We start from the raw sequence: 288358 nt of genomic DNA on the forward strand, positions 1-288358 counted from the left end.
CTGGTTACATAAGGCTGGGTTGTTCTTTGAAGGGCCAGCTACTCTCCATTACACAAGAAGCTTCCTGAATTGTTCTTTTTCATGCAACACACATCTTTTTGGAATGACATGATCTTCATTCATTCATTACAAAAGACAGTAATTAGCCACAAAACCAAACAAAATAACAATACAATAATAAACAAATAAATAATGGACAACTAAATCAATAAATATATGTTAACTACAAAACAGTCTTTTTTGCAGGATGGAGACATCTGCTCTGGGATTGGAAACAGAATTGTTCAGGTGGCCACATCAGTCAAGTGTTACATCAGCCACAGTCAACTTCTGCCCAGTGAACATCCAGCAGGATTACATACATATTCATTATTCCCCCATAATCCCCCACCTCCTGAGTCTTTCTCAAAACAAGCATTTCCATGCCACTACCTTTTCTTCAATTAAGGTGGCCATGAACTCATTGGTGAAATGAAATATACTATTCAAAGAGGGGACAAAAGAAGTTGTTTATCTGCATATCAGCTGAATGTGCTAGATATGAATTTAGAAAGAAAGATTCAATATATATATACCCAAGGAGACTGTAACTGAATGACAATGCTTATTCTGTTATGCAGACTGTACTTGCTGACAAGCAACTTCAAGACCCTTTCTGTTTTTCAACTGGACTTGGATTTATTTATTTATTTATTAATTTATAAACCGCCCAATGCCCAGGATTGACCAGAGCCCTCCACGGGGAGGTCAAAGAAGCAAAAATGGTGAGCACAACCATACAGTTGAAGCCCTGCCCCTTTTTTACATGTATGGGATGCACACAAAAAGGGATGGAACTTTGGGATCATAGTCATCCCCACTTTGACTTTTTTGACTTGACAATCTCTTAAGGTCTTTTGGTCAGTGGATCTATTTCTCCCCAAAGGCATTTCCGCATGGATCAAAGGTATTTTCAAAGGAGATGAAAGAAAGCACTGTACTTTTTCCTACTGAAAAAAAGAAGTTCTGTTTTCAACAGAACTATATAGTTCCATTTTTATTTATATACCTATAAATACCTGTTTTCAACAGAACTACCTTTGGATAATTCCATTACCTATATAAATTTTAATTCAGTGCTTAAGAGGTTTTAAACAGGTTTTAGATCAATCACTTTTTAAAGATGAAAATACCAAACATACTTTTATAAGCAAACTATGTTGAATATTAATAATTTTGTTTCTAGAATAATAAACAACTTGACATAAGTAAAGGCTGACATCATAAAAAACTGTTTTTCCATTTTTCCAAAATTTCATTTTGGAGGTTAGTGGGGGGGGGGGGTTTCTCTCTCTTTAAATTCAAAATTTCCATAATTTTCTCTTTGTATGCAGACTTTTTTTTAAAAAAGGCACCTCCAAGGTCTATTAGTTATTCTCTATCCATAATTGAAGTTTATAAACATTGCTTCCATTTGGACTCACCATAGATTGTTCAGGCTTTTACCCATAAACACAAATATTAACCATAAAGTGTTCAAGGATTCATTTGGGAACTGCATGGGGAGAAGATGAAAAGAAACAATACCAGCCTCTCTCTAGGGAAGAATCAAATGGCTGCTTACCTAAGTAAATGTGACCTAAATGGGCAGCTCTTAGCCTAAGGGGAAGAGGGGAATGGCACAGCTATGCTGTCTTTTAACACCTCAACATCACATTCTGAAATGCTTCGAACACATTTTCTACCATTATGAGGTGAAGCACACACAGATTAACAACTGCTGAGTTCTGAATCTTGAAATAAAAACAACCAATATCATAATTAATGCAAGTGTTCCTGAATGGCATTTAAGAAACAGGAAGTGAGAGGGTGGAGCTGGCGTCGCGGCGATACGGCGGGGGATCCTGGGCTCCCAGGATCGCAGCTGATATCTCCTCCCCCGGACGGTCCCGACGGACCTAAGCCGTCCCGTAGAGATGGCGAATGCAAAGGGCGCGTCCCGCGGATCTCAGGGACGCCGCAAGTCCCAGATCGATCCCAGGAGAAGCTCTTGAAGCCGACGGAGGAGAGGCAGCCAAAAATGGCTGCGAAAGCCGGGACAGCTCCAAAGGAAGATGGAAGAGAGGGGTGTCAACTGGGTGAGATGGACTTTTACTATGCAACTATGCTTAGAGAACACCTTAAGTAACTTAAAGAGATTTTTAAAAGTGAAGAAAAGTGGATTAAGCGGCGAGATTGAGCCCTATTAAAAAAAAAGAAGGGGGAGAAAATTTTTCTTTTTAACTTTCCCTTTTTAGTGGAATTGATAAGATGTTTTTCTTTTAAAAAAAAAAAATATTTTTAACTGGATTGGCTTTCTCTTTTTAATATTCAATAACTCTTTATTTTAAGCCTTTTTTTTTTTACTAAGATTTCTTTATTGTTATAAGAAATTTATATTTTTTTTTTGACTTTGAAATGGGGAAAGTGGAGTTAAGAGAAAGTAAATGAAAGAAAGTTGCACTGCCATCTAGAGGCTCGATTTAGTGCTTTCTTTTTTCATTGTGACGCACGCTCAAGGACTCTGTGCTTTCTAAAAAGATAGTGGGATGTGCATGTTTATACAGGTGCCATCCGTAACTATAAACAAGAAAGTGAGTTGAAAGCGATTTTGAAAATATTAAGATGGAAAGTTTGAGCTAGTCACAAGAGCCTTGATTAGTGGCAGTAGTTCTTTTTTCTGCTAGAAGCTCTGCTTTGCTCTCTATTCCCCCCCCAGATGGATTTTCCTTTTTTTTTTAAAGAGGCTTAGCCTTTCCCTTCTTTTCCTTTTCTTTTTATTTTTATTTTTATTTTTTTCTCCTTTTGCTTCTTTTTTTCTCTTATTTTTGGCAAGAACAAAGATAAAGAATCCTTTGACTCAATGAAGGTTTATCAAGATAACAGACTATACGAGAAACACAATGCAGAAAAAGATCTTTAAACTATTGAGGATGACTATAAAAAATTGGAAGAAGAGCTGCAGAAATTCTCAAAAAAAAAAAAAAGAAAAAGAAAAAAAGACATTAAAGCTAAAATGGACTTAATTAAATATAAACCGGGATCATTGGAAAAGGAAGAAATAGTACAAGAAATCAGAAACATTAAACAGAATTATTGTGAGGCCTATAATCTGAGAATTAAAAGGGTTAATTAACTGATAAATGAAGAGAGACAGATTTGTTCTTGGCACTGAGGGTGAGAAAAAGATTATACAAGATCATAATGGAAAATTGTACTAAGAGAATGCACAAAAAGAAGAAGTAAAACAATATTGAAAGAAACTACTGGAGATGTTTAAAGAAAAAATCAGGGGAATACAACAATGATGGAACTGATAGAAGCTTCCAAAAGCAGAATGTTCAAAAGGACATTTATTATTGCTTTCTCTTATCCAATAATATAGAAAAAGGAATGAACAGTTAGATATCTTGGCATATTGAATGAAAAGGGTGAACTCAAAATTATGCAAGCGCTGGAATAAAGTATAAATCTGAGATATATAGTTAAAAATTCTATAACATGTAGTGAAGAATCTGGTTAGAACTGTAACCTGGTTAGAACTGTAATTGATACTGTAACTGATATTGGTTAGAACTGTAACTCTTAAGAATTGGAAAAATTAAAAAGTACTTATGCAGGAGGAAGTTATTGAAAATTATGGAATGTGCAGAGATGAGTTAAACTGAGATTTGAAACTAGAGTAAGAAGATAAGTAATTTTATTTGACACGGGATTTGCTTTTATTAATGATCAGATGAGAAAATATAGTAATCTAATAGATTAGGAAATTTTATAATAGAAATTTGATATTAATTATTATATATATACACATATAATAGATAGATGGAAATGTATTACTAATCCTATTGAAAGTTAAAATTTTTTGTAATATATGATTTTATAGATTAGCTATGAATGATTAATAATTGTTAATTGATAAGTATACAAGTATATTTTGAATAGATGATATGAGAATTTAAGATTATGAAAGGGGCACCAACGAGTTTAACTGGTTGACACACGGTATAAAATGGAAGATGCTTTTTTATGCCTTTTTATGTTTTTGTTTGTTCATGTTTGTTTTGTGTTTGTTGTAAAAATAAAAAAAAAAACATTAAAAAAAAAAAAAGAAACAGGAAGTGACTATGACATCACTGAACTCCCAAATCTCTATGGTTTCTTCCTGACTGATGGGATGTCTAATACATGCAATCCAATTATGCCTAATCCATTTCAAACATTTTAGACATTTTGTGCTGCAGTCCCTCTAGACTAATCAGGTACAATCTTACTCCATCAGTTTAACTGTGATTAGAGCAGTGGATACAAAGTTACACTAACTTATTAACAATGCAAATGCTATACTTGCCTACTCAATAGAAGAATCTTTGATTTAAATGGGAATTGCACGTACTTAAAAGTATTAAATACTGTACTTTCAACTAATAATACAGGTAGTCCTTGTTTAGTGACCACAATTGAGACCAGCAACTCCACTGCAGTTGCTAAGCAGAAAATCACGACTGCGACAGGATTATGTCACTTCCCATTTGGTTGTTAAGCGAATCACCGCAGTCATTGAGATATCACATGACCGTGATTTGTGATTTTGCATCTGCGTCCTCCATTAACTCTGCTCGTCGCAAGTTGGTTGGGAAGCATGCAAATGGCAATCACGTGACTGTGGAACGCTGCGATGGTTGTAAATGCACGCCAGTTGTGAAGTGCCCAAATGGTGATCACATGACCACAGGATGCTGTGACAGTCATAAATGTGAGGATTGGTCGCAAACCTGTTTTTTTACACCGTCATAACTCCAAACAGTCACTAAACGAGGCAGTCAGTAAGCGAGGACTACCTGTAGTACCAGAGGCATCCACAGAGAAGATTAAAAAGTCAAGATGGCAGCCACAACCAGGGCACATAAAAAAAGGAGCAAGGCTTTGATAGCTCAGCCACAGTCACCATCTTGTCCCACTTGTGGATAATGTATATAGGGCAGTATATTATTTGTAAGATGGAGTTAACATTCCCCATTATTAAGTGAGAAAGGACACTTCAAACAGTCTATAATCATCTCTGTGTTGTGCATAAATATATTTTTCCAGTTCCACATACAAAGATGTGCACATTTTGATAGTTCAAAGACATGCCTTTCTTGTACCAATATACAGGTAAGAGTCACACTAATTCATGTTTCTTGTTTGACAGATGAATGGAAATTCTGGATTGTATTTTTCCTCCTCTTCCTTCAGGCAAGTTGCTGAGGCTTTACTTCTAGGTACCCTTATGTGAGAATAAATCCCATTGAAATCAATATAGCTTGATTCTGAGGAAAAATGTCTAGGGCAGGGCTCCCCAAAGTGGTCAATATTGACCCCTAAGGGTTGATGGGACTATCCGTTGTTGTTGTTGTTGTTATTCATAGTACTATTAAAGTAGTATTTATTAAATTATTTTCATATAATAAATGTTTGTGGGTTGATGAGCAATCTGAAACTTCATGAAGGGGTTGATGAACTGAGTTTAGGGACCCCTGGTCTAAGGTATCACTGATAATACTAAACATGTAATACTAGTTGACCTACAATTATTACAGCTTTTATTGTAATAAGAACTAGGACATTTTTAAAAACTCTGCAATATTTTATAACACAAAGCTTTCCCTATAGATTAAAGTCTAACAAGCAATATTGGGATTTGCGATAAATTTACACAATTTGCATAAAACTTGTATGAAGATATCTTACTAACAACATGAGCATGAAGAGATGCTCTTAAGAACTTAATTTCATTTTTTAGGCGAATCCATAGATTATTACTGGTTTTTGTTTTCATTTTTAGTAGATTTATCAAGATACGGGTCATGTAATTTAATCCTCATAGCACCCTCTCCTGGTAGTGAAAAAGGAGACACTGAAACTGAAATAACATGTCATTTTTTAAAGGCATTATTTATGTTGGTTTTCATCATGAAAGGTGTACATGGTTTAAGTATGGTTTCTCTGAGGCACTCGCCTCTCTCCTTCCAAATTTAAAATCTGCAGAAGAGGCTATTCTGATTATGGACATTTGGAAAGTTCCATATGCTGGGCACATAAGACAGGGCCTTTTCCTATATTATTCCCAAATTATGAACAACAGTTTCTCAGAGATTGTGCTTGGCCCCTCATATCCTCCATTTTAGCAAGACTGTTACTGTATACTTTTTTCATCTGGCTTGTTCAGCTGTTTTAATGCAGATGTTATCATTCAGGAGTAGTTTGTTAATTCTGTTTTAACTGTATTATTCTTTTACTTATTTTTGTATTTTCTTTGGTTAGCCACCCTTGAACATCCTTGTCAGAAAGGAAGATGGGACATCAATCAATTAATTCTGATAAGACAATAAATATCCTTAAAATGGAGGGCAGCTACAATGGATGTGTAAATTTTTACAAAAGAAAAAGAGCAGGGTTCATCAGACCTCCCTAAAACTGACAAAAATATATCATTTTCCAGGGAATAGGTATGGTCATTGTGATATATTATCCTTGAAAGCTAAACACTGAATGTGGGGAAGAAGCAGCTAGAAAGGCCAATCAATGCCAAACTCTGCCATTGTTCCTTTCAGATCTTATTTAGGCAGAAATGATAACACTGTGGAGCACATCAAAGTCATACAAGTCCATCTCCAATATCAGCACTAAGTCATGGAGAACACCCATAGTCCTCTAGGCCGGGAAAAGAAGGAAGACGTGGTTAGCATATGATGGTCCAGGTAAACCTTTGTGTTGTAACCAATAAGGAGGGTGAAGAAATTATTTTACAATACAATTGTGTTTTATTTTGCATTTTTGAACTAACACACAAATCAAAATTTAGGTCTCATTTTAAATTCACACTTTTCAAAATTTTGCCATGTGGTTTGTCTGTTAAAAAAAATACACTAGAGCAAACTCTCTTCTGAAATGCAAATGTCCATAGAAATATTAGGGAAATTTGTTTTCATCAAGTCACAAAACTGCAAACAAAAATGTGTTCATGAAAGGAGCACCAAAATACACCAGAAAAATTGGTGTGAAATTTACCAAAAAAAAAAATCATCCAATGAACTGAACTTGACAGATGCACAAAGTGAAAAGCGGAGAGCAACTGACCCGCCTATCCCTAGCAATAAGAGATATCTTACATCTTTCAGCAAGACTGAACGTTCAGATCACCTTGCCAATATAACTATCCCTTTACTACTGGAGTGAGGACCTTGTAATCCATGATATGGATTACAGGGCTGTAACCCAGATATACCTCTTCAATCTGCATCTGTCCAGCTCTGCCCAGGGAATGAGGGTAACCCTTCTCCTTTAGCATAGAGATATGATATCATGGAACATATTTTCTTCCATATGCTTTGCTCCTGACATCACTCTTGAATTCTCTTGCCAAGTGACGAATTAAGATGATAGACATCTTGACCATCAACAAACTCTATCAGTGCCCTCATGCTAACCACTACACTACACTACACTACACTATCCTTCAGTTCATTGACAGCACTTCATTTTTTTATTTCTATTTTTTTGCATCACCATTCTGGATCTCTCTCTTCCCTCATAACATACCACAAATGAAATATGAGATCTTGAATTAAGCCCTACTCCATTGCTTGAGGACCAGTAGATAATTATTGGTCAATGGGACAGGAAGAATGACCAATAGTTTATTTAAATTATTTCTCCTTCTAGCCAACAAGCCAGAAAGTATCTATACCAGTTTCAGGCTACATTAGATAAAGATCAAATCAAGAAACAATTGGGTCTTAGAAGCCCCTAGTTTTGAACCAACAATCAACTAGAATACTGCTTTTGTAGCTTTAGGCCCACAGAGCTTCTGATAAAAGGAAGAATACCTATACCTTGAGGTGCTGAAGGTATAGGTACTCTTCCTTTTATCAGAAGAGCATGCTGGCCTTCATCCTGAGGTTTTGGTTTGCACCATAACCATCAATCAAAAAATGAAAAAAACTATTTCTTCTAAATGAAAAAAACACTAACCCTAAAGAAAAAGTAACTCTGCTGTTTGGGAAATACCTTTACCTACAGAGGAACCGCCAACAAATATTACGATTCCTTCTGAGAAGTGCAGAAATTAACCTCAGCATATCTTACATTGACAAGGGATTCTGTAAAGTGACAAGCCTGTTTAAAACAGATGCTGACCTTCGTTCTTAACAGCTTGCATAAATATGTTTGGGGAAGAAACATTTGAAAACCTGGTTGTTTCTGTTTTACATCAAAGGTGCCAAAGGTGACATAGGTGGAGGAGATGAAAGAGAGGCATTTCGTTAATATTCTTATTTGTTGCACGGATCAGTTTTGCCAGACAGGCAGAAGACTGGTCATAGGGAATTGTGGAGATGAAAGTGGATGATTGACAAAATGGCATTGCTAAAAATAATGTTGGCATATTGGACCCATGAGTTTTTAAACTCATAAGTACTTTGGAACTGAAATGATTTCCACCCGCCATTAAGTGTATATGTTTTAGGCTACAAATGAAACACCCTGTATATTTAAAGTAGGAATAGTATATATGGAACTGTTAGCTATTTTTCCCCAGTCACTGAAGTGAATTTACTTCCCAGGTAAGCAAGCATGCAGAACTGCATTTTTCTCCTTTTCTTTCTTTTACAGTTTTCAATTATTCATTCACTTGGAATGGTGTTTATGACTATTTAAAAGATTATTTTTTATTATGGTTTTCATGCAATTTCAATTTCAAACAGGGCAGTTCCTGAGAACAATTTTATTGGACCAATCACTAAGAACATGAATCAGTGCAAAAGTCAGCAACATACAGTACAGTACCATATCTTACTTGAAGTATCCTTCTTATCAGAGTGGAGTTAAATTACACTTGCTGCAGACAAAGAACTTTCCTGCCAATGATTGTAGAGCCTTTGTAGAACTTTTGAAGTAATTTAGACTTGTAAGTCACTTTGCTCCACTCCTCTTCTCCTTTCCAGACATTTTACAGAGCAATGAAAAATGAATCTAACCGATTAAAAATACAGCAAGAACTACTCAGTGAAGGCTGGAAGATACCATGGTTGATGTATTTACAAATTGCTGGGAGGAAGGAGGAATATTAAGAAAAAAGACTGAATTTGAAATGCTCATACAAAACCAACACCATCTGTTAGGGCACATATATAAACTTTTACTTAGACATGACACAGAGACAGAACGAACAAAAAACTGTATGATAAAATGGACGCAAATTTTTAAACAGTTACAACACAAGAATGGGAAGAATTATGGTCTAAATCTATAAAATTGACACCAAGTTCTAACTTAAAGGAAAATTGGTACAAAATGTTCTACAGATGGTACACAACTCCAGCAATAATATATAAGAGACAAATCACACAGTAATAAATGTTGGAAATGCTTTGAAACAGAAGGAATATTTTATCACATGGGGTGGGCATGTAAAAAAAGTGCAAAAATACTGGAAAGACATACATAGTACAATGCAGAAAACATTGGAATTTAAATTCGAAATGAAACCACAACTCTTATTAGGAATAATCTCAGAAAAAATCAGCAAGAAATATCATAATTTAATGAGATATATGCTTACAGCAGTGAGAATAAATTACGCTCAACATTGGAAGAAAGGCACAAAATTGACAATATCTGATTGGGAACTCAAACTTGCAGAATACACAGCAATGGCAAAATTAACCATTTATATACACAATAGAAATTTAACTACCTTTAAGCAAGAATGGCTCCCATACATACAACACATCACACAGTGGGGCACACCCCCCTACAGTTTGCTTTTTAAAGGAAGTCTAAACCCTTCTAAATATTGCAAACTAGCAGATGCATGAAAGGGGGGAAGTCAGAAACTCAACAGCTTCTTTTTTTCTTTTTCTCATTTTAATTTTTTATTCTCTTTTTTGTCTTTCGTGTTATTCTTTTGGTATTTCAAATTTGCTAACTTTGTTTTGTTTGGTTCACTTAGTCTTCCTTTACCAACATATATAAAAACACATATAGCCATACTCATACATATATACCTACAAACATATATGCATACCAAGTAATAACACAATGGAGACTTTAATATCAAGTAAATTAGCTTAAGACCGAAACCCTTATTACAAAACAAATACTTTGATGTAGTCTCTTCCTCTATTTTCTCATTCATTTCCAACGTTACATTTAATTTTGAAGAAAATGTCAAATAATCATAATGCTCGTAACATTAATATCTGAAACTGTAATTAATATTGATAGAATATCCACTTATCTATAGGCACCTAAACTATAGAATATTAAAAATCTATTGTATAAATATCATTGTACTGAAATAATATATTGCATTAAAACTGAAAAGATGGAGTAAAAGACAGCCTATATGGCTAGATTTAATAATGTTAAAGGATTCAGCTAGTTCTGTTCAGTAAACAATTTATATAGCCGCCCATCTCACTTGCATGTGACTCTGGGCAGCGTACATAATTAAAACAAAAACTAAACCATCAACCTAATTTATCCATTAAAACTAATTAAAATCAATTCAAGAACTATACTAACAAAAAGACTGGGAAGAATGCAGTCTAAACTTATACCAGCCATTTAGTGTGAGAAAATGAACCAGAATTTTGGCTTAAAAGAAAGTGGGAGCCTGAGAAAGGCCCCGCTAGATGGTCTCAATGTGCTTTCCGTAAACAGGGGGAGACACAATTCAAGAACAAAAAGCAATGCGTAAATCTGTGTATGAGTGCGAGGGAAGCAAGGATTTTTAGCAAGGATTGAAAGGTGCACGGATGTTTGGTGAATGGCCTTGGTATCAACTAGATTTAGTTATATCTCATTTTCTTTTATCTCTGCCTTTAATTTCTTTTCCTTAGTTCTTACTTCTTTCTCTACTTTGCATAATGTGGCTTACCCTGAAAGCAAATAGCATGATGACTATGGATATACATGTGTGTCTGTCTGTCTGTCTTTCTATCTGTGGATTTAACTTGCTTATGGAAAGGCGAAGCATTATTGTTCCTGGAATCACACTGCAGCTGCATGATTTCAGGAAAAAACACAGTTCCTTTATAGAGCTGCAGGCAGAAGTTATGTGCGTGGTCCACAGTCCCTGAAGCAACTTGTTGTAGGGTCTCTGTAGGGCCTCAAAAGCCAAGATGGCAGATGCAACTACAGTGGTACCTCGGTTCACGAACTTAATTCGTTCTGCGACTCTGGTTGCGACCCGAATCAAATTTTCCCATAAGGTTCAATGTAAATACGGTTAATCCGTTCTGACCCCTCCGAATTTGGTTGCAACCCGATTTTGGTTGCGTCCCGAATCAAATTTCCCCATAAGGTTCAATGTAATTATGGTTAATCCGTTCTGAACCATATGTATTTTTTTTTAAAACCGCAAAAATATGAAACAAAATACAGTACGAAGAGAGAGAACGCTAACCTTGCTCGACGCGACTTCTGGCTTGGAGGACAGGAAGGCGGGTGGGGAGGTGGTTATTGCTTGGAGGGAGAGTCCCCCTCCCTACAGGAAGCCACGACCACGTGTCACGGCAGGGAAAATGGCCACAGATCCTGTTCGTCACCTGATCCGGTGTTAGCGAACAAAAGCAAAATTTTGCGAACAGAGCTGTTCGTGACCCGAATTGGTCGTGAACAGAAGCGTTCGTGACCCGAGGTACCACTGTATATAGTCAAAGCCCTGCTCCTTTATATGTGGGTACAACATCAACGGATACACAAAGGGTTGGAAGTTCATGCATTGCTCCCCACCATTGCTCCTGTAGAAGCCCCATTTTTTTTGCCTCTGCACAGTAGTGCACAGCCTTAATACGTAATCCAGAGAAGTTCATGGTAGCTCCCAATATATACATTTAAGAACATCTGTTCTTTTTCAGATGGCCTTCAAATTAGAACAGTAGAAGGGGCCATCTTTTCCCATAAAAATCATGCATTGAAACCTTTTTGGAGGTCTTTCTCCAGCTCTCTCTGGAATCTGAAGCATGATGAGCTGGATATCAGGAAAAAAAAACCTTTCGGGTGAAGGCTCCTTATCCTAGAATGTCCTCCCAGAAATACTCACTGGGGTCCCCATATTATCATTTAGCTGCCACACAAAAGTTTTTTTTTTCTCTCTGATTGGTAAGACTTATATTTTTAGAATTTTCAAAATTTGATGTAGTTTGTTATTCCATTGTTTCATTCTGTTGTTAAACGCATATGTAGAAAATCTTGTAGAATTGTAGAACTTCAATTTGTACATTTGTTTCCTGTACTGTGTATTATTGTTGGAAAAAGTAAATGCATATACTTTACTTAGGTAAATACGTACAAAGGAAGTGATTACTCTGCTTGGATAATGTAAACACCCTTGTAAGCAAAGAAGTACAGATTTTTCAACTGAGATTGTATAAGAAATCACAGCATTGAAGTGACAGAGTATAAAGTTTTAGATAAGGATGTGACCTCAGGTTTTACTTAGCCTTTCTCTTTCTTTCCCTTCCCAATGGATAGTTGGGACAGTCATCCATTCTGTAGATGTTTGCTTTTTGGTGAAAATCAAATTGCCTTTTTCTTCAGAAGCTGCTCTTTAGGATGACAGCAGCTTCATTTACCCTTTTATAATGTGAATTCCTGATGTCTCATATCTGCTGTATGGGTGTAAATATAAAAAGCTATGTTTTTCCCAAACATCAGCCAATTTTAGACTGAGATCTGACAAACGATACCTCCTGATTTTTCTCTCTCCTTTTAAGAAAGCAAGAGGAAAATCTTTTGAAAACATGTATCTTGGAAAACAATCATATATATCATAGTTGCATAGGTAATTTAATATGCATGACAGACTATTTCCAGAAACAATTTAGCTTTGGTTGTATAGCACAGTATTATGAATATAAATTTCACAACTAAAACCAGAAGCTCTAAGCGTTTCATTCTACCTTTAAGAAAAAAAAGATTAGGAATATCATAAGTGACATACTTAGCTTTACTTTTGTTCTCAAGGATTTTACCTTTGTCTGTAATGTTATTTTGTTAATATCTCTCTGAATCTGTGGAAAATCGTATGCATGGAACCTGAAAAAGCAGCAGCAACAGAGGTGTTATCAAACGCTGAGCACAGCATGCCTCAAAACATCTAGAGGACATCAAGTTGAAGAATCTGATCAAGACCTTCCAGGACAAAGCCCCCAGGATTTTCACCATTCTCTGTATTTAAGGGAGGTTATGCCCTCTTAACAATTTGATGGGTATGCATTGCAGAGAATTAATAAATATTCTGAATAAGTTATTGCTTCCACACCTGCCTATGACCTTGCTATACTTAATCAATAAGTCAATAATGTCATAATTTTTTAAAAAAATAGCTGGAATGAGTCCTTCTGTTGGTAGAAGTATTCTGGACCTCTAAATCTCCATTATACCCAGGAACTTTCAAGGATCATATCCCATTAGATGAACTGCCATCAGAAAGAAAAAGAAAACTGCTGATACACAACCCTTCTCATACATGTCCAGATCACTCTACACTAATTGGCCCTAAGCTATATTCTGTATTTAGTTAATTGCAAAAAAGCTAAGCAGGATAGGACCTGGTTAGTACTTGGATGGAACTCCACTTGGAAATCCTAGGCTTTAGAGTAGATTAGGAAGTTGAAAAGCTTCCTAGAAGGAGGAAAGGCAACCACTTTTGTATTATTGACAAAAGAAGAAAGAAAACCCAACAACCATGGAAGTTTCCTTTACCTTGCCAGTTCAATATAACAGAAGAATTATGTATATTATTCATAATACAGAGATAAGTTATGCAGGATGGATCTCACATTATATATATTTTTTTCTATTTGATATTTTATTGGTTAATATAATGAAATGCAAAAGAGAATGAGAAAAAGGATAAGATAAAATGAAAGAATAACTATTACATATGACTAAAAGCATTGTGAAAAGACTTTCTAGTAATACATCCTCGCCTTCCCTTCTATTTGTGTCCCCAACCACTAGCCACAATTTAGATATCTGACTTTACATTAGATAGTAGAGATTGCTACTGTTTTTTATTTAAATCCTAGAAACCATCTTCCAGATGTCTGAATCTGCCTTGCTCTGTAACGTGTCGTATATATGGGAGCCATTCCTGCTTGAATTTGGTTAAACTTCTATTATGAATGTGTACTGTCAAAGTACGCATAGTCTCCAATTTTAGTCTCCTAATCTGATATCATCAGCAAGGTTTTTCTTGTCCCGTGTTGTGCCAGATTCGTTCTTGTAGCTGCCAACACATATCTTAGTAAATTGTGGTATTTTTCATTTATATTTTCTGGAATTATGCCTAATTAAAGTATCTGTGGTTTCAGCTCAAATTTTATTTTTAAGTCTTTTTGAATGTTTTGATGCATTTCTTTCCAGTACTGTTGAGGTTTTTACATAACCACCACATGTGGTAGGGTGTCACTTCTTTGTTGTGGCATTTCCAACATTTGTTGTATGTTTTATCTATCTTGGCAATCATTGGCGGAGTTATGTACCATCTGTAAAACATTTTATACCAATTTTTCCTTTAATTATAACTTGGAGTAAATTTTATTGATGTTTTTCCATAACTCTTTCCATTGCTCCACTGTGATTACATCTTTAAAATGGATCTCACATTATAATGTCCCATTTCAGTTGCTACCCCACTCCATCCCCATGCACAGAAACCTATATTTATTCCTGTAGCATCTTGTCCAATAAATTTTCCATTGCACAAATTTGTATCAGGCAGTGAATTTATGGTGAGGATATCTGGCAATAGGAGAGCATATAATTATTCAAAGTCTCATGAGACATGGGATTTAGCAGCACTGCACAAAGAGGGAAAGTCAGTTTAAAATTTTGCCTTATAACAGTGTAAAGCATTTTCCAGGCTCATCGCATACATGATCTTCATGAACCTGGCAATGATCTGTAAGGTGAATCAGTGTTATTTTTGTATTACAAATTGGGCATGTGAATGGCTAACGCTAAGCAGTCACATTTTTTTCAAGACACTGTCTCCTAAGTCAGAGGCTGAAAAAAGGAATGTCTGGATCTCTGAGGGAAGAACAGTAGATCAGCCTGGACTTGTGGTACCCATTATTTTAACATCAGCAACAAAATGGCTCCCCTAACACAATATGCTTAAAAGGATGGAGCTTTGGGTAGCAGATCTGAGTTTTAAGCTGGAAACCTCTAAGCTTTGTTTCGTTGTTAGTTTTAAAAAAGTCTGGGCTCTACATGCTTTAATTCTAAATTTATGTCTTTTGCCCAAAGATACAGTTAATGGGTCTTGGGAAGCCAGTAAAAAAAACACACACACACACTCAAGTACATAGTGTGAGCCAGGAGCCCACTTAGCCTTACTCTACATAGGAATCTTTTTCAACTAAGTATACGAACAAGACTTAGCTTATTTTCTAATCATGGCTCCAACCAGTTTCCCTGTCTCTAATTAAGATTCTGCCCATAAGCCAAAAAAAATGGAGAATCTGGATTTGGAAGCTAAGAGTTGGATGACGGTGGTCCAAATTAACAGCAGGTAAGTGGGACGCCACTCTTCCTTCCCCAATCGCTTAACAATTCCCCTGTACTTGCTTAGCAAGAAAACACAAAGCACAAAGCACACATTGTGATGTTTGTTTTCCTTCCATTGTAAGTCTTGTCTGATTACTGGATTCACTGTGGAAGTTCTCCACTCTCTTGAAACACTTCACTCATGGGCATATGCAATATATACATACATACATACATACATATATATATATATATATGACAAATTGACACATATTTATCAAAGCTCCTGTTGATTCTGGTCTTTCCCACCACACACACATACACGCTGCTTCTCTTTGCAAGCACAGGAAGGAGTTTAGAAGCATTTGCTTCTAGTTTTCAGTAATCACACTTAAAATGTCTTACAAACACAATGAAATGTGGTTAGTTCTTAACTAAGATTTGATCTTATAAATTCAAACCATATGTTACTAAGCTGATTTGTTTACAATGAGAAGGTAATCCATGGCCAAGCGACATCCACAATATCTTGCAGCATTTAGAATCTAAATCTAAAACTCAGATGCCACTGAAATTCAGTAGCTGTTTTGTTTAGATTAACATAATGCTTTGGAAGCACTAGAGTTTACTTAAATTTAAATTTGGATAAAAGTAGAATATGTATTAGTATCACTAAAAATAAAACAGCATATTTGTCTACTTTTGTCCTAAGGTTGTCCACTTCTGGTTTCAACTATTCATAGTCAGGATTAAGATTAACCTCAGTTTAAGTTTCAGATGGCACAGCAAGATGTGCTTTTAATCAGAAACAAAACCTTTCAGACTCCTGTTTCTGGGCAAGTAGGAAGATAAGGCTAGGTACATACAGGACTTGCTAAACCAGAATTTAATATAATATCCAATCACAGCCCAGGCTTGTGGGAAGGAAATCAAATCCTCCCCACCATGCAGTCTTCCCACCGTGATCAAAGCAAAAGGTGAGAGACTACAATTAGAATGGGCCCAATACCTAGATTAAAATGCAGTGAGAGACGCCAATTTAACAACATTCCTTCCTGGTTGAAGTTTAACTGGAGGCCTCTTTGATCAACTAAGAAAGGATCCTCTCCCCGAAGAGGTTACCATTTCCATCAACAAATGCTAAACAGGCGAAAAACCGCAACTCAGCAGGGTGCCTGACTACAGAGTGCTCCCTCTCGGAACGCCAGCTAAGTAACTCCTGAAGAGCCGCCTTTTGAGGAACAATAGCAAGGCTTATTCTATATAATGGACTTAAAAGGGAAGAGTCACTGTGGCCGCCCCGACAGCTGACTCTGTATGTTGTGCTCTCGGAAATAAACTTCACCTCTGATTCAAGCAACTGCCTGCACATTTTATTCCCGGCTCGGAAACGAACCTGGTAAAATTTCTTTCTAACAGGCTTTTGAAATCAATCGAGTTTTAAAATCAGCTGAGTGTCAGCCACATATGCACGTTACTGGATTGGTCACCACTTGATCAGTTGATTTGGCAGTCCCGATCTTAATCATGGGAATGCAAAACTTCTACATCGGTGTGCATGGAGTCCTTCATTAGAGTGAGATATTATGGGTAACTTTAGCAAACCATAAAGGTGATATACACACGGCCTACAGTTACAACACTCATAAGACATTAGTCGGAGGGAGGGAACAACATTGTGGAGGTAAAATAGGCCCATAAATGTTGAGATCACCAGCAATACTGCCACTAGTGGAAACTGAAAGAAGAATACAGTAGAGTCTCGTTTAACCGACCTTCGCTTATCCGACATTCCGTCTTATCCGACGCCCCTAAAAAAACACAACAACACGCATAAATCGGCAACGAGAAAAGTGTGCCACTTGTTTGTGAGCGTGAGTGTACTCTTTCTTGTTGCTTCTGATGGTGCGGCACCGCAACGCAAAAATCGACTGCAACGGCGCAGCGGATCAGGGTTTTTTTTTTTTTTACCGCACTTAATCGTTACTGTGTTATCCAACATTTTCACTTATCCGATGTTCTGCCGGGCCGTTTATGTCAGATAAGCGAGACTCTACTGTATATCTTCTTTTTGAACAGTGGAAGGAGCACCCAGATAAGGCTGCCTAAGAATAAGTACCAACCTGGGCAAGGAATGTCTCTTCCTATCACCTTACGTGCACCTTTATTGTGTTGAACCATCTTTCATGCTTATAATATTACCGTATTTTTCCGACAATAAGACGCCCCCATGTACAAGACGCCCCCCACTTTTCCAACCCAAAATTAAGAAATCAATATTTTAAAGATAGTGCAGAACACATTTTTATTTAGTAATTAGTTAACATTTACCTGATACACTCGGTGGGAGGAGGTCCAAACCGTCTCTCTGCAGCTCTATTACCAGGCTCTTTTGCATAACTGATTACATTCAAGCACGAGTGAAACTGCAGATAGCTTGTCTCTGCAAACAGCCTTCCTCTAATTGGTTTGTTCAGCATCAGCTGACGTCAGTTACATCAGGCTCGTGATTGGAGGAAGTCTGTTTGGGAGACAAGCTATTTCACTCGTGATCGGAGGCTAGCAATAGGAGGAAGCCTTTCTGCAGAAACAAAGTATGGGCAGTTTTGCAACTGCGCGATTCTTGGCTGACTTCCTTGAATAAGACGCCCTTCAATTTTTAGGGTAAGGATTTTAGAAAAAAGTATCGTCTTATAGTCAGAAAAATACGGTAATTCCTTAGGCTTGGTATCATGTTTGGTCATTCTTATCATATCTGCTAGTGCTGCCTCAAACTGGAACTTATTTGGGTATTCTTTACTCTGGAATGAACAAAATCAAACTATAGTAACCAAAAGAAACATAATGCAAGCCCTACTTGATGGAAGTTCATTTTTAAAGTTGGCACTCAAACAATGTACAAAATGTTGAAAAGAAAAATTAAACATGCTCCTTTCTTATACCCAGCAAAAACGGAATGACTAATCTCAGCGAAATGACCTGGTCAACCAACTGCAAGGCACAACATACACTCCTTTGACTGTTAAAGACAATATTTTATATATCCCTGAAGCAGGCCTATACACCATTGATTACGTTAGGCCTTCTATTCACAATGGCTGATGACACTCAACACTGTTCCATATGACTAGAGCCTACTGTCATGGAGAAATATAGGTATAACAAACAAAATGGAGGCTGCACACCTTTCCGCCCTGTCTTTTGGATGGGACCAGGGTCAAACCCAACTCCTCTCTTTGCCTAGTCCTGTCAATTCTGAATTTTCCATGACACTACAACAACCTCCAAAAGCCAGTGCCAAAACCCAAAGGTGCAAGATGTTTCCAGATGGAGGTTCTTAGTACTATCAATCAAACCATATATGAGCCAGGCTTCTGTGGGTGACCATATTTTCTTGGAAAAAATAAAGGACAAACCTGAAAAAGGTTATTATCTGAAAGAGGTTCATAAAGATTTTTAAAAATTAATTGTTTATGTTTATAGCTTTGCTTTACAAAGGAAAATTCAACAGCAAAACCAAGAAAAACTTTACAAAAACACATATTCTTTGATGGCTTGGGATTTAAAGTAAAGTGTGAGTCCACCCATTATGGGTTAGTATTCTGCAAGAACCAGGTTTTCTGTGGGTTATTTGTAACGGAGTCATTATGTAACCATCCTGGCTTCTTTTCCAAACATTATTTATTTCTTGGTAAGGAAAACATAAAAGCGTACAAAAACATGGCAGAGTTACAAAAGAAAGACAGTGATGTCTGGGTACCTCTCTATAATAATTCTGTGAATAAGGCAGTGGGGTTAAATAAAAGCCTCGCCTCTACACATGCATGAGGAATGATTTCATCTGGAACATCTCCATGATAATGGGGGTAGTTGCATCTCTTTAATCTATTCCTGGAGAATCTCTTTCTCTCCAGCCAAAACATGGCTTGAAATATCAATGCAATATTTAGTGGGTGGAGGGAGTGTTGTTTCTAAACCTGTAACAGCATATGAGGCTTAGCAAAGTCTTTATAGCTTATACGTGCATCTATTAAATGCTTAATTTAACCCTAACCCTTACACCAACAGAAACCTAAGCTGACTTTTCTCCTAACATTACATCACTTGTTCAGATGCCACTGAAACCAAGATATGGAGGTGAACTTTGAAATAATTATGTTGGGTGGTCCTTTCATGATTTGTGAGCAGTTAACAGTTTACTAAACAAACACACATGATGGTTTAAAAGAAAAAAGGGGACTATTTTTACAGGGACCATTAAACTTTAACTGCCATCTGGCAAGGAATGATTAGAGGAGATGAAAATTAAGGTAGTCAACACAAATACTTGAGTGGATTCCTCCAGGAATTGAAGAGGATGAGCTCTGGGCTCTGTTAAGAGACAGGCATATGAGGAACTGGGGAGCACATCCGTTATGGCTCCTGCCCACCTTAATGGGCTTATCTTTTAAATAAATAAATAAATAAATAAATAAATAAATAAATAAATAAATAATGGTCAGATTCATAGCTGAAGGAGCAGGAGGAGAGCAGAAACATCTGGGAATCATCAGATACTTGCCCTGACATTAAAATAATAATAAAAATGAGGAAAGCTACAGCACTCTAAAGGAGCATCACTCTGTTTCTTGTACTACAAATCAGGAAGAGAATGTATATTGCTGAAGTGCGTTAAACATTGCATGGAGCTAATGTTCAATCAACCTACTATTTTTAGACAATGGGCGGTCTTTAAGCAGGGGTCCATCCAACAGCTTTGAGGTGAAAGAGCTCAAGGAACACAAAGCTAGAATTAACTGAAGTAATGCCACCTAAACACGATTCTAGGAAAAGCAAGATGATTTCTAGACAACCTGAATGAGTTTTCTTTCTGGGCCAAAACAGACATGATTCTATATCATCCATCCTTCTCTCTTTCTTTTCCAAACATACGTTCTTAGGGATTATTCTCTGTCATATCAGAGCTCATTTTGTGACACAATCTTCTGAATTCCCTTTCTCTTGCCACCATTTGCTGCTCTGATAAAGTGGATGACGTCTAGAATTGTGACTTAAGAAAATAAGCTAATCACTGTTGGGGGATGAGGCTTGAGACATGGTTGGCTTTGGCTGCAGCTGTAATTTCTTATTTAGTCATCTTTATATGCAATATATTTTTCTAGCCGTCCCATTTAATCTGAGGAACTTTTCCATAAATGTAAAATGTTTTATAGGGTAAAACCACAACTATGAAAGAACACAAGCTTGACAGGCTTCTACCCTACTGGATTATGGAAGCAAATAATGATAAGAATAATAATGATAAGCAACAATAATTGCAATTAGAGAAAATGTGCCTCTGCAAGATCACTCATAACAACACTGTAAGGAATGGTTAGACTAACTGCCTATTTTGCTTCTGTACCTCAAGCTTCTGCTGACATAGGAACTGTTTGGCTGAAGGTCAGTTAAAGAAATTAGGAATGCTTTTGCAAGTTGGAATCTTATAAAAGTTATAAGGTGCTAAGCATATAAAAGCTATGTTGATTGTAAAGGGACATTTTTAACAGTTTGCAGAGGTGCAAAAGGAAATGGAAAGACGTGGTTAAGCTAAAGGCCAAATGTCTTGCTTGTTCATATCAGAGCTCCTAGACACATTTCCTGAGCATGCATGAACTTTTGCACCTGCTCTTGCTTCTAACCACACTATGCAACCACATCCTCTGCACAATTTGGGCAAGCTACAATGCCTTATATGAGGAACCCCTGGAGCAAGTGAGGACTAGAAACTTAACTATTGGTTTATGCTGCTTGGGCTAATGTTCTGACAACCTTGGAAGGCAGGTACCCTTGTGTGTGTGCCCTCCTCCTGGATGCTTCCTGATAACAAAAAGGTATAAAAGCTGTTGTAAACTGTTCTGGGTGCGGCTGTTCTCTGTCTTTTCTCTGCCAGCCGGACAGAGAGTGGTCCACCCTGCTTTTCTCTTGGCCAACAATAAAAGCTGAACTTTCTTTGGAAAAACCTCGGTCTAGAGTCTCATTTGAACTTACGGATTCTGGGCTAGAAAAACCTTACAACATGAACAATTTTTATAGAAAACATAAACCATGTGAGAAAATTAATTGCAAGCTACATCATGCAATCAAAGACAAAATATAAATTTTTCATCACTGCTTAAAGCTTAACAAAAGTCCTCTGTAAATAATGCCTCTGATCCAGCTTTTCTTAGGATGGAGGCAACTCTAAGCTTTTTATATACTCAGAGCACAATTCTGTTAACAGTGATCCTTCTCACAGATAACAAAAACTATACAGACATACGATATGAGTTAAAATGCATTGTTAAAAATAATGAAAATGTGTGTGGAAGAGAGTTCAACGCTTATGGGGTGGAGCTGACTAGGATTCATCCAATTCCAGCAGCAGAGCATTGCCAAAACTCATTTGATAGATGAATATGAGACAGAGGATGAATACAATTTAGAGGCACAATCCATGAAGGCTGAAACATCAAAGCAATACCCAAATCCACAAAGCCAAGGATAGGTCTCCGACAATAGACCATTTCTTCCATCACGTTCTATGACCAGACTGTTCCCAGCCTTTACGTTATCCCAAGCTCTGACATATTTTATGGGCACCAGAAATCTTAAGGCAGTTTCAGGTTAGCTGTGATCTTCCACTTTGCTAGTTTCTGATTTGGGATACATGGAACAGCAGTTCCTTGAAGAGCTTAAACTCAGCAAGACAGGTGGCCTACACATGGGCTCAGTTAGTCTTGGTTTGGCACTAGTCCCAGAGAACCTTTTATACTGGGGTCAGGAGCCATTTTTTAAGTAAAAACTATGTTTTCCAAGTTCCAGGAAAATATGGCTTCCACAAGGCATGCTGTACACCGATATGGAAAAATAGATGTGTGTTGTAATATTCTTTCTTTACATGTTCTCTACTGAAAGCACTTTTTACCCACATTAGACAAATACTAACTTGATAGGTACTAAGTGGCAAAATAAAATAGAATGTAAACCAGCAACAAAGTGTAGAACTGCCCTTAGAAATCTGACCTGAATATATTTTCCTGTTACATTACTGTTCAAAGATGGACACATTTTTCTGCAATCATTATGCAAAGCTTTTATAAGAACTGTACAATGCTACCTTATACTTCCCTACTGTACATTATGAAAAGCTATTATAAGAATACTTGGGGTGACCTTTAAAGAGAAAGAGACCCCCGTGTCAAGTTTGGCTCTTGGTAATCATATCTACACGGTCTTCTTGGTCATGTTACTGAAGTGGTTGCCCGTGCCTTCTTCTAAGTGGCTTTTTTTTTTTTTCAATTTCTCAATCCAGCCAATAGCCCTAAGATTTTCAGGTGGATTCCATCCAACTACTAAGCAGAGCCAACCCCACTTAGCTTTCTAGATCAGCCAAAGTCAACTAGCTAGTGCCACCTGCTCAGGCTGGGCTGATCTTAAAGCAGGCTTAATTTTATGGAGCTAGAGTGCTGAACCACAGAAGACAAAACCACCAAGATAAAGAGTAATAATTCACAAGTGCATATATTTTTCTTTTAATCTGTATAGCATATGAGCTTCCTTGATGGATTTAGTAACTGGACCTTTTTCTCTCCGGAAGTAAAACCTTCCACAGGCTCAACCCTCTTAGAGTATTTCAGTTGCGGTTGTGTAGCAGATTGGTCCATTAAGATACAACCTACCCATGGCCAAGTCAGCATTCTTTAGAAATACAACACCTCTTTTAATTTATAGTTAACCTTCCATTTTTCTATATTACTTGTCTTTTTATACTTCTTCTACATTTCTTTTGAAATGATCCTTTTCTAATTCAACCAACTGTTCACTCAGCCAAAAAAGAAGTAAAACCTGACTCTAAATTTTGTGCAACACTTGGAGGAAAGGAGAGAGGTGAATGAGCATGGACAAAGAAGGAACAAATGCTACAGTGACTTGGAAGAAAAGCTATGGAAAAGGTAGTAAAAGCATAACAGTAGACTTATAAAATGTACTGTGTGAAACTCTTTTATATTATGATATGTTGCTGGATACCACCAAGAGCCTTAATGGTTGGGTCAGGTTTTAAATATTGTCAAATATTCCCATTATTCAAAAAATCCAAAAATTACTGGCAGTGAAGTAATTACTTAGAGGATAGTTGTAAGTAATAAATCTGCAATTCTGTAAATGTGATTTCTGTCTTATGTTTAGGTTTTCTGGTACAACGCTACTTACTCAAGATCCACGCTTCCTTTGTCTTTGGATGGGGACTGATCCCTAACACATAGCCATTACAAGTGGTATGGTGATAAGAATTCGAGATATTGCAGTGAATTACTTTCTTATGGTTGATTACAGAACCACTTGCCATTTGAAGAATAGTAGAAATGTCTCTATATCTTGATTTAACTGCCAGAGTACTTTCTGCATATATCAAGCTGTATGTTTATATCAGGAATTTCACCATTCTTCTTCTTTTTTTCCCCCGACATGCCTGCTGCACTAATCTATAATGTATGAATAACGATGACCTAGTTTACAGGGGATCATTGAGGAAAAACGCACATATATACTCATCATGCTATTTTTTTCAAGGATGTAAGCAGCATGACACAAAGCGCAGGAAAAAAAGAAGAAGTAAGAAATAGTAAGCCAAGGAAATTAAAAGCAGGAGGTTAAAAAGTAAAAGGAAATATAACTACAACTAATGTACAGCAACTCCATTCACTATAACTTCATGTTTTCTACCATTGCAAACCATCCTTATTTATTTATTTACTTATATTCTGCCAGAATAGGTTCAACTCTCAGTAGCTCACAAGACAGAAAAACAATTTAAAACATCTATCATGGCTGTGAAAAGCATAAAATCAAATTTCAATAATGATAAAAATAACAACTCAAGAAAAATAAAGCAAAAGATAGCCCAATCTGGTTAGAATGCTCTCTGGAACAGCTCTCTCTTCCTGAATGTAATCAAGGATGGTGCTACCTGCATTCTGGACTCCATGAAGCTTCCAAGTGATTTTTAAAGGCAGCCCCATGTAATGCAGAATGCAGTAGTCCAACCATTTAGTAATGAGGGCAAGATTTGCTGTAGTGAGGTCCTCTTGCAAAAATCTGTTTCACACACGTTAAACAAGTTGCAGAACTACTCCAGAAGTAAATCACATCTATATTTTGATATTTCTCCATTTATTTATTTATTTGTCAAATTTATTTGTCAAATTATATGGCCGCCTATCTCACCCAAAGTGACTCTGGGCAGTGTACAATAAAACCAAGAATTAAAACATTTTGCAAACCCATTAAAACAGTAAGCATGAATAAAACAAGCTACATACACCTGTAGCCCTACAATTTTTCAACATTTTCATAGCATTTATGACTGCTTTTCATCATTTTTCCCTTGCACACTTACAGCTTTCATTTCAATTCTATTCTTTATCATATTAGTTTCACTGCCATACAAATCTCTTAAATGCTTTTATTTTAAAGTCTACAGTATTCATTCTTTTGGGGTAAACTCCTTGTTTAGCTCTTTTTACCCAGTTCCAAAACAAGGTTTCATTTCCAACAAAATTATCCTGCATTTTCTTTACCTCCTTTAAACTTAACTATTCCTTGTTCTGTTTTACTATATACTTTGCAATTATATTTTTCTCTCTACATAAGAATTATATAATACATTTCCCTTGACTTATTTTTTGCAGCAATCACTCTCATCAGCATTTTTTCTTCTGTAGAACCTCTTTCATTTCATTATTCAACCATGCATCTTTTCAAATTTCCCACTTCTGTAACTCCATACGTTACTGTGGCATTCTGTAACATAATTCTTTCCACTGTGTTCCAGGTAGAGTGACATTCTACTTTCATTCTCATTTCTTAGCATCTTTCCTTTACTTCTATGTCCATTTTCCAACATTCCATTCCTGACCACCATGAAGAAAGGTCCTATCTCATTTTCAAAACCTTTTATAACCTGTATTCTTCACTAATTCACCCATTTTTTTCATTATAAACACATGAATCAATCATGCTTTTACATTTTACAATTTATATTCATGCCATTATTATATGGATATATAAACAGATGTATACTTAATGATGTATCTGAAATAAACAGACTTTTTTTAAAAATAGATATTATTGATTTTTATTTATTTATTTATCATATTTGTATAGCCGCCCATCTCACAAGAGTGACTCTGGGCAGTGTACAACACTTAATTAAGAAAAAACCAATAAATGCATACAAAACAGTCATAATTAAAGACTATAAAACTATAAAAGAAAGCAACAAAACAAGAGAGGATGACAATAACTGCAATAAGGGAGCCATCGCAAAATCTCCCCGGTCACCTAGGAACCCCAGGCCTGATCACATAGCCAGGTCCTGAGGGAATTGCGGAATGTTAAGAGGGATGGAGCTAATCTCACTTCCAGGGGGAGGAGATTCCACAAGGCGGGCACCATGGCAGAGAAGGCCCGCCTCCTGGGACCCACCAAATGTAATTCCCTGACAGACAGGACCCGCAGCATGCCTTCTCTGCCAGACGTGATGGGATGGGCAAATGTAATCAGGGAGAGACAGTCCCTCAGATAACCCAGCCCCATGCCATGAAGGGCTTTAAAGGTCAAAAACAGCATCTTGAATTGGACCCGGAAGCAAACCAGCAACCAATGCAGCTTGCAGAGCAGACGTGTGATGTGTATCATTCTAGGGGCATACATAACTGCCTGCACCACTGCATTTTGCACCAGCTGAAGCTTCTGGATACTCTTCAAGGGCAGCCCTGTGTACAGTGCATTACAGAAATCCAAATGGGAGGTGACTGGGACATAAATGACAGTGAGCAGAGTCCCCTGATCCAGGAACGGGCTCAACTGGTGCACAACATGAAGCTGTGCAAAGGCCCTCCTAGCCACAACTGCCCCCTGCTCTTTGAGCAGGAGTCGTGAGTTCAGGAGGGCCCCCAGATTATGCAATGGGTCTGTCTGGGGCAGGGCCCAGATGGCATAGTCCTAGAACCAGAAGATTGCAAACCCCAAAGCCACTCAGTCTTACCAGGGTTCAGCTAAAGCCTGTTGTTTCCCATCCAGACCCTCACAATCTCCAGATAACACAATCTAACACATAATGCATTCACAGCATCACTTAATTCACCAGGGGCAGAGATATATAGTTGGATATCATCAGCATACTGATGATATCCCATCCCATGGTGATGGATGAGCTCACCCAGCAGCCTCAAGTAGATATTAAATAGGAGAAGGGAGAGCACTGAACTCTGCAGCACTCCACATAGCAAGGGCCAAGGACAGGATCTCTCCTCCCCAACCACCACTGACTAGAATCAGCTCTGGAGAAAGGAGATGAACCAGCACAACACCATGCTGCCCACCCCAATCTTCTGAGCCGATCCAGAAGAATACCATGGTCGATGGTATTGAAAGCTGCAGAGAAGTTAAGTAGGGCAAGGATGGATGCACAACCGTCATCCAGTCCTCACCAGAGATCATCCAAAAGCACGATCAATGCTGTTTCTGTCCCATACCCAGGCCTGAATCCCAGCTGAAAGGGATCCAGATAATCCCCTTCATTCAAAGTCCTCTGAAGCTGCTACGTAACCACCTTCTCAATCACTGTCCCCAAAAAGGTTAGATATTGGACAGAAGTTGTCCAGTATAGTAGGATCCAGCGATGGCTTCTTGAGGAGGGGGTGAACCAAAGCCTCTTTAAGAGGCAAAGGAACAACTCCCTCACATTCAGGGCAGTAGGCGTGGTGCACGCCGCAAGACCAAGTGCTATCATCCTCCAACACAGGCCTCCAACTGAAAAAATCCAAATTGACCCAAGCAGTCCAGCTTCCATTCAGGTGAGTGCCAGTCCAAAAACATCCCTCCAACCACACAAAACATACACATGCACAAAACATAAAATTAAAATTACAAGGTCAGCAGCTCTGTAGCTCCTACTCTCCCTGCCATCTTAACCAGAAGTAACAAAATAGTCACCATTCTCATTCATTCTTGATCTCCAAACAGACTAATCTCTTTTTCTGTACTCTCTTGTTTTGCTCCCACACCTCCATGAATATCACCTAGGAAAATATTTTTCCTCCTGGATTGCACACATTTAGATCATTGCATAATTCTTCTTAAAACTCATATGTGGTTCTTCAATTATCACCATTCACTGGAGCATAATATGTAACTCTCATTTTTCTATGGATTTCTACTTTCATATGCACCCATAACAACCTAAATAACAGCAATTCATACTTTCTAACATTTATTTTAGGCCTTTCATTCCTAAGTAAGTCTACACCTTCCCTTCCTTTCAGGTATTTATCTACTCTATTTCACAAGATCAGACCTCCTTCATTCAGATCTATTACATCATTCCCCATCTCTTATTCTGACAGAGATAACATTCATATTCTTTTCATTGCATTTATTGTCACCATAATTTTGGATGCAGTACATGCTACTTAAAATACATTGCTTTTAGCTCTCACCCTATTTAATAATCACATCAAATACCTATCAAACTTCCTAAATCCATAGATCTTTTTGTATGTATTCAAGAACCAAACTGAGTTTTGAAACTATTATGATGACCCTTTTCAAATCTCACATATCTCCAATGTACTATACATATTACAGATTGTGTGAGTTTATAAATATAGATAACAGAGAGAAAGAATGTCCAGGATTCATACAGCAGTTGCATTATTACTTGGTGCAAGTTATATTAGTTATATGTCTTTGGCCAAGATGCACTATTAGGAACATGGCCATATATTTCTCTTCTTTCCAACAGTTTAAAAGGCTGTCAGGGCAATTAATATCCACTGAGCCATGCTGACTCCAAGGGTTTCCCAAGTTGAAAGAGGAATCTGTCAAAACGTTTGAGTATATAAAACCTCCCGCCTCCAGATTCAGTGACATTTTCCCACACAATGTTCCAAATGTCCAGGCTAGAGTGAAAGAGATCTCCAATACATGTATGTTGTTTTTACGATGCCTACAGGCACCTACAGATGTGATCTCCTGCAATGAAGCATGTGGCCCTGAGCTGGAACTGTTTGCACACAGCAGGATCTGCTGGCAATAGAACTAGTACTTGCTGTGTTATAAAGGCCCCCCTCTAAAATCATGTTTAGTTAACACCTATGCCCTGCTGAAGGGGCACCACACATTTTCAATGGGAACTATGCCAAACAAACAGATGGAAATGAATCTAGGCATGCCAGGGAACAAGAATGTTCATCAAATGTGAACATTAGGGACAGATTCCTTTCCAGGAAGGTAAAAGTGGCAGGCAGACTCAAGTGTTTTAAAATAAATCTTGGGTTAAATGATTGCGTTAGATCTTTGAATGAAAAAGTGAATTATTTGTACGTTAGGAAAAAATTATCATTTACATTATGAATCTTACGACTTAAATATTTGGCTGGAGCCTGAAGGTATGCAACTGTGAAGGCTGTGCTTTTGTAATATTCAAAAGTGACTTTAAAAACACCTGTCCAAAGTGTCTCCAACCAATCTGATTTTCAGATACTTCAATGCCAGAAGCTTTTATTTAATTATTTATTCCACCTTTCCCATCCAAAAAGAAATTGCTCAGAGTGTAGCATAAAAAGCATAATGAGCAATTATTTAACACATTTAAGATAAACTAAAAGCAACAACAACAAATCAGAAATTGCCACACTAGCCACCAATAGATGCAGTAAACAATATACAAAAAGAAATGTTTAGTGTTACTAGAAGAGCACAGATACAGGAAGATAACTTAATCATCCTTCCTCAACCTGATGTCCTTCAGACATTTTCGATTATAATCTGTACTATACTATGTATAGCAGCATTGCCAATAGCCATGCTAGCTAGGAGTAATGGGAACTGTGGTTCAACACAACTGAAGAACACCACATTGTGGAAGGCTATCCTAAATGCTTAAGGCAGAGTTTCACAGTGAACACGACAAAAATACAGAAAGTCCTCATTAGTGACCAAAATTGGGACCGGCAACTCCGTCACTAAGCAAAGCAGTTGCTAAGTGGGAAATCATGTGACCACGACTATGCTTTCCTTTTCCCCATTCCCCCACCCTATCCCATTCACCCAGCAGCACTGGGATAGCCGGCTCAAAACTGACAAAATTAATCAGTTTCGCACCTATGGCTTTTGTTTGCCTCCTAACCACTCCCCTGCCCTTTGGAATGCTCACCCTGGCACTGGGATAATTAACAAGAAGGGAATTATTGTTTGTATTTATACTCACTGGAGAGGAATGGTTTACAAGAGAGTAAGTAGGCACACAGTGAGGAATATACATCGAAAGCAATGCGTCGGTGCCAGTAGCTCTGAGCGCACTATGCAAACAGTCCAGTATATTCCCCATTGTGTGCCTCTCTTGTAATCCCTTCCTCTCCGATCTCTCTGCTACGTGAGGAGGAGGAGAAAAAATACAAGCAATTTCTGTAGGCAATCTTTCCTGTGCCTGACCCATTTCCCCTCCCCTCCCCTGCAGAGTGGAGAGATTGGAGAGGAAGGAATTACAAGAGAGTAAGGAGGCACGCAATGGGGAATACACCAGGCTGTTTGCGTAGTGCACTTGCAGCTGCTGGTGCCAGCACATCACTTTTGATGTGAATTCCCCATTGCATGCCTCCTTACTCTCTTGTAATCCCTTCCTCTCCAAACTGTCTGTTCTGCTCAGGACATTGCATACTGGCTGTATGGCAATCATGTGACTGAGGGATGCTAAGAAGATCGTAAATGTGGGCATTGGTCGTAAAGTTTTTTTTTCAGCACTGTCATAACTTTGAACAGTCACTGAGCAAGGCAGTTGGTAAGCAAGACCTACCTGTATGAGCATCTCTATTTCCTTATACTGAATCATCAGCATATATATATAGCTCTTACCATTGCATTGTTTGTAAAACCCCAATAAATGGCCAAATTAACCCTTAATTGCAAAAGGTTTCTTAAAATGTTTCCATGTCATTCAATTTCAACTTACTCTTCCTCTAATAATCACCACCCAATCTCCTTTCTCTCCCTTTTTATAAGTCCTGAGAGGAAGTACAGACTGTGAAATACTGACAGACACAGCAAACATATAGTTTAAATGTCTCCCTGATGCTAGTCCAGCCTGCTGTACTAGAATCTGCATATGCCTAAACATTTAGATCCTATGGCTGGAAACTTTAAAAAGCATTGGGAAAATTACTTGTACTGAGATCTCATTTGCACTGTAGACCCTTCTGTGGATGCTACCCAAGGTCTTTTTCAACAGTGATACTCAAAGCCAACCTAATCATTGTATAAAGTGAGGTGGCTGCCTCAGGTCCTATGTCAGGATGCTATGAAAGAGAGGCAAACTACTAATTATTGTAATTTTTTTTATTGCCAGGCAGAGGAAAAAGTACATATATAATTTTGTACCTAATTTGGCTGGCCTTGAGCACTTTGGCTATCCTTCTTCTTAGGGACAGAGGTTGGTAGGAGAGTAATTTGCTGTTTTGCCTTACACTGCAACGAATTTTCAGCTGGTCAGGGTGGTACCCCAAGTATGGAATCTTTTCTCTAGGACTACTTATGTTATACATAACCTAATTTTAAGACTGCAAAATAGGAGCATTTTATCTACCCAGGCCTTTTTTAGCTGCTCTTTTATGCTCCTGTTGTAAGGGTTGTGTCCCTCTAAAACAAAGGCAGTATCCATGTACTCAAGGCTAGGTACAGGACCTAAGTAACACTGCTCCTGACAAAAGTTCGCAAACTACAAGAAACTGAACAAGCCCAAGGAAGTGAAACAGCTTTTACTTCAGGAAATCCATTTAGCTATGAAAGGATGAATAATATTTTTAGATAAAAGTATTACATGAGATTTTTATTTTGACTGTTTTTTAAATCTATTTTATTGTCCCTGATGTTTCTCTATGTAAGCTAGTGATATGTGTATCTTAGACTTAGAAATATAGAATCTTATATTTTCCAGTGTATTTTTCTATTGGAGGAATTTTTCAGATGCTGTTTGTGATTTTCACAGCCTTCTCTTTTTATTCCCTCCACCACTGACTGTTTTGCAAGCGACAGCTTAAAGTTTTGAAATTAGAATATTTATCTTTTATCTTTTCCTATTTTTAATAAAACTTGATTTTACCTATTTCTTGTAAGATTGCTCTGTCTTCCCACAAAGGAGATAAGACGATTTTCCTAGCCAAACACCACAGTGTTGCAGGGCCAGGAAATGGTGCTACAGAATTTATTTCACTGTTTCTCCTTTTTCACCTTTTAGTTGCCAGTAAGGCAATATTGTCCAAACTTGGCCACTTTAAGACGAGTGGACTTCAACTCCCAGAATTCCCCAGCCTGGCTGGGGAATTCTGGGAGTTGAAGTCCACTCGTCTTAAAGTGGCCAAGTTTGGACAACACTGCAGTAAGGCAAAACTGTGGGAATCCTATTTCTCATATGCCAGAGTTAGGGGCAGATGCCAGATGAGCTATCCCCCTGGAAAATTGTGGTGGCAACAATAACTACCAAGTTGCTATGTCAAGGCAAGAGGCAGAGCTAGGGTGTAAACCCTGGGCTTCTCGGAGAGAAAGTTTCAGTCTACAGACTCAGCCCAGCCACTAGAGGGTGTCTTATGGTGCTTTAATCTATTTTAATATTATGCAAAATGTTATACAGAGAAGAATGTAGTAAGCCTCCAAAATTAAATGAAGTGAGAAAATGGAAAGAAACATAGCTACATCGAATTGAAACTAACATAATTCCCTATGCCTCTCCATATCTATTATACAAACCAACCTTGTTTCTACTGGGTAATGCACCAATTGATATGCTACCTTTTGTTCTTTAAACTTCTCCACTCTCTTTTTGACATCTCATCAACTCCATCCAACCACAACTCTTTCAGATTTCTACTTCCTTTCAGCCCATTCATTCCTCCTTCATATGGCTATTTCACAGTTCAATCCTCAATATTGTTTTTCTGTGTGACTAAACCACCAGTGTGCTTCTTTCTTACTGGGCGCTGACTTCTATATTCAATCCAGATTCATTCGTCACCCTTTGTTCTTGGCCCTCTTTTTTCTTGACCTAGCTATATTTGAGAATACCAACCTACCTCTATGAAGGTAGTGGCAGATTAGGATTAGCAGGAATATTTGCTGAAAAAAAGGAGCAGGATGCTGTTGTTTTCGTTGTCCTTTTTGGGCCAGACACAGTAGGCTATAGATACCAACATAAATCTTGATTTATCCTCATTTGGAGAAGTACTAACAAAGCTTGAGAAGTAGGGGGAACACATGACATGCACATCCTGTATGCACAGGGCCCTCTCTAGACATTTTAGCCCCCTAGGCAACGTCATATAATTGGGCTCATATTCTGATTTTGTTTGGAATTTCATAAAGCTGCCCTCTTTTTTTTTCTTCCAGTTTTTGAGCTTTACACTTACAATTTTCAGCCCTGGACAATATTTTTTCTTTTCTTTGACATTTTACCCTATTTACGCAGTTAGCAACAATTCTGCAAAACGACATTTAATCCTCAAGCCGGCATGCTGGCTCACAGAGTGCACCATTACTGCTTTTCGCGTTTTTATTGTGTTTTTCTGAAGTCTTTTCCATTTTGGCACCCCTCCTCCAAATTTGGTGCCCCCAGGCTGGTGTCTACTCAGCCTTGGCCTGGGGCCGGCCCAGTGTATGCAAACTGTCACTTGCTTCCTAACACAGAGGGCTGCCACCTTTTCCTGACGGCCTTCTTGTGCTTTTAACAACTGCATGTTGAAGGAGCAAACATCCAGGAGATGAAACTCGGCCAACCATGCAGGCCAGGAATAGGGAAGAAAGCTTCATCTGCCAAATGTCAGTCCAACAAACTCTGGGATGTGATTAGTTTTTGCATTTCCTAGCAGAATTCCAAAAAATGAAAATTACTTGTAAGTGCACCTCTTGCCTCAGATGGCATGCAGTCTCTTCTAGCAACTGAACTAAACCAAAGGTCAAGAGTGCCCATTAAAAGCCCCAGAGGCAGCCTGAAGCGGCCGCTCTATTAACTGAAATCCAATCAGGGAAAACTGGCTCTTGCCGCGTCCCCCACAGACTTTAGCGGGCCCAATGGCGATGCTTCCCCAAATGCATTCTCCCTTACAATCAAAATGGATGGCGTCTTGTCACAGCCCTTCCCGCTTCACTTTCCACCGGCTTCCCCACGTAGTAGCCCCGCAGCCGTCCCCCTGTTCCACGCCCAACGTTGTTGATCGCACGCGCGTGCCGCAAAGTGACCTTGCGAGCTACGCACGCGCCCCCACCCCCTTTTAAAAATGTTTCTCCTCCCCATCTGGCCTCGCCGCAACACTGCGCCTGCGCAAAGAGCTTGCGGTCCTTTCGACCTCTACAGCCATACTCGCTTAGGCGGAAAGCCGCCGGCGCCGCTGCTGCTGCTGCCACCGTCCCGTAAGTGAGCCAGCGGGGCCCGCGGATCCGTCTCCATCGGGGCGCCATCCTGCCCTGCCCGCCGTGGAAGCGCTGCCTGCCGGCTCCTAAAGCTCTCTTTTCTCCCCCGTAGCGAGCACCAGGCCCAGCCTCGGATCCCCAGGAGCTGCGGAGCTCCAGAGGCCCCTGCTCTCCCAGCACCGCAGCGTTAGCAGCAGCCATGTTCGCGTGCGTCAAGCTCGCCGCCGGCTCCCCCGCGTTGGTGAGTTGCAGCAGGCTGGGCTGCAGCCCTGCGTTGGTGTCCCTGGGTCTCTGTGGGTCGCTGCCCTTCCTGCCGCCTGCCTTCGCGCCGGCCCGGCCTTCTGATCCGGCCTCCCGGAACCGGGGCGCAGTAAAGGGTTGCGGGCGAGGATCGGAGAGGGCAGGCAGGTTGGCCGGCCAGCGGCCCGGCCATCGATCTTGCCCCTTCGCCGCCCTCTTGATTTCCCCGCCGCCGTGCGTAAAGCCGCCCTTGGCGGTGGACGAATCCAGTCCGCGCGGCCGGGCAGTGAAAAGTCTCGCCTTGCCAGTCCCCGGCACTGATTGTGTCTTGGAAAGAGGCCGACGTGGAAATCCGCGTGACCTTCGCGAGCGAACTGGCTGCCCAAGGACACTGGCAGGCCGCGGCGGCTGGGCCCGGTTCCTTCCCATTCATTCATTCATTAGGCCTTCCCTGCAGTTGACAGGCCGCTTGTCGGAAGTGAGCGGTGCCTGGGATTTAGAGGGCGCTGTATCTTCTGGGAAATCGAGGGGAGAAAAAACTTGACTGGGAAGCGGGGGTGCCCTGCAACGATGGGGTTGTTTTAAATAATAAACTTTTCGCTGCTTGGTTTCAAGTGACTGTGCTCTTGAAAGAACAGAATGGGGCTGTCTCTTTGTGTAAATGGTTTTAGGATCGGGTGAGCAGAAGCACGTTTCAAGACCTGGAGTGATTTGAAGGTCATCACCTGTAGTAATCGTGTAGTCTTTTCGTAGCCAGTAGCATGCTGACAAAGGTTTCCCCAATCTGGCGTCTTTTAGATGGGTTGGTTAACAATTCCCTTTATTCTCAGCCAGTCGTGGTGAGAATGCAGGGTAGAGATGATTTATAATCCAACACAGCTCAAGGGCACCATATGGGGAAGACTGTTCTGATTGAATATTGGACAGTAGGAGGTCATCAGTGCCATACAAAAGTACTGGGTTTCTTGATGGTGTTTTCAAACATGATCAACAGAAACTGAAATCTATAACACACAGCTGCTTTGAAATTTTAGAGAGGAAGCCAGAAGCCAAGATGAACAAGATCCTTTCTAGGAAGGTGCAGAACATTTTGTGCCCTCTTTTGTGCAGGGAACAAACATTTTTGTGGGATTCATGGGCAGTCCGAAACGTATATGATCTAGGCAGAAGTGGTCTGGGGGTGGAGAGAGTGGGAAAAACACAAGGACATGAGCAGCAGGTAAGGAAAGGAAGGCACACAGGCCATGCAAGGGGGAAAAGAAAGAGGGCAAGAAACACCAGCTTTGTTCTACTTGCTCTGTAAGACCCTGCAAATTTTGTTTCAACCAAAACCTGGAATAACCAAAATATTCTGGAATTCAGTTCTACTGAATTTTAGCATGCTTGAAACAATTTGGCAGAACTTTTGAAGCATGTTGTGGGTTTTATTTTTTGGGGGGGGCATTTTGTTTGTTTCACACACAGCCCAAATCATTTCTCATTCTGTTCTGACTATAAATCTACCATATTTTTCCCAAGAGTAATTTAATGATTTAAAATAAATAAGTTATGCTGAAAGACACCTCAACAGGCAGTTAGATGTCTGGCACTCTGGATAGTACAGAAGTCAATTACTGATATATCTTCATAGACAAATAGCAGCTCAGGTTACAGACCCTGGTTAATGTTGAAAAAAGTTGAGTGGAGTCCAGCTGGTTTAGTACTTGGATGGGAGACCAGCAGGAAATCACAGATGTCAGCTAGAAAGGGAAGTTAAATGTTGTATAAGAAGGCAATGTAAATTACTTCTGTATTGCTGATAGGAAAATAACATGGACATTCCCATATAATCAGCAGGTGCACTTTATGGACAGAGTGGCAATATTTGTTTCAACAAAAACCTTTCTTTCAAAAACATACGTTTCTGAATTAGGAACAAGCAATATTCTACTGAACCCAAGCAAGCGGTTCTCTTTTCAACAATTAAAACATGTCAGTCAGTTAAGGGTTAAATATGTAACAAGATTTGGGGCTACTGTAAGACTTAGAGAGTTTTTCTTTATAGATGAGATGGCTATTCTGCGATTCTGAACCAAATTAATTCCAAAAGTCCCTGATGTTTTCTAAGTCTAAGATTGTTTAGTTCTGTTATGAAGCTTGATTATGTTAATCTTCTCTGATCTTTAGATGCGTACTGGATCAAGGATCCTATACAGACCAATTTCTGCATCGGTGTTGTCTAGGCCGGAAGTCAGGACTGGAGAGGTACCTTAAACAATTCTGTAGCTTCCTAAATTATCTGGTGAGCCCATGTGTTCTTGTCCTAGTAATCATAATTCACAGTAAAGTACCAAGCTGTAGATTTGGCCTAGCCTTTACAGCCCACCTTCTCTGCCTACCCCCCCAGTTCCCTCCCTGAAACAGTAAACTTTCCTTCCTTTAAGCTATTTAGTTGCATTAATGAACATGGAATAGAGCATAGGCTAAGCAGCGGTGCTAAACAATTTATCTTTTATGTTAAGATTAATACTGTATTTCTCCCAGACCCTCACTGGTTTCCAGGTCAATATTGGTCAGAGCCAGATTTCTTGAACCTTCTGCATGCTTTCTGGTTGCTCAGCATTAAAGCTGCTTCTAAAACCTCTGCACATTAGGTGGCAAAATCTGGTTTATTGATTCCTAATAGCAAAAGGGAAATTTGAAAACAACATGCTGAAATGTAGCATTCCCTCACTAGTTGTGCACTCTGGGTATCCGAGATTGCATCCTGCTCTTTGTACACTAATATAGATAGAAATAATTAATGGTCATCAGAGCTATGATGGTGACTATTCTTAAAAGGATACTGACTTTACTTTAGATAGGGCTTTTGGACTACTTAATCCAGAAAAAGTAAAAGCACTTCCTGAATTTGATTACCTCTAAAAATGTTGCTTCCTTTGTTCCTTCTTCTAGAATGCTTCTTTATTTTGTAATACAAATATCTGGCTGCTACACTGAAATTAATCCTTGGAGTTCTCTCTTTGTTTTTTGTAGGGCAATACAACTTTCCTTACAGGTTCGCAGAATGCTGGCAGTCAACTAGCACTAAGAGAGTTCCAAACTAGTGCTCTCAACAGGGACATTGACACCGCTGCCAAATTTATTGGTGCGGGTGCTGCCACAGTAGGAGTGGCTGGTTCTGGTGCTGGTATTGGCACTGTCTTTGGGAGTCTAATCATTGGTTATGCCAGGTAACTTATCCTAGATGTCTTCATTTTCAACTTGCATGAATCCATGTCCATTGCACTTTACCCAATGTTCAAGTAACTGAGATGTATGTTGGGGGGATGGTGAATGGTGAAATGTGTGATGAAGTGTCCCCCACAAACTCCTCCCCTTTTGTAGTTGCACTGCAGCACCACAAATCCACGGGGAGCTAAGCTTGCACCCTAACAACTCAATACATGCTTTGTCATTTTGGTGAAGTCTTGGCTTGCTGTGGAAGCCCCCGCTCTACATTATCCTGCATATAGGAATGGAGGATAATGTAATGTCTTTCAGTCATTCATATATATAGAACAAGCTGAAAATAAAACACCTATGTGAGGGTCTAGCAGCTCTGGTTCCTGGAATTCGCCTGATATTTTTTAAATTGTAGTTTTAGGATAGTGTGGAAGGAGAAAATTTTCCTTGTTGCTGTCTGTTTTTGCCAGGCATATGGGAAGTAGCAAATTATTATTGTCATACCCAGAGTCTTGCATAAAGTAATAGATTACAATCACATCATATATCATTTAACATACATTTCTATAATACCTGTGATTTTACTTTGATTTTTAAAAAAGCATGAAAATGACAGGCAAAATTATAACCATCCCATAGCAACTTGGACAGCAAAGCCTCTTTGAATTAAAACTTTTTTACCAGCCACTATGAAGAAGACAAATGATTAGCCTGATTTCCTTTGGCAGAGAGTTCCAAAGAATAGAAACACTTATTAAGAAGGCCTTTTGTCATATGTCTCCCAAACATACCTCTGAAGTAGTGGGACTGAAAGAAAAGTCTCCCCCAAGGACTAGGAAAGCTTGTAAGGAAGAACGTGATATCTCAGCTAAGACTAAGTTAAATGCGTGTTTAAATTGTAAAGCATTTGACTGAAAAACAGCCTCTCAAATTCAAAAGAAGCTCCATACTTTGATACAGAGTATAGGATATATTAATTACCTGTAGTAAAAATAAATATTCATAGCATACTTCTGTAAACGACAACAGAAGATAAAAGTTGTGGATGCTTCACAAATCTACATTTTCTTGGACTTCAAATATACTACTATATACGAAGTTCCAAAGTTAGAACTCAGTTAACTTTGAAAAAAAATCAGTTTTCAGTTGTTTAGAGACTGAAACCCCCATATAATTAATACTCTGATTAGTTTGCAATATATTCCTTTTACATCGTGCCCCTTCTTAATAATGCTGATGTTGTCCCCTCTTTTTTGCTTAGATCCGATCATTCTTGTTCTCCCTGGATCATGTTCTCTGTCTTTGCTCCACAATATGTTGTGTTGTTTCTCCCTTTCCCGTGAAAACAGACATGAGGGAAAGGGTTCCATAGGGTCGTCAAATTCCAAAGGTTTTTCACATTTAAAAAGCCATTGTAACAACATGGCTATGATTTAGAAAATGTGACAGTAAATTAACCCTAAAACTCATGTCAGAAACCAAGACAATGAAATACAGGTAGTCCTTATTTACTGATCGCAATTGGGACTGGCAACTCCATTGCTATGTGTCATGGTCGTAAAATGAAATGTTACCATGCCAGACGTACAGCATCAATTCCAGCTGTAGTCATTAAGCAAATCACTGTAGGTTGTTAAGAGTGACGTCACCTGACCGTGACTTGCGTCTTCCTCCCAGCTTCCCCATTGACTTTGCTTGTCAGAAACTGGCTGTGAAGATCGCAAATGGCGATCATGTGACTGCAGGATGCTGTGATCATTGTAAATGCGCCAAGCGCCCAAATCACAATCATGTGATTATGGGGATGTTGCGACAGCAGCAACTTGAGGACCAGTTGAAAGTCTCCTTTTTCAGCACCATCGTAACTTCGAATGGTTCACTAAACAAGTAGTTGGTAAATGAGGACTACCCATAATGTTCAATAACTGAAGAAACAGAGGTCCCTATCTTCTTCCCATCTAGAAATAACTTGTTCACCATAAGATTTGTGGACCTCAAGGATGATGACAGGCTACTTGAGAAAGAGAAGCTGTTATGGAATCAATGTCATAGTCCTTTCAGCAAATCAAGGAAGTCAGCTGCTGATAACCGAACTTTAAAACATATGTTGCTGAAAAGTGTAATACTAAACAGTGGTTCTTCAGGGCTAGGATAGGCAGACTCCTGGTATTTTATACTGTAACTCCACAAGCACAGCCAACATGGCCAGTATTCAGAGATCCTGGAAGGCATCAGTTTGCCTACCCTTACCTAGCTGATGAGTATGAAATTGGTGCCATTAAGAGACTGATTCTTACATTTAAGAATTGAAAGAAATCTCCACTAAAAAAATGGCTGATTTCACTAAGCTAGCCTTAGGGTTCTTTCGATCATAAAAAGTAGCTTTTGAGGAACTGATTTCTTAATCCTAATCAGAAATAACAAGCATTAAAGACATTTCCAAGTTTTCCAGTTCAGTTCCCTTTAATACTTTCCTGAACTATGTAATGCAGTGGATCATCAAGTCATCAGTTGGGCTAAGATTTCAGATTGAATAAAAGCTACATAATGTTCTAAAATACAGGTGGCTGTAATTTCATGTAGAAGGGCAGCCACGGTCTCTAACCTTATAGCAAGCTAGTCCCACCATCTGTTTTCAAGATATAAGCGGGTTTAATGGTAACCAGCTGTACTAGGTAGAGCGGGCAGCAATCAAAAGCTACACTTGTAATATATTTTGGGCTGCCAGTGGCACTAATTTTCAAAGGTGTGATTTCAGAAGACTCTGAAGACTGGAAAAAAGATTTTGTAGTTGTAGGTAATATTTTATTTGCTAGCTTCTACCTAGGCTATCCGGATTTGTGTGGGTTAGCATATGGCATGCGTCAGCCCCTTCTTAAATGAACCACATTTTTTTGTGAGCTAAAAGATGTAGCTTCTTTAAGGTGTGGTCAGCATGGGCTACGTGGCCACTCCCATAACCATCCTCCTTTTGGCCTGCCAGACCCCCCATCCATGTTATACCCTACTTAGCTGATCAACAATCAGCTGATAGGCAAGGAACAGGTTGCTATTTCTCCCATTACTTTTCTAGGAACCCTAGAAAATGAGAATTAAGTGAAAGCATATCCTCCTTTGTGGCCATCCTTAACAGACAGGTGTTCAAACATATTGCTGATCTTCATAATAGTTCTGATTACCGTGAGGTCTCTAAGGATCAGAAGGAGCATATGCCACAAAAGGATGTCTACTCTTTAAAATTAAAGTTGCTTTCTATTGTTTATGCAAAAGTGACTTTTATCTTATATTTCTATTTAGGAATCCTTCCCTGAAACAACAGCTATTCTCCTATGCTATTCTGGGATTTGCCCTGTCTGAAGCCATGGGACTCTTCTGTCTCATGGTTGCATTCTTAATTCTGTTTGCCATGTGAAGAGATTTGTTTTCAGCGTTGGCACTAATGAACTACAACGTGATTCTGTGAACTTGAGCGTGGAAAATGTTTATCATGGAAATGTATGCTACTTCCAAAGCAACTTAATTAAAGATGGGTAACAAGTTTAAACTTGCTGTGGCTTGTTCTTTAATTACTTAACTTTTTCAAAGTCTGCTGAGGGACCAGAGGTAGACATTTATCTTTCAGGAGCTCATGCCAGGAAAATTGGTACTAAAGCTCAGTGGAGTAATATTGTGAATGTGGTCTGTTCAGACTGTATTTATGACTTTGCTTTATCATACATGGGCATAAATTATATCTACAATTGGAAATAATGCCTTTTGGTGAGTGGCTGTCAGCTGTGTGGGCAGCACACAGTAGAGTCATCATCATTAATGGGGGCTTAATTAAATCTGCGTGACGCTTTAAAAAATACAAGAATGGACCACTGGGAAATCGTATTCATATGGACTTTGCTTTTCAGATTACAAATGCATCTACCTGAAATATTTATTAAAGTAAAGGATGTAACCCAATGCATGTCTTTTACACAATATTTAGTAGATTTATCCTTTTAAGTCTATCTCATAGCATATGAAGATTGAAACAGAAAATTGGGGAAGTATTTAAAGGAGAACATACTGAAGTAAAAAAGTGAGTTCATGCAGTATTGCAAGCCAGACAAATGCATTCTCGCAAAAACAAAATATCTCATATTCTAAATGGTGCCCCCACAGTCATGGAACTGACCAGAAAACCTAATTGTGCCCAGGACTAACTGCAAGATACAAAAGTTACTAAGTTGCTAGAAAATAAAATACAGTGGTACCTCGGGTCATGAACTTAATTCGTTCCACGACCCGAATCAAATTTTCCCATAAGGTTCAATGTAAATACGGTTAATCAGTTCTGAACCATATGTATTTTTTTTAAACCACAAAAATATGAAATAGTACAGTACAGTATGAAGAGAGAGCGCTAACCTTGCTCAAGGCAACTTTTGGCGTGGAGGACAGGAAGGCGGGTGGGGAGGCGGTTATTGTTTGGAGGGAGAGTCCCCCTCCCTACAGGAAGCCACGACGTGTCACAGCAGGGAAAATGGCCACAGATCCTGTTCGTCACCCAATGCGGAGTTCACGAACGGAAGCAAAATTTTGCAAACGGTGCTGTTCGTTACCCGAATTGTTTGTGAACAGAAGCATTCGTGACCCGAGGTACCACTGTGCTAACATAGTGCTAAGAATGGGAAATAGCCAAGCAAATTCAGCTGCATTTGTGTTAAAACAATGAAGACAAGGGGAGGAAATTTTAAATGGGAAAGGCAGGAGGATCATGCGTGTAAACTGCACTTGTGCATGCTCAAATAGCTTCTTGCCATTGGATTTGGCAGCATAGAATTATTTAAACAGATGAAGGAGTGCTATTTTAGGAAATGGAAATTGTTTCAAATTTTTCCAATCTTGTCATCCAAAGCCCTTATTCTAGCAGAATATTGATAGGGTTTCAGTTCAGCAAATGCCCCTTCCATGCTGGCCAGACAGGAGCAATGACCAGTTTGAGTGCTGCTCCGTATGAGTGTTTAAGGGGCATGTTTCATGGCTGCCAGGTGAGTTTTTCAGTGACGTGTCCTGTGTTTTCAGCTGCTCTGCATTGGTCTTGTTTCCTCAGACATTGAATGGTGCATGTCAGCCAACTCAAAAAATGGCTGGGTTTGAACAACATGCTGAATCTAGAAATAACATGTGAATTCTGCCTTAGAATGCTTCAGAGTTACTGAAAACCACAACTGGAACTTGGCTGGAATTTATATAGTTGCCTAATTTGGTCTGCATTCTTTTTAGTTGTTACTAATTTCAAAATTGTAAAAAAAAGCAAAAGGCAAGCATTGGCTATGATGACAGATTGACAAAACTAAACTGATAGGATGGAAGGCTTGCATCAAATACTAAAGTTTGTACTTAATCTACAAAACAAGCATCAGTAGTAAGACTCATAGAATGTTACATCACAGGCTTTAATGTAGCTTTCCTCAATGGTAGTCCTTGGCTTATGTTGATTTGTTCAGTGGCTGTTCAAACGTGCGACAGTGCTGAACGAGGGGGACTTAGGACCAGTCCTTGTAGTTCCGGCCATTGCAGCATCCTTGCAGTCACATGATCACAATTTCCAGTGTTCCCTGCTAGCTTCCCACAAGCAAAGTCAGCAGGAAGTTGCAGTCATGTGAGGTCCTCGCTTAACGACCCACATCGTCATTACTTAATAATGGCAATCAGGACTACCAGAACTGCTATCCCTGAGCAGCATGGTCACATGATGTCATGCTTTACGACCACGTTGCTTAGCAACAGCAATTACGGTTCCAATTGCCATCATTAATTACCTGTACTCTAGAACTGCTGGACTTCCACCGCCCATAATCACAACTAGAAGATGGCTATACATATTTACTCATAAGTTACTGCCATTGTGTTGCCTTCTACTTTAGGTAAATATGTAAATATGACCATATTTTCTTGGAAAAAATAAACGACAAACCTGCAAAAAGGGGCAAATCTGAAATAGGTTCATAAGGATAAAAAATTTTTAATTTATAACTGCTATAAAAGAAAAATTCAAGAGCAAAACCAATGTCATGGAATTTTTGTCAAAGAAAGCACAATGCTGAGGAGAAAAACCCAAACTATTCAACGATCGCTGGGTGCCTGCTTTCCAAGAAAGAGGGACCCAATAGAAAGACACAGATTTTTATACACTTTGGGATTCAGAGATGGGAAATCTGAAGGATCTGATTCGCGGGCAAGTTTTGGATAGGTGTTAAACAGGGGACAAGTGATTTTCTATGGTGAAACTAAAACTGCTTTTGTAATAAGGCAGCCAAGTCAAGGAATCCATTGCCAAGGAGAATAAAGTTGCATGCGAACTTAAGAATAGAATTCCCATGGTTTCTCATCTCAGCAAAGGTCTCCTCACTGAGGTTGCCCCCCTGGACAAATCCTTAAGCAGACAGGTGAAGACCCTTTCATTGTTTTAGTGTGATAGTGTTAAGAGGACTATTTCGACAATGGAAACATGGTCCTTCTTGGGTCATGCAATAGCCTGGGACGGGTCCGGTTTTACATGTGCTGGGGGGCAGGAAACAGCAGAGGGAAATGGGGAAAAGAGTTGCAGCAGGAAAGGCAAGGGGGGGGGGAAGAGTTTGCTTCATCATACCAAGAAAAACTTTACAAAACGCATATTGTAATAAAGGGCCATCCTGTATAATACAGAACATACGTGGAGTCCTTGGGGTTCTCTGAGCTTGGCTGTTTTCTTGCAAACGCTTGGTTACCCGGCTAGGCAACATCTTCAGTGATAGAATGGAGTGGGGTTTGCTCTCTGTTTATATACAGTAGTTTGCCCTGGACATATGGTCACTGTAACTATATAGCACACGCCGGATAAACCTACAGGAGGAAAGGCTTTCACCCCCTCCCGCGTACGAACGTTCCAAAGGCATCTGGCTGCTGAGCCTACTGGCGTCCTGCCTCCTCAGGGGCCTATTTACACCCCCGCGTGCATTTAGAACCTCCGCCCTGCCCGACAAGCGCTTCGGAACACCCAGGCTCGCATCAAAAAGACACCTTTCTCTTCCTCCTCGCGCAGCCATGAGAAGGAGGAGCGCGGGAAATAAAGATAGGTCCGCTTCCGGCCACCCAGGCACCGGTGGAATGGCAGTAGCCCCGCCTTCGAAGCGCCCACAACCACGTGGTCTCTCTCCTGCGGCTGTGCGTGCGTTCTCTTCCTGCGTTCCGTTTGTGCCCCTCCCGGCCCGTCTCTGAAACACGTGACTCCGTCTTTTCCTGACCCCCCTGGAAGGGGGAGGAGGGAAGGAAGGGAACGCGAAAGAGAGAAAGAAACCGATATGTCACGGAGTTCCCGCGAGATGTGACGGGAGCCGGGGGGGGGACCCGGGCTTTAATGTGCGGCTCGGCCGGCGGTCGTGAGGGGTGAGTTGGCTGTGCGCGCGCGGCGGACTGGTTTTGTTTTAATGGAGGCGGAGAGGAAGGCCGTGCCTCGCCTTGACGTGTAGGTTAGGATAACGGCTCGGGGTGTGGCTCTAGCCTTAGCCGGGCGTGGGCTGGGGGAAAGAGCCGGGACCTGGTGGCTGAGGATAGGAGAGGGAGCCTGGGGAACTGTAACATGGCGCCGCCGCTCCGTGTTTTTTTTCCTCCTTCGACCCGTCCCTCGCTCCCCGCAGCCGATGTTGGCCGCCCCCAGTGCCAACCTGGCTTCTCCTCTCGCTCGCCGTTACCCTTGGCCTGGACTCCTCCGTCTCCTCCCGTTTCCCCCGGAGTCCGGGAGCAAGAAGGGGACTGGAGCCACGGAGGGCCCGAGCCGCCTTGTCTCCTTTTAGCGTTGGCAGTGCAGAGAGAGAATCGGATCCTGTAGTAAGGGACCTTTCCTCCCTGCGGTCCCTGATGGAGGAGGCCTGAAAGCGTTGGCTTGGATGCTCAAGTGTCGCCTTTGAAGAGCAGCGGGCACGTCTCTTCCCCACTCTGTTTCCTGCAAGGAAAGAGATCCAGACAATTTGAGTTAATGAAATCGAGGACAAAATAAAATCAGCCGGGCTCTGGTTTAGGGCCAGAAGGCTTTCCTTGTTTCAACTGCTGAAGGAGGTGTGAGAGTGAAGAGGTGTAGCAGAGGCTGCTGCTGTTTAATTGTGTCACTACTGTTATTCCTTAGTGTAGCATAGATAGTGTATTCAATCAACACTAAAAGTACTTCTTCATTTGACCCTAACCATGGCATGAACTTAAAGTAGTTTTTTCTTTTCTGTCTGGTCTGTGGCCATAATAAAATATTGATTGATTGATTGATTGATTGATTGATTTCTCTCTTCTGCTGATATAATTGTTGTGGATAGGTTCTGGCACATTTCACTGGCTATTTAATTATTGATGCAGTTAGCAATTTGATCTGCCCAGCTTTTATTGGTTCCTGGGAACTGTCATCCATGACCATTTTGGTTTGGGTTGTAAGAAATATTGGACACCTGGCTTCAGCAGAGGCATCTGCCCAAATCTTTGTTTTTGAAATGCTTATCAGATCTTACCTAAGCTCTTTACATACAGTTTTATCACTTTTTTTAAAACAAGTGTTAATCCTGTGTTCTAAAATTAGGTTTAGGATGCTTTTGAGAGAGCAATAGTCCTGTGCTGCACACAGGGTTGGTTTTATCAGGGAAAGTGAGTAGTGTTTTGCCAGCTGTGTGTTCCTGGTTCAGTCACTGTTGGGTGCATTACTGGTTTTCTACTATCTCAGCTGCCCAAGGGTTTTATACAACCATTTCCCCCCATTTTTACTACTTTTATTTTGGAGGATTCACAGATAAGCATACCAATACCCAGGACCAGAATTGTGGGGCTATCTTTGAAGATTATTAGGAAGCTGCAACTGGTGCAGAATGCAGCAGTTCACTTGCTGATGATTGACACCTGTCACAATTGAGTCATTTCATTCATCAGACAGCACCGATCAGGGTAATTTAAGATTCTAAAGGCTGTTTGGACTATCTCCACCTTGACTCCCTTTTGAAACAGAGCCAAAGTAGCCACCAATCTGATTTCCATGGGGGAAGTTATTCCATACAGTGGAGGCCATCACCAAAAACACCTCCTTCTGGCTGTCGCTGAACTCCCACTTCATACGGTGGGAGCCAGCAGTATTCCCAACCATGATGAGCGTGCTGGCCAGGCCAGATCTACCTGAGGAGTACAAGTATCTAGGAACCAAGCAATTAAGGCTTTAAAAGTCAAGACCACTGACTTGTACCCAGACGCCTACTAGCAATCAATGCCATGCTTACTATATAAGGAAATAATAAATTACAAATCTTTGGATCCCTTAGCTGTTTGCGCAATGCCCTGCAGGTACACTTGTTGGAGGAGGGCATTTTGCCTACTTCATTTCTGCTTTGGCAGCACTAGGTCCCATGGTAATGACTGTTATTACAGATGGGCCAATCACAATACTATGCTCTCCGTGGCCATCCTTTGGCTATTCCCAGGTGCGTTTAGCTACAGTACAAAGTTACAACTGAATTCCTCGAACACTCACTGCTAGTATTGTAGTACCATTCCATTGCAGCAGTAGCAATGTTATTTGTTATTTCCTAGCCAGGCTATTTCTTAACATGGGTTTAGCATGGTTTCAGACAAACACAAGCCCAGCAGACTGGAAACAAGCACAGAAGATGGGCTGTAATGAGCATTGGGAGAGCTCTGTCCTGTTTTACCTTTTGCACCCCTTAGTGCTTACCACTTATTATTAGAACAATTGACAGGTAGCTAAATCCACCATGCTAAGCATCTTAATCATGATGGAATCAGGTGGCCTATACATCTAATAAATCTGTCTAGATTTCCCCCTCTCAACAGTAAGAAGAATTATTTTTTTCCTGCTGGAAGTTGATGCTGGGTAGGAGAAGAAACAAAGCCAGAGGAGTTTACCAATCACTTTCTTTAATTTGGCCTGTAATAACTAAGTTTAAACAGCACCATTCTCTGCCCTTGTCACTGTAGGAGAAAAAAAATCAGCAATGAGGGCAGTACGATTTATGTGGTATGCTTTTCTACTGGCTGAAAGACTGATGGGTGGTGCTTTTAATTTGGAAGAGGCCTAAATTCAGATGGGTAATGTTTGAGCTAGAAATAAATGCACCGTTTAAAGTTATTCTTCATAGAGTACTCATAACAGAAGGTAAAGAATCTGTCTGCTTGATTATTTATCTATAAAGAGTATGTTTATATATGCTTGTGAAATTTATCTCACCACAGTCATGTCAGGTTTTAAAACACTGGCAACTTAGTCTGAACTGTTAAATCAAGATGTTCAGTGCATGGATTATTACAGTATATTCCATTATCTCATTACTATGGTTTTGTTCACTCACTATTTTATAATGATTACAGCCTGCCTTCTTGAGTACTTTCTGAATGTTCGTAAGCTAAGATTGCCAAATCAAGAAGAGAGATTTTCATGTGTTCTTTGGAAGTGATGTATAGTCCTCGCTTAACTGCCCTGTTTAGTGACTGTTCAAAGTTACGACAGTGCTGAAAAAGTAACTTAGCAACCAGTCTTCACACTTACAACCATCACAGAGTCCCACAGACACATCATCACCATTTCTGCACTTCACAGCCATCTTCCGACAAGCAGAGTCAATGGATAAGCCTGCAATAAAATTGTAAGTTGCAGTCATGTGAAGTCTCGTTTAATGACTGTGTCGCTTAGTGATGGAATTGCCAGTCCCAATTGTGGTCATTAAGCCAGGACTATCTGTAGTTTAAAATACTCACTTTATAAAGAACTTTATAAACTTTATTCTGAACGTTATTCTGCACACATGATTTTGAAATACTGAAATACACTCCTTTAGTTCAGTTCTGTTTTCAATTTTTCTATTAAAATAAGTTTGAGCTGGTACCTGTTTACTTGGTCCCATTGATATGCATGGCCATAGGGTTATGGGTTAAAATTTTGGAAATAGACTATTTTTCTTGGGAGTAGCATAAAATTGGCATGATATCTCCCCTCCATGCGCACTTACCAACACCTTGTTTAGATTTTCCATAATTGTTGAATGTTCTTATGTTGTAAATAGGCTAATTAATGAGACACCATATATTTGGCAGAATATCTAGTTTCTCAAATTGGAGCTGTTGCCCAAAAAACAATGAAAATGTATGTGGTCTAAGGAGCTCTAGAGTCTTGTACTAAGCACATATTAATGCAGTTACTTCTGTCTTCAAAGAATAAATAAAATGTCCTTATCATCTCAGAAAAACCTGTTTCCAGGCTATGGATATTATAATAGACTCTCCAGGTTGTATGTCATGCGACTGAATAAAAGTTTCTATTTGTGTTTATTTGTAAAACAAATACTTAAGCTGGACCAAATACTATCATAGGGTGTGATAGATGAAAAGGTTCAGAGATAGGGATAAAAAAGAAACAAACCTAACTTTCTCTGAGTTCAGGAAGTGAAGCCAGAAACTAACCATTTAATACTAGTAAAAGCTTGCTAACATATCATGCTGTTGCAGAAACTGATGTAATTTAATGGCCTCAAACAAGGTACGCATGAAATCTACTTAACAAACATATTTTAAAAAATGGCTTGCTGTTTAATACATAGTGTATTAAGAAGGAAATATAAACAAATTTGATGAAAAGGAACAAAAGAAAATAATGGGAACAAAATATCATTCTTTCTCCTGTCTGTTAATCAGTTACTTTGTCATGAACTTTTAGGATTGATCTGCAAATGCACTAAACTGCTGTTAGATAGTGCCTACAAAGCTATAGAATGTATGAAGAATACTATATCAAACTATTTCTAATAGTTCACAAGACAATCAAGATCTGGTTAAGGCTGTGCTTAATGGATTGCACTTCTTTTTGCAAAACTGTCCCCTGTATGCTGAAAACTGCCTTGATGGTGAATGAAGAAAAATCATTCTTTTTTTTATGTTGAAATAGTATTATACATTTTTCTACAATGAACTTTCATCATATGGCAGAAATATAATGTGCCAACATTTCAAGCTAACTATATAAACAAAATAAAATCTGATGGGTGTGAATACTTTGGTGACACAAGTTAATTCTGTTTGAATAGAGTTTTGCTAAATAAACAAGTATGCATGAAGTTCCAGCATATTTGTGACTGTAGTAATTTCGGCACTCTATTAGTGTTGGTATTTAATATGTTTTCACACTCTGAAAATAATTTTTAGATTTAAAGTCTAAAGTTATATGATTTGTTTAGCCTTGAAAAAGGTTTGATGAAAAAAAACAGTTAATGTACAATGTATTGTTTTCAGAATGTGTCCCTTAACTTGGAGAATCTCAGGCATTCCTAAATTAGAAGATCGTTAATGGTGAGCAAGTTTATCTCTACATTGCTAAAAGTGCTAGAGAGTTTTCAGGGATGTGCAAGAGTTATCGGCGAACAAATGAAAAGGTACAATGTTTGGAAACTACTAAACTGCTACAATTTCAAATTCTTCAGTTCTTTGTTGCATTTATTGCATCAAATGGGTGGCAATACTTTAATGTGTACTATTGGACCAAAAAGAAGAATCTGTTGAGAGTGATGTCTTTTAAGTTATTATATGCCTTGTCTTGAGACATTAACTTCTTCAATAAAAACAGCAAGAGATATGTTTTCATTAGTACATATAGCTAAACAAAAACATATAGTCTGTTGCTAAAGAAGCAGTGGTTCATAAAAATGTTTTTTTAAATTTCCAGGATTTTGTGTCTGAATCCAAGTATATTTTAATTTGATGGAAAGGGTATAATGTGGGATTCTTTTTCCTTGTGTAGCTTAATTATTCTATATATGGTGGAAACAGAAAACAACTACTGTATTATCAGCGTATAACACGCACAGGCATATAACACACACCTTAATTTTAAGAAGGAAGCTTGAGTAAAAAAACTTAAATTTAAAATTAATGACTTGGAAGCAAAATAAAGTGGATGGAGGGGTACAGTAATTTGTTAGGGTAGGCCTCCTCTGTTTGCAGTCTTTAGTAACATCACCCGCACAGTCCAGCACTCAGTATGTCAGAGCAAAGCGCCAGCGCTTTGCTCCGACTCATTACTATGCACCGGAATGCTGCAAAGAGAGGAGGGAAGCTTGAGGTACTTCTGTGACATCACCCACATGGCCCGGCATTCAGTGTGTCAGAGCAAAGTGCCGGCGCTTTGCTCTGACTCATTACTACGCGCCGGAACGCTGCAAAGAGGAGGGAAGCTTGAGGTACTTTGGTGACATCACCCACGTGGCAAGGCACTCAGTGTGTCAGAACAAAGTGCCAGCGCTTTCCTCTGACTCATTACTACGTGCCGGAACGCTGCAAAGAGAGGAGGGAAGCTCACGGTACTTTAGTGACATCACCTGCATGTGCTGGCACTCAGTGTGTCAGAGCAAAGCTTTGGCCAGATAGACTTTGCGCTAAAGATTTTACGGGCACAGCTCTGGCATCAGGACCCTGAATGAGGACCCAGTGAGATTGGAGCGCTCCATCCTCCTCGGACACTCTGTGGCAGGCCTCAAAAGGGTGGCTTGGGCTGCTTGAGCTCTGCCCCTGGAACAGTGGCTGCTCAGAAGGCTTCGGGCCCCCTTGGGAGGGGTCCGGCTGGTCAGGCTCGCAGGCCAGCTGCATCCACCCACCAACCCGTTTTCCCTCTGTCCCAAATCCAGCTGCTCTGCCTGATGGCTGGCCAGAGAAAACAACTCCAGGCGAGAGCCGAGGCCCGCAGATCACAGCTGCATGGCGGGGGGGCTGCCGGGCTCCTCCTGGCTTGGCCCAGGGACCGCTGGGTGCCCTTCCTGCCCAGCCCCAGCTCTGGGGGCTGCACGGCGGCTGCCACGGCCACGATTTAGTGCAAAGTTTTTCGCCCTTGCCAGCCAGGGCACCTCTGCGGGCCCACCCCGGTGTGGCGGCAGCTTGCAAAGGGTTCACTCACTTCTGAGGGATGCGCCACCAGGGATGGGATGAGGCCCGCTCCGCCGAGGCCCTTCGGGGAGGCTCTGTGCTCTGACACACTGAGTGCCAGCGCACACGGGTGATGTCACTAAAGTACCGCAAGCTTCTCTCCTCTCTTTGCAGTGTTCCAGCGTGTAGTAATGAGAGCAATGCACCAGCGCTTTGCTCTGACACACTGAGTGCCGGCGCGCAGATGATGTCACTAAAGTACCGCAAGCTTCTCTCTTTGCAGCATTTCGGCGTGTAGTTATAAGTCCGACACTGAGTGCTGGACCGCGCGGGTGATGCTACTAAAGACTGCAAACAGAGGAGGCATGGTTTAAGTGCCATCAATCAGAGGAGGAGGTGGGAAGCATGCGGTTGCAGCCCCAGTTACAGCCCTGGCTCAAATGAACGCTCTCCTCTCCCAGCCCTGCCGCTTGAGGTGTGAAGTGGTCGGGCTTATACAGGAGCTTATACATCGGTGTATAACACTCATATCGGTGTATAACACGCAGCTAGGATTTCAGCCCCAAATTTTAGGGGGAAAAGTGTGTGTTATCCGCTGATAAATATGGTAAATTTATGTTGGGAGTAGTGAGCTTCATTTCTGATTCTGGCTATCTTCAGGCCAGAGGCAGTCTCAGCTACCCTGGTGGATGGCTCCAGACAGAGAAAGGGAATTGTGACTTTGTGGGTTCTTCTTGATTTTTTGACAGTTTAATGATACCACTGGTTATATTTTATTAGGCTGACTTTGAAAGGTAGAATTGAGTGACACAGTGTTGTGGCAATTCTGTTCATGTCTGCAAATCTGGTTCCAGAAAATAATTTTGAGAGATTTCCTGAGGTATCTTGGCTGTGGAGTCCCATAAAATTTCTCCTTATCCTACATGCTTTTTTGACATCTATAGGAAAGTGCTAAGTGAAATTATTTAGAAGTTTGGAGTTGTATTTCTTTTGTCATTTGAAACAATAGGCTGTTGTCTGAAGGCAATAATTGATTGGATGAAAGCTAATAAATTATAAAAAGTAGAGACATTGTAGATAGCTCTTCAATTACTTCTAGATGAGATTGCATTTTTCCTTAAATAATAAATTGGCAGGGGAGGGGGAGTTCAGGTGCGCTCAATAGCTCAGAAGGCATGAAACCAATTATGGTTGGTTCATAAACTGGTATTTCTAGACATTTTCATTTAGCTGTGTTGTGGTCAGTGTTCTAATAATGCAATTGGATTACAGCATCTTTTTATTCTTAAGGGCCTTATGTAATGGTAGCATGTTGGGGGGGGGGACAAATTCATACACTGATTGTCTCCATACCATCTTGGTGCACAAGGGTCCAGATTTTTCTTCCTTGTGTATAATGTCCACCTGGGCAATACTGTTTGGTGGACTGGAGTGCAGTTTTGATGGGAATTATTATTCTTGTACTTTGTTCACCCTGCTATTTGTGTGTGTGTGTGTGTGTGTGTATGTGTGTGTAGAACTTGCAACAACTTAAACACAAGTGCTACATGGAAGGCCACATATCTACATTGAATTGCCTATATCTGGATTTCTGTAGCATGTTTTATGTGGAGTTGCCGTTGAAAACTCCCATTTAGTTTAGTTTGGCTAGTTAGCTTAACTGGAGTCATATAATATCAGTTACAAGGAATTGGTCTTGTCCAATTACAGCTTTGGTTTGGTTTCAAATCATACCATGTGTTAATATAATTTTGGAAAGAAAAACAATAACATATTTATAAAGATATAAATGTGATGTTGAACTATATTCCTAAAATATGGAATTTGACATTTCATGAAGAACTTTGACTCTATCGAGTCTGAGTCAAAAGGATACTCTTATGTAAATGGAAATAAACTTACTGTCTTGAAATTAAGGAAAGGATTCAGAATATGTGTCTGTTATCTATTTTTTAAATGTTTTTGTGTTCTAAAAATGAGAATAGGAAGCAATAGAGCTAGATTGAATTATACAAGCATATAATCCATCAATATGTGAGTAAAAAAAGAGAAGAAAGAAAAACCACAAAAATTAATTAAAAATCCAAACTTGTTAAATATAGGTGAGAAGGCAAATTAACTTCTTTTGGCCTTAGAAATATTGCTTTCAATGGAAACCACACGTTGAAAAACATCTGTTGTAACTGAGCCTTTAATAATCTTGAATTAACTTGTAATTTTCTCTGCAAGGGTTATATTCCATACCTTAGCATACCAAAGAGTCTTAGACAAACTAGAATAATCTTTCTAACATCTGACCACAGTCTATCACACAGCCAACAACAAAAAGGATAAACCTAAGGAATGAATTTTATATTGATATTAAATAGATATTATATATTTTTCTCTTTTAATTAGGTTTTTTTCCTTTTCTGTGACATTTATTTTAATCACTATAACATTCATTTCTCTCTGGATAATCTTCTGTTGGTGTTGTATGTATTTCAGACAAATAAAAAACAATTTTAAAAGTTCCAGGAAAACTTTATTGGCTGTCAGTTGGTTTCCAAACCCACTCAAAATGCTAATATTTTTCTTTAAGAACTGTAAGTGTTTCAAACTTAACTATCTGAAAAATCATATTTTATAGTAACATCTTGCCATGGACTTGTTCAGATGAGGCGCTTCTATGAATTTTGTCATTTAATGAAGTATGTTGTTGAGGTATAAAGACAAGAATCTTTCCTGTGGTGATATCTCTATTTTGGAACAGCTTTTCAAAAGTTAACATATATAGATACTAAAATATTTTCCTTAACAGTCAAAACATTTGGCCATGCACTTTGAATTGATTGTATTGCCTTATTTCTGCTTCGTATTATTATGATGTTGATCTCACCTTTTTTGCTAAATGAAAGTTAGTATGTTGTTTTGCATTGCTCATTTTGTATTCTGTCACTGAACACTTTTCTGGAATCCATTAGAATCAGGTATTAGAACATTTTAAAATAAAATTTAAACTTATTTAAAGAGCCTTCCAACTGTATTCATTAAGGTATAGTTTTAGTCTACTGATTGTCAGGCTTAATCATAATCTGTTTTAGTAGAGAAAAAATGTTCAAGACCCATCTGATGTAATTAAAGTTTCCACTGACACATTTTCTGGTAATATTTTATACATTTCTCATTTCCATTGTTAAGTTTTAAGAACTTCTGGATTAGTGGTAAGTATCTAATCCACTCTTAGTTTGTCTTTCTATTAAGCTTTATAACCTTCCATAGCAATTAGGTCTCACTACTATTAGACACCACTTAGTAATGTGTTTGTTTATATATTAGGCTTTTACGTTGCTGCTATCACAACTGATTCTGAGCAGCTTACACACCTGAGCATACTAATGGAACTAAAAATATGAATAAGAAAATTACCACAATCATATACTCCAAGCACCAGGGAACAAATGTAAACACTTACTCTGCAGCAAACTCCTCAGGGGACAAACTCCTCAGATCCCAGAGGGTTGTTTTAAAGGCCAGTTCTTGATCCCTTTTTGAAAGGCCAAGAGATTTCAAGCCAAATCTGACCTCCAGGGAATGCTGTTCCAGAGAAGGAAGGATAGTGACTGAGAAGACTTGGGTGGAAGCCTCTACAGATGACACTTCCTAGGAGTAGAGTTTCAAAAGGAGCCATTTGTTCAAGTGTAATGAATCACTTTGAGTAGGAGATTGCAAAGACGCTCAGGTTCTGGACCATGTAGAGCTTTAAAGATGACAACCAGCACCTTGAATTGCCTCAGAAGCAAACTGGTATCCAATGAACTGGCAGAGCAGCAGTGTTACATGTACAGATGGACTAGTGCCCATAAATGCAAGCCACTGCATTGTGGACCAGCTGAAGTTTCTCAGCCTTCAAAGGCAGTCCCATGCCTACTTCCCACATTGCAGTAATCCAAATAAGTTACCAAGATATGAGTGATTTGAGCAAAGTTTCCTTAGCCATACTATAATTGGTGCACAAAATGAAGCTGTGAAAGGCCCTTCTAGGCACAGCTGCCACCAGTTCTCCAGGGAGTCCCAGATTATACACTAATTCTTCGTGGAAAATGCAACCCATCCAAAACCAGAAATGGAATAGTTCTAGCATCAGAGGTCTTTCATGCTCAGTAAATTATTCACCTTACCATTTTGGCATATATGTGTAGAATCTACCAAAGGGAGATAAATTGATACATTTATGTTCTGTTCAACTAATAAAGCATAGTTTCTGTACTTCATAAAAATGTTTTCTAACCTGACAGGTAATGGTGTATTCAAGTTTCAATTTCACTTTGGACAATATTAATGTCCCAGATTTGTTTTTTTCTCATGATTTTAGAAATATGCTTTCAAAACTCTTACTATGAACATTGAAATATTGTTCTTTTGAGGCTGTGTCATAAATCAGCACAAGATAAATAGTTGACATAATCTTAACTAAATATGTTTGCTATTCCGATATAGGTAACACAAGGACCTGTAGAATATGAGTGATGACAAACCCTTTTTATGTACTGCCCCTGGATGTGGACAGGTAATATATGTATTTTAGATCTGTTCATCTAAGTCAACAGAGAAACATTTTTTACATCAGAAGTGGTTTATGTCTGATCCTAACAGCAGCTGACTCACTTTTTAAAGCAAGAAGCAATTGCCCCAGTCTAATAATGCACTTCTCCTTGCTGCATATTCAGTTGCTGGTTCTTGACTGGAATGAGCAGCAGATTTAGCCTCCCTGGCTTTCAGATACATTAGGAGTCTTAGTACTGCTATATTAAACAGTAGTCTAAGGCCAGCAGTGGAATTCAGTCCAAGTGCATTTATTTATCTGTTTATTTATTTATTAACTGTAATTGTTCCTGATTAGTGGGTAATTTAGGAGTAGAAAGATCAGGAAAAACATATTAAAAATTACTTCTGTTAGCAGAATTGTTTTATTTTTAGAGTTGCTGCATAATCAAAAATCAGTATTATTAGATTGTTTACCTTAATTTTGAAAGATATTGTGTAGTCATAATGAATAATGTGGAGGCAAAAAGGAAATACCTTGATGCTTCTTTTAATATAAAGAATATATTAATGTTTCACTGATAATGGAGTCATGTTTTCAGTTGTATGAAGTCATGATTTCACCGTTCCTGTATTCTTAATGAGTACGTATAGAACATTCTTACAGTATGCTTGAGAAACTCATTTTTCAGTACATGTGTGTTTCTGAAAGGGAGTGGCTTTCTTATAGAATTATTCTGAATATAATAAACATAAATAATAAATAGGCCTAAGCAATGTGATAGCCTGGAATAGGGCTAATCACTGTCACTCAGAACCAAGAAGATAAAGATTTTGTGAATGGGCCACCTGTTTGATTAAGTGGTATTCATGTAATTGAGGAAAGAGCTGTATTCCCACTAGAGTTCAGATGTATGGTTTTGGTAATATTTTTGGATTCAGCACTATCATTTGAAAGCCCAAGTAGCTTCAGTGCTTAGAATGCCTTTTATCTTCCTGGGCTAATACACCGGCTATGACCTTGCCTGGAGAAAAATAGCCTGGCAACATTATTCATGCTCATATCATTCCAGGTAAGATTATGGATTGTATATGTGAGTCTGCCTTTGAAAATAGTCCAGAAAGTTTGATTTAAAGTAGGGTAGCTAGGCTCTTACCTGAGAGTGGCTGATACAACCACATTATGCCAGTGCTTTGTTATCTGCTCTTCCTATCAGTCCATTTCTGGGCCTAGTTCAGAAAATTGGTTGTACTCTGTAATTCCCTAAACAACTTAAGGTCAGTCTGTTGGAAGGAGTATTTACTTCTGTGATTATTTATCAGGACACTACTTTCTGCAGAGATACTAGCCTGATGCCCACATTGTAGTCTTTTTGGTGCTAGGTGACCTTTTTTTTTTTTACTTTAAGAATACTTTAAAATGTTTGTATTATGTTGGTTTTAATGTTTTAATATTTGTATAATCTTTTATAAGTTATTTTATAACATGCTTTAATTGATTGTATACCACCCAGAAAACTTCTGATGTGGGTACTATAAAAACACAGTAAATACTAAGAGGGTGGGGAGATGAAAAACTCAGAATAGTCTGACTTCTTTCTGATACCCGGAAGTAATTTTTAAAAATGCAATTCTTAAAGCAGTTTTTCAATTGAATTCTGTGATTTGTTTTCTTTTGGGTTCTACATTTATAAATGTGATTTAATTAGTTATAGACTGCTAAAATTGTAGCTATACCATTTAGTGGACTAATATATTTAGAAATATTATATATGGTATGGAAAATGGAATATTCCAGTTTTATTTGCCTGCACTTTTTTGCCAAATGTTTCAATGATTGCTAAATTCATCTAAAGCCAAAATCTTCATTTAGAAGCATATAGCATACATATGCTACAATGTTATTTTACTTCAGTCAAAAGCTGCTAATTCAAATAAGGATTCAAAATCCTCCTGAGCAGTCAACTTTCTCATCAAAAACTAGCCAGAATCTTTGTCAGGCAATCACAGTTGGGACCCCTCCTAGATATTTTGGACTCCCAATAGCTCTAGCTGAGGTAGTCAGCGGTAGTGGTTTGGGGAGCTCTGATTTCTGGTAATATCTGAAGGGTATCCCGTTGCCTTCCCCAACATTATATGACATTAAAACAGCTGAGTTGTTGACCGCCAGTGCATTCTGATAGATTTTGAGTTTGGAGAACGTGATAGCAGCAGTGCTTTGTACACGATTGACCAGAAAGCAGTCTCCCTTTCAAAAATGATACAGGTTGGTGATAAGGTCAGAGCATACTATCCAATGTCATAGAAAGAGACGCAGAAGAGAAGAGTGTACAGGAATCTTAGGAGGGAGATTCAGAAATAGTCATGGCCCATTAGACTTATGGGACCACAGCAAAAATAGTAATCTAACAGTCCAGGAGCTTTTAACTGATACGTTCAGTGGTTTTAAATGAAGGAGACTAGATACTAATCTCAAATTCATATTCTAAGACGTGCCAATATGTGCTGAGAAGCATATCCACCATCCAGAGGAATGTGTATCTGCATATTAATATACACTAGAATGTGTATAAGCTTGTTTTTACAATTTGAACTTGAAAAAAAATCCAACCTCTTTTAAAAGAGTCTCATATGCAAAAAGAAATTGGGGGATTTGGCACAAAGAAATTATCTATTCCTTGTAATTTCCCTTTAATTGCGCCCAGGAATTACTGAGTAGTTTTTAAACTGACAGATTCCATTGGATAAAATCTGGTGGCAAAGTTGTATCAATGAAAGCAGAGCACTAGAGGAATAGGGCAATTTTGTATATGTGTCCTAAATCTATTTTGAAAATTTCCTGATTTTCTGGAGCAGAACTAGAGGATTCTTGGGTGGGTGGCAGAATGAAGGACGGGGAAAAAGAAGTCTTATAGAATAAGGGAATTCTGCCTGTTGTAAAGCTGTCATACTTGTAATTTATTATGTGGTTAAAACTCTGAAATTACTGTGTCAAAATTTGTATTTAAGTGGAGTGAAAACTTCATTAAAATTAATATGTGTCACTTGGTGCTTATGATGATGCTACTTAAATATTCAAGAGAATGGTCAATAAAACAACAAATGAATTTAGAAGTATCTAATTGTAGCAACCTTTTAATTTTTAAAAATCAGTCTTTACATTGCAAATGGTTTTTAACCCATTGTGAAAATGATTCCCAGTGCTTAGGGTTTTTGGTCAAAATTTAAATTATAACTATATTTTAAAACTTCTTGTCACAGCGTTTTACCAACGAGGATCATTTGGCTGTCCATAAACATAAACATGAGATGACACTGAAATTTGGTCCAGCTCGTAATGACAGTGTCATTGTAGCTGGTTAGTATATATTTTATTAATCCATGTCTTGGAATGTGCCCAGATTTTGTGTATTTTCTGTATATGTTTGAGATCCTGCCAGAATTTTTTTTACAATAAATTGAGGTTATATCATGTGTTGTCCTCTTCTTTAACATTGATTGATTGATAAATTAATAATATTAATCTACTGGCTATATATGTTTCAGCATCTTAATAATTACCCAGCAGTCTAATTACAGAGCTTTACAAAATTGTTGTAAGAAGTAACATCTAGCAATTAGATGTAGATACAGAGAATGCATACCTGCACAATATATTTTTACCAAAGTCATGTGTACTGTACATGTTGTTATGAGATTTTTTATAGTTTCTTATGTTTTCATTAATCTTAATTATGTCTTATAAAGAAGCTTTTTAAAGAAGGTTTAATTGACCACATAGACTCTTGTTTGTTTTTGAAGAATAAGGTGTATAGTAAAAATTCAGAAGGGTACGAAAGGCAATCTTAACATAATACAGTAAAACAGAATTAGATTTTTAGAAAAAGAAAACTATTTTGTAATCAGAATGTTGCTCACTTTTTAGGATGATGCACTGACTATGTTAACACATTGCACTAAGCCAGAATATGGTTTGCTTGGGTTTGGATTGTTGTGTTGTATGATTCCAGCCATTGTGATTTGTAAATCATGGTTAATGTATGGCTCACTGTAATGTGTGATCCAGGCCATGGAGTTATTAAGATATTTGGAAATTATTAATCTGTTTGTGTAGACCTGATTCAAATGTATTTTAGGCCATTGTACTATATGGAATACAGTGGAATTATATGTAATGTTCATCTTCTAAAGGTAGTTTTAATAAACAAGTACATAAATCCTGTATGAAAGGTAGACCATAGCTTCCACAGCAAAATCATTTAGTAATGTTACAATATAAATACTGTGTGGATTATTTTCTTCTTTTGCCCTTAGAAGATGTCTAATTTTGGGGGGTTGCATAAACTACCAATGAAATGCTAACGTGATTCCCTAAATATGTTATCCTCTTGTCACTGAGTCTTTTTGAATGAAGATAAATTATTCCTTATCAATAGGTGAAGAGGGTTTTTTTCTTAATACCTAACTTTCACTTTAACTGTTTGTTTGTTTGTTTATTACATTTGTCACCGCCCATCTCATTGAAATGACTCTCGATTATAATTTCTAAGATGAAATGGTTATTTCTAAATGTTCTTGAATTTTTGATATGTTGGATAAGCAAATACTTAATTCTGTGGCACTATAAAATACCATTTATTAGAAGAAATGGAGTAGCACTCATAGTCAATAAGAGAGTGGGAAAGGTAGTAATGGGGTACAACCTCAAAAACGACAGAATGATCTCAGTGCGAATCCAAGGCAAACCATTCAACATCACAGTAATCCAAGTCTATGCCCCATCCACTGATGCCGAAGAAGCTGAAGCTGACCGGTTCTATGAAGACTTACAACACCTTTTAGAACTAGCACCAAAAAAAGATGTCCTTTTCATCATAGGGGATTGGAATGCTAAAGTAGGAAGTCAAGGAGTAATCGGAATAACAGGCAAGTTTGGCCTTGGAGTACAAAATAAAGCAGGGCAAAGGCTAATAGAATTCTGTCAAGAGAACAAGCTAGTCATAGCAAACACTCTTTTCCTTTTTTTTTTTTTTTAATAATTTTTTTATTTTTTACAACAAACACAAACAAACAATAACATAAAAAGCATTAAAAAAACCATCTTCCATTTTAAACCGTGTGTCAGCCAGTTACCAATCATTTGTGCCATCCTTTCATAATCTTCACTCATCATTTATATAGAATCTCATGTCATCTATCCAACACATATTTATATATTTATCAATTATCAATTATTATTCATTTGTTACTAGTCTATAACACCAGCTTTCATAATAGGATTTATATCATTTTTATCCATTGATTATATACATATATATATATATATATATATATATATAATAATTTATATCAGTTTGTCAAGTTTCTATTATATAATTTGCTGATCTATTACATTACTATATCTTTTCATCCAACCATTGATAAAACAAATCCCATATCATATAGAATTGTTTATCTTCTTGCTCTCTAATTTCAAATGTTAATTTACTCATCTCTGCACATTCCATAATTTTCTTAATGACTTCCTCCTGCATAGGTACTTTTTCATTTTTCCAGTTTTTAGCAAATACAATTCTAGCCGCTGTCAGAACATTTACAATCAAATATTTCAGTTCTTTACTATATGTTTCAGGTATAATTCCTAATAGGAATGTCTCTGGTTTAAAGTCTATATGTTGTTTTATCATTTTTTCCAACCATGTGTGGATTTTAATCCAATATCTTTTAGCTTCTGGGCATGTCCACCACATATGGTAGTATGTACCGGGCTTCTGATGACACTTCCAACATTTATCAGACTTGTTCTTGTACATTCTCGTAATCCTTGCTGGAGGTAAATGCCACCTGTAAAACATCTTATACAAGTTTTCTTTATATGCAGTTGACATTGTCATTTTATAGTTTTGAGACCATAATTTTTGTCACTTCTCTAAATCAATTCCGTATCCAAAATTTTTCCCCCATGCGATCATTGTATCTTTAACCTGTTCTTCCTCCATCTTAAATTCTAGTAAATGTCCATAAAGTTTTTTAATCACCTTTTCTTCAGTACCCATCAAAATTTTGTCTAAAACAGTCAGCTCATCATAAATACCTTCTGCTTTAAAATCTTTATCGAATCTAGATTGTATTTGCAAATATGAGAACCAGTTCATTTTTATACCTTGTTCTTCCAACGCTTGCATAGTTTTAAGTTCACCCTTTTCATTCAATATCTCAGTATATCTAACTGTTTGTTCCTTTTTATATGTTATTGAATAAGAAAAGGCTTCAATAGTGGATATCCATCGTGGAACTTTTAAATAATATTGTCTTCTTGTCTTCTCCCAGTTTAAAAACAATGCCTCTCGAATATAGTGCCTTCTAAAGTAGCCCTGTGTTTTCGTTCCCTTATACCATAAGAAAGCATGCCAGCCCAACAACAGGTCATGTCCCTCTAAGGTCAATAGTCTATTATTTCTTAAAGTTATCCAGTCCTTTATCCACATCAGATTTGTCGCCTGGTAGTATAATTCCCAGTTAGGCAAGGCAAACCCACCTCTTACTCTTGCATCTTGTAGTAATTTAAGCTTTATTCTTGCCTTTTTACCCTGCCAGATGTATTTCAATACAATTTTATTTAAATCATCAAAAAACTCTTTCCCTAAACGAATTGGAATTGTCTGGAATAGATATAACATCCTAGGCAATATATTCATCTTAATAGTGGATATTCTCCCAATCATTGATAATTGTAAATTCTCCCATTTTGTCAGATCTATTGCAATCTGTCGTTTAAGTTTAACATAATTATCCTCCTTCAATGTACTACATCTTGGTGTAATATATATCCCTAGGCATTTAACCCTGTTTGTGACCTGTATTTCCAAGACTTCTTCCAATTCTTTCTTTTGCCTTGCTAGCATATTCTTTGTTAATATCTTTGTTTTATCTTTGTTTATTTTTAATCCTGCTACTTTTCCATATTCTTCTATCTTTTCAATTAATTTAGGTGCTGTTTCCAATGGGTCCTCTAGTATAAATACTAGGTCATCTGCGAAGGCTTGCAATTTGTATTCTTCCTTTTTGATCTTCATTCCTTTTATTTCTTTCTCTTCTCTTATATTCCTGTTCAACACTTCTAATGTTAAGACAAACAACAAGGGCGATAGTGGACAACCTTGTCTCGTCCCTTTTGTTATGTCTATCTGTTCTGTTAAATCTCAATTTATCATGATTTTTGCAGTCTGCTTATGATATATTGTTTCAATGGCTTGGGTAAATTTTCTACCAAAGCCCATTTGTTCCAATTGCAGTAGCATAAATCGCCAATTCACGTTGTCAAAGGCTTTTTGTGCGTCTAAGAATATCAAGGCCATTTGCTTTTCAGGGTGTGCCTCATAGTATTCCAATGAGTTGAGAATTACTCTCATGTTGTCTTTAATTTGTCTCTTTGGCAAAAATCCGTTTTGATCAGCATGGATAAAATTATTTAAATATCTTTTTAGTCTTTCTGCCAATATTGAAGCAAAAATTTTATAATCTGAATTTAATAAGGATATTGGTCTATAATTTTTAACCTGTTGTGGGTCAGTGTCCTCCTTTGGTATAAGTGTAATGTATGCTTCAGTCCATGTTTGGGGTATCCTCTTCTTTGTCATAACCTCATTCATAACTTCCAATAGTTGAAGGCTCAATATGTCCTGGAAGGTTTTGTAAAATTCCACTGGCAGTCCATCTGGACCCGGGGCTTTCCCGACATTCTGCTTTTTTAGAGCTTCTGTTAATTCCATCATAGTTATATTCCCCTCTAACATTATTTCAATGTCTTTAGGTATCTGAGGCAATTTCGCTTTCTGTAAATATTGTCTTACTTCTTCTTCTTGTACATTCTCTTGATAATACAATTTTCCATAGTAGTCTTGTATAATTTTTTTCTTGTCCTCATTACCAAAGCAGATCTGTCCTTCTTCATTTATTAATAGATTAATCCTTTTGATTCTCTCTCTTTTCTCAGTTTATAAGCTAGCCATCTACCTGGTTTATTTGCATCTTCAAAGTAATTCTGTTTAGCACTTCTAATTTTTTGTGCCAGTTCCTCCTTTTCCATTAATCCCATTTTATGTTTAATTAAATCCATTTTAGCTTTAATATCTTTTTTTTGCGGGGATTTCTGTAACTCTTCTTCCAATTTTTTATGATCATCCTCCAGTAGTTTAAAAGTCTTTTTCTGCGTTATGTTTCTTTTCCTTGTATAATCTATTATTAAACCTCTTGTATAAGCCTTCATTGTATCCCAAAGATTCTGTAATGATGTATCCTCTTTTTTATTTTCATTAAAAAAGAAGGTGAGTTCTTTCTCTATTTTTTGTTTGAAATCTTTTTCTTTTAGTATCCTATTATTTAAAGTCCATCTAAATCTCTTCCGTTGTCCTTTCCAGATAACTACCATTGGGTTGTGGTCGGCCCAAGTACTTGTTTGTATTTCAATTTCTCGAATGTTAGGCAAACACTCTTTTCCAACAACACAAGAGACGACTCTACACATGGACATCACCAGATGGTCAATACCGAAACCAGATTGATTATATACTTTGCAGCCAAAGATGGAGAAGCTCTATACAGACAGCAAAAACAAGACCAGGAGCTGACTGTGGCTCAGATCATGAGCTTCTTACTGCAAAATTTAGGCTTAAATTGAAGAATATAGGGAAAAGCACTAGACCACTCAGGTATGACTTAGATCATATTCCTTGTGAGTACACAGTGAAGGTGATGAATAGATTTAGAGGATTAGATCTGGTAGACAGAGTGCCTGAAGAACTATGGACGGAGGTTCGTAACATTGTACAGGAGGCAGCAACTAAAACCATCCCAAAGAAAAAGAAATGCAAGAAAGCAAAATGGCTGTCTGATGAGGCTTTACAAATAGCTGTGGAAAGAAGGAATGTGAAAAGCAAGGGTGAAAGGGAAAGATATAAGCAACTGAATGCAGATTTCCAGAGAACAGCAAGGAGAGATAAGAAGGCCTTCTTAAATGAACAGTGCAAAGAAATTGAGGAAAACAATAGAATGGGGAAGACTAGAGATCTCTTCAAGAAAATTGGAGATATCAAAGGAACGTTTAGTGCGAAGGTGGGCATGATAAAGAACAAAAAAGGCAGGGACCTAACAGAGGCAGAAGAGATTAAGAAGAGGTGGCAAGAATACACAGAAGAACTCTACGAGAAAGATCTTAATGTCCCTGATGTCCATGCTGGTGTGGTCACTGACCTTGAGCCAGACATCCTAGAGAGTGAAGTCAAGTGGGCCTTAGGAAGCATTACTAACAGCAAAGCTAGCAGAGATGACAGTATTCCAGCTGAGTTATTTAAAATACTAAAAGATGATGCTGTTAAAGTGCTGCACTCAATATGCCAGCAAGTTTGGAAAACGCAACAGTGGCCACGGGATTGGAAAACGTCAGTTTACATTACAATTCCAAAGAAGGGCAATGCCAAAGAATGCTCAGACTATCGCACAATTGCACTCATTTCACATGCTAGCAAGATTATGCTCAAAATCCTACAAGCTAGGCTTCAGCAGTACGTGAACCGAGAACTACCGGATGTACAAGCTGGGTTTCGAAGAGGCAGAGGAACTAGAGATCAAATTGCCAACATTCGCTGGATCATGGAGAAAGCACGAGAGTTCCAGAAAAACATCTACTTCTGCTTCATTGACTATACAAAGGCCTTCGATTGTGTGGATCACAACAAACTGTGGCAAATTCTTAAAGAGATGAGGGTACGAGACCATCTTACCTGTCTCCTGAGAAATCTGTATGCGGGCCAAGAAGCAACAGAACCAGTCACAGAACAACCGATTGATTTAAAATAGGGAAAGGACTACGACAAGGCTGTATACTGTCACCCTGCTTATTTAACCTATATGCAGATTACATCATGAGAAATGCCAGGCTGGAAGAATCACAAACCGGAATTAAGATTGCAGGGAGAAACGTCAACAACCTCAGATATGCAGATGATACCACCCTAATGGCAGAAAGTGAAGAAGAACTAAAGAGCCTCTTGATGAGGGTGAAAGAGGAAAGCACAAAAGCTGGCTTGAAACTCAACATTAAAAAAACTAAGATCATGGCATCTGGACCCATCAATTCCTGGCAAATAGAAGGAGTAGAAATGGAAGCAGAAACAGACTTCATTTATTTGGGCTCCAAGATTACCACAGATGGAGACTGCAGCCATAAAATTAAAAGACGCTCCTTGGGAGGAAAGCTATGGCAAATCTAGATAGCATATTAAAAAGCAGAGACATCACCTTGCCGACAAAGATCCGCATAGTCAAAGCTATGGTTTTTCCAGTAGTAATGTATGGCTGTGAGAGCTGGACCATAAAGAAGGCTGAGCGCCGAAGAATTGATGCCTTTGAACTGTGGTGCTGGAGAAGACTCTTAAGAGTCCCCTGGACTGCTAGGAGGTCAAACCAGTCAATCTTAAAGGAAATCAACCCTGATTGCTCATTGGAAGGATTGATAATGAAGCTCAAGCTCAGATACTTAGGTCACCTAATGCGAAGAGAGGAGTCTTTGGAAAAGACCCTGATGCTGGGAAAGATTGAAGGCAAAAGGAGAAGAGGATGGTAGAGGATGAGATGGTTAGATAGCATCACTGAAGCAATGAGCATGAAACTGAGCAAACCCAGGGAGGCAGTGAAGGACAGGAAGGCCTGGTGCGATATGGATCATGGGGTCATGAAGAGTCGGATATGATTTAACGACTGAACAACAACAACATAAAATACCATAATTTTGAGATTCCAGTGTAGCATTTGCTTCTTCTAATGGATAAAACATCTCTTCAGCTACAACAAACATTTTACAAAGCATCCCTATTCTTCTCTACATAGGGTATCCTGAACTTCTACAAATCAAATATTCATATTGTCTTCTATTTTTAAAGTCACTTTAACTATGATGCTTGAATTTTCAATAATTTTGTTAAAACAATAATAAGGTGACATTAGTAACAAGATTTTCAACTTTGCTCTTACTGCACTCTTGTTAGGACATATTCATTTTAAAATGCTTGTTATGTTAATAATGTTGGTCTTGATTTGGAAATGTGTATGAAAATAAACATACCCTTATATTGGGAAGTAAAATCATATATTTCTCTTTTAAACTCAGATCAAACTCCAACGCCAACTCGATTTTTGAAGAATTGTGAAGAAGTGGGTTTATTCAATGAGCTAGCAAGTCCTTTTGAAAATGAATTCAAAAAAGCTTCTGAAGATGATATTAAAAAAGTATGTAAATGTAGAAGGTTAAAATTAACTTACTTTATAGAATAGTGTTTACTTGAATTCTGTTTGCAGCTAGAAATTTTGCATTAACAAATGAGGATGAGCATCAAAATTTATTTTAATTTAATATTATTTTGCTTGAAAAAAGAAATAAAAGCTCCTAATAGGCTTTTTGTATATTCTATTTATATATGGACACTAATATTTTTCCTAAGATTGAACTTCAAAGATTTCACTTTACAATAAGGTAATATTAGCAATAGACATCTTTCTTCAGACTAACTGAAGAAATCATATTTTTGTCTAGTACATTGGCGTTGTTATGAATTGCCTGCTCTTTGAAGAGAGATTTATAATTTGCAGGTTTTAAAATTTATTTCTCCATTAATTTACAGATGCCTCTAGATTTATCACCTCTTGCAACTCCAATTATAAGAAATAAAATTGAAGAACCTTCAGTAGTTGAAACAACTCACCAGGATAGTCCCTTGCCTCATCCAGAGTCTACGACCAGTGACGAGAAGGTCAGTGACTTTTTATACTTCCGATGTATTTATATGGATGTTACTAGTAAATCTGTGATGGAATGGAATTATGAAGGCCAAGCTCAGGGAGTTAAGCATTTTCTTAGCTCACTGGAATCGCGTGGGAGAAACAAAAGGATGAGACTGACACCTCCCTGAGGAATTCACACTCTTGTGGCTGGAGGACTTTGGGAACTGGGGTTTTAGTCTGGGAAGATTGATGTCAGGCCTAGCCCAAGGAACTCCAAGAGACCATGCAAATCCAGTCCAGCTATGTTTATTAGCTACAACCTCTAGCAAGAATCTTCCCAGACTGAAACCCCAGTTTCCAAGTCCTCCAGTCACAAGAGTGTGAATTCCTCAGGGAGGTGTCAGTCTCATCGTTTTGTTCCTCCCATGCGATTCCGGTAAGCTAAGAAAATGCTTATCTCCCTGAGCTTGGCCTTCATAATTCCATTCCATTCCATCACAAAATCTAAGATAACTGTAAGATCATAAACATTTCTGTAAACTGCCTGTCTACACATCCGTATTCCTCATATACAGCAAATTAAACCTGAATTAAATCTGAATATTAAATTAAAATTAAATTTTTAAATATTAACTTTCTGATTGACTGAAATGTAGTTTTATTACCCTGTATGGTTATAAGGACGGTATGGCAGGATGCTTGTGATGCAAACATTTCTTCCTTCATGTTGTCTATGAACAAAGATTATACAATCTTTCCCGCTATATATCTCGAATGTGACTAGGCAAACCTATCCACATCAGGAATCCATACCAATATTGCACATTCAAGTGATGGTAGAGGAACTTACACAAGTGTGTGAAAAGGAGGTAATTTGATAAACTGTCAAACATTGATAACATCCTTATAGAATATTGTCTTTGCCTGTAGTCCTGACCAGAGTATTTGTGCTAGAGGTAGGTGACCTATTTTGGGAGATGAAAGTCACATTTATTTACATGTAGTATGTTGGGTATTGCATTGGCAGTGATGGCTGAGGCTGAAGCAGGTCATGGAGAGAACCAGAGCAAAAGTGAGCTGATTGGCCCATTTAATCTCTTTCTGGAATTCCACCTTTTTTCTCATACTCATTTTTCTTTCATAATCTCTTTCTCACACATTTTTTTCCCCTTTCTCTCTCTCTTTTCTCACAGCAGAGTGCTGGGGAAAGGACAGATCATTCTTGCTAGGGGTCTGAACTGATTAGTTATGAAGAACGTTTGAAATTAGGCTGAGGGTTGCATGAAATCGGTCCAAGGGTTGCATGTGGCCCTAGGACTGCAGGTTGCCTATTCCAGATCCATGTGGTAGTTCTTACTGTAAGAAATGGTAGTAAGTTGCAACTAAAAGAATTCTAGAGATTTTAATGTTTTTGAGAAAAATTAAAGAAATCTAAATATAATTAAAGAATTATAATTATCTTTGATTCTAATGAGGCTTGGGAAATTGACAAGCTTTCATGTTTCTTGCAGGAAGTGTGCCTGCAGCAGACTGCCCAGCCTACTTCCACAATTGTGCGCCCAGCTTCTCTGCAGGTTCCTAATGTGTTGCTTGCAAGTTCTGACTCAAGTGTCATTATTCAGCAAGCCATACCTTCACCAACTTCTAGCACTGTCATAACACAAGCTCCATCTTCCAATAGGCCAATAGTGTGAGTGTTAAATAGATACTAAAATCTCCTTATCTCTTGTAAATATATCTTCACAACTGCTGATATTTATACTTTTCTTGTTTAAAGCTTCAAAGAGTTTAATAAAATGGCAAGGACTAGTAGGGGTTTTGTAAAATTTGAAAAAAAAAATCCAGATTTTCTAATAAAAACTGTCAGTACTATTTTGTTTTGTATTTTATACATAGACTGAAGGGAAAAATGATGGAAACTAGTGTTGATGTTTGTCTTGTAAGTCATAATATCTCTGGTTTGGCTCCAGAGTTCCTCTCTTAAAATACTTTAAGAGAATTCATTGATTCCTCCATTTTTTTGTGTGTGTGCCCTCTGGAAACTTGGTGAGTTAGCTCTACTAAGAAACACATGGAACACATGTGGAACTAAGGAACACATGGAAAAGAGGAATTGATAAAAATTTCCTTCCTTTACCTGTTCCTAATCCTTTTTGCAAACAGGAGTAATTCAGGTTGCAGAACTCCGTATCTGGATCCAATTTTCTTTTTCTTCCTCTTCTTCTTCTTCTTCTTCTGCTTCTACTTCTTTGTAATGACATTCCAGGACCAAAAGGTCCCACTAACCCCACCATCTAGAAAACCATCAGATAATGTTACAATGTTCCATAAACTATTTCTAGCTTATGACCAATATTATGAATAGGATCCAATTTTATATCTCTGAATCTTTCTTTTAAACCAAGCATTTCAATTATTTCTATAATTGGATAGAATTATTGCAAAGAATCATGAAAAAAAATAAAATTTATCTGTGATGAGAGATTTAAAAAATCCATGACACAATTTGTTTGGTGGCAGAAAAGAGAATCAAAACTACAAATTAAAATTAAGAGTTAATCTGACATTGGAGATACAGTAGAAAATGTTTCAGCATCCTAGATCTTTTTCAAAGACTATTGAAATTTGCAATATACTTTCTACCATGAGTGCTATAATTATTTTTCCTTCTTTTCTTAGACCGGTGCCAGGTCCTTTCCCCTTGTTGTTGCATCTTCCTAATGGACAAACCATGCCTGTTGCTATTCCCGCTTCAATCACAAATTCTAATGTGCATGTACCAACTGCAGTTCCAGTAAGTCTGTTGTATGGTGTAACACCTTCCTTCAGAGTTTGGACAAATCCCTCTCCCCAAATCTTAATGCTGGAAATATCTGTGTCTCTGGTGAAGCCAGTAAGGATGATGGAAGAGGAGCACATAATTATACTGTACTAATACCGGGAAACTGAAATTAGATCTAAACCAGGATCCTGTGCGGAAAAACACTGAAGGACATTCCTCAGTAGGAAGAAAGGGGAGAATCTTCATATAAACTAATTTTGGGAAGACGGGATGAAGCATGTCTGCTCTAACTATCTCCCCAACATAGATTATCAAAAGAATTAGAGACATCCGTAATGCTTTTTGGCAGAAATTCGTTTTCCCTATTTCATTTCATTATTATCATTGCAATCAAGGTAGTAACTAATAAATTTGGAGGGTTGGTATGGCCTTTATCAAGAATAATTCCTAATACGTTATCTTATGTGTGTGAATTTTTTAAAGTGGTGAATATACTTTATCTCTGTTTGTATGAAGCCATTGATAAAATTCCCCGTGATACTTTGCTTAGTATTAGACTAGATAATACAGTGGTACCTCTAGTTACGAACACCCCTCCTTACGAATTTTTCAAGATACGACCAGCTCCGGCCCCAAAAATTTACCTCAACATGCGAACTCCACCTCAAGTTACGAACCGGATCCACGGCCATTTTCCCTGCTGCCACACGGTCACGGCTTCCTGTAGGCGAGATCGCGGTAGCAAGGAGACGTTCGGTGAGGCTTGTGGTGTGTTTTGTGGTGTTTGGAAGGTTTTTGGTGTGCTTGTTAGCATGACTCCAAAGAAAATGCAGAGCAGGCTGGCAACTGACTTTAGACAGGTTTTTCCCCAGAACTGAGCCTGCAGCTAAGAGGCAAAGAAGAGAGGAAACCCCTGAAGGAGATCTCCCCGATGTCCCTTTGGAGGGGGACTCTCCCTCCAAACAATAACTGCCTCCCCACCCCATTCTCCCTCTTCATACTGTGCTTTACTGTACTTTTTTTCATGTTTTTGAGGTTTAAAAATAAAATGCATATGTTTCAGAACTGTTTAGCCGTATTTATATTGAACCTTATGGGGGAAATTTACCTCGGGGTGCGACCAAATTCGGAGGGCGGATTAGCCGTATTTACATTGAACCTTATGGGGAAATTTGCCTCGTGGTGCAACCAAATTCGGACGGCGGAACGGATTAACCGTATTTACATTGAACCTTATGGGAAACTTTACCTCGACTTGCAACCAACTCGAGTTGCAACCAGAGTCACGGAACGGATTAAGTTCGTAACTAGAGGTACCACTGTAATGCTACTATGTAGATTCAGAGCTCATTAAATGCACTTATTAGGGGTTTATCAAACCAAGGGAAGATTTCAAATATTTTGTAGCATTCTGACTCAGACTTGGTATTTTTCAACATTTTTCATCATCCTATATATACTTGATCATAACCAAAGGCCTGGAAGTGGGTTTGTTTATGATGTATAGTATATGAAAGAGAGAAAAGGATTATTATTAAATTTGTGAATGATACAAAACTCAGAAGAATACCTGACACCTCAGAAGTCATGAATAAATGTTAAAAGTAGCAGCCCAAATTATTTTGTATTAGGCAACGGATGGGATATGTTTGATAGCATAATTCATTACAGAGGAAAGCCAGTTGCATAGGGGAGGACCAAGATTCATCTTTGCTGCCCCAGGGAGTGGGCCTGGACCTTAAACTATATAGGAGGTTAGATTTCAGTTAACCAATAAGAGAGTGCACAAAATGTTCAGCCAAGAGGCAGGGCTTCCCCATATTGAAGGTGTTAAACCAAAGTCTAGATAGGACAGCCGTCTATTGGGAAGATGCTGGATTTGTTATACTGACGAGTGGATTGGACTAGATGGACCATGAGTTCTAGGCCTCCTTTAGTCATGAAAGCTGGCTGGGGGTCTTTGAGCCAGTCACTGTCTCTCAGCCCAGTCCACCTCAGGGTGGTTGCTGTGGGGAAAATAGGAGGCAGGCAGGCAGCATTATGTAGAGTGCCTTGAGTTGTACAAACTAAAAGGCGGGATGTAAATAATAATAATAGAAGTAGTCACAGTAATAGTAAATCAGTAATAAATACGAATTCAGCAGATAAAAGCCTGACTGAATAAGACCCTGTATTGTAAAGCTGACTTAACAAAACAACAACAGAAGCAGTTTTTCAGTGCTGGGCCCAACCTTCTGGAAGGACCTTCCATTGGATATTTGTCTGTTTCCCACATTGTCTACTTTCCGGAAAAAGCTGAAGAGGAGTTTTTCCTCTTTTTTAATTATAATAGCTTTATTAAATTTTAAAGAGCAGAAAGATAAAAACTAATACAAACTAGTAATCAAGAAAAAGAATAGAAAGAAAGAAAGCTAGAGGTAGAGAAAACAAAAATGCTGAAAAATAAAAAAGGAAAAGAAGAAATACAGAAATACAAAAAGAATGATTTCCAACTTCTTATACAGCAGATATAAATAAAACATAAAATAACCTCTTATTCTAAAATTACATGAAGAGGAGCTTTTCTGTAGGGTGTTTGGGCTGTATCTATTTTATGTTTTCTATACTTTATCGTATTGTGTTTTTGTAATCGTGTTAGCCACCATGAGTCTTGTGAATGCATCAGCACACACATTTGCTTAATAAATAAACACGCCTGGAAAGGTTATTTCCCAAATAGGCTGCCGCTCTTGGTAGGTGTTCTTCTTAATGGACACCACTTACCTAATGTCATCAGATAGGGTCATTCAAGTGAAGGCCTCTGAGTCAAATCTTAATAATCTCATTGAGGTAGAGCAGCACTGCAGGTATAGTTAAGGTAAGGGGACATTCCTTTGTTCACATGGGTAGAAAATCCTAATTGCTTATGAAGTAGAATTTGTTTTTATTTGGTCTTAACTCGGATTCTCTTGGACAGCTTGTCAGACCTGTCACCGTGGTGCCTAGTATCCCAGGAATTCCAGGACCCTCATCTCCACAACCTGTGCAGTCAGAGGCAAAATTGGTATGTGTTCCATCATTTTCCCTAGACACAGGGGGAAGGAAACTGATTATTTATGTTCTGATTTGAAGTCTTTTTGTACTTTCTGATTCTTAGGTTACCATTCAGATCTTTATCAGCAGGTCTGTTTTCACTTCCAATACAATTAGAATTCTGAGTGAGTCTTTATGTTGTGCAGATCTTTTTAAGTTTCGGAAAACAAGGCATTTAAAACAGACTTCTAACTTGAATCAGTGGTACTTGGCAGCCTTTAATATAGCCTTATAAAACATTATACGCTGGTAAACGTTGTTATTTATACTTATAAACTGATCTGAAACTAAGGCAACAGTTATTTCCATATATAAAAAAAGAAGAAAAGTAATCTAATTAGTTGCCATCTTACTTATTTATTATCATGCAGCTCCCTCCCCCCTTAACTAAGCCTGTTGCCTGATTAACTGAAGTGAAAAGTACAGCATTAGTTTCATGTGATATATAGTACATCACTGCATTATTTTATCACACTTAGCCAAGGGACCTAGTCAGTAATTACTGGATCGGAGAGCAGTTTTTGAGAAATTACATTCTGTAATATGTGTTTTTCATCCCGTGACCACAAAGGTATGTGGGTGGTTATCCATGCTGAGCTCTGTTATTCAACCTACAGAAAAACTGAACATTAAATATTGAAATGTTAATATTTTTTAAAATTCCTATAGCAAACAGTAGGAGCAACAAATTAAGCCCACTTGAAATCTGCATAAACTGAATAAAGGAAAAAATATACAGTACTTCTCTGGCTTTCAGCTTCTTTGTAATACCCTTCTGAGCTTGTCTGCAAAGCTCATAGTTTCCACATTTGATAGTCTGGAGGTTCCATAGCATCACAGCACTGCCTAATGTACATGTGTAGCCCACAATTTTGTAGTTGGCAATCTGATTAAAAAAGAAAGTACTACCAAGAGTCACTTAGGATTCAGCAGGATACAAACATAAAAATAAATAAACAAGCACACCCAGAACACATACAGACAACAGCATTACATTACAATCCATAAATGCTAACTTAGCATAAAGTGACCTGTGAGGTATTTATTATCTGCTTGATTCTCTTTCACATCTACTTCGCCTCCACTAATTTCAGCCAGTGGCAGAAGGGAGAGAATCTCTGTTTGCCGCTTTATTAGTTACTGCATTCTCCAAGTCCCCATAGGTGGAAGATTGTTTTTTTTTTTGTTAAAAGCCAATAGCAGGGCATTGAAACACATGAATGAATTGACCTGTTGACATCCCAGGCTGAATTGACACCCCAAGCTGCGGAGTGTTGTCCAAGCATGGAGACTGAAACAAGCTTAGATTATTTTGCACACCTCTTGTTGCTGGAAGCAGGAAAATGGAATCAAAATTTACACGTCTAAATGTAATGTAATTTGTATCATTCAGAGGAAATTAATGTATCCTCATCAAAATCCCTGGTAGAAATAGTAATTTTATCAACTACTGTTGCTGAAAAAGTTGCTGTTTTAAACATTAAAATTACAGTTGATGCAAGTTACATGTTTCTGATTTAGCAGTTCATTGTTGTGAGTTCATTTATTGTTACTTGTTTTTAGTGTAGAAAGTGTTAATTCTTATCTATTTTTGTTAGTGTACATTGGTGAGTGACTGCAATAAATTCAAATTCAACTCAAATAATTCCATGACCAGCTCAACATTTGTGTAACTTGAGGTAAAATATATTGTAGTTTCTGTTTTTTTCTCAGCTGCATGAATATATATAATTGAAACATAAGTGCCTGCTAGGTCAGTGTTGTGTGTTCACAGATGACAAACATGGACTGGAGGGCAATATACTTTATTCACAGTTGCTCCCTAATAGATGGTATTTAAGGCATTCTGAATCATCAAGACTTGTAGTCATTAATAGCCCAATTCTCCTTTCCAAACTATTGAAATTAGTGGCCATCACCACCTTTGATGGCATTGAATTCCATATTTTGTATGTTTTGTAAATGCAAACTGCAGAACAACTGATTCCTTTCCTTAACTTAGATGTTACTACTTGTAGAGATTGAATGAACTGAACATTTGATTATGATATCTCATAATCAGCAGGTGTTACATTTGGAAATGATCAAAATGGATGGTAGACTTATTGTATAGAGCAAAGAAAGACAGAATTTGAAGTATAATTGTGTACCAGTGATGAACTTGTAATTGCTAAAATGTATAAACTTTTGTTGAAATTTGAAACAGAAGAACAATGGGTTAAAGAATGTATGATAAAATAGGCTAAGAATTTTAGTTATAACATACAGATGGATCGCTGGGAAAACATGTGGCTAAAAGGGTTGAAATTTACATTAAGTTATGATCTTAAAGAGAATTTTTATAAAATGATGTATCATTGGTACATGATGTCAGAGAAATCATCTAGAATGTATAAAGGCATTTCAGATGTATGTTGGAAATGTGAACAACATGTAGGGACATTTTATCATGCTTGGTGGAGATGTAAAAAAGCTAAAAAATTCTGGATTCAAATACATACATTGATACAGAGGATTTTAAAGATTAATATTCAGCTGAAGCCAGAACTTTTCCTTTTAGGATTGATGGATAAGCAGTTAGAAAAAAGATTACTTTTTTCTAGATGGAAAGATTTGGCATTACCCGCCATGGATGAATGGTTGGTGAAATTGACAGAACTTGCTAAAGTGGGAATAGAGTATCTTGATCAGGAGTACTGTTTATCAGGGCATTTTGTTAAAGGTCCTACTTACCTATAATAGCAATAGCAGGCTTGTTCTGTTACGTAGCAGGACTGTAATTACACAACACATAAACAGCAAAGAGGCCATCAGTATGGTTCTAGATCCTGCCTGATTTGAAGAAGTAACACACAAACACACACACACACCCCAAAAAGAAAAACTTAGGAGACAACATTCAAATGGGACTAAAGGAACTTAAAATAGCATATTTAGGACTAAGCTAAGTAAGCTCAATAAGCCATGTTTCTAACATGGAATAAATGCTTGTCAATATGTGTGTATGTGTATTATTTATTATAATCATCACTCATAAATTTATCCAGGTATATAAAAACAAACAGTGATTATTTCCTGACTGAGTGCTATAATGTAAATGGCTTTTAAGCCTGGTAGTCAAAAGATAACCTAATATTAATTTGCTTCCTTGTTCAAATGGTATAATTCCCCCTTCTTTCTCACGAAGCTGCCCTTGAGAAGAGTAAATACTCACTAGTGACTGAACTTGGTAACTTGTGACTACTCCAGCTGTACTTAGTCAAAACAAAACAGGGTGTTGAATCATTATTTGCTGCCCTGGTTTCTTAACCAGAATTTCATGAACTGTTTATGACATTGCATATCACTAAACTATAAACTTTTAATCACCATTACATGCAGTGAGGAATGCTTGTTTTTATATATATATTTTAAAAATATGTTTAATGTGTTTGAATTGAGCACTTCAGTGTAAAAGATGTATGAGAGGAATAATTTTAAAATTGTAGGCTATACAATTTTGCTAATTCAGAATTACTCAGAATTATTTGCTGTTAAATAATAGCAAGTCCTCAAAATACTTTTATATTCTATATGACAGTTCCCAGATGTATAATTATCCATTAGGATGCTGTTAAAAAAAGAAATGCTATAGTGATTTCTGTTTTATGAAGCTTTAAGTGTACAAAATTAAAAACAAAAATAAGCCATGCAAAAAGGTTGTCGGAGCAATCCTATCTAGCCGTTGGAACACTTTTTCAAAGCCCAGCATATTGGTTTTTTTCCATTCTTCTCACAAGCTGGTCTGAATTTCTGCCTAAGTTTGAGGGACTTTTATCAAAGGCATGAACTGATCAAATCTATGACTGCTAGGATGCTATCCTAGAGACTATAGATTGCAGCCTAAATATCTTAATTTAAGTTATTTTTTTCCTTTCTAGTTCAGTTAAGTGAAAAAAATATTCAAAATATTGGCATTAAAGCTTTATTATTGGATGTGAAGGCATCTGCAGGATCTGTAAATAATGAATCCCCCTGAATCCAGCCCTTCTATTAAATGGCCAGGCATCAGTTTTGGCCAAGAGTGTTGTTGCCTAGCTGTGATGCCAACTGGATCTGGCTCTGCTATGGTCAGACTTCAGCATTAATATACAGGTGTTAATTACTAGGGCTGTGCAGACCATTTGGAAGTATGAGTCTCACTGCATGGGTGCTTTAAGACCCTCTCTTAGTGCTCAGAAGACAGTTCTGCTGTCAACATTTCCAAAGCAAAGTGGCAATTCCAGCACAAGCATCTTCAGTGAAGATTGGAAAAGGCCTTGCACTGAACCTTTCATAGGTGCAGCTTCGTAAAAGCTTCACATAATATACATGGTGAAAAACTAGTACTAGTTGTCTTTTTTTTCAAATACAAAAAAGGTGTTCTTGTTTCTAAACAGTTTATAATCTGATTTTTGAAAATAATCTGTTAATATATAAAGTCATCCAGATCTTAAGATGTATAACTGAGGCCCCTTTAAGGATGTTCTCTGTTAGTGCATATGGGAGAGGACCTTCTCCTGCATCATTCCCAAAATTGAGACCCCACTTTGCTTCCCATTTTGTCCAATTTATGGAAATAAGACACATCTTGTTAGTGAACCCTTTTGAACCTTTTTTTAATTAAATAAAATACAGTCAAAGACCAGCAGGACCTTTTTGAACTGTTTAAGGTTTATTTTGCTTGAGTGTAATGCTATACTGTACTATATGTTTAAATGTTTTAAGTGTGTATTATTTTTATTCTGCCCTTTTCTGTTTAACGTTTTTACCTTTGTTATTAGCTAGCTTGATCTGTCCTATTAGGATGGTAAGAGGAAATATAAATCAGATATGTAATGATGAATCAGGTTTCAACGCAGATGAGAACTTTAGAAAACTATAGTAGAATATTAGCTTTAATAATAAACTTATAGCAGCTTTTGATATTTTAGCTTAGTTTGTGCTAGCTGCTCTTGCTATTTGATATGTTTAGTATTAATATTACAGTGAAAACCTGATGCCAAAAATTGCCACTAAAACCTTTGTGCCACTTTAGTTACTAACTGCAAGAAAAAGAGAGATGTCACTTGAATTTAGGGAACATTAATATTTCAAAATACTTCTGTTTCATAAAATCTGTTATATGAGTAAAGCTTCTAGAAACCTGTTTGGAAAGTAACTTTACATTTATGTAACTGTGCACTGGAAGATCCTATAAACAAATTACTATTGGGGATAAACCTATATTTTCCATTAAGTAGAAATAAGTAAAATTAGAAAATATTAGAAGCCATGCTGAATACTGTAACTAAGTCTGGGCAAATATAAGCTTGTAAACTTTAGACTGTAAACACCTTGGGACACTGACTTAAGCATTTATGTTTTTAAAGTTGCCACATAAAATGATGGCACTATAGAAATATTAATAATATATAAGTGTCCTCAAATGAACTATGAAGGATAATAATTGTAGCAAATAAAGTGTTAACATATACTCATGGAAAAGAAAGAGGTAACAAATAAGGTATCTTAGTTACAAATTACTGTGATAGAAAAACATTTTTCTTCTTTAAGTGGCATTCTCCAGAACTCTGCAACATCTTGTGACAAACTGAGAAATACCTGGAGTATAGTGGGTAGCCTGTAGGTTTTCTGCAGGAGTCACTACTGAGAATTGACAGAGGGTAGCTTGGCAAATGTTCAGAAACTCATATTAACTTGGTTAAGCTCGGCATGGGATCTTGTATTCGGCAGAATTCTTCTGACCTGCCTCTCTGCATGACAAGCTAATCAGCAAACACCTAATGAGCCTTCTGTAAAGAAACAGACCCTTTCTTAACTTCATTTTATGCATTCTCAGGGGGGCAGGCAGGGAGATAAGACTTCATGAGGACTGATGATGCTGCAAAGACCACAATAATGATAATTAACTTGCTGAATTTAGAAGATTATGCTGTTAATTAGTTGCAAAATAAAGATAAGTAATAGAGTAGCAGATGGTAAGATAACACCCAGGAGAAGGAAGGTTATTACTCTGATGAGGTTTTGTGGCAGATATGAAATATGTATCTGACTTTTTCATAAATTGTTTTTACAATAATATTGTTTCTATGAACTCATGATGGAGTGATCTATTCCAACCAATTCAGGCAGATGTGATAGGGATTTATTTTCAAGGATAGAGGCATTTTTTGCAAACACCTTTATTATTCAGTATTAGATTGTAGTTCATATTTCAGAAGTATTTGAATGTATTTTGAGTGAATATCTGTGCACTTTACTAATTCTGTTTTTGATTTTGTGTCAATATATCACTATATCTCTATGATACAGTGATAGAGACCTCTGTTAAGTTTATTAAACTTAGTAAGAGGCCTTGAGTAAGCTTGTTATACTGTAACATAATTCCTAATATGATTATGAGTATATGTACATTGCCTTAAGCTTCCTAGAGAGACATCAGATTACAGAATGGATTCATATATGTGATAAATCCATTCAGTACATTGCAGTGATACCATTGGAGTATTTTGCTAAAATATTAAAGGCAATGGAAAGTATTACGTAAACATGTAGAAATAATCATTTAGGTTTATTAGATAGGTGTATGCTTGATTGTATAGTATCCTAGACAAGACATAACTTTCTGCATCTTTCACAGATTCTGTGGCTTCCCTCCCCTGATGGCTTATCTCTTCCAAATTCCTCAAGTGGAACATTTATCTCAGAAGCCACCAGTTCAACAGTTTTTTCTCACATAGAAGTTATTTTATTCATAGCTGTAACTACCTATGAAATGAGACTTCATTGTGCTCTCCTCTCTCCAAATATATGCCATATCCAATATAAAGCAAGTTTGGGTAGAAAGGGGATGAAGAATCTGTTTGCTTGTGGAATTGAGTTGGCCCATGGAATGACACAATTCAAATGACAAAGTTTTGTTGTAGTCTAGAATTCAGTCCTCCTCCTCCTGCTTCTTTGCATCTGTTTGTCCAAAGCTCCAAAACTTTAGTTCAGACTGCTGTTTGTTATTATTTTGTTAAGATCATTTTTTTTCTTGGTTTTCTTGTTAGCCACCCAGAGTCATGAATTTGAGATGGGTGGTCATATAAATTAAATAATTATTTTATTTATTTATTTATTGAAATACATACATATTTATTACATGCTGTTAAAGAAGGAGGATGCAACTCAGTGGGTCTTTTTAAAATGATTTGGGCACATTAACATTGATTAATTACATTTTGTATGTAATATCTTTAAAATGCACTCCAAATTGATAAGTTATCAGTCTCTTTTATATGAAAAATAATATTTGTGGATTTATACAAAACATTATTTTGTCTTAAAACAAGTGGAATTAGCCAACTGTCTATTAAAAGCAGATACTAAAGGCAAAATGATAGTTAGGAAAAAGGCTATGGATTATATGCAGTGCTGAGTGAAAAGAATTCTGCTTGCATGTGAGGACTTTCTGATCAAAATCTTATCTTAGAAAAGCCTGTCTTGGGAATTGGGTGACCTCATGAATGTGACAGCAAATTATAATAGAATTGTCTAAAATTGGACAGAAATGTGGATACGTGTAACATTACATTTTTGACTGCTGAGTACGTGTTTAGTTACAGGGCAGCATTCAACATGGTAAATTGAGTGTGTGTGGGGGTTTTTTGTCTCTCTCTCTCCCTTTAGAGATTAAAAGCTGCTTTGACCCAGCAGCACTCTCAGGTAACAAATGGAGATACTGCCAAGGGACAGACAAGCGGACTGGTTCGAACTCAGTCAGAGGAAGCACGACCCCAATCACTACAACAGCCCGCCACATCTACTACTGAAACACCGGTATGAAACCTAGCTTCTGACTCAGTTTGCTACCATGGAAAATTTCTTACAATTCTTCAGTGCTATATGTCTTAAACAGACATAGGGAAAACAGACTGATCTTGGAATTAGATAAAGGAAGAGGACAGAAGCTGAGAGTATATATAGCAACTAAAATACAAGCAAGTGAGATAGTTAAAGTCAGGTCCAGAAATATTGGGACATCGACACAATTCTAACATCTTTGGCTCTATACACCACCACAATGGATTTGGAATGAAACAAACACAATGTGCGTTAACTGCAGACTGTCAGCTTTAATTTGAGGATATGTACATCCAACTCAGGTGAACTGTGTAGGAATTACAACAGTTTGCATATGTGCCTCCCACTTGTTAAGGGACCAAAAGTAATGGGACAATTGGCTTCTCAGCTGTTCCATGGCCAGGTGTGTGATATCCCCTCAGTACCCCAATTACAATGTGCAGATAAAAGGCCCAGAGTTCATTTCAAGTGTGCTATTTGCATTTGGAATCTGTTGCTGTCAACTCTCAAGATGAGATCCAAAGAGCTGTCACTATCAGTGAAGCAAGCCATCATTAGGCTGAAGAAACAAAACAAACCCATCAGAGAGATAGCAAGAACATTAGGCGTGGCCAAAACAACTGTTTGGAACATTCTCAAAAAGAAGGAATGCACCAGTGAGCTCAGCAACACCAAAAGACCCGGGAGACAACGGAAAACAACTGTGGTGGATGACCGAAGAATCCTTTCCCTGCTGAAGAAAACACCCTTCACAACAGTTGGCCAGATCAAGAACACTCTCCAGGAGGTAGGTGTATGTGTGTCAAAGTCAACAATCAAAAGAAGACTTCACCAGAGTGAATACAGAGGGTTCACCACAAGATGTAAACCATTGGTGAGCCTCAAAAACAGGAAGGCCAGATTAGAGTTTGCCAAACGACATCTAAAAAAGCCTTCACAGTTCTGGAACAACATCCTATGGACAGATGAGACCAAGATCAACTTGTACCAGAGTGATGGGAAGAGAAGAGTATGGAGAAGGAAAGGAACTGCTCATGATCCTAAGCATACCACCTCATTAGTGAAGCATGGTGGTGGTAGTGTCATGGCGTGGGCATGTATGGCTGCCAATGGAACTGGTTCTCTTGTATTTATTGATGATGTGACTGCTGACAAAAGCAGCAGGATGAATTCTGCAGTGTTTCGGGCAATATTATCTGCTCACATTCAGCCAAATGCTGCAGAACTCATTGGACGGCGCTTCACAGTACAGATGGACAATGACACAAAGCATACTGCAAAAGCAACCAAAGAGTTTTTGAAGGGACAGAAGTGGAATGTTATGCAATGGCCAAGTCAGTCACCTGACCTGAATCCCATTGAGCATGCATTTCACTTGCTGAAGACAAAACTGAAGGGAAAATGCCCGAAGAACAAGCAGGAACTGAAGACAGTTGCAGTAGAGGCCTGGCAGAGCATCACCAGGGATGAAACCCAGCGTCTGGTGATGTCTATGCGTTCCAGGCTTCAGGCTGTGATTGACTGCAACGGATTTGCAACCAAGTATTAAAAAGGGAAAGTTTGATTTATGATTATTATTCTGTCCCATTACTTTTGGTCCCTTAACAAGTGGGAGGCACATATGCAAACTGTTGTAATTCCTACACTGTTCACCTGAGTTGGATGTACATACCCTCAAATTAAAGCTGACAGTCTGCAGTTAAAGCACATTGTGTTTGTTTCATTCCAAATCCATTGTGGTGGTGTATAGAGCCAAAGATGTTAGAATTGTGTCGATGTCCCAATATTTCTGGACCTGACTGTAAATACATTTATTGCTCTCATGGTGCAGAAATCAAGATAGGCTTATGTAATTTAACTTAAAGTTACCTGCTTTTCATTGCATTTGTCACTGTTGCAGGTGCCTACGTTTTATTATTGTCTTGGGGTGAAGGTGAAAAGAATAAAATTTAATTCCATTGTGACTTTGTGGTACTATATTATACTGGAGACAGTTTGCATATATTAAATAGTAATTGTCTCCACGCTTTGGAGTAGACAACTTTCAAACTTTCTGTGACATCATCATCATGCTTTGTCCAGTATTTTAAGTATTTTAGGCATACCCATTATTATTAAGTTTCAGTTATTTGACATGAAGCTGAAATAACAGAGTGACTAATAAAATTCTGGAATGCTGTTACAGAATAAACATAAATGTATAGTGGATATTTCAAAAGGCGTACAGAATTTGTGGTAATTAATTGTGATATCCTGGTACCTCCAGGCCTCTCCTGCACAGCCTGCACCACAAACTCCAAATACAGGAGGCCGCCGAAGAAGAGCAGCAAATGAAGATCCTGATGAAAAAAGACGGAAATTCTTAGAGCGGAACAGAGCAGCTGCTTCAAGATGCAGACAAAAAAGAAAAGTTTGGGTGCAGTCTTTGGAGAAAAAAGCAGAAGACCTGAGCTCATTAAATGGTCAATTACAGGTATTTTGTTTTTCTGACTTGCAGTTTACATTTTCTATTTAACAGGTTTAGACAATCAAAAATTGTTATTTTTTTTTAACAATAAAAACAAAATTTTAGAAATGGGCCACTCTGTTGCATATCTGTCTTAGTGATGATTAACTGAATTCACACTGATTTCAGTGGATCTGTTCAGGTGTGCTAAGCATAGCAAAATCTGCAACCAGCCTAATTTATATATTTTATTTCAGTACAACTTGAAATATTAACAATACTAAACTAAAACCTGACTAGTAAAAACTATATGTCCTGAATCCTAATAATAAATCCATTCCTTGTTTAACAACTACCTGAGTAAATATGACAGTAATAAAAAATTCATTTTCCAACCAATGTGCGCATTTACAACCAAATTTTGTAAACCAGAGTGAGAATGCTGGCGTAGCTGTACAAGAACTTTGTTTGTTTGTTTATTGAATTTGTATGCTGCCCATCTCCCCCAGAATGAGACAGCAGCAACCAGTGATCTTCGCAGCATCTCTCTCAGTCACATGTTCACTTAGCGACAATTTCGCTTAATGGCCTGTTCATTGAAAAAGAACTCAGTCACTAAACAAGGAGTAGGTGTAAAGCAGATGGGCATGATTTTACAGAAACAGAAGACAACTATGAGCAGCAAGTGTCCTGCTCAGTTTGGACAGTCATTGCCAACTTCCTTTTTTCAGTAACAAAGGAAGGTAGAAGAAGGCTGCCAAGAGCCTTAGTTCTGTTACAAACACAAGAGCTCAGTCAGTTCCTGCTCAGCTGTCTATGAACTGCCAAGAAGCGTGCCACAGAGCAGACCACTTTCACCTCTGAAGATGCCAGCAACAGTTGCTGGTGAAACATCATGATATCAAATGATTAGACCACGGCCTATTAGCCCGGAAGCTCATCTCCACTGGAATGCTTTAATTTGGTTTTTCCCCTGAGCAGGAGATTGGTCTTAGTGGCATAAAAGTGCCCCTTTCCAAATCTAGCATTAGACTTCTAGTCTTCTGGGTCTTTGAATGCTGCCTTATAGTCTTTTTCTACACATTCTGACTACTAGGCCCATGAAAGGTTGCCCCATCTGCCTTCTTCAACAGATTATCACTGACATACTAGAACTATATCAGAGCATCTGCCATTCTAATTAATTGTTAGAATAGGCTGTGGTAGGTTGGCTTATACTTCTAGCATAGATTTTTTGGTGGTGCTTTATACTGTGAGGAGATTTTAATGTAATAGTTTTCTCAAGCTACCAGAAGAAAATATTTCTTGAAGCATCAACTCAATATATTGCTTTGAGTTGGAAGTTTTGGCCATTACAAAAGTGATATTATTTGAAGACTTCTGTTGGACCATTGAAAAAAGTATGCCAGACCTTTTTTAACCAATAATCCATCTTGAGAAGTTTCTGAGTATTAACACACAATATAATCAACATAAGCTAGTAAAACAGTAAGCAAATATAGTAACCACTATTAAGAACAGGTCTTGTCCAAGCAACTTGTATTCCCAAAAAACCCAGCGTAAATAGCATGTTGAAGTTACAAAGAGATGCTGACAGGATAGCCAAAGTCCCAACTAGTTTGTCCAGCAAAGATCTTCAGTGGAGAGTATCATCTAGGTCAGGGTCAGCAATACAGTAGAAAGAACATGCCTGCAGTAACTTCAGATACCAGCCAGAATCTTACGAGATTTGCCAAATCTTGCAAAATCTCAAAACTTTTGCTTGAAGTACAGTGGTACCTCGGTTCACGAACTTAATTCGTTCCACAACTCTGGTCACGACCTGAATTGGTCGCGACCCGAATCAAATTTCCCCACAAGGTTCAATGTAAATACGGTTAATCTGTTCTGACCCCTCCGAATTTGGTCGCGACCTGATTTTTGGTCACGTCCTGAATCAAATTTCCCCATAAGGTTCAATGTAATTACAGTTAATCCATTCTGAACCATATGTTTGTTTTTTTTAAAACTGCAAAAATATGAAACAAAATACAGTACGAAGAGAGAGAAAGCTAACCTTGCTCGACGCGACTTCTGGCGTGGAGGACAGGAAGGCGGGTGGGGAGGCGGTTATTGCTTGGAGGGAGAGTCCCCCTCCCTACAGGAAGCCACGACCACGTGTCACGGGAGGGAAAATGGCCACGGATCCTGTTCGTCACCCAATCCGGCGTTAGTGAACGGAGGCAAAATTTTGCGACCGGAGCTGTTCGTGAACCGAATTGTTAGTGAACAGAAGCGTTCGTGAACTGAGGTACCACTGTATTACAAAATTTTGTATGAGAACATATAATCTTGTAGGGTCTCAGTAAGATTGCCCAAAAGTCATGATATTTTGTTTCAAGGTACTTCGAGCAATTAAAAAAAATACATCTGAGAGATGATAACCTAAAGTTTTATGGTGACAGTTGTCTCTTTCAGTTATACCCAGAAAGTTATCCAGGACAATTTGGATGTGAGCAATACATCCCAATGGGCCACATGTACTGTCTAGAATAAATGTCACCTAATGCAGGTTTCTACTTGTGTTAATAGCTTTTCCTACTTAGAACTGTAGTTAGGTGAAACTATTTTTTTTCCCCATAGATTCTCAGGAATTACTCTCATATGAATAGATGTAAAAGAAATGCATATTTATATTCTGCTATCAGAAGAACTGGTCAGTGTGAAGGACAGAATAGTAAAGAAAATTAAATGTCAAAGAAATAATTAAACTGTGTTTTATATAGAAATATTAAACCTGCATTTCCATAATTCTTCACTTGACTAGTTTGCAAAGCTGATCAGAATGAGCAGTAATGATCTGAGATTACTTACTTTCAATATAAAATGTAATAAGTTTGGTCTTCCACAATATGCTGGCTCTGAAATAATGCTAAGGTTCAGTATTTTTTTTAGCTTTGTCAATTCTACAGAATAAACTGGTTCAGGAATGTAATTAAAAACCTGTAAATATAAAATACTAATATTACTGTACGTAGATTTTTGTTTTGAAAGCTAAAATAATATATTTCAGAATAAGAAATATATTAAAACATGAAATGATGGGACTGGAACATGCCATAAATATGCAATCTTGGAAGTGAAACTTTTAAAATAAGTAGATATATACTTTACTTACATTAACATTCTGTCTTACTTGAATTTCAGACATACAGTAGATAATTATCTCTGCCTTTCAGGCTGAGATCTCCAACATTGCATTCATAAGTAAATGGTGAAGACCTCCCTATTATCTCTCTGAACCCTTGCCCTTTGCCTTTGAAAATATCAACCATATAGTCTGCCCAAAAGAATATTTAGAAGCAAAGCAAAAAAAAAAGTTATTTACTACACTCCTTCAATTCTGTTTGAAGTCTGTTATTGATATCTGTGCCACTGTCCTGTTCACGTTTCAAACTCTCTCACACACAGTTGCTAGGTGAGAATAGCAATTTACCCAAGGCTGACTAAACAGCAGACAAGGAAAAAAATGTAAATCAAAACAGTCTCTGGGAAAGTTTGCCTGGGTAGTTTCGCTTTCAGCAGGAACAGGCAGAAGTCAAATCCAGTCCAAAGTTCAGAAAGCCAAGTCAGGTTTGTCACCCAGTCCAACAGTCAGAGTTTCAGGTTTTTTTACACAAGCAGAATTCACAGCACCAACACACCAGAGCAGGAGATCAAACAGTTGTTTCCAACAGAGAAACACTGGTCAGGGCTGCCTCTTAAATCATGCTGCAGCCAGCTATATTCAATTAAGATAGTTTCTTCCTTGCTTGGCAAGGAGCCTCACTGAGCATCTTTGCTCTGCTTTCTGCTCTATCCACTGAGTCCAAGAGCTTGGAGGCCATACCTCATCATCTGACTGCTCCATCTGTTCTGATGATGCCTGTGTTTGATCAGCCTCAGGTGATTCCTGGCTTGGTATCTCCTGAGGTTGACATTCCACTGATTGAACTGGAGCAGCTTCTTCAGAGTCAGAATCCTGGGCCATGACAGCCACCGTGAGGAATAGTAAGTAAATTAATGGAAAGAGCATTTTAAAAAAATCTCATTCTGTTTTGTTTTGTTTTTTTCCATGCTGAGATGAACAACCAAGGTGAAGTGACTAGGATTTATTCTGCAAAAAAAATTGAAGAAAGCAAATAAAGCAATTAGTATTAGAGGTGAAATCACCTGACGACCTTATGTAGCATAGCAGCTGTTCAGTGAATGGGTTTACTTCTCCACCGGTCAATCTGTGATTGTACCCATGATACTCAAAATTGCAAATTCATCCATATCCTTTAAAGCAGGAAAAATGCTGCACTTATGTTAATATATATAGATGCTCACTATTTCTCATTTTTTCTGAAGGAAAAAAAAAGCCCTACAGGAACCTTCAGCTTCAGGGCTATTCCTGCTTTTCCCTACTACCCAGCTGATTGATACATTCAAATAGCTATTCATCATGAAAGAACAAACTACCTTGACAAAACTACTACTTCTCCCTACCCTCAACACAACACTTAAGTTGCAGTAGGAAGCCAATTGTTTTCCTGCCTCTTTTTTTCCTTTAACGTATGCTCTTGAATCTGTCACACTTATCTGAGCTTGCCAAGTGGCTGTTTACATGGCTAAGAGAAGTAGAGTTTCTCAGGGGAAAAGGATTCTGCCATTCCCCAGCCAGCAGGTAGAGATTGTTCTGCATGAGAATCTTTTAGTTTGTAGAGGACATTCTGCCGTCCAAGACATTTTCTTGGGAATATGCTCAGGTCATGCAGGATACTTGGCTAGGTGTATGAACCCCCATGTATAATTTAAGAATACAACTTAGAATATTCAGTACTATTCTGTAGCTGTTACAGTGGAGGAAAAATTACAATTACGATCCTTCCTACTAACTATAAAAGGCTGTCCTGTGAAATGAGACAGCATTTAGATGACTATACATTGTGGGGTTATATTACCTAGACATTTTAAGTGTTGGCTCTGAGAAGTTTGTTGAGAGAGTGCATTTGCTTTAAATAATTTTAAGTTGCTTCTCAGGACAAATTATTCCCAAAGTGGCTTATATAATATTAAAATAACTATATATAATATAATTTAAAATGTAAAAATACAAATATCAGTTATTTCAGGAACAGTCGACAGTGATATTTGCACTTAATAAACCAATTTGTTCAACTTGACATACTACCAGGATACACATCCTAAAGCCCTAAATCTACATGTCTTGGGTACAGCTCCCCAATCTTACTAAACATTCTCACCTAATTTCTAGAAGGAGGTAATTAATTATTAAATACATAGGGATAAATGCTGTTAACTGTTCTTAATTAATTTAGTAATTTTAATTATATGGAAATGAAATTAAATGAAATTCTGCTTTTGTGTTAGCCTCACTATCTTTTGTCCTAGTGAAGTAAAGCCTTTGGTGCAGAAATATTCTGGAAGTGTGTACAATGGAATTAGTTTTTTGAAACAAAAAGAGCCAGCTATGTATTATTTACAAAGGCTCAGATAAATATTGGTGGTAATTTAAATAGCCTGACCACAAAGGCAAAGGTCAGAGCCACCTGTTTGCTTTCTCAGTACTGCTCGTTCTGTTGTATAAAAGGCTAACAGGTCTGGACTGCAAAACTCCAGACAGTCACTAGATGGAAGCAAATGTTATGTGCTGAAAGTGTGTTTGTACATAAAACAAACAAGTTGCAATTTGGAAGCATAGCCAAATCAAAATCTGCAACATTTTAGTTATTCAGGGTTTCAGCTGAAACAAAATCCAGAACAGTATAACAGGGTAAATGGGTCAAGGTTGGTATCCTTATCTCCTTTCCTCCATGGCCATTGTGCTAGCCTTCCTACCAATCTTCTCAGGGCCTTCTTTCGTCTTACTCCCCGACATGCTTACATTCAGTTGTAACAGACCCACCTGCCTACTCTGTGATCTTCTCAGTGCCTTTCTTCTTTCTTCTCTATAGTTCTGTCACGCTTGAACTCAGCTAGCCTGCCCATCCCTCCCCAATCTTCACAGCATATTCTTTCCCATTACCTCCCCTAGCTGCTACCATATGGACTGCCACTGAAGGCCTTATTTTTAACTTGTTGTTCCTATTTCAGAACAGCTCTGCCTGAAATATGCGTTTCAGGTTCATGCCCTGACAAAATGTGTGTGTTTTGATCTGGGCATGAACCAGCTGCTGATTCCTTACACTATATCATCTATGCATAGAACATTTGATCTGGTAGCTTTAGTTGTACACTGTTAAAAAGTTGATTAATACAGAGTAGGAATATAGTGTTCTTTAATAGGGTTTCAAATTATTTTTAATTAATAAATGGGAAATAAATCTATTCTGAATGGGTCCTTCTGGTCTACCTTTTTTTTTTTTTTTGCATCAGTAGTTACATATATATCCTAAGTGTGTGTCACTTCACTGAATATACTTCTTACTTGGTGGGATGCAGGCAATAATATGTAGGCTCACAAGGCAGTATGTAGATTAGAACATAAATTAATAAATTAGCATGAATATGATGGAGTAAAACAAGGTTTTTGTTGACTTGTGGTATACTGTCCATAGTGTCCTGTTAACGAGTGCTGTGTGGGTGCAACTGATGCTGGTTAACCTAGTCTACATCTTTTCTATCTTACTAAAAAGTTACTTGGAAGCTTCAGTTAACCAAGGCCATGATGAACAGCAGAAGTCAGTATTTATGGGGCCCATCAGGTGATCACCATGAAACATTACAACTTGAAATGTTAGAGGAATATATGAGCATGAATTAACAAGTGAAAAAAATAAATAAATTGTATCTCTGTGAAATTTAAAAGGGGAAGGATGCAAGAGATCTGAATAATGCTTTCTGTTTTCATGGAATGGAGTTCATTAAAATATGTAGGGAAGTGATGGGATTAGTTTAACTATGAATAAAATTATCTGGGTTCTATATTAGTATTAGGGTAGGAATCATAAGTTGGTGATAGTTGTATATTATACTCCAGTGAATGATGATAATGGAAGAACAAGGGACAAACTTTAGGAAAAATTAATGCAATCCAGGGCAAAAAATTATTCTCTTATATTACATAAATTGATGGATAGTAACAAGATGAAAGGCTACAGAAAAAAATAGCTGGCCCAGTCTGAGACCCAAGAATAAATAAAAATGGTATCTGCTTAGAAAAAGATCTGCTTGTTTCAAATACCTAGTTTAACTATAAGTCTATTCATGTGTACGTATCCAATGGAATTAATATAAATAAAAGCATTATTGGTTTGATTGTTTATTGTAAAAGATAGAATTAGTGATGGCTACAAGGATGCAATGAGGTTCTGGAGTGGAATAAACTATTATTTGGTAATGCTGAGAATGAAATTTGCAGGAAAATGGATGTGGAAGGAAAGCAGAAAAGAAAGAAACAAAAGTGAAAATAAAAATGAATGCTATAAATGTTAGTGCCCAAGGAAAAAAATGATGAAAAGTGAGTCATCAATGATATGACAATGTTGAAAAATGATCAAGTTGCAAGATGTAGAATTTGTGACTGGAGAAATGTTAAAATATAGATGTGGTTTATTTATGGAGTGGTTCTATAAAAGTGTGTGTTTGATGTGTGTGAAGACTGCATCTGTGACTCTTTGTATGTTGGTTTGGAAAGTGAATGTGTACTTTTGTATGCAGACAGTGCCATGTTGATTGAGGAGTTGAATGATTTGCAGTGAATATTAGATTTTATTTTGCCAAAAGGAGCATGGATTTGCAAATTAATATATCAAAGATAATAATTGTGTTCAAAGAGAAAATGGGATGATCAATTGCAAGTTACATACAAATGACAAAAAGCTAGAGCAATTAGTGCAGCTTGATAGAATATTTATTAAAATAGATGGAGAAATTTTAAGACATACAAATTCTGGTAGAAGGGTAGTAGATAGCATATGGTCTGTTACAAGGAATGCACATCAAAAATGAAAATGACTGTATAAAAACAAGCTTCTTCCTACTTTGTTATGTGGAATGAGAGTGGGTATGTCAAGAGAAGCATAAGTAAACTGAATGTAGTGGGATTCTATACTACAGTAGGGTGTAGTAATACTGGAAGTAATAGGATCAAGACTGAATACGTGCAGAATGCATGTGGATTGAATAAAAAAGCAAGTAATCACTAGAAAAGTAGATTAAGTTTGGTCATATAGAGAAAATGAATAAGGATCAAAATGCAGAGCAAATATATGAAGGAAGAGTGATGAGTCAAGATGAAGGGGAAGACCAAGAAAGTTGTTCTTGGGTGGAGATGATGAAATCTTCAAGAAGATAGGGGTGAGGATTTTAAATAACAAAAGGCAATGTGTGAGGCATTGTATGGCCATAGAGGTTAGAGACTAGAATCTCTGCTTTGCAGGTGTTTGGGTGTGAGTTCCTGCTTTCAGTGCTGTGTGTTAGGGACAGGTTAGGAGTGCTGCTGCTTTACTCTCTGTCCTGCTAAATCTCTGCCAAGGCCTCTTCACCTTGGTGTCAGAGCTGGTGGTGGAGCTCCTAAGCTCAAGATTCTGGGAGACTTCATGTGTTAGGAGCCAGGTTGAGAGTGGTACATAGGGTTATGTAGAATGAGTGTTGCTTTTGGCCTCCATATAATAAACTGAAATTCATGGGAGATTTAGTGTAACTATTTCTTATACATTTTTCAGAATACAAATTTAACTTTGTATTTTCTTTAACTTTAATTTTCTTTAACTTGAATGAACACACGGGTTCATTCCCTGTTCATTTTTTCAGGTAGGTAGGTAGATAGGTAGAATTTATATGTGTGTAGAAGCTGTAAATGAGTGAGAAATACTAAGGTGACTTTCAGTATTTTGTCCAAAAATACCAAGATAATCATTAAGTTGGCTGACTACGACGTCTATCATTCATTCATTCATTTGATTTATATCCCACTTTTCATAAAAACATTAACTTTTGTGGTATTAATATGTTCAGGAAGTGTATGCTGTGACTTTTATTTGTCTTTTCAGGACTTGTAAACCTCAGTCTGAAATGCATATAATGTAATACTGCTAAAGTATAATTTTTTTTTTCTTCATTTAGAATGAAGTCACCCTGCTGAGAAATGAAGTGGCACAGCTGAAACAGCTTCTTCTGGCTCATAAAGATTGTCCTGTTACAGCCATGCAGAAGAAATCTGGCTATCATAGTGAGTAATATTCCATTCCCTATAGTCTTAGGTTATACCAGTGAAATACCAAGAAATACCAAAGCAAGAAAGCATTAATACTGACAAGTGATGCTGAAATGTTTCACAAGGGTTTGGCAAAATATGTACAGGTACAAAATAATTCATAGAATTCTTTTAACAAAAAAACCTAAATATTTTAATACAGCCCTCTTGATGATAATGTTATATATTTATATTGAATAGCTGTTAGCCTATTTGAAAATTAATTTTCAGCCAAAAGAGCAATATATAATATTGTTGAAGAGAAAAATAAACATTAATATTTATGGATATAGCAATGTAAAGGTAAAATGTAAGAAACTAAATTGTTGGCTTTCTGACTTTTTCAGCACTTCGAAGGTTAATTGCATATGTCTTGTTATACACAAAAAAGCAGTCGCTGCAGTAGAATAAATGGCCAATTTTGTCCATTTTACACAAATTTGTAACAAATAACTGAGCTGGGAATGCATTAGGCAACATTCATAATATATAACCCACAGCTTTCGGTTTTATGATTTAGTGATATTTCAGGGTATTTGTAAATGTGAAGATTGTTTCTGCCATATGTAGCCACTTCATTTTAATTTGCCAGTGTCAGTAATTTAGGAGAATAAAAGAACATTTTGTATTGCATGTGAACAGTTCCTCAGGTGCTTGCGATAAAACTTAATGGCCACCATCTTTACTTGTAGCCATTGTAAGCAGTTTCATCAGAATGGGCAATATTTTTTAATTTAAAAGATTCTGGAGATTTAGCAACTCTCTGTGGCTGTATATATTTAGTACATTGATTCTGTCAGTTTTGAGGTTATAAATCTCAGTCCTTTTGATCTCCAGTCATTTTGACAGGATAGAAAGTGGCATCTTGGAGCAAATTGAAACCATACGGAAATATATTTTGAATTTATATTAACAATGATTGTTGCAGGGATGAAGCCATTATGGCTCCCATCTGACAAAACAGTATTATTTCATATATCTAGGCTGCTATAGGATAGCTTCATATATGCGTAGTTTGCTGAATGAGCACAGGTGTCTTGAATATTGATGTCAAAAATAACTTTTTTTTCCTTCTGGGATATTTAACTATCTCAGAGACATTAGTGCACGCTATTTTTATTCTATGTGGAAATGGGCAGTGAAAATAGCATTAAACATTATCACTCATAGGAAGTAGTTACCAGACTGTGACCAGAACATACAGTGCAAATGCAAGTAAGAATTTGGCTTATGCCATTAAGATGTATAGTCCATATAACTTATATCCGTTACAGAGTGGCCAAATTATTATTTAAAAATTGAACACAAGCTATACAATTCACTTGAAGAACACAAAAGGTATCATGGTAATAACGTCACAAAATGCTGCTACCCATTCTTTCCTATATTCTGTGCAATAAACATGCCCCAAGGATGCATTCCAGTGGTTTTGAAAAGACCTCTGTATTGGATAGAAATAAGGGAGTTAGTGAAACTTAACTTTCTCCTCTTATTAGCTGAAGGAATCAAAATCTGCTCCAAGGATGGAATTATACAATAGAAACCTACCTTATGTGTTTAATACTTATAATTTTTCAGATGCTGCATAGATTTAAAATCTGTATGTTCAGCATCTTTAAATGATATCAAGGAATCCAAAATAAAAGAAGTGTATTCTGTTGAGCTGCACTATCTTAAATACTTACAAATGTTCCAATAAAAATATTTTCCTGTTTTCTGAATTTGAAATTAATATTTAAATTGTATTAGCTGTACATATTTCTCTAGTCAAATGTTTCAGTTAATTACTTTTGGGTACTGGTCTTTTTTATGTATTTATACATCATGTAAAATCAGCATGACCAATTTGTTTAGTTTATCTAGTAAATTAGGTTCTCCAACAAGGAGTTTGGCACACTGTGAAAACGTTTCTGCAAAATCCACACCTGTTTACAAGCTGTGTAAGGGCTTGTAAACTTCAGATCCAAAAACTTATTAATTTATAGATTGAAAAGGATATTTTAATATTTATATAACACTCTCCATACAATCACATTTCTATTCACAACTCATAATTCTATGTATTACTGGGAATGCATGCAAAATAGAAAAAGATGTGTGAAGCTGTATATTCATTCCAGAATATTATATATGTTTGTTGAGAACCAGGGGTGTGCTTTTGGGTTCACTAGCTTCATCATAGTATTGGTACTGTAGGCTTATCTTGATTCTGAATAAAAAGGTGAATATTTTAGAAATAGCAGGTAAAATAATATATTTATAAGTTACTCGTTAAATCCAGAGTCAGATGTAGTGAAATGGTGCCTTAGGCGAATAAAATAATAAAGCTTATAAATGTTTGATTTATAAATTATAAATGACTATACTTTTTTAATGCTATAATAGAAGAAAAGGGATAGGCTAATGTAATTCTTGGGGTTTTTTTCTTTATAAAGACACACACACACACACACACACACATACACTCACTAGACAGTTATGCTGATTAACACAGTTATGCTGATTAACATTTTTGAAACAGTCAATGAAATTCAGTATTGAGTGGAAATTTGCTCACAAACTGCAGTTTTCTCTTCCCCCTGTACAATCCTCCGCACCTACTTCAAAGTATCCTCTATCCTCTAGGACAGATTTTTAGGGGAAGGAAATAAATCACCCCACTCCCCAGTCCATTGGTGGAAGCAGTTCTACTGGCGACAAAACTGTGTTGGATGCTACTCATTGGCAGGACAGTCCCCAAGTGATAATTTGAATTTGGCAGCGCTGTATTGTACAATTAGCTCCCCAGCTTCCTATGCCAGTTGTATCCTTCATTGGAGGATTTCATGCCTTGAGAGGAAGTTGATAGCAGAAGCTGTACAGAGAAGGAGAATGCAAAAGTTATTAACTAGTTATTTTTGGTAGTTCTTCACAGAGTATATACGGCTAGCAACTAATGCTGCTAGTGTCAGCAGTTTAATAGAACACCAGCTTGCTCTCTTGTACTTTTAACCTTAAAATAACTTAAAAGAAAAGGATAAATATTAAACTTGTGGTGTGGCAGTTTTGATTAGCCTCTGTTTCACAGTGAGATGAAGCATAGATATGATTGGCCCCATTGAGCCACCCATCTCCCCTTTGACTTCCATTTATTGTAAGAGCGGAGACTGAGAAGAGTGAAGCCATCCAGCTGCTTCTCTCAAAAATGAAGGGGCCATATTGTTTCATGAAGCAGCTTCAAGTGGGAGCTTTGCTTGAAGATCCGTACCACCTAATTTTTTTTTCTTTTAATCTGCGCTCAGTCGTTACCGACTCTGCAGTGACTGCTTGGACGAGTCCTTGCAGTTTTCAAGGCAAGGTGTTTCGGAAGTGGTTTGCCAGTGCCTCCTTCCTAGAGCAGAACCCAGCTAGCGAGTGCAGAAGGCGGGGTTTCTGTTGCTTCGCGCCCTTTTTGGGCGCGCATGGTTTTTCGCGCTTACTGGCAACTGCTCCCAACTCCTTTTTTTGCAAGGCGCCGCCAGCATTTTTTCCTCCCACTGGAGTGAGAGTCCCCATTTATCTACTCACGTGAGTTTTCGAACTGTTGGGTTGACAGGAACTGGGGAGGAAACAGGAGCTCACCCTGCTAACGCGAAGGCTGGACTCGAACCGCTGAAGCATCGACCATTTCTGGCTGGCAACTTTCAGCGTCATTAAGCCACTGCGCCACCGCATCCCCTTTGTACCACCTAATAAAAATCTCTAAAATGTTGTGTCCGAATTTTCAGCCTGTATTTCTTTTGGTGTAATATGATTGTTAATGCATGTTTCATGAACAAGGAATAGAAATGCTGTTCTTCTCTTTTCAGCAACCGATAAAGATGATAGTTCTGAAGACATTTCCGTGCCAAGCAGTCCTCACACCGAAGCTATTCAGCATAGTTCCGTCAGCACTTCTAATGGAGTAAGCTCCACCTCCAAGGCAGAAGCAGTGGCTACGTCAGTCCTCACCCAGATGCCTGACCAGAGTACAGAGCCAGTGCTGTCACAGATTGTCATGGCTCCTCCATCCCAATCGCAGCCTTCAGGAAGTTGATCAGAAACTTACTTTGTTTTTAGATATTCCTTAGCAACTTCAAAGGGAAACCAAGGAAATAACCTTCATCTAGGAGACATCTGTAGCTTAATAATTACTCGTCTGTAAAATGCAAACTTGAATTTGGCTTTGGAAGTTGGCAAACAGGAATTGCACAGCAGGTTCTAATCTCTTTATAGTCACTTCGGTTCCTAACTAGGATTGCTTGTTATTTTCAGTGGTTGTCATGTAAAGTGTTGGTACAGTTGAAATGTACTTCTCTTTCGTTTGATGGTATTCCAAAAATGATAATTAAGACCAGTCACTTAATACTCACCCCAAAACTGTGATCGTAATCTTGTAATATTTTATACCAAAGTTCTACATAGATTCCTATTGACTTTGTAAAGTCTACAAGATCATAAAGCACTAGGCAAGGGGGAAAAAAAGACCGGAACAGTAAATTCGCTTTTAGTCTTTTTGCCTTTGTATTGTTTTGCACATTATGAGAAGAAAACATTGGGAGAATACGTTTGATTATATTGTGTAGCATTTTTTTCTTTTTGGGGGGCTTTTTAACTGTTTGGATGTTTTTTAAAGAATTTTGTTTAACAGGGCCAGTACAGTATATGATATACAGTACTTCTTTTATGCACATACATAATCTTGATCAGGGTCATTTTTAGCTAGATTTTCTTTTTAATTGATATCAGCTTAGTTAACACTTCCATTTTAAAATCAGGACTTTCATTTCTGTCATGAAAATGAATTCTACAGCTGTCCGTTTACAAAAGTAAAAAAGACAACAGATGTTAACAGGGTTGAAAAATGGAACCGTTTTTCAAAGCAAACTTAACTTGATATTTTGTAGTTTCTTGACTCTTAAAGTAAGAAGCTTATGCGTGCTCTAATATGGTATGGGTGCCAGAAAAGCTTAAAATTCCCTCATCAAACAGCTCAAGACTTCTTTCTTTTTTGGTTAATGTCTTGTATTTGCAAGGTAACTTGACTTTATTCTTGTGTAAGCACTGTTATGTTTTAGTAGAGAAATTTTGATACCTGAGTGCGGGGGAGTTAACCATACCGTGGAAACAATTACAGTGTGTGTGTGTGGGTGTGTGTATGCAGGTGTGCATTTGTGTGTGTGTGTGCATGTAGGTAAATGAGAGAAAAAGAGAATGATTCAGTACTTTATGCCGGCAATCTGTGCTTGAATGTTTAAAGATGCCTTCAATGTGATGCTGGCTTGAATAGGTGTTTGCAATTTTGAATTGTAATTTACTGTGTGAACTTGGATAACTAACATTCCATGATGTAGTTTCTGATGAGATGATTGTAGGTACAGTTCATCTCATTATCCAATCATCTGTAGGATACTGAGGTTTTTTTATGTGCCATTATCTATTTTAATTCTGAACTTACATTAAAAACAACAGCAGTATACTATTTTATTAAATTGTAAAATCTCAAAATATAGGTCTGTGCTTTCACATCAGTAAAACTTTGTAGAACAATGAAGTAAATTACACAATGCAATATCTGGCAGTAAAAGAACAGGAGAAATCCATTATGTATATAACAAACATTTATTGCATTTATTGTGGGTTGTGTAACTCGTTTCATCTATGCTTTGTTTTAACCTGGGGTGCCATCAAGCTCTGAAGTCACTGAATTGCAACTGGTGGCAATAACAGAAAACAACTTTATGGTGTACAACCAAACTTGAACGGAAACTGGATGCAGTCATTAAATTATGTATATATCATTTCAGTGCTTTAAGTCTGAAAATAAGAATTAAATATTTTGTGTATTAAAACTGTAAGGAACAGGTTTTTGCATAGTTTGCAAAGAAGTACTCTAAATGCCTTTGCTTTATCAGGTTTTTTTAAAGAACTGTAATACTGAAAGCAAGCTTACAGAATTTATAACCCAGAACAAAAACAAGAGAATCTCCATCACCAGATATGAATTCTGAAAGAAACCTCCACAGAAAATTGCCTTGATCTAATTCTAGCCATGCTGAGGTGGGGATGTGCACCCAGTTGAAAGCAATGCATCGTTGATAGATGGCATTCATGTTCTTGTGAACACCTGATGTACGCACCTGCTTTGTGCTTCCTCCAGTTTAGGCACAATGTAAAAGCAAGGGTTCTGGACTCATTTCCCTATCTGAATTGGAGTGATACTCTCTCATTGTGAATTCCATGAACTAGGTAAGAATAATTTGGTTGTGTTTGCTCTGCTAAATATGATGGGCTGTACTGTACTCTACTATCTCCATTTCTGTTCTGAAGCAGCTCACTGAATTAAATGGTGATGACTCAGTAACAATGCCTGGAGCAATATAAGCCAATCCTATTTTAAACCCTTATTTAATGTAACACGGTGTTTTTAGTAACAAAAGTGTTGCTGTTGTAAATCTAAGTACGTGTGAGGAGATATGTAAAATGATTTTAATGGAGGGGTTAGTGAAAATCCTATCTATGTTCAACAGAACAGTTGTACAACCATAGATTCCGTTTTAAAATGTATGTCACTACTTCTGTACTTTGCATTTGCGTTCTTTGAATTTGACATGTTTCACAAACTGTACTGTTTTCTTCACTGTGCAGTTTGCATGAGTAAATCATCAAGAGAATAAAATTTATCTTTAAATTGTATCTACTGCTGTGCAATTATGGTACAAGATTTCCTTGCTGATTCCTACTGTTTCTCTGCAACATGGCCTAATACCAGAGAATAGGATTCATTTCCTGCATAATTTTGACTGAAGCCGTCCTGCTGTTAACATATTGAGGCTGCAATCCTGTACAGCTGTATCATTCAACTTCTGAGAGGGTGTGTTTATGAGTTTATGCTATTAGGCTATTGGTACTCAAAACAGCAGTGCTGAAGCTGCAGCATTTCCCATTATTCAGAACCTGGAGAAGGCTTTATGGGAGTAACTATAGTAATTTTTAAACAGCCGTAGTATTATTCAGACAAAGAATTATAGTGATATAAACATTTGCATATTAGAACATCCCCCCCAGATATGTTGTGCTAAGTAGGAAGAGAGAGATATGGATACAAAAAGATTAATTTTATTTTTGTAAATAGAAATTAAAGATCTTGAAATGCAAGGAGTACCATAACATCTATCATTGATATACATTTCAGCTCTTGCAAATAATAAATTGTCTTTAAGCATAGAAAGGATTCTAGTGTTATACATGACTTTAAAAAAAAAATACTGAACACATTTGCATTTATTCAGATTTTAACATAAATTGAAATTTAACTGAAAACATGTATCATTCTGTGAAATATCATTCGGTATTTCAAGATACCACACATTAAACTCTGTAAATTAAAGCTGATGATAAGGCCTGCCCCATAATCTATAACCGTACTAACATAAAAATCCTAAGACTTGTATTGGCTGGCTCATTGTTTGAACACTTTAGATATGTTATCAAGATATCTGTAGGAAATAGTTATGTAAAATTCTCGCAATTCTACATCTTTCTCTCACTGAAGCATGTATTTTGCATGATATGTAGACTGGGATTAGTGTAAAAGACCATTGTCCTTGGAATGTAGAATACTGAAAGGCAATTGAGTTTATGCAACAAGTATTTTCCCCATCATTTTATAGTGTGAAGTTTTTCTATTTTTTTTGTTGGATACTTCAAAGAAAATATATAAACATGTACAAAAAATGAAAAAAGAATAATAGAATATTAAAGTCTAAAAATGGTGTCCAGTTTGAGTTGAAATCTCTGTCAGTAACAAAGTTACGCTAGATACCAAAGCATATACCTTCAACTTGTTTATCCATTTTTCCATTGAAGAGATAAGATAACTGTTCCAGTAAGAAGCATCTAGTATCCTTGCATCAGTTATGTACAAAGCTAATTCAGTATACTTTGAAGGGATATATGGTTTGGTAAAGTTTAATAAAAATATTATAGGTTGAAATCAAATTCAGTTAAGATTTGTTTCATACTAGTATAAATCATTTTCCAGAATTGTTGAGCTTTATAGCATTGCCGCCAAATAAGAAAGAATGATCTAAGCTGCTCATTGAAAATGAATTACCAATTTTAGAAATCAAACTCGGGTAATATACCAATGATAAAACATTTTATACCTATTTTCTCTAAGAATAATGTTCAAAGTAAATTTAATGTTTTCTTCCACTGAAATAATTCCCACTATTGCATCCCTATCACTGAATCTATTTAATCATACAGTCTTTAATCTGTTCAGATTCTGAATCATACTTCACCAGCAGTCTATGTATGGCCCAATAAATCATCTGAGTTGCTATTTTTAAGATTTTAAAATTCAATCAAATCTCTCGTTATTTCCCCTTATTTCTACAATTATTTTAATACTATGCTACATATTTGAATATACTGAAGCCAGTCAAGTAAACTGGACCATTGGGAAGTAAGAGTTTCAAAGGATCTTATCTTTGTCTTATTAATAATTAAATCTTGCAATCATAACAAATTGTTAGTTCTCCACTGAACAGATTTTGAGAGCATTAAGTTTTTCTGCTGAGCCATGCCTATATAGTGTTTATTTGTGTATTTGCCAGGGTTTGCAGTACATGCTGCTCCAGTCCACTCCTGCTTTGCTCTGCTATTAAACCTTTAATGTAAGCACCTCTTCCAACAACTGAATTTTGTCCAAGTAAAAACCCTTCTTCAACTACAAAAAGAACTATCTTTCCATTTCTTCCCCTTTATTGTTAATCATCTGGCACACAGCTTTTTAAAAGTTGTTAATTTTCGAGTGACAATGAAAATGCCTGAAGAATGAATGAACACATTGTTCATTGTATCAGACTCCCTATTTAAGAAGCATTACATAAACTAGATATAAACGGTGCTTTCAGGTTTAAGAAGGGATGGTTTTAAAGTATGTGTTTGGAATATTGGACAATTTAGCTAAATGAGAGGAGCCACATAGTTTCCCATTATAGATAAGCAATCTTGTGTGTTAGTATGAGAAATTGTTACATTTCTCATTTAACAATAGATGTGATGGTAGTCTCTTGAGAAAATGTTAGTTAAATGACTCTGAAAACTTAAATATTTTCTATGGTTTGTTAGTCTTCAACTTTCCCCTGAGAAAGTCAGATGATTGCTTTGGTTTCTACTCAATAATATGAATTGTGATTGCAGTATGTTTAAAATAAGCCTAAGAACAAATTGTATTATTTAATTCTAGTTATTGTATCTAAATCAATGAAATGTAATGTTGTTTTTGTACATCGCCTAATATCAATTTGAGGCTTTACACATAATTGGTAAAAACCAAAGATGATGAAACACAAGATATGAAAGAAGTCAGAGAATGTAAAATCTTGCAAATTTTGTAAGCAACAATGCCAGCATAAAAATGAACAATGTTTCCCATAATAATATGTTTAAATGGCTTCAAGAAGAAAAAACACTTGATGATAAAAATAAATAATTTTCAGCTCTAGTTTCTCATTTACATGAAAGTATGAGTTTCAGTCAATAAACTGAATTAAAATAAAAATACTTGTACCACTAGAAAAAAAAGCACTGTGTTACCATCTTATGATATATTGGTGGATTTGAGCAATAATTATTTCCAGTCAAAGTAGTTTATCATTTGGAATGGCTCAACCCTACCCTGAGGTTCATTTATTGTCATCACAAATAGATGTGCACCATGCAAAAACTTTGCTCTTATGAGACAGAACTATTGGTTGTCTTGAAAGAAATCAATACCTGAATCCTGACACAGGACAATGATTTTAGAATGCAAAAGTATCACAACTTTGGATACTGGTTTAGTTTACTGACTGACTTCTGTTTTGAACCTTGATGCAAATAAGTAATTAATCCAGCATTATACTAAAGACTTATCTTGAAAAATGATAAACCACAGCTGCAGCCCCTCATTTGACAGCTGAGGGTATTCGGAAGAAAGACCATGGTCTGACTGCTATGGATTCCCAACTGATACATTTTTTTAAATGCAAGAAAGGTGGTATTTCTTAAAACTGATATGGGAATCTTTCCATCACATTCTGGGAAAATAAATTAATTCAGCTCTAGAAAATATTTCTCTATTTTTGAACCTTCTATTATTTCTGCACTTTTTTTTTTAATTCCTTCAGACCTATTCTTGCTCTCCCTCAGAGAATTCATTAGAAAATAATAATGGACTGGTAAACATATGTTTGTTGCTTAACTTTCATCCTGTTCCGTGACACAGTAATAAAACAGAATAGGCAAACAGATTTCCTCTGCTTTGATGATCCTTCTGTCTTTCATAGTCTTAGCTTGTATTTGGCCTTCTGGATGCCTTGTGTCTATATCATTTTATATTTCTCTTATTTTTCATATAGCTAGATTGTCCCCATGGCGTTACTTTTTTTCTCATCTTCACAGTTGAAAAGAGCTTAAAGTGGAAGGAGTTGTGATTTCCTCTCCTCCCAACAAAATTTTTGCCATTGCACAGGCTAGGATCTGCCCAGCTCCTATTGACCACTTTAGGCTGCTACAACCATCCCCTCTCCCTTCTAGTCACATCCCTCTATAGCTATTTCTATTTTTGCTGGAGGAGAGACTGGACATGGAGGCTCTTTGTATATACAGGTTTAGCACTGCTTTGAAAGACTGTAGACCTGGCTTTAAACACTAGTTTAATGCTCTTTTTGAAAGACTGATAAGCTTGTGCTTAAAAAATAGAACTGGTATTCTGTTAAACAGAGCAAGACACAGAAAGAGATGTGTTGGGAGAACTCCCTCCCATGCCCGCCCTTCATGCCTGCACCTGTCAGCCAGATTATTTTTGGACATCAGTTTGGAATCCTTAAAAAAAAAAAAGGGAGACTTAAGAAATAGTCTCACAGGTCATAAGTTCAAAGCATTCCCATCCTTGTACTTTTCACTTGGTCCACTTGAAAGACAACAAAATGTTCCATCCCAGGCACCCACCTGTCAAATTCTACTTCACCACATGTTAAGGAGTTTTTTCATGCTGACATATGATGCGTGGTGGGATAAGAAACAAAGTCAGGAGATTCTACCAACTACTTTCCTTATCTGCCCTATTTTAATCTTAGGCTTGCCACCTAGAGTCACAGGTGAGAGATGGGTGGCTATGTAAATCAATATAATAAAACTATGGACAGCGCTGTTCACTAGCCTCATTCCTGAGGCCAAATAGGGTTCATTGGATAGGGCAGCGCCGTTTATGCTGGTGTGTTTTTCTGTCATGTAGTTCAGTCAAGGACTGAAGGAATGTGTGTTGATGCAGCTGTGAAGGAAAGCCCTAAAAATGAGGTAATGACTAAACTACATGACACATCCCACATATCTCCCAAGCTCTTTGGCATAACATGCTATATAGGTAAGTCTTTTGAGGGCCTTTCACAATACCAACAATATTGGGTTAATACCGATGTTGTACAGGAGACCCATTCCACTGGGAGTCTAGTATTACACTGATACTAATATTGCTGCAAATTAGGGCAGCACAGATATACTGTCACTGCCTAAATAAATAAGGGAAATCACCCTGGGAAGGCATAAGACTCACTGTGTTAATGAATGTTATTAAGCACAGAAGAACCTAACTTTCTATGGTTATGGTCTTGGTGCTCTACACACTGGTATCTTTTTTGAATGGCATAAGGGAGGAGTTTTCCCTTCCATGATATTCCCCATCACTTTCTTAGCTACTGGTAGAGCGCCAGATAAAATGGTAAGATAGTTTCTACCTATTAAAAGTCAAATCTTTTTCCCTCCCAGAAAGGTTACAAACCATAAAGCAGTGTTCCAAGATATTTGGAACCAATCTTCCGGGAGGGTACCTTTTAAAGAAGATACAGTGAGATTGTGCATGAGGACTTGTGAATTTACTAGTTAAAGGCTTCCCTAAACAGCTCTCATTTACAGCAAGAGATCAATACAGCCAGCCAAAGCTGCAGCCAAAGTATCTGGACACAAGCCAATTTAATAGGAGTAAACCAGGACTGAATTCATTTTCAGTCTTAAGTACTTTGTGTCAGCAAGATTCTTGTGCTCAGCTGAAAGTTGCTTGGGCTTGACAAATTGATGCCTAATTTTAGCCCATGGAACACAGGGCTGCCTGTACCTTTTATTTATCTAAGTAATCTCTTTAAAGATTATAGCCTAAGCTTTTATGATTAGACCATTTCATCAACTGTCATCCTAAATTAGTTGGTATGGATTTAGAAAAGAAGGGAAAAATGTAGTCAGGACACTTGGTAAATGAATAATCACAGGTTGGACTTTTTATTATGCCACACACATTACCATGCAAAAGAGAGCATCTACATAACAAACTTTGCTTCAGGCTCAAATATGGAGAGTTTACAAGGGGAAAAAGACACTGCTGGAGAAAACAACCCTCAATACACGGCTTTGAAGTTAGAGCTTACATCCAGCTCCATAGTCCCCTTTAAATTTGGCAACAAGCGACAAGAGCGGCTACTATCCCAGTATTTTTAATAGGACAGGACATCCTTCAGGCTTTCATTCAGGAAATGAAACAAAATAGCTCTGTAAATTCTAAAATACACTCTAAGTGGGCTTTAATTCCTGATATCAGGAAGCTAACAAAATTTACCCACCAGTGAATCCATGTGGCATCAGATGCATGTTTCCAAAGACAGCGTGGAATTTAAAAGTTAAAATTCTTTAAAAGTAGGTTTTCTTAGTTTAAGATTTTTATGTTTAAATCATGTTTCCTGGGTCAGTAAAAAACTGCACAGAAGTAAAACAGTCATTGGGATTCAAGATGCCCTTTGATACTGTAACTTAGTTTAAAATGGCCCTGAGGAAGGGAGCAGAAGCCAGATAACAAGGCGTAAAAATGTCAGGCAAAGGGGTTATCTTCTAATACTTATAGTAGCGAAGGAATGTAGATCGGGTGAAGGCAAGACTATGGCGCCAGCCTCAAGGTCTGGATTCAGGTGATTATCTTATTGCTGATATAGAGTTGGGGGGTTTTCCTGCCTATGCAAAGGTAATTAACTTTTCATGATTGTTGATGCATCTTTTTATCTCCTATATAATCTTTTGCCAATCTACTGTCAGAGCTCTCAGTTTGGCTGGGAACCCAGAGAACACTTTTAGGTATTTTAATAAAGAAACTTTGTTTTGGATCTCCATTGCTTTGGTTCATATTATAGTGGATTGAGATCTTTCCACAACAACAATCTCACATCATAGAATTCACCAGGGTCCCCTGAGATTACTTCACTCATCCTTGAGATTAAACAGGGTGACCAAGCATTATTTGGCCCTTAAGACAAAATCTGAGCATACTAGCAACCAGATAGGTCCCACAAGGCAAGAGATTCTTGGGTTTGTAACTCCGTATCCTTCATCATTCCCAGTTGCAGGAAGCAACTACACCCTCTTCTCATTTTGCAACCGCAGTCCATTCCTTAAATTGGAAATGAAACAGTCACTAAGCAAACACGTGACTGAGAGAGAGAGACTGTGAAGATCACTGGCTGCTGCCGTCTCATTTAAAGTTCTCTCGCATAGCTACACCAGCTTAACTCTCATTCTGGCATTTGTTGTTGTCAGGGGCATAAAATTTGGTCGTAAGCACACACATTGGTTGGAAAATGGCTTTTTAAAAAATTACAGCCACTAAACAATGTAGCTACTAAACAAGGAGTGGCTATATGCAACATTGAACATAGAAAGTAGTGTTCCTATAGTAATAACCGGAACTTCTGCCAAGCAAGTTTGGAAATAGGTGAGCTGTCAGCTAGTTCTGCACCATCCTGCCAGATACCATCATTTGGTGTCTAAAACCAACCTTTACGCCCAAGGTTAATTTGTTCTTCCACTGAAGCCCAAAAGAACCTCTTCCTTTTTTCCGTGCCCTCCCCAAGATTTAAAATAGAGAAGGGCTGGTACAACTAGATGCCAGATGTTCTATTAAGATCTACCTGAAAAGAAAAAGCCACTTACAGACTTCCAGCATTCTTTCAACAGTCCCACCTGGGTCCAAAAATTTCACCAACATGATATTTAAGTAGATAAAGGCCTACATCAATAAAGTATATGAGACATGGAACAAACCAGGCCTATAGGGAATTATGGCTCATTCAACTAAAAATGTGGTCACATCAGCCATCTTCTACACTAATACCATACTGGAGATATATGTAGGGCATGTAGGGCTGCCATGTGGTCCTCTGTATCCTCTTTATTAAACCCCACAAAATAATTTTTATAATTTGGCCAAAGCTTCCTTCAGCAGGAGATGTTGCAGAAAAATGTTCCTAGAAAGGACTAGAAACTTTCCAAATGTACGTCCCACCCCTACTGACACCCAAGTCCCACTATGGAATGCCCTGGCTCCACTATACCGAGGAAAAGGGTAACATGAAGGTCTTTTGTTTGTTTGTTTAGCAGCAGAGAAAGGACATCCAGCCCATCTAGGTATTGAAAAGTAGAAAAGGAGGTTGGGGATGCCTGCCTTTGGAGTGAGGGGAAGGAAGATATCCCATTGTGGAATGCCCTGTGTCCACTACAGAAAATAACCTTCATGATAAATCCAAAGTACCATTCTTTAAAGGGTTTTCTTCCTTTGAAAACTGGATACTTCTATTTTTCCATGTTCTGAAACAAAGCACCATCTAGTGGCAAGTAAAAATATTCCACCGAAATGCATCTTCGCTTGACATTTCTAGGTATTTTCCATGATCAGGGATTTCTTAAATGAAGCTATTTCATCATAAACATTTAAAGACAGAGTAAGAAATTTTAGCTTTACGTCTGAGCAATCTGGATAAGAGGTCTGGCTGTAAACCCTGAAACCTTTGAACAAGCTGCTTCTATTCTGGAGGGCCCTGGAAAAACTAACTCTAATGGATCCCCTTGATCCAGCAATAGGATCATGGATAAGATCTGAGTAGATTTCATCTTGCTACTGAATAAACCCATGAGATGTAAGATGGTAATTTAATCTACTAACTCTGCCTAGCTTTGTGAATTTCCAAATGCCTCAATATGTGAGATACTGATACCACTAAACCAATATATCATTTGATATTGGCTATTACTCTGAAAAAAGGAAGTTGTTGTTGAAGGAAAAGTGAATTTCATTGCTTCTTTACTATTGTGCAAATGAAGAATTGTGTTTATAACTTTCCCCTAACTAAAATTCTTCCCCCCCCCCCCTTAAAACAATACTTACTGTCACCCTGAGAAGACACCAACATTTTTATTTTGAACAGCATTCAATTAGACTTAGGAATAAGGATGGCACAATTTGTATATACAATTTATTTATTAACCACACGTAACTCTTTTCCATCAAGTATTGATCATCTGGATGTTTCTGAGCCAGAAGTGATAGCCCTACTATGTCTGTATATTGAATCTAAAATTAGTGATGAACTTCTCTTCCTTTCTATCCTTTCTCTTGCATGTATGCACTTTATTTTTTATTTTAAGTCCCCTTTTTATACTTAAAAGATAGACAGATGCATTAATTTTACAAGGGCAAATCAATAGGCAATCTACACAGTCCTTTTCAGAGCTACTCTAGGCCTGCTTTTAGCATATTTTAGGGATCAACATGAAAAGATAGGAAAAAAATAGTTTTATCTATGTTTAATGACAGGAAGAAGAGTGCTGGTGTGCTTTTTTTGCCAATATGGCAAAAGTATTTGATCAAACTTGAATACTCTAAGTTGCCCTTAAAGTTTTTGACTAAAGATCTGAGTAAAAATATTCTAAATAAATAAATGTGGATGTATAAACCAGCATTCCTGTTTGGCGGATTTTATGTGTTTAAAACATTGTTTTGAAAAAAAAATCCCCTTCCAAAAACCATATTCAAATATACAAATACTTTTTTCAGTCACAAATGTTCTGGTTGTTCTGAAATGCAAATTAATATATTTAGCAAAACATAAAAAATACTGATTTTGAATGGAAACTCTCACCCCCGCTAAATGACATGCTGATTTAGTTCAGTGTTTGAGTTTTAATACTTAATATCTATTAAGTCAATGTTGTATTTAAAATCACACTTTTCAGAATTCTATTTATATATGACTTAGCTCACATATTGCACTAAACCATGGTTTCATTGAATAAATAATTATCAAGCCGTAGAACCACTGCTTACATACCACACTGACTAGGTTTACCCAACACAAAGAGCCAAAACAAATGATACTATTTCTTAATGCATAGTACCAAGAACTAACATTCCCTAACCTATCTCATGATATGTTGGAACTGTATTTCCTAGAATTCTGAACCATAATAATCTTAGGAATTCTGGGAGTTTTAGTCCCAGCATGCCTAGAGAACACTAGTAGGAGAAAGCCGAATGAGAAAATCTGTGCTTGTCATTTATCTCCAAGTTCCCAGAGAGATTTGCACTATACAGTTCACTGGTGCTTAACACTAGGCCTTGTATTGTTGATAGGGATATGGAGCTATTTAACATGAAAATCTCTGTATCTGTCTGTCTGTTTCTTTCCCCCCATTGGCTTTAGAGAACACATCTCCCAGAGAACTCTAGGTGGCTTACATTCATTAAAAATTATCTCTGATGGAGACATAGAAATGATGATTCCAGAGAATATATGTATTTTTCCAAAAGACATAGATCTTTCTCAAGAATAGAATGTTCTGGATTTCTAACAAACTTGCTATATGTAGTAATAAAGCAAAGATATTACCAAAAACCTTTTCAGTTCACAACCCAGTGATTTTAACATATAAGAGGAAAAGTAGAATCTACAGATGGAGGCTAAATGAAACTTTGTTACAAAAAGAATGAATAATTGAGGACTATAAAAAGAAGTTGAAAGAAGTCTTTAAGATTAATTTAAATAAAGGTACTGACATAAGGACAGTATGGGATACAAGTAAAGCCTTTATGAGAGGACAATTTATACAACAGAATGGAAAACTGAAAAGACAGAGAGATGAGAAGATACAAAAGATCTTAATGGAGATAAAAATGAAAGAGGATGAATTAAAGAGGTCACCAGGAAGGAAAAACATTTCACAGCAGATCAAACTTTTACAATGCCAGCTTTCTATGTTAACAATTAAAGAAATAGAAACAAAAATGAATTTTGCAAAATAGAAGAATTTTCAGTTAACAAATAAGTTGGGGAAATGGTTAGCATACAAATTAAGAAAAGAAGGTGAGAAGAAAATGATATTAAAATGACAAAACGGGAATGTTATGATAACAGATAATGCAAATATGCAAAGAATATTCCATTAGTATTATACAAAATTTTATAAAGGAGAAGAAATTTCCCCAGCAAAAGTTGATTAATATTTAAAGAAACATTTTACCAAAGATAACAGAGGAACAGAAGCAGATGATCTTTCTTGACATGAGAAAGTATTTGACAACTTGAACTGGACTTTCTTCTTTAAAATTTTGGAAAATATGGAATTTGGAGAATTTGGTGAAATTGATATATACCTCACAAATGGCACAGATTATAGTAAATGGTGAATTGGCAAAACCCTGTGAAATACAAAAAGAGACAAGATAAGGATGTCCACTTTTACCACTGCTGTTCATTTTAGCTCTTGAAATTTTGAATAGAGATGTGACAAGATGAGAGAATAGCTGGGGTGAAGGTGAAAAAAGAAGTATATAAATTAAGGGCATCTGCAAATGATTTGGTTTTAATGTTGGAAAATCCTTTGGAAGGAATAGATATATTAATGGAAAAGCTAAAGAAATTTGGGGTGGTAACTGGATTTAAAATTAACAAGGAGAAAATAAAGTTGCTAACAAAAACATTAGGATAGAAGATAAAAAAGAATTGGTTACAAAAACTGATACTTGGGTATCATTATGACTAATATGAATGGTATGTTATTCCAAAATAACTATGTTGAGGTAGGAATTAAATTAAGAAAGATGTGTTAAGATGGGAAAAGTTACAATTAACATTCTTTGGAAGAATTTCTGTGGTAAAAATGAATGTATTACCTAGAATGATGTTTCTATTTCAAACAATACCTGTTTTGAAAAATGATGCACCTTTTAAGCTATGGCAAAAAAAATATCCAGATGTACATGGCAAGATAAGAAACCAAGGGTTAAATATAAAATTCTTCAAGAAGATGCAAAAGAAAGAGGAGGTCTAGGATTATTGACTTTAAATTGTATTTTCCAGCCTGCTGTTTGGTCTGGATGAAAGAGTGGGTTTTGCTGAAAAATAAAAGAGTGTTAGAATTAAAAGGACATAACATGAGGTTTGGTTGGCAAGGGTTTTTATGGTATGATAAAGTTACTGTAGCTTTTAAAAATCATCATGTGAGAAGTGCCATATTAAGGATATAGAATAAATTTAAAACCCAGGTTGTGCCTGAAAATATCTTTACTGGTCTCAGCACAGGAAGCATTTTACAGAAAAGAAACAGTAGGCGAAGAGAAATGGTTACCATATCAAGATCTATTAACACAGGAAGATGGAGATGAAGTCAAGAGAACAATTTGCTGAGAGGGATTTTGTTTTCAATGGTTTTCATATGTACAGTTAAGACAGGGATTTAATATAGATAAAAAGGTAACAGGAATTGAACAACAAGATGGAATTTGAGACTGAACTATGTACAAATGATGAACATGTGATTGCTGAAATGCAACACTTTTGTTGAGATTTGAAATGGAAGAAGAACAAGTTAAAGAATGCATGATAAAATAGGCTAGGAACTTTGCTTATAATATACAGACGGATCAATGGGAAAGAATGTGGTTAAAAGGTTTGAAATTCACACTGTGTTATAATTTAAGAAAGAATTTTTATAAAACGATGAACCTTTGGAATATAACACCAGATAAATTATCTAGGATGTATAAAGGTACTTCTAGTCAATGCTGGAATTGGGAAAAACATGAAAGGACATTTTACTATGCATGGTGAACTTTTGAAAAAGCAAATATATATATATATATATATATATATATATATATACACACACACACACACACACACACACACACACACACATATATGTACACATATATGTGTGTGTGTGTGTGTGTGTGTGTGTGTATATAATGATACAAAAAATGATAAAGATTAATATTGAGAAGAAACCAAAACTTTTGTATTTGGACTTATGGATAGCCAATTATTTACATTTTTTTAAACCTTACATGTATATAACAAATTTAGCTCTCCTCCATCCAGTTTTACTTTTTTACTAATCTAAGATAGCATATAGATAGCATTTCCAAAGCAAACTTGAAGTAAAATTCCAAAATTGTTTTTAAAACTGTCTTTTTTCCACTAATCATAGGACAAAATATGTTTCTTCATAAAAATCTTGTACGTTGAGAGTGAAAGGAAAAAGATAAATCCTTGAAGCTTTTGTATATGAAAAATTCTATAAGAGAAATGTGAAAAATTGTGATGGAATGGAATTATGAAGGCCAGGCTCAGGGAGATAAACATTTTCTTAGCTCCCCAGAAGAGCATGGGAGGAACAAGAGGATGAGACTGGGACTTCCCTGAGGAATTCACACTGATGTGGCTCGCTGACTTTGGGAGCTGGGGTTTCAGTCTGAGAAGATTCTTGCTAGAGGTTGTAGCTAATAAACATAACTGGACTGAATTTGCACTGTCTCTTGGATTTCCTTGGGCTAGGCCTGACAAAAATCCTATATGAGAAATGTATTTCACACATAACTCAATTACTTCAGTATTCAAACCATCATTTTTTAAAAATGAATTTATATTAAAATAGTACTTGTTGTAGCTATAATACATGAGTATGATTAATGCCAGAGAGAATAGGACATTCTTCTATCTCTGACTGCTAACAATATTACATGCCTGGACCAGTCAACTCATTTCTAAAATTCTTGGAAATGTTCTTACCTAACTGAAGTTTCATTACTATGTACATATTCACATCTTTGAATAGATCTAAATTTTTTAGTTATTTTTTAGAATAGATACAAATAAAATATTTTTCTTTGTACTAAAATATAGGTATTTTCCAAATCTCTCTCTCTCTCTCTCTCTCTCCTTGGATTTAAAGGTGTCTTATGAAACAAAAAAAGCATTTCTATTTGTGCAAAGCTTTTCCATCAAGTCTATCCACTCTCATCCATCGACCATCAGAAAAAGTTTTGGAGTTTGAGCTTTGTCAATAACCACTATCAGGGTAATTAAAAAAAAGAAGAAGAAGAAGAAGAAGACGGCTTCCTTCAGAAAAAAGATGATTTGCTGAAACAAGAAAAACAAAACAAGAACCCTCAAATACAAGAAGACAACAAAATATTTAAAGAAAGATATTAAGGAATGCATTACAAGTAACCCTAATATTAACAATAAATTAGTCAGATGGCATGAAGTAGCACTTGAGTTGTGGTGTCTGCATGAACATATTCTTACCATCCCCATTTGTCTTTGGTAATTCTTCCAACGATAGCCATTGAATTTCTTTGATCCCATTCATTCACCCCATCCATCTTGGCTCTTCTTCTAGTTCCCTCAAGCTTGCCAAGCATAGTCACTTTTTCTAATCCATCATCTACTCACAGCAATGCCCAAAGTATGTGAGCTTTTGCTTGCTGATCATCTCCTCAAAAGAGCAGTTTTTATGTGGTTTAGGGCTGACTGATTCATTCTCCTTACAGTTCATGGTGTTCCCAGTAACCATAATTTGAAGACGTCTATCTTCTTACTCTTACTCTTACTCCTTCTCAATGACCAGATTTCATAGCCATGCTTGACTAATGAAAATATCATTACTTTAGTCTTTACTGTCTTAGAAATATCCTTATCTTTCATAATATTGTCTAAGCTTGTCATTGCCTTCCTCCCTAGTGGTCAACGGATTTCAGGAAGATATCATTAATGCTAGTCTGGGGTATGAACAGAATCTTGAAAACTCTGAACATACTTTCCCAGCCTCAGCTATAGTGAGTTACTTAAAGCAGAGTCTCTTTGAAATGCTTTCTTCCATGTCTCTCACATTTGGAGTGTATGCCTCTTCTCAGACAAACCAAATGCCTCACCCCATGCTTTCCCACAGTCTCTCACACTAGAATTAATCTCCTCTTTACTTCTCCAGCACACCGTCCGTCTTAAGCTTTCTCAAGCCCAAGAAAACAAAACTATCTACCACATTCATTTCTTCACTATCAACTTAAGTCTGCCAAGCGTGCTGGCTGACATTATCTTTGTCTTCTTAATATTATGCTGGATTTTTTATTTTCCATGTTTACTTTCATAATGAGTTCTTCTAAGTGTTCCTTACTTTCAGCTGCCAAGGTGGTCTCAACTAGTTATCTCAAATTATACATTTTGTCCTATTTGATTCTAGCTGTCATCCCTTTCAAACTTGTCAATGTCATGCTTACATTTGCTATATAATTTAAACAAATAATAGGAGAATGCATCCCTGTCTCACTCCCTTTTCCATACTGAATTTAGATTTCCTCCATGATCATTCTTGAGAACTCTTACTTTAGCTACTTTTTTTTTACTGTAAAGTTGTTAATAAGGCCCCAAAAGGTGATTGACTCCTTTGGTTTTTAATAAGCCAGGTGAAGACAACTTCACAAGTGATCACATATTCTGAACCTTCTGACCTCTCAAGTTGTAATTGTTGTTCTGTACATTTTAACAACCTTTTCAATTACCTCCTCTGAACAGATGTGAGAGCATTTGAAAATTGAGGATAATTCACTTTTACAAAGTGGAAGGCTATACAAAATTGAAAGTTTCCAGCTAATGATTTCAGCTGTGAAAAAAACTGTTAAGAATGAGAAGTTATATGGAACAGTTGAAAACCAAAGCAAAGTCTGATACACCATGAAAATTCTCTTCTGGAACTGTTCCACATCCCAAAAATCATCATCTAAACTATGCAAAAGAAAATCTTGGTAACTCTGAAACATTTTTGGAATAAAGTGCTGATGAAATAAAAATGAAAAATGGCAGACCCAACTTCATAGGATACTTTTGGAGAAAAAAACATTAAAACATTTGAAGAAAAAAACCCACCTTCCCAACCATTAAGTATGGAGGTGGCTTTAATATGCTTTGGGGTTGTATGGCAGCCAGTAACATAGAAAATATTGTGTGGATGGCAAGACAAATGGAAGTTAAGTCAGTGAAGAAGTGAAAAAGTAGATCCAAGTCAGTGAAGAAGCTAAAAAGAAGTTGGATGTTTCAGTAAGACCATCAGCCAAAAGACATCTCCAAATCAATCATGAGGAAAGAATGATAAAGGTTTCCGAATAGCCTTCACAGTTCTGAGACTGTGAAGAATATTACTGAAACTCTCTGGAGAGATCTCACACATGCAGTGATCATGCAATGGCAAAAGCAAGAATAGAAAAACCCTTAGCTGGCTACAAGAAATTTTTGGAAACTATTCTTTTCGCTAAGTTTGTTACTGACTGAGAGTTACTGACTCAGTTCAACCAACCAAGTTACACATTATTTTCTTATTTTGAAACTCAGTAAAACAAGTAACATAGCATGCCCCTGTAATATATTGAACCTTGTCTGTTCTCCAGAGAGCATGGTTTTCCCTTTAAATATTATAGACCTCACATCATCATATTAGATGCAAGGTTGTGTGCAGGCATTAAAACATGCACATGGAGCTTTTTGGGCTAGTCATGCACAAGTACTCACAGGGTTGTTGTCATAGGAATAAAACTAGGGGGCAGTTCCATGTATGCCAACTTGAACTCTCACAGAAGGGATAAGATTATCTATCTATCTATCCATCCATCCTAAGGTCAGTAGATTTAGATGATCCCAGAATCTAGAGATGAACCAGGAGATTTTGGACAAGTTGTTTAGAAGCCCAGGCTTAAGCAGAACTGATCCTGTTTGGTTTCACTCCCAGTCTGATCTTTTCAAAGCTCCTGTCTAAATTCTGGAGCACAAACAGTTTTGCAGAAGTAATTTTCTCAATAAACCAAAATGGAGAGAGAAGAGGAAGTAATAGGTTGGATTATAATGAGTAGCACTTTGCTACTTACTACCATGCACGCAGGAATATTTTAATACTACTATTTCAGGGATAGATATTACTGTGTTTTGAAATGATTTGATGCAGGTGACTTTGCTCATTCTTTGCAGGCTTCCACAAACAATTGACTGCAGTGCCAAGAATTTTTTTCTCCTTAATCTATTATAGATTAATGTGCAATAGTATTGATACATTTTATTCTCAATTTTATTAATTTGTTGATAATTATTAATGCTGCTTTCCTGTCTTGCTCTAACATAACTTTTGTTAGGGTTTTCTTTTCTTTTCTTTTCTTTTCTTTTCTTTTCTTTTCTTTTTTCTTTTTTTTTGCTGTTGCTGGATACTTGCCCACCAATCAGTTGTCCCAGATTCCTCTTGCTATAAAACTTTTCAATCTATATATATGAACTTTGGCATAAATGTTCCCCATAGAAGATGATATTGTTGCTGAAAATTTCATGAAATTCTGTTTCAACTGAGTTACACTTTTTTACAAAATCAGTCCCCCCCACCAGATATAAATGTTAATGAAATTTCTCACATTTTATATATGCATAAAGGCTTTGATCCAGTTTTGGACACTTGATTCTACTGGGCAATTTCTAGCTCATTCAATGGTGAATTAGGTCATTTCCAAAGTTCTGGATTGGTTCTTGAATGAGAAAGAGTGGTCTGTGTATACTCCAAGTCTATGTGACCAAAACTCTTCTCTCTCTGCTGATGCTCCAATTCTCCCCATTTTCTTAGACCCTGTCCTGAATAAAGTAGTAGCCTTTTTGTTTCTATGTTGTTTATTTGCTTTTAAGAACTGCTTAAAAGTTTAGTGTAAATTGCTAGAGTTCTCATTGGTCAAAGTTTATTCATTCATTCATTCATTCATTCATTCATTCAATTTCTAAAGCTGCACACTCGTTAACACTCTGAGTAGCTTAGAAAGGGTTAAAATAGTTTTAAAAACCAAAATGACAATTATGCTGTGGGGGAAACAAATTCAGATATACTACCACATTGCTGATGATTAGCAGGACCAAATACTGTCCTAACTCAGAGTCTCTGAGATTCATTTTCCCTACCCAATCATCCAGAAGTTTCATTTTAAAATGGGAAGTGGATGCAATATCTCTACTGTCAAAGCATGTATTAAAGTATTATGCTAGGCATTGTGTATTGAAGTATACAAGCACTGAAGTATACTGGTAGACCGTGCTGCTCAGTGTATTTTTCAACAAAGATAACTCACTATCCTATTGCTTTTTAAATTGTCCAGGGACAAGTTACTGCTGAAATAAATGAATATAGTACAGAGCATTAAAAAAGTGGAATATGGAATGGGTGTCTCATCAGGCAGGAGAGTCTGTTTATATGAGATTAGAATATCTACCAATGTGTTAAGATTGTGCAGCTGCTTGCAGGAATGTCTCTCATTTTTTACTGCAACTTGCTCTTCAAGAATAATGAAGAGGCATAAGCCAGATGGAGTTTCTCCTGGTTCAACATATCTTGCAAAAATAGCTCCTCACGTTCACTCCAGCATTATCTGCTTTGAAGAACTGACCACAGTTGCAAACATATATCCACACTGGTAGTTTAAAAACCAACAGTGTCTAGGTAATAAATACCTAGTGGGGCTAAGTGACTAACACTGCACTACATAAGGAAATTGCAGAAAGCCTTGAAAAATACTTCTATGTACATGTATCTGGTTTCCTTTAGTTTTAAATATTATGAAATCCCTTCTCCAATGAATGTATTAACATAACATTCACTGAAGGCAGAACATGCTTATCATGATTTATTGGACAGTTGAGGCCCAGCTTGAGAGGAAAAGTAAATTAGAGCAAAAACCTTTTCCAAGACATTTACTGGCTAGTGCTCACCCCTGCCCACCCATCCCCACCCCACAACTGATTTGTCATTGTTTTCCTTTTCCCTGCTCTTAGGAGATCATCTTAAAGATATAAGTGTATATAACCTTACGTGCAACTACTCTCCAAAACTGGAATGTGAAGCAACAAGATCAGCCTGTTTGTTCAGACTGGCATTTCATGGATGAATGGATCTCTCCCTCTCTCCCTCTCCCTCTCTCTCTCATGCAGATTCAACAATTCCTTGGTCTGATACTAACTTAAGAATCACTGATTTTCCCTGTGACCATTCACTCCCCTTGCTTTCCCCCATCACACATACATCCCCCTTCTCTAATTTGACAGTTCTCAGCGTATTCATATCTCACTGACATCAATCTTTTTTTTCTCCCCTTCTATGTGCATGCTCTGAAAAAATGGATACCTATTCTTTCATGAAGAAAACCCATTGGGTCTGAGAACCCTTAATAATTTGTCCTAATTTAGTTAAAAGGACGTTTTGTGTGCCAGATACACTCTTCCTTGGGAAAACAGTTGTCATTGTCTGTCATCCTCTATTCCTGGAGTGCCCCATGCCAGTGGGCCCACAGAACTTGTCTTGGCGGTTTACAATTCAAACATCCTAAAGTAAAACAACCATGGTACAATAAATTAGAGATGTGATTAAAAACAATAAGAAACACTCCTCTATAAACCTAAAAAAGGGGTATCATTTCACCTTCCAAAAAACTGTTTGAAATAGTTTAGTTTTTTAAAATTTATGAAAAGCCAACAACTTCTTGGAATTGAGCAGCAGAAGACAGAATTTGAAATTGAACTATGTACAGATGGTGAACATGTAATTGCTAAAATATATAAACATTTATTGAAATTTGAAATGGAAAAAGAACAAGTGAAAGACTGTATGATAAAATGGGCTAAGAACTTTGGATACAATATACTGATGGAATAGTGGGAAAATATGTGGCTAAAAGGATTGAAATTTACATTATGTTGTAACCTAAAAGTATCATGTAGGGGTGATGGTCTTATATGAATCTGGATTATGATATTAGTGACACATTATTATTTTATAGTAGTATTATATTTTGTACTATCCCATTTTATTATTATAATATTTTATTGTATCATGGATTTTGTGTATTAGTTATTTGTTTCACCTTTGTTGATGTTTCTTATTCTTGCTGATATGGTTGTAAGACTAATCAATAAAGTTGAAAGTTATAACCTAAAAGAAAAATTTTATAAAATGATGTACCATTGCTTTATAACTCCAGAAAAATTGTCTAGAATATTTAAAGGTACTTCAAATTTACGTTGGAAATGTGGACAACATGAAGGATCATTTTATCATGCCTGATGGAGTTGTAGAAAAGCCAGAAATTTCTGGGTTCAAATACATATAATGATACAAAGAATCTTAAAGATCAACATTCAGTTGAATCCAGAACTTTTCTTGCTGGGATTAATGGACATCCAATTAGAAAAGAGCTATGGAAGATTATTTTTAGATATGATAATTGCTGCAAGAGTATTATATGCACAAAAATGGAAAGACTCTGAAATACCCACAATGGAGGAATGGTTGGTGAAAATGACAGAACTAGCAGAGATAGCAAAATTAACTTGTTTGATTAGAGAGAGATCAACAACTACATTTATCAGTGACTGGAAACCCCTTATGGACTTTTTGCTGAAAAAGAGAAAAATGAACTTGCGATTTATGGGTTTGAAGATTAGAAAGGTAGCTTATGGAAAGAAGGGAATTATGATGTAACTTTAGAGAGAGAGGGCAAAATATAAATGTATTTATAACCGCTATCAAGAAGATCAGAAGCCACTTCTTTATAATCTTTCTTTTCCTTTTTTTTCTGTTCTTTTTTCACTATTTACTATTTTTCTTTATTATCTTTATTTTCTTTTATGGTTTTTACTTCATTAAAAGTTTCTTCAAGAAAAAAACAAAAGCCAATAACTTCAGGGATAACTGGATTTCCAGGAGGAGGCTATTGCATAGCATAAGCATAGACACAGAGAAACACTGACCCACCCCCCAATCTTGCAAAAATGGGGAGCCAACAGTAGTTTCACTTAGGATTTCTAAATTAGGTGGGTGAAATCCAGTTGGAGAACATCGCCATGCACATACCTTGGTACCAAGCCATACATGGCTTTAAAGATTAAAACCAGCATTCAAAATTTTAAACAGTGCCAGTTCAGAGCCTACAGCACTAGTGTAATATGCTTTTGATGGTATATATCAGCTAATACCCAGTGTGTTGCATTTTGGACCAACTGTACCTTTCTGGTAGGCATAAGACACATTGCAGTAATCCAGATAAGTGGTGATGAGGGTATGAGTCACCATTGTGAGGTCCTCCTATGCCAGATAGGGTCACAACTAGTGCACCAGCTGCTGGTAAACAAAGACCCACTGACCCTGGCTTCTACTTGCCCATCCAGCAGTAGCTGTGAGCCAAGGAGTAATGGTTCAAGACCAGGAAAGGGTTAGGGTTAGGGTTAGGATCAACAGTTTAAGAACCACTGAACTTATCAGATGCTAAGATGTCTTCAAGTTACACCTAGGACCTTCCCAAGTTTTGTTAAGTCTCTTTTGGTATCTATGTTGCATTGTCATTTAGGGTACATAAATAGATTTTTCCCATCTCTTCCAGTGCATTCTTCATGTTACAGGTAAAGCAGGTATTTTAATCTACGCCATCCATTGTGCTGATGGAAGGAGTGAGCCATGGGAAACGTGCTTTTAAACATAAGGAGAACTAAAAGATGCTTTGCCTGGGGGTCCCTAAATAAAAATGAAAGGAGGGGGAGGCAGTTTCCTACAGCCAGGGCTTGGGACTCAGTCCTCCAGTACCTGCAGGAAGTGTAGTTCAGAAAGCAGCGAGAGGCAGGGACCTCTGCTCCTCTCTTTGCATGCCTTCAGTGATACAAACGAAACCGCCAGACTGCAATCCCACGGAGAGGCCTTGACCCTGTCCATGCGCTTCTGTCTTTCTCAGCTGACAGCGCCTGCCTCTCCAAGGGGTTGCGGAGGGTTAGGGATGGAGGAAGGTGGCGGCCCATGAATCCCCGTTGCCATGGGAACCCACTCAGGGAACTGCAAGCCGCGAAGGCAGGAGGGAGGAGAAGCCGGTCATGTGGCGAAGCAAGATGGCTACCAGAGCTTGAAGGCTGCAGCCGGAGTGGGTGGGAGCAGCGCCGTCCGAAAGGGAGCAACGCGCCGCTCGGCGAGGCAACAGCTGTCCGCGGCTCCTGAAGTTTTCCCCTCCAGGCCGCCCGGGACCTGGCGCAGCCTTTCCCGCCCCAACCATCCCCGGCATCCGAGCCGCTTTCCCCACGCTCCCCGGGTCAGCAGCACGGGGCTCGGGCGATCGCGGCGACAACTTTTATTGCAGCGGCGGCGGCGGCGGCTCTTTTGTTGCTTTGCTGCTGCTGCTGCTGCTGCTGCTGCTGCTGCTGCTGCTGCTGCTGCTGTCACCCGCCTCGGCGCGCGCCGCTGATGGGAGCGCCGCAGAGCTCCGGTCCGGCTGCTGGACTGGCTCAGTAGCCCCCGACGCGATCCTGCGACTAGCGGAGCCGAGACGATGGCTCTCACCTTGTTCGGTGAGTAAGTGCTGCCTCTTTCACCCTCCTTCCCTCCCTCCCTCCCTTCACAGGTAGACAAATAGAAAGGGAGGCGGCCCTGAAGGGGTGAAAGCGGCTGGAGGAAGCGCTCGCCATCTCTCCTGTGCTGAATATTCCGGATTCCCTTGGGTTGGCCATTAGCGAGATAAGCCTATTCCTTCTTTCTCAGCCATTGTTTCCACTCCACGCAGAGCCTGTGGGTGTGTACTTGCTTCTTCGGTCACTGTCAGGGTTTGGTGGCTGATTGGCAATTGCAGTATGAAGTGCTAGAGTTTTCAGGCAATCTGCTTCATCTCCCTTACACAATCTCTTCCCCCCAGTCTAGCTTGTAGCTAAAACTGATGCGTGCATGTGGGCATCCATTCGCGCTCCATGCAATACTGAAGCACCTCAGCTGGTGTAGTTCATTCTCTGTCTTCTCTGGGAAGTCGGGGAGAAGTTGTTTGTGCAGCAAAAGGCTGGCTTTTTAATGTTGTGTTTCTTCCAGAAGGAATGATAATAGATATAATAAATGGCAAGTGAAGATGCAAACATTTGTGTATAATTTATTAAACAATTTATTTCAAACCATCTCTCTCTCTCAAAAGCAAATGGTAAAAACACAATGTGTGCGTGTGTATACACAGAGAGAGAGAGTGTGTGTTTTTACCACTTGTTTTTGATTATGTATGTTTTTAGCAGCAAGAAAATATTCCTGTAAATAAAATATTAATCTGGCCAAATTTTATATATTGGCATATTAATTTATTTAAACTAATTATTAAGCTTAATTGCACACATTTCTAACTTAGTAATTAAAAAGCACTTGATAACGGTAAAGTGAAGCAAAATAATCTTGATGCTAACATATCATTTGGGGAAGCAAATTTCATTACGTAAATAACTCATAGTAGTTCTTAACTTGGGGTTGCTTTCCACTGAGTTGCTATGCATAATTATAATTTATACCTAATGTGTTTCTACATAATGTCATGGAGATAGTATTTCTCATGTTTATAATTTTGATGTGATCAATTTGATACCATAGTAATAAAGAATTCAGTAACAATTGAAGTGTTTTCTCAAACTTTTATCTTCAAATGCTAGTTGCTGCAATAGTTTTATACCTATGTCTAGTCAAGTAGACTAGACTATGTCAAGTAGTTTCCAGTAAGCAGGGAAATGAAAAGGCTAGACCCTCTTGTAAAGTCTTCCAGTCTGAGGGATTCCAAATATAACCATAGAAATATATTTTGAAATTATTAAGAAATTTGGAAATAATTTAGCCTAAGGCTAAGATGGTTATGTTAAATTTATTTAATCAGCCTTGCATTGTGAATTGATCCTGCATATGTATAGATTAAGGACTGTGGATGAGATTTCCTGTCACTGTAGTAGACGTTCTGTGATAGGTTTATATAGCTAACACAGTAAAGATATTTGCGACACCTTTGCCACAATTTTTTTATTGCATAACTTGCAGGTCAAAGTCTGTTTCATCTAACAGCTGGCAAAGACTGCTTTTTAGGACAAAGATGCAGTTGAGAGGGGGAAGAATAGAACTGAGAGACGGAAAGAATTATTTATAGATAGCGATTATTAATAAAACAATGCAGGTGTGATGGAATGTGAGGGTGACCTTGGAAGGGGGGAGGGGAAGAGATGCCACCTGGGAATGATCAGATAAAAGGGAAAGGAGCCCACAACAGAGTGACGACGGAGAAAGAAACTTAGGAAGGACCCACCTTAATTACTCAGTTGGTAAATAGGGAGGGGAGGAGATTTGTACTTTCAGACTTGCAAGATTCTGTTAATGTAGCCTTACAATAAAGTAGAATTAGCTCATCTGGTCGTGTTTCCTGTCTGGTTTACCTGGGAGGGCTGACAGCAGGTGACTTCTTCCAATCAAGTTTGACATATCCATGCAATTTTCTTGGCAACAGTACAGAAGTGATTTGCCACTGTTGTCACCCATTATGTTTTTTTTACTTCCCACTCTAACCTGCAGCCCTGGTACTCCCTGGTGGTTCTTACATCTGAGTACTAACCAGGTCTCACCCTGCTTAGCTTCCAAGCACAGAAGTGTTCAACCAGGTGCTGCCACCTGCTGAGGCAACAAAGTAGTTTTGCTTTAATAATTATCACTAGGACTTTGTATATTTTTCAAAAGATGTATTTCTGAATGTATGGGAGAGCATTCTAAAGAATTTACACCACTCTAATGTTATTGTCTGTAGTTAATTCCCACTGTGACTTGTGACTCTATAAAAGCTTACACACAGTAAATGTGGTAGTAAGTTGTGGTGCCATAATGTTATGCACTGTTATCTTTGCTGGAAGAAACTTCATATGACTACTGGAAACTCTCATGGCTAGTGAAAGACCAATGGCTGATTTTCCCATTTTCTTCTCTTCTCCATGCCAGTCAGTGGCTTCTTACAGCCTAGTAAACCCTGATTGGCTTATCTTGTAAGTGATGTAAGAAAACAGAAATTGTGATTCAAGCACTATGCTCAGTTTCTAACTCTTGGTTGGTTCCCACCTGCTACACAAATGGGAAGAGATAAGCAGAAGTGAACTGGATGAGTACAGGATACATACCCAGGATTTTCTTGAATTCTAGCCTGAAAACTATATATATTCTCACAGAAGCCCTATTATTCTTTTAAATAGTAATCTGTTTAATAACTAATAAAACAAACCTTACATATTCCATCTTAGAGAGATGAGAGTCAGCCACAAATCTTAATAATCTTCCAAGGCCTTATTATTTCTGGTCTCTATCTGTTCTTGAATTTACAATTGTGTTACTAGATAATCTGAAAGGTTTATCACTGTTCTCTGCTGGATATGTTACATCAAGCTCTGGGGGAGCAGTAAATATATTAAAAGAGGCAATCACTAACAAAGTGTCAGCAAGATTTTTTTCAGGTGGCAAAAAGCAAAGCTGCAGTTTAGGTGTTACCAAATATATCCAATAAATTCTTAAAACTACTACATAGCATTTATGTCATGGAAGATGACAGTGTTTCTGCTATGGAATATGTTGCTCAAAAACACATAAGAGAAAAAAAATGGACAGATGTGGTACAGCAGGCTCATTGCTGGTAGGCAAACCAGAATAACAAAGTATTTTTCATACATTTTCTACCTTCAGATGGTCTGTCAGGAAAGGGTTCAGTGTTCTCAGATAGGAATCCCATAAATTTACACAGAGCCAGGCCATTAGTCCATCAGACTTAGTATTGTCTACATCAGTGTTTCTCAGCCTCCAAGTTTAACCCTGAAATTTCCAGGTAGGGGAAGGTCAATGTAGACCAGGGTTTCTGAACCTTAGTAACTTTAAAATGTGTGGACTTCAATACCCAGAATTCCCCAGCATGGCTGACTGGTTCTCTTGAATGCCGTTTTGGAAGAAAAATTAAGATACAAATTTAATAATTAAATACTTATAGCTTTCTTGAAACATATATAAGTAGCCTTTGGCTTAAGTCCATTCATTCAGTGACCGTTCAAAATTATGGCGGTGCTGAAAAAAAATGGACTTATGACCAGTCCTTGAAGTTCTGACTGTCACAGCATCCCCACAGTCATGTGATTACCATCTGGCCACTTGGGCTCCCAGTTTGTGATTATAACGTCGCAGTGAGCTGCGGTCATGTGATCACCATTTGTGACCTTTCCTGCCGGCTTCCTGCAAGCAAAGTCAATGGAGAAGCTGATAGGGAAGGTTGCAGGTCACTCCAGTAAGTCGCTCCCACCACTTTTTCTCCAGAGGAGCCTGCTACAAAATATGAGATCCCAGGGATCTTGTATTCTACAGCACTGCCACCTCCTGCCTGCCCGCCCTCCATAGCATGTGCCTACCCATAGCAGCTCTCCTGCCCGTGTGTGGCCTCCCCCGTCCCCCATACTGAGAGCTTCCTTCTGTAGTCTGTATTTCAGCTTTTCTAGGACTGTTCATTGGTTAAGAGCACTGAAAAGCAGGAATAGATTTCCTTACAAAATGAGCAAAATAGTGGCTATACTTGCATAATTAGGAAAAATATTTAGGAAATGCTATAGTGCATTAATTAAGCACTTTTCTACCTATATGTTGCCATTTTTATTTCATCGCTTTATTAGGACACAAAGTTATTTGTGAAAGGATTAGCCTGTGCAATTTTTCTATAAATAATAATGCTTAATAATCCTGTACAAATAAATCTAGCTGTAATAGATTCAGCAATAGCATGGTTTCTGTATTTTATAGAAGGGCTTCAGAAGAAGTGTTTCTGGTATTCATTAAAGCAGCCTACATTTTTCAGGCATCTACGTATGTAAGCTTGAAAAAATAATGTCCGTGCTTTAAGGAATCCACTCATTAAGGTTAATGTGGCTTTTAAAGCCACAGATATTTTTTCAGTCTGCCATAGAAGCTTGAAAAGAATAAGTCATATATCTAAGGACTGGAATAGCCTTGACTGGAATGACTGGAATCTAATGACTGGAATAGGCAATAGTTAATCGCCTTAATGGTATTTCTGCCACTGAATTTGGACTGTAAGATCTTCTTCATTCTTCTGATGTATTCACTACAAGCCTTCTTCTTGACTTCAGTGTGCTTGATGTTGTCAGCCTGAAGGGTGCCCAGGTATTTGTAGTGATCTTCTTCATCCAGACTCTTGATGTTATTTCCATAGGTCATCTTGATTCCTTCACTTTTCACTATTTTTCCTCTGTTGATGGTGAGGGTGGCACATTTGTTCAGTTCCAACGCCATTGCAATATCTTGGCTGTATATTCAGACAGTGTTGAGCAGTGATTCCATTTCAGATGGTGTTTTCCCATACAGCTTCAGATCACCCATGTAAAGGAGGTAGGATAGCCTGGCAGATGTTTCTGATTTTGATAGCTATGGCCTGACTTGTTCAGTATTGTTGACAGAGGAATCAGTGCAATGACAAACAATAGCAGTGATAGTGAGTCTCCTTGAAAGATTCCTCTCTTGATATTAACCTCTTCCAGTCTATCACCATTGACCAGCAACTATGTCTTCCATTGTGCCAGTGATCTTTGCACAAAGCTTCTGATGTTTCTACTGACTCCTGTTATTTCTAGGCATTTGGTTATCCAGTCATATAGCAGGGAGTCGAATGCCTTCTTGTAGTCAATCCAAGCTACATTTAAGTTGGTCTTCCTTCTCTTAAAGTTTTCCAAAATCATCTTGTCAATTAGGAGCTGATCTTTTGTCCCTCTGCTGTTTGGGCAGTTTCCTTTCTGTTCAGATGGAAAGAGCTTGTTTCCAACTAGCTGCTGTTGGACTGCATCAGCTACCACACCTGTTAGCAATTTGAAAGTTGTTGGCAAGCAAGTAATTGGCCTGTAGTTGCCTGGTGCTGCACCTTTTGTTGAATCTTTCATTATCAGGTAGGTTTTGCCAGATGTTAACCAATCTTCAATTTTACCTCCTTGCAGTATGTTGTTATACTGCTTGGCAATAAGTGGGTGCAGAGCAGTCAGATGTTTCAACCAAAAACCATGCAATTCATCTTCACCTGGTGCTGACCAATTCTTGATCTTCCTTGTCCTTTTCTCCACCATTTCTGCTGTTATTACAAGTTCTTTAATTTCAGGTTCTTATTTTTCCTTCTCTACCCCCGTTATCCAAGCTGCATTCTAGTTGTATTTTTTTGGGTTGACCCATAGCTGTGCCCAGAACTGCACTGTTTCTTCTTTGTCAGGTGTTGGCTGGTTCATTGCAGTCTCTCCTTTGATGGATTGGTAGAAACGTTTCTGATTAGACTGAAATTGGAGATTGACTATAGTGTGCAATTCGAGCTTTGTATCTGCTGATTTTCTTGGCTATGCAGATAAACTTATTCTATTTTTTTTATGCTGTTCTAGATGGTCAGTTATTCTTTGTTCCAGTTCCTCTTGTTTTTCAGTTAGAGCACTCTGTTGTTTCTGAGAAGAAGGTAGAGGAGAGGGTGCCTGGTTTGGAAATGAGAACAGTTCAATGGCAATGCTGGCTTCCTTTACTACCAACTCCCCCTGGATTGTCTCTACTGTCTGAGCTACTTCTGGCAAGGCTTCAGTTTCTTTGCCCTGGGTAGATCTTTGCAGTTCTTCCAATTCTACTTCTGTGAGTTCTTTATTTTGTATTATAAATCAGTGCTGATCTGCTAGCCCCTGTTCTGTTGTTTCTGATTCTGGATGTTGTTCTTTCCAGAACTGGTGCATTCTTTTCAGATATCCTCTTCTCATTGGACTTGATTTGTAATAGTAAATCATTATTTCTTTGTTTTTAGTCTTTGTATATTTGTGACAGATAAGCAACTTTTCTTCCAGTAATCCTGCAGCTGCTGGCCCTGGTTGCTCAGTCAACAGTCCTGAGTCCTGTACCCCACTTGCCACTAGTTGTCCAGGAAATCCAACACCTAGCACAGTCCTTGTTGACCCAGATGATGACACTATATGCTTCTGTAAGTTACGTCTCACCATATAGTTTATGGGAGAACACTCTTTGTCTGGCTGCTCTGATGAGACCTGTCCAGTATGGTTGAACCTCTGGCATAGTTCTCATCTTCCTCAGAGCATGCAAGCCCCACAACCACATCAAGGTAGTGCCTCACTGGGGGATGATGATGATGATGATGATGATGATGATGATGATGATGATGATCTTGGTGCCTGAAGACCTGTGAAAGTATTATTTCCTGGAACTTGATTATAAATGAAAAGCAGTAGCAGCAAGCCATTGCACTATGAACAAGGGCTCAGGGTGAAGGTAAGGAAGATTGGATCTTATTCTAGAATTCTGGAAAGTGTAGTCCCAGCACATTCAGAGAGGTTAGATTGGAGAAGGCTATCTTGGGAGGTTTCCTTTGGGATGATTGTGCAATGGGACAGTAATTATGGACTTTGTATGGAACAAATAACTGGTATGATCTCCAGGTACATGTCAAGAGAAGGTTTTGGGCTTCGAGGTAAAGCAGAATTTCAGTGCTTCTTTTCAGTTGCCCAGTGCTATAATTGACAGGACCTTGCCAAGTGCTATCAGAAAGAGCTAAATCTGGTTGTGCTATCACTTTTCCTGGCAACATATTTTTGTGTTGGAATTGCTTGAGTAGATTAGAAGGAGTGTGCCAGATTCTGCATCTTCCAGAAAAGCTTTATTGTTTTGGACTAAAGTTCTCGTGTAGGCAGAATAGGCAACTTGGTAGCTAAGTAACAATTTCCAACATTGCATATGGCCACGCTGAAATTATGTTCTGCATATCTAAAGGATCATATCTCCTCACCCATGAATTTTAAGCATAGGATTCCTCCTTTAATAGAACAGGAAATGTTACATTTTGCATTCAGTTGGTGAGTATTTATTCTTCAATAGATGTTAGGAATGAGTACCAAAGAGCAACAACAGTGGCAGTTAATGTCTAAAGTTCAGTGGTTGAAATGTCGTGCCTATGTTCTGTATGCTGTACTTAATCCCATTATTTTTCAAGTATGCAACTTTTTTAATGAGGGTAGTTTTTTGTTTTATCTTTTTAAGGAAAAAAATAATGGTATAGGTGTTTTTTTTCATCAGAATCACAGGACTAGGAATTTTATTTGGACTCACAAGTTTCAATTTTCATATTCAAAAAAATTTCAAATGAGGATGCTGGAAATGTATTTGTCTCACCAATTAACTCCTTGGAAGTAGAGCATTATTTACAGGTATGTGCAAGTAGTGATTACAGGTATTTTCTTTTGGATTTTGTATGCAACTTGTAATGTTGACACGTGTGGAATTTTGTTTACAAGTTGAAGTAATTTCCCTTACCCTGTTGGGAGGAACTATAGGCATCTTTTAAAACCAATTTTGGAGAAATGTTCAGAGATCTTCAGTTAAAATTGGCTTAAGACCTAGGAACTAGTTGGCCATTTGTAGCCAAGCAGTCATAGGCTGCCTGGAGGGTATGGCTTTCTAACATTTAATCATTATAATGTACTGTGAGCACACTGAAGTCAATCAGGAGCTCTATCTTCTACTATAAGCAGTACATATGTAGCATTTGAACAGTCTGTCTGACCCTTGAGGACTGAATTTGTTTCTTCACTTGGTGCAGTAACACGTTTATCTAATTTGAAAAATCTAATGAAGCAGATAAAGAGATTCACCCTGAAAAGCTTTGTTTTTGCTAGCAGTGCACTCTCTTGACCAAAACTGAAAAGGAAGCCTGCTTGGTGTTGGATGTATCATCCCAATCCACAAAACTGTTTCCTTCATGGTATAGAGTAAAACAGGGATCACCTTTGTCCTACTTTCCACCTCTGTTCTGCTGCCATCATGTACATAAAAGGGTTAAAACTGGAATATCAGAAGCTCTCTCCCTTTTGTACTGGCCATGCTAATTACCCACAGTATTATTTCGAGTGGCTCTGGGAAGTGTGCTTTTGGAATATATATAATGTAGATTATTGATATAGATCTCTTGCCTGTTGTTTACATCTCTTTCCCTACTTTTGCATGCCTTTTACCCTTTTTGACAGTTAACTGTTGTGAAGTTTGCTGTTTAATAAATAAGCATCACGCTGTATTGTATGTTTTGCTAGCAGAACTAAGTAGTGTGGGTGAGGTGGAAAATTCAGAAGTACAGAGCCCAACACTGAAGAGAAAGAACCACATTTATCGCAAGGATCATTCGGTCTCAACTTTACAAGAAAGAGGGACCTTGAATGGGAAAGCAAAGATTTTATAGGAGTTGCGGCCGGCAAGGCGGGAAGCCCTGGGGATCTGACTGGGTGGCTGGGCTGGGGAAGCGAGGCAGGTCCTCGTCCCTGCCGCTGGGTGAGGCAAAGCGGCCCTTTCCGGAGGGCAGCAGGGCTGGGACGGTCCGCCGCGAGGGAGGCGGCCTGTGGAGGCCCTCGGCTGGGGCTCCTCGCCTGCTCCCGGGCGGCTCCCCTATCAGGGCCGCCCTTGGTCTGTGCTGCGAGCTGCTCAGGAGGCGCCTGTGCTCTGGTGGAGATGGGCCTGCAGGGGGGTTTTGTCTGGGGCAGGGAGGGTCAATTTGGGCCTGGTGGGATTAGGCAAAGAGAGGAACTGGGTTTGACCCTGGTCATGTCTAAAAGACAGGGGAGGAAAAGGGTGCGGTCTCCATTTTGTTTGTTCGGTTTATTTTCTCCACTAAAACAGACATATGCATGCTCAAGAATGAGTAATAATATTTAAATGTTATACAATTCATAAATCTTAAATTATTAGGGAATGGAAGTTTAATGGAACATGTCAGAGTATCTCTCCATTCAGAAGATACTAAAACAAAACATTGTGAACCTTTCTGATGATTTAACGAGGGATCCATTGTTAAGATAATTACCAGAAAACTATAAATATATACTAGAGTATCCAAACTTCATGATGAAATTCCCTTGAGAATATAATTGTCAGACTGGAGGTATACAAGAATGATTTGAATGATGCAACTGAAGGGAATTCTCTAAACAAGATAAAGGAGAGAAATCGAATATGTTATTACTGCAATAAAAGAGGAGAAAGCAGACTTTACAAAACTAAAACTCATATAAAAAAGAAAAAAATGGGTTCAAATGTCCTAAAAGAAACGTCAAGCCTACACAGGGATTGCAAAAATAATGAGGTACAGATTTTAAAAAACAGTATGTTAGCAAATAAAGCTTACTTAAAATTAAATAAAAATTTGAAAGGAAAAAACTTTTTTCCTGGATAGTGGTAGATATCTGCAACAAAAATGAACTGATCCCTTGATGAATCTTACTAAGGGTCAAGAGTTAATTTAGCAAATGAAATATCAATAGATGAATATGGGAAAGGCAATATTAAACTGAAATGTCCAACAAATTATAATGAAAACAGGATATAATATTCCAAGAAGCATATTATGTACCTGAATTGGATGCAAATTACATATGCAATATCTTATGCAATATTGCCATAAAACTGTGTTTAAAAATGGACTTTGCACTGTTAGAAAATGCCACCGAGTTATGCTGAACAGTTTTCCTAGGCTTAATTTCAAACAAGCTAGCTAGCCATTGGAACTTATTTTTTCAGAAATGTGTGATCCTTTGCCAATCAAAATAGATAGTGGGAAAACCAACTTTGTTACATTCATAGGCTATGAAGTATTTGAGAAATTCAAAATTTACTACGTGTACATAGAAAACAAGTTCAACAGAAAAATTAAGAGATTAAGGTGTGACAATGGGGGAGAATATTGCAACTGGGAATTTGAAAAATACTTGATCATTAAAGGCATAAAACATGAAGCTATGAAAAAACATTAAGTTATAGTCCTGAGCAAAAAAAGCCTATAGAAAGAAAGAATCAAAGCATGATAAGGTGTCTTCTGCTTGATCCAAGGTTACCTGACTATTTTTAGGGAAGCACTTAACATAGCTTTGTGTGTGTGTGTTTGCGTATGCCTTTGAGTCAGTGTTGATTCCTGGGGTAGACTCCTGGGGCCTGCCTGGACTAGTCCCTGCAGTTTTCTTGGCAAGAGGAGATTCACATGTACCAACCACCAGGTTTTGAAAAACCAGTGAAAGAAAAACTGCTGGATAAATTGTAAAAAACTATATCTGGGCTAAAGCTGATGTCTGGTATGGCAAAAAAAACCCTGACGTATGGCAGTCCTGTCACTTATAGAACAGGAACAAGCATGCAGGAAATTTGTGTGGTTGTAGAAACCATTGCCAGATTTCAAAATAAAAGAACCAATTCCAACCATGTTATTTGAGGAAGGCATAGGACTTGAACTGCAGACATAAAGCAGAGTAGACCCAATATGAAACACATATGTAAAGGGCATGCAAGATGGGCAAGTAAAACTGAGGTACACCCAACTAGTAATATGGTGGCCATTCCCTTATCTAGTCCCTGCCCAGGGACAACTCCTGCAGACTAAGAGCAGTGTTGGGACTCAGAGCATGAACCAGTGCACAATGGTGCAACCTGTTACAGTGCACTGTTTGGTGCATGGAGCAGATGAGAAGAGGAACGTTGCATACATCCCTCCATCCACCAAATTATTTCTTCACTAGTGCAGAATAGAGGGAAGAATCACCTGATGTCTCACGTTCCCTTTTTTGTTATAATTTTCATTAAAGAAAATTTTAACAAGATAAAAACAATACAAATTTTAGAGAAGAAATAAAGAAGATAAAGAAAAATAGTGAATAGGTAAGAAAGAAAATAAAAAGAAAATATAAAAGTTTATAAAGAAGCGGCTTCTGATCTTCTTAATAACAGTTATAAATGCATTTATATTTTGCCCTCTCTCTCTAAGATTACATCACAATTTCCTTCTTTCCATAGTCAGCCCTTTCTAATCGTCAAACCCATAAATCACAAGTTCATTTGTTTCTTTCTTCAGCAAAAAGTCCATAAGGGGGTTCCAATCACTAATAAATGAGGTTATTCTCCTTTATGATACCCCACTTTCCAGCTCTATTCTCCTGTTGTATGTACAAAAAAAAGGATTAAAGCTGGAATAGCCAAAGGCCCTTTCAGGAGTGTCCATGCTAATTATCTATAGTAGGGTTTCCAGTGTCTCTGGAAAGTTTGGTACCATTTGATATAAAGAAATACAGATAATACAGGCTATATAAATGTGATATATAAATAAATAAAATAAAATAATGTAAATTCTTGCCTATTGATCTTGCATTTACCTACTTTTTGTCCCGTTTTTGCCAATTAACTGTTTTTGATGTTTGCTGATATTTTATATCTATATCATTTGACTTGAATGATTGATATTGGTAAACAATAGATAAGTCAATTGATAAGACAGCAGTGGTGATAGATGTAGTGGTGCCAAGTGACAGCAACATCAGGAAGATGGATGAAGCTGGAGAAGTACCAGGCTCTGAAGGGGAAACTAGAGAGGATGTGGAAAATAAAGGCCAAAGTGGTCCCAGTGGTGGTAGGAGCACTCGGGGCTGGGACTCCTAAGCTGGGAGCGTGGCTCCAACAGGTCCCAGGAACAACATCAGAGGTCTCTGTCCAGAAGACTGCAGGGCTAGGAACAGCTGAGATACTGCGCAGAACCCTCAAACTCCCAGGCCTTTGGTAGAAGATCTGAGCTTGAGGAAGGCACATGGCACCCATAGGGATGAGAGGGGATGGATGGATAGATCAGTAGCTGCACTGAGTGATGTATGTGCTTGTTCTGATCTGGATATATGAACTGACTGGGTGAGTGCCTGGTGCAAACTGAACTGGAAATTGCCCACAGTAATTTTCCAACACTTGGAAGTTCAGAAGACAAAATTGACTGTTAGCTGGTAAATTGGTTTCAGCAGATAAAATGATTTGTGGACCTGAAGGCTGAAGTTCACATGTGATGATGAAAAATTTCAGTAAGGACCGATCAATTTAGCACCTTGCAAAAGTAGTAAATACAGCTGCTGAGGTCAGGATAATGCGGCACTGAGAACATTGGAGAATATGCTAACCTCTCTCCTTGCCAGCAATTTACCTCTCAAAATTATCTTCTCATGATATTACTTTTTCTTCATATAAATGTTGATGCTTCTGAATGAATCTGCTGTGAAAGGAAAAGGGAGGCTTTGGAGGGGGGGAAGCAGCAGGTATGAGAAGAGTTCATCACTCTTATGTCTCTTTTGCTGTTTAAAAAAATATCTTGACCTTGCACATGAAAAGGCAGATCTAAATTTAAAGAGACAAGATTGTTCCATATAGATCTTATTTACTCTGATTACAGAAACTTTACAAAGTAGCTCTTTACAAAGTGGTAGTACTTGTGAGGACAACACAGGCCTATATTCCTAACCCCCTTGATCCACGGGCTTACAGTTTTCTTCCCTTTCCTTGGGACCAGCTGGGGAAAATTAGCTGCATCAATCACAGGACTGGTATAGCTAGTAGATCTGGATCAAGCCCACCTCAAGGAAAGGAATGGGTTTGAACTCCAAGATCAGAAATGTCCATGCTGCTGTTTGTAAAACATCTATCCAGATATAGAGGAACTCTGCCAAATTGAATCCCTCTCCAGAGCAACAGCATTTTAGCCTGCCCCAATCAGTAATCAATATTAAGCATACAGGCCGAGTCCAGCCTTCGCGCTAAACAGGGTGAGCTCCTGTTTCCTCCCCAGTTCCTGTCAACCCAACAGGTCGAAAACTCACGTGAGTAGATAAATGGGTACTCTCACTCCAGTGGGAGGAAAAATGCTGGTGGCGCTTGCACAGGAGTCGGGAGCAGTTGCTGGTAAGCGCGAAATCACGCGCGCCCGAAAAGGGCGTAAAGCAACGGAAACCCCGCCTCCTGCGCACACCAGCTGGGCTCTGCTCTAGGAAGGAGGCTCTGGCAAACCACTTCCGAAACACTCGCCTTGAAAACTGCAAGGACTCGTCCAAGCAGTCACTGCAGGGTCAGTAATGACTGAGCGCAGACAAAAAAAAAAAAGTCCCCAGTTTAAGAATGAGTTCTGTTACCAAGGTCTGTCCTTAAGTCGAATTTGTACGTAAGCCAGAACAGTATTATTGTATAGTAATTTAATAATGTAACTGAATAAGAATGTTAAATAAACTTGGAAATATTCTTACCTGTCCCTGCATGGAGCTAATGTAGCCAAGAGATCTCAGTATACCTCTCCCAGATTATTGTAGTTTATCTTCATTATCTGATCTGTCCTGGAAGCTCAGCTGAAGCCTTGAATGCTCAGCACTTTAGATTAATCCATGAGCCCCAGGTGCTCTGTCTGCTGGTTTAAAATAAGGACATACAGTATGGAACCCTACAGATCTTTTGGATTGCATGTCCAGGGATCTCTGTCTCTGGTCAACATTGTTTGCAGCTGCTAGGAGCTGTACTCCAAAATATCTGGAGACCATTGCGTTACCTACTACTGAGAATGGAGGATATGTTCCCTACAGGCATCTCAAATCCTCCATGTAATTTCTGGTCACTGCTTGTTGGAAACAAATTCTGAAATCATAAAAGGTTTTGTGATTTCCAAAGGGAGATTCTTTATTTGCTTCTCTACTTTGAGATGTCTCTAACTGGAATTTGTTTCTACAAGTCACAATTCTAATCAAACAAAAGCTTAAAACTGAAAAGGTGTTTGTGCTGAACAGCTTGCACTGTTTCATAGTTTGAGGGATTTTCCTGAGAAATGCAGTAAAGGAGCAACGGATTAGATTTTTCGTCTTCCGTGCGTTTTGGGGTTCGCCAAGAACTCTTTCGTTCACCCTTTTGATGCTTAGGTGGGGAAATTCCAAACGTCCAGGATTTTCCATTTCTCAAGCCATCACCATCCAGCTGTGCGAAACAAAATGGCTTCCATTCTTCCATGCAAGAATCTTTACAGTGAAATGAAATGATACTGTAGCAATGGTAGCGAGAGAGGCATTGTCTTCCTTAACAATTCCCTCCCCACCATAGGGATTAAGCAGCTACTTACTGGATTCTTACAGGCCCCTGGAGGGGAGGAGAATCTATCATCGGCTTCTGGCAGGAAGAAACCTCAGGTGCTACTTGCCTTTGGCCCCTGTGGCTTGTTTTGCTCAAAGGCCACGAGCCCACTATTGTTCTTACTGTGAGAACTTCTTTACTGCCTCACCTAATTGAGCACTTTACCTGCTCACATTTGTTGCTAGTGGGAAGGGGAGAGGTGTTTTCTAGCAGGACACAGGATGCATATGCATTTGAAATAACAACAGGAGCCTGATGATGCTTTTCCCAAGGAAAAGCAACTTACAGAGAGATGTGAAGTAGAAAAGCAGAAAAAGCAGTTTTGTCTCTGTTGTCTCTTCATTCTATAACATCTCTAGGAAAAATAGCTTTAGGCTTTGGACACATGACCTTTGATCCTTAGACAACAGTGAAACATTTAGATTGGACTCTGCCCTGCCAACCTAGCCTTGCTATGTGTGTTCTTTAACAGAAGTTTCTGATACAGCCTTCCGTGACCTGATGCCCTGTATATGCAGTCTAGAGAACTATGGATATTGCAGTTCAGTGTGTAAGCCAGCATTTCCCTTTATACTACCTAACACAAGACAGCAGGAATGCCCTGCTCTCCAAACCAATTCTAATATTTCTCTCTATTTCACAGTGAAGTTTTGATTTGGGGGTATATGACTTTAAGAAGTTTGTGTGTGTGTTTGACATCTTTCTCTTTTTACTTTCCACTAATAGATCATCAGAAAATAAATGTGTCTGTATTTTTCAAATTTCCTTTAGCAAGTAGAAGAAATAAAATAAAATTGACTGTAGAAAAAACATTTAGCAGCTTTCCATACTGGTGGATTACGTTGGTGATAATACCAACTGTGCATCTAATATCATGGAAGCATCACAAAAGTAAAGAATAGCCTGTGTAATCATGCTCTTCAGTAGATTGACTTTGTAAAAAAATAAATAAATTTGAAAAATCTCAAAACACAATACTAAGATCCTGTATCTTTTGTAATCTGAAAATAGAAGTGTTCTTGGTTCTCAGTATTCCAGTAAATTTTGTAATATGGGCAGCTACTCCATCTTGTGGCCAAGGATCCTATAGTGATTCTCTTAAATTGAGAAAAACTGGCGACTTTGAATTATTGGGAGATATAGTTTTTGTATTCTTCAGCAGATCATGGTACAGTATAATGCTCAAAAGATGTGCTCCAGATGGGTGTGCACCTTCTGAATATCCTATGTGTAGCTTTTAAAAGCTCTTTTGAGACAACTGTCACCTAATGGATGTACCAATTTTTGTAACAAACAATTCTGGAATATCCCAGCATAATTTAACTTGATTCTCATAGTGGTGTGTAATTGTACATATTTAATTGGAAACAATTAAATGAAAGAAGAGAGAGAGCACTTTCCATGTAAAATGTATCACATCCCATTCCTGGTATCTTCAGGTAGAGCTCAGAAAGACTTTTCCCTAAAAGCTGGAAAGTTGCTGCCTTGCTACTGGTGACAGCATTGAGCTAGATGAACCCATACAATGCATTTTCCTTTTGCTTATACTATGAATTGGGAACTGAATGAGGTTTCTGTACTCCCATAGGAATGTCATTGCTTTCCAAAGATTTAATTCCTTCTTCCGTCTAGGCCTTCGGCATTTTAAACTTTGGTTCTTGCTTTCTAACACATTGCACTATTACAAATACAGCATTGAGCACATGAGAGCTGGGCTTCCTTTGGGGAATTACGAGGTACCCAACGTTAGGAAACCAGGAGATGAGTGTGTTTGAAAAATGAGGGAATAATCAAGGGTCTGTGCTATATTTGTTTTAAATTTGTGAATGCCATAGGCAAACTTGCCCACAAATGTTGAACCATAAATCCAGAGAGGTATTTGTGATAGTTGTAAAGATTTTAGTGGAAATTCCTGAAAAATGCCATTAGGATACTATCACACCAGAAAGTTTCAGTATACTTACTGCCTTAAGCAAGGTTTTGATCCATTTGTCTTTTGGAATTTTGCACATAGTAAGACTACTTTGCATAATTACATTTATACAATATTGGCTTGCATTTGTTTTAATGTAGCCAGGAGAGGGTTGCAGAGATCTTTAAACAACTGTAGTCTTACACTTTTTTTTTATCCTGAGGCTAAGAAAGTAAGTGCTAGAGTGCACTCATGCTTGTCCAGACTAATGAACACACATTCTGGGGTAGCCACTTAAGGCTTAGTTCCCAGTGTGGCATTTTTCAACTAGGCACCCAGATACTGCTACTCCTTTGTATTAATAACCTGACTTGTTATAGCAAAGCAAGCAAAGTGCACTGGAATAATAAGCAAACAGAGGGATTTTGAGCAAGAAAGAGGGAAGAAACTTTATAAACAAAAGCAAGAGTTCCATTTCTTTATACTGTATAAACATTGCTGGAGAGGGCAGTTGTTTATATTTAAAGTTCAGCTCCTGTCTTTAATATGAATTGTGCCCCAATGAAGGACTATCTGCACTACTACTTAAAAGGCATTTTATGGATTGCTTTTTCTGGCAAGAGAAAAGATGGAAGATATGTTAGAAAAACAAGAGTAGGTTATGAATGGAAGAAGATCTAAGCTTTCTCCTGTAATTGCCCCTGTGGGGCAATTGCCCATGGTTTCACAGCTTGTGCTGCCCCACAAGCAACAGTTCCTTTGAGGGTCTTTCCTCTGGATTGGCCATCTTTACTGTAGCCTCTTCTCCATTCTTGTCAAAATTCTAAACCTAGTCATTGCTCAGATATAATCTCTCCACTTTAACAGATGAAGCCAGAAAGTTAAGTAGGGAAACAAAATAAACTAAGCAGTTTTTTAAAAGACTTCTCTAGGCAGTACTGTATAGGGCATGGTCATTCAAGAGGATAGGGTGCGGTATCTTCAATAAACTAATGATACTTAGCTATACATCTCCACCTTGACTGGGCAGGCGATGTTGTGGTGCTGGCTGTGTGCCTGGAGGCTGTGAGGGTCTGGATGGGGAGGAACTAGCTTTGACTCAACCCTGGAAAGATGGAGTGGCTTTGGATTTTTGGCCCCCTCTGGTGATATGGAGTCTGGTGATATGTCATCTTTGACTCTGGATAGGGTTCCACTTCCCTGGACTGAGTTAATACACAATTTGGGGGTCCTCCTGGACTCACGGCTCCTGCTCAATGAAGAAGCGTTAGCTGTGGCTAGGGGGGCCTTTGCACAGATTCATTTTGTGAGCCGATTGCATCCTTTCCTGGACTGGGAGGCCTTGCTCATGGTCACTCATGCCTTAGTCACTTCCCGTTTGGATTACTGCAATGTGCTTTACATGGGGCTGTCCTTGAAGATCACTTGGAAGCTACAACTGGTCCACAATGCAGCGGTGTGCACAGTGTTGGGTGCTTCTAGGTTCACCCACATTACACCTCTGTTGTCCAAGCTGCACTGGCTCCCAATTTCCTTCTGTGTGCAATTCAAGGTGCTGGTTATCACATTTAAACCCCTATATGGTGCAGGACCAGATAGGGTAGACATGCTCTAGGTCGCTTCCCTGAAATGTTGCCATCTCGTGGCATCTCAGAAGCGTGCCTTTTCCATAGCTGCCCCTACCTTATGGAACATCCTTCCCCCATTAAGATCTGGCTTTTTACCCAGGCATTGAAGTAGAGTAAGGGTATATTGGGTTTTTTGTTGGGGCATTCCAAGAGGATGACTGAGGCACTGGGGCTTGGTTGTGTTTTACTGTTTTATGGTTTTATGGTTTTCATAGTTTGAGGTTTTTATTGTTGTGAGCCACCCAGAGCTGGGTTTTAAGATGAGCAGCCATACAAATCTTTTAAATAAAAGAAACATACAAATAAAGAAATAACTCCATTCACACACAGTAAATAGAAAGGAGAATGCCTTGATGCAGAATTAATAGTTGTGGTTAAATAGCACTAATACAGCTGTTCATTAGCATTGCTTTTAAAATCAACACAGATGGACAGTTTGCAGCATAAAAAAATCTAAATAAATGGTTCACAAAATAACAGGATGTTGTGTTACCATAGGGATTAGTGAAAGGAGGAGAGGATTGCTTGTATTTCCTAGTTTAAAAAATTCTCTTCTGCCAGAGTGGTACAATTTCAAAAAGGCAAAATTATATAGACTCAAATTATGAAACAAAATCCAAGTGCAAGAATGGAGTTGTGGAGAGGTCTTTTTCACTAAGAATGTTACAAATGGTGTCTAAATATAGTATTTATCTAAAAAGATAAATATTCATAATTTTATAACCAATGGGCTAGTCATGTATGAACTCTTTGGGTCCAAAATGGCTTTTTTATCTAGATCCGTATAAAGATGTGGATCTAGAATTCATATCCTGCAAATGAAAACGTCTTCTGATCCAACTGTTTGCACTGCTGGCAAAATGAGCAAAAAGTGGAACTTGAACCAATTGTTCCCTTCCTTTGCAGTCATCTTTGCATTCAAATCTAACTGGAGGATCCTCTATAACAGCATTAGAGGGCTGCTGCAATAGCAAATGAAAGAAAGAACCAGCTTTCATACACCTGCACTCTTCCAGCTGGCTGGGTGCCTTGAGCCAAACTGTGCTCAGGAAGTGTTTCTGCTAATGCAACAAAATGATATTCTGCCCCAAATATTTAGAAACTCTGGTATCCTAAAGAAAGTTTTAGTAAAAAATCCCTGTAGAATTGGCATGCTGACCAGTTAAATTTCCCATCCCAAAAAAGCTAGTTAACTATTGGATGACTGTGAAGAAGGAGATGGTACCAAGAGTTGCAAAAACAGTTAACAATGTTAAAACATTACAGCTAAAACCTGTACAATAACTCTATCAAATTGCAGTAGAGAGGTATGGAAGCACCCATTTAGTCCAAATCCTGGATGAACAGGGAAAACTTAAGCTGACAGTGAAAGCTTAGAAGAGTCATTGACTGAGTCTAACTGAGTATGGATGGGGTTGTATAGAGAATGCCTCCTTTTGGATTCCACATAGCATATCCCTGACAGATGCAGCACCCATTAAATCTTAGCTGATAGTCTGGCACATAATGGAGGAGTCACTCTGTCAGATATTAAAATCCTAAAATGTATATGTCATTAAAAAGAGCTAGTTTGGTGTACTGGTTCAGACACCAGGCTAGAAACCAGGAGACTGTGAGTTCTAGTCCCGCCTTAGGTACGAAGCCAGCTGAGTGACCTTGGGCCAGTCGCTCTCTCTCAGCCCTGGGAAGCAGGCAAGGGCAAACCACTTCTGAAAAACCTTACCAAGAAAATGGCAGGGACTTGTCCAAGCAATCATTAGGAGTCAAGACTGACTTGAAGGCACACACACCACATGCACATACACAGAGAGAGACACGCACAAACAAAAGTATCTTGAATTCTTCGCTGTGGCAAACTGGCAATCAAAGCAGTACCTTTGGAACAGGAATTATAGGTAGTCCTCGACTTACGACCACAGTTGGGACTGGAATTTCTATCACTAAGTGATGCGATCATAAAGCACAATGTCACGTGACCATGTTGCTTAGTGACAGCAGTTCTGGGCAGTCCCGGTTGCCATCGTAACCCCAAGATGCATGGGTTGTTAAGTGGGAAGAAGTGGGGGTGCAATGGGGGATGGAGCCCTGGGAGGGCCAGCACAGGTCATGCACGAGTTGGGGAGGGTGCTGTGGTGTGGCGCCAGCTCAGAAAGGCTGGAGAAAGAATATGCTAGTGCCTGTTCTTGTGTTGCTATGATCAGTGCCTCAATGCTGTCTTTTAGTGCAGCCCTATCCAGCCACTAATAGCATTTCCCAATGTCAGCCACCTCAGCTATCTGTCAGAGGTACATCCCATGCAGGGTCTTGTCTTGCCATGGCACTTCCTGTGCTTGAACTCCCTTCTATGTCTGCTGCTGCTGTCTCAGGCATTATCTCAGCAGCTTATCTTTGGGTGCCATTTTACTGATGTACTCCTGGATGCTCTGGGTTTCATCCAGGACAATGGCTTTGACACTCACCAGATCCCGCCTTCCCTCTTTCCAGCTGGTGTACAGTCTCTGGGTATTGGACTTGGGGTGGAAACCTCCGTACATTGTGAAGAGCTTCCAGGTCTTCACACTGGCAGCCTCCAGGTTGAACTTTGGCCAGCTCATTATACCGGCAGGGTATCTGATGACTGGCAGGGTGTATGTGTTGTTGACATGGATCTTGTTCTTCCCATTAAGCTGGCTCTTCAGGACGTGTCTTATCCTTTAGTGGTACTTGGAAGTTGCTGTCTTCCTTGCCTCCTTATCCTGGTTCCTGTGTGACTGTAGGATACCAAGGTACTTGTAGCTGGTTGTATGTCTACTATGTGGCCTCCTGGTACTTCCACCTCATCAGTTTTAACTACCTTTCCTCTCTTTACTACCATCCAGCCACACTTCTTCAGTCCAAATGACATCCTAATGTCCTCAATGTAAATCCATGTCAGGTGGCTCAACAAGTTGATGTCTCATTCACTCTTAGCAGCTTGATGTTATCCATGTAGAGGAGGTGGCTGATAGTAGTTCCACTCTTGAACTTGTATCTGTATCCAGTCCTTGTGACTATCTGGTGAGAGGATTTAAGCCTATGCAGAACAGCAGTGGGGACAGTGTGTCACCTTGGTATATGCCACACTTGATGGCCACTTGTGTGAGCTGTCCTGAGTTGACTTCCAGTGTTGTCTTCCACAGTCCCATTGAGTTCTTGAGGAAAGTCCTTAGTGTCCTGTTGACTTTGTATAGTGCCAGGCATTCACAGATCCATGTGTGTGGCGTTGAGTCGTAGGCTTTCCTGTAATCAACCCAGGCTGTGCTCCGATTGATCTGTCTAGACCTTGAATCTTGGGCAACTGCTCTATCTATGAGAAACTGGTGTTTTGAGCCTCTGGGTTGTTCCCAATGCCCTTCTGAGCTGTGTTGACCAGATGGTCCTGTAGCTTGGTGGCTATGATGCCTGATAGGACTTTCCATGTTGTGGGTAGGCAGGTTATTGGCCGGTAGTTGGATGGTGCCTTTCCCTTGTGGGGGTCTTTCATGATTAGCACTGTCTTTCCTTGTGTTAGCCAGTCTGGGTGGGAGCCTGCTGCTACCAGCTGCTTCATCTGTGCTGGTAGGCATTTGTGCACTGCTGTTTCTTTAGCCAGTAGGTGTGGATCTACATGCATGCATGCGTGCGCACACGCACACACACACACACACACCATAGGCTGTTCTCTTCTAGCACTGGTTAATCCTTTGTGCAGAAAGACAAGCCTGGATACAGGCCATGGGCTTCATGCAAAACATGTGAAAAATTGTAACTTTTTATTTACCCCATTCCTTTCAAAGTGCTTAGAATATTTTATCTTTATAACAATCCTGTGGCAATGGGTAGCCTGACTTATCCAAAGCCACAGAGTGATCTTTATGGCATCTGAACCCAGTTATCCCCTAGCCAACACTTTCTCATTTATACCTTACTGGAGAACTATAATGAAAGACATAAAATAATTCATATTTTGCTACCTGGCTTTTGTTGGAAGATTTTATTTTCTCCCCTTGGGTGACAGATTGGATGAGACCCTAATGCTCATTTTTGCTCATGCTCAGCGAGTTTCCTGTTGTCTCCAGGTACAACTCCAAATAATTTCCTTAAGTGAAAAGAAGAATATAAGAAATGCTGAATTTCCATACTAGAAGCTAATATCGTTCAGACATCACTGTAAATTTGAAGTTCCACAAGATGGCGCTTTTCATCTTCCAAGCTCATGAATTTTCACCAGAAAAATTCCATTAAAAGCAGATTAACTCATATAATATGAATAAGATTGCCCAATCATATATGCATAGTACATACAAACACACACACATACATGCATTGCATACAGACACAAACACAGAGCTAAACACAAACAGAAATGATCCTACTTAAGTTTTTTACAATTTTTTCTAATATGAGAATATATGTTAGTATTATATGCTGATGATAGTGTATTGTTTATTTCTGAACTGTTTAATGTTAACCTTAATGCACTTTTTAATGTGTCTGGATGAGTTGCAGGATTCTCTGTTAATTGGTCTAAGACAGAATTGATGACAATCAGTAATAATTGATTCATTATTGTTACATTTAGCATCATGTTTCTATATGGGCTGAAAGTATTAAATATTTAGGTATTTTTAATCTATGTGATATTTCCCAAATAATTACATTAAATATAAATAAGATATAGACACCTTGCTTCATATATTAATAAATGGGAATCTTTAAACTTCAGCTTTTGGGAAGGGTAAATATTCCTAAAGTGAATGTTATTTCCAGGTACTTTAATTTTTACATGGAATTCCCATCCATACTTAACTGGAAAATATTTGAAAAGTTCTGTACATTTCTATTGGCTATTTCGTTTCCAAATATATTGTTGATCAAGATTCAATTGTCAATTAAAGATAAGGATGGTTTTTCAAATTTTGAATTATACTATTATGCATTTGGTACCAAATTTTAGAGTGCTTCATTCATTATAAATTCTCTGTCCTGGGGCCTTTTGGATTAGTCATACCTTAGCGTCTTTAGTTAATTGGGCTATTTGGGGTTCAGGATATAATAGATTAGATATAACTCATTTCACAATTACATTAATTTGAATTTTCTGTAATACTATTTCTGAAAATGTATTTTGATCCTTTTTTTTTCTTGCTAAATTGAGGTTATGGGGTAATATAGGCCTTAGAACTGATTTTTATAAAACACTGTTATATGGAAGATTTTGATGGATGTTGAGATTTTTTACTTTAAACTAATTACTGAATGGTAATGATGAATGTTTATTAAAGGACAAATATATTTGTCTTTTGTGACCTACAGGCAATTTACAACATCTGATGATATCTTGATTTGGGCAGTGGCAATTTTAGCTACAGAGGTACTTAAATTATTAGAAGTAATTACCTAATCTTATGAGATTTCAAATCTCACAGTTAGTCTTTGTAAATACTTGGTATCAATAAATCAATTTGATTTGTGAATTTTAAAGACTGGATGTAATAAGGAATTGAAGATCTCCATTTTACCTAGACAATGGAAGACTTTCTTAAATTCTGTATCAAAAATTTCAATAGATCTTAGTCTATGGCTCTTTCTATAAAAAATACTGTTTTGGATTTATTGAACTCCATTGCACTTGTACAGAAAAGGAATGAGTAAATTACATTGCCAGAGATGCAATGAGAATAATGCATTGTTCATAGACATGATTTTTATAAATCATACTCTGGAAAGAAGTCATATATATTAATATGACTTTGAGAACAAGTTCTAATATTTTCAGATGCCCATAATCTTTTGAATTACCTACTGTATGGAAATTGTCAGCTGGACAAAGGAAATAGATTCTCTGCACTCTTCTTGCTGTTCTTTAACATTGTAAATATGAATTTATGCCCCTGTTACTCAGTGATGTTATCTGCAACTTATGAATAACTTGCTGACACCTATAGACTATGAATGCAAACCATTAGATTTACTGGTTATCAGCTTAAAATAGCATATGTGTGCATGTGCATGTAGGCATGTGTGTATGAAATCTGTTGTTGTTCAGGCCATGCGATTTGTCCTTTGTAGTACAATTAATCATTTGGATCATTTCCAGTGTGAGAAGCTGATTGACACATTTTAGTATGTCTGACTAGATTGCTTTATTTGGTCTTAGCAAATGGCAGCACCTGGGTGACCTGGTTTTATTATTTTCCAAGCTAAGCACCGTGGGGCCTGATTAGTAATTGGATGGGAAGCCACTGGGAAATCCTAGAGCTATAGGCTAGACTAGGAAATTAAAAAAAAAAAAATCTTGGAAGAAGGTAATGGCAAGTCACTTCTGTACATTTTCCAAGAAAACTGCATGGATATGTCCATGAAATCACCAGGACTTGAGCTTGACTTGAAGAAGTATTTACTAAATGAAGAGTGCAAAAACACATGGGGGTATTTTTCAAAACCTTTGTGCCTTCGAGTCAGTGTTGACTCCTGGTGACTACCTGGACAAGTCCCTGCAGTTTTCTTGGCAAGGTTTGCCCTTGCCTTCTTCTTCCCAGGGCTGAGAGAGAGTGACTGGCCCAAGGTCACCCAGCTGGCTTCGCGCCTAAGGTGGGACTAGAACTTATGGACTCCCGGTTTCTAGCCTGGTGTCTCTGGAGGGATAATAGAGGCACATTATGTGGCTTCTGTACAAAATTATTTTGTACATTTGATTTAAAAAATAATCTGGTTCCTTCATTTATGATAAATATGATAATATGTAAATTCTAGACTAGGACCTTTTGTTGTGTCTTTTAAGATAATTAGTTTGCACTGTTAAATGCAAACCCCTGAGGTCTCAATCTGTACTGCGTACAGATTGGTTTTTGTTTTAATTACTATTTGGTTGGAATTTAATTTTAATTGTTAAATGCCTTGGGAAAGGGTTCTGTTCTGGTGGCTAGAATGTGGGAGAACAAATTAAAAATATATTCCTAATATCTGGTTTCAATGTCTTAAAATTTTGTCCCCCAAGTTGCTTTTTTCTGTAATTAGTATTTATTATTGCTTTTAATTAAAATATATTCTAAAGAGACATTTTTATTCTTATTCACTTTGGAAAAAATGGAGGAGATTATGAGTATACTTTAGCCAATAAAAGTACATCAAAACATTTATAGTTTTTACAGTTTAAATGCTGATGCTATATGATATTGAATGAATTTATTAGCACAGAATATTCCAATATTGTGGTCTTCACTACAAAAAGGTACATCTTTGTGGCTTAAGATGCATACAGAAAGAAATTCTATAGTATTGCATATTTAAATGGCTATACTATACTATTAAGAGATGACTAGCAAACCAATTCCATATACATTTACTTAGAGGTAAGTACTATATAATTTCATGGGAGTTATTCCCAAGAAAATCTGTATCAGTCTTTCTTAAATGTATGAAACCTAACGTGACCTCAAAAAATAGGTTTCTGTACAATTGCACATGATACATTTGTTAGTTTTTACTGTTTCTATTTTAAAATTTAATAAAGTTATTTAAAAAGAAAAAAGAAAATTATTTAAAAATGTTTTATATTTAGTTATTCCCATTGTAGTAATATAGATTATTGTATATGTCTTCAGGGGTGTAAGTCATGGCTTTCTTGGGACTGCAGTATTTAATTTCTTTGCTGGCATGCACTAAAACTCATTGTTAACAAAGCATGAATATTTTTAGTACTTCATGTATAATGTATTAGAAAATCCTAAACGAAAGGAAATATGTTTTGTATTAACAGAACCATAAAGCAGTATCAGATTAAAGAGAAAAACAGGATAATTTAGACAAAAGACAAAGGTTTATGTTACGTTCACTTTAGAAAACATTCATTCATCTAAAAGTATGTAAGGATATTTCTTTAAAGTTATGTGTAAGTCCACATCATTTATGGAAATTAATTTGTCCTTTTTTATGTGCTGTGGATAAACAAAAATGGGCATAAGAATGTTTAATTTCTTAAAAAATTGAAGAAAGCATTGCCTGGCCTTTAGTTTTGCTAATTAAAAGGAAAAGACAGTCTGCTAGAATATCTTTAAAGAGGAACAGAGAACCTCTGCCCACCCTCACTGTTATGGGAGATCCCAGCCCTAATCATAGCCAGTGGTCAGATAAGAAAGATGATCCTACAACATCTGGAAGGCTACAGATTCCCTGTCCCAGGCCCTCAATTTTAAGAGTTGTGGTACAGCGGGGTGCTCATAACATACTCCCTTCATATTTACAGATTGGATTATGGTATATTTTGATTCACTAATCAGGTCCTGAATTATTGCTGGTATTCATTTAAAGGAAAAAAAATAAAAAATATTGTCAGAAAGTCTTTCAGGCAAGATCTGTGCATTAATTTTAAGCTTCAGAAAGCTGCTTATCAATTATTTCTCTCTTTTTGGGATCACAGGGAAAGACCTGGGATGATCAATCTGAGAATGGGGAGGGAGCAGACCCTTCCTCCTTGTTGCTCTAGAATTAGTGGACTTTATAAAACAGAGAGAAAAATATCTGTAGCAGAGAAGCAACCTGATTTCACCTAGTGTTGGATTTTATCTAACCAAATCTCTGGTTAGGTGTTTACTGCTCTGATGACTATAGTTTCTTATGATTTATTAGCAAATGGTCTTGTCTCCTTTGCTGTTTTCACCACTACCACACAAGAAGCAACACATGGACTGTTTCTTCAGAGCTGGTATGATAGTTTTTTCTCTATTGTTCTCCTGGGGCTCCATTGTTTTTAGCTGAGGGGGGAAAAAAACGGACCCAGTACAGGGGCCTGGCACCCAATCTTATCTTTCAGCTTTTGCTTTGCATCAGAGTAGAACATCAAGTTCAAAATAAAATTTAAAAATTGTATTTTTATCATCTGTAAACAATAATCCTTTAGAAGACAGTGCAAAAGCAATACAACTCTTTCACTTAGCTGTCATTGATATATGTTTACTAGATAATGTTTGGTATTTTGCTCCCTAATGTGGATGGCCCAAGGTTACATAAACAACAGTAAGCCACTAAAGCATATAGGCAGTATTTTAAAACAAAGCATTTCTGAACACCTGCATAGCATAAATCATGGCTTCCAGCATCTGAATTTTAAATATTACAATATATGCAAAGTTTCCTTGTTTCTTTGTTGAGATTTAATCAAGATGTTTTGACTTTAGTGAAAAATAGTCTCGCTTTTCGGTTAAGTCATCTTCATTTCTTTTAATGAAGATGTATCTATAGTGTTGCCAGTCCAGTCAAAAACTATTTGTAATTTTACTGTATATTTATTCAGTTGAACACATGGCTCTCCACCTACAATAATTTACTTGTAAAATGAATTTCTGTACATATGTTACTGTTAAAGGAGGAAGTTCTGCAAAACAGTTATCTATGAAAGCTTAATTAGTAACTGCTCAAGTTTTATTAAATATAAAGCTTGGTTCACATGTGCATACATTTTGCTTGATGAATTGTGGGTTGGGTTCACACTTTGTGCGAAATAATGGTTAGTTTAACCACAATTAGAATATCCCAGATGGCAGAAATCACACTAGGCCATCATTTACGAACCACACTAGCTGTATTCATATGACACACTAAATTGAAACTTGGTAAACTGTATAGTGTGTTGTGTGAATCCAGCAATAGAATGAAGAGTCTCCCATTGAAAAATATTGTATCTGATATCAAATGAATATGTCAATGGTAAAATATATGCAGTGGTACTTTCTACATACTAAACGACATATAACAGTGCAGTCAGTGAATGGTGAATAGTGTGTGCGATCTGGTCTTGGGACCAACAGGTTGTTGGTGTCATAAATTTCCCTTGAAATAAAAGTATACATGTCAAAGATGAGGAGCATCCTGTCTTGAGGCTGAATTAGGGATTAGAAACTGCAAAAACACAGGTAAAGAGTTTGACATTTAATTTTGGGTTATTTATGGACAGAGAAATACATAGAGGAGTAGTCAGCAAGTTGTTCCAAAAGCTGAGCTCCCAGAGAGCAAATGTCACAGTCCAGGCAATGAAGAGTCAATATACCAGGGAGATCTGTCAGGTAGTCAGCATTCAAGACCCAATAATACCTAGTCACATGGGACAGGTCAGATCACACCTGGAATACTGTGTTCAGGTTTGGTCACCACACTACAAGAAAGATTCTGAGGAAATGGAAAGAGTGCAGAGAAGAGTGACAAAGATGGCTAGGTGCTTGGAGGCTAAATCCTATGAAGAATTAGAGGAATTTGGTTTGCTTAGCTTAAAGAAAAGAAGGCAAAGGGGAAACTGGGTAGCAGTCTTCCAATACCTGAAGTGCTGTCACAGGGAAGATGGTCTGGGTTGTTCTACAAAGTTCCCAAGGGTAGGGCAAGAACCAGTGAGTGGAAGCCTTACAGAAGAAGAGTCAAGCTCAAACTAAAGAGGAATTTCCTAACCATGAGAGCTATTACGCAGTGGAACAGGTGGGTCTCCCACCATTGGAAGTTTCTAAACCAAGGTTGGACAGCCATTTGAGATAGTCTGAGGATTTCTGCCTTGGACAAGCATTACAAGACTACCAAGATCCCTTTCAACGTTACGAGTCAAACTTATGATGCCAGGCTAGCCAGAGATTTGCCTCCCCAAGGCACTTTCGGTGGGGAGGTGGGGGGAAGCAGGTTGGCAACTGCCTTTTGATATTCAGTCCAGTGCCAGCACCATTTATGAAGACTGGAGGGAGGTCCTGGTAAATCTAAATCAGAATCCTGGGCAGTGAGTCCTGGGCTAGAAGGGACTATAGTAAGTTCTGTAGTAAGGCCTGGCTCAACAGGCACAGAAGGCTCAGTCAACTTCCAATGACAGGTATGTTTATACACAGTGGGTAACATATATTATGGCTGCCATAGTTGTGCTGTAAAAATCTGCATGACTGCTGGATGGCAGTAAAATGGTCCAGAAAACTCCTAACACTTTGCTGCCATCTAATGATCATCTAAAGTCACTACATAATTGGCAGACAGAGACCAATAAAGCATACTGAAGTATAATTCATTTATTCAATGTAAATAATACTAAACATTTAAAATTTCTTAAAGTGCACTTTTAAAAGGTCCAGATTAAAGTAAAATAAGCAGTAATTGAGAAGTGGATGGATGGATGGGAGTGATCTATAATCTCAGCTATATACTAGTATGAACTGGTGAGTGTCTGCAGCTGATCAGGTGACTTTTAATGACCTTCATGAGAGAGCCATGTGTAGAGCCACAGTCGACGGTACAGGTAGTCCTCGGTTAACGATGGCAGTTGGAACCAGAATTTCCGTCGCTAAGTGATGCAGTCATATAACATGTCACATGACCACATTGCTTAGCAGTGGCAGTTCCAGCATTTCCAGTTGCCATTGTTAAGCAAATCCCATGCTGTTGTTAAGTATGCCATTACATGGTCACCATTTGCGACCTCCTGCTGACTTCCCCATTGATTTTGGTTGTTGGAGGCTAGCAGTGAAGATCGCAAACAATGATCACGTGACTGCAGGATGCTGCAGTGTTGTGATTGGCAGCCGGTCACTGAGTGCCCAGATCATGATCACGTGACCTCAGGAACACTGTGGCAGCTGAAACTTTGAAGACTGGTCCTAAGTACCACTTGTTCAGTACCTTCGTAAGTTTGAAAGGTCACTGAATGAGTGGTCATTAAGCAAGGACCACCTGTATCAGTAAATAATGTCATTTGTAAAGATAACTCTGGAGAAGCAGCTGCACAAAATCACTTAAAATTGGGTATAGTAAAACACTGTGTAACAGCAGGTAAGATAAAAGCATTATAAGTGTTTCTGCTTTTAGGTGTGAATGAAACATTCAGTTTGCCTGATGTTGCATTTATTTCAGCCAGTCTGTGTTTGAATAAGGTAAGTGCTCCATTTTTTTTTAATTTATTTATTTTTGTGCCTTTGAGTCAGTGTTGATTACTGGTGACTCCCTGGACAAGTCCCTGCAGTAGTCCCATCGTAATGATAGTTTCCCATTTTTTCTTTTCCTTTTTGAAATATTAGATTTAGAATTTTCTTTAAATTGATTGCATTTGGGAAAATGGGTGACTTTGGATAATCAGTTTGGGAAATGAAATTGTTAAATGAATCTAAATATTTCTTCTACATACAAATCTGCTGAATTTTAATTTCACTTCTATGTAGTATTTTCTATAAAACATCTGCTTTCCTGCTGTGTTTTTCCCCCCAGATACTGATGAATACAGGCCACCAGTTTGGAAATCTTATTGTGAGTATTTGATTAGGTATTATCACTATCTACCCCATGCATAAACCTACCCCTCGTGATATTGGGAGTGAGGGGTAGGGGAGTGGGTTGATTGGGTTTTTTTTTTTTTACTCCATTTCTCATACTTTAAATTTGTTTCATCCAGTTTTCACATGAACTTACTTTTTCAAGCCTCTTTCAATCATTTATGTGCACTGCTTCAAATATATATTCATTTTTGCACATATGGTTCTATGAAAAAGTATTTGGACCTCTTTGGGTTTCCTTAATTTTTGCATTTCTTTGCTACTAAATATTACCGCAGCTTCATGTAGCTCCTAGTGATATATAAGGGGTCAGTGTGGACAAATATCATCAAAGTTTAACGCTTGTTTCATTTCTTTCATAAAGCAAATCATCCAGCATGAGATGTACCAGTGTGAATGCAATTTTAAAAAAAGGGGGGGAGGGAGAAAAGGGCTTGGAAAATATGTTATAAACAAAGCAATTCTAAAAAGTGACGTATATTATTTGAAAGTCTTTTTCCTTGCCCTTTGTCAAAAAGAATGTGGACAAGCAACAATATTAACAATTCATTGCTGCAAAACAGGTGTAGATTTAGTTTTCCTTGTTCTATAATAATTTTTAGTCAATCCCATGGCCAGACAATTGATAGTACTTCATTAAGTTCTACATAGTGAGAAGATATATATATATATATATATATATATATATATATATATATATATCTTTAAAAGGTAGTGATTGAACCAGAGTCATATTAACAGCTCATTGACTTCAGCTCCCAATGCAACAATTATAGAACATTAAACCATATGGGTTCATGTTCAATTCCTGAATTACATCTCTGATAGTAGGGTTGTTGTAAACAACCAAATATCTCTGAGATGTGCACAAAGAATTATTTTGTTACTGTATTGACCTTACTTCAGTTTCATGCCATTTAATGCAATTCTCCTTTGATTTACCAAAACAGGACATTTGAGCTCATTATCGCCATGGTCATGTAGGTAACTCATCAGATTCTTTCAGTCTACTGTACAAATAGGTTACTTTCTAAGGAACCACAGATAATTCTTTCAGAACTTCTATGGAACTTCAGAAGCAGCAGTTGCATCTGGCCAAATAAGCAGAAATCTCTAATATTAGTGAGAAATTGGAGGATATTGTTCCAGCAGCATAGTTAGAACAACAGTGGTCTGGCGTTAATTTAGGGTATGTTTCTGCTTAGAAGAGATTGTTAACTGTAATGTGAGCAGGATAATGGGGTAGACTGATGCAGGAGCAAGTACTCTGTTCCCTGAGCCCTGGTTGAATGATTTTCTACTGACAGTAGATGACTGTAGGGACAGCTTTCAACAGGTACCCCAGGTCTGTCCATGAGAAGCTAAACCTAAGGAAGAAACAGTGGGGAAAGGGGGTTTGGAAAATGTTAAAATAGGATGAGAAGACTCATACCTTGGGTCATAGAGGCTTTGGAGGTGTGGTATGTTGGTGCAAGATAATGCCAGCAAAGTCTTGATTTTGGTTATACGCAAATGGATAATTAGGAACTGCAAAGTCGCCACTTTGTTTTATACTGGTCTCCCTGTAGAGACTGAGGAAGTGGAACTATGTAAAATTCATTACTCTAGAGGGTAGAAAGGAAGTGTTGAGTTAAAAATTGAAGCAAGTTAAAAGGCAAGCTTGGAGCAGGGTAATTAATACTGGTAGATATTTGTATCCAGATAGAGATCGGAATTATGGCAATCCTATTCTGATCTCAGAACGTGAGGGTGCGAAACCTGGGCCAAAGAAGTACAGCCTACACTTGGAAAGATCCCAGCCATACTCCAGAACTAGGCCCCAGCTAGCACAGCAGAATAGTAGATATTTCCACAAGACTCTGTCCCTTTGGGGGTCAAGTACAGCAGTGTTTCCTCTTAACTTAGTAGAGGTACTGCTATCCCCACAGCTTAACTCTAAGGAAGCTCTTAGCAGAAATACAATAGTTACACATTTATTCTGCACAGGACATATATTTAGACGCTATTTTTAAACAGGAGTTATCCTGTAGTATAATCTTTTCTTGGGTAAATAGTCAAAACTGTAACTGCAGCCCAATATTTTTCATATATATGTTGCAGTAGGAATTCAAAGACTTGTCTGGATTTCAGTGGGATTAAATAATAATTCTCAAACTGAGTCCAAGGAGGACCTACATTTTGAAGTTCCTTATCCCAGACAGTGACTGAACCAGATTAGATACTCTTTGATACACTTGAAAGAGTGGGAAATTAAATCTACCTTTCTCAGCAAGTAATTGTAATTTGCACAATCAAAATATTTCAGGATGTCCTTGCCAAAGAAATGTGCTTGATATACTGTAAATTCATTTAAAGTAATATGATGTAATAAGTATGGGAAGGCCTTTCAAAATAAAAAGAAATCTTGGAGGTATATTCATCTTAAGCACATTTATCTTACTCCAATATGCAAATATATTCTGGATTATCTAATTAGTTGATCAGTTCTTCAGTTACAGCATTGAAATGCAAGGCCTTTTGAAGGCATCAGGTTGGGGAACATTGATCTTGGCTTACAAGACTAAAGTTGGGTGTAAGTTATAATTGGGCATACATAACAAAGTTTGTATTATGATTATGCAGAGGAAAAGCAGAAAAAGGTGCTGCAAGAAGGCTTCCTTAAGGTGTTGGTAACTCTTGGTGATGCAAAAGCCAGAACTCCAGGGTTAGAGAAAGGGATGTGGCAATGATGAATATTTACTATAACAAGAAGTGTTGCCTCCCCCCCCCCCCCCGCCCCATGATCAGGTATAAGTGTATGTTCAGTTTGAGCTGAGGAACAAGTTAGGGCTGCTGGTGTTGTGTCCTCCACCTATTTCCTGGCAGCAGCCCTGAATAAGCTAGTGGAGCTCATGTCTGGGCTGGTGTTAGAGTCTCCCAGAATTATTGTGTTGGGTGTCTTCAATCTTTGTTCCTTGAGCATGGGTTCTGGATGTGCTTTGTGGCCTCCACAACAATTATGGACTTGTTCCAGGTGACCCAGGCCCAATACATACAAACCGTCACATGTTAAACTTGGCATTAATCTCAGAGCAGTGGTAATGTGAACTGAATATGGAGGACTGACTGACTTACATGTAATCAAAAAATAGGCCATGATATTTGGTGCTATCCAGCTAGTTCACATATTAAGTTATAACAACTTAGCAAGTTGTTTGAAGCCAACCATTATGGCTCATGTACCATGATTTAATTGCTTAACATGTCATGTGATCCAGGCTGGTTGTGGCTTGTTAGGCAGCAACAGGTATTCAGGGAAGAGGGGACTATCCTGTTCTAATCTATCCAACACTCTGTCCCCCACACTACAAAAATAGCTTATGTCCTGCAAACAGGGTGCTGGGCAGAAAGAAACAGTCCTCTGCCTTAAAGTTGCTTCTGGTAGCCAAATACAGGACTTGGAATTTGGGATAGCCAATAACTCTTGCAAGAATACGCACCCACGTGCACACAACAGATGTGATTGCACCGTATTCACAAATTATTATCAGAACTAATTGTTGCCTAAGTTAGATAACACACCCAGTGCATTCATCCCAAAAGGGTCTGTGAAGGGTCTCCATCCCTCATGCAGTGAAAGCAGCCAACATGTTATGGAACATTTTAACTCTTGAGGTATGGGGGGTCCTGTCTTACTTGTCGCTCCTAAGGAAGGTGTTCTGTTTTGGTAGTACAGGTGATGGACTGGGCTGCTGTTATATATTTTTTCATTTTAGAAATGTTTTGTTATTTATTCCTCTGTTTTTGGAGGGGGGACGTTGATACCGTACTGGGTCCTTGAAAGTAGGTGGTATGTAAAACCTTGTATAAATAAATAAATGAAGCCAAACACGTCTTGTCTCAGAATTGCATTGCCATTACACAGGGAAGCTGTATGGTCCCAGAAAAGACGCACCTGCGGTTAAAAGTTACCCACAGGTACTGTGTGGCCATCTCAGCCTGCTTCAGAACACCTTCTCTCTTTTGAATCCCAAGAGTTGCACAACCCAGGCTCCTATAGTTGCATGTAAGCAGAAGTTAGAACAATTAAAAATAAGAGCATAGTTATTCTTAATAACTGAAATGTGGTAGCTGTGTAACAAAGGATGCATCTGTTGTTTTTGAAGAGGTAGATGTGGCACCACATTTTCAGTTGTTTCACTCTAGTGCGTTTGTTCCAGCCACCAAGTACCAAGATCCCAAGATTTATCTGTCATTATCAGTGTTGCATTAAACTCGAGCTGTGTCAGTTCTGCGCTGACATTTATGCAGTGCCAACCTTCATTTTATTTCATTTGTACCCAGCTTCTTTTTGCTTGAGTCTCAAAGGAATGGCACTACCTTTAAGAATCTTCTGCCCACAGCTGCTCTCCCATAATTGCTATTGTCAGAACCTTTGTCTGCTTCAGAGCTTAAGTGTCCCACTGTGCAGGTTTTAAGTCATAACTTACTCTATCAGTCACTTGTCATATGCCAAGCCAGTTATTTAATATAAAACCATTAACACACAAAGTGACTTGAAGCAGGCTTTTGTCTTCAAAATGATGATTAAAGGATAAAAATTGGCACTCATTGTGTCGCTTATATTAAAGCTCATTAATCACAACAGTCATACATCCTGCAGTTGTCACCAAGAAATACATGCCTGTTGTCTCCAGTTGCAAATAAGAATAATAAATGACTTAAAAATAACCTTTTGCAAAGAGAGTGCATGTATGTTCATTTTAGAGTATATACCACCTATACTCTAAGGATGTTCAGTTTTTATTATCATGACATCTTGCTGGCAACTAAAAGATACTATTCCTTTGTGTGTAACTGTTTTCAGTTCTCCTAAATTTGTAAAGATTTGTCGTTACGCCACTAATCTGTTCAGGGCAGGATCTAAGCAGTGAATGAGAACTAAGGAATGAATTTTCTTTCCTCCTTTGTAAAGAACACAGTCACACTGATATTGCAGATGGTATAGTTGTTTCTGATATATTTTTATTATATATGTATCTTGGCTCAGTCCTAGACTCTGTGTGTTCTCCTCCCTAACCCTCTCCTCTCCATGGCAATATCCAAAATACAGAACAAAGAACCCAGAGGCCCTCCTTAATTCTGATCTAGCGAGAGGCAACTCCTCAGGGGAGGGGAGCAAACGTTGTCACCATTATCAACGGGAAGCACCATCATCCAACATGAAATGCACAATCTTAGGGTCTGTCTGACAGGATATTAAGCCTGTTTTAGAGTGTCTCAGAAGCAGTCAACATTTATTTATTTGATTGAGTGAGTGATTGATTGATTGATTGATTGACTCATTCATTCATTCATTCATTCATTCATTCATTTTTATCCTACCTTTGGTTTTGGTCAACACAAGGCAGGATTCTTAATGTTCCTATTTCCCCCCAAACCACAACCATGTAAGATCGATTGGCCCAAATGTGTTATGAATTGAAGTAGTAAAGACACCTTGCCCAGATTAACCTGGAAGTTTTGGGCTGTTCTTCAGATGTTGTTTTTCAATATTTACTAAGTTGGTTTCCACAGGCCTATCTGTGGCTTTGTTACATGTTTTAACTGTAACATATTAAGGCCCCATTAATGGTATCCCACTTTTCCCAATCTGTTAGCTATATTTTCCCCTAAAGGTACACTGAACTTGCCCCCTATCCCCCAGTAACAACCAGGACTAAGTTTTCAAACAAATTTAAGCCTCTGGCATCTCACACTATTTATTTACTACCATGAAAAATAACATTTTTATTTGCTATCACTTTACCTACAGGGATAGGGAACTTTGTTCTCCAAGGATAGATTCACCCTTATATGATCTCTCATAAAGAAAATATTATTTTATGGCCAGGTTTTATGTTTCCATTTAAGGAGGTTTGTTTGTCCTGTGTTTCAGGACCTGTCTGGAGGGCTCTAACATTTTACTTGAAAAGAACAGAATGATTTTATTTGTATGTCATGACAGACCAAAGAAAGAGAAACCTGTCCCCAACATTTGTCAAGTGGTGATACCTATTATCCAGTTGTGATATGAATTACTTAAACACTTTCTTCTGCGACAAGCTTGAAGCCAGACTATCATGGCATTGGTGACATCTGCTGCATCTCTAAGAGGAATCTCTGTAAAGCTCCAGCATGGTCTTTGGGTTTGAGTTTTATTAAACCCTATCATTAGGATGTTAAAGCACAGAAGGATGTTTTATTGGAAAGCATAATTCTGTCTCTAGTCATCTCTTAACAATAAGCTTCCACCTGCTATGTAATGTTCTACTCTCCCATTAGTGTGTGGAAGAACTAGTTACTTACTTGTTACTAAGATTCACTGAAAAATCTTCGATGCCCATGCCATACCTCCCTGCTAAATGTGAGCTGACCTGTATGTTGCAATGTACAAAGTATTAGTCTCAGAAAAACTAAGAGGGATGTGTAGGAACCTTTCAATATAGGGCAGAGTTGTCCAAACTTGGCCATTTTAAGATGAGTGGACTTCAACTCCCAGAATTCCCCAGCCAGCCATGCTGGCTGGGGAATTCTGGGAGTTTAACTCCACTCATCTACAACACTGATATAGGGGATATGCCGGGAAAGGTTCCCAACAAAATGTTCAGCTCTAAAAAGTTGCAGCAAAGGCACTGCACAGATGCAGATTCCCATCTGTTGGTTACACAGACCACTTGAAGAATCTCAGTTACAGAAGTAACAACTTCTTTGGTTACTATTTCCCTGGTACAGAGAGATTCTTTATCATTAAATAATACCAAAAAAAAAAAAAAAAACCTCACCCCAAAACAAGTGCTTGATTTAAGTTCAGTTCTGTATTAAGACTTAAAGTGAAATCTCTGTTTACTTTCTCTTAGTATATCAGCTGCAGCAAGAAGCTCCACATCCTAGAAGAATTACCTGCACGTCTGAGGTGGGTACCAAGAAAATAAGATATTGCAAGCTTATTGCTGTGCTATTTTTTTGTTTGCAGTCATAGTTCTGCTAGGTCTCATAACAACTGAATCCTTTCTCTCCCCCAATTTTTCCCCGTACCCATTTTAATTTCCACAATTCTTCATAGTGACATTATGTTGGTCATATTGTGAGAAATAGACATAGTGACTGCCCAGCTTAATTTGGAAGAGTACTGCTGCTACCACAGCTAGATAAACCTGCCATCTTGGAGCACTAATATCAAAGCACTCTCTCAAGATCATCCTTAAGGATATGCTGCAAGAGAAGCAGTAAATTATGCTTCTTTTAATCCTGATTGCTTGTTTTCTGAAACCAGCCCTTTCCCTCTGATATCTTCAATACATATGGGAAAATGAATGAGAATGATGCTTGATACTGTATTGATTTTGGCTGTAATTGTCTATTTATTCTGGGTTCTTTTTTTAATGGCTCTTTAATTGTTGTTAGTTGCCCAGAGTCTTTTGTATGAGATGGGTGGCCATATACATTGAGTGAGTGAGTGAGTGAGTGAGTGAGAGAGAGAGAGAGAGAGAGAGAGAGAGAGAGAGAGAGATAAATAAATAAATAAATAAATAAATAAATAATGTTTTTCTTCTCTTATCTCATTAGACAGATCTAAATTTACTGCAAAAATGTTGGAATAACTATGTCAACAGCTTTCTTTATCGTTTAGTATTATCACGTTACCTTTTGTCAGGTGTCATGCAGCACCTGACTCTTTAGTTACTTGACCACCTTACTCAGTAACTAACTAGCAGCAGAATTTTGAAAGACTCAGCATGGTTATAGGAACGCTTTTTGCAGACTGAAAGAAGTCCAATCTACATAGCTGCTACAGAATACAGGAATCCGGCCATGTTCACACCTGTGTCAGCCCCAGAGTTTAATCATAGGGGATTTTATCCTGCCCTTTCATGGTAATGGACTTTTTACTGCGCTTTTCCCAGACTAGAATGCAGGGGGAAACTGCACCATGTTTACGTTATAGTTTTGTCTGGTCTGAAGCTCTCTGCTTTCCTGCCTTGGTTTTAGCCTGCACACCTGTCATATAGTAAGCAGCTGAATCAGAAAGTAACATCAATTTTAATTTTCAATATGTTACAGTGCAAGGTTTGACTTGCTATAATGCAGATCCTGTTTATACTAAGTAGGCACTGAAAACAATTAAAGTTTTAATTTTATTGCAATACTTTAATCGTATACCCAAGAGAAGAGGAAAATAATCTTCGAAATGTGTTTGTCATTTTGACATGGCTTAAATACTGGATGCAGAGTACTGTCATGATTTTAATAGCTTATACCACTTAGATACCAAACAGGATTAATTTATTGAATTAAATAGGAGTTTCTTTGTGCAGTTCTTCCAAATATGCCTTAAGCCTTTAGAATGAAGAATAAAACACAAGTAAATATAAAATAGCCCCACGCTTTTAAAGAAAGCCCTGGTTGCTGCCAGCATTGACTGGCAGACATTTTTAATATTTCCCTAGCAAATATTTATTCCCATCCATAAAGGTTAAAAGTGATCAGAACAAATTACTAATAATAGTTGGTTCTGCATGATACTAAGCTTTACATGTAACCCAGTGTCTTTTCAATCTAGCTCTGAGTTTGACGCATTAATAACCATTTAAGAGGCATTCACCAAATAACCCAAGTGGTTTGCATTCATTACTCATCCCTTTAAGGTTAGGTGTAAGCAAAGGTGTAGGCTTTCCTGTACATATTCTTAGCTTGTTTCAAAAGTTCTGCTGAGAAGATGGTCTTTGGCCCAAGTCAGTTCATCAGCAATTACATCAATGGTCTCTTCAGGTGGGAGCAGGGAGGAGGATTCCATCTGCCAAATGAATGGCCAGTGGTCCATGCACAGACCAACTCCTGGTCAGAAACATACATGCAAGAACTATATGTTTGCACACTGCTTCATAAATAGAGGCCAGATGAGTTTCATGTATGTCTTTTCTCTTGTTAGGTCTTCAGTGATTAAGAATTTCAATGATCTTATGAATTATTATATGTACAATGATCTTATGAATGATTATGGTTGTTAAGGTCTCTCTATCTAATTAAAATGGAGTATCTTTAAATGTTTAACCAGAGAGAGAGAAAAAAAAAATGCAGGAACACAGCAGAGTTAGGCAAAAACACAGGTATATTGTTAGCATATGGCTGAAACCTCTGATAATAGAGTTTGTGATGTTTTCATGAACAATACAGATGGAATCAGAAGTTCAGCTTTTTAATCAATATATGAATATTTGCTTTTCCTCCCTCACCTATCTGCCATTTCCCCTTGGAGTGTTCCAAACTCCTTTGCTGTTATCCTACATCTTTCAACATTAGTTTTATGTATCCTTTGTAGAGACTTTCTGTAAGATCACTTTCTTGGTGTCCTCTGCTTCCTGCACATCTCCTTCTGCCTCTTTTTCATCAATCCAGTTGTAACAGACAGCTGACTTAAAGTGGCATTATGAAGACCAATAATTATTTGCTTTTTGTTTTAAATGATAGAACTAATTTTAAAAACACTTGAAGTTCGTAATGGTGGAAACTGATCATCAGTCATAATATATCTCCAAGACATAATATCAGTTGCACTGAAAATATAGAGTTATTTTATGATGTTAACAGTGTGTGACATTTGCTGATACCCTGAAGTGAAATGAAACAACAGCAGCTCTTATTTGGGTATTTACAAGTGGATCTAATGTTCATTCCTACTTTAGTGTAAAGTAATACAGATAGAGCACTTTTCAAATATCCTGGATAACTGCAGTGCAGCTAGATTGTGGACCTTGATCATACCAGTGTCTACAGCTATAGAAGAAGATGGAAAAAGGATGTCAAAACTGTGTTAAGATGCAGATTAGAGTAGCTTCAAAAATCAGGGCTTCATTTTTATTTCTGGTTCATTTACACTCCCATAGGATTGAAGTCAGGAAAGCAATTAAATGCATGCTTATTCAGAAATTGGATTTATGTATGCATTAACCTGGAGGGGCCCTGAAAGGTTCTGAAAAGCTTAGCAAAGCAAATTTAGAAAGATACTACTTGCTTTCTACATGTAACCTCTAAATGTTAAATATTAAGGCATTCTCACAAATAACACTTCAGAGTGTTTCCTGTTTTCTGCTTTTAATACTTCGGATTGTCAAAAGTGAAGGAAAGCCATTTTAAAACACATACTTTTTCTTCATTTATATTATAATTGTAGGAATAGTAAAGTCTGATTTCAGGAGCTTTAGTGCCGTGGAACTAAAGATTCTAATTTCATCCAATAGTTTCCTGAAATGAACTTGTATGTATGTAAGGCTAAAATCATACCCAAGTCTCTTTTATAGAGGTCATTTGTAATATGAATCAACATTGAGAACATATTGCATTAACTAATTTGAATGAAACTATACTCCATGAAGGAAATAGGATTTTTATATGTACACTTGAATTTGACTGTCATCTTTACAGTCAAACAACTGTGTAATCCTGAATCATGCTGGGCAAATAAAAAGTTTCTTGAGTTCCTGTTGTCAGCAGACCTGGCCTTTTTGTTTTGCTTTTTTGAACTTTTGCCTGGCCATTAGCATTCTTCTTAGAGCAGGGGTCAGCTAGCACTGTCTTCTGAAAGAAATTGAATTGTTACATCGTATAAATATATTGGAAATAATAACTGAACCTAACTCAAAAAAAAAAAAAAACCTGGCACCTTTCTATCCGGAATGAAATGGTGTTGGTTAGGGCTGTGCAAAGCATTTGAAGAAGTGCTTCACAAATGCCCAAGGCACCCTTCCTCCAGAAGGGTCTGCGTGCCTGCTTCAGAGGGTTTGCCAGGGTGTCCCAGAGACACTGGTGCTGTTTCCAGTGCCGAGAATTCACAATGAACCTTTGTTGGGCCTGGAGAGACAAAGAAAAAGAAACATGATTGCATTTTTAGGGATTGACTATATGGCATGACTGACTGCAGAGCAGTGAGTAGAATTTAATCTCTGGCACAAAAATTATTCCAGCAGAGAAGACCTATAAGATAAAACACTGCTGGTAGAGAGAGATGACAGCAAATTCAGGGGTGAATCATACAATGGCTAGGTCTTCACAAATATCTAGGATATTTTTATCACGGGAGTATTTGTAGGTTATTTCCTCTTGTCATTTGGGAGAATGAGGTTATTTTGTGATTAAGAGAATTAGGCTATGAGCGTTCTTGCATGATGCCCAAGGAGTTAAATCAGATCACTGAGTAACTCCAGAAGATTCATAGAATGCTGAGGCATAAATCCAGCATGATAACTGTTTTGTTATCAACTAGAGCAGCCATAACTGGGCTGTAGTGATCATCTGGATCTTTCCAGCCCAGATAAGGTAGTGCTATCTCAGGAGAAAGAGAATAGAAAAGAGATAGCATAGAAGTGATAGAACAGAAGACAGCTGGCATTTCCCAAGCAATTTAATGACCTGATCGTAGTTACAACTGTTTTCATTGTTTTGGGGGGGTTGTTGTTGTTTAGCTAGATACTTCATTGCTGTTGACTTCCTGCATATTTGTTTATGTGACATGAGCTCATACATGTCTACTGCATATGCTGCTTCCAACTCACTACAGTTGTGACAGAGGGCTTCCCAGATGTTGCTGAATAACACACCTTAGCAAACCCAATCAGAATAGCTAATTGTGACTGATATAGGGAACCGTAGTTCAACATCGTTCAATGTCTGTGGTGCCACAAATTTGCCACCACTGCACTTTTTGTGCAGTGTACACACATAGATAGAGTTCTCTGTTCATCTGCTCATCACAGTGAGGTCCTCCTCAGTGGAAGCAGCTCAGGTCTGCCAAGGTCAGAGGACCATCCTGGCCTATGTAGTTTACCTCTCCACAATGCTTTCCACTGTCAACAGTTCCCACTTTAATCAATTTTAGGACAAAGGTCTGAAACTTGATTGTCATCAGGGAGGATATACTGAACTTCTGAGAAAAACGTTTTGTTTTTTTTAAATAGATTTTATCATTAGACACAGGTTCTGTTCTCTCCCTCTTTACCTGCATCCATGCTTTATTCTTTATCAGCACCAACTGGGTTCAGACTTAAGTTGAGTAGGCTCCAGCGTGCTTCTGAATACCAAATACTGCAGGGTGGGGAGCGGGGAGGAAGGATGGGAAAGGCTTCTTGCCTTTATGTCTTTGCTGGCTTTCAGGAGTTATCTTCTTGCCTCTTGTGGGAAAAAGGGGGATGTTGGACTAACTTGTCCTTTGATCTGTTACAAAAAAGCACTTTTTACATTCTTTGTTATTTGGAATTGAACATAGTGACTGTATTCATATATAACAGGACTTTTGCTAGGATCTTTTAAATATCATGATTTGATGAACAAGCCATAAAGTCCTAACTCATATCTAAGTTAAACCATAATGTAGATTAACACATTGTGTGAAACTTAAAGCAAAGAAATCATGACTCATAATGCTTCATGTGAACCAGGGGAGAGGGAGAGGATTCTTCTGTTACTTGCTTTCAATTGTTTTTCTGTCCTGTTTCATCTGTTGGAGAGACCTTTCCTGTCATATCCTCCCTGGATCACATTGTGATACTTCATATTCACTGTGTTATGCATGCAAATGGATGTAATGTTATAGAGTGGTAGAATGTGGCTTCTGCAGAACTTTCTAAGCACAAATCAGATATGAAATTACTGTTTAATATTAGAAGATTTTTGTGAATAAAGTTGTAGCATCCATTATTCTAGGCTTAAAAAAAATTAGAAATTAGCCTACGTTTGTCTTTACAGTTGAAATTAACACTGTTAAATGAAGCAAGGTTTCTTAACATTAATGGTTGGAGAAATTCAGCAAATTTTCTAGTATAGTAGCAATTGGAGAAAATACAAAGTCTTAATTCTTAATCAAATCATATAATAAATGGACCTCATTTTTTATAATGCCTGTATATTCAAGTAAAATAATGCTCCTTTCTTTTTCAATAGGTGGAGAACAGACCTAAATACTATGGACGGGAGTAAGTATGGTGCTGTCAATTCATTGCCTTGAACTATTTAGCAAATATTAAAAATATGTCCAATGGCTACTTTTTCTGTTCTTTCTTACTTTCCTCCACTTGCTCATAATGTCTCAATTTATCTTACAGAGGCTATATAAAGAGATAGGATTATTTTGTAATTTACTTCTGGTTTCAGCATAGGCAGTCTTGTTCAACCATCAGTAGCTCACAGGATAAAATGTTGACATGTACAATCTCAGTAATCAAATCAGATTTCTTTCCAGTCTGACTGAAATGTTCCCTGTTTTGGACTTGGAATCAAGTTTTTATTGAACACATTTAACTGCCTCCCTAAAAATGAATGTGCTAGTTTTTAAGTACAAAAAAAGAAAAGCTGTCATTTTTGTTGCTTTGTTAAAACCTCTTAGAAAAATACTGTATATAGCAAGCTTGTTTTTACTTTCTTCATACAGCAAGTTTGGAAATAGGACTTCAATTTTACTATAGTTCTGGAGTTAACGCAGTTTTTTTATTTTTACTTATTAAAATTAAAACTAATATTCAAAGAAAAAATAGTTTGTGGTACTATATATAAATTGAATAGCAACTTAACTATACATTCCTATTATTTGTATAAAACTGTGCAGTTTAGAAAATAAACCTAACCTGTTATGTAAAAAAATCATATAAAGAACTGAAAAAAGGAAAACTCTATACTACCTAGAGAAGGAAAAAAGATTTTCATTTTTTTCTCTCTTTTCTAGTTTTTTTTTTTAATCGTTGAATTAACACAAGAAAGCAAGAACATTCCTAATTTATATATATTTTCAGCAGTAAAAATCAGTAATTTAGAAAATTTGTATAAGGGTAATTTGGTTTCTTTAAATGTATAAATTTCCATTTGGAATTTGACTTAGTAGATCTGCAGCTTTGGGCAAATTTATGCAACCAGTAAAATCAAGTTTTTCTTCAATTCTAGAATTATTTGTGATAGAGGAGGTTGGATACTTTCATTGCTTCTGTCATCAAAACTTTCTTATATTTCAGAAAATAGCATTAAAGAATTAGGAATGAAGTTAGCAGTGATATTCTGTATCATCTATAAAGCTTACTGGATGAGAAGTTGAATTAGGTCCTAGTTCCCCCAAAACCCTGTTTAGTGTACTTTGGTTCCTAACATTTGTGGTTAGTGATATTTTTAACCCAGATTGCTTATTTGTCTGATGGACAATATATGCTGGTAAATATTGACCATCTCTCTACAGGGACTGTCAGCATTCACTAAAAATATCTCTGAAGCTTGGAATGTTCATATCACTAATTGGGATTTTTGATTTTTATATTTTCACATTTGCCACATGATATTCACTGTCTTGACATTTATTTTAGTGATGTTTATAAATGGTATGCATATTTGGGGAACTACGCTATGAGATTAATGATGTTCTGCTTTTTATGAGTTAAAGTGGATGAAACATAAATAGGAGAATTTGTTCATGGACAAAACAAAAAATATAATTGTGTGAGAGAGGGACTCTCTAAACTAGGGTGCGGCAAAGCAGTTGAAGGAGGCATTTTGCAATAAGCATTAGCACATATAAAGTACTCCTTTTCAAATAATTCAAGCATCTGCATCTTTTGCTAGACTCAGTCAGCTGTTTTGTGGGCAGTCCTTAGTCTCTGCATGCATGTATAGATCGTTTATCTGCTGGGACTAACAGCAAAGTGGCTGTGCCTCCACATATGCGTAGAGTCTGCTGGAGACAGCTTTTGAAGCAGCATGCAGGCCTTGCAAAGATACAGCTGCTTTAACAATTCAAAGACAAATGCTTCATTCATGGGAAGTTACAAGTGCACATTATTGGAAAAATATGTAAATTATGATACTGAGATGATATTCAGATTGAAGGCTTGTCCTTAGGATCCAACCAGGGATTCTTACATTTTCACTGTTGAGAAATATGTGCAGTCTTAATGTTGATGAGAATCAAAGACAAAATGGGCAACTTTCTATAAACTGAGATGATCAGAAGTACCTGATATAAACAGAATCTGTAGGGTGTGTTTGTGTATAAATACTGAAAATAAACAACCTGTTTGCATGCTAAGTAGAGAAATCAACATGATTATACTCAGAAAGAACTTTAGTTTTTTATCCACTTCTTAAAAAATAAAATAATGTGTTTTTTAATGAAAAAATTAAGAATTTGCTTTTTTTCTGATATGTTTCTCTTCCAAAAACATTCTCTCATATTGTGCTGATATAGATAGATATTGTTTTTCAGGTTTCATGGGATGATATCGAGAGAAGAAGCAGATCAATTATTGAGCGTAGCAGAAGGGAGTTATCTTATTCGTGAAAGCCAACGACAGCCTGGGACATATACTTTGGCTTTAAGGTTGGTAATTAATAATTCATTTCTACAATATAAGAATATTTATGAATACACTTGCAGGGGGTGAAATTAAAATTGCTGCTTTCTAATTTTATTTATGGAACTTCTTGAAATAGTCAAGGTTTAACCAATTCAGTTATTATACTTAGTTCTAATACATGTTTAAAGTCTTTTAAACTTAGGCAGTCGAAACCCTGGTGTATTAAAAAAATAGTCAAGAGGTTACCTTAGATCAGCCTTTCCCTACTTGGTGCTCTCCAGATGTGTTTGAGAAATCTGAGAAGAGTCATTCAAACTTCTGGAAAGCATCTGTTTGGAAAGCTGCTTTAGATCTTCCTGTCATTTAAAAGTAACAAAGAGAACTTAATGGCTGAAAAATAAATGCGTTAGTCTTCAAGGTGCTGCAAAATTCTTTGTTGTTTTTTGCTGCAAAAGACTAACATGGCTACCCCTTTGAAAAATTCTTATTCAATTTCCTCCTCTAATGCTGCTGCTTTTTCTGTTCCTCTCTTTTATCCCTTTAGACTTTAAGCTCATTTTGATGTAGGCACCCTTCTTTTTTCTTCTTGTATTTTCCAGGGAAGAATAATATGCATTAATAGTGCAGTCAAAATGAAAACAAAAATAGTATTGGCATTTGACCACATTTTTTAAAAGAGGAAGAATAAAAATTATCTCAGTCCTTCTGTGCTGGAGATGTGTGTGTGTGTGTGTGTGTGTGTGTGGCGCGAGCATAACAACCTTTCAGTTGTCTTTTGATACAATCAAATATCTGATCATTTGTGGAGCAGGATATACACTGGCTTGATAGCTCCCCAGGACTTTGATGCTGAAGCTTTAATCTCCTTTTCCTTCCCTAGTAGACATATAGTGGTATGGGGAGAGTCCACACTGATTCATCCTGAGCTTACAGATGGGAATCCATGGTGCTGGGTTTTATTCAGTTGCAATGCAGATACAAAAAAAAAAATGTGAGGATTGAAGTTTTGAATGTTAGTTAAATGAATTACATTTTAGAAGTTTTTTTAAAATTAAAAGCCCTGTTTGTATATAGCTTTGTTGAACTCAAACAAATTAATTAACAAACAAGCATAATAAACTACCTTGGACCTATTTAGTACTGATCTGCAACTGTGCAGGGCAGCCATACAATCCTGCAAAAAGAGGAGTGAACAAGTGCCACATTTTTTCTCCCATGTGCTCCAAAGTGCCTTTTTGGAGCTGAATCTGAAGTGCTGCAGAATCCTTCTGATCAGCACTTGGACATAAGACAACTAGGACTGTAAGATAGATTTTAAAAAAATAATAAATCCCTGAAGGTGGGAGTGGCACACCATTTTGGTATTGTTGCCACAACAGTTTATCTTCTTTGTTTTGTTTCAAATAATTGGTCCAGTTTTCCATGTGTGGAAGCCAGAAATCTTAATTATTCCCACTTCTTTTAGAACATTCATGAAACTTAGTGTTTTGTTATGCGTGCTAAAGTGTCTTGATTAAATCATTCACATGTTTGCAAGCGACATGCTTTTGGCTTTTGAATTCTTCTCAGTCATCCGTGTTTTGTTTTGTTTTAAACTTGCTTGTGATTGAAATTCAGGAGACTGATGGAACTGCCATCTTAAATGAATCTCATCCTGCTGTATAATCCTGTAGTACATGCTTTTTGTTTACTGTACTAAGTAAGCAAAACTGTTACTTACTGTAACCAACTTTTTTCACAATCTGCATGGAAATATAGTATTTTTTATTTGGTTGGTAATATCATATTTCTGATGCCAACAGCTGAAAGGGAGATCTGAAAGAAACTTCTACAGACAGTCCTCTACTTACAAACTTTCAACTTACAAACTTTTGTCGATATGAACAAACCTCCAACAATGAAGATCCTGGAAGGAAGGTCCAGGAACTTTACGGTGCACCACATATGTATGCCCAGAAGTTTACGGGACACGTATACATCTGCCCAGAAGTTTATGGCGTGCATGCATATGTATGCAGCGTGCCATAAACCTCCGGGTGTAGGTATGCACATACGCGCCATGATTGGACTTACGAACAAAATGGACTTACGAACAGCCTCTTGGAACGTAACCTGTTCATAAGTAGAGTACTGTCTGTATTTGCATTTACCTGAATTTACTTAAAATTTTCACACAATTAACAACCCTAATAAAGCAGTATTCCTAATTGTATAAGACATTTACTCTCATTCAAGTGATCATGAGTAGGAAATCTGCTTTAAACTTGGCAAGATCAGGAACAGAGAAAGGATAGACAGAGTTATATTCTTCTGTCTCTTGTACATATTTGTCTGTCCTTCCCAGTCATTACTTTCAAATTGGTCTCTGGGGATGAATTTGGTTTCTTGATTAGCCTGTTTGTTTTTTTGTGTTTCTAAGGTTGTGGGGAAAGAGTCTTCTCAAAAGAGCCTCCTGAATTTCAGTTGTCTGTCCTGTTACCCAGTCAGATTAAAAGTAATTTTACACATAAATCAACTGTATTCAGATTGCTCTGAAGCAACATTTACATGATAGAAGACGGGGACAAACATGATATATATAGGTTGTCCTTGCTTAATGATTGCCCTGTGTAGTAACTGTCTGAAGTTATAATAGTGTTGGGAAAGTAACTATATGACCAGTCCTTGGACTTACGACTGTTGCAGTGTCCCCATGGTCACGTGATCGAGATGCAGGCACTTCGCAACCAGCGGGTGTTTACAACCTTCGAAGCATCCCATGGTCATGTGATCGCCATTTGTGCACTTCACAGCTGGCTTCCGACAAGCAGAGTCAGTGGAGAAGCCAGCAGTAAAATCATGAGTAGTGGTCATGTGACATTTCTCTTAATGACCACGGGTGCTCATTTTCTTAACGATCATGGCAGAGGTGAGGTTATAAGTCCATCATGGACATGTGATGTCTTGTTTAAAGACCGCGTCGCTTAGCAATGGAGTTGCCAGTTCCAATTGTGGTTGTTAAGCAAGGACTACCTATAAAGCTGAAAATTATGCCTATTTGCTGCCTTTAGTTTTCTCAAAGACATTCTGGATCTCTGTTGGCATAAAAAGAATGTGATTCATTTTGGAAATGTCTATGTGTGGGAGAGCTTAGTGCTGGGTAAGACGTGCAAGCCAAGTCTTCTCATTCCTGCTGAAGATCAGTCATTTCTGAACTGGGTTCCTTAGAAATTGAAAGGTTGTTCTAAGACAAGTAGACAATAATGTTCCCCTAAGGGCTGCTTAAAATTCAGGGCATTGCTTACCTGTGTGCAGACAAGAAGATAGGCAAGCACACATTTCTCTCTGCCTTCAGCTCAACCAAACAAACAAGGACTCACACTCATGTGTTAATATAATATTTGTCACCAGAAAAATTGTCTGAAATACTAAAAGATACTTCAAATATATTTTGAAAATGTGAACAACAAGAGGGGACTTTTCATCATGCTTGGTGGCAGCAGTGAGACTTTTATATGCACAACGGTGGAAGGATTTGACAATACCCACAAAGGAAGAGTGGATCATGAAGATGATGGAGCTTGCTGAGATGGCTAAATTGACAGCTTTGATCAGAGAAAAGACACCAATTAAGTTCAATGCTGATTGGAAACCCTTTTTGGACTTTTTGCATGAAACAGAAAAAAATGAAATTACAATATGACTTTGATGATTAGAAAAAAATATTAGATAATATAAAAATGAAAGTTATGTTGTAACCCTAGAGTAAGAGTTCAATTTAAATCTATAACTGTCGTAAAAGAAAATTGGAAGTCTTTTCCTCCTTCCTTCCTTCCTTTTTTCCCTTTATCTTAAATATTAGTACTTGTTAGTTTTTATATTTCTTGTTTAAAAATGTAATAAAGTTATTACAAAAATATGTTTTATGATAGATACCTGCATTGGGTAGCCTGGGCACAGTATGAATTTGATGGTAACAGCTCTTCTGGATTTTCTTAAGAAGGAATGATCACCTGCACATCACCTTGCTACATAACTGTGAAACATAATTCATTTCAAGCATGTGTATCTTATTTATTGCTTACAAATAAGCAGTTGGCTATAGTGTAATGAGATTAAACAGGCAATAGAGATCAGATTGGCCCCAATCCTGTTGGCCTTCCATAAGGCCTTAAAGACCTGGTTCTGCCATCAGGCCTGAGGGTTAGGAGATGGGGTTGAGTTGGTGCATTGCTTATGTTGTTAGTGATGGATCTGTTTTTACCCCAGCTGCTGTTTTATGTGTGTGTGTGGGGGAGTTATTTTGGGTTCTGTGTTTCTGGTTTTTTAAAATGTTTTTTCTTTAACCTAGCTGCCCAGAGTCATTAATTTCAGATGGACAGCCATATAAATTAACCCAATACAATTAAATAAACAAATAACAGTTTGCTTCATCAAATGTAGGCCATTCTATTTGTCATTAGTTTAATTCCTGTGGTTGAAGAACAGCAAGACTCTTGCATTCTTGCCAGCTGATGGGCTTACCTAAGCTGACTCTTCAGGTTGCTTCTTTTGATAAATAGTACACTGGATGAGAATACATGAGATTTGCTCTAATCTGCCTAGAACAGTCTTGTTTGTGTGTGTGAAATGGGCAGCTACTGTTCCTTTCATTTTTTTCTTTCTTATGTTCACTAGTGAATTTCAAATAGTTTTGATCATTGAGAAACACTCTTGGATAGGTGGAATGTCCATCTTTTCAAATGTGTTTTTCCCTCCCAATAGGAGGGAAACAGAAAGCATCTGCTTTCTTTCAATTTGAAGCATTTCACTTCCTCTACTTCCCTACTTCATTCGCTTCATCTTGGAGTCTTATGTCTCCTTTCATACCTTCATAAGACTGTGCCATTAAATTATTTCACTAATAATAGTGGGAATAGTATTAATAAAATGTACTGATTTATTAAGCCTTGAAAGCAGTGGAACCTGGCAATGCAAGCTTTTCATTTCTTACAGTTTAAATACTTTATAGCAACAGGAACATGTTATGGTACTAGGCATTCAGACTGTAAAGTTACATGAAAATATATCTGTGTACATAATGTGAATATATGAATATATATTGTGAATAGATGCTCTGTCCAGATAGTCATATAAACATGTCTAATATATTTTAGTACAGGCAGGAAGAAATCCTATAGTACGTTTCTTTGTTTATCCTACTGAATTCCAAACTTACTTTGTTCCCCTATTTCTAATCATAAAGCAGTCATTGATCATCAAGTATACAGTGTGATGGTAGTCAGAAGCACTCAACACAGAAAGCAAGTCCCATCCTGGCTGTGGATATCTGTACCTTCTATAACATCAGGATATGGCTTTTTGGCCATACAATAAACATATGGGTTAAACGTTTCAGAGACAAAAGTAGGCCAACTTCATTACAACTTGAGTTCCACACTGGCTTTTGTGTCTTTCACACTTGCTAATAATGTGGTTTCTAGTGTTGTTTAAGACTGAATTTTGAAATATGATTTTATGAAGAATATGTTTTTATGTATTTTTAGTCCAGAACTGTCAAGCTTTGTGAAGAACTGCAGTAAAAATGCTGAAATAAATTCAAGTTTCTGCCTGTAAAGCCTATGCTGATTTTAGTTCTATGTACATAACGCAGCACTGCACCCTCTTTGTCCCCGTGCTTGTTTTTTTAATATTACATCTCTGTGCTCAACCTGTGGATTAAGTGCTTATACTATTCCCATAACCAAGTTTTGAAATGCCAGCATAGTGTTTTAAGTCATTTATTTTGAGAGATGGATTTAGTGACTAGTGTGATGTAGCTTTTGTAGACAATAGCTTTAATAATAATGAAGTAGTTTTATATTTCAGTTTTGATGGGCTCTCATATCACAGCAATGCCCAAGCATCAGTTGGATATAGTGACCATTTGAAAATAACCAAAGCAGAGACTCCAAATCCAAATTCCACTTGCAGTTGAAAGAAAAATAAGGTTGTATTTCAAGTAACAGTTTTGATTAGCCTAGGTGAGCAAATCTAGTAAGCCTCTTTTGTAGGGAATAGGGTCAGCAGGCATGAATATTTGCTGCACAGGGCATAGAAGTCAACCTTGCTGTAACAGGCTGGATTCAAAGTGAATATGTTTTTAGGAGATCAGATTTTTTCCCCCAAAGATAATAGAACCAGGGAGGAGTTAAATATTTTTTACCTTTTTTAAAAAAGCATATGGATTATTAAATATTAATATTAAATAAGAATATTGCCAGTTAGTGATCTGCATCCCAGAAGCAAAGTTTAATAAAAGGTTTAAAAAAAGAAAAAAGAAACCTTAGCCCAAGCAGATTGTTGCACAGGTATCCATGCTAGAAGTGAGAATAAAAGCATAAGAGAATACATTCTAATGTAAATCAGAAATTCCTTACAGCTAAAAGGAACAGGAAATTCCTAATTAATTCCAGAGGGTATTAAATCTGCCTTTAAAGTCAACTAAACAGTAGGGCCTGCTTAATGCCAAGACCTATAACAGATGATAACAACAATAGCACATCATCTCCAGTGTCAATTTTGTGGTTGGAAACTTGTTTAATTAGGGAGAAGATAAAAAGGAAAGCCGAGAGAAATGGAAGTGGGAGGCGTTAAAGGGCAGCAGCACTCTGTGTTCTTTGGAGATGATGGCTGGGGCTGCTGCCACTTCAACTCAACAGTGTTTAGCTGGTTACCATGGTTGCTTTTCCTTCAAGGCCTACGGTTGCATTACAGGGGGGGGAAAGGCGCTGCAATGTGACATTTGATTGGAAACTTCATTTGAAATTTTTAATATAAGGGGTACGGTGACACTCAAGACTTATTTGTAAAGAGATTAAAGACAAGGTGCTTTTATGCTGATTAATTTTCGCTGCAAATGATTCCTCTCAGCTGCTCCCCAAGTGACAGGGAATATTAGCAAACAGTAACTGCTGAGGATAATGATTCAGAGATAGGCTACCACTAAAGTTAAGTAACAGGGCTTTGGCTGCGTAGGAGTCCTCTCGTATGAAGAGTTTTAACTGTGTCCTTAGGAGGCCATGAAAGAAAGGCAGAAGTGCTGATATGGATTTGCTGGAAAGTTGGAGAAATGAGTCCAGGAAAATAGCTGAAGGAGAGGGAATAGAGAGTAGTTGTAAAAAAAGAAGCAGGTTTAGAAACCATCATAGAACTCACTCTTTGAATTCCACGATGGGGGGAAAAGGTAGGGTAATATAACGTGAAGATGCAACAGCCAAGAACAGAAGTGGTTGTTTGCTTGGGGGATAGAAAAATATTGATCTTTGGGTCTGGATAATAAAGTAGGAATCATAAGACCCTAGTATGAATGATCAAATATGTTTTTCTAAAGCAGCTACAGCTTAATCTAGGAAGATTACAGGCAATAGTGTTTGGCATTAGTGGTCCAAGAAAATCTATTGATATTTCTAGTTTATGTGTCATGTAAAAAACACAAAAGTCAGAATTACATGTTCAGGCTTAAATTCCTTCTCCCAGCTGTATTTGGTAGTTGGATGATGTAAAATTCAGAAATAAAACAATGGCCCTCTGGATCTCTTTCAACAGCTACTTTCTCACAATACCCAATCCATTCTTTCTTGAGAACTCACAAAAATGTTTCCTCACTTATTTTCCTGGGGGCTTCATATTTCTCTCAGCTGCTGTTATGTATTTAATTTTTAGTATTGTGATTGTAATTTGGTTTTTAATTGATTTCATGATTGATTGCCGCCCAGAGTCCCTTGTTTGATATGGGCAACCCTACAAATTGAATAAATAAATGAATAAAGCCATAAGTGGCCTACTGTGTAAGTCAATTATAGTTTTTTTCTGAAAAGAACCCAGGAGATTGAGGGGTTATAACTGTAATTTGGCAGGAGAGAACTTGACACATTTCTTGGATTGTTATTTCTTCAATTGGTAAAGTGTCCCATTTGTGTAATATCTCTGGCATATCCCCTACAATCTTCCATTTTAGATTCAATTTTCACATATTTCAGCCCCTAAAAAATACAGATATACTCCTTGTATGCAGGAGAGGCCTGCTGTAGCTGATGACTACTATTGCTCACATGGTAACTCTTCTTGCCTGATGTTCTCAGAGGCTATTCTGTGTTCTCACCCCACATCTTTAGAGTTGCTCTCTCTCTTGACAATTTTCTCTTGTCTTTTTCCTCTATGAGATAGTAGAGCTCTAAGATTACATATTGTAGAGTAGCTCTGAGGACATTTTAGATCTTAAAGATGTCAAATGTACATTATTCTATACCACCACCACAATTCAGTAATCATCAGCATAACAAATTCAATATGTAATAAACTTTTATTATTTGGAAATACTTCAGTATTTTTCAGGGTACAATTCCTTACTATGGCAGTCCTAGATTTGTTACTGTGTAATATATGAAAAGGCCTCGGAAAATTCTGTGTACCTTCCATTATCCAAAATAGAGTTTTAATACTATAGCTAGTGTGTTAGCCTGCTTTTGTAAAGATCTTCTAAAGTTAATGAAGAAAGAATTACCTGACTGCTCCCCTCTCTCCAACTATAGTCTCTTTTTCTTCACATACGGTTCCTGCTATGTTCGTGTTCTCCTTTCCATTGCTGCTGACTCCCACTTCAGTCTGTCATTTATGATAATTTCTGCCTTGTTTCGGCCAGAACTCCTACATCATCCTTTGCTGTTGTGTTAGCAACATACTTCCACCTGCCCCCACATCTTTAGCAATTACTAGCAAGAGATTCAGAGACTGAATAATATATTTCAACAGCGCTCATTCCTGCTGAGTTTTTTCTTATATACAGAAAAGGGAATATTTCAAAGGAAGTAAAGGCCCTCAATCTCTCTCTATCCTAGTAAGCATTTCAACAGTCTTTCCCTTCCTGGCCCCCTCTAAATCTCTGGGACCATTTTATGAATGTGTATTTGGGGGTGGTTTTATTGTGTTTTATATAGGTTAGGCTACCTGGCTTTCTTACAAATACCCATAACATTTAGGATATATTTTATCCAGTTATCCATTCCAGTGAAACAACTATCTGCCCACTTCAACTGAAGTCAAGAGAATTGTACAGCTCAGAGAGAGCACAAATGGTGGGGTTGCTATGAGGTTTTGGCAACATAGCTCCCTCTAGTAAGTATTCTTGCCAGGAAATACTGTAGTTAGTACCCACAAATAAAAAGAATTGGACTGAAAGGCACCAGGCGACTCAAACCAAAGAATACCCTGGCAGCAGAGCCCCAGTTTTACTTTCTGCATGCTAAGGAAGCTCTCGAACAGAAGGACCTATTGGCTTGATACTTGCTTTGCAGATGTGTCATACCATAATAGAAGATTAGGTAGAATACATTAAAGCTGAACCAAGTCACGTGATTAGGGCTACCGACAGGGAACCGACTGGCATCATATTCTTGTGGGTTCAGGCTTGGTTCTTCAGCCTGGTTAACTTATTGCAAGAGTAGCTATACAGAATTTTGTGACATCATTCTGTTCTTCTCCCCTAGGTTGCCAACTTTTGGAATCTTATCTACCTTACATATCTACAAGTCTGCCTCTGGTCTCGCTGACTTTGACCTAACTTGGTCTAGGCACTTGCCTCTTGCTCTTCCAAGTGACTGCTTCCAGGCCTGACCCTATAGGGCCTTGACATGGCACTAATTGATATTGCAAAATGATTATTTTTAGTGGGAGCAGTTCTATAGTGTTCTGCTGTTCTGTTTCTCTGTACCAAGTAAGGACTCAGGGTACGTATAGCAGCAATTTTTAATGTAGAATTTATTTATAGCTAGCAAAAAAAAAGAGCCCACATTTTTCCTTTATACATATACAAAAAACAGATTTTCAATACAATTTCTTTACTTGGAAGTGTTATCGTTTGTTTTGTGCTTTGAGTATAGTTAATAGAATGCTGCTAGCTGTAACGCAAAAGTAAAACTTCCAATGAAATGTTTTATTTTACAGTAATGAATGTAATAGGACACATTACTGATATATTGTTTTCCTTTATTCCTCCCAAATGCTTTTTATAATTTGTAAGGGAAGCCTTTAATCAAAATAATCAGCATTGTACTCAGCCACTAAGATATGAAAGAGTAGAGAAACTTTTCCTAATACAGACCTAATACAGAATTACAAGACTATCAAGAGGATTAAAGTAAGATCTCTTGTCCCAGAAGAAGCAGCAGCTGCTGACTGTTGTTGTTGTCATTGGCCAAAAGACCCAAATAGACCACTGATTGTAGTGGTAGCTTAGAAAATAATACCGAAGAGACATCATCATCATCATCAAAAAACACAATTTTTGTGCAATGAGTCATCTCGTTTTTCCCCATTCTTAACAGTTTTTCTTAAAAATAATGCAAAAATGTGGACAAATCTAAGCCCAGAATACATAACTCTATTTCATTATCATGTTTTATTCTGTCTTCAACTTTAGTTTTCTCCAATTTGTCAAACTGACAAATCAAGACTAGGTTTCTTCGAGTTTATAGTACTATTTGTCAAGAAAAGTATCATTTTAAAGTAAATTAAACTAGTTATTTATTTATTTTATTTATTTATCATATTTATATAGCTGCCCATCTCACACAAAGCGACTCTGGGCAGCGTACAACAATTAAATAAAATAACAAATAGATAAAAACAATCATGATAAAAGATAAAAAAAGTGATTATTAAAATACAACATCATCAAAAAGTTTTAAAATTTAACATTTTAAAATATACAAACCCCATGGAGAGAGAATATTAATCACAGTGGAGCCATCTATGGTTCCCAAAGACCCCCAGGCCTCATGACAACCAGGTCTTGAGGGACTTCCTAAATGGCGGCAGGAAAGGGTTGAATTGGACCCACAAGCAAACTGGCAGCCAATGCAGCTCGTGAAGCAGAGGCGTAATACGTGCTCTTCTAGGAGCACACATAACTGCCCGCACCACCATATTCTGCACCAGTTGAAGCTTCCAGATACTCTTCAAGGGCAGCCCCATATAGAACGCATTACAGTAGTTCAATCTGGAGGTGACTAGGGCATGAGTGACTGTGAGCAGAGCCTCCCAATCCAGGAAGGGACGCAATTGGCACACAACACGAAGCTGTGCAAAGACCTTCCTAGCCATGCCTGCTACCTGCTCTTTGAGCAGGAGTCGCGAGTCTAGAAGGACCCCCAAATTATTGTGTAGAATAATTTATACAAAGTATAAAAAAATATTGTCTAACTAAATTATACTTTTATATATAATAGACATGCAGAACAAGATAATTGTATGAATAAACCCAAGTATACAAAATGCAGTTTATGTTTTTAAAATAGCAAAGTGAACTTAAATCTGGAAAGGGTGTTACACATATAAGTACGTCATGTGTTTCTATTTTCCTTACAACTTTCATTTTTTTCCCAAGAAAAATCAGAAAAAGTTCTCCCAACTCCCAACCCATGGCTTCAGAACCTCAAGAAATATTTATATGTCTGTACCTCTCATCTAAAATATCCAGCAGCATTTAGAAATTAATATTTGAAGACTTATGCCTCAGGTCACAAATCATTATGCGCACACGTGGAAGAAAAAGCCATTTGGGGAACAGCACAACAATCAAGGTCATAACGCAGAAGACCTACTCTGTAGCATGTGCACCTTATGTGCCCCCTGCACTATCACAAGAATTTGCTGTGAGGTATCAGCAGTACCCCAGCCAGCAATTTTACTAGCAGTAGATGCAAGGACTAGCTTGTCTGTGAGATGAAATGCAAATGTAGAGATTTCAAACCTCACAAAGCTCCTTTGAATTGAGAGGGGTTTCTGGAGCTCTTCCATTACTCCAATTCACCCCTTCCTAGTGGATCCCCCCGCAATTGGTTGGCAGAATTCATGGGAAATTTGAGCCCTCCTATGGCCCCCACGGTCCCCCTTTTCCTCTGGATGTTGCAGTGCGTGCTTACACAATATTTATAAGTCGGAGGATGAATCCTTCCTTGTACTGGATTTAATAGGAATTCTTGGGAAGGCCCATGGTGCAGGCTTGGATGGGCAAGTCCTGCTTCTGTTGATCCTAATTGGATACTGACTGAATTTCATATTGAAATAAGCATAAAACAAAAACAGTTAATGTGAAAATAAAAATAGAGATTATTCTAAAATAATTTTCAAATTACTCTATTTAATTGGGCATATTCTGAATGAGTTTGAATAAAAAAGGGCAAATTATTAACACATGCATTAGCAGGGCTGCAAAATCTGCAGCCTATGGGAGAAGGCTGGCTTCTGCCTTTGCTTGCAAACCTAAGTCTCCTTAGCAGTTCAGTTTCTCTTCAACAACTTCGTAGCTCACATAGTTTATATACAGTGGTGCTTAAAAGTCTGTGAACCCTTTTTGGATCATTTTTCTCAATACATGAATGAACAAGTATCATGTTTTTGACTCATTTGTTTCATTGGGTTCTCTTTATCTAGTTCTAAGACTTGTGTGGAAAACTGATCACGTTTTAGGTCATATCTATACAGAAATATTGAAAATTCAAAAGGGTTCACAATCTTTTAAGCACCACTGTAATGCTTTGTGGGCAGGTAATAAAACATCACTAAAACAGATGATTGAAAAGCAAGAGTTTAATTTTAAATCCAGTGTAATATGTCAGTAATTAGGACAGTTGATGTAGACATTCTATAGTTCATTTAGATCTTCACATTTTGGGAATGGATGATTGGGTTATACATTATGCAAGTCTCACAAAAATGAAAAAAAAAATCAAGGACATCTAAAGTACAGCTTTTATTTCTACCTTTCTTCATTTTGGAGCATGCAAAAATACATAGCATTCAAACAGAGATTGTCCTTGACATGTGATATGACAGTCGCTTCAATCATTTGTTCATCTAATAAAGACACACTGTTTTCTTTTGAAATGGAATAGGGTGGGGAAGGGAGCAAGGGAATATTTTAAATTAACATGCACCTGCTCAAGCAATTGGTTCCTGGCCTGATTTTTGCATTATTCCCAATGGTAGATTAATACTTGATTGCAAAGTTGAAGACCTTCAGATGTGATCATGATTGTTTTGCCAATTGTTGAGTATAAAGTTACTGTGCCTTAAAATTTGTATAAAATAGATGAAGACAGATGTTGTGTTTCTTGATTAACAGTCGGATTTTATTAGTCATTTTGAGGGCTATAAAAATTGTAAATTACTCTGTCCTAATGTTGCTGGAGTAATGATACCATGGATTGAACTAAGAGTGAATGAATCTGGAAAGCTTGTACGTAGTTTGGAGAATGTGGAGGTCATAAGTAGGCATTCCATTCTTACGTTGCTGGAAATGTTATAATGTTATACAAGAACGTTATACAAGAACACTGATATTAGCCATTTGTGAAAATTTGGTCTGAATTGTACATATTTTCTCAACTTACATATATCATATAATTCATGGTATATAAGAATTTATATAATTATGTATATTCCATGCTTCAGTCCATCCTGTAAATCATTTTTTTTTCTTTTTGCCTTAGTACTCTTCTCTTCTAAACGAACTTTCATGCAAAACAATGCCCTGATCGGCCATGATGGAGCGTGCCTCCTTCCTAGAAAGCTAACCAAAAACAGCTTAAGGAAGTGGCCTTAATATAATATAACATTATGTTGACCTTACTCAAAAGCTGCCTTGCTTTTTAACATTGAACTAAACAGTTAGTGTTTTCATAATCCAGAATCCAAAAGTCAGTGTTTTCATAATCCATGTTCATGGCGTGCACCCCCAAATTAATAATGAAATGCATTCCTAGCCCTCTTGCTGCAGCTCCATTAAAATAAGCAAAGGTAACTCTGCCTCGTGTTGAAGGCACAGCAAGTAATTATTTCAGGAAGGTATCTGTGCCTGGGGCAGCCAGAGTGGGTAAATTGTTTCTGAGCCTGACTAAGCCATTCTGTTGATAAGCTGCTTGAAGTTTTGAGCTCTTTGCCATTAACAAAGTAACAGAAGCACCAGACCATAAAACTGTATCTTTTGAATGCTGTGTGTGTGTGTGAGTGTGTGCATCTGTGTGTGTGTGTGCATCTGTGTGTGTATGTAAAGTTTCAGGTATAATTGTAAAAAAATGTTACAGGGGAATACTGAGGGGGAAAATGCCTCAAGGGTTCCCACTTCTCCAGTCTCCTAGGCCTTCAGTGATTTTGAGGATGCCCAATTTTCTCTCTGGTTGGAATCACTAGTGGGAGAAGACAGTAGCATTTCATTTCTGTCCTTCTGGCAGGCTTACTGTGCTGTCATTTCACCCTTCACTCTGCTCTTTTTACATTGGAATAAAAAGGAATTTGGCAGCCAGATGGTTTGTCTCTAAAGAAGTGAGCTTTGAAAACCCTCCTGACTCCTACTGTGTGATCAGAAGCTCAGGATGCGAGGATTTAATTTGTTTTTTTAAGCCAGAATGCCATCTCCCAGCTTATGGACTGTAGTCCAACCTTCTGGTCAGCCATAAAAGCCAGACAGCAACTTTTAATAGAGCTAAGGCATTTATTTTAGCTTGCAAATAAGCACACAAGAAGTTCATTGAAAATGCCATGAAGACAATGTTAAAGTCGTTTATATGTTCCTGGGATGATATTTTTTAACAATCTCTATTAAGACATAACATATATACAACTATATATGCATACTTTCCTGTTTAATAAACAGAACTGTCACAATGCTTCTGCATTTCTTAAACGACATAGGAAGATTTCCAAAATGTGGAAGAGTTATATTTCTCGGTGGCAAAAAAACCCTTAAATTAATTCAGATAGAATATGGTGAAAGCTGTTCTGTTAATCATGGTGAAACATGTACATATATAGGGGTGTGTATCTGTGTGTGTATCTGTGTGTGTGTGTGTTTTTATCATACATTTAAATCCATATAATAAATCTGTAATGTAAACCAATAGTGGATTGCCGGGTGGAAAGGATCAACTGAGAGAATAACCGGGGGGGGGGATGCTAATGCTGTCTATTTTATTATTTCATTATTTCATTTTATTTTATTCAACTTGGACACCGCCTGACTCTGACTGACTCTGGGCAGCTAACAGCAGAAAGACAAATCTACAAAAGCATATAACAATAGCAATAACCAGATGGCAATACCGGTCAGCAAGACCAACATGCCATGTACCCACAAGGGGCTCCAAACATCATAGCCCAACACCTGTCCTCCAACACCACGTCTACCAAGATACCTGTCTGACTTTTCCAACAGATTATCTTTAATGGTTTGACATAGATTAATTTATGTTATCAAATCCATTTTCTGTACGCTTAAAAATCTAAGTCATTAATCTGAAGATCACAGCTAATTTGTGTGCTAATATGTTTCCCTATTTTTAAACATTCTTTATTATTTTATAAGGGAAATATAACCATGTCCCCAGTATATTTTCAGTGAAAATATGCAGCTTTCTTATTCTCTTTGGTCTGAGGTAATGAGAACAGAGGGGCGCATAACACTGATGCAGAGAGCTAATGAACATTAAACTTTTCTGGAAATTGGTATTTGATTTAGGAAATAGCAACATTATTGGCATTATTTAATAATAGCACTTTGCATTATTTATATGTTACTTGAGATCTGCTCAAGAGTTTTCACTTCCAGCACTCTGATAGACTATATTCTCTGGATAGGCTGAGAATGCCTATCCAGAATGCACTTATTTATAACCTTTCAATACAATAAGCCTGATCAAAGGTAAATTATTCTGGGGGAGATCTCCAACTTCTCTGCTGTATTTGCCAAACACTTTTTAAAAAGCTTGCTTATTAATAGATAAAAGAGCAGGAATTATAGGTTGGGACTTGAATGGCATACAGAACAAATACTTTGAAGAAGAAACATTCTTTTCACTAAATATATATCTGCGTGTGGGCACATGTACACACAGGTTTGTGTTGGAGTCAGATATTGTCATATAATTGTCAGCTGAGAGCGTGCTTTTTCCTTCTCTGATTTTATTCTTCATTCTGCCATGCAGTGATAGTTTTGCCTAACAGTGCCTCAAATCTGCCACATTCAGAACATTGTTACAGTCTTATTGTATAATGTTAAGAAAATTAAAATATGAAAAGAAAATTATGAAATATTGCAACTAAGTAAAAAAAAATATTAACATGCTCGTTGACCACGCATTATTCCAGTTGAGAGCTAAGATGATAAAATTAACACGAATGCCATGGCTCTATGATCCTTCTGAAGTTGATCAGGACATTTTTGTGGCAATTAAGTATGTCCAACCCCTGCTACCAAAGGAATCCTCTTAACAGGTCAACAACATCACCTGTGTCAACAGCTGATAAAATTGTTCATTCGGGACTTGAAATGTTGCCAAAATTCACTGATCTCAGGGTTGGAAACCAGCTTGAAAGCCTTAATCATATTTGCCTTAGTATTGCAGACATCCCAGATTCTTCTGAACCACAAATGAAAATCTGAGTAGGATTTCCTGATACAGCTTCAAAAACATACTGTGTTCAAATGGAGAGATTTCTTCAATAAGCTTACGCAGACCTAGACTGTCCCATGAGTCCTCTGTTACAGCATGTTTCTTGTTGCTTTTGAACACACAGCCAGGACTCAACCCCATCTAAACCCTTCTCCCCATCTGGGAAACTTACACCCTGCAATGATAGCTCTTCAAATCTCTGTTCTGATCTACATTTTCTTGCTTACCATCTTTGGGCCCTGTGGCAGGAATCTATGTGGCTGGAGGAATGAGCCATGTTCCTGCTTAGAAAAAAAATCAGAGCAGCTGCCTCTGCTTGCTCGCTATCTGGGTTCATTCATACTACTAACCGTTCGTAGGGGACATGTTCTCACAGTGTTGCCTCCATCTCATTGTCAGCCCATTACTGAGACAGCCTAAAGACAGCTTTAGATGTTCTGGTATAGAAGAGGTGTTTTTCCTCCTATGCCAGCACAAGATCTTCCATGACAACGTAGGGTATATGGAGGAGGAGGTTTGAGATGGCATAACCGGGGTTGACAATTCGCTTGGCAGGTTTGCTGTGGAACTGCCCCCTTCCATCCACTCACTGAACTCTAAGCCTGCTCTGGTATGCTTTGTGGCTGCAAAGGAGACCAGAACCCTCCCTTCTGTAGCCTTTGTGGGGCTTGATTTAAGGGTTCAATTAACCGATCAACTTAGAGTGGTCACTAATTTGATTGTGCCACTCCAACTCTTCAATGCCAGTTCCATTCATGCCCTGCTGTGGAATATGTGGTCAGGGATGCTGTCTGCATACAATGTGGTGAAGAATGTACAGGGGACTTACTCTGTGTTTACTATCACTTTGGCTCTGGGGGAGATCAAAACTCTGGCTACTGCAGCCACGCTGTTTCCTGTATTTTGAAGGATAAGTCAACCTATCAACATACCCATTCACAACCCACTCCCTTGCTCAGCTCCAGCTTTAACACTCATCCAGTAGCTGTATCTCAGGTGCACAAATTTGGGTCAACGCTAGATGGCTTCAAAGAGAGAAAAAACATTCTTTGCAGCCATCTAGTGGTTGCTAGGTTAACTGGCTGACATTTTGTATATCATTTTGGAAAATGTATGCAAGAAGTCCCACAAGCAGACAAGTCTTTCACACACTTTAACACACACACACAAACACACAATGCATTTACACAGCAGTTGAATCTGGGCCACAAGTGCATTGCCTTCAAGAGAGATGGATTCTCTGCTGCCTGTACAGTCCTTTGGGGCGGGGGGAATGATTGGACCAAGCATCCAGACTTTCCAAGCGCTGCCCTGGCACTTATTCTGTATGACAATTGGTAACAGCTTTTCCTGCAGTTTGTAATATTCTACTTTGAGACAGGAAAACCACTAATCACTACCCATGCAGTGTTGCACAGAGCAGCTGTAACCAGATGTTCATTCAAGGCACACTGTGGGGGCAGCATGTGATTTCTTCCAGCAGTGATGTGGAAGGGAGCACAATTAAAAGGCTGTATTGGAGAGCTGTCTATCTCTCCCAGGATGCGCACAGAAAAAATAGTCATAGGAGGAATTCTTGCATTTTTTCTCCGACTAGTACAGTGGTCCAATAAGTCAAATCTTCTATGCTACATTGCCCACAAGGGTGGGTGATCAAAACCACTGCATCTACCACCTGTTCAATCCTGGCTCTTAAAGAGGAAGAATCAAGCAGTCTCAGAAAGTTTTTGTCTCACTTGCCTTACTTTACTGATGGCATGGCAGGAAAGATTTCATTAATTGGAATGAAACTTGGCAGGAAACTTTTTCAAATGTTCGTATTATTAAAAATACTGTATGGATTTTTGCTTGAACTTTTCCCAATATACATATTTAGTATATTAAAATATTCATACATTGGTTCAGGAAATAAAATTTGAAAGGTTTAATTAAAACATGAAGCAAAATTAATTTTCTCCCACATCTTTATACCTCTCCAGTCTCAGTAGCAAGTAGGGAAAGGAGCAGGGGTATTTACTATTTAATCGCCTTTTCTGCCCACTGTCAAGTACTATTTCTTAAATAGGCAGTATACAGGTAGTCCCCAGGTTAAGAACAAGTTCCATTCCTAACCCTGTCTTTAACTCAAATTTGTATGTAAGTTAGAACTCATATTTACAAACAGGCTGCCTATTACTAAAAATGGCAGACAGCATTCTCCTTTCTCAAGCGGATGAACCGCTGAAGCCACATAATGTTTTCATGAACTGCTGAAAACTGCTGAAAACAGGCTGTACAGGTAGTCCTCGACTTATGACCACAATTGGGACAGGAACTTCCATCACTAAGCAATGCAGTCATTAAGTGAGTCGCACCCAATTTTACGACCTTTTTTGCCAACGAATCCAGCTTCTCCCATTGACTTTGCCTGTTGGAAGCCTCCTGGAAAGGTCACAAATGGCAATCACAGGACGTTGCAACCATCGTAAATACATGCCAGTTGCCAAACACCTGAATTTTGATCACATGACCACGGGGATGCTGTGATGGTCCTAAGTGCAGGGACTGGTGGTAAGCCACTTTTTTCAGTGCCATCATAACTTCGAATGGTCATTAAACAAATGGTCATAAGTCAAGGACTACCTGTATATTAAAAATGTGCAGCTTCACGGTTCATGAAAACATTGTGCAGCGTCAGCACTTTGTCAGCATGAGGAAGGAGAATGCCGTCTGCCATTTTTAGTAATAGGCAGCCCCTTCATAAGTATGAGTTGTCCGTAAGTCAAACGTTCTTAACCAGGGACTGTTTGTACTTTAAAGAAAAGCAACAATTACATTCCTAACATGTAATTTGATCAGTGTGTGAAAACTTCACTGGAAATGTTTCTATGGCATGCAGCATCCTTGGAAGATTTTTAGATAGTGCTACAGTGGGTAGTAAAAAAATTTTGTGAAATATCTCCCATCTTCATGATGGCTAGAGATGTAGAAGTACTATGACAATCTATGACATCCACAGTAACTTTTTTCCTGGATTTCTGGATTGCAAGAGATACAGTAGATTTTTATGCTGTGTTGTCAGCCATGGATATAGGCAGAAACTCTTATTGTTACATCACATGAATCAAATGGATCTGAATTAATGGGATTTTATTGACACATTCTCAAGATAAGTGCTTTGCAGAAGTATTGTTAATATTTATGAAGTCGGTTAGTAGTTGGCTGGTGACTGACATTGGAGTAATCAGCAAAGCCTGGTGGATTTTTTTCACTCATTTCCTCTTGGAGAGAAAATAGTGTGGACTCTCATCTCGCAGCCTGTAGATAATCTCTAGCCGTATTCATCCACAACTTAGAGTTCCAGTATTTGTGTGGCGTGTTCCATAGATAAAATTAGATTTCAGATTTTGTATCTAAAATTTTAACTCTTAAGAAATATGTAATTGCCAATTCACACTGCAGAATCAGCTTCCAGTTTACATATTTATTTTATTTCCTTAACATTCAGGCTTAAATAAGCACAAGTCGGGGCAGCTTTTATATATAGATTTTGAGTTTAATCTCAAATGGAGAATGCTTGTCTTTGTGAAATTTTCCCTACTTCATCACACTTCTAGCAATAGTTCCACCCAGTGTCCTTTTTAGTGCTTGAGTGCAAGTATATGCTATATGACCTTTTCCTACAAAAAGACAACAGGGTTAGAAATAAAAATCTGCATAAGATTTTGGCACTGACATTTTGCAATAGAGAAACCTCTATTATGGCAACTTTTCCTGTTACAGAAAAGCAAAAAGGCATATAATTTTTTTAAAAAGGGTTTATTTCAATTTCTCTTCAAGATCATTAAGTAACTGAAGAACAAATCATATCTTTCAGGACCAAATATCTCTTTGGCTTTAGGTCCATGGTTTTAATGAGGCTCTGTTTTGGGCAGAGTAGCAGAAGTTGATAATGACTAACTATTTTGTATCCTGCATACACACACCATAGAGAGAATGTACTAGTCTTAGTTTTTTAGAGAAAATTGTGCTCAAAGTTGTCTGTTTTTTAAAATATATATATATTGTTCTGTTCCATTGAGGCAGATTTGGAAATCAAACTAGAAACTTCAGACTCTACTATGATGGAAAACACTTTGTTGGAGAGAAACGTTTTGAGTCTATCCACGACCTGGTGACAGATGGATTGATCACCCTTTATATTGAAACCAAGGCAGCGGAATACATTGCCAAGATGACCATAAATCCAATTTATGAACACATAGGATATACAACTTTAAACAGAGAGCCAGCAAACAAGAAGCATACTGTGGCTGTGAGAGATTCGGTTGATGGCAAAGATTCTGCAGGAGACAATGACATAGTAGAAAAAAGAGTAAGTAATTCATTTAAAGTTGTACTTTTCCAAGTCTTAAAAATATTTCATCATTTAATTCATCTGCCTTGAAAGACAGTAAATTCTCCTACAGGTTACTGAGGATGAAAGATACACATATATAATAAGATGATAAATAGAACGTAAAAATGGTTCATTCTGACTGCTGCTTTTTTAATCACGAAAGCTCCATTTTCTTGATTCTTTTCCCCCCTGCTTTTGCTATTTCATTAAAAGCATAGGATTTTGATGGAAACTGACTTTAATTATACTATTTATTAAAAGTAGTAGAAGTAGAGATGTCTGGTATCATGAAGTAAAATTAGAACTATTGTTGTTCGTATGTTATCAAAGAACAGTGGAACCAATAGGAAGTGTCTCATAAAACAAGGATTTTTATAAGCAAAATGCATATATATTCATAGATCCCAGATTCCAAAATGAAATAGGGATGTTTGATGAGTATAAAAACATTCTGTGTTTTCTAATTCTGTTGCTCTATGACAAACACCTGTAATCTTAAGACTGGCTGTGATAGTTAAGTATTTCAGATGCAATGCCACCACTCATGTGATTAATAATGCATGATGCGGATAAAATGGACAAGGAGAAGCTATTTTTCCTTTCCCAAAATATTAGAACCAGAGGCCACCCAATGAAACTGAATCCTGGAAGAATCAGGACAGACAAAAGGATTTTTTAATATATTCAGCATGTAATTCAGCTTTGGAATTGTGGTGTGGCTACAAAAAGGGTTGGACCAATTCATGGAAGTCATGGGGATCAGTGGCTATTAGCCTGGATGGCAGTGTGGCTGCCTCTGAAGGCCTTCTGCTGGGAGACTAGTGGGCTTCCTTGTGCAATTGGTTGGCCACTGTGAGAACAGACTGCTGGACTAGATGGGCCAGGGGTCTGATCCAGGAGACCACCGCTTATGGTCTTAGGTTAAAAACTGATAATCCTAGCCTGCTAAATTTAGAAGCATGGGTTGTATCATTAGAGGCCTATTTGCAACTTTTCTTTTAATCTCTCCAAGAATTAGGTAAGTGTGTAAGTTCAGCAACCTGGTAGATGAGTAGAGACCACTCCCTAGGCCAAACAAAAAGATTACATTAAATGCCAGGTTGTAATGCAGCATTTCTTTTTTTTCATTCTGCTTTCAACTCAATTAAATACCCAGAGGTTGCCCACTGTACTTAAACTACAGCATACAGAATAAAAAGTGTAAACCAGACATTAAAACTAAGAGTAAATAACTAAAGACAGGTGAAAGAGAAGCATCTTGGCTACTTTACTAAAAGCAAAGAGACTGGGGACCAGTGCAGCTCTCAAAGGAAAGGGTCCCACATAGTGGTACAGGAAAAAGGTCTCATGTGCTGAACGAACACAATACAAGGGCATCTTCAGAAGGGTTCTTCTGCAGATGCTAATGTCTAGATAGCGTCATAATAGGAAAGGTGATCTTTCAGAATCATGCAGATGTAATTGGCTGCTTTTTAAAATAAAATGAGATAGCAGGTCTATGGTGGTGGCCAAAATTTGCTTTCATGAGGAATTTTGCACTGCACAGGTGGTGCTGTTTGCCTGTGTCATTGCAGAGCCATGACACAGTTTGCCTCATTGAGATGATTTGTGTCACACACCGAATTCTCTGGCACTTCCAGGAACAAAGCATATGCTTTGGAAGCAATGGTAGAGGCTGCTTATGGGAAGCTGTTGCAGGTCCTCCTTGTTGTAGAGATCTTTCCCTTTATTACTCTTTTGTTCTGCCGCCACCGCTAACCCTTTTGAGGGTTTAGACATTATCTAACTAATATAGGGGAGATATAGGATAGCATGGATACTTGGTCACCATATTGACTTTTAACTAATTCTCTTTTATTAAATAACTTTTAAAAATGTGTTTTAAAGCAGGTTTGCTTATCTATATCCTCTCAATACTAGTCTACTTTGGCCCTAAAATTATTGCTAACGGTGTCTCCTTGACAATGGAAGACATTCCCAGGTTTGGACTCTGACTCTCTCGGGCCTGCTGCTCCCAAACCCCTCTCTCTGAGTTCGCTCCTCTTGCTGGTATATACAGTAACTTGGGAGGAGATGCCCAGTGTTGCCCTCCTCTGACCAGCAGTTCCACCACCCAAACATCACAAAAACAAAGCAATGTAGTATCTTTCCTTCAGTCTTGAGAAGCAGGGGGCACGTTGCTCTGCAAAGCAGCTTCAAAGAGATGTCTCAGTCAAAGCTTTGGTGAAGTGGAACCTCATTCAAAGCTTTGCCCAGCTCTGTTAGCTAATTATGAGGCATCTTTATCTTTGAAGCTACTTACAGTCAAGCTCTGCATCACCTTGCAGTCTAATCAGACTTGTACTCTTTGTCAGCTGCTTCAAGAGAAAATCTGTTTCATCAAACAGGGGGCTTTGTTGTGTGTGTGTATGGAGGGGGGGGGGTGCAGCTGATGATCTGATCAGGTGTTTTTCCATGTTTACTACAGTCCCTGTTTAGCATAGTGCTGAGTCCTAGAAAAAAGTCAGCCTTGGATCTGGATTCATGTAGAGTTTGATCTGGCTATGCCTTATTCAGAGAAGTAAGGAAGATAAGAGGGATGCAGCCATTTAAGAAGGAAAAATAATCAGCCACTAATACCTTTCTGATATCACTTGCTTTCCAGGACTAAAGCCAGGGTGGGGTGGGGAGCGGTTGTCCAAACCCGATTTGTTACAAAAGCATATACCTTTAAAATAGAACTGGAGTGCTGGGGTAGGAAAGCCCAAATTCAATTCCTGTTCATGCTCCTTTCTCTTAAAAGCTGTGTATTTGGTCTCCCCCGTTGCACGGCTCTTCGACAGGACACCTTCTATACATACAGAACTTCCCAATATAATTTGGAACTCTACTGGACTGATTTGATATGGTCTATTACCTATCAGATATTCTTAGGAGTCAAATGTTTTCACTCATGCATCAGGTAAGGTTATTTAAGAGCCTGTCCACATGTTACACAGGCTCTCATCTTGTCCCCCGGAGATTGTAGCGTAGAGATACTGTAATTAATCCTCTGAGAGATGAAAGTGGCTATTTCATATTAATATCCCAATAGGCATGACAGTTCATACAGTTGCTTCTTGTACCATGTGATATCTAGGCAACATATTACTGACATTAACTGTATCAGCTTCCCATATTTCAGGAAGGGTTCTTTGGAGCATATATGACTTCTACAGTCCCACTAAACAATCAAATCTGTCTATGGACGGCAGTCATTGAATTGTTTAGGACATAAACCTTCATCATGCTGGTGATGCCAACTTAAGGTATTATTTTAAAGAATAGCTGTTGGCAAAACTAGGTCATTTCATTGCAGAACGAAGATGACAATGTTGTGATCCAATTTCACACAACACTGAGAATGGAGACTTTTCTGCATTTATTTGGGAAGACCAGCCACTGGTCAAATGGTAAATAACTGTACTGAAATGACTGACCATAAATATTTAAGAACAAAACAGATAATTTTACATAAATCATTTTAACTAAAGTACAAATATAATGTTATCCTAGTTTTAAGTTTGCTAAACTTTGGGTTTTTAAATTGTTTTCCAATTGCTAGCGGTTAAATTGTTTTGGCAAAACTGACAGTGACAATTGATCAGTCACTTCAAAATAGTTTGACCATTCTGTATTTTCTGTTTGGTTTTTCTGTGTGGTTAGTTTGGAGGATTTAGGTATAATTAAATCTATAACAGTATCTATTATAGCAAAATGCATTAAATATTTTCCAGGGCTGAGTCAAGTAGATTAACTGATTTTAACTTGCATATCTATGCAAATCTAGTTAAAGGTCATTTATATGCTTATAAAAACACTACAAAAATTTTGATACAGGTGAAGCATTTTCACAGGAAAGGATGATGTGTAGTCTGCTAGATCTGTTAAATTTCATTGCATTTTTTCTGACAAGTCCAAATCCCATGTTTACATTGGTATCGGTATGGTGAATATCACTGTGTCATTGCTAGATTTCTGAAACTTCGTGATGATCATATTAAAATTGCCATGTTATATAACAGTAATAAGATGAACATTTTCATTTTGAATGAAATATTAATTTTCCAGAATAGCACTGAGTCTAGACTGAATTACTGCTCTAGGCATATTTGCATAAACCACTAAATGCTGCATTTCTATTTCTAAAGTCTGAAAACTTCTTCCATGTCATATCATCTTCAGTTTCTGAAATTACTGCACACAAATAGAACAGAAGCTGTTCACTTTTATTGTTTCAAACTAGATGGCTTCACAAATATATCTGTTCTCTCTATATCTCTTGCAAGTATGCATCCCTCCCCCCCAGTTTTCTTATAGCCTTCTTTCTTGCTTATGGCTTTCTGCTATAAAGTCATAATATTTCTGAATTATTTCCAAGCCTTGTTGACCCCTTGTGGCTTACCCTCAGACATCTTGTGCAATCCCAATTCTTTTGAAGCAGATTTCAAGAGAGTTTATAAAGAGAGATGATCATCTTGGGAGCAACTACTAAGCACCTAATATTGCCTCAAGGGCAAACAGTTTGAAAAATGGAGCTGAAAAAGAAAAAGATACCTGTGAAGGAATCAGTCGCAGACATTTTAAGTCTTGGGCAAAGATTTCAGACTCTTTCACCAACACAGTGTTCTGGTGTCTAACCTAATGTTCTCACAATCCATTTAGCAGCATGAGGGTGAGCTCCTCATGTTATATTCAGCTACAGGGTGGATCCAAACTTGACCAAGAGCCCCAACTAACTAAAAGAAGGGAAGGGCTTGACTTCTGTCAATTACCATTCATCCTGCAGATTCAGTAGGCTCACCTGCTGTTCCAGAGGAACTGATTTTGATACGGTGTAATAGGCTACAGGAGGACCTGGTAACAGTGAGTGCATCCTCTGAGCAGAATTCCACCCAAAACCTCCATGTTTCTTGCTGGGAAGTGGAGTGGATTCCTATTAGCTTTGCACCCATCTTTCCTAGAGTGTTGTAAGGAAATAATCTTTCCTTTTTCTCTAATTTAATTTTCAGAATTCAAAAATCATTTTCTACTAATAAGAATATGACTGAGAAGAATCAGATTTCAATAAACGGAAGGAAAAAACCTAATAACTAAAAACAAGCAGAATATAAATATAATTTTTGCCATGGGAGGAAGGGAAACTAACAAAGCGATTTATAAAATTACATGGGATATTTTAAAGAATTTAGAACATACAGTCTAATTGTATAAATACCTAGATAATAGTTTGCTCATTCCGGCTTATCAAACTGAAAAATACTGTATCATCCTGAAAAATCAGCGCAGCTTCACAAAACCCATGTGCAGATGGCAGAGCTGGATAGAAGTGTGAATGTGATGCAGAAATTGTGATGACAACCATTGAGGTTAATCGCTGTCTGTACCAGGGCCTCCATATAAGGAAGATGAGTTTCACATGTTGCAGAAAAGGAGTGTCCATACTGGGCATTCAGAATGTTCAGACATTTGGATGTGTGCACCTATGCCACTAAGCAGTTGTTCTGAACAATGGGTGGAAGTTAAGGGGCAGTGCCTGCAGACCCAACCATGATATGCTGTCTGCATCACATACAACTCAGAAATATGCCCCGTGCATATATTTCTCCCTAATTTGCCATCTGCACTGAGCTGAAATATATATTCCCAAATAGTTTATATATAAAAGGATGCTAGTTACTAATATCTGTATTGATTAATTAAAGGTAGAATTTTTTTAAAAAACCAATTCTGTGGCTTTTAATGCAAGTATTTATCAAAAGTTCCGATAACACCATCTGAAAAGAGAGAGTGCCCCTTCTGTTACGGTGGAGGTGTAATTCTTCTTCTGATTGTGTATGTATCATTTAAAAATAAAGGAGGGGTTTTGTTGCAGAATCGATGGAGAGTTAATAATTCACAGATTTTAAGTCATATTGCCTGTTTTTTTTTAATTGGTTTGCTGCTCTGCTTATACGCACCATACCACATTAGCTGAAAATGGTCCAAGAATGCCTATCAGTATTCTCTTTGAGAAAGATGAAGAACTACTGAGGGACAAAGCCTCGGACTCCCACTAACAACTATTCTTGGGTACAAAGTATGATTTAGGCTATTTAAATGTGATCTAGATTGTATGCATTTTGTGTTTACATGTTTGCACGAGTACAAAGATTTGGTGTGTGGTTTTCTGCTTTGCAGCCTTGGAGTAGTGTCCTACAAGAAGAGCAAGTATCATCTGACAAAAGCAAATGAACTGTGCATGACTAGAAGTCTCTGGCCATGTTCAGCTTCTGCACATAAGAATCCTGTTGTCAAGACAAAGCTCTGAGAAGCCCAGGAGCACTTTTCCATTTACTGACCATACTATAATAAAAGGAAGAACTCATTTCTATTTGCAGAGTTGATCTCTTGGATCTCTCTCTATGTGCATTACAGCCTCTGGTTCTATAAAATCTAACACTTCCATTATGAAAATATTATCCAATTTGTAGGCTATTTTCATTTCATTTGCTCGCTTGCAAAACAAAGTATAGTATTGTCACTCTTTCATCTTCAGCTCGTTCCAGAGAAAGTAACACTGAAAATGTGTGTGGCATTGTCACAAGTCCCTTTGAGCACCTGGGAACCTATTGACAAGTCCAGGGAATTTCAGCCAAGAGTCATATTATAGATTTGGTTTGGCTACCAAAGCAACCAACGTCAGATTTCCATCTTTCCCATTCTTTTGAATGTTTTAAGAATCGTTATATAATGGCAAGGAAAATCATAGTGAAGTACTTTTTATAACAAAGGGACTAAGTGAAGTGCAAGAAAGAGCTGCTAATACCACAGAATTGCTATAAACAAAGCACGGGAGATGATTTCATGTATGAAGCTATGAATAAGCTATGAATAATTCTATTAACATTCATTTAAATCATCCATGTAATATAAAGCTTTTCGGTTAGCTCTTTAGTGTTAATGCCTGAACAAAGTGTATTGCAATCTCCTTAGTCTTTAAATGGCAGAGATGCCATTTTTAATGATGTATGACTCATTTATTTCTCATAATCTTCCTGATGATTTTTTTTTTGTTCCTTTTCTTTTGAGCCTGCAAGATAGCCTCATGTGGGAGGGGGATGAGTGAATTGAGTGGCACACTGCTTAAATTCTGCTGTTGCCTTCTCATTGGTTACCTATTCTCCTAATCTAACCAATCCTGATACATTGCTGCCAGTTAAGCCCGCCTCTCCCCCCCCCCTTTGCTAAACTGAGGTTAGCCAGGATCTATTAACTGAAAACTGATTATATGCAGTATGAGAACATCTTTTGATACAAAATCATTATCAGGATGGTTGAATAGGAGAGAGGAGAGCCTAGGGTCCTGCCTATTTGACAATTACTGCATGAATCTGTAAATGGATGAAGACACTGTGGGCTGTCTTTTGTTAACAGTGACTCTGGCTGTTGTTGCTATTCAGACCCACAAGTTTTCAAGCTTAAATTAGAAATCTTTTTTTTAAGTCTACTGCAACTGAGAAGAAACTGTAGCATCAACATTACAATACTCCCTTTTTACAATTCAGTTTCGACTTGGGGGTGATACTGCTTTTATTTTGCTATAGTTCGGTTTGAAATAGCTCTATTTGAAATAAGTACCAAGGTGGATAGGGTTTTGTTTGGTGATTCTCTGTGTGTGGGATATTCTTCTCTTTCTCTCCCACCCTATTCAAAATGCCCTCCAAAGAGTCTTGGTCAGGGCAAAAAGCTAGTAGAGTTGCCGTTCACAACTTGAAACAGGAGAGCCGTCAAAGAGATTTATTGATAGCAGCCTTGGGAATGCGACTAGGCTTGCAAAAGTCATCTGTGACAATCTGGCAACCTCTTAAACTCTTTGCTTATTCGCAGCTGACATCACTTGTCAGAAGAGCAACTCTGAAAGAAAACGAACACATTCCAAAATATGAGAAGGTTCACAGTTTCAAGGTAAGAGGCTCAACTGCATCATTAAGCGTCTAGCCAGCTGGATGTTGAAAGCTTGTTGAGGAATGTAATGGATTTGCACGTCTGTGTGTTGTCCTGAAGCTGGACAAAAATATTCAAGTCAGAAATGTAATGTCTTACACATGACATTAAGTCAAATGGCATCAAAATTTTAGTTGATATAGCTATTATATATTGCTCTGTTATATGTGTGTGTCTGAATGTGTGTGCGTATGTGTGTGTGCACACACATATACATGTACCTATAAACAAAAAATATTCAGAATTATTTTGTTCTTGGTAGTTTTTTATTTTTCCCCCAATACTTGATCAAACAATTAGCCAACTTTACTCTCTTTATTGCTCTAAAATAGTATTAAGTGCCAGAAGATATAATTTGTACATCTCTTTCTTCCTAGTTCTTTTTTCCTCTGTATTAATTAATCATCAATATTGAAAACAGCACATTGTTACAACCATTCTGTTAAAGCTGATAAACTCTTAAGAAGTCACGCAGTTCTTTGAATACAGGCTTTGCTTGTGCGGGTTCTAATTTCTTATTTTGTATTAGTCTATTCTTCTTCTTTTTTTTTTTTAAATGACAATTCAGGAGAGATCTCTGAAAAAATTATATGCTTGAGTGTTTCTGTCTGTATTAAGCTAATGGTATTGTAGACATTTGTTCTACCCGTCTAATTAACTCTAATTGAATGTGTGCATGTTTATCCTGCATAAGTTGTTATAAACAGAACAATCAGTTATTGCTGGAGAGGGTATACCGCAGTGATCTCATGTTCTAAAAATGCTGACCATAATGGTGAGGGTAACAATTTAGCCAACATCTTAAGTTAAATCAAATCTCTACTTTTCTTCTTTCTGAAAATGCTCGGCACTCAGTTTTTCCAGTCCAGTTCCTGTTCTAACCATGGGCCTTCCAGCATGCTTACAAGATCCCCCCCCCCCTTCTAAAATGTTACATGCATCTGTTAAACATGATCAGGATATACAAGTATACATATGCACATACCTGAGGATACAAAGAGCTGCAGATTAGAGATGCGCTTCAGATTCAACTTCTGCGTGGACAAAATTCTGAGTCTCCCCCAACCTGGCATCTTCCAGTTGCATTGTGACTACAGCTCCCAAATTCCCAGCCAATGTAGGTGTGGTGTCCTAACAGACCTGAAGACCACTAGCATGGGGAAGACTGCTTCATATGTATTAATGTCTAGAGGGCTTCCTGATTTGAATCTTGCCTATATTGTGAAGCCACTTGGTAGCCTTAGGCAAGTTGCACTATCTTATCTTCCCCCCCAGTCATAATGGGTAATATGTGGGACAATAATATTGCTTTAGTTTATAAGATTCTTTTAAGGATTCATAACCTTAGTGTTGAGTATAAACATGAGGTTATTTTGTATATTGTTATAGTGTTAACCACCTGACAGTATTATACACGTTGTTGTTATATTACTTTTTCACAGTTAAGATTGGCTGCAAAAAAAATAATAATCTGATTTTGGACTAACACCCTCTGAGTTTCTTCATTGTGCTATTCAGGAGATTTAACGCCAGTGTGGCCTTTCCTGTTGTAGAATTCTCACCACACCTCTTACCACAGTCCTATAATCAGTTAAATCCAATCAGCATTAGCTTCCAAGGGAATTAAAGTAGGTATCATGAAGATCAAATTGCTACCAGTTTTTTTTTTTAAATCTTGTTAGTTTAATGCTACAATCATTAGAGCAGTCTCAAAATACAGTCAAATTTACAAAAGCTGTAAGAAGAATGCCAAGCAAAGTCTAAAAACATGGTATTATCACCTTCAGTGATTGTTGTGATGCATTTCCCTCTTACAACCCAATCTTCACCAACCTGGCACTCTCCAAACCTATTAGATTTATATCTACTATCTCCAGCCAGTCTGAAGTCCATCATATATTGAGGGCACTAGGTTTGTGAAAGCCGTTTTAACATTTTGGGCTGGTTTATAATATTTCAAAAAAGTTTTTGTTTTAAATGAATACTAAAATTGGAGAGACATTCTGCAGTTTTTAAAAAAAATCTCCCTGGCAACCAAATAGTCTGCTGCATTTATTTTTAATGGCAGCTTGAATAATGCTTCCTTTGGCAGATCTTCAAGGGAGTAGCGAATATCACTCCATTGATACACAGGAGGCATTATCAAAAAACTGCCCTAGGTTAACTGTACAAATTATGATCATTCATAGGGAAGAGTGAGTCTCTAAGATGTGGAGCTTGGGGACCTATTACAGTACTCTTGGGAATATTGTAATCCACTTTTCTCTGGGGTAAAAAAAAAAAAGGCAGGAAATTAAAAGCAAATAGCAAGAGGAATTTGAACCTACATAAATAAAACCAGGTCAAAACTCATTTAAATAATGCAGTTTTCTATGACTTGATCTTATAATATAAACATAGTTTGTATTAAATTAGGCTCCCTGGCATGAAGGGTTATAGAATAATGTTTAAACACTTGGAAATCATTGAATCACAGCCCTGCAAAGGACTTCATGAAGATCTTGGCATGTGGTATTTCTTATGTAACTGTGTGTGTATTTTCTATGCAAACAATTCAGTGAGGACTTTGTTGGTGAATAAAGTATGTTTCTGGGTCCCTTTCTTGAAGTGTGGACAGCTGTAAGTGCTTGGGGGCTTAACTGCTTTGAGGGCTTCCCAGGGTCTCTAGGTATGCATGTGCAGGCATTTCTAGGGTAGCAGCAAAGCAGAGAGATCCCATCAAGTGATTTTCACAAGCCTACTGGTGGGTGTGCAAGATCCAGTCTATATAAGCAGATTAAAAGTTGGTTCTTTGCAAAGAAGCTTGCAAAAGTGCTACCCTCCCACCAACATTGTTCCAATGGTATCAATTCCTCCATTGGTTCTCCTGTCATCAGCATTATCATGGTCCTTGCTTATCAGGAAACAAAACAGAGGAGTCCCTGCAGGCCTGCATCGTTGGAGCAACAGGGAGGAATGGATTGATAACACTTGAATGGAGGTCCAGGTACATACACACACATTCTTTTGATTTCACAAAATGAACCCACAAGCTGCATTTTAAAAAGAGAGAGCGGTTTTGGGAGGGGGGACTTTTTAAACTAGTGTATGGGCCATTTCTCATCCAGAATCCCCTCCAGGTGCCTTAATCTCTCAACCTCTACCTAAAGAGACATAGTTACTCATTTTCCTTCTGTTGCTAGAAGTTTCGTGGGGAGGCAAGTGTTGGTTGGAAAATAGCACAAAGGGTCAGGATTCAGATAAGTAGCATTTCCTTTTAAACTTGTAGTTCCAACAGCTGCACTTTTCAAAAGGAAAGAGGTCTGGTAAAAAAGCATTGGACCTACTTGTGTTCTGCCTTAATAAAAACAACTTTATTCTGCAAGTACTCATTGATTCTAGTCCAGATCTGCAATCTCTTCAATCATTTTTTTTCAATCATTTTCTACAAGGGTAAGTTGAGTGAGGTTTTCCCAAGACTTTGACCATCCCTGCATTCTCTGAATGCCAGATCATTAGAATTAGTTATAATGTATTCAACCGCTGTAATTGTTTGCTTCCATGCGTTTTTATGTGCAAGGTTTTATTTTGGTGCCTTGCAGTTTGAGTTCTTCAATTGATTGATTGATTGATTGATTAAAGAACTCCTAACATCCTCAGATACAATTCTTTTCAGCCCTATATGAAATGACACTATTTAGGCTTCAATTCTGCATTTTCAGTCCATGTGTTACATGTATAACATAAAAGAAACATTCCCCACTGATTTCCCTCTATTCCAAGATAGTTAAAACTGCAAATAGACTTTTTTCCTAATTAGCTGAAACTTCTGTGTTTATCCATGTTTTTCTTGGTAAATCTAGCTTTGACACATTGCTGCTTGCTGGTCTTTTGCCTTTGCATGTGCATGGCTTCCCATGTGATGAAGTGTAGAAGGAAGCAGCCAACACTCTTGCTTCAAGGACGTGATATGGTGTGTCACAGCCTCTTATCTTCAGCAGGGTTGGTTTTTCTTCCCCCCCAGATTAGCTAGAGCGTCATAGCCAAGTTCATTCTACTCACATTCAGCTTTGCAGAGTCCTTTTTTGCTTCAATACGTAACTAGATATTTTGGTACTTGCTGCCACTTTTCTTGGATTCGTGATTCAAACTGTTTGCAGCTTTTTTACTTAAAAAAAAAAAATCTTCAAAAGTGGCTAACAGTGCATCTGAAAACATTAGCCTCATAAAAACTCAGCAAATTCAAGTGTCTCAGCTCTGTTGTACAATATAGTTTCAGTACTACACTGTAAAAGACCATTTATCACTAAAAGAAACTAGAGGGACTCCTATTGTCTTCTATTTCCTGTAGTAGTGTTTTGGTCACTTCAGTGAAATACAGTTGCCACTTGTTCCCATTCCTGCTGACACATTCAATACCTACAAGAAAGTCAATAAGAGCTTCTGGCTAGGAATGAGTTAGAGTTGCAAACAAACTTTGGCTATTCAGCATTCAGGTCTGCACTGTCCTTGCTGATAAACATGCTATTTATATGCAGCAATGAAGGCTGCCCGGTGCATAATGTCCCCAACGTCCTCTGAAGTCCTGGACCAAGTTATTAGCCACGATTCTGGGCAACTTCAGGACACAGGCTAGCTCAGGCTTGCCTAAAAGAGGCAAAGGGAGCGTAGAAGAGTCTTGCTGAGCTTTTTTTCCTGTTCTAAGAGATTAAACAAAGTATTTACTGCCAAATGCCCATTGTTTTAAAGCAGGAATGTGCAACTTTCTCTAAGTCAAGAACTGTATTTGAGCATTGAGTTGCGTACCAGAGACTGCACTCCAAAATAAAATAAAGTTGGAGCAAGGAAAAATACCAAAATTGACTTCCTATCACTTGTATTTTACTAAAACAAAATACAGTTCGTATTATTGCTGTCTAGCAATGCATGTAATGCTTTACCCGTCTATCATAAGTTAATAGCATTGTTTAGAGGTCTCTGGATGTCATATCCAAAGCTTTTAAAGGCACACGTAGCTCTGTTGCTTCATGTTCTGCATCTGGTTTTAAATCAAGGTCCTCCGAATAATTAACTTTTGATGTCCTATTGGTTTTTTCATGATGGACTGTCAAGCACCTTTTTCGACACTGCTAATCTAATTTCTAATTAATAAAAATCAATCATCTAATTTCTGCCAGCCGTTTGTGAAGTATTTTTCATTTTTTGTTCCTCCCTTTTCCCATCTATAAGATGGAAGGAATATTGTCTTCACAAAATGTTCACTTACACATGGACTATTTTTGCTTTAAACATTTCTAAAATATTTATGTGAGAAATGATCGTACTCCATTTTCAGAAGCATGAATAATGCATTGCAATTTAGACAGAAGGCTTCTGTGCTGGTTCATGGAAGAAAATAAGGACAGGAGTTTGGTAGGAACTTGACTTTCCACCAAACACGGAAGGGCATGGAAGAAGATGGATTGTTTTCCAGCATTTTGGCATGTTTTGAACAGGCTGGAAAAAATCTCACCCACTTACCTTATGCTCTGTATTGCACTACAGCTTATGCCGTGAAGCTAGCCCCACTGTGTGGCAGCTTCTTGTCCATGGGGCAGAAGAGGACCCAAAGAGCAGCACGGGTTCCTGTGTAGCTCAGGAGATTTCGGCTTGCGTCTAGCCATTGGCTCTCCCAAGCTTTCTCCTTCAAGCTTCTTTTATAATGCTCATTTGGCCTCCTCCTAATGCTATATGGCCAATGAATCTGACAAGGCTGCCACCAGAAGACATACAGGGCCACCAGTGTTGTTTTATATATAACCGCAGACCACGTGAGAGTGATTTTTCATCTCTTGTCCTCATTATTGGTTCTTCCTTTATAATACAGAGATTGTATGAAGGAGATTAAAGCTGCAAAGGCAGTAATCTTATCTAAACAGCTGAAAGAAAAACTCACGCCTGGAAGCATTAATAAAATAGCTGCCTTGGGGAGATGGAAATCTCAGGGCATTATCACAAGGAACATGTTTTTGTTTGCATCACTGGGTGAGATGTGCTGACCAGGTTTATCCATTCTGTGCATATTGTGTTTTAAGCAATGCCTGGCTCTGTGAGGCTCTTTCAGCAGTTGCAAGTACATGTCAGAGCTGGCTGTGTTAAAATCCCTATATCTGACAGCAGGGACAGGTTGAAGATATTTTTTTGGTGAACATTAATACACGGACTGGAGAATCTGTTTAAGAAACCTGGAGGAGGATGAACTCCAGAAAAAGCTGGAAACTAAGGGGCCCTCTATGCAGTGTTGGGCTCTTACTTCCTTCAGCCCTAAACAGGATGGCTGTCGGTCAGGGATGATGAAAGATGTAGTCCAAAACAATCTGCTAGGATTTTTTAAGTCCCTCTACTAGATATATGGGATACTGATCTCCCGTCCTAAAGGGTCGGCGACTGGGGTGGGGGGAGGGAGTCAGGATTTTTCCCCCCATCTCAGTCTTCCCTTTCAGTACCACTAGGGCTAAAAGAGGAAAGAAGTTGTGCCAATTTCCAACATAAGTGCTGTACAATGTGCCAAATATATCTTAGTATATCTGAGCAGACCAATGAGCAACCATAGTTTATCTCCATAAATCTCAGTTTGAGGAAAAGAATGCTTGACCTCAACCCCTTTTTTTTTTTTTAAATTCAGTATGAAATATCAACAGTAACTTCTTTTCTCCCCCTCTTTTTTTCAAGCCTAATTTGGCTTCTGTTCTTCTGTGCTATACTTAGTTCCTCATATGCAGGGCAGAAAAACACTCCATTTACTTAGTTAACATAAGAACAAAGATAATCTCAGGTAGACAACCGTGCAGCACCTCTGATTTGTGATCATAGGTCAGGAAAGCAGGGAGCAGAGTGAAAGCTTTATCCACCATCTTGCTATGGATGAACAAGGAGCCATTCTAGCCATCCTACTATTTCTAAAACAGAAAGTCAGGATGCTGAAATAGATACAGATATCTCCTCTGGCTTATAATGGTGGCACATATTTAATAATAAAAAGCCCTTTCTATCTCTACAGCAGTGATGCATGATAAGGCCCACATAATCTTGGGCTTTATGGCTGGGGACTAGGACAATTATTTTCATTGGCACAGGGGATTTGTGAGCAGGGACTACGGAAATTGCAGTGACAACATTGTACTCATTCTGTATGTATGTATTGGCCTGTATTCATTAAAATAATTTATTATTAATAACAGGTTAGCATAAAGTTTTTGCCTCTGCGTCTGAGGAAGGCATTAGATATGGGATTCTTCGCTGGAATGTCATGGGTAGGGCTTTTACCTGTGAAAGTACCACAGTAAAGCAATTCTGTTCTCCTTTTCTGTAAGAATTAAAACTGGCAAGTCAGTAGCACAAGAATGCAGTGCAGTTCAGCTACATGCTGAGTATAATGCCAAACCTTCTTTTGAAAAAAGCCAAGTTATTTAGTCAGTTTTCTAAAAAGAAAAAGCAACAGCAACCCATCTCCTTGGGCTCATGAATTCAACCCCTTGTTTCTAATCAACCCACTTGGGGTCTGATAACAAAAAATATAGAGCTGGCACCCTACCCTTGCTTTAAAAGCCTTTCTTAACACTCTGCCTCTGCCCCATCATTGCTTGACTCACTGTAGCTAATGGAAGGACCATGGCTTTCTGATAAAGCACACACTGCACGCACACAAGTCTACAGTTCGTACCATCTCCCACATGAACGAATCCAATGCATACCATTTCCCATGTGAAAGCATCTCCTCCTCTTCCTCCTCCTCTTCCTCCCTCCCAGGAATGCTATACCTGATACAACCTGTTTATCCTATCTGAAGGATCTCCATCGCTCCTTTTGAGAATGTAAGCTGGTGTAGACATAGCTTCATGGTCCGCCATTTCCCCCTTTCTTTTGCTAACCAACTTGCCAGATGAAAAATTGAAAACTTGCAGGGAATTTATAAACTTTGGTTGGTCTAATAAAGATATCACATTCATACATTTTTGTTTTGTTTTTTTTTCTCATGGCCAACAGAGCTACTGTTCCTTTTTAATCAGAGTCTTGATTCTCTTAATTCAGTGACTACTGAATTTATTTATATTTATTTATTTATGTGATCTAGATATAAATAAGTGACTCTGGGCGGCTTACAAGGATTAGAAACACACGACCCCAGGTGCCCAAGGATAACAATAATCCCACTCACGGGGGGGGGGGGGAACCTTACATCGACAATAACAGAGACAACAGTTCCCTCCAGACCAAGCCATAATGATTTTGAATAAGCTGACCTTTTCCCTCAAAGTGGAAATAGCTTGGCTTATTTTCAACCCAAATCAAGAAATCATCATCCTTTTCTCCAACAAACAGAAATGGAGTAGATTCTGGCTTTGGCTTTGGGTTCTCCAGTTTGGCCTCATGTGCCTGCTTCCAAGCTTCCCTTCTAAATAGGGAGCTGGAAATGAGGAAGAATCACCATGTGATCCCCAACCATTTTTGCAACTGGAGCTTGAAGCAATCTAACCTATTTCTTTACATTTATATTCTGGCATATTTTCCTGTAAGAGACATCACATGAAAGCAAGGTTAATTTGTTATTGTATTGCTATAGTTTAGAAAAAGAGAAGAAAGCTGGTGTGCTTTTGAAAAATACGTGTATAAACCCTTGTTCTCTCTCTTTTGTTGTTTTCTGCTTTTGTTTTTCAGGTTCACACATTCAGAGGTCCACACTGGTGTGAATATTGTGCCAATTTCATGTGGGGCCTCATTGCTCAGGGAGTGAAATGTGCAGGTAACAATGACTCACATTGGATATGATGATTTTCCATTTAGTAACAGAATTCATCTTTAACTGAAGTGGCAGATACTAAAAATGGATTAAAGATCCTGAAATCTAGAGCTTTCGCAGATATATATAATTATCAGTTGCTAAAATTCAGGAAAGAGTTGGAAGTGATAGGAGCTTCTGAATTTGCAAAACCAAAATAAAGATATAATATATGATGCAATCAAATTAAAAAATGAGAAACATATATCTATCTTATGCCAGTCAAAATTCACCTTCAATTATGCAGTTAAATTTCCTTCTTCAGGCATATCAGAAACGAGTAGGCGTTAATGAATGGGCCAGCCTATTTATGTGCATCATATTCCATGTGCAGCAAATTAATGCATAGAATATGCATACTTTTATGTGGATGTCTAGCTGTTGCTATGCAGGGTTTTTTTTCCTGATAGTCATTTTGGAAGAAAATAAGAGAGCATTTAATTATAGCCAATCCAATTATATTTGTGGGTACATATACATACATACAGTATATAGCATTCACTGTCGAAGTCATGTTTATTAATCCAAAATGCTGATTCTTTATTTTAGAATTATAGTGTGTTTTAAAATATGTTTGGACAGAAATTTCTGTATGTGGAAGAAGGTAAGATTTACTTTGTTTGTGTAAGTAAAAAGGGAACTACTGAGATGTGTGCATTTACATTAAGCAAGTGCTATTACTTACACATCTGTGTTATGGGTATATGTTACCTTTGATGCCTGCATGGTTTGTTAAGGGATGTGTGTGCAGATTATGAAGAGGACTGTTCATGTCTGTATGCAACCTGAAGCTTCTGGAAATTACGGGAGATCTCTCTGCTTGGATTGTGCAGAAATTCCAAACTCTCTCTTCTCCACAACAGCAGTACTTCTTCCACAACATACACAGCAACAATTGTGAACCTGTGGCAGAAAGTAGCTGAATCCCATTTAAATTTGCAACTTTCTCACTGACAGCAGACTTGGAGGGGGTGATCTGTTCTGATTTACACCTGAGATCGGGCTTCCATATTAAGGATGCCCAAAACATTCAAAAGAGGTGCTTTGCAAAGTGGAAGGCGTTAAATCCAGTCCCTGGTTCTCTCTCCATATGTGGGCATGAAACGACAACACTTCTGTGAGTGCTCTGCGTGTCTTTTTGCACAAGCAAAAGGAAGTTGGGAGACAGATTTCATTCTGTGTAACTAAAGTCCCTTCAATTGTATCAATAACTAAAAAGCTTATTTTACCTCAGCATGTAGAATCATTTGCTTGCAGAAATTGCTGTATAATATAGCCATCATTTTTCAAACTAATTTCAGTCCATTTTGTGCCCTTCGTTTTTTTTTTACTGATTTCTTAAACCAGTGTAATTGTAGCATGAATACTATGAGGTATAGTATTTAATAGAGCATAATATATTAAAAAGAGAGCCAGTTTGTTGTAGTGGTTAAGGCGTCAGGCTGGAAACTGGGAGACTGTGAGTTCTAGTCCTGCCTTAGGTACAAAGCTGGGCCAGTCCCTCTCTCCCAGCCCTAGGAAGCAGGCAAGGGCAAATCGCCTCTGAAAACATGCCAAGAAACTGCAGGGACTGGTCCAGGAAGTCGCCAGGAGTCAATGCTGACTCAAAGCCACACACATATATGCACAATATATTAAAAAGAAGTATTCTGAAATGTTAAATGTACTCTTGTTTTCAAGAGTACAGAACGTTTAGTCTCCCTAGTGAAAAATAGACAAGGAAAGTACAAAGGAAATAGACAAGGAAAGTATTTTTCATTATTATTCAGTGAATCTGTTGTTTATTAATTTGGTTTTGCTGCAGCTACCTTCCAGTTTCCAGTTACTTCCATCATTGGGGAACTCATGTTAAATGAAACTCCAGCTAAATCAGAGAAGCTAAGGTGAAACTGTGGGCTATGAGGCTGACTTGTTCACTTATTAGAATTTAAACTAAGCAGATTTTATTATTGGATATTAAGTGTGATTGTGGCTAGAATAAAACCAGGCTTAGATGCATCTAATTTCCTTTTCCTGATATACAAGATAGGAAGAAGGGGTATCTGCAATGTTCACCATATTTGTCCATGTAGCATTTCACCATGTTTTAGCACATTTAATTATTTCACATAACTCAGTCTAGTTCCTTGCTGTAGAAAGCAGTACATAAATGGAGCACTCTTATCTTTTACATTTATCACACTCACTCAAATACAGCATTTTTAAGTTATGAGGGGAAGAAATGCAGATGTTGAAATCTCTTACTTCAGTGGAAAAATTAAACCTGTTTATCTTTTTTCATTAAAATGGAGAGAATGTATTTAAACTCCTTATATTTAGCTGGCTTTTCTCATTTGAGCTTATAGACTAGTAGTAATGATAAAAAGTGCAAAAGAGAATAAATTTTCTAGAGCAGGTTGACAGGTATTGGACACAAAGTTGCTATGAGCTTAATTCGCTTAAAACTCCTGGGCCTTAGGAAGCATGTAATAAATACCCGAAAACTAGGGCTTGTGGATGGAACGTAAACCTGCCTTGTTCACAATGCCTTAATGAGCAAAGTTTAGTCAGATGCTGTTTTAAGCCTGATAGTTGAATGAAAACATCTCCTGTGCAAAGGAGATGCACAGAAAAGAAACATAAAATAACGAAATAAAAAGACAAAGAAAAGAGCACTGGTGGGATACAGAATAAAACAGGTAGAGTAGAAACATGATGAGGAATGTGCATGGACAAGTGTGGACCAGTAGGTCTACATAGGGGCTGAACCCAGTTTTACCCCTACCCCAAAAACTTACCTTGACATATGTTTGAGTCAGAGGGCCCAAAAGGCCAGAGGCAGCTGGAGGTGCGTTTCTCAGCCATTTCCTCTAAGAAGCCGTGCTAGAATAGGTCACCACCACTTTGTTGTCCATCTCTGGAAGCCTGGAATATGTGAAGCACAGTTGCCTCCTGGACTAATCGAGGATTAGGGACCTGCAAGGCTTCCTGTCATCCTTTCTAGTTAAGCTAGAATGTCCCATTTTAAAACGGGACCATTGGCCTATTTGCAAAAGTAGGGCTGCATGGACGCAAGTATTAAGCACTAGCAACTTAAAAGCAATGTTTGTAACAAGCGGGAAGATAAATTCTGCATCATTTTTGTCCAGCTGTTGACAATTTAAGAGCAGTCCTTGGAGGAGCACTTTCTCTTATTTGTTTTAGAATGCTGCATCTCGTAAGAAATAAAGGATTGGGGCGGAGGGAATATTACAGGTAGTCCTGGAGTTATGACAGTGCTGAATGAGGGGGAAGTCATGACCAGTCCGCAAAGTTGCAGCCATCGCAGCATCCCTGTGGTCATGTGATTGCGATTTCCAGTGTTCCCTGCTGGCTTCCCACAAGTCAATGGGGAAGCCAGCAGGAAGTTGGAAGTCACTCCTGCCCTTTCCGCTTTTTTGCCTGCCCATGCTCTGGAGCGCCTGCTCCCCGCAGCATCCGCACCCCCATTCATGCTCGCGGCGTTCCCCCATCCATGGCATCCACACATCAGCTCATGCTCTGGAATGCCTACCCGTGCATCCACCAACCTGCATGCCTGGGACTCTGGCCATTTCCCACTTAATGACCCACATGATCCAGCAACTGGGACTGCGGGATTGCCGTCTCTAAGCAATGCACTCACGTGAGGTCGCACTTTGCAACTGCATTGCTTAGCAACGGAAATTCCGGTCCAAATTGCCTTCGTAACCTGAGGACTACCTGTATGGAGATTTTCCTATAGGTGCAGGTAGATGTGTAGCATGAAAGGGCGTTGATCCTTTTTAAAAGCTTATTTATAACCATTATAATAGGTATCTTTTTGACAGTGCGTAACCTACCATGGTAACTCGCCTGCAACTTCTCTCCATCCTGGTATGTGGGTGTCTTGTCTCTTACTTGGATATGGTTTATACAGTGTACTTTCACACACTGTGAATATAGCCACCTACCTTAAAATAATTCTTTAAGGGCAGATTTCTCTAAAGCCTTAAGTGGGAGGGAGAAAAGAAGAAGGCCCCAGTGCATTTTGAGCAAAAAGGAGAATAAACTTCAGAGCTTTTTTTTTCTTTTTTTAAATTGCCTTTAAATATTTTAGTGTTTTGCTTTTGTGAGAAGCAGTATTTTCTCAGCAAATAGGAGAGGGACTGGAAGAAAACCTCCTTTCGTGGTTGCGCTCAGAGTTCCAGGATCCTCTATCCCTTGTCTCCTCTAATGGAGCACACTGACTAGGTCCCAGATTTTCTTTCAGTAATACCAACAAGCTCATGGATATGAGCTGCTTTGAAGTGTGTGCTTGGTCCTCCTACGTCGCAGTCTTAAATGTTCCAGGGCTGGGACAAGTACGTTTAACTCTGCTAATTTTCATCTTATATCTCTGGGATATCAAGGTTTTCCTGTAACTTAGTGCATTTAATGGATTTCCACATTTGTAGCTTCCCTCCCTCAAAGCACCACATGCAGATCTAATCAGGTATATTTAAGATGTTAGCTCCCATTTCCTGTCTTGGACCTCAGCTCCAGATTGGTATAATGGCTAAATTTAGCTTGGGATTCATACCCACTCTCATCCATGAAATTTGCTCAGGGGCTTGGGCAAATCACATTTTCTGTTTTACAGGATAGCTGTGGCATCAAAAGGAGAGCCTCCTGTACAGTGTCCTGAGTTACTCAGAGAAAGGATGGGATACAAATGGCAACAATGCCTGCAGGGCAGCATGGCTGCACTAATGTTAACCTCTGATTGACAGGGCAAGGAAACAGTATTGCCAAGATAGTTTGTCTATACAAAGAGCTAAAAGATTTAGAGCTCTATGAAAAAAGACAAAAAACTTGCTGAAAAGATAGATTCACAGACAGCCTTTGTAACTGATTTGGAAGGAAGTTTAGCTAGATGAAAGTCTTACAGTCTGAGTAGTTCACTTTACCATTGAAAGGCACAAATGCTCTCCTTTCATTCAGAAGAGATGAATGCTGCATTGAATGGGCACAAGATTCTTTTGGTGTCCTCCAAGATTGTAGTCTGTTTCTAGGAGGAAACATCAAGATTGAGGTAAATGAGTATTCAAGAATAAATAGTGAATATCTTCTATGAGTGCTGTTCCTTGTTCGGGATATTCAGGTGTAGATTAAAAGCGTATGCCATAAGATCCATTCTTTTTGCTCAGTTGAATGACTTGGTTACCTTCATTAAATAGTCCCATCATAGTACAACATAGCTTAATAATCTATCTGAATCTTCAGTTCAGTCCATGTGACCCCATAAATCACCAGACAGAAAGATAGGCATGTGGCACTGGGGTTTATCACCCATCTTGGTGGGTCCATTGGTAAGCCTTACATGTTTTGGGGCCCATAGTAAAGTTATGGATGAGAATGTGGGGGCAAACACATGCAATACTACTATTGAAGCCATAGGCCATTCTCAACAGGTTTCAGATTTCATTCAAAGGTCCCCTTGAACTCCTTTTCTTAGCAACCTCAGAAGTCTATTCCAGAAATTACTGGAGTAAATTTCTCCCTTTCCATAGAATAAATGAAATGAAGGAAGGATAGTTACGAGACCATGAGTGGCAAGTTTTCCATTGGCCACTCTCTCCTAGATCCCCACTCCTTCCTCCTACAGCCAGCCTATGGAGAGAGATAGGGAGGAGCAAATATAAAAGCTCTACTTTTCTGCATGACCAGACTGAATTGTTGCCTGGCGTATTTCCTGAATTCCATTAGTGATGGACTATCCTGTCATTTCAAAATGAGAATGTAGACTTTTCTCTTTAGAAATTCTTCCGTAAGAAGGCAAACTTAGCACTGGGGTGTAGCTGAAAATTTGTGTTTTCAGTTATATCTACTGAAGAAAAAAGATGTACCATCTTGATTATTCTCCTGGCATTCGTTATTGAACTGAGATAAGCTCATATAAGGAACAGCAAATACATCTTTTCCTCAGTATTCTTAGCAAGTATATATTCCCAGATCCTGAATTGCCCTTGAATTGGCCCCAAATGGGGCATATCTGAAATAGCTTATTTCATACACTTAACCTCAAATCCAATTCTGATTTCACAGCAATCATAAAACTATTAGAACTCTCTAGTTGTCTTTTTGAATAGCATATAAGTCTTTTTCCCATTTATGTTAGTTCTTAAACCTGACACAGTACTTACTCTTCCCCAGTGTAACTTACAATTATGATGGCCCTGTATTTAACACACTATGATGTTTCTATAATGCATACTTGGCAACTGTATATTTTTGTGAATTATAAGCAAGTTGAAGGTTAGGGATGATGAAAATCAAATCAGCAGCAGAAGAGAAAGTGACAGCTCTGCTTATTGTACTCTCAGCAAATATTTGAAATAGATCCTCTTGGGGCAGCCTTAATACAGTGCTTATAGTTCTTGTGTTTGCTCATGCATTAATAAAAGCACATTATTTCAGCTTTCAGTGGAAAATGTTAGTCGATATTTTCTGCTCCTAAATATAAAACCTTTTCCGTGGTGCTCTAGAAATGAACAGAGAAAGAGCAGCTCGTCTGAGACATTTTAGCTTAATGTATCTGAAAATCCATTTCACAATGTTTTCGAAGCTTTTTGCCAGCTAATAAAATTAAATATGGTCTAATCTCCTCTGCCTCGGTGATCTGAGAAAACTACAAAACATTTGGGTAACCTGAAAATGAGATAAAGAGGATTGCTGGGTTTAGAAGCTTTGAAGGAGACCAGCGATGAATTCAGATGATTAGTTTTAATAATAGTGCTTCTGCTTTGACTCACATGCACGCACACACATACAGGGAAAGGGACAAAGGTTGATGATAAAACATGCACTTTGCATAAAGAAAGGACGAGGTTCTGTCTGTGGAATCTCAAAGGGGTTCCGGTAGCAAGATTTGGAATGGACTCTCTTTTGGTGGGGCATTCCAGTATTAATACTGGATTACACCAACATAGGGTACCCTTGCAAAACACACTCGCTCGTGGCCTATGATAACTATAGCTAAGCTCTGTCTTGAGCTAGAGAAGATTCAGGCAACTTGCTGAGCATAGCTTCACGTGCCTTTTGAATGTGTCCACAGAATTTATGGTAGGTAGCTAGAAACGTAACCTATTTCTTCTGCTTCCAGGCTTTGAAGCTTCAGAGCTAAAAACATATTTTGCCGCTGGCAAAACCACCCAGCTCTACTGATGAATGACCTGGTTCCCGAATTTGGTGCATTAGTATTTAAGAAGTTGAACTGACAGGTGTCCCATAGCCTAGTTATCTGCAAAGACTAATATTGTGATTAAGTGATAATGAATTCTATGCTGATTTGCTTCACATCCTGCACAAATCCACACAACTATAGCAGTGTCTTTGGGAGTGTTGCATAGTTTACAGGTAAAATGTCATTGCACTAAATCTCATGATAACATTTCTTTTTGTCTGTTTCTTTCATCAGATTGTGGCTTAAATGTTCATAAACAGTGTTCCAAGATGGTCCCAAATGACTGCAAGCCGGACTTGAAGCATGTTAAAAAAGTGTACAGCTGTGATCTCACCACACTAGTAAAAGTACACTTAACAAAGAGGCCAATGGTTGTAGACATGTGCATTAGGGAAATTGAGTCGAGAGGTAAAGCATATTTAAAAGATTTGGTTATCTTACTAATCATCCCTTTAAATTGATCTCACTTGGCTTGGGGTTAGCTCTAACTAGTCTTACATAGGGTGTCCTACAATTATCAGTGGTCTTGGGGAGGGGGGAGTCTAATTTCCATTCATTGAGAAAATGGCATTATATAGCAAATCCCCATATTACTGTCTTTTAATTTTTCATAGTAATGAGATAGAAAAATATTGTTCCATTCGTCTCAGATGATATTTATGGTACTGAGAACTTAAACAAACATTCCTATTTTGAAATCATTTTTGTGAGAAATAGATATACTGTATTTCCTCCTCCAAGTCTTTCTTCTCTGTGCTTGTTTATTGCCCATGTAATTTTAAATATATGTAAATTAATGTCAGTATCCAATATGAGAGGGTTCTTTTCAGATTCTGTTACAGTTTGATGGCACCTTTCTCCACACACTTCTGTCATGCTCTGTAACATAATTCCTTCCATTCTTTTCAAAGCAGCTTCTACATCCTCTTTCCTTACATTTACTTTCCATTCATTCTATTTGGAAATCTATCTTCTAATACAGGACTCATACTTGCTCTTCCTGCAGTTGGCTTGCTTTTACTCTCATTCCTTTCACTTCTTTCCTTTTCTTCCGTGTCCCTTTTTCTCCCACTCCTGACACAGGAATGGTCTCTCCAGCATTCAGAACCTCTTACCACTCTTATATCCTTCACCAATTCTTTCACTTTTATCATAAATAATCAGATTAGTCATGCTTTTTGATTGATTCTTTTTCTCTGTGTACATATGAATTAGGCATAAACACTGCGTTCAAAACAGCGAGAGCTTTTTTCTAAGCGGATAGCTCACCAGTCAATATTCTCATTCATTTTGAGGTTTCCAAATGGCCCAGTCAGTTTTTCTATATTCTTTCATATCATTTCCACCCATCCATTTACATCAGTTAACAGAATTTTTTTCCCCTTGGATTACATTCAATCAGAACATTGCCCAGTTTTTCCCAAAATTCATCCCTGGTTCTTTCATTTTGCCTCAAGCATAATATGCAACTATCACCAGCCTGTCGATTCTTAATTTCATATATATCTTCAGAAACCTAATTGACATCAATTAATATTTTTGAAATATATTTTAGACGTTTTGTTCATAATTAAATCTACACCTTCACTTCTATGCATGTATTTATCAGCCCCACTTCATAAACAGAGACTGCCTTCATCACATCCCTTCCCTTTCTCTTAGTTTCAAAAACACTGTATATCAATTTTTGTTACTTTAATTTCATTTGTTAATTCATGTTTTTTAACATTCCCTATTTTATATTGCATTACAATGTTTTATATGTCATGAATGTCACCAGATGGGCCCGCACCCATCTTGGCTTTGATCAGTCAAGGTTTTCACATAATTTTTTGGGCTTATTATTTATTACATCTTATCTGTACTTTGCATAAAACTGTTTACCCTGAAAGGGAAAAGCATGATGAGTATGTATGTATGTATGTATGTATGTATGGCATCTTCCTTATTCCAGAAACATTATCATAAATATGTTTGCACAGAATAATTGAATGCTGATCATAAATTTATGATAAGAAAAGTGAGCTCTGGTTTATGTATTGCTAACAATAAAGTACATGTCTGTGAGAAAACAGCTATTGTTTAATCTAGTAATGCTTTTAATTTAAAAGGACTCAATTCTGAAGGACTCTACAGAGTATCAGGATTCAGTGACCTAATTGAAGATGTCAAAATGGCTTTTGATCGAGGTATGTTCTTTAGTCAGTGCTGACCATAATATTTACATCTATCTTATTGGCTAGGATCCAGTGAATGAATGTTGCACGCCTAGCAGGAAGTTGTATTTGCTTCTCCAACAGCAGTCCAGTGATGCCAAATATGAAGCATTTTTGAACCTGCATGAGCTTGGTATGCTGTGACATGATGTGCTGGATAGGTTAGATCAGTGGTCCAGGGAAGAAATAATAAAAAAAACAAACTAGATAATACTCAAACTATTGGGCATGCCTTAAGTATCTGCTTAGATCTCAGCCATTTCACAGCTTGTTGTCCAAAAAAGTTTGGAGGATTAGCTTTGATTTCTAAGAATGGCCTTAAAAATCTTTTAAAGTACACAATCTGTGCTTACTTAGTCATAGTCACCTGACTTACTGTCGCACTTGTTCTTATGAATAATACTAGCAGATGACTGTAATTAACTTTTTATCATCTGTGCTAATTTACTAATGAGGCTAAAGACTTAGTTAATATTAATTCGAAGAAGTTGAAGGTTTGCTTTGAATATGTTTTTGTGCAACCTTTCCTACTAATCTGACGTTCTCAGTATACATTGGACTACACTTCTTATTATCGCTAATGGTTGGAGATTATGGATGCTGTCATCTCTCATTCTGCCAATTCCATCATAGGCGTAACAAAACAAGAAGAAATCCATTGCTCCATGTATGACTTTCCGTGTCACTTCAGTCTCTTTATTGAAAAAATAATCCTGTATTTAAAAGGCACAACTCTGCCCAAATTCCATTGAAATCAGTTTCAGTTCTGTGAGTAATAGAAATTAAAGTGGCCATGTAGTCTGCTGCTGAATCACAGAGGACAACTAGTATGTACTACAGGCAGTTTTCTCTATGTTACTTTTTTTTTCTATGCAAAGAATTATACATACACCTTGAAAAGTCAATATGCCAGAACAGAGTCTTTATTTCAAAATATATTTTAACTTGTTTCTGCTTCTGTATTGTATGTACAACAATGTATGTATTGCGTCTTAAAAATCACTGCAAATTATAATTCCATTTGTTAATATTATGCTTATTTATGATTTGGGTTTTTCCCTCTCTTTATTTATGTACAGATGGGGAAAAAGCAGACATTTCCGTGAATATGTATGAAGATATCAATATTATCACTGGTGCACTTAAACTCTACTTCAGGGATTTGCCAATTCCATTAATCACATATGATGCCTACCCAAAATTCATAGAATCTGCAAGTAAGCTTTAAATTGTATCATTTCTCAAAATGGTGTTTCTTATTACCGTGAATTCTGTCTACATTTTTCATGTTACGTTTGTTTGAAACAAGTTTCTTCTTCAAAATAAGGTATATATTGCAGAGCCAGATTTTCTCCTCTTTATGGAGCTAGTCATATTCCATCTTTTGAAGAAATCGGCTTTTTTTTTTTAAGTAATAGGAGGAATATCCTGGTGTAGCAAGTCCATTACCAGTATACATAGTATTGGACAATTGATTATCAGTGATGCTGTGGCAGCCTTCTTGAAGGCGGTGTATTCGATTCATAGAGAAGAGCCCGTCCTCTTGTCACTGGTTCTTCAATGGATAGCTGTACACTTGCAGCTTCAGTATTTTTAATATCTCGACCAGCCGTTCACGTTTAGATAGCAACGGGATTAAACAAGGTTGCCCACATACTGTATGCCAGCTTATTCAGATAAATAATGCCTCTAAAATACCAGAAGGCTTTCAGATTGAGTGTTTTTCTAGCCATGCGCATGTAAGAGTCATTAATAGTTTGAAATGGAAGCCAAGCAAATACTTCTAAGAGACTTTCAAGTGCTCAAGAAAACCACTTTCTTTCGACTTTGACTATGAGGCTTTCCATGTAGTTATTAAGAGCAGTATTCATACATTCAGTGTTGACTGAAAATTTGCATACAGTTTTTTTATTCAGCCATTTTTAAGCTCAGAATTGTATTACAGAATTCAGAACAGTGTACAAATCAATGGATAACTGCTTCCTAATTCACATGCTAGTACTGGAATTGTGACTAACATTAGATTGCTTAGAAATTACCTACAAATTTAAAATAAACTTGTCCTCTATGAAGGATGCCATGTGGATCCGACGGTTACAGTATTAAAGTTGCATTTGTAACGGATAAATGCTGTGTTTACAGTTCCCTATGTAAACTGAGGACAATAACGCTTTTAGCTAAGAGAACATTGAGCAATTTTGAAATGATATGGACATTCTCACAAAATAGCTGCCTTGGCCCATCCCTTTGTCAGAAGCCAAGCTTGGAGACCGTGCTGCCCAGCATCCCTGCTAACCCCCCAGGCTGCTCCTTATCCCCTGAATGTAATCTCATCTTTTTTCAAGGTAGGTGAGTTTATTTCCAAACCACTGAGCTATTTTCTAAGAATTCCTGAGACTTATATGGAGCTCAGATGTATTCTTAGAAATAAAGATGATGCTGGAGACCAATGTTTGCATTTTTAAAAATTAATCTTTTTTAAAAGATCAAGGGGAAGAGAGCAAGGCTGGTACCAAGGGAAGCATTCACCAGCATATTGATGTCTGGGATCTAAGCATACCTAATATTAAACTCTGACTCAGTTGAACACACTTAGTCTCCCCCTGCTCTTTCTTTTCTGCCCAAGGACAGGCAGTTCTTTCCCCACCTGACACTTAAAGAAAAGATAGTCTATCTACTTTTCCTTTCTGTGTGCATAGTTCACTCAGACAATAGTGGAAACTTGTTACATCAGAAAACAAAGATCTGGGGAGAGGCTCCTTTAATTTTATTTTATGCATCTTTTGACTTAAAGTTGATGATCAGATTTTTTAATTTCAGAAACCACAGATCCTGATGAACAGCTGGAAATACTTCATGAAGCACTGAAGCTATTGCCACCTGCGCACTGTGAAACATTACGCTATCTCATGGCACATTTAAAGAGGTATTAAATGAAAGATCTTGTCCTCATCTCAAGACCATCAAGAATTTTTTTGTTCCAGGTTCTTGTGCTAACTGCTGCCATTTTTAAATCCTTTGGTCTCTACATATGTGGCCTCTCCCTGTTTGTCAGTCCCATGAGACTCCTTGGTTCTCCGAGGGGCTTTGGGAAAAGAAACAACAGAAGAGATGCCTAAAGCACTGTTGGAGAATGTCAAAGAGCGAATCTGACAGATCATGTGTAAGAGCCCATGTTAGGGATTACATTGCGGTGATAAGAGTGGCAAAACAATTATTTTTCCATTCATACTGTGTTCACAGGTAACCGCCTTGGCTATTCTAGACATCTATCCTATAAAGTTGCTCAGATCCATTCAAAATTAGACTCTGACTGGGAAGGTCCTGTTGAGCTGACCAAGGCATGGCCTTGTCTGGTTACCTGGGAAGTGTTTGACCCTAGACTCTGAGGAGGTTGAAAGGATCCTTGCAACTTTTAGTCTGGCTGCTTGTTTATTAGAACCATGTCCCTCCTAGTCGGTTAAGGCATCCTGGGAGGTGGCGTGTGGTTGGATCCCTGCAGTGGTGAATTCATTCTTGAGAGAAGGGGTGGTTCCACCTGTCTTGAAATATGTGGTGGTGTGTCCCTTCCTCAAGAAGCTATCATTGGATCTAACAGTTCTGGACAATGTTTTTGTCCAGTCTCCAATCTTCTCTTTTGGAATAAGGTTGTAGAGAATGTGGTTGGTTGACCTTCCAGAAATCTCTGGAAGAAATAGATTATCTAGACCCATTTAAGGCCAAGGCACTGTACAGCAGGAACACTGATTGCACTTGCTGATAACCTCTGGCTGAGCCACGGTGGGGTGATGCAACCATCCTAGTTCTTGATCTCTCAGCAGTTCTTGATATCATTACTCATAGTATCCTTCAAGACTGGCTACAGGGTTTGGAAGGGGGGTGGCTTGGTGTTGTGGTGGTTTTTCTCCTTTCTCCATGGCTGCTTCCAGTCAGGGTTGACAAATGGGGAGAGGTCTGGCTCAAACCCCTGGTTTTCAGAGTGCCTCAAATTTTGACGCTCTCACCTTTCTTGTTTACATGTACATTAAACCATTGGGCAAAGACATCCATTGACCATCAGTACACCCACGATACTCAGCTATATATTTTGACCCCTGGTTGACCAAGTGATGCTATTGAAGTCATATCCCAGTGCCTGGAGGCTCCTCAGGAATGGGTTTGATGGGGAGGAATAGGCTGAAACTCAACCCTGACAAGACCAAATGACTGTGTATATATAACTCTCTTGGTGCCAGTGATTTTCCATCATTGTTTCTTAATGGGCTTGCATTCCCCCATTTGCAATTTGGGGGTCCTCCTGGAGCATTGTTTGTGCTTGATGAGCAGGTGGAAGCTTGACCAGGGTCTTCACACAAATTCACCTGGTGTGCCAATTATTGCCCTTCTGGGCCCAGGGTCCCTTCCTATAGTCACTCATGCTTTAGTCACTTAGTGTGGTCTACATGAAACTGCACTAGGAGACCAAAATTCACCTCACTCATGTTAACACATTCTGATGGTTCACACAACATCCTGGCCCATTGCCCAAGAGAAGAGCCAAATCTTCAGAGCCTTTCTGAAGGCCAGCTGGGTTGGAGCCATCCAGGTTTGGGGGAGAGGTGGGGTATACTGTTTCACAGGGCAGGTGCAGCAACAAATAAGGCACGCATCTTTTGATTGGGGGGGGGCAGGTAGAGCCAGTCAGAGGTAGACAGTTAAGTGTTTCCCTAGTACCCAAGATTGCTAAGGAATTCAGAGTAACTAGTCTGAGGTGTTCAATCATTTTTTTGTCCTTTGTGAAGTCAGATCTTCTTGCCATTTATTTCTACTCAAAGGCCAGAAATGCCTCTCTTTTTACAGGCAGATAAGTGAGATTTACCCATTTCTTGTGTAGAAATCAGAACCAGTCTCCCTACATTAATTTTCCTGTAACTAAGAACTGGTACCCAATCTTCAAAGTAATCTATCTGAATCCACCTAGCTTGTTTCTTAGAATAATCAGTCTTTGTACTTGAAGTTTTTCTGACCAGCTTGTCTTCTTGCCAGTGTGTTTCCGGGTGCAATTCAAGGTGCTGGTTGTCGCCTTTAAACCCCTTCATGGCTTGGGACCAGGTTACCTGAGAGACCAACTTCTCCCAGTTGTTTCTACCCATCCAATCTGGTCTGGCAGGATGGGCGTGCTCCAGGTCCTGTCAGCCAAGAAATGTTGGCTTTTCTGCCTTTTCTGGCATAGCGCCTGCTCTCTGGAACATCCTCCCTCCTGAGATTAGGATGGCCCTGACCCTATGTGCCCAGGCCTGGGGTCCTGAGTGTGTGAAGGGCCCTGTTTCCTGGTTATGTTGACACCAACAGATTATAATATCTCTTGGCTGCTATTTGTATTTAATTTCTTTTGTTTTTATCATTGTTCACCACCCAGAGCCACTGGTTTGAGATGGGCAGCTATACAGACTGAATAAATAAATAAATCACTATCTGCTATAATTTTGAGGTGCATTTAAGCTGGTGTGTTGGCCTAGCTCTCTAAACAAGTCTGTGGAGGCACTGCTTCATTGCTGGAAATAATCGACTTGGGTTTTCCTCACTGTAGTTATCTAGTTAGAGTTAATCCAGTTCTGCAATTGGAAGGACAGAATACCGCTCAGTTCTGACTCCAGTCCTTTAAAATACCAGCTTGAAAAGTCAATTCAGGGCAAAGGTTGGCCAACAGAACCATTTGTTCCCAAACTTACTACTCCTGTTTATCGTTATAGGTGTCTGGAATAATTTAATTCCACATTAAACACAGCCTCTGGGATGGTTTTTAAATATTTTCTTTATAATTCATGAACTTTCCAATAATGGAAATTTAGTTATTTAACGACTAAATCCTTAATGGCATTTATCTTGAGTTGTAAATCAGTAATATCCGTTAGAGCTTTTGTTTAGTCTGTTCAAAAACTAATTTACAAATGTGAGGGGTTTTTTTCTGAAATAGGCAATTAACCACCATAAAGCAAATCATAGCCTCTCAAGACAGCAGTTTGTATGTATGTTATGCCATTAAAGCAGAAACAGGGAGGGGGAAGTCTTTCCTACTGTACTCATTAACTAGATGCAGAAGGTACACGATCTATGGAGGTCTGTCTTTCTGTAGCAGCTTTGGAAGCGGTTGAATTACATTTTACTGCTTTATGTCATGAGTATAGAAGAGGCAAGTGTAACCTTTTATAAAGGCACATGGTCTTACTCACTTTTAGACTTTTATCCTTCCTCTGTGGAATTCATAATGGCATGTTAGTCTCAAAATAGCTTTTACTTATTTATATGTTGACTTTCAGAACATAAATCTTTCCACACTTGTTTACAAGTAACATCCAAATCCATGTTTTAAAACACAATAAGCTAAATGATATCATCCCATAAAGAATCATCAAGATCCTTCCCAAAGTGCAGTAGGAATAGATGGCTCTGTGGAGGGAGGAATTGTCCAACTGGAACAAGAGCAAGAGCTGGAGATCTTCTTTCCTTGGCCCTCTCCCTCTTCTCTCTCCTTTGCTTATAGCTTGGAAGCATCTAGTTGATCATATAGCATCATATAGGTGTCAGTATAGGTCATGAGTCCCCGGTGTGGTATCAGGGTGCAATGGACTTACCATTACCTTCCTTGATGATTGTCAAGCTCCTTGCCCTAATTTTATTTTGTACGATTCTTTTAATTTTAATGAATGGGATGCTATCATGCTGCACAGCAAAGCACCAGCCATAAGAATAACCTATTTCTCCTATTACCTTGGATATTAGACCCCAAAACATAGTTAGGAAATAAAACAGTGAGTGCTGAAGGCCAGTAGTTGGTTGGCTTGCTGGTATATGGGTGGTTTTTGACTTGCAATTGCAGTACATCTACCACTTTGTGAGAATGCCCGTAACATGGTGTCTTTGGCCCTAAAAGTTAAAGAACCTTGCACTAGATGGATGGATTTGATAAATAAAGGGAAAGTCGTGCTGGATAAAAGGACACTTAGCTCAGCCTCCTCTTTCTGACAGTGGCAGCCAGAGAGCGATAGCAATTTTCTGCTATTTTGATCAACATCTGATCTTCAGAGATACGTTGCTTCCAATCAGAGATAATGTTATCTTTGCAACTACATTAAAAGTCTTATCTGGCACAAATTTGCCCGATCCATAATATAAGCAGATACTGAATGAAATCTTTCCTTGTATCATGAAATGTCTCATCATTCACCTTTCTTCAATGATCCTGCATTCTAGTATTATTAAATGAGAAAAGGAGGAAAGGTCTCCTCTACTAAGACATATGGTTTGATCTGAGAGAAGCTGATTAATGCAAGAAGGACTTGTCCAAAGCATACTAGTTCTTATTAACTACAAGAAACAGGCAGCTAAAGAAATGCCCTGCTATGCTGGCAGTTGTCTATGATGTGCAAGGATTCAAACATTCCCAAGATCAATATATATATATTGATCTTGCGAATGTATATATAATCGCCCTTTGTTAACTCCAGTACCTTATTTGCAAAAGATACAATATTTTATTTTGTTCTTCCTCCCCTCAATCTGCCTTATGGCTACCGCCTTACCCATCACTCTTTTTAAGCCTTATTGGAGCATTTCCATAACTGTTAACTAGGGAACCCTGAGAATTTTAGTTTTGCGCAGGGGCTGTGGTTATGACCATTAAAGCTGTCTTTAATTTGTACTTCACGTGACACTTTTCATTTCTGGGTCAATGAGATCACGATTACGGCTCATTAAATCTTCTGATAGCTCACATATTAATCACATTCTATCTTGTTCCAGGGTAACTCTCCATGAAAAAAAGAATCTCATGAATGCAGAAAATCTTGGCATTGTTTTCGGACCAACACTTATGCGAGCGCCCGGGCTAGATGCAATGGCTGCCCTGAATGACATTCGTTATCAGAGACTTGTGGTGGAGATGCTTATAAAAAACGAAGATATTTTATTTTGAACTTGGAGCGTGTGTGCAAATGTTTGTAGTGGATGGCAAGAAAAATCTGAGGACTATGAATCATTGAGCCAGCTCCTGCAGCTGAATTCTTATTGTGAGGTTGTGCTGTATGAAAGGTGCTTATTATGTTGTTTTTGTGACCCCCTACAGAAAATATTGGGGAGAGATGATCGTACGCTCTGCTTCCCAGGACCTGTAGCTGTGGGCTGTTTCATCCTAGTCAGAGATGACCTGCTTCCTGCTTGCCCTCTCTTGTGAGGCTTCTCCTACAAAGGACACAGGAGGAGGAGTCAGCATCTGCATTCTGAAATAGTCTGTGATTTAGCATGTTCCTCAGTGTAAATCTGTGGTGGATTTCTGTTCTGTTCTGTAATTGGTTTCTGATATTTCGGAGGGGGGGGGGAACAAACTACAGAGAGCCAGAACCTCTAAATGTTTATTGACATTGCCTATCATTCTTTTCCTACTTGAAGGATAATTTTTGTTGGGTTTCATAACATTTATTTAAATGCTGGCATTCATTTTCATGTACCAGAAGCATATTCTGACTGCCACTTTAAGTAAAGCCTTTTAGTGTATTTCCAGTTAAAGATGGCAACACTGAATGAATGAAAATGGCTTTGTTGTTTTCAGTTGTCTTTTTGTACTTCTACTGGGCATGCATATTAATTTATTAAAGTTTTGCTTTAGAACCTTACCAAGATTGGCTGTAATTTGTTATCAATGAATAACTGAAGCACTGAAGATGTTGCCTAGCCAGGTAATGAAACGTTTGCAAGAAAAGAACCAAGCTCAGGGAACCCCAAGGGCTCCAAAGAGAACCCAATTAAACAAATGAGTCAAAAACATTATACTTGTGCATTTAATTATTGAGGAAAATGATCCAAAGCTACATATTGGTGTGTGGCAAAAGGGGTTTATGCAGAAATACTAAAAATCAAAAGGGTTCATGAACTTTTAAGTACCACGGTAGGTGGGCTTAAAGAGGCAGGACTTCATGACTTTACTCCATTTTATTTATGGTTTATCCTGCCTTTATTTTTTGTCAGTTCAAGGCAGCGTACATACCTAATGCTCTCACCATTTACTTTTCCCCACAACAACAACCCTGTGAGGTGGGTTGGGCTGAGAGAGGGTGACTGGTCCAAAGTCATCCAGCTGGCTTTCATGTCTAAGAGAGGACTGGAACTCACCATCTCCTGCTTTTTAGCCCAGCACCTTCACCACCTCACAAAACTGGCTCTTGAACTGAGTAACACTTGAGTCATGTTCAGCTACTCAGCCCAAAGAGTATATTTACTTAATGTGTTTAAAAGATAGGTCCCAAATACTGGCCTTGAGCTTTAGTCCTCCACCTTGCCATGTTGAATGCTGAAGTCTGAAGTGATATCAACCTGCGTTCATTGGATTCTCATAGCAAGGAGACTTCAAATCCCCATTTTATATCTTGGTGCTCAGTATGACAAGATCATGGACTGACAGGGCACGGATGCACAACCTGCATGAGGAGACAAGATTCTCAGCTCCATCCTTCTCATATCTCAGGGAATTCCTTGTTCGTACTTAAAAGCCTTCTTATATTAGAGTGGTACGGTTCTCTGCAGTCCTGCTATAACTAAAGCAGTAATGTAGGATGAAGTAGATAGAGTTGCTATTTTAGCTTTGAAGGTATCTTCCTAATAGGAGATTTTCTTGCAAGGCAAGTTGGCCTTTCCTAGCTCAGAATATTCTTCTGCCAATGCAAAAAGCACAATATAATTTTAATTAATTGCCCAAGCATTTTTATCAAGAACATTTTTCAGGTAAACAAATTAATAATAATTTAAAAACAAATTTTCAGTGCATTGTTCCATCTAAATTAAGATCTGTTTCCCTATTTAAGTTTAGATCAGGAAATGGTGGGAACTGATTTATTCATTTGGTTATATAGGATTTAGTAAGTTACGTTAATTATTTGCTATCAATATTCTCCGATTCACTTGATAAAGCTGTCATATACTATCCTGTGTTTTTATGTGTGTATGTGTACATGTCCGTGTGTATCAATAGTAGCACAAGGCTGATCTTGAAAAGCTAAGCAGAGACTGGGAAATCCACAGAGCATCACTGAAGGTAGCAATGGAAAACCACTTCTGTATTGTTGCCAAGAAAACATACGGATGCGTCTCTGTAGCCACTAGGAGTCTGTACCATACACACCCAAAACTTGATTTTGAAAATCTCCCTAGCACACAGTTGGGTGAATACAGCAACCAAATACATTGTTGTGGGTGCTACAGAGCTGTGGGCATTTGATACAATGCCTCACCAAAGTGCTTTGTCCACTGCTGTGATTTTGGCTTGATTCAAGACCAGTCTGTGCTGGGCTAAATCAATTTCAATTCTTCTTATTCAGGTCATCCTTAGTGCTTTGTTCTGAACTTTCCATCCACAGGATTTTGTTCTTCAGTCGCTTGTATGGGTAGCGAACTGGATCCATTCTGCAAATATAACCAACCATCTCAGCTGCTGGTTCTGGATTTCTTTGGCTATTGTTGGCTGGCTACGCCATTGCCAATGGAAGGTTTCATTTCTTATGTGATCAGTTGACTTTGGCCATGGACAGTTCACCAATAACCTCATGTATGCAGATGACAATACAATTGTTGTCAAAGACAAAGTGGCAGCCACTGATATCCTCTGTAACATCAGGTTTGCAGCACAGCCATTCGGCCTGTTCATTGGTGTGGTGAAAAAGAAGGTACTCCGCACACTCACCAGTAGTGTAAACCTTAATGGAGTACAATTAGAACAAGTACAAAATTCAAACATCTCAGCTCCATAGTACAAGAAGGTTGCCTCAACAGCTGGGGAAATGCTGAATTGGTGCTGCCACCGCAGCTTTGGGTTCATCTGGTGCTTATGGTGGAAGCTTCATATTACCATATACACCAAAATGGGAATGTTTCAGTTACTGATACTACCAGTGTATTATATGGTGCCGAATCATGGACGCTTCTACTGCCAAAGATCACAAAACCAGAAACCTTTGAAATGCATTGTCTCTGTAGGCTCTTTGGCATCACACACCCTCAAACATATGTGCTACATATTTAATGCTAGAAGCTTTGACAAAATATGCAGTCAAATGTGTAGGATATGCTTCTATAATTCAAAGATATCACAGTGGAAGCACAATTGTTCCTCTTTCCCATGACATCATAATGAGCTCTGTCCATCAAAGCTGATAAACATCAAGAAGCTACATTCTAATTTCTAGCTCTTCACATGCAGAGTGCTCCCCATGAATGAAAAATGGTCTGCAATCTCCAGAACTCCCAGATGGCAAACGTATTATGTTAACTAATCAAGTAAAGTAGCCCAGGTCCCCATAGAAAGTCAATTCCTTATCAAGGGTGCTCGTTCTGAATTGGGAGCTTCCCAGTTCACACAGCATTTTTTCACAATTAATCAGACACAAAATTGGCAATTCTAAAATTACAGTAAGAAAGTAAATGTTCTGAAGCACTCTGGGGGCAGAAGCCACTTGTTATGGGTCCTACACAACCCCTACCCTACCCCTTCCTTTGGCCACCATCTCTGTGAATATCAGCTCTATGAGGCAGACCAGAACAAAAAATAGACTCCATGGAAGACAAACTGTTTTGATTTAGATTGACAATAGTAACATAATCTGTCGAGTCTGACTGTACTTCCCCTCCTCCCTCTTTTATATTCATGTGAATTGGGGGGGTGTCTATCTAAGACATTTTTGTAATCGTCCCCTATTGTTTGGACTTCAGCCATGTTTCTCTTTTTGATGCTTTGCTAACAGATTCTCCCTCTCTCCATCAAGCTCACCCCCTTTACTCTTTCTAGTAGAGGAGCTTTGTGAGTGGGCTGCCCCTTGGGGAAAATATATCTAGGAGAAAACTGGTAGGGGGATGTGTAAGGGTGGATTTGGGGTTGGTTTGGTTTTTGTTCACTTGCTCCTTAATTTCTTTTAAAGTGCACGTGAATGGGAATTAAAAACATAACTCTTAAATACTAGAGCTGTGCAGAGCTTCAGATTTAAATGGAAAAGGCTGCTTTGAAGGGTGTGTGATTTCAGAGGATTGCCCAGCTGTCATCTGCAGCTGCAGTGTATTCCCAAGAAAAGATGCTCTTGCTATAAGGAGTAGCTGACGGGTGTTCCTGGTGCACCAACGCGATCTCTGTAGCACCATCCCCCTTCAAATCCAAAGCACTGCATAGTTCTATGAAATAATTAACTAATTATAAAATAATAACAGCACTACTTAATTAATGTTTGTCCTTCACCCACATTTTAAATCATTTTGTGTGGCTCTGCTCCCTTTTGTGGCTCAGCTGTTCAAAGACTGGAGCAACTCACTGAAAGTTGTGTGCCTAGAGGAACACTTAACCCTGGTCAAAATCCCAGAGGGCAGAAGTTGCATTATGTTAGCTAATCAAGTAGCCCAGGTCCCACCAGAATGTCAATTCCTTAGCAAGGACTCTCGTTTTGTCCCCTGCTAAGATATTCTCCATTACCTCCACTTCTCTGTCCCGATTGCTTGAGCTGAGTTCAGTCCACCAGAAGCAAAAAAAGATTCAATAAAAATCATCTTTACCACGCACTTAAGGTACTAATTTCTTCTCTTGATATATGGATAAAGAAAAGAAGTTTACTCTTCTGATAGGGCCTGCACTAAGGGGAATGTGAACCAAGACAACTGTATTCACGTGGTCTCCATTTTTCTTCTTCATTTTGTGTTAAGAGTTTGTTGGCCTCAAGGTACTTCAGATTGTATGAAGTTTGGAAATAGCACCTTCTACTTGAGTGCAGTCATATTCCCAGAACTGAAGATTCTCTCACATTAAAAGTCATGGAAAGTGACTATCCCAGAAACTCATGTGAGCACCTATAAGGAAGATGCGAAGGTGTGCTACAGTGATACATCCTATGCATGCAAATTCTAACGGTATATCATTAAATTCGCTTTTAAGCGGTTCTGCTGCAAAGAGGCAGATTTTATGAAAGAGCTGGATCAGACTATTTGAGAGACATTATTTTGTCCACAGGCCTTGGCACAAAGGAAGGACCATGTAAAATGTAATCAGGTGGCCGCTTGCAGTGGGGCATGTGATAAACTGAAGGAAAATTAAACTTTCATCCAGGCTTGCCATCAGTTCTCTCTGTGCATGGAAAGGAAATTCTTCATCTGAGTATCTGAAAGGACAGCTTGGCATGTTCACGAGGGGAATCTTCTGCACAGAAAATTCCTCTGGATTAATATAGATTTTTTTGAGCTCAATATATTTCTGGTATTATTGAATACATATTAACACTGGGCCTTGGGTACATCATGGGCATACAGTGTCATATGGCCATAGACTTCCACAATAGACTTATTTCTCTTAAATCCGCTAGGCTATGAGTATGTTCCTGAAAGGAAGCAGAAGGTAGGCGTGCAATCGCAAGACCTTTATTAAAGCCCATGTTTTGCCTTGTTTTGTGTGTGGGCATGTCTGAGTCCTTGAATGACAAATGCATTCTGACTTGCTCAAAGGAGGCAGTTTTAAAATATTTAGTGAAAAAGAGTTCACTAAACATCACTTTCACCTGAACTTGACAATTTCTCAAACTCGGCCTCAGATTTTCCATTCTTGGGCAAGGCGATTGAGAAAGTGGCAGCCTCGCAGTTCTAGATGCACCTGGATGAAATGGCTTTTCTGGATTCACTGCCTTCGGGGTTTTGTTCAGGGTACGTGAGTGGGACTGCTTTGGTTGCCTTGGGGGGTGACTTACCCCTGGAAAGTAGATGCCAGGAGTACAACCCAGCTAGTTTTCCCGGACCTTTGATAGCATGACCACAGTAGCCGACTGGACAGCCCAATGGGACTGAGGCTTGGGGACCCTCTTTTGGCAGTTCTTGTCCTTCGTCAGGTGGGCCCAGAAAGGTAATTCTGTGGTGTCCCACAAGATTCTTTCTTGCCCCCTCTGCTGTTTAACATCTTTAGGAAATCACTAGGGAGATAATTCAAAGCTTTGGAGTGGGATCCGATCATATGCTGATGAACCCCCAATATTATTGCTCTCTTTCTAATTCCAAGGAAGCCATCAACAACCCGAAATGTTGCCTACGCTTGATAAATAGGCTGGATGAGGGAGAACAAGCTGAAATTAAAGTCAGATAAGATGGAGGTACTGTTGACAAGGACAATGCTGGACTCAGAGACTGAGGTGGAAACTCTGGGGCTATCCTACCCCAGAAAGAGCAGATCTGCAGTGATCTAGTGAAAGCTGTGGTGAGGGGTGCATTGCCACAATGCACCAACTGCAACTCTTCCTGAGCCAGCCAGACCCAGCAACAGTTAGCCACACTTTGCTTCCATCCCATCTTGAGTACTGTAATATGCTTTCCATTGGACTATTCTTGAGAACTGCTTGGAAATTGCAGTTGGTACAGCAAGGCTGCAGATCAGTGCAATATTCAGGGATCATACCCAATTATTTATGGGGCACAATTTAAGGTGCTGGAGTTGACCAAACTGTTTGAGGGGCTACCTCTCCTACTATGAACTTGTCCAGTTATTTAGATCAGCAGGAAAGGCCCTTTAGAAGTCCTTCCCACTGCCAGAAATGTATCTACCTGGCACACGGGAGGGGGCCTTCGGCTGTTTGGCCCTAGGCTATTGTAGGTGCTCCCCAAGGAGGTGTGCTTGGCCCCCATCTCCCTATATTCAGGAAAATGACAAAAAACTCTCACTACTGCCAATCTAGTAATTGTTAACTGAACTGATTTTAATTTCACCTCTGATTAGTAGTATTGCTCTTATTTTTATAGTTTATAATTTATCATTCTTTATAGTTGTAGGCTGCCTTGAGCGTCACACAGTCTGAAAGGGGGGAGTCTGATTTTAATTAACAACAATGTATCTCCTCAGATTCTACCTTGATTGTTTTTAAAAAGAGTTACCTATATCTCCCCTAGAGCAAAAGACACCCAGCTCCACAAGTCCAAGTGTCAGGTGCAAAAGTGTTTACAGCAATATTGCAGTACCTCCAACCCTGTATATAGACCATATGGGAAGTTTTGGAGAAAACTGACTTTTTCCCCACGTGCGTCTCACCATTTCCTTCTAGTACTACTTCATCCATCAACAGGTGACCATTCTGGAGGCATCAAGGAAAATGTCTGATGCACACTCGTTATGACCAATAACAAAATATCGGGCCATAGGAAGTATGCTTTTAATTATTTGAAGTTTTACATGTCATGTTTTCCTTTACTTTTTCCTTTACATTTCATTATGTTGCACTGTACATTAAGTTACTTTACTGTTGTGTACGAATGTAAGTTCCCTTCAGCACCAACTCAAGAAAGTCCGTTTTCAAAGTCCACACACTGAGAAAAGTTTTACGCTGAATCTAAGATTGGAGATCCCCCCGTAGCGCACAACTAAATGTAAATATGCACGTTTGTTTTGTCTCTGTCTCTCTCTGTATATAACAGCTTTACATCTACGTATAGTACACAGCAGATCAGCCGAACACAGATCCCTAATCCCTCGCTCCTAAACTGTTTTTGTTGGGAGTTACAGAAGGCAAATGGTGCAGCCTAAATTAGAACCTCTTGGATTACTCTTTAAGTCCAGCAAGATTCCTCCAGCTGGAACACAGAGTGGTGCTCTCAACTGGAGTCACTTGGGGCTCACTTTTAAGTGCAGCTGTTGAATTAACGATACTTTCCCAACAGCCCTGGCAGCTGCTTAGAGCTCCTTGCCCAAATACCAAGGGGGCAGCATCTCTTGTTATCCACAACTTCCGCTAGCGATCCAACAAAGGTGCTGTGGGTTTTATTTCGCACTCCGGTCTCTGAATTACTCTCTCTTCCTCCCCCTCCCCAAGGTGATTGTAGGGGGAGCTGCCTCGTAAATGAATGGAACGACTGTCTAGAGCTCTTCTCCTCTTGCAGTGAGAACCATCTACCTGAAGCCCCAGCCACAGGGTGGGGGTGGGAGAGGGGGTGTCACCTGGTGACATGAACAGGGGACAAGCCACCCAACTCAAGCCTCTCAGCACCGAAACTGAGTGAGCTGCCAAAAAGTAGCCCAGAAAAAGGATATTAGAGGAAACTGATTGCATTATTCCCTGGAAAGTTTATCTCTCCTGCCTGCTGCCCATTTGCACCCTTTCTTACAATTAACTAATTAGTAGGGGAGAGTTTGCTTTGCTGTACGTTCCTGCTGTTCCCTTCCCCTAGCCTTGCCCAGTAGCAAATCACAATTACCAACAGAACATGTCAAGCATGATAAAATCCCCAATTTATGTTTAGCACGGGGTAATTGAAGATTAATATTCTACAAACTTCTTATAATAAAAACTCTCCAGCATTTTGTTTTCATGTGATGCAGTCAACCATCTATTGCAGTTCTCTGCACTGTGGTAAAATGAATATGTATTTAATTTATACAGGCCAGGCCAGGCCAGCACTTTCATGTTGGATTAAATCCTGGATAAATGTTTTTCCTACACCAAATAGCATTGAAAAGCAAGGCCTTTGTGTTGGAAGGCCCACCATTACTCTAACCCTGTGTTTCTCAGTCTCAGCGATGTAGACGTATGGATTACAACTCCCAGAATCCTCCAGCCAGCAAGCTTCTGGCAGTGGAAGTGCACACATCTTAAAATTGCTGGGGCTGAGAAACACTCCCCTAACCTAAACTTGGTTAGACCGCACCTTCAAAGAAAGAGAGGCCAGCCATCAACTTAATCTCCTTTCTCTGCAAAGATCAGCTCTCAAGTTCCCACTATACCTCCTCCAACCAGTTATTACTTTAATATTTGTTCCCTGGCCAAACTCCACTCCTCCCTTTCTCACCATCTCCCTGACATCTCATAAGGCCTAGCAACAATTAATAAGAACCAGCAAAAAGAAACAGTTCTTCCTCTGTTTGGGTCCAAGCTCTCTCCCAATGTCCGTTCTTGAGCCTAAGGGGCTACCCAAAATTAGAATGATGAAATCCCAGCGCAGAGATGTTCCACCTAGTAAGTTCTTCAGTGACCTTCTCTTGCAAAGAGAGATGGAAGCTAATGTTATCTTCAACAACTTCTTCTTGATGGGTGCTGGGTTTATAATTAGTCATTCTTAGGACCAGAAGGGCTAGAACCAGAAACATTCCTCGTAATCCCTAAAGAGGGAAGCAAACCAGCTTTGCAAAGGAATTGCTTTGGGGCTGAGTCATCCAATATTCCCAAATGCAAAGTCTAACTTGGAAACTGCATGAGAGCAAATGATTGATTGTGCTGCATTTCTTTTCTTTTCAGGTGATCCTCAGCTATTTGCTTCTTTCTGTCTTCTCATCTCTGAACTGCAAGGGCACAGCTGTTGTTTAACAGCTTCTATTAAACAATATACTCCTCCAAATAGTCTCACTTTTGTTCCCTAATGCAAGCATTTTAGAGGCCATATTGCTGGGGAGTTGGGCCCTCTCTGCTGCTAGGAAGCAATTCTCAGAAATGCTATAATACTGGAGGCTTCCTTTGAGAGTCCAAGAGTGCAATCTCAGTTGTTCATTGGGACTTATTCCCTAATAAGTGTGGAATTGCAACCATGGGGGCTTTAAACGTATCTCATATTTTCTTGGATGTCTCAGTTCTGTTTTTGCCAGGACTGTGTAAGGCTAATGAAATCGTTATTTGCCATTGCTGGTTATACAATTCTATGCAACCCACATGACTGCACCTTTCTCATGACCTTTTCTGAAACAAGAAGGGATTATGAAAACCCTTGAATGCTCAGTAACTGCATTCACATTACCCTAAGCAATACAGTTTGTCACAATTGGCTGGGTCCCCAAACAAATCACAATTTGGTTTTGTGTAATGCTGGAATGAGGCCATTAGGTGCCATTGCATATCAATAAAAGTAAGTAACGTCAGTATAGGCCAGGGAAGACATCACTTTTTCATCCTGCTCTGAACTTCTAGAAATTCCACTATGAGTTTCTGGAAGAGATAAGGATAATGAACTAGATAGGCTTTTGATCCACTACAGTTGAGCAGCTCTTCCTTTCTTCCTTTCATCCTTTCTTCCTTCCTTCTTCCTTTCTTCTTTTCTTCCTTTTTTCCTTTATATATATACATACATATATAGAGAGGGAGGGAGGGAGGGAGGGAGGGAGACAGATAGACAGTTTGGTCTAGTGGTTAAGGCATCAGGCTAGAAACCAGGAGCCTGTGAGTTCTAGTCCTGCCTTAGTGTCAGGTTCAAGAATCACACGAGATAGTCCGGAAATCAGCTCAGCTTCTTTATTAGCTTGCACCTAATAGACAGAATCTCACCATACTAATGCTAATTCCCCAATGAGAACAACTATAACCATCAAGACCTTAGGGAGGGGCCAGTCTCTTCCTCCTTACTTTCACACACATGCTTGGAATGTCACTCCCCCTCCCTGTAACCTTGAAGCTCCCTTCCAGAATCCTCCCCGCTCATGCCTTCCATCACACTTAGGCATGAAAGCCAGCTGGGTAACTTTGGGCCAGTCCCTCTCTCAGCCTATGACGTCAGGCTTGGGCGACCAGCTGGTTGGGCAATTCCTGTAGCAACCATGGATCAACATTCGGTTGATCCAAAAAAAGCAGACCTGCACAAAAAACACTGGGAAGATTTATGTATGTATGTATGTATGTATGTATGTATGTATGTATTTATATGTCAAATTTATATCATCGCCCAACTCCCCCACAAGGAATATATGGTAAAAAGCTACGGTGGTCACCAGGGCTTTACCCGAACAAAACAATCAACAGAAACCTCTCAATGAGCCCTCTACCCTTCCAAATTTCCAGGCTCTGTAGCACATCCAGGTCTTCAATGCTTTAGGAAAAGCCAGTAGGGTTGGGGCCAATCTAATATCGGGGAGTATGTGTAATGGAATGTAGGAATGACCTTGAGAGACTGGGTGAAGAGATGCTGCCTAGGGAACGGTCAGATAAGAGACAGCATGGCCTGCAGCTGGATAGTGGGTGGGGCAGGAGGCTCAGAAGACACCCTCTCTAGTTTCTTGGGCTGTAAAGGAGACTGTGGGGGGTTGAGAACTGTACTTTCAGATCTGCAAGATTTTGTCAATGTAGCATTACAATAAAGTAGAATGAGCTCATCTGGTTGTGATTCCTATCTGGTTTACCCCACGAGGCCAACATATATTATTCCAGAGGGTAGGCACTGCAACAGAAAAGGTACATTTCCAAAGTTGATTTAGATGACATTCTTTAATTGAGGGGACCCAGAATGTGCCCCTTCTGTTGGACTATGGGACAGGTAGAAACAACTAGGAAGAGGCAGTATGAAAAAGGGGCACTAAGCTTTGCAACTCATTAAATTATAAAGTGTCCTTAAAGGCTTAATTCCTTTAAATTGCTGAGCTAGCTTTTGTAGGATGATAAAAAGATTCTGAATTTCTTTTTTTTTAAATCTGGGTATACTGTAGTTTGTACATCAGAAAGAAAAATCTACCAGTGAAGCTAGCAATTTGTGGTGTTAAGTCTTATGTGTTGTTGTTGCAATAGCAAAGAAATTACAACTTATAAAAGTTAATCATAGCTGGAAAGCTTGTGTAATAGAAGGGAATGAAGGAAACACAGTGCATCTTAGAATCATTATAAAGCTAGAAGTGAACCCTTTCACTTTTTGGCAAATCAGTATAGCACAACTGGAGCAAACTGAAGAAAAGATAAATGTGATTGTTCAAGTTAATTGCACTTCTGATCATTAATTTTGTTGTATCTACTAAATAACTTCTGTAGTAGAGGCTAATTTATACAAAGGAATTTTCACAGACAATGCAACTTACAAGTCATGGTATATTTGCTGTAATATTTGTGCCTTTATGTCTTAGTCATTGTCTTTTCAGACCACTTTAATAATTGCTTAAAATTGGTTGTGGTTTCCAGTTGGCATTTAGGTCCATGAACATCATACTAAAGAGCTCCAGTGACCCTCTCTTTGCACCTGATCACTCACATCTTTAAAAATGAGAACTGGTCTTTTGAGTCTCAGACTGGGAAAGAGTAATTCCTCTCTTTAAAGTGTGCTTCCTTTTTTAGGTTGGGACATTTCCAGATTGATTATTTTCTAGTAAGTTATCAGAGAACTAGATTTGAAAAGGGATTTTCAAGGAAAAGAAAGTATTTTTGAAAAAGACTAAATACTAATAACCACCAAGTAAATGAAGTGCACCATTTAGATTGAATCTTCATTTAAGTGGAGAGAAAATTAGGCTGATTAATTATCTGTAATCAGGATCTCCTGTAAGGACCTCTGTGAAGTCTAGAATATTGTCTGCATTACTTTAGAACATTTCAGATTGTTATTTTTTTCTACTAGGTTCTGAGCTCAAGGCTTGTCTTTTATATTTCATAATGCTTTCCCTTTTTATTTCAAAAATATATTGCCCAATATCCATTATGATAGTACTGGAAGACTGTAGTCTATTTTCTTGGAGCCTTGTGTTCATTCCTCCAATAGATGAAGCCTCTGCAAGACCTTTCAGGTATGATGCTAGTCCATCCACTTAGTTTCATTTAAGCAACAGGCAGGAGACCCAGAACATATTCATGGCTGGGTTCATACATTCTGTCTCCCAATGTCCATTCATCCTGGTCTACAAATAGATCTGAATATAACAAAAAACAACTCCAAAGAATCTCAGGTTTAAACTGGACATGGGAGTTTGGGAGATGAAAAGTTGGTTGCCCAGAAGTGCCTTTAACATGAAAGAGCTGGGCTCAAGTTTTTGTGCAGTCATGAAGCCCACTGAGTTAGTTTATGTGGTCCCTAACTCTTAATCTAATCATCCTTACAAGGGTGTTATGATGACAAGCTAGGATAAACCTATATTGTTTAGAAGTTCTTAGAGAAAGTGAAGTATAACGTAAGCATGAAATAACATAGCTTGCATTATTGATAACTAAATCTTAACAAAATATTTTTGAGGACTTGGGGAGTGAAAATGGTGGTGTATGGAGGTGCCCTTGATGCATCTCTGAATGCATAGGGTTCATACAACTTTCATGCATGGAATTTTTCTCCTGATCATTGAATATAAGGTATTTTTCCAGGAAACCCAAGTGCATGGAGCCACAGAACTAATGAATGAATGGAAGATCAGGGTGGCTTGCTAACCTCTTCTTACATAATTAAAAAAACCTCAGCACACATAAAAACAGATCATTTGATCACTGCCATTAGGTTTAGAGATGAACTTGCACTTCACATAAACCCAGAAACAGGTGACGGATTCCAGACTAAAACGTGTTCAGCATTTTTGTGCTAATGATTGGAATCAGTGGCACTTATTCATTGCAAGCAGCAGTAGTGGTTATGCCATCTAACTTCATAACATTAATTAATACTGCCGCAGTAATACATATGAACTTAGACAAACGTAATACTGAGGATAAGCCAGAGAAACTATGGCTTGACAAGAATGGACTGTTCCCGTTTCAAAACCGATGTATTAGTTTTCAGCTGCCATCTCCATTAAACGTGTGCTGTAAAGGATCCTAATTAGAAAAAAGAGCCTTACTCAGGGCTGGATCTTGAACTCTTGCAAACCCACATATACATGAATGGGAGGAAAAGGTATGGATGTTCATTACTGATCCTTCGGGTCTTTTGAAAAGATGATTTTTTCCAACCAGTGGTTATGTAATAACTTTTAAACAAAAAAGGTGCTCTATAAATTTTTCAGTTTAAGATTGACCTGAAACATGATGCGACTTAATACTTTGTAAAAAACGGTAACCAAAAAAGAATGATAAAGTAATATGCTCTCAAGAATAAATAGTTAAATAAAATGACATAGGAATTATATGATCGCTTGAAGAATGCTGTTTCTTGTCTTCTATGCTTGTTTTTCCATCAAGAATGTTTAGACAAATCAGAATTGAAAAGTACTTTCTTTTATTTTATTTGTATAGAACTTTGATAAAGGAGCAGAGCTGATTGACAACTACAAATGTTAAAGAAGACTATTAATAATTCCAGTAAAACTGGTCATTATGTGCCTTCTGAAATATGAAACCTATCCGGTCTGCTGAAGAAACAAGAAATGTTTTCCTGTGAGTGAAATATCCCCATCTTTTAAAAGAAGCAACTCTACTTATGAATATGATCCTCTACTCAAATACCATAGTAAATAACACAAACACATTATGAATAAGTCTTCATTTAAAAAGAAAATCCAGAGAAATTAGAAGTTTCATCTAGGGAGATATAACAAAATATGCCTGTAATTCTCCATGCGTTTACCTGGGAATAATCTCAAGGAAACTGGTGAAACCCAGTGCTGAGTAAGCAGGCTAACACTGATATTTACATTATATAATTACTGTAATGCTCCCCTATAATTGTTATCCACAACGTGAAAAATGTTTTGAGTTTGGATCAGAAGATCCCCCAGTGTTGGAACAATCTGAATTGGCTGTGTGTTTTGTATGAGACAACACTTAAAACAATTCAAGAAACCCTATGGAAAACAACTTGAAATGTTTTGAGTATTCTAGCCATACAATGGCAATTTGAACCAAGATCCTTCCTCTTTTTTTTTTTTTTTGAAACCCAGGACCAAAAAAATAACATGGAGTGTAGTCCGTGAACATATCTAGCAGTCATCCAACTTGCAGAAAAATTGGCCAATATTTAAAATGGTAAGATATACCTTATAAAGAACCTATGAAACAGCAAAGGAAAAATCACTCAAGTCACAATCTAGTATCAGACCATCCCTGGTAATCTCAACATTATTCTTTTTAATTAACACCTCCCGGCCAGGAGATAAACAAGCTAGCCTGGCAGACATAGATTGAACTAACTATGTTTCTTCCATTCCTATGAGATTTTTAAAAAATTAAATTAAAATCCCCTTGGAAATTTTTTTGTAGATTGCTAGCAGTCAGTCAGCACAGACTACTTTCTAATGAAGTTAGCAAATTCGGCCAATAGGTTTGGCAGGTTATTAATTTGTTTTTGTTTTGAATTTTCTAGATCTAACTGCTGTTCTGCTCAGCTCTGGTATAAAGAAATAGAATTGTTACTACAGACAAGAATGACGCCTTAGACACAACAGTTAATTACTCCCTGCAGTATGAATGTCTCGGAGACTTTCTATATCTACGCCTCAGAGGATCAACTATAGGGTTCTTCATCCCACCATTCTGCATGAAGGGATACTTAACAGATCACATGGTACCCTTGGTTAGTTGAGATAAGTTTACATAATAGTCCTTTCTGGGCTGGGAACTGCTGGTTCCCATCTTACCAACCTCAGCCCTCTCCAGAACACCTGAAACTGTGTCCCCCAAAACAGCCAAGTTTGGTTTCAGCATCTTTTGTTCCATGTGACTCAGCACACATGTATTTTGTTTTGAGTTCAGGACAATTAAAATGATGGTTCAAGATGTTTTGCATGTGTTTTATGTTCCGCAACCAACAGAACCCATTGTTCAGTGGAATGAGGGAAAAAGTTTATGAATGACTCCCTCATCCTCCTGTAGTCCCTTGGACAATCACAACTCTGTTTCCAAACCTCCAGAGGAGGATGAGGGGCTGCAGGAAAGGGAGAAATTCAGTTAAATCTTTCTGATGGCAGATACTTCCTTAGTAAAGAGGGAGGAAACCATCTATTTTTGTAAAGAAAGAACAGTTTACTTATTGGTTATTCCTTTTTTTAAATAATATTTTTATTAGAGTTTCACATAGTTAAAAGCTAATACAGAATTAGAAAAGATATACAAACAAAAAAGAAGAAAGAGAACAAGAGAAAGAAAAAGAAAAAAGAAAAAGACATAAAAAGTAACTCCCCTCTCCCTCCAAACAACTATAAGCATTTACAGTAAATTAACACCTTCTCTAATATTACAGAAAAAACCAACAACTCTTCTTCCCATTTCTCATCACTAAACAATAACCAAATTATAGAAAGATTCATTGATCAGTCTTACTCAGCAAAAGCATTACGAGTACCAGTAGTAGTAATAATCTATGTTTTAAGCTTAGACAAATAGATCTATTTTGCATTTTGACTTATAACTTTCTCTAATAAGTAAGACGTAAAAGACTTATCCTCATAGATATAAAGAATATCAATAATATAACATATATTTTAAACTGGATCCAATAAATCCTTGTTACATTCTAACCCATAACTTTCTCTAACAAGTAGGAGGTAAAAGATTTATCCCCATATGAAAAAATCTTGTCATCGTCTTACAATCTTGGTAAAAAAAAAAAAAAAAGTTTCCAATAATAACAACCCAAAACCAACATGTATGCAATTTAATCCTGGTCAAATAAGTCCACTTTGGATTCCTTTTTCTTCTTTTTAAGAGGCTTGATCTTCAGTTGCTTCTTCAAATGAAGTCCCACATAATGATTTCTTATCATTTTTCCCCTGTCTGTTTTCAGAAGCAACTTCAGAGATTTAGTGCTTCCCTTCTATGGATCCAAAATAAGATAATTCTCCAAGTCACTTTTCTGATTTATTATCAGGATATCCCCTTTAATTGTTAAAACATCAGCCAGCATAGTTTGTATATCCATTACAATTCTTTCTTTCTCCATGTCATTCTTGTAGTCAAATGTTTTTAAGTCCATTTTCAGATCCACAACATCTTTTTCCATATCTTCCATATCTCTTTTATAGTCTGGCAATTCTTTAAAGTCCATTTTAAAATCCCTATTCAAATCATTCTCAACTTTGTTTTATCCAGCAGAATCTTTTCTTCTTCTATAACCTCTGTTAGATCCAATTTTAAAAATAAGTCCTGAACACATTGTTCTCAAACCTATTTAAATTCTTCTATAGTAAAATAATGTTCCTCCATTATGTTAGAAAGTATCTTTTCCTTTAATTACCCTCTGGTTCCCACTAGTTAACCTTCAAAGCCCAGTCTTATCTTTTGTTTATTTTTAGACCCAAAACTTTCCCACAATACATTTTCTTACAGTTAATTCCAAAATCATCTGCTGTATTTTTATAACATTTAAAACAGTCCATAAAAAAAAAGATTCTTTCAAATTCATCTAGCCCCTTAACTGTCCAGAGCCAACATTCTTAACTCCTTTTCGCTGTTTTCCAAAAGTTAAAATTTTTCTTTTTAATCTTTAAACTTACTTAAAACTTCTTTCTCCCTGGATAGAAGGAAATTCTCCCAGTATACAGCAACTTGCCTTTCAAAAGTTTTTAATTTCCAAGTAAATCGCTAATAAATAATTTCTGATGTTAATTAAAAGAGGAACTGTAAGCAAATCTAGTGTCTCTTTGAAGGCTCTGAACCGCAGCTTCAGCTCAATGTTTTCTGCAACTCCCAGAGTGCTCAACCCGATGGAGAATGCTAAATTGCAATCTCTTCATAGGGAGCCTCTGTAAGGAGTACTTGTGGGTGATCCAATCATCTCCTTTGTCCAGAGATGGTTCCGAAGAGCCAAACTTTTCACTGGCTCCTCTTAACTACCATGGTCATCAGCTCTGCAAAAACAGAGCCGTCTTCAATCCACCATTACTCCCCCGGAAGTCCACCTGTTGGTTATTCCTTATCTAATCCAATTGTTTTGTGTGGCTTTGTAAAGGTAGTCCTCATTTAGTAAACATAATTGGGACTAGCAACTTGGTCATTAAGCAAAGTGATCTCTAAGTGAAACTACGTACATGCTTACAATCTTACTTCAGCGTTCCTTTGCTTTACAGACCTGCAAAGGTAATAAACATGAGGACTGGTCACAAAGTTACTTTTTCATCACCGTCATAACTGCATATGGTCACTAAACAAGGCAGTTGCTAAATGAGAACTACCCGTATTATCTTTTGATTCTAGCTGTAAAGCAGTAACTGTGCTTTTGTGTAATTCTTATATTTTTGCAAGTTTTCAAAATCATTCGTATTTTGAATAGAAATATTGGAAGCATGTTCCAGATCTGGAACTTTCTGTAGGAAATATAGGCAAGGTACAGTCTTTGGTAAGAGCTTGCCAAGTTCAGCATTGTCAAGAGAGGTGCTATTTTTTTCAGATGATACTCCAGGGGAATAAATGTATTTTCGTCTCCCTCGGAAGCAATTATGCTCTGTATTAGGCTTGGAAAAATACAGAATTCTTTTTATAGGCTGAGAATGCCAGGTTTCTAGTATTATCAAAGCTCTGTAGGTGCTAGATTGGTAAGATAATACTGTTAGGGGCATTGTGGGGAAGTAAAATATACATAGAGGTCTAAATTCCAAACTGACTTGTTCTGTTTCAGACAATCAGAAGTAGGAAGAACTGGGTAAGTTTTCTTGTGTTGATGGAGCTCTATTTAACTGAAGGCACAAGATTTATGTATGTATTTGTATGCCACCCAAAGTCACCCGTTGGGGGAGATGGGCAGCATACAAATTTAATAATAAATACATACATACATACATACATACATACATACATACATACATACATACATTTAAAATCCAAGTTATTAAGCAAACAGAAAAGGTAAAAATCTGCGAATAAAAAAAATAATTTGCACTTCCGTATGAGAGATGCTTTATACAAAGTTCATTTTCGTCTTTAAGCAATAATAGGCACACAACGGACCCACATATATTTCTTTTGGGAGAATATTAGGCCCTGAGAACTTGGAATCCCACAAATCAAAAGGCCAGCTACCCCTGCTATAGTATTCTTCCCCAGCTTGGTGCCCTCCAAAGGTGGGTGTGATGGACCCAGGGTAGGGGGTGATGCAAAGCCATTGTCAAGAGCAATCTCTTTTCCTTGGTACTCAGAGCATCCCTGGAAAATTGCTGCTCAGTAATAAGACCTGAAAGATTTAGAACAAGGTCTTGTTCTGCAGGAAGTCTTTTTAAATGAAGGACTCACTTTGGCTTCCACCTATTCATGTTCTTGACCTTGATTCAGCCATGCTGCAATAATTCATTCTTAGAAAAAGGACTGCACAGATTTGGTGCTCCATTTTTAACAGATTGAATTCTGAAGACAATCGGTATTTTTGAGCTGCTTTGCAACAGCCAGCCCTAGGGCATTGCTCTATTCCAGAGATGTAAGGACACGAGCAACAGCCCCGTGGACCAAAGGTGGCTTTCGTTCCCTCTCTCCAGCAATTTAGGATAGAGGGATCACTCCCATGTGGTCTGCATCTCATCACCAACTTCCTTTTCAGCAAGCCAGAAACCTGTTGCTGTTACCTTATACCCCAAATAACTTAAGTAGAAGAATTTGGTTAACTGTCTCTGCAGACTGGCTCTCAAAGGTTTTACAGGACATGGCCTGTGTGAAGAACAAGGCCAGCTGCTGACCTGAATTCAGTGAAACTGTTCCCTGCACGGCTTCCCATCTGAGGCTTTTGCTGCTTGTTTCAATTACATCTCCGTTATGCAAAAATCTTCCTTGAGTTTAATAGCTTTAAATTTCCATTCACTGTGTTTCAATAATGTATTTTTCTTAATCATTTTCAGCTCTACTTGGGGATCTCTTTCCAGTGCCAAGAATGCTGGCAGAGCGGTTGACCATGTTAGCATGATCCCCAGCCAAGCATAAAACAAGCTGGCAAAGGAGGTTGTGGGTATTTGTCTCCACTGGCACTATTCAATGAAGCAATTGCGTACTCTGCCACCACCTTAACAAACCTGCTTTTTGCAGGGCAGTCTACAAGCTATATGCCCACTTCTAAGAACTAAACACAGGGTCACTTTTCCAAAAAAAGAAAGAGAGAATTGCAGCCTTGGTTGCTCTTGTTGGATGTTTTCAGAATAGACACTGAAAACATATAAGCATTGTTGCATTTTTATATGCAAATCTAATGTGAGATTAATTTTTCTTTTTAAAATGACCCCCAACCAATAATGAAAAGCTGACACCAAAGCGATTTTTTGCAGCTCTCGGATCCGCAGATCAAATGCTCTCTCTTGTGGCTAAAACATAACCTTTCGGCAGTTGTCCCTTTCTGGTTTGCCCGGAACTAAACTTCGTGTAATGGACAGTTATGATAGTAGTAAGAAATGTAACTTAATTTTGTAATAAGGTGGACAGATTCCCACTGCAGCCTAGCCTAGCTAATTTTTTAAAGATGTTTCAAAATGATGGTCAAGAACAAATGTTTTAAGTAGGCTGATTTCCCCCCCATATTTATTATGGTCACTGACCAGGAATTACCTACTCCTGTTAGAATTAATATTCTAACAGCCAAGCTGTTAACTATAGATTTGCTTCACACAGTCCACTGAAGCTGGAGTTTCTAACGTGTTACCCACGAGGACCAATGAACCTATAGATGCACTATCAATTCTATAAATAGAGAAACTGAGGTTGAACTTCCTTCTCCGACTTCATCATCCAAACACATTCTTCAGTCCTGCTGGTCATTTTACCTTCACCGCTGCCAGCACTCTGACTGATGCTGTGAAACAGGAAGGATCTTATCCTGGAGGTATTCTTGCAATGCAGATCAACTGTCATGAGCAGCTCTTCAAAATGGGCACAAATACCCTTGGGGAGATCCAATTATAGTCTCTATTAACTAGTAACCAGCCAGATAGACCTGATGGGCAACTCATTGCTTTATTAATGAGCTGGATCTTCCAGTGTGTAGCACTGCTTCCTTCTGCGCTGCCTATAATCTCTTGAAGTCTTTCCTTTTCTCTCCTTTCTTTACTCAACCATCCCTTTCTTGCTTGCTTTCTACCCAGCATGGGTCAATCCTTCAGCCATGTATTTGCTCTCCTCCTACAATACACTTCTGGAAGATGCTGAGTTCAACAGGACAAGTAAGCTTCAAATCAATATGTTCACTAGCACCACTGCTGTGACTTCCTGAATAGGAACGAGTTTGAAATTGGGGAAAGGCTGCCCAAGGAACACTAAAGATCCCCACTGCTGATGTTTAAAGCGCTATCTAACAATTCTCAAGCCAGAAGAAAACTATACTGGCATGCAATTTGCTGTCCCCAGGGCTGATTTCTATCCAGCCATTGTTGTGAGTTGTCACCAAATAAGGGTGTATTCATTTCCAGTGCATGTGGCAAATTAAAGAAAGAGATTGGTAGATTCCCCAACTATATTCCTGCCCTTCCAACAGGCTTCTACGCATCCACCATTCATTCTTCTTAATGTGGGATGAGGCTGGGGAGAGGCTGAATTTTGGCAGATGGCTAGACTGGCAGGTTTAGCCATGTGTCAAATGTTACTCTGGCTTTGCCCAAAATTTTGCATGGACGTGTTCAAAAGGAACCTGGCTAACAGCTGACCAACATTAGGAGGAGTTGGGCAGTGAAGCCGAAGAGCTCTTCCCTTGCACTACACACTCCCCCGACACAGTTCCAAAGAAGGTGACTGGAGCTGGAGTCTGCAGGGTGAAGCAGGAGAGGTTTAGTGCTCCTGAACGCCCAACCAAAAGCTGCCAAGTGTAGTGGGTCTGTGTGGTACAGAGAACAGGTCTGCTCGGTTGTAAGCTGAGACTTTAAATCAGAGATCTGACCCCTTGTCACTTCTCCCCTTTACCTGTTACCTTGTTCTTTCTGGGGGTCACTGATCACCGGGATAACAGAGGGAGCATGGAAAGCAAGAGAGCCCAGGTTGAAATAGCACTAAACCCACATTCAGCAGAAGCCTGACTAACAGCTTGGAGGGGCCACGGAGGGAACTGCAAGTAGCTGTTAGCTAGAATGATCCTTTTTTCCCCAAATCCTGCCCCCCAAACCAGGGGTCAACTCAGAAACCTGGCAGATACAGACAGACAGACTAGTCTGGAACAGCCAGACTCTTCCCCTCTCTAAATCAGAATGGCTCTTGAGTACAGTGTCCAAGGACCAGAGGGGAGGTGGCATGCCCACTTCAGCTTCAAGTGGCAAAAAGGTGCAGGCTGATCCCAGCCTCTAAGATCACCCAAAGTGCTATCAGTAGAATGGTTAGTACAATAAATCAGTTTGTACGCACCTAAAAAATATCATGATTTTGTTTTAAATTGTGTTCCATCAGCTGTATTCAGGAACTAGATGATCCCGGGCCACCTTCTAATATTTTACATGAAGCTGAGCCAAACAGAGATTGCTGAAGCTATCAAACAATTTAAAAATGGTGGAGCTGCAGGACCTAAGCAAGTCGCTGTGGAGGCACTGAAAGCGGGGGGAGGGGGGCTGTGGTAGTTGACTATATTCTCAATGGTATGGAATGGAAAGAAGAATGGGTTGCTGATATTGTGCCCATGTTCAAAAAGGGTGATAAGACACACTGCAGAATCAACCTCTTGGACGTAGTTGGAAAAGTCCTTGTGCAGATTATCTACAGGATCTATGGGTGCTGGAGGCATTTCAGATGAGATGTTTGAGGACAATCCTGGGCATTTCCCTGAGAGACATATGCAGTCAACAGCCCACAACTGAGAATAAGATCCAGCAATTATGCCTTTGTTGGTTTGGGCATATTTGCAGAATGGATAAAGCATGCCTGCCTAGATAAGTGCTGGAGACACAATATCACCTGGGTGGAAAGTAACAAAAAGTTCCCTCAGAAGATCAGGATCGATCTGCTAGAGGACGAAGCACAGCAGTTATGCTCTAATGTCACAGACTCGGCAGCATCTAGACCCAGAACACTTGAAGGGTATCTACAGGGACTTATCCATGGCCACCTCAGGTCCAACAGTGATGTCCTCCAATATGCAGAGCCATCCTGCCAGAACTAGAGGTCATGGATGAAGGAAAACTACCGTGTGCTGCTGCCTATTTAACACTGTAACAGCTAAGGATGAGTTAAGGCTTCCTGAAGTATAGGCTGGGGAGGAGATAAGGGGAATGTCATGGGAACATAGCATCAAAAAAGGGTTGTTGGGACATACTTGTGCCACAATGGGTACAAGTGGGCAAAGCAGAGCCAGCATTCATCTCACGCCAAACATCTCACAATTCTTTGGATCCTGCACGACATGTTTAGTGGTGGACCAGAAAAGATGAACCATGAAGCTGTTTTGTAAATCACACTGAAACCAATCTCTGCATCTAAGTATTTTAAATTTGCCCTATGCTACGTATATTTGTGTCTCTCTGCACACATTTAATGTCCAATTTGAATTGCTCAATTATTCTTTGCTGTTTATCTTTCATTAAGCCATCTGCCTTGAGAAGATACTCCAAAGCTAACATTCTAAGCCAGTATAAAAGGAAACCTTACTGAAATTAATGTCATTTACAGGAAGGCAAATGCACTAGGAGTACTAGTACAATCTACAGCTTTTTTTTTTTGCTTTTACACACCATGGAATGTGTAACAGACAAAAAGTGTTCTGAGTCGAAGCTTACCAAAAATAGACTGTTCCTGTTGGCTTGTCAAAAATAGACTGTACCTCCTCCCAGTTGGCATGCTGGCTTTCAGCTGCCCATCACAGAAGCAGGTGTTGTGAAACAATAGCTCTGTGGTCCTATTTCCAAGCACCCTTATTGGAAAAAGCAAAGCTTTATTTCAGCCTGGATCTTGAGCACTCTGAATGCCCAAGTGTTGATATACAAGAGGAAAAGTGATGGACATCCACTGTTTATTCATCTTCCTACTCTTTGGACCAGGTAAATCATTTCAATCAGTTGCATAATTTTAGTCTAGTTTCACTGATGTGGCAGCTCCTACAGAAAGAGCAGAGAGAGAGAGACAATTCCTAGGGAAGTATGTGCATGTGTCTGCATGTGTTTGTATGTATAGGCATGAGAAAGAACACAAGTAAACATTTATTTTCCCTAGCTTTGTCATATTCTTAGGGAATCATACCCGATAGATAAACAACAAGGAAAAAGGAGAATGTCATCTTTGTCTACCTTATATGGGCCTTAATTACATCCCAAATTGCAGGGCTTCATATAGGGTTATATCAGAGAGTGTTCTCTTTGCTTGCCTTCTCCCTGTCTCTGCCCCTCTCCTTTAGCCTGCACCAATCCATTCATTCTGCCTTCTGGCAGCCAGAGGTTATAATTCCAACAATGCAATTTGTAATTTTAAACTTGCCTACCTTTTGAAGACATCTTGGAAACTTTTTCACACCCTCCATCCCATTTAGCTTAATAAAAGTATTTCCTCAACGGAGACTGTAGATTTACTTTCTTTTTTTAACTGATAGCCAACGTTTTCTTTGTACTCCATTGAAAGTTCTCCTCTAACTCTCAGAGTGCCATGACCTCCTAAAACTATAAATGAACTAGTGTGACACCCACCTCTCTCTGAATAAAAGTAGTTTTTCATTGGAGTTATGGGGGGGGGGGAGGAATAACTATATCTCTTACTTTTAATAATTAAATGTCAATCTATGTATCAGATAAAACAATAATAGACCAGCTCTTGCTTGTATTTTTTTAATATAATTTTTACTAGAAATTTTTACAGAAGTAAAAAACAGATAAAAACAATACAGGTAGAAAAAGAAAAAAGATAATTAAAGAAGTGACTTCTGATCTTGTTTACAGCAGTTACAAATACATTTATTATCCCTCCTCCCACTCTAAGGTTACATTAAATAGTTCCTCTATCCCATATTCAACTGTTTTTAATCAGCAAAACCAGAAATCGCCATTTCATTTTTTTCCATTTTCAGCAAAAAGTCCATAAAGGGTTTCCAGTCTTTTATAAAAGTACTTATTGTTTTATCCCTGATGAAAGAGGTCAATTTTGCCATTTCTGTGAATTCTGCCATCTTCACAATCCAATCCCCCATTGTGGATGTTTCAATATTTCTCCATTGTTCTGCATATAATAGTCTTGCCGCAGCTACCATATATCAAATCAATATTCTGTGAGTCTTTTCTAATAGGCTATCCATAAGTCCCAATGAAAAAAGTTCTGGTTTCATCTGAATATTAATCTTTAAAATTGTTTGTATCATCATATGTATTTATATCCAATATGTTTTTGCTTTTTCACAAGTCTACCATACACGGTAAAATGTCCCTTCATGTTTTTCACAATTCCAGCGTTGACTAGAAGTACCTTTATACATCCTAGATAATTTCTTTGGTGTCATATTCCAATAGTACATAATTTTGTAAAACTTCTCTCTTAAATTTTAACACAATGTGAATTTTAAACCTTTTAACCACATTCTTTCCCACCGATCCATCTGCATATTATAACCAAAGTTCCTAGCCCATTTTATCATACACCTTTAACTTGTTCTTCTTCCATTCTTCCATTCTTCCATTCAACAAAAGTTTATACATTTTAGCAATCACATGTTCATCATTTGTACATAGTTCAGTCTCGAATTAAATCTTAAATTGTTCAATTCCTGTTACTTTTTTTTTTAGATTTTTATCCCACCTTTATTATTTTTATGAGTAACTCAAGGCGGCGAACATACCTAGTACTCCTTCCTCCTCCTATTTTCCCCACAACAACAACCCTGTGAGGTGAGTTGGGCTGAGAGAGAGGGACTGGCCCAAAGTCCCCCAGCCGGCTTTCATGCCTAAGCTGGGACTAGAACTCACAGCCTCCTGCTTTCTAGGCCAACACCTTAACCACTACATCCAACTGGCTTTATATTAAATCTTTCTCTTAACTGTACATATGAAAACCATTGAAAATTAAATCCCTCTGCAGTCAATTGTTCTCCTGACTTCATCTTAAGTTCTCCATGGACCAGCTCTTGCTTGTACAAGAAAGTGGAGAGGACAGCCTTAAGGCTACTAATCTGATAGGCTCTCGTTTTTGCAACCCCCCTCAATTTTACTCATGACCCCTTGGGTGGTTGAGACCCACAGTCTGGGGATCCCTGTTCTAATGGCTGCTGTTCTCTCGGTTTTCCTGCAGGCCCACCCATCCAACAAAGAGCTTGGAGTAAGTCGGCAGAGATGGCAGAGATCATCTTGGAAAGCCTAGGAGATAAATGGATAAATTAGTATTTTGCGACTGTCCATGTTCTCCATGACAGCCCTTTTGTGAAAATGCTTAAGACATCTTTTCAAACTTCCAGGTGTACCCATTGTCCTCAAAAGAGTGCTGACCAGCAAATCTAACCAACTTCAAGCAGCTACTCTGGCTTCTCCCTCAGACTCCAAGCACTCAGCAGTCATCTCAAATTCTCAGAATATTTTGTCACTGGTTTTCAAATGTTGCTTTATATTATATTGTCCCGCAGCTGTTCGAGTTCATGGTTCCAGTCATGAAACCCGCCTGGTTGATGATTTATTCCAGAACTACAGCAAAACTGTGCGTCCAGTAAGCAATCATTCTCATGCTGTGGAAGTCACTGTGGGACTTCACCTTATCCAGCTGATCAATGTGGTATGTTAAAGTGTCAATGATTCCATTATCATTATTAGCGGCATCCACATTCTTTTGAGGATGCTTAATGGATTAATCAGTTAATTTAATTAATCCAAATCTTCTTAATTAGCTGAACACTCCGTTGAATGTTTTAGATAATACTTTTTTAGTAAGATAAAGGAAGAGTAGATGTGATCACTAGCTGTAGTCATACTGGTGCTAAATGAGGATGTCATACCACTCAGATGGGGCATATTTTGGCCAATATGGCACAAGTGCAAGCCAAATCCATAATCATGCTCTATGCTATTTTATGTAAACCAGGGTTGTGAATCTAGAGCCTATTTTGCAAGCTAACATTCTATTGTTCATGTTCTACCAGCTAGGAGGTACATACTGTCTACTGACCCTTAGAATGCTTCAAAGTTGAGCACGGAGTAATAGGAGGATTTGGGATACATCTGGGGCTGTTAAAAGAATGTATGAATAAACGCATACCGAAAGCTTGCACTGTTGTTAGAGGCATATTGATTGGATGTATCTGTATGCAGAAAATGCCACGCTGTTGGCTGAGAACCCAAATGGTTTGCAGTGAATTATACAATACAATGAAGAGTATAGATCTGAAAATTAATGTACTGAAAATCAAGGTAGTTGTATTTGGCAGGGAAGATGGAATGAATAGTTATAAGTTATATATAACTAGCAACAAAATAGAACAAGTCGATAAGTTTGTGTATCTTGATAGAACATTTACTAAAGGTGGTAAAATGGGTGGAGAAATTTTAAGATGTGCAAATGCTGGTGGAAAAGTAGTATGAATGTGTGGTTTGTTGTGAATAATGTATGTATCTCTAAAGAAGCAAAACTGGTTGAATATATGTGCATGTTTTGCCAAATATTATATGGAAGTAAGAGTTCAGTATGACAGAAGAAACATAAAAGTGAGTCTCATGTAGCAAATATGGAGTATTTAGGAAATATTTGTGGTAAAAGAGCATGAAGCAGAATAAAAAATGAATGGGTGAGAGGATGTTTAAATCTAAGTTTAAGGTGAGAAATTTAAAGAACAGGCAATGTATGAATCAGTGTATGAGGAAATGGTACAAGTTAAGATGGTTTGCAAGGATAAAAAGTACATGGATATATCATAATATTACTTTTTGGGCTACACAGCTTTATGCAAACTGCAAAAAAAGAATGAGAAGGAAGACAGTAACATTAAGACAGAAGAAAGAAAAAAGAAAAAAGAAATCTGAATTTAATTTGCAACACCATTCGCCACATATCACCTTTCAATCTTTCCACTATACTCATTGTTCGTATTCATACAAAACATTCCATAATTCAAGTCTTTGAACATGATTTTTTTTCTAAATTAAAAAGCATGGAATAAACTTTTCTTACATTCATTCATTTCTCTGTACTCTGCCACAAAGCCAAAATCTGGTCTGCATACCTCCTGCCAGGCATACAGACAAATTGTACTTGCTAATTTTTTCTAATTGCCTCCTCTTTTATTCTTTGAAACAAAATTTAGCTAAATACCTTCCCAGATGCATTTAATAAATTAATCTCCTGTAGTTTTTGCTTTCACTCTTGTTACCTTTCCTACTGTAAAAAGAAACACTAATGGTATTCTTCCAGTTGTCAAGTATGGTTCCAGTCTTCACACACACATTAAATAAGTCAAAAAGCCACTCCATAAACTAAATCCATTTTTTAACTTGCAACCTTGCCATTTTTCAACATTGTCACTGTATTTATGGCTTTCTTTTCATTAACGTTCTTACTGGACACCAACATTTATTTTGATCCTACTTTGAAATATCACTACCATTGCCATTCCCAAGATATTCCTTCCAACATTCAGTTTCATCCAAAATTGTTTACTCACTTTTGTCACTCACTGTCCCAAAAGGTCTAGGTTTAGTCACTTTCACCCATTTCTCAAACAATTTTTTATTTCCATCAAAATTGCTCTGAATTTTCTCTGGTTCTTTTAATTTTACTATCTTTTGACTACATTTTTTTCCTTTCCATGTGCTTTATATAATGCTCTCATTTGATTTTTTGTAGCAATCATTTATTTGTATGCATTTTGTTCATCCACAATCTCTTTTATTTCATTTTTCCACCAAGCACCACTTTTCATACTTAATATTAGCATAACGGCACACATTTCTATAATATTTTGTAGCATTGTTCTTTTACTTCATTCTCAGTAGTTCTTCTCTTTTTACATTCACTTTCCATTCATTCTATTGGGATATTATCTTCTAATAAGTTTTTCTTAGTCATACTACCACTTCCTGTAGTCATTCTACCTTCACTCTAATTATTTTCACTTACTTCCTTTCCTTTAAGGTCCATTTTTTCATGCCCATTTTAATCCATCCTTCACATAACCACAAACTGGTCTATTCCATATTCAGAATCTCTCATTACTCTTGTATCATCTCTCAAGCTTCACCATAAGCAGTCATATTAATTGTGCCTTTTAATTCATTCCTTTTCCAAGTGTACACCTGCATAGACTTATGCATAGATCATCTACTGTATTCAGAGCAGATATTTTTCTAACCTGAAAAGCATGAATGGTCATGCTTACAGATTTCGAGCCTTCTTTCCTATATGCAAACACAAATGGACTCATGCCTACACATATATTCAAATCAAACAGAACTTTTCTCTAAGCAAGTGCCTGTGTACTTCATGAACCTGACATAGCCATCACCATTCTCATTCATTCTTGGGTCTCTGAATTGCCTGATCGTTTTTCTGTATTCTTTTCTCATGTTCCCTCCCAGCTATTAGTAGGGGGAACTATTAGCCTAACAGAACACATTTTTTCCTGCAGATCACATTCATTCAGAAAGGAACCCAGTTTTCCTCCAAGCCCATCTTTGCTTCCTTCATTATCACAATTCAGTGAATGTCACTATCACCAATTGATTAATTCCTACTTTCATACTCACCTCCAACAATCTCAATGACATAAAATCATACCTTCTGATATACATTGTAGCTCCTTCCTTCATAATTAAATTTACACCTTCACTTCCATGTGCAACTACAGGTAGTCCTTGGGTTATGATGGCAACTGGGACTGGAACTTCCATTGCTAAATGATGCAGTAGCACGATGTCATGTGACCACATTGCTTAGCAATGGCAATCACTGCCGTCATTAAGCAAGGACTGTGGGAAAAGGCAGGAATTCAGGCAAGCAGGCTGGCAGGCAAGAGCTGCAGGCAGGTGGGTGCTACAGGCGGGCACTACAGAGTGCGGGCAGGTGGGTGCTGTGGGCGAACACTACGTAGTGTGGGCAGGCAGGGACATTTCAAAAGTCTTTCCCTGCCCCATGGATGTAAGAGAGAAAGAGAAGGGAGGGAGTCAAAACATCCAAGAGAGGCTATCAGAGAAAGAGGGAATACCCAATAGATTGGTCATCTACCGTTGGCTCTGGCCCACTGATAATGCCAGCCCTATCAGGTAGACCAGACTAAGCAACAGACACCAGGTAGACCTAAAGCTACTTTTATTAGAGCAGCTGTAATAACAGAATCTTGAAAAATCTGAATGTGCGTCCCTTCCTCCCTCTTTTATCTTCATGAGAATTGGGGGGTGGGGTGCGAGGGCTGTCTGAGGTGTTTTCTCAAACTACTTTCTTGTCCTGGGATCAAGTTCTGTTTCTCTGATCATTCCCTTGGTAGTGGATCTTCCCTCTGTCCTTCAAGGCCATCTTCTTTAATCACCACAGATAGCTTGTTTCAGCCCTGACTTCTAGCTGTTAAGAGGGCCTTGCAGGTTCCACCCAAGGAAATGTGGCCCTCGTCAGAAAAAAGTCATCCCCAGGAGTCAGGAATAAACACGAAAGAAGGCCTCAGCAGAAGATATGCAGACTTGGGCAGACTGGCATGGGTAGAGGTGCTCTTTTAAATATTGGACCTTGAAGGCATAATTATTATTACATCATAATAATTTGGAGTTACAGAATTGGGAGGGGCTGTTTAGGCCATTGGGTCCAATCTCCTGGTTCAGCGCAGGAATCCAGATTAAAGTCTTCATGGCAAATGGCTATCTGGACCGTACCAGCGATGCTTCACTTTTATAAATTCTAGCATCTGGAATAGGATCCAGACGTTGGAAGGCAACAAATCTAGTCTTTTTTGTTTGTTTGTTTTTTGTTTAGACTGAAGTGATGTGAACCAAGCAAACTGGCAACGTAAATTAAATTCTGGTACCTAAATGATGCCCTAATCAAAACTTCCAAAGTTATCTTTAGGTGCAGCCCCGTGTATAAAATATTACCTTAATCCAATTTATACTGTCCAATTGGATTACAGTGATGTTTTCTAGGTGGCACTGCCCTGGAAGATGACAAATTCCTTTTACACCTCTTTTCTCTCACACATGGGGAAAATCTGCCTCTCAAACACTGCCTGCTCCAAGGTTCTACATGCGACCTCCCAAATCAAAGACCTCAAAGATGTAAATTTCATCAGTAGATCCTTTGACCAACAAGGAATGGCCTCTTATCACTAATTGGCTAAGGAGATCTAATTGGGTGGGAGATCTAATTCATTTCTAAAATGCCATCAGTCCACCTTCTTGCTTTTACAGTCTGCATTTTGGCAGTGGGAAGGCAGTACATGGAGGGAAAACAAGGAAGGGGAAAATAGCAAAGGATTTTAATCGATAATCTCAGCAACATTTTGCTGAGCAAACAAGTTGTCTTCTGTTAATCTTGTCATTTTGTTCTCTTAAGGATGAAGTCAATCAAATAGTAACCACCAATGTGCGCCTGAAACAGGTAACATAAACTTATAAAACTCTGTGTTTTATAAGCCAGCACGTTGTATTCAATGCACAAAGGTCCATTTTGATCAGCCATGTTCCCTGCTGAAGAAATGCTTTTGATTATAGTTCCCTTTTCCAAGGGGTTGAATTCCTTTGCAACATTCTTGTGGGTTATAGCTAAAGACATCAGCAATTAAAGGATTTTATAAAGTTTGTCACACCAGGGGCACTGTGCAGTTTGACAACTGGAATTTAAAAAACAAAAACTGATTTCAGCATTTTTTTCTGAATATCTATTTGTTGTGGGAAATGTTCAAACTTTAAATTAAATTAAAATTTTAAATAATATTTAAAAATTTAATTAGTGTTAATGTTATTTAATTTAATTTATATGTAAATTAAAACATACTCAATTTAGAATAAGAAATAAGAACACAATTCATATATAAGAACACAACGTATATATGTTGGGTGATAAAGAGTTATTTTACAATAAAGGTGGTATACTGTACATTCTTGAACCAGGCATAGCCATATTAATGTTTTTCTTCATTCTACAAGTTATGTTTAACGAATAAAACAATTGTTCTGTATCAGACTTATAGTAAGACTTTATAAGCTCTTTGAAATTCTCATTTTTTCCCTAGCAATGGAGAGATGTAAATTTGAAATGGAATCCGTCAGATTATGGTGGTGTGAAGCAAATTCGCATTCCGTCAGAGGATATCTGGCGTCCAGATTTTGTTTTGTATAACAAGTAAGTAGAGTTGTTGATCCACACGTTAATTCTGTGGCACAATCCCATAAAGAGAGAGCAGATGGATGCATTCAGACCACACAAACAGCTGTAAACCCAGCTTCTGAGTGAATGTGACCTCTAAAACGAAGGCACATTTAGGGGACCACTCTCCCTGATTCGTTGCATCTGGAAGTACCCTGCAAACGTTACAATAAGCTTCAACTGAAAAAGAGATGGCTGTTCCTAGTGGCAAGAAAATGGTGGAGAAGGAGAGGCAGCTCTCTTGGGATCTTCAGGCCCAGGGAGCCCTCAGGACCCACTCCTTGCCCCAGTGCGTTCAACAAATTTGACAGCAAACGGTAGGGCTACCAGAACCAGGCTGCAAAAACTTGAATGACCCCTAGGAGGGAGCAAAGTGTTGGAGATCCGTATCTCCTTGCTGTCAAGTCTGGGAGTTGTCCAGTTTTGGCAGCTGTGATATAACAGCTCACATGTGGGACCCCAGCAGGAGCTGGTGAAGCTCCCGCTGCTGCTGCTGCTGCTGCTGCTGCTGCTGCTGCTGCTGCTCCCACCTCCTTCTCCATTGCTGCTGCCTCAGCTGCAGTAGGAAGTGCTTGAAGGGGAGCCCTCAGAGGCCCTGGTGGCTTCCTCGGGGTTGTGCCGGCTGCTCCCTTCGTCTTCTCCCTCTCCTCCTCCTTCCTGCTTATGAAGGAATGAAAGGAGAGAGAATACAGGAGGTGTATTCTGGACAGCAGATGGTGAGATGGCAGCAAGGAGATGCAGAAAACTCCAACTCTTTGCTGCCATCTGGTGATCTGAAGGTCTGCCTCTCGCATACAACCAGAGAGAAAAAAATTCAGGAAGTTGAAGGGGAGGGGGGCTTCTGAGAGGAAGGGCCATGAATACTCTACATCAGTGTTGCCCAAACACTGGGGAGCCCAATGCAAGGCTTAGGCTCCTGGCTGAAGTGCTGATAGGAAGAACGCCATGTTCACTCATCAGCCATGCTGTGGCTTGATATGGCTCCCAAATGGACTCCAGGAACAGGAAGCCCTGACTGTCCACTCCCCCCCCCCCACCATAATTTTACATGTCTCTGACCATGGCCAAAGAAAAGACTGTAAGTTTGCATTCTTTGAGGTTTTACCATTTTGTTTGAAAGTATGTGCAAAATATTGATTTCACAGGAAACAAGAAGTACAATGTGAAAGAACAATAATAGAGTTAAAAACTGCTGCCAGATTAGTTGAAGCTAGACTCTGTATATTCCCTGTCATATTCTTAAAACAAGAGTGTCTAGGAAAAAGGGGAGAAGTGCTATTTTACTCAAACTCATCATTCCTGGTCAGCTATCATAAACATTCACTTTAGCCTGCAAAAGATAGTACCAAGTCTTTTCAAATGAATTTAAAGAAATTAAAAAAAAAATTAATTCTGCATTGTGAAATAAAAAATTTATCTCCTAGATATATGGACATTCTCAAGCTTTTTTAATTTTTAAAAATGCAACCATTTTCGTACAAAATGGAGTTTGCAGAGTACATTCTTTTAAAAGAAAGACACCAAACATAGGAAGATACAGGATGTTGTTTTCTCTCAAGCCACTGATAACATCAGTATGTACAACAAAATGGGTAGCCAGTGGATTAAATTGATATGCTATTCCTATGATTATTTCTGATCTTTTCTTTTATAGTGCAGATGGAATTTTTGCTATCGAGCAGTTCACCAAAGTACTTGTGAACTATACAGGACACATCACATGGACGCCACCAGCCATCTTCAAAAGCTATTGTGAAATTATAGTCACCTACTTCCCCTTTGATGAGCAAAACTGCAGTATGAAACTGGGCACTTGGACTTACGATGCCAGTGTGGTTGAAATCTACCCGGTAGGTTTTAGTTAGGTAGCTGATTTTGTGTGTGTGTGTGTGTGTGTGTGTGGGTGTGTGTGTGTGTGATCCTTCGGGTCAGTCGTGACTCCTGGCGACGGCCTGGGCTAGTCCTTGCAGTTTTCTTGGCAAGGTTTTGCCCTTGTGGTTTGCCCTTGCCTGCTCCTTCCTAGGGCTGAGAGAGGGCGAGTGGCCCAAGGTCCCCCAGCTGGCTTTGTGCCCAAGGCAGGACTGGAAGTCATGGTCTCCTGGCTTCTAGCCTGGTGCCTGAACCACTAGACCAAACTGGCTGTCTTAGGTAGCTGGTAAATTTAGTTATTTTCATATTATTATATGCAAGTGAAAATCTTATGTAGAAACCATCCTCATACTTGTATGCTGCATTATTTTTGGATCTCTTTTTCATCATTGTACCATCCTAATAATCTCATTAATGGCTTCTGCCCTTGCATTGTTGTATTGAGGGAGGGGAGCTGCTGATCCAGAAACACAAAGCCAGCTCCACTGGATGCAGGAAATATATCCACACATCTGGAATCTGATTTGGATGTCTAAAACAAGCTGTTTCATTTGTTTAAATGGCTTGGGAAGAGAAACTGAGAAAGAGGAAGAGAGATTGTGTTTGGTATATATGCTTTATTTTAAAATTTCTATATTTAACATATGAATTCAATTTATTTTATTTTACTGGGCTTATATGCTTTTCCGGTCATTTTTGACTCTACATATCTGACATCCCTAAATCAGGTTAAAACAGTAACAATAATAAAATAAAAAGCAAGAACTAAAATATGATAACACCTATATTATATTTATACACAGGGGAAGAACGCCATTAAAACTTCTCAGCTTCCAAGGTCTCTTGGAACAGTAGATTTTCAGGACTTTCCTGAATTCCAGTGGGTTGGGGCCATTTGGCTATTTGAGGGAATGATCTTCCACAGAAGGGGGATGGCAACTGAGAAGGCCCACCTCTGCAGTGGTCCCTGTTGATGATCCTTCCTGAAAGAAGGAATATAGAAGGAGCCCATTCTTTCAGATCTCCCTGGACAGGCAGATATAATTGGAAGTAGGCAGGTCCAAAGCTACCCAGATCCTATGCCATATAGGACTTTAAAGACGACAATCACCACCTTGAATTCCACCCAGAATCCAGTGGGGAGCCAGTATAGCTCTCAAAATACTGGTGTTATATGGGCAAAGTGAGATATGCTTGTAACTAATCAAGCTGCTACATTTTGGACCAGCTGTAGCATCCAAGTGGTCCTCAAGGCCAGCTCCATGTAAAGCATGTTGCAATAATCCATGTGACTAAGTCATGATTTCATGGAGAAAATCTATGTGGTCGCTAGGAGTCGAAAACAACTTGATGGCACATAATTGATCAATCAAAAAAAGTCATGATTGATTATATGGAGAGCCTCCTACTCCAGGAGAGTTTGTAAACATACACAAGATAGATCCTCCTAGCCACAGCTGTAACCTGCTTCTCAAGTAGGAACTGTGAATCAAACAGGACCCCCAGATCACAAGCCAGTTGAATATGGAGGAATGAAGCGCTGTGCAGAACTAAAGATAGAATCTCCTTGGAATCAGATGACTTCTGAATCCAAAGCCAGCCTGGCTGGCTGGGAGTGAGTCTAAGCCTATTATTCCTCCAGGCTCTGGGATGCCATCTTAAAAACATAATCTGTCAGGCCCAGGGTCAAGATGGAAAGATGAATATCATCTGCATACTGATGACACTTGATCCTGTGACAGGTAATAGTGGCTTGTGTTGGTGTTAAATAGAAGTGGAGAGAGTGTTAAACCCCATTACACCCCACAACAAAGGAAATGGCATTGAAGGTCACTGAGAGATCAAGCAACACTAAGAAGGACACACTCCCCCTATTCTAGTCTCACCAGAGGTCATCCACAACAAAGGAAATCATTGTAATTTCAGCTCCACACCCCACCCCACCCCATGCCCTTGTCTACATTCCCACCCCTCACACACCCACCTTTTCTTTAGCTCAGAAGAATGCAATTGTCTCCAAGCTTTGCTGCATGCTGTATCCAAATAAGGAAGGAAATCAGACTTGGGTATGGTTAAGGCATCTGCTATGTCCCAAACAGGTGCCCTTTCCCAACCCATATCTCCAGCCTGTGCTGTTGCCATCTGTTGCTGCCTGTTGGCCTGCCCTCCTCAAAGAAATGTGCAATGGTCCTATATGAAGGAGAAGGATAAGTTGCCTTGCCTTCTCCTTTGAGGCTGTGGCATGAACTGGGCCCAAAAGATGAAAGCAAATGAATGAGCAGCCACAATGGTAAGAAGATGGTATTAACAAAAAGCATCCTTAGTACCCCTCACCCAAGATCCTCAACCCAAAAAGCTGAACCAGGCCCTCCATTCAAACACAGAAAGATTCCTAGGTAACCATTCTGGGCTATTAACCAGAAGTGATCTGGCTGACAGCCATTAGCTTCATAGTGCCATGGTACAATCATATGATTTGAGATGTCTAGGGAGTTATTTAGATAGGGGGACTCCTTCCTTCCTTCCTTCTTCAGTTAAGTACTGTGTAGAGGGGCTGGGGGGGGGGATGTAGCTTATCTGTTTGAAATTTTGAGCAAAGCCATTTCAGACCACTTCCCTGATGTTTAATTGATGGCTAGGAAATGCCTAAAAGAAAGCAAAAAGAAGACTCCACCTCTCCCAGATAAGGATGTTATAATCTATGTGTGAAAAGAAAATGCAGCTGTAGAAAAATGCTGAGAAACAGAGAACAAATCCAGATACTATAAGCTTACAGATGGGCAGATCCCTAAATTTCATTCTCCTGCAGTTTTTTGATCTGGCAGGTTTTTTTCGGATTTTAAAAGAACCCCAAAGAGACCTATGCCATACTATTTTTTTAAATGTAAAAGATTGGCAAGGACTATTTAGTCTTCAAAAGCTTGGCACCTTTATGTAGAGTCTGAATTCTCTGAAGCACGGCTTCTTCCCTTCTCAAGGACTGCCTGGTGTAACCAGATGACCTCCCATAGCTATCTTATACACTTCTTTAAAAAAAGCATATGCAAACCCAGCCCCTTCCAAATACTTTTTTAATGGAGTGTGGATTGAGTTTGGTTTGGGTTTGGAGAAGGACAACCCTGGTTAGGCTTTCCTAAATTAAATTTCCCTAATTTAATTCCATCATGGATTCCTGAAACCACCAAATCCCCTCTCAGAAGAATTCATGTTAAAATTTGTTTACATCCATACAGAAAACATCTGGCTGCCTTTCTTGAGAGCTAAGGAAGGAAAAGTAGACTCGATTTGCTCCAATTTTTAAAGCTAGGGGCCTTTAACCTATCCATTTATACACAGACATAAATATGACAGAAATGTCCTAAGCCTGCCATGAAGTTCTTCCAAGGGAGGTCAAACTCAGGCTAAGCACTAAATATCAGTTTACAGTATTTAGTATTGAATATCAGATGGAATCAAGACACAGTTATTTCATTCATTAGAAGGAAGCACTTGCCTTTTCAGGAAACCAACTATCCAGACTTGAATAACTACATGCCGAGTGGGGAATGGGCAATGAAAGATTACCAAGGTTGGAAGCACGCGGTGAAGTACAAATGTTGCCCTAAAACGTATCTTGATGTTACCTATCATTTTGTACTGCTGCGTTTGCCTCTCTACTTCATTGTCAGCGTCATTATTCCTTGCCTTCTCTTCTCATTCTTGACTGGATTAGTATTTTATCTACCCACGGATTCAGGTATGTGCAGATGTATATCAGCTTGCAACTCACCAGCAGAAGCAACCATCTGCTGCCTTTTCACTGCCCTTAGTTATTCTTCTGCTTTAATGGGGAACTTTAAAAGTTTTAAAGCAAAAGAGACATGGTTTGCCTGTGTACACCAGCAAGGCCATTTGGGCTTATCTGTCTGCGCATGAATGTTTATTCTCTTTTTAAAAAAAAAAAAAAAAATCCCACTTTGAATAATGTTGGGAAGCATTTTGAAAATTTGTTTTAAAATTAATAGCTTCACCTTTGTCGCTAAAAGGCATGTAGGATTTGACATCCTGGGACACAGGCTACAAAATCAGAAGGGAGGATAGGGGAAGGAAGGGAAAATCCCAATATTTTTGTGCCTTATTTGTGTGGATCTGGTTGCTGAGCATGTCAGACTAGCCTGCTCCTCTTAAGGCTGTGGGCTTCTAGCACCATCCTCTGCATAGATCTCAGAAATAGGTTGGCGCCCTGCATTGTGGCACCCCAAATGCCTATTGGCCATGCTGGTTAAAGCAGACAGCAAGTAACTGCCATCTCTGCTATTATCAGCTGGCCAGGCACCTCATCCCCTGTCACAGAGGCCATCACAATCACTGGATGAAGAACAACAGGCCCATTTCTTCTGTGGGTGAAAATCATCTTAGTCTCCCTAAGAAGGCCATTTCCATCTAATCTGGCCATTAAATTTTATTTTATTTTATGAGATTTAGAAGTCACCTGACTCAAGAATAACTGGGTAGCTTACAGTAAAAAATAGAAAGCAATTTTTAAAAATCCTACGTGAATGGATAAACACATAATAAAATAAAGTAAAATATTAAAGTATTAAGAGCTAGTATTTTTCTTGTCTCACTCCTCTGTCTTTCCCTTCCTTTCTAAATTTTAAGCCTATGGACATGAACAGTCTGATTTTAATTTTAACTGTTCTAGAAACAAGGCATACATGCTTTCAATAACTATATAAACAAATAATGTATTGGGGGAAGGCTGATATAAAATTGCTGCCTTAGTTTCTGGTTAAGAGTATGATCTGTGAGGCAGAATCCCCTAGCAGCCCTACTTTTTGGCAATTTAGTAATCACAGTTGAACCTTATTCACACCGCACTATGATCACTGCAATTATTTGGTTATTGTAGAGATTATTAAAAGATTACTTGTGATGCATCTGAACAATACAAAGTAATGCAGCACGCTTATTAATAAGCCTACAGTATTAATTACAATAATGCTGTTGTCATATCTGTCAAATCTGCTCTAAAATGTGTTGAAATAATAGGATCTGTGCATCTTTTAAGCTAACAAAGTTACTGACTTTGGTATGGGACACCTTTTGGAAGGAGATCCAGAGTTGTGGTGTCTCTACAAGTTAACCTTCTTCTACAGAAGTCATTAATTCCAGGGATATAGATAGTTTTCTTCACAAAATACAGAACAACAAATAGATACAGGAAGGAATGTCATCTTAGTATTGTAGCAGAATATTGTAGTATTATAACCCCCTTCCCCAAAATTCTGTATTTTTTAAAAGCCTGCATTTTACATTTAGACATGTATTACACTGTGCACCTTTCCTTTTTACAAGCTCAAATGGTTCTCCCACTGCATCCCAGCCCCAGTTTTACCCTCACAACATCCCCGTTAGGCTAACACAGAGCCACCATCCCAAAGTCACCCAGAAAGCTTCATGGTTGAGCCGGAATTTGAACGTAGGTTTCCCAGGTCCTAGGCAGCTTCCCCACTAGTGACTTACAGTATTTTACAGCATCATCCAACCGTTGTGGAGGCAATATAAAGCTTATTACTTTTATATTCGCATAAATGGTTGGATGACTCTAGAATACACTATATTGCAGCAGCTCCCCAAATTTAATATTATAATTCTTACCTGGGTTCTCGTGAAACACCAGTTGCACTCCCTTAAGAAATCTCTCTCTGCTTTATTTTATTTTATCTCTCCAATTTACTATTTCTTCCTAATTTACTATTTCCTACAGGGGAGAAGATGACTCTTAGCATCTCTGTCCTACTTTCTTTGACTGTGTTTCTTCTCGTCATTGTGGAGTTGATTCCTTCAACTTCCAGTGCTGTTCCCTTGATTGGCAAATACATGTTGTTCACCATGGTGCTTGTCATAACTTCTATCATCATTACTGTCATAGTGATCAATATCCACCATCGCTCACCCAATACCCACACTATGCCACAGTGGGTGAGAAAGGTGAGATGACCTACATTTTTCAAGCTCAAGGACTAGGAGATTGGTATAAATAAAAGGAAGCATATCTCCATTCTGTACATAACCCAACTATAGAATTTAATGAAACAAATAAGGTGATGTAAACCTTTAAGAAAGGAACAATAAAATAAGCTCTCAATGGAACCTATAGGAAATAGCTGTATATTATCTCTTTTTTTCTTCCTAGTGTTTTTCCTGCAAGTGCCAGCCGTTGTTGTTGTTGTTTTTCTGAGATCAACCAAATGTTGATCCATTGGTTGTGACAGGAATTGACCGACCAACTTGTCACCTGAGCCTGATGTTGGAGGCTGAGAGAGAGTGACTGGCCCAAAGTCACCAAGCTGGCTTTTGTGCCTAAGGCAGGACTAGAACTCACAGTCTCCTGGTTTCTAGCCTGGAGAATTAACCACTAGACCATATACTGTATACATCTTAGTTCCAATTGCTCCAGGGAAGCAAAGGTAGAAGGATGCTACTTCTTAGAAACACCTGGTTAATCTATAAAGATTTTGTAGCAATGGCTTGGTGTTAAGTAGTATTTGAAGTAAAAGGCCAAGGAAGAAGACTTTCAAGCAATTAAGATAAATTTCTGGAAGTTATTTTGTATATTAGACAAAAACCCAGGCCTTTTTTTTTTTTTTTTGGTCTATTCCATCTCCTTCTGGGGGGCTGGGAGATAGTTTCAATGTTATATTATTTTGTTAACACTGTTTGCATTTCTTCTTCTTCCATTTTAATTAATTTGAAACAATAAAATATATATTTTTAAAAGAGAAGCTTGCAGGGCAGACAGCTGATTTTCTATGTCATACAAAATACAACACGTTGCTATTTAATCTGACATTATTGTATTTCTTTTTCTTGAAAGAAGTGCTTGTTCACTTCCAAAGAAAAGTACCAAATTAATAGGAAAGAAAGCCATCTTTAGCAACTGAGCCTCCATCACTCATACCACTCAATATGCCAAAAATAATAATAATAAAACCAGTATTTGCACTGTAATTGATAAAAGTCCATGGAATTCTAACGTCACATCCTAATCAATAGCTGAACATTTAATAGTTATTTATACAAGTAAACAATAGTGGGCAACTTGAATTATTGATACCCTTCTAGTTGCTTCCTTGATCCCCAGTGAGCATCCCAGTGTCAAATAGTAATCTATTTTCTCCTGAGATTAAGAGAAGTGGCATGTGGTAGTTTCATTTAACTTCTCTAAAATAAGTATCTATTTTTTTCAGATATTTATTGAAACAATTCCAAATGTTATGTTTTTCTCAACAATGAAACGCCCATCCAAAAATAAGCAGGAAAACAGGATTTTTACGGAAGACACAGATATATCTGAAATCTCAGGGAAACAAGAACCTGTGGCTATGAATTTCCAGACATCACTTACTAAAAATCCAGATGTTAAAAGTGCAATTGAAGGCATCAAATACATTGCTGAGTCAATGAAGTCAGATCAAGAATCCAACAATGTAAGAATTAATAATCCAGTGTGAATCCTTTGGGATCAATACTTTCATATGTGTGTGTGTGAGAGAGAGAGAAAGGGGGGGGGAGAGAGAGAGAGAGGCAGATAGACAGACACTTCTGGGAATATGTAGGCCCTCAAAACAGACTGAACCACAAACTAGCCAATACTGTTCAGTCTTCTCATGTGAATTTAGTGCCTGATAGGTGATGTAGGTAAATATTCATGAGTCTAGCCCATCAGTTGTCAACCATGGCATATGGAAAATTCCAGCTTGAAAGGACTATATGGTAAAGAACATGAAGAAAATGAAGGGAAGAAAAAAAAAGTCTTTTATATTTATGAAATTAAGAGAAAGAAAGAGAAAGAGCTGAATGAAGGAGGTCAAGTCTTGTGCAATGGAGTTGATAAATACATATAGTATAAATGAATGGGTTAAAACCTGCATCAGAAAGTATGAATTGATGTCATCTAGATAGTTGTGGGCATGTATGAAAGAAGGAATCCATAAGCTGGTGATAGTTGCATGTTATGCTCCGGTGAATGATGATAATGGAAGAAGCAGAGATGAGTTTTGAAAAATTTTGTGCAATCTTCTCAGTGAATGAAAAGAAGAAATAAAATATTATGTTAAGTGACATGAATGGATGAATGGGAACAAGATGAGAGAGTACAGAAAAAATGATTGGACCATTCACAGACCCAAGGATGTATGAGGATGATGACTTTGGGGGCATATCTGCTTTTAAAATATCTGTTTTGAATATGTAGTTTAAGCATAAATGTATTCCATATTCCCTAAGGATATGGAAGTTGCTTGAATCTGAGTGAAAAGAATTATGGTACAAAGTTCCATTGAAATGTTCAGAATTACGCTAATAGGAAACATCAAAAAGGGTGTTTGATGGAATGATGAAGTAAAAGAGGCTGTGGATGAGAAAAAATAAATAAATATGAGAGAATGCTGCAAAAATGAGGTCAAGAGGAAGATTATGTATAATGTATGTATAGGGAAAAATAGTTGCAAAGCATACAGTCCAAGACAGCAAGGAAAGGTTAAGATTAAGAAATACAGAACAGTTTTGATGGGAATAAAATTGTTTTTGGAAATACAGGGGGAAAAGCTTTTAACATATTCAACATATTACTATTCATCCTATACACATCATTAAAATACTCCTTCCAGGATTCCATCACTTCAGTTTCATTCCAAATTGTTTTTTGAAGCACAGAAAAAAGGCTAAATTAGGAGCCTCCAGCAGAATGAGTGGCCTTAAAAATGAAAGTGATGAAATGATTCAGGATGAAAAGGAACTGAGGGAATGGTAGAAGGAGCATATGTTGAAGAGTGGAATTGAGTCCTATAAATGTTAGTGCCCAAGACAAAGAAAAGTGAATATGTCAAGAGGACAGGGAAGACCAAGAAAGTTGTGATCTTCAAAAAGAAGCCACTGTGTATTTTTAAGAACAAAGACCAATGTTTACATTAAATTAAATTTAAATGTAATGTTTAAATTAAATTAGGAACATATAGCGCTCACTGATCCAGAACAATCTGCTTTTAGTTGGGAGAATTTACTTTTGTAAAGTGCCAATTGCATGGCCACAAGTAGGTTTAGCATGATTCAGGGGGGAAACAGAAAGTTCTGGGGTCTTGAAAATGTTGGGTTCCTGAATTGGTGAGTTTTGCACATTCCTAGAATCAGTGTATGGACATGGTGAAAGGAAGAATCATTTGCAAGAATAGAAAGGAATGGAAGTTATAGTAAATAGGGTTAAGGTAAACCAGATTTAATTAAAATTCTCTTTTCTCTTTCCTTAACTCTTCCCTTTGTGTGTTATTGCTTTCTTTTTCCAGCACTTTGCACAATATACCTTATCCTGAAGGGGAATAGGGTGGGTAGATAGGCATGTGTATGCATATCTGCAAAGTTTGGACCCAGAACCCAAACCTTCTTCTGGATGACTTTATGCTGTATGGCTTTCAGATGGTTTCCTGGCATCCTCTGTTATGGGGATCTGCGCTGGTGCTGCTCCATCAGCAAAGGATTACTTGGAACTGGGAGAATATGTCCCAGGCACTCTCTTGCAATGGCCACAGCGAAAGGGATGGCCAGTTAGAAAGCCTCCATTTACAGCTCTTCCCTCCCTTTTTCTCTAGTCCACCAAGAAGCCATTTGGTTCCCCCGGCCCCTGGAGGGGTGAGCATATTTCCAAAGTACTGGATTCTAGCCACCCACATTATTTTTATTCTTCCAGTAAGTCCTATGAAATCTAATCTAGAATCTAGACGCATCTTAGAAATTAAAAAGAAAAAAGATATTTGATTTTGATGATTTGCTATGCAACATGCTATCTTTCCATTTACAATTAAAAGACTCTAAATAAAACTATACAGTTCGATGGGGCAGGGAGCCAGACAGGTGACACGGTTTATTATTCCCCAAACAGCCAAAGGTTAAAAGGTTGTTGCCACAAGAAACTTTGGTCTCCTCTTTCCAGCTCCAAGTCTCAGTGTCCACCTACTCAAATGTTACTACATAGTATCTGGCTCCCTCCACTGGCCAAAAATTTAACAATTGTTCAATACAGTAAATTCATTTGAAAGCAAACCAAACAGCTTGATGTAATAGCAGGTAAATATGTTCTGGGATTAATAGGGCTCCTCCACCACTGAGTAGCTTTAACATGATGAAAGCATTGCCCTACAGCATGAATAATATTGCAATCTGTTATTATGTCCTAGAACGCAGAAATCTTATCTTGCCCTTCCCGTATCATTCTGTTTGTATAGTAATGTCACATGCCAGCTCTGTAGGATGAACTGTATGTTTGCAATGCGCTTTCCAATAACAACCAGACATTGTTTTATTTTACCTTTGTTTTGCAATGTGATCCCTGCTCATTCTCTCTATTTGACCAAAACACCTGAGCATAAAAAACAACAACAGTTGATACAGAAAATATATCAGTACTGTAAGTGGACAAAGAAATTGCAGAGACTGTATAGTCAGCACTCAGTATATCATTGTTGAGAAATTAACCATAAAAAACAAAGTATGTTAAATTATTTTAACAATACGAGAAAGGGATGTATTTCTTTTATGCTGATCACTCACTTTTGTATTCGGCCCACATTCATTCTATTATATCTTTTCCCTTAGTTTCAGTTACACATATCTATTTTTGTTATTATTATTATTATTATTAATGGTTGGTTGCACAGTCAGCCAGATGTTTAGACTGGATTTGGCATTTTTATCCACCTATCGAGTCCTTCCCAAGGACCTGGGATAGGCAGATGGTGTTAAAGGTATCATCGCAGGATGTAAGCTCTTCAAGTAAAGCTGCCTTTTGCAATTGACTGATGGTGATTTTGTCAATGCTGATGGTGTTCAGGTGGTGCTCCAGGTGTTTTGGGATTGCTATTATTATTATTATTATTATTATTATTATTATTATTATTATTATTTCAAGTTCTTTATTGTTTCTTTCTCTTATATTCTAAGTCCCAGTCTTCCATATGTCATGGTCATCACAGATATTGACTTCCACTGCACCATCATGTCTTTGGTTACCCAAAAGGAGAAAGGTTTTACAGAGAAAGTCTGCTCACATAACTCTTGGCTTAATGATAACTCTAATTTCTTTTTCTTATATTTCTTTTTTAACCGTCAGGCTGCAGAAGAATGGAAGTTTGTTGCCATGGTGATTGATCATCTTCTCCTTGGCATCTTCATGACGGTTTGCATCATTGGAACCCTAGCAGTTTTTGCTGGCCGTCTCATTGAATTAAACCAGCAAGGTTGAAATAAGGAAATCCAGTGGGAGAGCATGGTTTGTGTCCTTGAGTAAGTGAACTTCAGGAAATTTATAGAAGGAAACTTCCTTAGCTCACTTGTAGCTCCCTATATCCCTGTTCAGGAGGATCTCTCAACTCTTCCAAATGTTTTCACATAGTTCAGGGGCTATATCAGGGAAATAGGACGCAAATTTCCTTCAGTGAACATCCTAAAGTTAACAAATTATAAGATCCAACGCCTAAAGTTAACAAACTCTTGCATTTTAAGGAATACCTATATGCCCTCCTTCTGACATTTCAAAATACCAATCAGTGTGGATAAATATGTAAGGATAATATACATTATTTTTAAACTATAAGTTGGTTACAGCAATTTGGGTTAAAGGGATCCAAGATGGCATCTTTTTGAGTTCCCACAGCACAGTGAGTCCGAAGCCTTGTGTAAAAGTTGACATTCACCCTCGGGACCTAAGGTTTCTGCTTCCACATATTATACAAACACAACCAGTAAGTTGGCTGGTGTGGGTCTTCCAGGGCTATGTGGCCGTGTTCTGGAAGTTTTGTTTCCTAATGTTTCGCCAGCATCTGTGACCGGCATCTTCAGAGAGCAGGAGCACAGACAGGAGCAGTTCTGGGCACAGAGAGAACTGCTCCTGTCTGTGCTCCTGCTCTCTGAAGATGCTGGTCACAGATGCTGGCGAGACAGTAGGAAACAAAACTTCCAGAACACAGCCACATAGCCCGGAAGACCCACACCAGCCATCGTATTCCAGCCGTGAAAGCCTTCGACAATACACAACCAGTAAGTGTCTTTCTTAGTAGACTCACTGGACTGATGAGCTAAACCACTGCTCTGTTCTAGATATTTAAGAAAGTAGCTAAGGAGGCTATACAGTAATGTTTTTAATCCCCTATCTCCAGCAATATGGGATGCAGAAACAGAAAATGCTCTTGGTTCACCTGATTCCTACTAACAGTGATCATTTCAATCAGCAAGTGTCCATCCCCGAATGAACTGATCAGAAGGTAGTTTTCTAAGAACATGTTGACAGCTCAAGCTCAGCCACTTCTGGCATGAACCATGCTGTCAGATGATGATCCAGCAAACTAAGGATGGCCTCAGCTTAGTAGGGAATGGCCTTTGGGATAGTACCTCAGCTGTTATTTCCCACTCTTTCTAAAATGAGGCTTTAGGGAGGTTAGAACTATCAGGGCATGAAGGAAAGCGTGGCTTCCCCCCACCCACCCACCCACTACTTTCAATTCCTATTTCTCACGCTTGTGCATTTCCCATGCAGATGAAAAAGAAAACATATGGAGCAGGTTGAAGCACCTCCATCTTGCAGGTCCACTCGTAGCTCCAGTTTGTGTGTCAGTGGCCAAAGAAGGGGGCAAAGCCCACAACAAGGTCAATTTTTCCACCTCCCTTCTAATCAAGAACTGCCTGAAGATGCAAGTTCAAAAGGCATCCTGGGACTTCGGTAGACCAAATTAAACAAGCTACATAACATGGCTTATCTCTGTATCCTGAATCTACTGGAAACAGCATTATTAATGAATTATTAATGACCTGAATTCTTCCCATTTAAGGGGCTATTTGTTTGTTTTTTGCATGTTTACAATTCCATCCACTTCATCGTTTACTTCACCCCTTACTTTTCATGAGGTATGTTTCCATAATGTATCCATCTCATCTTGAGGATTTGATTTCAGTGCCAACAATATTAAATAATGCAGCAAGGAAGTGTATAGGTATCTCCTGTACCTATGTCCAGATGTGAGATAAGTGCTTTAAGTGGACCAAAAGTCTGCACTTTCAAAGCTAAAGGTGCAAACCTGTGTGATAATTCACAAGTCAATTCAACTAAATTCAGTAGGATTTACTTCCTCATATAGATACAGGACAATAACCTTACAGAAGTAATTTCACTCATGCTAATACCGCATCAGACAAGCTGTTACTAGTTTACAAAAACATTTGTGAATATATATTTAAATATTTAGTTACCATTTTCTTATCCTATATAAAAATATTCTTCAAAACAAAAATAAAATGTTACTCATTTGGAAAAAAATGATAATACTCTCCAAACAAATAATGGGGCATCCAGATTATCTATGATTTACAAGCTCCCTCTTAATACTTAAAAAAATTCTGCATAAGTTAACATTGTGATTTGTAGGTAACATTGGTCTTCCACAATGAGCTGTTCTGATGAAACTTCAGGAACAAATGTCAAAGGGATGATTTAAAGGTGAAAAAGCACTCACTGTATAAGTAATTCTGCAATCTCCCATATGTGCCTCCTTTGGATACGAGCTCTAGCTAAGCAAAATTCATATATTTATCATTTAAACCACTTATAAACACCTCTCTTAATTGCAGTCCCTCTGCTTAGATCCAGTTTACCACAACCAGCAATCATGGTTTTTCACTTGGTAGTGGTCTGCACTCCAAATTTTGATGCTCCGTGGGTATGATCCAACCCAGCTGCTGAATGGTGCTTTCTACCAGCTGGCATAAATTACAGTCTGGAAAATCCTGATAAGAAAAGAAGATGTAGCAGGCAAAAATCATCTCAGGCACCATATTGATTCCAAACTTTCTAATTTGGAATAGGAAGATAGTATATAGGATTCCACCATTTGCCCAATTAAAACACACTGAATTATACTGTAAGACATGCTAATAAATGCTCAAAACGGTGACATGTTGTCTCCAAAATGGCAGCTGCTTTTCAGTGGAGAATACCAACTCAGGGACATTCCCCACTGCTGAATCAAATGCTATCCACACAGCCTTGAGTCAGCAGAAAACTGCCAGCATGGAATTTCCTGTTGCCAACTCTGATCCCCTCTCTATTGCCTCGATTTCAAATCAGAGTATTCTTTTGACTTCTCTTCACAGTAATGGGTGATAAATCCTACCAAATTTGATACAACTTGAGACTGACTTGGGATAGCATTGGAACAAGAAAATAGAATTTTAACACATTAAACATTGGTAGAGCTAAGAACAATTTAACCCTACCTCACTCATGAGCTGGAGCTGGAGATAACATAAGGATATTGCTAGGGGCATAGCAGAAAACAAGATGTTGCCAGCACATGAATACGCCATGGTTAGATGCAAGTGGGGGGAACAACATATGTTGTTCTCTTGGAAGGCATTAGGTTTGTACCGCCATGGTTAAATGTATCATGGGGACGGAAATCTAAGAGGAAAGGTTTCATTTCAATAACTTTAAAGACACAGATTAAAGAAGTCACATTTTGTCCTTCCCTTTGTGCAAAATCTTATAAATTGTGGCAGAGTCCTGGTTCATGTGCTGTTCTTACATTGAGGAAAAAGAGAGAGACTGGGGCCAACAACTCTTTTATTGTTGCTGACTTAACTATCTCTATCTCTATATATATGCATACACGTGCACATACACATATACATATACTCTACACACCTTTGACTGGTGACTGGTGGAACAAGTCCCTGCAGTTTTCTTGGCAAGGTTTTTTGGAAGTGGTTTGCCCTGGCCTCCTTCCTAGGGCTAAGAGAGAGGGACTGGCCCAAGGCCGCCCAGCTGGCTTCGTGCCTAAGGTGGGACTTGAATTCAGCCTCCTGGTTTCTAGCCCCATGCCTTTAGCCTTTAACATCTACGCCAAACTGCCTAAATAAATAAATGACCAATCAACCAACCAACCTTTATGTAGAGCATCATCAGTTTTCAATTATCTCTCTGGAGCTTTCTGTGTTCTGGTTGATCTATACATGGTGACTTTGGGTTCCTCATTAGTATTAGCTGAGTCTTTTTGTTCCTGGTCCTCTATAGCCCTGATATTGCACTTCGTGTTTCCCCACAGGCCTGTACAGGGGTTTCTGAAGGCACTTTCTTAATAGTCACCTTTTCTCTCCCCTTCCTGCCCCCAATGGGGGAAGAAGCTGCAAGTGGCCCAGATTATATAGCTGTAAAATGACCTGTAGGTCATATGAGCAGAGATGTACTTCACTTGCCGTGTGGGCTGACATAACCCAAGTGGTGCTAATTAAAATACGGACACGAGCATCAGATTACAAAGGTGTTAAACACTAGAGCTGTGATCACAATGGAATTCTTGATGTTATAAGGGAGAAGCCACATTGCTCAGCAAAGGAAAAAAAGACATGGTCAGAGAAGCAGGCCATTAGTGGACAGGACAGGGAATCCTATGGCAAGAGGAAAGAGCCTTCCTGGGGCAGAAAATTGTGGAGTGGTTTGTTTCCAACAAACCCTCAAGGTAATCATCATCATCCCAACCCGCCAGTATTAAGTATTAAGTAATCATTGCCCACTAGCCTAGACAAATCAATGCTCATCAATCTACTTGGCTCCTTTTTATTTTTGGCCTGGTACATCTGACAGACAGTGCAACTATATGCTGCATTTGCAATCTCCCTATTAATGCTTGGCCAATATAAAACTTCCTCTAGCCCAGCATTTATGTTTTTCCATGCCAAGTTGATCCTCATGAACCATTGGAATCATATTGGACTTAAGGACTAACTAGTAGTGTTTAAATAAAACACCATCTATATACACTACTAAAACTCTCATGTCTGTAACCTTCAACTGGGCAAAACGGTGTGTCATAGGGCAAATATTTTTGAACCAAGATACCTCTAATGGCCTAACTTACAGGAAGTGTCCAAAATCCAAAACCCATGACTTCCATGGGATTGAAATTTGGGAAATGTATGTCTGTTTCAGCACTGCTGTGCTGCTGCACCACCATGGTCAGCCCAGGTCATGTGATTGTCATGGGCGTATCCCCAACCTCTTTCCCACCTCCCTCTGTCCCCTGCACCCAATCAGCTGACAGCAAGGCCCGATGAATGAGTGGCAATTGGCTGCCTTGGAAACAAGGCAGAAATTTAATCTCTTAATGGCTGTGGGTGTTGAGGGAAGGATGAGGGAGTGACTTGGATGCTTGCTGGTGAGGTAAGGCTGGCTGGGGGGCACCAGTGGTTGACAGGTGAGTCCTCTTCCTGCCTCAAGGGAGGGGGCCCTTGGGGACATGCCAGAATGAGGAGCGGGGGTGTTTTCCTCATGGTCCGCAGCTCCCTTTGTTCCACCTCCCCCCAGCAAAGTGGCAGGTCAGCTGAAGAGGAGGAGGCTTCACTGGGGCTCTCCTGAGGATCATGAGGGGAGAGCAAATGATACAAGACTATATTATATGTGGAAAGGGAGGGAGGGAGTCACTCCCACTCCCACTGCTTTTTTGCCCTTGGTCATTTTGTTTCTTTGTTTAGGTAAGGAAGTATCTCTGAAATGATGACCCAACAGGTCATGGGTTGTCTAGTCATTTATAAAAATGTCTGCTAAAAATGGAAAGGACAGACTTCGAACTTGACGAGTTAGCCAACCAGCAATATTTGTTTGTTTGTTTAATTTATATAGCTGCCCATATAAATTAACTTGCATGTGACTCTGAGCAGCATTCATAATTAAAACAAAAATTAAACAATCAAAATAATTCACCCATTAAAAACAATTTAATTAAAAAAAAGAGTTTTCATAACTGTAGATGGGGTCTGTAGGATCATCTTGAGTTGTGGTCATAACAAATTTGTTCCACAGCACCTGAGAGATTGGTTAATTTTGATGAATCTCAACATTGTGCACAGTATCTCACCTAGGTGGTTGCACCCACAGTTCTGTCAACCATCCCAGACAGGATGTCAATAAACACCAGATCTTTGCTAGGCTTAGAGGCCAATTTTAAAAGTCATTGAAGCTTGGGAAGATCTCAGATCCTTGCCAGCAATATTAGTGGTCTGTCTACCACTGGGGAGAAGAAAGGGGGAAACTTCTAACATTAAAACTATGCAAACAAAGTCAATGCAATTTATACAACAGGTTTTTACAATACAATTTTGTTTGCTTTAAAAAATTCTGCCTCTCTTGATTCTGTTTCCACAGGGAATCCTCTTTGAACAGGCTGACTCCCAAGCCTTTTATTTAACTTCACAATAAGTATTTTCTCATCCTGCTTCTGCTTGTTCTTATGGATGGTTGCCCCTTCCTCACAGACATAAGGGGTTCATTCCCCATGGCATTTTGTACTTTTTCCAAATACATTCTTCTGTGCCTCTCTTCTTCTACTCCTGATTCTCCCAGATAGTGAAATTAATTGCAAGCAGGGAGAGAGAAAAATTGCAGGGATGGAAAGAATTATCTTCCAGATGTCCATTTTCTTAAACATTTTTTTTAAAGTTATCTTCATTTTTTTAAAACAAATGATGACTTCCATTTGTATTAGGAGAGGACTCAAATTGTATTTTGAACAGCCCCCAAACCTAAAGAGAAGCAAAACAAATTATTAACTACTACAAAGAGAAAAAGGTTCCTAAACACCTACAGATTTAAAGAAACAAGCCTAACCAATTTGATGTCCTACCACATCCATAGTTTGTTTTGCAATGAACCAGTTGCTGTTCAAAAAGCAATATTGTCTTGAGAAAAGTTCAAGTTTGTTTGTTTGTTTACACCATTTATTAGCTGCTCATCTCACTTTTCCAAGTGACTCTGGACAACAGTGTTAAAAAACAGTCAATAAATACATTAAAAAGTATTAAAAATATCTTTTAAAAAACTAACTAAAAGAGAAAATAATAGGCGAAGGGATGTTAAAAATAATGGAGCCACCTCACTAAATCACCCATCCCCTGGGGTCCCCAGGCCTGCTGGCACAACCAAGTCCTGAGGGAACTCCAAAAGCTCAACAGTGACGAGGCCAACCTCACCTCAGGGGGAAGAAGATTCCACAGTGTGGGCGCCACAGCAGAAAAGGCCCGCTGCTTAGAGCCCACCAAATGTAGCTCCCTAGGTGATGAAATCATGCAACATGCCCTCTCTGCGAAATCTGGTAGGACAGGCAGATGAAATTGGGGAGAGGCGGTCCCGCAAATAACTCACTCCTGTGCCATGAAGTTCAACTGATGACTGCAAGGATGTTGAGAAACGCACTTCTGTAGGCAGACTTAGCACAAAATATTGGCACGTGGAACACCTCGCTCAATGTGTATAGGAATGAGAACATCACACTTGGGGGGTACCAGGCTGAAATTCCCAGTCAGCGAGGAATTGTATCCTCAGCCAGGGGTAGATGGTGAAAGATTAAGATGATGAAAGTTCCCAGGTCTTCAGTGCGGGAGAGGAAGACTCTTTCTTCATTGCGCTTACCAACGTTTATCTTTATTGTTTATGTTTTATTGACTTTATTTTAATTTATTTGATTGTTGTGAGCTGCCCAAAGTTGTTGAGAGTTGAGTGGCATACAAGTTTAATACATTATTGTTGGTCACACAGTCAGCCAGATGTTTAGACAGGATTTAGCATTTTTATCCACCTGAGTCCTTCCCAAGGACTTGGGATAGGCAGATCTTGTTGTTTGATGGTGTTAAAGGTATCGTCGCAGGATGTAAGCTATTCCAGGTAAAGCTGCCTTTTGCAATTGACTGATGGTGATTTTGTCAATGTTGATGGTGTTCAAGGGGTGCCCCAGATGTTTTGGGATTGCACCTAAGGCCCCTATAACTATTGTTACTATCTTTGCTTTCTTTTGCCATAGTCATTCTATTTGCAGGACTTTGTATTTTGTAATTTTCTCCAGTTCTTTCTCTTTTATTCTGCTGTCTCCAGGTATTGCAATGTCCACTATCCAGATGATGATGATGATGATGACCATCATCATCAAACAAATCTGGTGATGATAACACTTTCTAGGACAGGAAGTGGTTTTGAGTACATTTTAAAATGGAAAAGCAGGGTATTGTGGAAAGAAAACTGTAACATTAATGTGACAGAAAAATAGAGGGATATAAAAATATTGCAAATTGCCCTCAAGGAAACAGATTGGTTGTGCATGAAAAGAGGCATACATGTACAGGAGAAAGTAATGTGGGGAAAGTAACAGTTTAATGTCTCCCTTTCAGTCATGTAAGCTGAATTCTCTACTGCTATATGAAGAAATTATCATCATCATCTTCACCACCTTAATCTTGGTTCTATCTTGGCTTTCTTTCTCCACTTCTTTTCATCCTGGAAAGCAAGACTGCCAATTATCAGAATGATGAACCAATTACATTATGATATATGATTGAAAACTAACACTTTAAGTAAGTGTGTGTCACAGAGAGATTGACCATGTCCCCAGTAGCATCTTTTAAACTCATCTATCCATCACTGTGCCAAAATAACCACAGCGAGGTCATGCTTTCTATCACTTTAAGAATGCTGGGTGATGCTATGAAGATGCTGTAAGTCACTAGTGGTGAAACAGACATTATCTTCCTCAAAGTAAATCAAAGAATAAAGTGCAGATGATCTTCTTTGGCCTTGATCTTTGGAGGGCTGGTTCACAGAACTGGCTTAACCTAGTCAGCCAGTAATCCAGTTATAGTTCCTTATTTTTGGATCGAGCAGCACCCAGCCACATTAAGTGGATCAGGAGTGGCTGTTTGGGGAACTGAGTCCCTCCCCACTTCCTACAGTCCTTTCTGATATCCATGGCCTCTAGCAGCAGGAAAACACTGGCAAGTCCTTAATATTTCCCTGTGGAGGTTAAGCTTGTGGTTGCAGCCCAGAATCATAGAATCACAGAGCTGGAAGAAATCATAGAGAATAACTAATCCAACCCTGCTGCTCAGTACAGGATCTCCTACAACATATCAGACCTCTAGCAAAGGAGAACTCACCACATCATGTGGCAGCCTGTTCCACTGACTGGCAGCTTGCAGAGTCTGGAAGTTCTTCCTGATATCTAACCTGAACACTGCAAAAGTATGAAGGAGGACAAAGGGCTCAACTGGAGTACGAGATTAGGAATGAAGTATGAACATGGACCCCTTCATGGATCACTGCCTTGTCGTGGCGAAGGGGCTTGCGTAACTCAGTGAAGCCATGAGCTATACCGTGCAGGGCCACCCAAGACGGACAGGTCATGACAGAGAGTTCTGACAAAATGTGGTCCACTGGAGAAGGAAATGGCAACCCACTCCAGTATCCTTGCCAAGAAAACCCCATGGACAATGTTAAAAGGCTAAAAGATATGACGCCGGAAGATGAGCCCCTAAGGTCAGAAGGTGTCCAATATGCTACTGGGGAAGAGCGGAGGGCAATTCCAAGTAGCTCCAGAAAGAGTGAAGCGGCTGGGCCAAAGCCGAAAGGACGTTCAGCTGTGGATGTATCTGGAAGCGAAAAGAAGGTCTGATGCTGTAAAGAACAATATTGTATAGGTACCTGGAATGTAAGATCTATGAACCAAGGCAAGCTGGATGTGGTCAAACATGAGATGACAAGATTGAACATCGACATCTTGGGAATCAGCGAACTGAAATGGACGGGAATGGGTGAATTTAATTCAGGTGACCATTATATCTACTACTGTGGGCAAGAAACCCTTAGAAGAAATGGAGTTGCACTCATAGTCAATAAGAGAGTGGGAAAGGCAGTAATGGGGTACAACCTCAAAAACGACAGAATGATCTCAGTGCGTATCCAAGGCAAACCATTCAATATCACAGTCATCCAAGTCTATGCCCCAACCACTGATGCTGAAGAAGCTGAGGTTGACTGCTTCTATGAAGACCTACAACACCTTCTAGAACTAGCACCAAAAAAAGATGTCCTTTTCATCATAGGGGACTGGAATGCTAAAGTAGGAAGTCAAGGAGTAATCGGAATAACAGGCAAGTTTGGCCTTGGAGTACAAAATGAAGCAGGGCAAAGGCTAATAGAGTTCTGTCAAGAGAACAAGCTAGTCATAGCAAACACTCTTTTCCAACAACACAAGAGACGACTCTACACATGGACATCACCAGATGGTCAATACCGAAACCAGATTGATTATATACTTTGCAGCCAAAGATGGAGAAGCTCTATACAGACAGCAAAAACAAGACCAGGAGCTGACTGTGGCTCAGATCATGAGCTTCTTACTGCAAAATTTAGGCTTAAATTGAAGAATGTAGGGAAAAGCACTAGACCACTCAGGTATGACTTAGATCATATTCCTTGTGAGTACACAGTGAAGGTGATGAATAGATTTAGAGGATTAGATTTGGTAGACAGAGTGCCTGAAGAACTATGGACGGAGGTCCGTAACATTGTACAGGAGGCAGCAACTAAAACCATCCCAAAGAAAAAGAAATGCAAGAAAGCAAAATGGCTGTCTGATGAGGCTTTACAAATAGCTGTGGAAAGAAGGAATGCGAAAAGCAAGGGTGAAAGGGAAAGATATAAGCAATTGAATGCAGATTTCCAGAGAATAGCAAGGAGAGATAAGAAGGCCTTCTTAAATGAACAATGCAAAGAAATCGAGGAAAACAATAGAATGGGGAAGACTAGAGATCTCTACAAGAAAATTGGAGATATGAAAGGAACGTTTAGTGCAAAGATGGGCATGATAAAGGACAAAAAAGGCAGGGACCTAACAGAAGCAGAAGAGATTAAGAAGAGGTGGCAAGAATACACAGAAGAACTATACAAGAAAGATCTTAATGTCCCTGATGTCCACGCTGGTGTGATCACTGACCTTGAGCCAGACATCCTAGAGAGTGAAGTCAAGTGGGCCTTAGGAAGCATTGCTAACAACAAAGCTAGCGGAGATGACAGTATTCCAGCTGAGTTATTTAAAATACTAAAAGATGATGGTGTTAAAGTGCTGCACTCAATATGCCAGCAAGTTTGGAAAACGCAACAGTGGCCACGGGATTGGAAAAGGTCAGTTTACGTTCCAATTCCAAAGAAGGGCAACGCCAAAGAATGCTCAAACTATCGTACAATTGCACTCATTTCACATGCTAGCAAGGTTATGCTCAAAATCCTACAAGCTAGGCTTCAGCAATACATGAACCGAGAACTACCGGATGTACAAGCTGGGTTTCGAAGAGGCAGAGGAACTAGAGATCAAATCGCCAACATTCGCTGGATCATGGAGAAAGCACGAGAGTTCCAGAAAAATATCTACTTCTGCTTCATTGACTATGCAAAAGCCTTTGATTGTGTGGATCACAACAAACTGTGGCAAATTCTTAAAGAGATGGGAGTACCAGACCACCTTACCTGTCTCCTGAGCAATCTGTATGCGGGCCAAGAAGCAACAGTCAGAACCGGTCATGGAACAACCGATTGGTTCAAAATAGGGAAAGGTGTACGACAAGGCTGTATACTGTCACCCTGCTTATTTAACCTATATGCAGAGTACATCATGAGAAATGCCAGGCTGGAAGAATCACAAGCCGGAATTAAGATTGCAGGGAGAATCATCAACAACCTCAGATATGCGGACGATACCACCCTAATGGCAGAAAGTGAAGAAGAACTAAAGAGCCTCTTGATGAGGGTGAAAGAGGAGAGTGCAAAAGCTGGCTTGAAACTCAACATTAAAAAAACTAAGATCATGGCATCTGGACCCATCAATTCCTGGCAAATAGAAGGGGTAGAAATGGAAGCAGTAACAGACTTCATTTATTTGGGCTCCAAGATCACCGCAGACGGAGACTGCAGCCATGAAATTAAAAGACGCTTGCTCCTTGGGAGGAAAGCTATGGCAAGCCTAGATAGCATATTAAAAAGCAGAGACGTCACCTTGCCGACAAAGATCCGCATAGTCAAAGCTATGGTTTTTCCAGTAGTAATGTATGGCTGTGAGAGCTGGACCATATAAAAGGCCGAGCGCCGAAGAATTGATGCCTTTGAACTGTGGTGCTGGAGAAGACTCTTGAGAGTCCCCTGGACTGCTAGAAGGTCAAACCAGTCAATCTTAAAGGAAATCAACCCTGATTGCTCATTGGAAGGATCGATAATGAAGCTCAAGCTCAGATATTTTGGTCACCTAATGCGAAGAGAGATCTCTTTGGAGAAGACCCTGATGCTGGGAAAGATTGAAGGCAAAAGGAGAAGAGGACGGCAGAGGATGAGATGGTTAGATAGCATCACTGAAGCAATGAGCATGAAACTGAGCAAACTCAGGGAGGCAGTGAAGGGCAGGAAGGCCTGGCGCAATATGGTTCATGGGGTCACGAAGAGTCAGACACGACTTAACGACTAAACAACAACAATGAACATGGAATTGGAATAGTCCTAGTGAAGTCCTTAAGGCAGTGTTGTCCAAACTTGGCCACTTTAAGATGAGTGAACTTCAACTCCCAGAATCCCCCAGCCAGCATGGCTGGCTGGGGAATTCTGGGAGTTGAAGTCTACTCATCTTAAAATGGCCAAGTTTGGACAACACTGCCTTAAGGTTCCCATCCACACAGTATCCTTGCTCCAGCTCTAAGACTGCCCGTCTATAATTCATTGAGGACTTATCCTTACAATGGAGGCTCCATTCCAGGGCCAGCCTGCTGCTGACACAGGCAAAGTTGGATCGAGATGATGTGATAGGAAAGTAGTGTTTTCCATTGGAAAACAGAAGTCTACCTAAGCAAACACTCTATGTTGCATGGAGGAGTCATCCTTGGAGGATTAGTGGCCTGCTGGGCTCCAAATGGCCCACTGCAGAATTGCCCCTCCTATCTAGCTGCAGAGCTCCATGCCTCCACGACCATTTCTGCATTGTCTCCAGGGAGAACCACATCTCATATGATCCTTTTTTTTTCTTTTTTGGCTCAGGGGAATATTGACCTCCTGGAAGATTTTCCATGAGGTCCATTTTCCCGTTAGTAAGCTTCAGCGGGTGAAACTTCCATCCTCAGTATAGTAAATTCCCCACCATGGAATTTGGACATGTTTTGTGGAGCTCTGCAGAGTTCTGTAATGCTGCTGGTGCTTCTCTCATACTGTTAACTTCCTTCAGGTTTCTGCCTGCAATTCTGCTTAGGTCTCTCCACCTGCAGATGACAGCCTGGGACCTAGCAACTTAGTGGGAAAAAACAGTGGTGATTTTATCCTCCCAGGTATGTCTTCCATGCAGTCACTATTCTCACCAGCAACCACCACTTCCCTCTATGCCAGTCTCAGCCTCCCATGCCTGCCCTGCCTCATTCTTCTGGTCTTCTACCTGCCTGCCTCTCTCCTTGACTGCTACCTTTGGCTTGAACAGCCAATTTTTCCCTTTTTTCTCAGGAAACTAAATCAAAATCATCAGGATCTGCAAAGACAGCTGGGAAGGATCCTTGCTTGGCCCAGGGGGTTGGGAGTGAGGCAGACAGCAGTCAAAGGGAAGATTCTCTTCCTCTTTCTACTTCCCCAACAACAGCTAACCACTACCCACATATACACTCAGCAACTCTACTGGTCTCCTTCCTAAGGCACAGTAAGACGACCATGTGGAGCAGCGGTTCTCAATATGGCTGGCTGGCCTGCCTTTCCTTCCTTCCTTCCTTCCTTCCTTCCTTCCTTCCTTCCTTCCTTCCTTCCTTCCTTCCTTCCTTCCTTCCTTCCTTCCTTCCTTCCTCCCCTTCCCCTTCCCCTTCCCCTTCCCCTTCCCCTTCCTTCCTTGGCCAGGAGGAAAGCACATCGCAGGGGCTGTGTGCCTGAGCCCTAAGTCACTCATTGGCATTTTTTGACTCCTTGATCTTTTCCTTGGAATTGATGGTGTTGTTACTTCTTCAGCCGGTATTCACTGCTCTGAGGGTTTGTGGGAAAGCTGCTGGTGAGTCAGTTGACAGATTATCTCATCAATGGCAACTTGTCGGGTGGCGAGACGTCTGGGAAAAAGAGTCCGAAAGCCACTTCACCTTAATGAACTCAGTATAAAGGAGGTTGGGAAATTCCTATTGGTTTCCACGATTCTTACATTTGAATTTTTTTTTTTTTTGGTTCTTAATCTGTATATCAGCCAGAGTTTTGTTGAGTGGGCAGCCTACAAATGGGATAAATAAATTTTTGTATTTACCAAGACTAGCATTAAAAGCACCTTACTCAAATCTGTGTAGTTCTTGATTCCTTGTTCTTGCCAGCAACATGGGGCTTGACAACTACTTTCTTCTTCACTTCCCATGAATGTCATCCACAAACTCAATTCTATATTTGTGGCAGAGACTGTGTATTCATAGCAACTGCCAATTCAGATAGATGCAGGATAATCCACAATGAAAGAAAGAAGCAAAGTTTGAGGGCACCAAATTGGGAGTTAAAACCAGGAGGTTCTATTTGGCCAGAAAGGCTAGATGGAGAAGCCTCCAACACATTCATCTTTCTGTTATCGGCCCTTCCTCTAAGACAAATTTGTTTGTGTGCTGGCTTTTTTTCAAACTAACAGCAAATGAGTGGGGGACAAGGGGTGTGATCAGTGGGTAAAGAGCATGTCCACTGGGTGTGATCTCACCTACCACCCCACGCATTCCCTGAATTGCTGAACAATTGGATGAATTCATGTGTGAAGACAACAGGTGTTTGGGCAAAGTACGAGGATCACAGTTTTGATCGTGTAGTTGTGGCTGCTGTCTTAACTTTATTTACACAAACATGTGCATTCACACACACATGCAGATCCCCCCAAGGGAGAGTTATTAACTTTGAGAGGGTTTTTTGTTATCCTAACAGATGGCCTTAATTTGTTGTCTCAAAAGGAAGGGAGGATAATAGCTTAAGAATCTAGCAGCCTCGAATCAGAGCAGCCTGGATCTTCACCCCTTCCTCACACCGTTGAATTTTGAACTGTCTTGCCAACTTACCAGCAAAATCAAGTCATCATATGATCCCAGTCTGAAGATTTCTATCATTTCTGCAGCTGTAGCCCAGGAAAGTGGGTTAACAATAGGGAGGCAAACACCCTTTATCTATTATCTATTGATTCTAGCTCTGGACATTCCTGTTTTATGATCCCTCCCCCAATCTTAGGGGAGATGGATAATTTGATAGCAAAGAATTTATATTTTAAGTTGTATTTCAATAGGCATTAAATATATACCATCTCAACAATGGTTATGTTTTAATTTTAATCTACAACTCAACAAATTCTGGCTTGATTTCCTGAATTTGCCAATGAATAGCAAATGGCTATTGTGCTTGACTGACCAGATTTTGTTGCAAATGGCTGGGTGTACATTTTAAAACATTCTCTGGTTATGTTCCTCCCGTTGTTAGCACAGAATTTTCAAATTTCTCAACTCCTCTGCTTGCTTGAAGTTTATATTTGTCCCCTTTGCTGTGGTTTCTTCTCTCCCAGAGGCAACATGGGCATTATGTGGAAGCTGACGAAGCAGTTCCTGTTTTCACATTTGTAAGAAAAAACTGAAGTAAGATGCTGACACAATAGACCAAGCTTAGGTTGAGGGCATTCCAAGTTCCCTCCAGCCAAATTCAGCCACCAAACTTGTGGAATGCTCCATCTAGCACAGTGGTTCTCAAACTTGGACTTCAACTCCCAGAATTCCCCAGCCAGCCAGAATTCTGGGAACTGAACTCCAGACATCCTAAGTTACTAAGTTACCAACACTGATCTAGCATAACCAAAATCTGTCCTGGATACAAGAAAAGCTGATTCAATCTGAACCAATATCAATGTATAAGCACCATCTTAACAATGCAATATTTCAACTGAGCCTTGGTCCTGAGTAAGGATCACTAATATGATCTGCTTACCTTGCTGGATAATTGCAAATATTGAACGTGTCAGCTTTTACTCATCTTTTATAGCACAACATCAAGTCCCAGGATCCATTTTTATGCATGTATCTCCATGTATGCTGTGCTTCATTAATCAAAGAAAGAAAGAAACAATGATAGCATAATAATGGTGCAAATAACAAATAAAAACAGCAAATTTATCTTTCAATGTTTTATAAATATTAACAAGCCATAAGGTCTGAACTCACAGTAAACATAAAAATTGTTCAAAAATGGCTCTTCCTCAGCTCTGTCTCAAAAAAAAAAAAAAGATTAATTAAAATGCCGATAGACAGCAGATACTGTAGCAGCAGGTAACTGATGCAAGTCAAGTGTACATTTATCATTCCAGTGATGTACAATAATTCTTCTATTTCCCATGCCTGCAGCATTCAGAATTCTTGATGCCTTAATAACGTCCAAAATCCTGGAAACATTTCCAAGGAAAATATATGGGACTTTAACAAGCAGCAGTGGCTTTAGCTCAGTGTTGTCCAAACTTGGCCACTTTAAGATGAGTGGACTTCAACTCCCAGAATTCCCCAGCCAGCCATGCTGGCTGGGGAATTCTGGGAGTTGAAGTCCACTCATCTTAAAGTAGCCAAGTTTGGACAACACCGCTTTAGCTGGTTGACACTTCTATGAGTTTCTGACATAACTATGGCAATAAAAGATAAATTAATGTTCCTCAGCTGCATCTCCAGCAGGCAAGATAGTTGTAACCAACCCTAGTAGAATATTCCCCAAGATGCCCAACAGACATAAAACAGAGAAAGATGATGTACCAAACACATTTTAAGAGCTAAAAAACATGTTTTTAAAACCTCACTCGGTTTTCTGTTTTGTCCTCATGTGTTTTTTGTTCTGTTCTTACGAACGGGACTGCTGCAGTTTACAATCCTTCACAGCATTTTGTAAAACAAGTTCTAGTTTCAAGAGCTATTCTGCCAAGCAAGCAATTGTCTCTAATTGGATAGCTAAAGATAATAGTTGCCAGCTTGTAACTGAAATCAATTATCTGTTGGATACATGGTCCCCATCCACCCAATTGTTTCCTTCATGGTGCAGAATAGAGGAGGGATCACCTGGTGTCCTACTTTCCATCTCTATTCTGCTGCTGTTATGCACATCAAAGGATAAACCTGGCATAAAACATGGGGCGGGGGGAGTTATAGAGGTGTTCTATCATTCTCTGTTGCCCCCTGATGGTCATCTAGATTTTTGCAGCTCACACGCAGTAGGCCTAAATATTAATAGCAAGTTTTACTTGTAAGGGTGGCAATACCAAATGACAGTAGAATCACTCAGAAGGAACTGGAAAAGATTGTAAAATATTCGAATTTAACAACTGAAATTCAGGGATTATGGAATAAACCAGCAAAAGTTTTCTCCAAAATTATCAGAGCATTAACAGCTGTAACAATGGAATTTTCAAAACAGCTGACAAAATTAGAATTATTTGACCTGAAAACATTTTCTTTACAAAAACAGCCTTGCTTGGAACCACATGTATACTATAGTGGTATTTGGACAATTCTTAGGCTTTGGGATAGAGCTTAAATTGACCCTAAATTACCAGCATTTGCTGAGCATTCTTCACAAGAAATAATAATAAATAAGTCTTCCTAGCTCTGTGCAAGAGATGTATATTGCTCACTTAGGATTCCTATCCCACTGTGCTGTTTCTGTGAGATATGACTTGAGCTCTCTGCATTCTCCTTCATGAACCTGATCACCACATCATCCCATCTGCTCTAATCATCCAAAGTTGTTCCATGTGCTGAAAGTCTGTAGAAGTGACTATTTGTAACTGCAGGAGTCTTAGCAGCTCTTTCACGCTTCCTCTAGACCACCTAAGTTACAATGCTACATTTTGAGCTGCTAGAAGGTAAAAGATACAAGAAAAGCTGGAGATGTAAGCCTTTGTTTCGCAAGTGCCAGACTTTTGAGGTAGGAGAGGTCATAGGACAGATAACCCAAGGGCTATTGGAACATTATTATTTTAAGGTATAATAACAAAATCTTGAAAGCCTGATAGCTTTTCTCTCTGCACCCTCTTACCATCAAACAGCATCAAGATGAGCTATTTTGAGTCTCTTTCTCACACTTCTTCCTTTCCCAGGGATGAAATGTCACTTTCTTGCATTCCTTCTTTAAAGTTATCTCCATGCTCTTCCACCTCCCAGGTCAGACTCAATCTCTCCTCCTATGCGTGAAGAAGGCTTAAGCAAGTCACTATGGGCAGTGACCACAGGCTCATTCCCCCTCCCCCTCCCCAAGTTCAACAGACAAGTCTTGCTGACTGAATCAGATAGAGTCCTCTTCATCCTGGGGCTCACTGTTCTATTGGTAGTGGTGGCAGTCAGGAGGGTGGGGCTTGTGTGAGAACATCCGATGGAGCTGGTGTACAAGATGTGGAGCACAGACATCTGTTGTGCTCTCCCCTCTGATTCAGGGTAGCCTTTCCAGTGACTACTCCAGATGTCTCCTCCTGTGCCTAGAATCCCAAACACTTTCCACTTCATATTCTTCTTCCCCATCCATGGGGCAGCGAGTAGTAGTTTTTGAACACAAGGGGCAAGGCGGCTTCTCACTAACCAGCAGTGACCAGATTAACCTTCCAAGAAACAGGAGATTCCAATGAAAGACCACCAGGTTAATTGGCATTGGTCTGGGACCAATAAACTTTGACCCCAGCTTTTTACATTGGCAGACAAAAGGTAAAAACTTAGTGGAAAGCCACACTAAATCCCCCACTGCAATCTTGATGCCTTCTTGCCTGTGTGAGTCTGCAGCACACTTGTGTTTAGCCATTACCAAATCTAATGTTAATGGTTTCTTTAAGAGGAGCTGAGCAGCCTGTCTTTCTCCTGCAGAAAGTCCAAGATGTGAGAGACAGAGGATGCTGGTGTTTTGGAGGGCAAGATGTGGGTTGGTAGCCATAGACTATCTGAAAGGGGACATCCCTATGGAGGAATATATTGAGTTGTCAGAGGCAAATTCTGCACAAGGCAACAGTTCAGTCCAATTGTCCTGCTGATAAGAGACACAGCATCTTAAGTATTGTTCTAGTAACTGATTCACTATCTCCATTTGCTGGTCTAAAGCCCAGTGATACAAAGAGGACAAATGAACCTGAACAATTTAATAGGTGGAAGAGACTTTTTCAAAACTTGCATATAAACTGAGATCTGTGATCTGAAATGATATGATTGACTAAGCCCCTGTACCTAAAACGGTGATCTTTAAAAAGCTGCACTGTCTCCTGAGCTGATGGAAAGCCTTACAAGGAATATAATGAACCACCTTGGTAAGCAAATCCACTATCAGAAAAATGATCATATAACCCTATACTGGAGGAACATCAGTAATAAAATTCATTGAAACAGAATCTGAAGGTCTCAGGGAAGGGAGGGGCTGAAGTAAACCAGCTGGCCTTGTAGGGACAGCCTTGGCCAGCAAAGGGTATATCAGAATGAAATGCAGTCCTTGATATTCCCACCCACAGCCACCAGACACTCTCTGAGCACCCAATGCAAAACACTTCCCCATGCCCAGAAGTTTCACTATCATGGTAGAGTTGCAGCAAGCCCTCTTTCATCTGCCTGAAAACACCCAATTGGTTGTAAATTCTATACCCCAGCTCTAAAACTGATCTTCAGTTTGGGCATATCAAGTTCTGCTTACATCTGCCTTGCAATTTCCCAAATCTTTTCTTTCCTTCAAAAAAGAGTTGCTGTTTTTCTTTCTTCTTCTCAGAGTGCTTAAGAATTTCTTTCAAATATCTCTTGATAATGTTTTTGCTCTTACATAACTTAAGGTGGCAGAGGGCATCTCCTTTCTAAAGTTTCTTAGGCTGTCTGTACTTCCTATTCTGAATAATCCCAATGGGAGAAATTCCCTCGTGATGTCCTCTCTACAGATTGGATTGAAAAGGGAAGCTGTACCAGACTGCTGGAGATGTGGCTTTACAATGAAAGATAAGGCATTCACACCATCCCTTGACCGTACAGAATAACAGAGTAAGTACAAGAACACTCTACTCCCCCAGCAAGAGTTTGATCAACGTTATCTTTTCCTCTGAAAGAAATTTAGAAGTCAAATTCTCTTTTGATGAGAATTTGCATGAGATTGATAGAGGAAAAAAATGATTAAAAAAAAAAACTGCATTAATTGCACAAGCCTTGATCAGATCAATGGAAAGATGGGAACCATGCAGTACAATGAGATTAAAAAAACTGCTCCTAGTTATGGCCAAAGGAAGTTGCTAATAATGTTTTTAAAAATGATACTGAAAGCAAGGCTTTTGAACAAACAGTTAGGTTTTCAGTTTAGAATTAACCAAACTACAAAGTGGGGAATCTTAACCCAACACGCTTCATTATTTTTTCATGAAATGTAGCAACACTACACAGCGTGTTTTACAGGAAAGTCTGTCTCAGAGAGCTTCATTTCAAAGGCTGCTGACAGTCTTTAACTGTATGCCAGCAACTGCACTGCGAAATGGAGGTGGGTCAATGAAGTAAGGGCAGAAACAAAATCTGCCTTAATTTATATGAAATTTAAATAGAATGGAATTAAAATTCAATTGAATACAATTAATAAATATTTTCCCCATCTGTTACATTAAAAATTACCAATTGGCAGCAATGCTTAGAGTGACTCTGGGGAGACACACCCAAAGCTTTGGGGAACCCCATGTAGACTTGACACTCAGGTTGTGCATCCCAGCTTAAAGGCCTGTTGCTCCAACCCGTGGTTTGTTGATGTTCTGCCTTGAAGCACATTAAGCATACTCTATTCCAAAAAGTCCTAAGATGATACCACACCACTTCCTTTCCAGAATCTCTTAATTTATTCTAAAACAAAACAAAAGGGAGAGAAAAAGGGAGAGAAAAAAACCCATCCAGAAAATTGTGTGCAGCCTGTCCATGAAAGCCCCCCCCCTGCCCCCACCAGCTCCCCATGAATCGGGACAAGCCACTTGTAAGCTTTTTTTAGAGAAGTCACTGATTTTTCTATATTCTGCACATACTGCAGCTTGGGAGAGCAGAACAAGTAGCGCCATCCCGCTCCTGCTATTTAATGATTCTTGTTCCCACTCCTGTCCCCTTGCCTCTGGCCCCAGCATCCCCAGAGCATCACTGTTCACCCCCTGGCAACTGTAACTGAGCTCACTGGAAGTGGGAAATTATCATAAACTCTTGGGAGGTCAGTGGATGCCAGTGGGAATTCTTCCACGCAGAACCCCCACATCCTTTGGGAGGCTGATTCTAGGGATACAGCACTTTTAGGCATTTCATTCTTACTGAAATAAAAATACATTTCTAAGAACCTAAATGCTAGTCTCTTAAGGAAGGGGTAAGAAGGTGGGCTAGAGGAAAGAAATACAGGGCATACCAGGTTTAATTGTTTATGGGCTTCATGGGGAGAGCAGCAGAAATGGAATCTCCATCAAACATGGAGGAAAAGGCAAAGCCACACGATTCAAGCGGGTCTCTAAATCCAGAACCTTCGATACCTGATACAGC

General features: G+C 38.5%; 4 protein-coding genes and 2 long non-coding RNA genes across 10 annotated transcripts; 4 read left to right on the forward strand and 2 right to left on the reverse strand.

The window, feature by feature from the left end:
- Positions 1 to 33886: 33886 nt before the first annotated feature.
- ATP5MC3 (ATP synthase membrane subunit c locus 3) lies at positions 33887 to 41029 on the forward strand. Its single transcript, XM_088135785.1, has 5 exons — positions 33887 to 34041; positions 34154 to 34282; positions 36448 to 36525; positions 37297 to 37493; positions 40783 to 41029. The coding sequence occupies exons 2-5, from the start codon at positions 34241 to 34243 to the stop codon at positions 40895 to 40897; spliced, it is 432 nt and encodes a 143-aa protein (XP_087991911.1). The 5' UTR covers positions 33887 to 34041; positions 34154 to 34240; the 3' UTR covers positions 40898 to 41029.
- A 3664-nt stretch (positions 41030 to 44693) lies between these two features.
- ATF2 (activating transcription factor 2) lies at positions 44694 to 99768 on the forward strand. 5 transcript variants are annotated; one of them, XM_088135788.1, is made up of 13 exons: positions 44694 to 44886; positions 49765 to 49821; positions 55867 to 55936; positions 59173 to 59269; positions 67079 to 67197; positions 67590 to 67718; positions 69201 to 69379; positions 70369 to 70483; positions 73428 to 73514; positions 81236 to 81385; positions 83676 to 83882; positions 92946 to 93051; positions 96903 to 99768. In XM_088135788.1, exons 3-13 carry the CDS (start codon positions 55889 to 55891, stop codon positions 97127 to 97129), a joined length of 1464 nt encoding a protein of 487 aa, XP_087991914.1. In that variant the 5' UTR covers positions 44694 to 44886; positions 49765 to 49821; positions 55867 to 55888; the 3' UTR covers positions 97130 to 99768. The 5 variants fall into 5 exon arrangements, with proteins under 5 accessions (XP_087991914.1, XP_087991912.1, XP_087991915.1 ...); XM_088135786.1 differs by lacking the exon at positions 49765 to 49821; XM_088135789.1 differs by lacking the exons at positions 44694 to 44886; positions 49765 to 49821 and adding an exon at positions 44900 to 44965.
- A 21382-nt stretch (positions 99769 to 121150) lies between these two features.
- CHN1 (chimerin 1) lies at positions 121151 to 222940 on the forward strand. The gene is made up of 13 exons (XM_007434232.4): positions 121151 to 121610; positions 151816 to 151854; positions 158759 to 158814; positions 164835 to 164866; positions 167134 to 167247; positions 187759 to 188047; positions 195959 to 196036; positions 204752 to 204836; positions 212308 to 212481; positions 214185 to 214262; positions 215369 to 215506; positions 217110 to 217215; positions 222072 to 222940. Exons 1-13 carry the CDS (start codon positions 121592 to 121594, stop codon positions 222241 to 222243), a joined length of 1380 nt encoding a protein of 459 aa, XP_007434294.1. The 5' UTR covers positions 121151 to 121591; the 3' UTR covers positions 222244 to 222940.
- Positions 161663 to 169336, reverse strand: LOC148216551 (uncharacterized). The gene is made up of 4 exons (XR_015795218.1): positions 167471 to 169336; positions 163894 to 164108; positions 162562 to 162749; positions 161663 to 162476 (listed from the first exon to the last, which is right to left on the reverse strand). It is a non-coding gene; the product is annotated as an uncharacterized LOC148216551 (long non-coding RNA).
- LOC148216552 (uncharacterized) lies at positions 187940 to 201852 on the reverse strand. The gene is made up of 3 exons (XR_015795219.1): positions 197061 to 201852; positions 192495 to 192627; positions 187940 to 188015 (listed from the first exon to the last, which is right to left on the reverse strand). It is a non-coding gene; the product is annotated as an uncharacterized LOC148216552 (long non-coding RNA).
- Positions 222941 to 245639: 22699 nt separating the features above from the next.
- CHRNA1 (cholinergic receptor nicotinic alpha 1 subunit) lies at positions 245640 to 268812 on the forward strand. Its single transcript, XM_088135791.1, has 10 exons — positions 245640 to 245832; positions 248388 to 248533; positions 253286 to 253330; positions 253965 to 254074; positions 255753 to 255948; positions 259469 to 259703; positions 261717 to 261940; positions 263200 to 263439; positions 267114 to 267286; positions 268536 to 268812. Exons 1-9 carry the CDS (start codon positions 245790 to 245792, stop codon positions 267243 to 267245), a joined length of 1371 nt encoding a protein of 456 aa, XP_087991917.1. The 5' UTR covers positions 245640 to 245789; the 3' UTR covers positions 267246 to 267286; positions 268536 to 268812.
- The last annotated feature ends 19546 nt before the right edge of the window (positions 268813 to 288358 follow it).

This window comes from Python bivittatus, unplaced genomic scaffold, assembly GCF_059951505.1.
Source record: "Python bivittatus isolate LINGU-HERP-01145 unplaced genomic scaffold, Pbiv_v1 ctg000200_np1212, whole genome shotgun sequence".
NCBI classification, from domain to species: domain Eukaryota; kingdom Metazoa; phylum Chordata; class Lepidosauria; order Squamata; family Pythonidae; genus Python; species Python bivittatus.

Bases quoted from the DNA above. Each gene is read 5' to 3' on its own strand.
- ATP5MC3 (XM_088135785.1), top strand. From the start codon at position 34,241: ATGTTCGCGTGCGTCAAGCTCGCCGCCGGCTCCCCCGCGTTG. The intron at 34,283-36,447 runs GTGAGTTGCAGC...TCTGATCTTTAG, and splicing joins CCGCCGGCTCCCCCGCGTTG to ATGCGTACTGGATCAAGGAT. The intron at 36,526-37,296 runs GTACCTTAAACA...TGTTTTTTGTAG, and splicing joins CGGAAGTCAGGACTGGAGAG to GGCAATACAACTTTCCTTAC.
- ATF2 (XM_088135788.1), top strand. From the start codon at position 55,889: ATGAGTGATGACAAACCCTTTTTATGTACTGCCCCTGGATGTGGACAG. The intron at 59,270-67,078 runs GTTAGTATATAT...TTTTAAACTCAG, and splicing joins TGACAGTGTCATTGTAGCTG to ATCAAACTCCAACGCCAACT. The intron at 70,484-73,427 runs GTAAGTCTGTTG...TCTCTTGGACAG, and splicing joins ATGTACCAACTGCAGTTCCA to CTTGTCAGACCTGTCACCGT.
- CHN1 (XM_007434232.4), top strand. The intron at 167,248-187,758 runs GTTGGTAATTAA...CCATTGAGGCAG, and splicing joins ACATATACTTTGGCTTTAAG to ATTTGGAAATCAAACTAGAA. The intron at 204,837-212,307 runs GTAACAATGACT...TTCTTTCATCAG, and splicing joins TCAGGGAGTGAAATGTGCAG to ATTGTGGCTTAAATGTTCAT.
- CHRNA1 (XM_088135791.1), top strand. From the start codon at position 245,790: ATGGACATCCACTGTTTATTCATCTTCCTACTCTTTGGACCAG. The intron at 248,534-253,285 runs GTATGTTAAAGT...TGTTCTCTTAAG, and splicing joins TTATCCAGCTGATCAATGTG to GATGAAGTCAATCAAATAGT. The intron at 259,704-261,716 runs GTATGTGCAGAT...TATTTCCTACAG, and splicing joins TTATCTACCCACGGATTCAG to GGGAGAAGATGACTCTTAGC.